General features: G+C 43.4%; 5 protein-coding genes across 15 annotated transcripts; 1 reads left to right on the top strand and 4 right to left on the bottom strand.

Moving 5' to 3' along the window:
- Positions 1 to 27,371: 27,371 nt before the first annotated feature.
- DIRAS3 (DIRAS family GTPase 3) lies at positions 27,372 to 33,607 on the bottom strand. Of its 3 annotated transcripts, XM_084848242.1 has the most exons (3): positions 32,737 to 33,147; positions 30,370 to 30,464; positions 27,381 to 28,865 (listed from the first exon to the last, which is right to left on the bottom strand). In XM_084848242.1, exon 3 carries the CDS (start codon positions 28,797 to 28,799, stop codon positions 28,203 to 28,205), a length of 597 nt encoding a protein of 198 aa, XP_084704368.1. In that variant the 5' UTR covers positions 28,800 to 28,865; positions 30,370 to 30,464; positions 32,737 to 33,147; the 3' UTR covers positions 27,381 to 28,202. The 3 variants fall into 3 exon arrangements, with proteins under 3 accessions (XP_084704366.1, XP_084704367.1, XP_084704368.1); XM_084848240.1 differs by lacking the exon at positions 30,370 to 30,464 and having other exon boundaries at positions 27,372 to 28,865; positions 32,737 to 33,292; XM_084848241.1 differs by lacking the exons at positions 30,370 to 30,464; positions 32,737 to 33,147 and adding an exon at positions 33,438 to 33,607 and having other exon boundaries at positions 27,375 to 28,865.
- Positions 33,608 to 55,792: 22,185 nt separating this feature from the next.
- On the bottom strand, positions 55,793 to 148,458 carry WLS (Wnt ligand secretion mediator). 3 transcript variants are annotated; one of them, XR_014790513.1, is made up of 13 exons: positions 102,932 to 103,191; positions 83,795 to 84,067; positions 69,132 to 69,256; positions 68,097 to 68,258; positions 66,391 to 66,527; positions 65,404 to 65,572; positions 64,200 to 64,297; positions 62,852 to 62,915; positions 61,328 to 61,471; positions 60,917 to 61,009; positions 59,619 to 59,702; positions 58,959 to 59,112; positions 57,388 to 58,367 (listed from the first exon to the last, which is right to left on the bottom strand). XR_014790513.1 is itself a non-coding variant. In XM_084852250.1 (12 exons), exons 2-12 carry the CDS (start codon positions 84,036 to 84,038, stop codon positions 58,258 to 58,260), a joined length of 1,491 nt encoding a protein of 496 aa, XP_084708376.1. In that variant the 5' UTR covers positions 84,039 to 84,067; positions 147,145 to 148,458; the 3' UTR covers positions 55,793 to 58,257. The 3 variants fall into 3 exon arrangements, 2 of the variants coding, with proteins under 2 accessions (XP_084708376.1, XP_084708375.1); XM_084852250.1 differs by lacking the exons at positions 60,917 to 61,009; positions 102,932 to 103,191 and adding an exon at positions 147,145 to 148,458 and having other exon boundaries at positions 55,793 to 58,367; XM_084852249.1 differs by lacking the exon at positions 60,917 to 61,009 and having other exon boundaries at positions 55,793 to 58,367.
- On the top strand, positions 147,639 to 190,024 carry LOC146348059 (methylcrotonoyl-CoA carboxylase beta chain, mitochondrial-like). 3 transcript variants are annotated; one of them, XM_084852246.1, is made up of 13 exons: positions 147,639 to 147,990; positions 150,407 to 150,739; positions 152,325 to 152,521; positions 154,843 to 155,021; positions 156,973 to 157,053; positions 158,366 to 158,544; positions 161,355 to 161,547; positions 162,918 to 163,009; positions 174,667 to 174,823; positions 177,231 to 177,353; positions 178,891 to 179,039; positions 179,349 to 179,430; positions 189,114 to 190,024. In XM_084852246.1, the coding sequence occupies exons 1-13, from the start codon at positions 147,692 to 147,694 to the stop codon at positions 189,201 to 189,203; spliced, it is 2,154 nt and encodes a 717-aa protein (XP_084708372.1). In that variant the 5' UTR covers positions 147,639 to 147,691; the 3' UTR covers positions 189,204 to 190,024. The 3 variants fall into 3 exon arrangements, with proteins under 3 accessions (XP_084708372.1, XP_084708373.1, XP_084708374.1); XM_084852247.1 differs by having other exon boundaries at positions 147,748 to 147,830; XM_084852248.1 differs by having other exon boundaries at positions 147,815 to 148,252.
- Positions 190,025 to 191,140: 1,116 nt separating this feature from the next.
- RPE65 (retinoid isomerohydrolase RPE65) lies at positions 191,141 to 218,266 on the bottom strand. The gene is made up of 14 exons (XM_084852245.1): positions 218,256 to 218,266; positions 217,014 to 217,096; positions 208,590 to 208,740; positions 206,700 to 206,807; positions 206,462 to 206,603; positions 202,334 to 202,481; positions 198,413 to 198,494; positions 196,995 to 197,127; positions 196,717 to 196,856; positions 194,988 to 195,117; positions 192,998 to 193,112; positions 192,749 to 192,843; positions 191,557 to 191,668; positions 191,141 to 191,292 (listed from the first exon to the last, which is right to left on the bottom strand). The coding sequence occupies exons 1-14, from the start codon at positions 218,264 to 218,266 to the stop codon at positions 191,141 to 191,143; spliced, it is 1,602 nt and encodes a 533-aa protein (XP_084708371.1).
- A 7,240-nt stretch (positions 218,267 to 225,506) lies between these two features.
- Positions 225,507 to 250,721, bottom strand: DEPDC1 (DEP domain containing 1). 5 transcript variants are annotated; one of them, XM_084852239.1, is made up of 12 exons: positions 250,597 to 250,721; positions 248,641 to 248,906; positions 247,916 to 248,066; positions 246,550 to 246,662; positions 245,510 to 245,640; positions 244,606 to 244,653; positions 244,106 to 244,246; positions 242,848 to 243,711; positions 242,167 to 242,339; positions 241,143 to 241,319; positions 237,418 to 237,603; positions 225,507 to 229,912 (listed from the first exon to the last, which is right to left on the bottom strand). In XM_084852239.1, exons 1-12 carry the CDS (start codon positions 250,642 to 250,644, stop codon positions 229,772 to 229,774), a joined length of 2,439 nt encoding a protein of 812 aa, XP_084708365.1. In that variant the 5' UTR covers positions 250,645 to 250,721; the 3' UTR covers positions 225,507 to 229,771. The 5 variants fall into 5 exon arrangements, with proteins under 5 accessions (XP_084708365.1, XP_084708368.1, XP_084708366.1 ...); XM_084852242.1 differs by lacking the exon at positions 242,848 to 243,711; XM_084852240.1 differs by lacking the exon at positions 244,106 to 244,246.
- Positions 250,722 to 261,876: the final 11,155 nt, after the last annotated feature.

Here is a 261,876-nt window from a genome sequence, read left to right as displayed (position 1 = left end):
CATTCTACCACCTTCCTACCCAGCAAATGAATACAAAGTTGAACTTAGAAAAGGCTAAACGTCTGAAGATTTACAGACATTTGTCATTTGTGCAATTAAGATGAAAATAACCACATTTTTGCAGAATTTGGCATAATTTTACAAGTTTAAGGGTCATAAAAGGCAAGAAACATGTGAAAGAGTGGCTGATATTGGGGACAAGATGTAGGAGCTAAAGGAATGAGGGGAACAGAACCTCCATTTCCTAATTACTCTGCCATTCCCAAGGCTTCATTTAGTTTGTGAACTTTCAACCAAGACATTGCCTGCACAGCTTCAATCTTTTCTCTGCAAGCACGAGGATTAGAAACTTGCTTTTAAAATGCAAGCTGATATTCACAGGTGGTCATACTGTAAGTTTTAGGGTGTTTTCTACATGTTTCATAGTAAGGGAAATAACAGTAGCCTGCCAGAGAATTTTGTACTCCAAAATTATGCTTGTGCATTGCTTTTGAAACTTTCACCAGAAGTCACTGCAAGACAAGATGCTAAACTAGAGGATGGCCTAGAGCAGAAGTACATAAACAGTTCATTCTTTTCATTATTCTTTTAATGATGAACATGAAGGTACAACAAATGCTGCATTTTACTTTTCACAGCCTAATAAAGCTTTATAGCAGTGTTTATTGTGCAAGGAGATAAAAGAGAATTTTACACTGAATCTAAAACAGAAGAGGAATATATTTTGTTCTTAAACACAAGTGTGAAATCTTTATCTGTTTGGTTCAGAGATAACAGACTTTGCCTAAGCCCTTTAAACAGATACCCACTGTTGCATATGGTCATTAGTACTCACTGTTTCCACAGCACCATGATTATACATAGGATCCAAAGAGGCCCTTTGGTGAGGGGATGGGGGGAGTTCCAATTTCTCCTCCCAGTGGCAGACCCTTGTGCCTCATGGAATACCTCCCTGGAGAATCCCCTATCCTTGGGTGTGGCACTTGGGGGGCTGGACTTCTGCTGGAAGACGCAGGCTGAACATTCCCCATGTGTGTGCAGGGGAGGATCACATGCAGCACTTGGCCGTCAGCCGCAAACCACAATCCAGGACAACAAAAATCTGTTTGCTTTAATGGGAGACAGACACTGTTAAATGTGCAATCGAGTCACTGCTTTATAAACTGACGTTGAATGACAGCTACCTGGGCATGTCAGGGATAGTCTGTCTTCAGCTGTAACTTTGTAGAACTTTGCATAGATTATTGGCAGTAGTCAGTCAGTCAATTTTATTGCATATAGCCAGAGGTTCTTACAATTTCGCCCTCCCACCTCCCAAAGCAGACATAGTCACAAAGAAGAAAAAGGTTGAACAAGCCACTCAGATCAGTTCATCATGTGGACAACCTACAGCAACAGCTTTTAGGGCCTTTGCTCTAATTTTTTTTTTTAGCAGCCACTGTGAATAAATCTACTTGATTACTTACATAAGGATCCGTATCTGCAAGTAGTTTACACATTTGGCAGCATTATATATACAAATCAATACATTTCGGCGTTCCCCACAGAAGAACTCTTCCCTGGGCAGAGCAATCCTATACTTACTTTACACCAGAACTGAAGGATTTATTTATTGCTTCCTGCTCCTCAGCCAAAAAGCCTCCTGGAGCAGCTTACATACAATAAGTAAAACAAGACAGTCCCTACCCACAAGCATACAATCTAAAATGGCACGACACGTAAGGGAAAAAGAATGGAGAGTGAAAAAGAAAAAAAAATCAGTCTTTCAGTAGGGCTGGTGGAATGGCCCTAGTTTTCCCCCCTCTCATCTCCCTCTGTACAGCCGACTGAAGGGCTGCTGGTTCGCTATTGTACCTTGCTGGAATGGCTGCTGAATCTAATGCACGCTCAGTCCGAGAATGGAGAGGGAAAAGCACAGGCAGAAAATATAAGAACAATGTAAAAGTGTCAGATGTACCCACAGTGTCCCCAGAAACTCTGCCAGTGGGAGCCAATCAGGGTCTGTGCCAGTGACAACACCCACATGCTACCCACATGGAGGGATCCAATTAATTCCTGATGGTGGGGATGGTGCCTCCAGCACACACCCCAAGATTGCCACACACAACGCCAAGATGATGTTACAGCAGCTCTAGTTGCACAACCAGAAAAGGGCCCTGCTACTTCCAGGCCTCAGGCATTCCTCCTTTGAATCCCCCTATCCTACCTAAAACCAGTGGTTAAGAAATACAACACACAAAGGAGAAGAAGGAGAAGATATATAACCACAGCACCTACGTAGATCCTTGGGCAGGATTCCCGCAGAGAGCACAAAACAGGCCCCTGGGACAAGGGTTCAAGACCCACCCAGGGAGAGAAAGACTCTTTTGACAAACAGCCAAGGGACCAGGCCAGACATGCAAGAAGGGCAGTCACAGACACACATTGAGAGCAGTCATCTCCAGAGAGGCTTCTTGCTCCATAGGGCATGGAGCTGGGAAGCAGGAGATGGTAGTTTGAACCCTGCCATGGTGAAGGGGGGAACATGCTCCTACTCAGCTTTTGCATTCCTGACTTTTAAAAAAAGCCATGGCAGTGGCCAAAGAGAAGGAAGTTGTGGAGCTCAAACCCACACCACAAGCTCCACAGAGCTCATCTCTAGTCAATCAAACACATAATGGAGGAACCCTTGCTGGGTGGAACAGCTCACAGTTTGCATGCAGGGGGGATCCCAGGGCTTCAAATCTAAGGTATAACCCCACACTAGGAAGGGTGGAAAGGTTCCCTCACACCCAGGCACATCAGCAGGAGTGCTGCATGCACCATAAGCCCAGCCCCTGAACGGGCTGCCCATGTTGCTTTCCAAGCAAGCCATGTGACCACCTGCTATTTCGCCTGATAGGCCAGCAGGACTGGTTGCCCCTCCCCGTCTTCATCAACCCAATCTCCTCTTCATTCCTTCCCCATACACCAGAACCTCGGGCCACATCTGGCCCTCTAGGGGTCCCCAAATGGCCCCCCCTTTCCCCCAATCACCTATCATTTGGTGGTTTCCCAGCTTGTGTTCATGTTTCCCCCATTCTAAAAGGTTGAAGTGCCTCTCCTCAGGCTTAGTTTCTGGCAGTAAGAGTTATAAGCTACAATATGCTGGTATTTTGGCCCCGCCCCTTTTGTCTTTGGCCCCACCCACCATTGGAATGCAGCCCTCTTTGAAATGGAAATGGAAAGAGGTTCTGCACCCCTCACATATTACCTTTGCACCATACACCTTGGCAACAACATCTGTCCCATGTGAGCACCCTCAGAGACCTGTCCTCTCACAGTCCAGGGCACCTGAGTGAGCAGAGAGAGGAGGGGCCACTCCTTCTGACCCCCTCTAGTTCCCTGTGCTTCTCAGCACTTAAACTGGTACTTCCAGACAAGGCTTTTATTGTGCAATTACCCTGCCTCATTCATGGAATTTTACAGGGGCTCCAGACAACGTTGTCTTCTACTTGTAAACCTCCCATGTTTTCCCACCATTTCTTCCATCTTTTCTCCTACCATAAAGAATCCATTATGAAGGGAAAAATAGAATGGCTCCACAGTGTCTTTTGATTAATAGTGCCAGGATCTGGCCGTCTAGAAGTCCCCTATCTTGACATTGCCCAAATATTGCAGGGAACTATTGGATAGTGCCTATGTTGTTCATGAGTGACATGCTTCCCCCCCCCCCGCCCCTCTGTGGCACCCAAATACTTTCTGCAGGAAGCCTGTGAAATGTTTTTCATGGGGTGGTATGTTAAATAGACATTCTGCTTTATTGCAGGAAGTTCTAAATCATTAAACGTTCCCTGCAAGACAGGAATGAAATCAAGCAGATGTTGGCAGAACACACTTCTCTCCTCCTGTAAAGAATTCATGTAAAGAAGACTGATCTAGAAGATGAGGAAGAACGTTCTCTTTGATTTAAGCAGGCCACCCTCGTGAAGGTTCTCATGCCACCCTCAAAAGAAAGAAAGAAAGAAAGAAAGATCTTTCAGTATTATTTAATTAAAGGGGCACAACTGTAGAGTTAGAAGTTTGTGGGAGCTTCAGATTCAATGTAAATTGACTGCCAGAACATTGCTGGCTCCCAGCACAAGATTATGTACTGCTACCGTCACAGGAATATGCACTTAGATGAAAATGAACACATGCAATAGTTTGGCATATAAAATGAACTCTGAATAAAGACCTGTAGTTTAGTCTACCTTTGGGAAATGACTGGCAGGAGTATCAACTTCCCAAAGTAATTCCTTTTCATTAGCCTTCCCCAACCTGGTGCCCTCCAGATGGGTTTGACTACTGTGCCTATGCTGTCTGAGGATGATGGGAGTTGTAACTCAACACCTCTGGAGGGCACCAGTTTGGGGAAGGCTGTTTTATGACTTGATGTAATCTTTGGAAGAACACTGAAGGTTCTGCACATGGGAACAGGTCGTTCCTGGAAGGCCAGGAGGCAGAGCATCTGGCTAACTTATTCAAAGTCGAGTATGGCTGAAGACAGAAGTCCAGTTAATGATTGTCACATCAGTAGCCATGTTAACTTGTTGGAGCAAAAACAGCAGAGTCTGGTGTCACCTTAAAGCAGGGGTGCTGAACATCAGGCACGTGGGCTAAATCTAGCCTGACTGAGGTTCCAGTCTGGCCCTCTGAGTTTCCCCAGGCAGCCATGCTCCCTTCCCCTGGCCCCATCCCTTTTGTCCTACCCACCAATCATTTGGTGGTTCCCCAGCTTTTGTGCAATTTTTCTCCCATTCTAAAAAGTTCAAATGCTTCTCCTAAGGCTTAATTACTGGCAGTAAGCGCTTTAAGCTAAAATATGCTGGCATTCTTGGTATTTCGGCCCTTCCCCTTTTGCCTTTGTTCCCACTCCCTTTTCCATTCAGCCCGGCCCACCCCTGGAATGTGGCCCCCAAGGAGAGCTTCTCCAAAATTGAATTCAGCCCTCAGGTTCTACACCCCTGCTTTAAAGACTCTATATTGCAGCGGCAGCTTTCATAGGCCAGAGTAAACTTCAAATGTAAAACACTGAGGCTGAATAGCCATGAAATCCATGAGATACAGCTGGTGCCAATTCTATGTCAGTTTTATTGTGGCACAAGCCTTCATGAACCAGGGGGCCATTTTTTTCATCAGATGCACGAAGTGTTTTCCTCAGGCATGTGGAAGCTGCCTGAAACAGCCTCCATAGGCAGGTGATCTGAAAACCAGCCACGTAGATTGCCCTGCTACACTGCATGGAAACCTTCCATGACATGGCCAGCTGCTGAGAGTTTCCACAGGGCCAGCTGCTCTACACTTACAGCAATTGCTTATCACATAGAAGCCATGCGGGCTGGTGACTCCTATGTCAGTGGGGTGGTGAATCCACTCTGGGTTTTAGTCAGAACTCTAAGCTTCACACCTTGGATAGCTCCTTTAGAGTTCTGTCTGAAACTCGGAGCAGATTCACTGCCCCACTGATATCAGAGCCACCAGCCTACACTGCATAGAGGCTGTTTCACGTGGTCACTACACAGCTATTATAACATGCAAACCAGCTCCAAAGAAGCAAATGAACAGATCCTAAGTGCCTTCGGTTATATCTTCACTTGAGTTGCTGCAGAACCTTTCCATTAATACTAGATTCCCGCCCCTCCCTTGATTCGCTTTTGTTTGTACTAGGAAGAAAGCATAATGTCTGTTTTGAGTGTGAATCACTGGCTCCTGGGATTTGGCTGTTCTCTAGAACTAAAGTTCGTCCTCCTCCGTTTTGTGCTACAATTGCCTTTGTAGAATCCCTATTATTTCATATGTAACAAGGCTTTGAGTTCAGCCAAGGGACATGCTGGCATTACAAACTTTGAAAACAAAAGAACTACCCTCAGGTCCCCATTGATTCCAACGAATGCTATGGATGGCTCTGTACCTCAGTTTTCAGGTGTGCTTTTTTGGTCAAAGGCACTTTATCTGATTCAGCCAAATAAGTGCCAAATACATGTGCCAGCTAAGAATACTCTACATCAATTACAGTGAAAGAATAGGATATTTGCATGTTTTTAAGCCTTGCTTGCTGCTGTCTCATGAATTTAGGGAACAGCAACATATTTGCTAGTAAAGATTATGGTTTCAAAGCTGAACATGTTATCTAGCTGAGGGATCTTGGGTATTAGGAATCCAAGAAGGGAGCAGTGTTTGACATGCCTGGAACTAGCCCCCCACCCCCAGGAGTGGCACCAGTTAGAAGAGCATCAAATTTGTGTGCCTTTCTAGACATGGAAATACCCAGAATGCATAGTTAGTGCTATATCTCTGTACCATCTCTTTTGTTGTTTTCTTATCTTTCTTTCCTTTTAAAAAATTCCCCTTGTTTCCCCTTCCCCCTTCTTTCTTCTTCTTCTTCGTCTTCGTCTTCTTCTTCTTCTTCTTCTCCTTCTCTCTCTCTCTCTCTTTAAATATAACACCAGGATAGGTGAAGCAGTAAATATGAAAGTGATAACTATAAAGGATTTAATATGCAAGACACAGAATTTAACATGTCAGTGACCTGAAGGGAACCCTGGGAAATTGATGTTTATTTTTTTTCTTGTATTATCAACTGTATAATTGGGAGGTAGAGGGTTTTTTTCTTGCAAAAAAAGAAGTCTAAAACACTTTTCAATAACAGAAAGACAGACAGACAGACAGAAAGAGAGAAAGAAAACATCAGTGAAGACATGCACTCCTGCACTGGAGAAAGAAGTGTACAGTTCTCAAAGAACTGTTAAAAACTGCAATAAAACATATGGTATTCTGTGGAGGAAAGAAACAGCCTTCCAGTTGTGTCCTTTTTGCTTGCTTTAAACATTAACATTTAAAGGGTCACCTAAGCACTCCCTACTTGGATGAAACAGCAGACATGCTTAGCATCAAAAATGTATTTTTTAAAATTTAAAAATGAAACAGAGGGATGTGTATTGCTCATTACAACCATTACTATATGATGGTTGCAGGCACTATTCATTACATACTTGGGTCACTTGCACAGCCTCCTCACTGTCACAAAACATGCACTTGATGGAGGGGAAGAACAAATCACAATTCAGTGGTGGGAAAATGCCATTTCCCTGCAACAGAATACTACCTTGAAGAAAAGCATCTGGCTCCCTTAAAACAACTAAGCAATGGTTGTGTTGTGATGAGTAATAAAAAAAAGACTGAGGCAGAAGTTGGATAGCAACACATATAATAGTTTGGCTAAAAGCCAAAACTGGACAATCAGGAAGAAAGGATTGGACAGTGACGGTAGCAGTAAGGGAGAGTTGACAGCTAGGAAAATTGTAGAGTGCCTGTTAGGCATTTGGGAACTTGTGGGGTGGGGGAGCAATTTAGGCTACAATCCTACATTCATATACCTGAGGGTAAGCATAATTGAACTCAGTGGGCCTTACTTCTGAGTAGACCTGCATAGGACTGCACTGTAAGATAGTAGTCAAGAGTGGAGTGCCAATACAGAAGTAAGAAAATGATTGTCATCAGATAATCTAGAGTCAGTTATGAGAATTCATCAGAGGATATGGATCAATTTCCTGCTGAGTCTCCACCTACAGGTCTAGGAGGATGGAGACTCTGAGGAATTAGTTGTAATGTCCATGTCCTCCAGTGGTCCACTATTAAGATTTTGCATTTTGGTTTATAACCATTTTTATTCATTCACAAAATCAGCTTATCTGACTAGCCACGAAGTATTACAAGCTTATTTTATGCTTGCCATTTGGCTGCTCCTGAACAACTATTTCCTCATTGTTCTGGAGTGAATCCTGAGGTTCATGCAAAATACTGACATGTGTTTATCAAATGTCAGGTGCCAGATCGTGATCCAAAGATCTTGCATATACCTTTCTGAGACAAAGGAAGATGACATAGCTGTGGTCCCTTTGCCACACTGTAGCATTCAGGATGGAAGTATCACAGTGATTGTTACATAAACATGTTGACAGATATTCCTAAATATAAGGCAAGTAATTCCTTCCTATACGTTATTCCATGTAAGAAGACATATAAGATGATATGATTATTTTTCTACTTTGTCTCTGGCAGGAATATATGTCATGATTCCCAGCACTTGGACCTTCCAGTGTGCAGCAGAGGATTCTGATGAGGACAAGGTACAGGCTACTTCCTCTGGGGTAGAACAGTCAGTGCTTTATTCAGGGCCCTCCCAGTCAGAGGACACAGCCCTGCCATTGTCCTCTAGCTCAGAGGATAAGACCGCAGCAGAATCTCCATCTCCCCAGTCAGGTCCTTCAGGAGGGACAGAGCTGACCACACTACAGGTCTTGTCAGCGTACATAAGGCTTTGGCCCCTTGCTGAGACAACATCCTCCTACAGTTGTAGTAGCAGAGAGTTCCAGCTAGCAGGACCCACTTGGAGCTATCCAAGGTCCTAATTTCTTTTTGCCTTTTTTTCTGACTGCTCTTGGATGCTACCAGCTTCCCCTGTGAACCTCAAGGGAACACAGACAATATAATTTTAACCAAATGACATTGCAAACAGGACTTACCTATGCAAGAGCAATAAGGCAATTTTGTTTGTTCTTTTTCAGAATAATTTCTGATGCCCATTTTATAAGTATATAAAATAAATAAGAGGATGCACAAACACTACCTCTGCCCCCTGAAATACCTCTTTGAAAGTGAGGGGTCCCCCTGTGTTTTATTTTACTACTACTTAATTTATGTAAAGATCAGTGAGGGGAATGTATCACGATACAGCAGCAATGGTATCACATAGAGAAGCCCACAGCTGAGAAGGAAGCATTTGCTTTTTTGCAGATTCTGGCTGGTTTTCCAAAGGATGTCCCACAGTTTTTATATGAAAAAGCTCACAGATGCTAATTCTTCCCAGAGGTTTCAGTGCCAAAAATAGATTTGCTTTCATCTTTCTCTGTTCCCTGAATTTGACTCATCCCATGACTTTGATGTTCCATGACTAGTTCTGATTATTTCAACTGCCCCTCCTGCCTCCCTGATGCTGGATCACAAAAATTATGATCCAGAGGCTACATGAAGGTCACCTAATCGATCCCCCAGCACTACAGCTAAAGTTCCCCTCATCCAAACATGGGCTTGTGTGTGTTAGATGCACACCTGGCACCCAATAAAATCCTCTATCTGGAGGCACCCAGACAGAGTTTTCTCATATGGGAAGGGAGAAGACATTGCTTTTGATGCACAGAACCTTGACCACTTAGAATCTATCTTGCACCCATAGAGCTTGGAAAACTGTAACCATTGGGGTTATAAGTAACTTCACCTCCTGTTCTGAAAACCCATCTTGCCACTCGCTCATCTCCCTCCCTTGTTGTGCCCAAAGCCTCGACTGCAAATTCTCTGTCTGTCTGTCTATCTAAAACTATTCCACCTTTAAGGGTGGAAACTATGCAAGATAAAAACCACACAAAGTGGGTAAATAAAAAGTATTAAAAATGTTTTAATAAAATCCATAAAAACAGAGATTGTCAATTAAAATCGTTTAAAATGTATTAATAAAACCAATGACCCTGACTTATGGGGAGGCCAGCAAAAACTAGAGGGTCTTCAGAGCTTTCCTGAAGACCTGAAAAGAAGGGGCCGGATGAAACCCAGATGAAAGTTGATGCCAGTGGTAAGAGGCCACCACTGAGAAGGGCCTCTCCTTTGTACCCACCAGCCTCTCCTTTGTACCTTGGTGGCAGACAAGTGAGAAGGGCCTCTGTTGATGACCTCAAGGGGCAGGAAGGTGGTCCTTCAAGTAGCTTAGGCCCAAATCATTTAAGGCTTTAAAGGTTAAAACCAGCACTACACACATGGGAAGGTGATGACAACTCCAAACATGTTTTGAATGTGCAATATGTCAGTGAAATTAGTACAAGGAGCTGGTATAGTCTGCACCTCAATCTATTTCCTGATTGTTCCTACAGTTTAGCATTTCACTTTCTCTTGTGCGTCCCAAGCCAGCCATTAGCTCTTTCACTATCAGAGCTTTCTTCTTTCCTCTCCACCTGCTTTTTATATGAAATGGTTTGATTTTGTGCAGGTCTTCTTTCTTCTTTTTTGCTACTTTTTGAGGGGTGGTGGTGGCTAGGCGAGAGGACAGATTTTGACTTTGCACCATCTTGACTACTCCATAATCCCATGGGGATGCCTCAAAATCCCCTCCGTTTTTTCACACCACATCAAAATTACTGGAGTGTGTATGCTATGGTGCATATAAATGAACAGGCCTACAACAACCCTGAGATGGAGACATGTCTATGAAAGGAAAATGTATGAAGTTTAGCATCAGGATGATGGTGGACAAATGGAAAGAACTGTGATCAGGGAGTGGGGGTGGTTTTACTAGGAAATTGACATATTGTTTTCGTCTGATTTAAGCATGCTTTCCTGTCTAAGTTTGGTACATCAATGGCATCCTGTTGTATCAGTAAGAGAAATACAGTCTGGGAATGGACAGGAGAGAGTAGTCTAAGAGCATATAATTGCATCAGATTGTATGAATCAAATTACTAATTGGTACAGGCACTGGAAAATTGCTGCAACATTTATTATGTGCAATAAAATTATGAATTTCAAAAAATGGAGAGAGAGAGAGAGAGAGAGAGAGAGAATAAGCCACAGGTCTATTATCTTCTGATTTTCCTAGGGCCCTGTTTTACTTTTGAGCAGTAAACTTGGATTTTTGAAGGATGGAGGGAGACCACAGTTATGGTTTGCAGCCCTGAAACTTCATTTTTTTAAATAGTATTTCCTTTGCTTTCTCTCTGATGCAGAAGAATCTGTATTCAAGACAAACCTAAGATGAAAGAATCATACTACAGTTTGAAGGAACTTACGCACAGAGGAAACATGGAAAGCTTCAGAAACGAGCCAGTCCTCTGGAGAGAAACTGTCTGATTCGTGTATATGAGCTGCCGTGTATCAAAGGGATGAGGCTCTGTAAAATAATAGCAAAGCCTGCGCATAAGGCTGAAATATGACTCAGTCGGTGCCTCATCATTAAATCAAGTTGACAGAAATATTGCTTTACTGTTGGGCACATGCATTTAAAAACAATACATAAACAGGCCTAGGTGGAAAAACTTCCCAGCCTGATTATATTTAATGCAGTTTTAAAATTACATATTTAAAGCACCTGAGCCACATTTAAGTGTTCTCCTCCACTACCTGCTTTTATATAAAATAATTACTTCATAGTAGTTCTATACATTTTCTTATCAGCTTATCATTTTTCATTTTCTTATCAGCCCTGTGGGTGCTTTTGAAGTCATAACATTATGCATATATGACTAATGCCCCTAGAGAGAGCACTGATTACATATCACTAAAGTACCTGTGCATTTCATAGACTTGAGATGTAAATGAAGTCTATAGGATCAACAATTTAGCCCATAATTTGACTGTCCTTACTCACTGTGCCAGTATTACTTCTCCCATCCCATAGACATGGAATCCCCGTCACAGTGTTTAATTTTGTTTTGTGTTATTTTTTTCCAGCTGTGACTGGATTTTAACATCAGTAACAGTTGAACCAAAGATGCTTTTTCTTTTTCTCTGAGTAGTTCATCTACTTGCCTGGATTCCCATCAAATGATCATTTTCAGCACAGAACCTAAAGGCTGATTCTACATGAGGCGTTCATTGTGCACTCGTCATTTCCTACCCACCGTTGTTTACAGGTTCTTTAGATGACATCATGACCCTCCAGTTTTGCTTCTGTTTTTAAACAGCACTTCTGGGGAGTTTGGGGGGTGGGGGTTGAGCAGGGAAAACATGGTACTATTTAAGGAAACCCCTATTTCCACTTGTGTATTTGCACTATTCTGCTATACCACAGTGCCACCTAGAAGTTGTGTAGCGGAAAAGCATGAAAGGAAACGGTCTTTGTGTAGAGCTCGGATCTCAGTTCTTCAAGGAAACCAAAAGGAGATATCGTGGAATAACAGCCTTGTGTAGAAAAGCTCTTACTTTCTGTATTCAGGGACATGTACCAAATTCAAAAAACTGAACCCAGTTTTTTCAAAGGGAGACTTGCATAGAGCATAGTACAGGTATCTAGTCTGAATGGTACTAGGGCAGCCTTCCCCAACTGGGCGCCCTCCCAATGTGTTGGACTACAACTCCCATGATCCCCAGACAATCTCTGGATGATGGGAGCAGCAGCCTGGCATGCCTGCAAGGTGCCAGGTTGGGGATGGCTGATGAGAGTTGTAGTCCAACACATCTGGAGGGCACCAGTTTGAGGAAGGCTGTACTAGGACATGAATGACCATGGCTAAGTCTGTCTTCTCCAGAAAGGGGTACAGCTGTTGAAGGTGCTGGGAAAAAAAAACCCTGGCCACCGTCATCACCTGATCTCCAGGATCATTGCTGGGGTAGCGCTCCAAAGTTGCACAACTGATTCTTAAGGTAGAATGCAACCCTATCCAAAACAGGTTGAACTCCCCATCCTGGATCAACAGAATCCCCAGTCAACAGTCCCTCTGTTTTGTCTGGATTAACCTTGGCACAGCTCTGAGACCAGAGATAACAGTGGGGGTTCCACTGCTGACCCAGGCTGAGTCCTGTTGCCCATACCACCCACTATTATCTCCCATCTGAGATAACAGTGGGGGTTCTGCTGCTGGTGCATGGCAGCTGCTCTTCCCAGCACAGGAGAGTCCCCCCCTCCACACACACACACATATCCCCCGCTCTTATCTCCAGTTGGAGATCAGAGATAACAGGAGGGGTTCTGCTGCTGGTGCCCAGGGGAAACATCCTGCTGTTATCTCTGATCTCAGGTAGGAGATAACCACAGGGGATGCCCTCTAAGGGGATTCCTCCAGGAGGTGGGGTTTGGAGCCAAAGCCCCATGCCTTGGAGGAACCCGAAGAGGCTCTGTGGGCTGGATTGGGGTACCCTGAAGGCCAGAGGTTCTGCACCCCTGTATTACACTGATTATCAGTCTGCTTCGAGGCACAGTTCAAGGTGTTGGTGATTTCCTTTAAAGCCTTAAATCACTTCGGCTCAGGATATCTTAGGGACCACCTCCTCCCATATCGTCCTGCTCCCTAACATCAGAGGAAGAGTCTCTGTAGCCCTTTAGGACAGAAGCACATGTGAGTGGAATGAGACAAAAAGAGGGGGGGCTTCTCAGTAGCTGCCCCCAGATTCTGGAATCCTTGCCCTGTGGGTTGGCCCACTCCCTCATTAGGTGCACAGTTTGGGAGTGCTCTTGGATCCATCATTACTAGAGGCACAAGTGGTCCTGGTATCCCAGAACACCTTTTACCAGCTCAGGTTGATATACCAGCGATGAGCCTACCTGGACAAAGATAGCCTAGCAACATTTCTGCATGATCTGGGAACCACGTGTTTGAATGGTTGAAATGTGTACTGTGTGGGGCAGCATCTGAAAATTGTCCAAAAACTCCAGCTACTTCAAAACAGACTGGTTAGATGATTAAGGGATAGTGGATGTTTCCAGGACCAATTCAAAGTGCTGGTTTTAAGCTTTAAAGCCCTCAGTGGCTTAGGACCAATGGCTTGGGGCCTGAAGGAGCGTCTTCCCCCACCACTACCTACCTGGATCCTAAGGTCATCATCTGAAGCCCTTTCGAGGTGCGCCCACCAAATGAGGTTAGATGGGTGGGTCCAAGAGAGAAGGACTTTTCAGGGGTGGCACCCCATCTGTGGAATGTCCTCCCCAGAAAGGCTTGCATGGCACCTATATTATGGCCTTTTTGGTGCCTTCTTATATCCCCAGGCATTTTAGGAACTTTTAAAAAGCGCCTTTAGATCTCTGCTGCTTGTCTTAATTTTGATTTCATTATGTGCTGCTGGTGGTTTTATTCTGTCTTCATCTGATTTGTTTTATTGTCACATTGTATTTTGTGTCTTTGCCCTTCATGGATCACTGCCTTGTTGTGGCGAAGGGGCTTGCATAACTCAGTGAAGCCATAAGCTATGCCGTGCAGGGCCACCCAAGACGGACAGGTCATGGCAGAGAGTTCTGACAAAATGTGGTCCACTGGAGAAGGAAATGGCAACCCACTCCAGTATTCTTGCCAAGAAAACCCCATGGAACGTATCATAAGGCTAAAAGATATGATGCCGGAAGATGAGCCCCTCAGGTCGGAAGATGTCCAATATACTACTGGGGAAGAGCAGAGGGGATTTCCAAATAGCGCCAGAAAGAGTGAAGCGGCTGGGCCAAAGCCGAAAGGACACTCAGCTGTGGATGTGTCTGGTGGTGAAAAGAAAGTCCGATGCTGTAAAGAACAATATTATTTAGGAACCTGGCATGTAAGATCAATGAATCAAGGTAAGCTGGAGGTGGTCAAACATGAGATGGCAAGATTGAACATCGACATCTTGGGAAACAGCGAACTAAAATGGACAGGCATGGGCGAACTTAATTCAGGTGACCATCATATCTACTACTGTGGGCAAGAATCCCTTAGAAGAAATGGAGTAGCACTCATAGTCAACAAAAGGGTGGGAAAAGCAGTACTGTGGTACAATCTCAAAAACGACAGAATGATCTCAGTACGAATCCAAGGCAAACCATTCAACATCACAGTAATTCAAGTCTAATGCCCCAACCACTGAGGCCGAAGAATCTGAGGTTGATCGGTTCTATGAAGACCTACAACACCTTCTAGAACTAACACCAAAAAAAGATGTCCTCTTCATCATAGGCGATTGGAATGCTAAAGTAGGAAGTCAAGAAATCACCGGGATAATAGGCAAGCATGGCCTTGGTGTACAAAATGAAGCAGGACAAAGTCTAATAGAGTTTTGCCAAGAGAACACACTGATCATAGCAAACACTGTTTTCCAACAGCACAAGAGGCGACTCTACACATGGACATCACCAGATGGTCAATATTGAAATCAGATTGATTATGTCCTTTGCAGCCAAAGATGGAGAAGCTCTATACAGTCAGTAAAAACAAGACCTGGAGTTGACTGTGGCTCAGATCATGAGCTGCTTCTTGCAAAATTTCGGCTTAAATTGAAGAACATAGGGAAAACCACTAAACCATTCAGGTATGACCTAAATCATATCCCTGATGAATATACAGTGGAGGTGAGGAATAGATTTAAGGGATTAGACCTGATAGACAGAGTGCCTGAGGAACTATGGGCGGAGGTCCATAACATTGTTCAGGAGGCAGCAACGAAATCCATCCCAAAGAAAAAGAAATGCAAGAAAGCCAAGTGGCTGTCTGAGGAGGCTTTACAAGTAGCTGAGGAAAGAAGGGAAGCGAAAAGCAAGGGAGAAAGGGAAGATATATCCAACTGAATGCAGAGTTCCAGAGAATAGCAAGGAGAGACAAGAAGGCCTTCTTAAATGAACAGTGCAAAGAAATTGAGGAAAACAATAGAATCGGAAAGACTAGAGATCTCTTCAAGAAAATCGGAGATCTCAAGGGAACGTTTTGTGCAAAGACGGGCATGATAAAGGACAAAGAAGGCAGGGACCTAACAGAAGCAGATGAGATTAAGAAGAGGTGGAAAGAATACACAGAAGAACTATACAGGAAAGATCTGAATGTCCCTGATAGCCATGATAGTGTGGTCACGTAACCTGAGCCAGACATCCTCGAGAGTGAAGTCAAGTGGGCCTTAGGAAGCATTACTAACAACAAAGCTAGTGGAGATGACAGTATTCCAGCTGAGCTATTTAAGATCCTAAAAGATGATGCTGTTAAAGTGCTGCACTCAATATGCCAACAAATCTGGAACACTCAACAGTGGCCGCAAGACTGGAAAAGGTCAGTTTACATTCCAATTCCAAAGAAGGGCAATGCCAAAGAGTGTTCAAGCTACCGCACAATTGCGCTCATTTCACATGCCAGCAAGGTTATGCTCAAAATCCTACAAGCTAGGCTTCAGCAGTTTGTGAACCGAGAACTACCGGAAGTACAAGCTGGGTTTCGAAGAGGCAGAGGAACTATAGATCAAATTGCCAACATTTTCTGGATCATGGAGAAAGCAAGAGAATTCCAGAAAAAACGTCTATTTCTGCTTCATTGACTACGCTAAAGCCTTTGATTGTGTGGATCACAACAAACTGGCAAATTCTTAAAGATATGGGAGTACCAGACCACCTTACCTGAGAAGCCTGTACGAGGGTCAAGAAGCAACAGCAAGAACCAGACATGGAACAACCAATTGGTTCAAGATTGGGAAAGGAGTACGACAAGGCTGCATATTGTCACCCTGCTTATTTAACTTATATGCAGAGTACATCATGAGAAACGCCGGGTTGGATGAATTACAGGTCGGAATTAAGATTGCCGGGAGAATTATCAACAACCTCAGATACGCAGACGATACCACCCTAATGGCAGAAAGCGAAGAGGATCTAAAGAGCCTCTTGTGGAGGGTGAAAGAAGAGAGTGCAAAAGCTGGTTTGGAACTGAACACTAAAAAAACTAAGATCATGGCATCTGGCCCCATCACTTCCTGGCATATAGAAGGGGAAGAAATGGAAGCAGTGACAGATTTTATTTTCTTGGGCTCCAAGATCACTGCAGACGCTGACTGTAGCCATGAAATTAAAAGACGTTTGCTCTTTGGGAGGAAAGCTGTGGCAAACCTAGACAGCATAGTAACAAGCATAGACATTACCTTGCCGACAAAGATATGTATAATCAAAGCTATGGTTTTCCCAGTAGCAATGTATGGCTGTGAGAGCTGGACTATAAGGAAGGCTGAGTGCCGAAGAATTGATGCCTTCGAACTGTGGTGCTGGAGAAGACTTTTGAGTCCCCTGGACTGCAAGGAGGTCAAATCAGTCCATCCTAAAGGAAATCAACCCTGACTGCTCATTGGAAGGACAGATACTGAAGCTGAAGCTCAAATATTTTGGCCACCTAATGCGAAGAGAAAACTCTCTGGAAAAGACCCTGATGCTGGGAAAGATTGAAGGCAAAAGGAGAAGGGGACGGCAGAGGATGAGATGGCTAGATAGCATCACTGATGCAATGAATATGAATTTGAGCACACTCTGGGAGAGAGCGCAGGACAGGAAGGCCTGGCGTGCTATGGTCCATGGGGTCACGAAGAGTCGGACACGACTTAACGACTGAACAACAACAACAAAATATTGTGTCATTAATGTGTACATTTTATGTTTTACATTTGTAAGCATTGGTTATTGGGTGGTTTTAAAATCTAATAAATAAACAAACTTGTGCTTCATTGAATGCTGGAAGAATTTGTCTTCACCCTCCCTACTTTACTCCCCTCCCCAGTCCTGTTTCTTCTCAATCATAGCAGGAAACATCTACAAAACGTATAGACAGTGTTCTGCATTGCAGTTACAAGGCAGCTTCAGAAGATTCTGTGGATTTATAAGATTCTCCACAAGCCTCTTGATTATGTGGGCCCAGTACAGTGACAAAACATATTAAGTATGGCTAATAAGCAATTAAAGGGTTTTTTAAAATGTGACTAATCACTGACCTTTTAGTCAGTTGAAACATGCATCTCTAATATTAAACACATTGCACAAGGTTATGTCACTAGTAGATGGCAGAGGTTGGGATGCGACTGAGATCTTTTTTACAGCAGTTACAGGACATTTTTGATAGCAGTGCATACTAGGGTGACGTTTCCTCTCTGTTGAAAGACCTAACTGGTGGGGGAAAGTGTGGTTAGTCAGTACACATGAGCTAGATATTAGAGACAGTACCAGATGAATGCCATTTATCTAAGCATTACTCACATTTCAGGAGCAATGGTTCTGGAAAACCCCCAAGAAAAATGATGAACATTGATTCATTCTCCTTTTTGTTCTTCTGAGAAACATGCAGATCAGTCGTGAAATACTGTATCGCATTTGTGGCAAACAGCAGTTACAAGGCCCAGAATGACGATCATGTGCTTTCAACGATTATTTAAAACGTACTTGTTTACCCTGACTTTTCCCAGCCATTAACTTGTCAAAATGTTGTTGTGTTATTAGAATGATGTATTGTTTCTTAATGTGCTGTAAACTGCTTTGGCTTTTTTAAAATGGGAAGTGTTATATAAACATGCCCCTTACCTTTGCTGCCCTGCCATGGGTCTGGAGGAAGTGGCCTCCTGGGTCTCGTGAGACCTGGCTGGGCTCCCGCAGTATTTCATGAGACCCAGCTGAGCTCTCACAGGAGCTGTGCGGCCACTTCTGCCACCTATGTGGGTTTTGCTGAGAACCACAGACAGCTGGTGGGTCCTCCAGACAGCCCTGGCCACTGTTCTCTTGCTGTGGCAAATGCTGCGCTGGGAGAGGCTCTTTGGGGCATCCGCCAGAGGTGGAGGCAGTGGCAGGCCTTCCTGGTTGGGGAGGGGGTGAGCGGCATAATTCACTGCTCCTCCGGCTCTGTCGCCTGATGCAGGATTGTGAGCATACGTAATGGTAGGGCCGGCCTTGCCTGCTTCTGAGCACCCCAGAGAGGCACCTAGCTGGTTAGAAACCAGACTGTTGAAGTGGATGTACCATTGGTGTGACTAGCAGACCCTTATGGAGATTTGCAGCTAAAAATGTAACATGTGAATGCAACTAAGGCAAACTTTCAAACACGTAAAGAACCAGGATTGGCTGAACTCAAGTCTGCCACTGTGTCATGTATTATAATCAACTAATACAGTACTTCAGATTTGTTGATATTGTGAGCAAATACTTATGACATCAGAGTGATTTTTGTTAACATGGCTTGTTGGAAATTTTTAGGTCCCTTTACTTCTTATATAAATCAGTGTGTGTGTGTGTGTGCGTTCTTTCCCTCCATAATGAACGGGTTTGCATGACATGAGGGTGGTTAATAAGCCACAGTGGCTTCTTAGCCACCCCCATGCATGCTTGTTCCATACTAGCCGATTTCTCTAATTACCCTCGCTGGGCACAGGTTGTCATTACATCCGAGCCTGGCAAGGGTGGCTGGCTGACACCCGGCAACCCTACAATACAATGTGGGTTCTGGCTGGTTTATTAACCACCCCAGCCAAACACCCTGGTTTGGACATCACGACAACCTGTGCCCAACAAGGGTAATTAGGAAAATCAGCTGGCACACACAGGGATGGTTAACAAGTCACCATGGCTTATCAACACTCTCATGTCATTTGAACCAGCTCAGAGCATTATAGTCTTTACCACTGAGAAAGATACCAGACATAGATTGGACATAGTAATGGATTGTGTTAGCTTATATCTTAATTATATTTTGAATGGTGTATTCCCCTTTTTGTTATACTATGGAATGATTGAAGATGGCCTTAAGTAATATAGATTTGATTTGATATTGTGACCATAGCTGGCCAGTGGTCTGTGTGGCAGGCCTTCGCCAACCTAGTGCCCTCCAGATGTTTCAGAGTACAACTCCCAGCATCTCGGCCATTGGCAGTCCTGGCTCGGGCTGATGGGAGTTGACAATGAAAATGTCTGGAGGGCACCAGATTGGGGAAGGTTGCGTGTATAGCATTTGAGAATGGAAAGGGCTCAAGCGCCCTCTGAGAACAGACATACGTTCCTTCTTTCAGCCTTCCCCTGCTGTTCACATTGAGAGGGCTGTGTGCTAATGAAATGTTGTGATTATTATAGGCCTGCTACAACTCAGACATGGAGAAGCATCATAGATCTCTCTCCTTTCAAATGGACTCCCTTGCTGCAGAGCTAAACTTACAGCACCTGGACTGCAGCTTTTCCTCCTTTTTCTCACTGACTGCTCCCACATGTGGTCACAGCCAGGAAAACAAATCATGCTGGCTGCAGCCTAGCACACAAAGGCAGTGGGTGATTTCACCGAAGGAGCTTGATGAGTAGCTAGCTAGATGCTGAACATCTGTGTCTATAATTGTGTGTTGCTGAATTTGACAGTCAGTGCTGTGACTCACCAGCTCTGACCCTTTGCTGTCTGTCTGAAGGCAGTGGGGCCTGGTGGCCTGTTTACCTAGATGGCCAAAGGAACACACATATTGAGTGGGGAACCAAATAACAGTTCTCAGGGGCACCCACTGAAACTCAGGACAGACAGAAGAAAGTACTTGTCCACACAATGCAGAATTAAATTTTTGGAATATACTGCCACATGAGGTAGCAATGACTACCAATTTGGATGGCTTTAAAGGGGATTAGATAAATTTATGGAGGATATGTCTATCAAAGGCTACTATTTATTTTTATTTAATGTGTTTAAAATTTTGGCTGCCTTTAAAGGTGAAATCCTCTCATGATGGTTATATATTCCCTCTAGTATCAGGGGCAATGTGCTACTGGACACCCCTGACTAGAGAGCAACAGCAGAAGGGAGCTATTGCACTCACGTCCTGCTTGTGGGCTTTCCAAAGGCAACTGGTTGGGTCACTGTGGAAAATAGGATGCCGGACTAGATAGACCTTTGGTCTGATCTAACATGTTCTCATCACTCTTTGATGACATGAATCCACTGGAGAAAAATCACAAGAAAAGTCCATCCCAACATGCTGTTTTCTGTAAGGTAGCCAGCAAAATATGTTTAATGATCCTTCTGAATGGGTTCACACAACATGATAATCCACACTCAAGGTTGAGTATGGGTTGAGCGTGGGTTGTCGTTGAAGCGTGGGTTGTTGTGTTGTCTGAACCCAGCCACAAAAGCAAACCATGGTTTGTTAACCACAAACAACCCACAGTTCACAACCCAACAACAAGCCATGGGTTCTTGTCATGGGTTGTTTGTGGTTAACAAATCATGGTTTGTTAGTGTTCAGACAACACAACAATGCACATTTCAACAACACATGATTCAACATCAACCCACACGTAACCATACTCCACCTTGAGTGTGGGTTATAATGTTGTGTGAATCCAGTGACCGGGTTCACATGATCAGTAGGAGAAACTACCCCGTATGAGTTGTTTCCCGTGCCCCTGTGTCTGCTGCTCGTGCATCTGGCGTTTCCTTAATTACCCGCGCTGCGTCGCAGGTTGCCGTGCCATCCAAACCTGGCACATGGCATGGCAGGGGTATCTTCTAACCCACCTCACAACCACCACTACAAGCCATGATGCTCTGATTGTAACATCTGTGAATAAACACTGGCAGAATACCGATCGTCTGTGTAATGTCCATCTGAAAAAGGAGCTTCCAAAGGCAAAACGAAAACACAAATCAGTAAAAACCAAATGGTCTTTGCTCGGAAAAAAAGGAAAAAGGAATCCTTACCTATGAAATAAGAAGAGCATTTTTATTTCACTACATCCCCCAAGGTCATTGCCAAAGGTTCCCAATGACTGGTCATGCCACGTGACTTCCAGGGCTTAATTTGTACTAGGATCCACTGGGACTTGGCGACAAACTGATTTAACAGTCCTCAGGCTTGCAAAATATGAAATCTTAATAAAGGCTTCCTTTGGACAAACTCTCATGACTGAGTAAACTCCCATGCAGCACCATATATCTGATTTGAGTAGAAAGGCTATCAGGATAAGAGTGGGTAACATTCCAGCAGACTTTTGCACTGGCTCTGCTTTAACTGAGTCTTACCTATCCATACGTAGAGGTGAGGACTGCAGTTCAGAGAAGAAACCATGTGGACCACCATAATGCATCAGAGAACAAGCCATGTGGACTACCATATACATAGGGCTGTCTTTGAAGATGTTCTGGAAACTTCAGTTCGGAATATAGCTGCAAGTTTGCTAAATGGGACAGGGAAGTACAAGCATGTTACGCCCATGCTCTAGTAATTTCACTTGCTCCCATTCTATTTCCTGGTCCGATTCAGAAAGCACTTTTGGGCATTTAAGCCCCTTCATAGCTTGGGACCAAGACAGCTGAAAGATCACCTCTTGTTTCCACATGTACCTCCCAAGACCCGAAGATCCTTTGAGGCTGTTTTCTAGGTGCTCCTGCTGGGTGATGTGCAGCAAGTAGCTTCTAGGAAAAGGGCCTTTTCAATGGTGGCACCTTGATTATGGAATTGTCCTCCCCAGAGAGGTTCAGCTGGTGCCTACTTTGGTGTCATTCCAGCAGCGAACAAGGGCCTAAACCCTTCTCAGGCCTTGCAGTCTGTTTCTGCTTGAATGTGTTGCATCTCTGCCATCTGCTCGAATATCTTTTATCGTTCATTTGCTTAACATATGTATTTTTGTTTTTATTCTTCTTGTAAGCTGCTCAGAGAAATTAATTATAGGGCAGCATGTAAATATTTAGAAAAAAGACATCTAGATGTATGCAGGAGAAGCTCTCTTCTTTTTGTAAAGGACAACAGCCCCTTCTTCTGCACCACATCATAAGCTGCTGAAACATCACTGAAGTTGCTTACATACTTACCATTTCGTTGGGAGTTCTCATTCTTCGTTCACTCAGTTTTTATAGAAAAGCCAGACAATGTAATTGCCAATCCACTACATCACAGTGTTTACTGTATTATTCTCCTGTCATTGTTCAGACCTGATCTATGGTGAACTAAAACTAAAACACAGTTGCAACACTCTGAATGGCTTCACACGTCATGCTAAGACACAGTGGGTTGTGAGCCATGTTAGTGTCAGTGTGGTTCACCATGATGTCCGAACCTGGTGCAGGTGATTCAGTGTGGGTTGTTTTTCACCAACAAGCCACCCTGAGAACCCATGGTTTGTAGCAGGGTTGTTGAGGATAGCTTGTTCTCAGGGTGACTTGTCATGATGTCCAAACCCAGCACTGTGGCATGTACCAAGCGGCTACAGAAAAGGGAGTTATTGGCTTCCCCCATTTTTTGCCGCTCCTTCTCAGAGTAGTTACTGCTGTTGCACAAATTTCCCCTTGGTTTACTTCCCAGCTTCTAAATTTGCACAAATTTTCCTTCCAATTACTTCCCAATTGTGTGCAGATTTAGAGGCTGGGAAGTAAATGGAGGGGAAATTTGTGCTTTCTACACTTGCTGAAGACTCGGGGCAGTGTTGAAAGTTGAAAACACAGACAAGTGTCAGTTCAGTAGTTTAGCAAGAGGATGACATTGCCAAGTGGGAGATACTGTTCCTGCCCCCTCTGGTGCACTTACTTTGTTCGCATTTTTTTTTCAGAGCTTCTGAATTGCACAGATAGGTTTCTTCTTTCTCTATTATTTCCCCCCCGCCACGTCCTTTGCAACTGTGCACAAATTAGCCTATATGCAGTCTTGTCTTGTATGTTACCTATTCCACTGTGTTCCCTTTGATAGCTGAACCATACAAGGAAATTGACAAGGCAAGACTACATATATTGGACAGCCAAATCTGCCCTCTTGCACACTTATGAAAGACTGGGAGGGGGAGGGGAGAATACAACACCATTTGTGCAATTCTGAGGCACTGAAAAAAAAGGTGGCAAAATAATTGCTCAGAAAACAGGTAGCGATTGGAGCGGGGAGGGGGCTGCAGTAAGGAGACAAGACAGGTTGCCATGCAAAGGACACTGGGATATGTGCAGGAAGCGAGCTGGAGGACTATAGGGGACCGGGGGGGGGGGAACAAGACTGTTGGGGAGTAACAGGGGTTGGCAAGCAAACAGCCAACCCACCAAGGCCTATCCTCAGCATGGCTTATTGTTACGTGTGAACCAGGGCTCTGTTGGACTTATGAGGCCTTTCAGGGCTACTGGGCCTTTAATTAGAAGGTTTCAGCTTCTGCCTATGTAATTGTTCCTGTTCCACAGGGATGTGGCAATAGTGAATTGTTTGTTTTTTTACTTGGCTTTTAGTTACTCAGTTCCTGTTTACTGCAGTGTGTTTGTGTGCCAGTTGTGTGTGGGGTGTATGTTCTTATTTATTTATGGCAATTGTGCTATTTCACAATTTTAAATAAGAAAAAATGAGAAAAGACTAACAATTAAAGCTCCCCTTCATGGATAGCAAGAACTCAGGGCCCAATCCTATGCATGTTTAGATAGAAAAGAATCCTACAACTCCCAATGTTCCCTAGATAGCACAGGGAATACTGGGAAAAACATGCCCCAGCCAGCATGGGGAATGTTTTTCTGTCTAAACATGCATAGGATTGTGCCCTAAATAATTAAAGGTGAATTCAATGGCTATGCTGAAAAGGAAGCAATTAGAGGTAACTGCTGCAAGGAGGAAGGTTCTAATTAAAGCTGCAGGGGAATCTTTTCTGCATAGGATTTATTTCTGAATAAATGTTAGAGAACAATATTGGCCATGGGAACAGATATTGCCAGATAATATAGTGCTATATATACCAAGTTGACTCATCATTTTAAATCAACATCCAGCTGCTTCCAGTAAGGCAGAAGTAACCTTAATGTTAGAAGTAGCTTGGGATTGTCATGGGACAAAGAGTAGACCAATGTTGAGCCTCAGACCCACAGGGCAAATCAAGCCTGCCTGGGGTCCCAGTCTCACATTCCAGGGTTCCCCAGGACATCGGAGGGGGAGAGCCAATCTTTCCTATGGCCCATAGAACACTGTCCTTGAGACCCATATGTCTGCACCTTAAACCAGTTTCTCAGTTCCAATGATGGAAGGAGCACATGGACCCTCGGCTCATTCTTGGGCCAATAAACCATAGTTTAATTAGCCCAACATTGTTATGTCTGAACATGGTCTGAGAGAGACAAAAAAATATGTGAGGTGGAACTTGCTGAAATGACATGGCTAAAGTGAGTTGATGCAGATGGGCACAGGGGCGCCTGTACACTTAACAGTTGCAGAGAAAAAAAGGCACCTTCTCACCCAATTTACAAATTATACCTGCCCAAATTCCCTCTTCTGCATATTTTTTTTTAATCATCACATCTTTTATTTTCAAAGCCAAGACAGTTAAACTGATTTAAAGCCAATTTGGCTGTGTGTTGCTGTATCTTTTGGTATAGAAGTTGGTGTCTGTAGAAGTTGCTCAGCATTTTTATTACTGCAGAATCAGGACTTTAAACAGCTGAGGTGATAGCACTTTAAGGGTGCAATCCTATGCATATTTAGACAGAAAAAGTCCTACAACTCCCAGCATGCCCCAGTCAGCATAGCTGGCTGGGGCATGCTGGGGGTTGTAGGAATTCTTTGTCCTAAAGGTATTTACTACACCAGAGTTCCAATTCTTACTTACTGTGTTCTGCCAGAGTATGTTGTTGTCTGAACTGTCTACTGAATAGATTACTTCTCCTGTTATTGTGCAATACGAAGTCCCCAGGACTGGAGTTTATTGTGATTTTTAGTTCCTTTTTACTTGCTCACCTACAAATTTCAGCTATCAGCAATGACTACATTTCATGTACAAATTAATTAATGCGATGTAGAATGTACACCAAAATGTAATGAATTTGCTTCACTGCATTTACCTTTTATTTTCGGTGCCTCCAGTAAAAATTTATAGGCATTTTTTTTTACCAGCTGACAGGGGCCTTTTAAAAATGAAGTATCAGCAATAGAAAATTAAGATGTAGCTGTATGGAAAGTACCTTGATTTGAGATACTTTATAAAGTAGAATATATTTGAGCAAATAAAATCTCTTATAATTAAGAAATTATTTAAAAAATGAGTTGGATCCACCCATTAAAATCAATGGGACTCATATTAGTCATGACTAACTTAAGTCTCACTGATTTCAATGGGTCTTCTCCATGCATGATTTAAGGCTGGATCCAACCCAAGATATACAGTCAGAAAAGTGTTTTAGCATTAAGGGTGCAAGTCTATGCATGTTTAGTGCTGTCCTACGCTGGCTGGGGAATGCTGGGAGTTGTAGGACTTTTGCCTGTCTAAACATGCATAGGATTGCACCCTAATTCAAAGACTGATTTGAATAATTCAACAGGATTAGAAAATGGCAGCCACCACAGAAGTTACAATGACTGTGCACTGAGTATGACAGATTCACCTGTCCAATACATCAGTGTCTGCTTCAAAACCATGCCTCTTTAAAAAACACACAACCTATATAGCTGTGAAGACTGTCAGACTTCCTGTGGTAAGGAAAAAAAGATAGAAGCAGCACTGGGAGAACATGGGAAGACTACAAATGGATGTTGACACTGTGTGGACCCCTGTGTAAAACGTGAATGAGGCATGTGGGATTCCATGCTAAACGCACTGGGTAGAATCTGGCGGGGCGCAAGATTCCTTTCTGCCTCATCCATTCCCTTCCACATATGGTGGGTCCCACCAGTGCCATCGCACAAGCAGGACGCAATGCTTATGCAAGGGAGATTTAGCGCTTCCTAGGGGAAGTCCCGAAAGGAGACAAGTCAGCTCCACCAACATGCCTCCTTCCAGAAATGAGTATTTCTGCTCATTTCTGGTTGCCCTGGAAGAGCTAAATTGCCATTGCACAAGCAGTGGGGACTGCTTTCACAATGGAATTGGCAGGGGCAGAAGCACCGCGTTGGATTCTGCCCACTGGTTTGTATCCAATGTTAGTCTAACTTAAGTCCCATTCATTAAGCAGGACTAACATTGGATCCAACCCCTAAGGTGGAAGCAGCCCTAATCTAAGATCAATCTCTGGCAGTTGACTTTGAAATGGAACATCCAAAAACTTAAACAAAAGCCTTTGTCTTGGAGTATTTCTGCATGAGGCTTTTATTGCACACCCGTGACTGGTCACTCACAGAAGTTTGTGAGTCCTTTACATGACACCATCAACCTCCAGGACATCTCACGGGCTTTCTGACCTTTATCCCACTTATAAAAAGATCCGTGATAACATGGTAAGGAATGTTAACCTGATAAGTTGGCCATGTGAAATTGCGCAGTTCCACTATAACCACAGCGTCATCTAGTGGCTGTAAAATGAAACATGTAGAACATGCAGAACATGCTGAGGACAGAATTCTCCAGTTCAAAACACATGTCTGCCTGTGCAAAGGAGCTGATCTTAATCCCGCAAAGAAACCACAAACAAAAGCCGCAGTAAGTTATGGGATAAAAAACTTGGTGTGGTGAAGCCTCTGGATTCAGGTTAAAATCTCCTTTAAACAACAGGTTAGATCTAGACCTAGTCATGACTAACTTAACTCCCACTGATTTCAGTAGGTCTGCTCCAAGTATGGTGGATCCATCCCATGATCTTTATGCTACAACTTGCCAAGCACTACTCCCTTTCATTATAATAGAATGTATTCAAGGCCGGATATAATAAAAATAAGAGTAACTGTCATCTATAGCAGGTGTGGGGCATCTGTGGCCTTCCAGATGTTGCTGGACTAAAATTCCTATAATCCCTAACCATTGGCCATGGTGGCTGGGGTGATGAGAGTTGGAGAACAACAACATCTGGTCAGCCACAAGTTTCCCACCTCTGGTCTCAGTGTGACCTGAGACACTGAAGTACCAAGTTCATCTTCCAACTACTCAAAAGGTGCAGAGAATATTTAAGTCCATAGATTCTTACCTGTTAGGGAAGACAAGCTTCGAATTCTGTAGTTAAGAAGTCAATAGATGCACACTAGGTACTCAAATCACTTTAATCATTCACATTAAATCCGTGCCAATACACATCAAGACGTATGACGTTGTAACCTTTAATATGGAACAAGTAGCATTTCTTTGGTACAGAATGCAGCTCCTTTCCTACAACTGTACATATTCAAAGAACTACAATAAGTGATAAGAATAATCATTTACAGTAGTCAGTGTTTGGTTTGACTCTGATTAAGTATCAGTCTGAAAGCACTGTTTGCTCAAAGAATATACAAACATTAGACAAACTACAATTTTTGTTACTGGCTTACTGACTGGTGCACTATTGGGCATCGCTCATTCTCTTAAACCAGCGTTCCTCCCTCCAGGTGCGTCGGGACTACAACCCCCATTATCCTCAGCCCACATGGTCAGCTGGAGATGATGGGGGTTGTATTCCCAACACAGCTGGGATATGCTAAGATGGAGATAAATTGAAAAGCAGTGGCAAAATGCAGATGTCAGACTATTTCTGTTGCTCTTTATCATACACTTGACTATCGCGGCTTGTCCTGTTGTACAATGGCTAATAGGGGTCGGTTGTCGCAGGAGCATGGGTGGTGATAGCGGCCGCTGTTTTTTAAAAACAAAACATCTGCTTGTGCAGAATGAAACATGCAAAGCCCAACTTCCACTGAGTAAATATTCAAACAACCTAAACAAAACTGATTAGCAAGACTAAAACAAACAAAATGTCCACGGCCTCTGAAAATCTCTCTATCCAGCCATTTCCCAGGACACATGAGAACGTTCTGCAAGAATAAGTCTATGCTCCTGTTTTAATGACCCAGGAGGAGGTGCAGAACCCAGCATTTCACATGACAGAGCACTTGCCTTTCAGTTTATCCTTCTTCCGCTGCTGCTTAGATTTCTTACCATCCACTTGTAGGCTGACACTTCTTCTCTTCTCCAAATTCAAGAGCTCTTGGAAGAGCTCCTGCACGTTGTAGTTCATTTTGGCCGACGTCTCCATGAAGGAACATTTCCACTTGGTGGCAAGGACTTCTCCTTCACTGGTGTCCACCTCTCTCTGGGTGTCATCACTCTTGTTCCCTACCAACATGATCGGGACCGTCTGGATGTCCCCTTTGATCTGACAGATCTGTTCGTAGATGGGCTGAAGCTCTTCTATCGACTGCCTGCTGGTAACAGAGTAGACCAGCATGAAGGCATGGCCTTTAGAGATGGACAGTCTCTGCATGGCAGGGAACTGGTGGCTTCCAGTGGTGTCGGTGATCTGAAGGGTGCAGATGTTCTTGTCGCAGCTGATCACCTGGCGGTAAGTGTCTTCAACGGTAGGGATGTAAGTTTCCCTGAAGGTTCCCCTAACAAAACGAAGGACCAAAGAACTCTTTCCAACGCCAGCAGCTCCAAACACAACCACTCTATAATCGTTGCTTTGTTCTGGCATGTTGCTTGTCCAACCAGGAATCAAGGAAGAGTCCTCTGGGTTTACATATCCCTTGCGGGGGCAGGCCTGTCAAGGAAAAACAGCAACTTCGTCTTAACAGGAAGTTCCAATGTGCAGTCCCATTCAACCACATCTTTTATTTACTTATTGGTTACATTTATATTCCACTTTTCCTCCAAGGAGCCCAAGGCAGTGTACGTGATCCTCCCCCTCTCCATTTTATCCTCACGACAACCTTGTGAGGTAGGTTAGGCTGAGTGTCAGTGACTGGCTCAAAGTCACCCAACAAGCTTCATGGCTCAATGGGGACTAGAACCCAGGTCTCCTGAGTCCTGATCCAACCCTCCAACCACTCCACCACACTGGCTGTCTTTCCCTCCCAAACTGTGATACTCTACACTACACAACTCTACACTACACAAACTAGCAGTCAAGCATCCTCCCCCACAATACCTGGCACCCTCAAGGCGTGTTGGACTACAACTCCCATAACACCATTGGCTATGCTGGCTGGGCATGATGGGAGATGTAGTCTAACATGTCTGGAGGGCACCATGTTGGGGGAGGCCTGCAGTGGAGCCAAGCAAATCTCTGGCTTTGCACTTCTATTACTAGGGAAATATCTAATTCGCTTGCAGCTCTAAGCTCCTCCTTCAGGAGAAATCAGGCTCTAATTGCCCATCAGAGTAGAGATCAGCCAGCCCTCCTCATTAATGCTCTTCTGTCCCCAAGCAACAGGGGACCCTGCAGCTGGTGCAAAACCTTGCCCACTCAGGACCACCCTTCCTGATTTGCTGGCCCCAGCAATCAGCTAACTTCAATTTCTGCTTGGGGGGGGGGGAGTGGGCTTATTGCTTCCATTCTCCTGTTTTGTGCACACTCCCACGCCGGCTCTGAACAAAGCAACAGGCGCAGCAATCCGGCTGCATCACTCGGAGCGATGGAGGCAAACGAATACATGCAACCCCAGTGTGTTACCTGCGGGCATCATCACAGTCACCAGTAGGCAGCCAGCCAGGGAAGCCAGAGCTGCAAACATTGCCTGATTTGGAGCGAGAGAAGGTTTTTGCTAGCAGCCCCATTCAGGAAAGAAAACTCCCGGGCACGTCTTCATACTGCAGAGCTGTGCGACCCACACGCAACCCAGGCTGGGAGATGGTGGAACGTTAACTATTATTTCCCCCTCCCTCCACCTCTCAGCAGCTGCCCCAAATCTACTGCATGTAGAAGAAACATGGCGATACACGCATCCATACCAAGCAATGCTGGCTTCAGGTTTCTGAGGGCCCTCGGGCGAGACACCCCAATGGGCGCCCTCCCTATGTGAGTCTACCTGCTCATCGCTATTGTCACCAGCTGCTATTGTTCCTCCTCCTCTTCCTCATTATGCTCGCTTGACAGGTGGAGAGCAGTGGCATCTACTGCTCTTCCTTCTCACCACCCGCCCTTGCCTGGAGCAGAGTGAGAGGCAGGTGAACCAGAGGTGAAGAGGAGGGGCCACTCCAGGGGGTTCTTGTTGGTGGGCCTCTTCTGGGGTATAGGCCCTTGGCATGTGCCCAAGTATACCTACCCTTGAAGCCAGCCCTGATACCGAAGGCCTCAGCTTCCCTGTGCTGTAAGTATGGGGAATGCGTCCCTGGACACAGAGCAAGATGGGATGTCAACCTATTAAAAAACAACAAATTCCAAACAGGAGCAACTCTCCTTCAGCCTGTTACAAGGAATTCTGGGATCACCTGAACGATCCAGGATCAGTTTTCTCAAGGTCAAGGAAAGATACCTCATCTGTTATGGGGACATCCTCTTGAAGTAGCAATCTAGATTCCATTCAGTCCAGCCAATATTCTCAGCACCTTACAAACCTGCCAGTGTATAGTTATCTTGTGCTGACTTATTCAGACATAAATACCACTGAATTCAGTGGGATTTACTTCTGAGCAAGCATGCATAGGTCGGTCTGACCTAAGATCATCAGAACACTTTCTGAGGAGGTGATATTTGCTATACTATTTGCCAAAAAATCACCATTAAAGTGTTACTAGAGCTGGGATGGGATGGAATCAACTTCCTTGATGCCAGGATGTTTAGGTGTCAAGGGTTTTTCCCTCCAGTCCTGATACCACTAGCCAAAATCCAACCATCAGAACAAAGAACAAAAGCATTTTCAAACTTTCATGGCTAGCAATTCTATGGATCCTCCATAAATTAACCCTCTCAGAATATTAGAAAGTTATTCAGTATATGTGGTTATTAGCTTTGCCATTGTTTTAGTGGTAAATTTTACATCTGATTTTTTGTATTAAAAAACCAGTGAGATCTAGATGTTGGGGGGCACATACATTTCAGTACTGGCAAGGCCAGAGATTACTGTAACCAACCCCCACATATTACAAGTAGAGCTGCTCAAACCCCTCCCTGATTTGGGTTTTCTTCTCCCATACCCCACCTACCTTGTTACCTCACAGGGCATGGAGGACAGCTGATGTTTTTAGAAAAAGAGACCAGCCTTTAGATCAGGGGTGGAGAAACTTTTAGGGACCAGGGGCTGGATCCCCCTCCCCGACCCCTGATATCCTGTAGTACTGTTCATAGAATACCAGAAGAAATGCTTTGGATTTAGAAAGCAAGAATTCTTAAGGAACAGAATTATCATGAATTGTATCCAACACTTGTTTTGCCAGCTATTTTTCTTTCTTTCTTCTTTCTGGCAGGGCTCATGTGCCTTTAACAGCTCCATGAAAGGAAGAAATACAGCAGGTGAAGTTTGCCATCACAGTATCCACATTGTAAAGAAGTTTCATCTGTTGAATGCTTTCCTCATGCAGCTGTTAAAGGTACAGGAGCCCTGAAAAAAAAAGTACAATGAGCCCACCCGGACCCCTGGGCACAAAGCAAGTCCACGTGCATCCTTCCCCAACCTGGTGCCCTCCAGTTGTGTTGGACTGCAATGCCCATAATTCCCAGCCAGCATGGCCTTCCTGGCTGGGTATTATTGGAGTTGCAGCCCCACACATCTGGAGGGCACCAGGTTGGGGAAGGCTGTCCTAGCATCACTTTGCCCCTTACGTTTTCTCCTGGCCACTTCCTCCCCAGACTCTGGCAACTCCCTATTTCAAAACCGCTCTTCCCCATGATGAGAACCTGGTGGGGTCAGAAGATATTGGACCTGGACGCACAAGAGCAGAACTCAGATCCTAACGTACGGTTGTATCCACTGTTAGTTCCATGCATAAGTCCCATGCATTTCAGTGGGTCTACTCTACATAGGACTAACACTGGATACAACCCTTAGCCAAGAACATGGGGGAAATGACCCAGATCCAGTGATCCCCATCCAGCCCAGTTCTGTCTAACCTGAGGGCTTTGCTCATTCCCTGCTACCTGATCACTGGAAGTGGAGATGCCAGAGCCTGAACCTGGGACCTTCCGTCTGCAAAGCCACTCCTCTACCACCAAGCTAGGGTCCCTGCTACCACTCTTCTCCCAACCTCAGTTTGTTCACCTGTAAGATAGGAGTAATAGCTGGCAACCTACCTCATCGTGTTGTCCTGCTGCAAACAGAATCGAATCATAAAGACATTTGCCAGTTAAACATCCAGCTCTTAAGCCTCTTTCACAAAATTAAGTTTCATTGGAATGAATGGGCGATTTTCTTCCAAGCAACTGTTGCTTAGGGCTGCGATGTAAAGGTGTGTTCAGAGGCACATTCTCCCCTCCCCCCCCCCCCCCCCCACACACAGAGCTAGGAAGTGGAAGGAGGAGGGAACTCTGTCCTGAGGAAGGAGGATTCATTCGGTTGTACCTAATGTTAGTCCTACATGGGGTAAGCCCATTGAACTGAATGGAACTTAATTTAGACGACCGCTGGATACGACCCATTACAATATTCCTACACCGGCTGATGCAAAGATCGGCCAGGTCATGCGGGAAGCTTCACCTTGCGCTCAGATGCGGGAGAGGCTGCCTTGTCGAGATTCCTCTCCAGCCAGAGTAAACAAGCGCTGCCGCTCGCCCCTCGCGGCGTCTGGGCGCTCCGAGGAGGCCTTCCTGCCCCCCGCGCGGTAGCCCCGAAGGGCGAGGCAGGCGGCGGCGGCCTCTAGCCCGGCAACAGCAAACACCGCACAGATGTCACGGACGAGCCTCGCTGGCGAGTCAACCACACCAAGGGGCGCCGATCCCGCTCCGGCGGCGCCCCTCGCCTCGCCGCCCGCGAAGAAACGCCCGCGAGCCGAGCCGCGCCGCCCAGCCCAGCCCAGCCCAGCCCGACGCGCTGGGCTCTTCCCCTCGCCGCCCTCGGGCTCTCGCCGAGGCTGGGGCGGCCAGCCGCCCGCTCGGCCTGCCGGGCGTCGCCGGGGGAGGCGCTCCCGGGAAACCTGCTCCTCCGAGCCTCTGCCGGGGGGCCGCGCAGGCAGGGAGGCGCCATCGCGTCCAGCCAGGCTCCCGGCCCGTTCCTCGCGCGCGGCGGCGGCGGCAAAACATCTCCCCGGGGTCCCGCCCAGCCCTCCTCCAGCTCGCCACGGCTGGAAAGGTGGGGAAGCAACAGCCCCGCCTCCCCCCGTTCATTCATTTTCCCGAGCATCCCATTCATGCAACTACAGGAAAATTAATTAACAACAACAACAACAACAGCAATCGAACCTCGGGAAGGAGGGCTGGGTGGTTGTTTTTAATCCAAAGACAGAGCTCCCTGTTAGGGAGATTTTTCGCTCCAAGGAAGAAGGTGGCGCTCCCTCTGCCTCTTCAGCTGAAGTTCTTGGCGCTGACTGATCTTGCGAAAGCCGCACACGCACACCCACACGCACACCCACACCCACGAAACTGTTTAGGAAACACAGAGAAGCCTTCCTGCTGCTAAGATCTTAAAGCCAGGGCTGGATGGAGTGAACCCATTTATGTAGCATCTCTCGATACAGGTGGCACAACCCATCCTGCCCCCCCCCATCCGCTCTCCCACTGTTTTGGGTAAGGCTGCTGCACCTGTTGAGTTTCCTGCCTGGTTATTCAGCCGTTAAAGGCCGAGGCGCTGGCAGAGGCATGAAAAGGGAGCAGCCTTGTGGTTTCAGAAGTTGTCCAGCATCTGCGGCTATTGCTCTTTGAAAAGAAAAGAAAAAGCAATGAATATGCGTATTCAAAATATTTCCATTCCTGCAACCATCACAGTTGTCCATTTTCAAAATGGAAAGAGAATTTCCAGAGGACTCTCTTATGCTGCAGTCCCATATACACTTATCAGGAAGTATGTGCCATTGAACTCAGTGGGACTTACCTCTTGAGTAGACATGCGTAGGATTGCACAGTTAGTCTGTTGCAGCAAAAACAAATCATTTCATGTCACCTTAAAGATTAACACATTTATTATGACCTAAACTTGCATGGGCCAGAGAGTCCACTTCACCAGATGCATGTATTTATTTATTTATTTATTTCATTTCTATACCGCCCAATAGCCGAAGCTCTCTGGGCGGTTCACAAAAATTAAAACCAAACAACACACAGTAAAACAATTTAAAATATATAGAACATTAAAACCACAATATAACAATACAACCACAATAAAACCTAGCAGCAGTACAGGAATTTAAAATACAGATTTAAAACAGCAAAGATAAAAATTTAGAAAGCTAAAAAGCCTGGGAAAATAAAAAGGTCTTCACCTGGCGCCGAAAGGAGTACAATGTAGGCGCCAGGCGAACCTCACTAGGGAGCTCATTCCAGAGCCGGGGTGCCACAACAGAAAAAGCCCTCCTCCTAGTAGCCACCCGCCTCACTTCCTTTGGCAGGGGCTCACGGAGAAGGGCTGCTGATGATGATCTTAAGGTCCGGGCAGGCACATATGGGAGGAGGCGATCCTTCAGGTAACCTGGCCCCAAGCCGTTAAGGGCTTTGAATGTTAACACCAGCACTTTGAATCGGGCCCGGAAATGGACTGGCAGCCAGTGCAGCTGGAAAAGTACTGGCGTAATATGAGCTCCCAGTAGTGTTCTCCTGAGTTACAAGTATAAGCACATGAGGGTGGGGGGATTGTAAACGGTGAGGTCAGAAGGAAATGAAGTGCAGAAAGTACAGACAGTGATAATTACCTTATTAACAGATGCCATTCACAAAGCAGTTAATTGTTTGGTGTTAAGACCTGCTTTCATGGGTGAGGTGATGAACACATGTAGTGGGATAAAAACAACAACGTGTCCCTGTTCAAGCCACAGGAGATAGAGGTGGACCTCTGGATGAATCATAAGTCAGCTGTTTTGCACTGACATCTGTCTTTGACGTTCTTTTGTTCAAGAATGGCCAGCCTACGGTCAGTGACCTTAGTATCCTGGGAGGCTGAAGTGTTTCCCCCACTGGTTTTTGAATATTGCCATTTCTGCCATCAGATTTGTGTCCATTTATTCTTTTGCATAGAAGCTGACCTGTTTGCAGAAGGGCGCTACAGGTAAATGATGGCATATAATCGCAGTGGAAGGTGAGCTGGTATGTGAAACCCTGGTGTGTAGATAGCATTATTAGGTCCAGTAATAGTGTTGTCAGAGTAGATATGGGGACAGAGCTGGTATCTGAGTCTACAGGAGGATCTGGTTCCTGGGTCTGTATCTCTGTTACATTTCTGGTTTCTTGTTGCTGGCAAGGAGCTTGTAGGTTGGGTGGCTGTCTGTAAGCTGTCTGTACAGGCCTGCCACCCAAGCCCTGTGAGAGGCACACTTGACAAAAGCAGTGTGCTGTTGTGGTTACAGTATCAGGCTAGGACCTGGGAGACCTAGCCTACCATACACAGTTGTTGTGAGGATAAACTGGGGGTGGGGAGAGAAACCATCTTGAACTTCTTGGAGGAAAGGCAGGCTAGAAATAGAATGAATGAATGAATGAATGAAGATTCTGAAGTGCAGAGTCTCAGTGGTACATGGGGAGAATTAGTTTGTTTGCTTTTAAAATATTGAAATAATCCCATCTGGATCCTTGGCTCTTTTCCTGCAGAAAATCAACAGCTTTCACAAGCAGGTGCTTATAATCTGTGATGTACCACCAGTGCAGTGGTTCCCAATTTTGGGTTTCCAGATGTCGTTAGGCTATAACTCCCACCATCCCCAGCCAACATGGCCAGTAGTTGGATATGATGGAAGTTGTAGTCCAACAACAACAAATCTGGGGACCTAAGTTTGGGAACCACTGCCTAGTGCAGAGGTAGGCAACTCGTGGCCATCCAAATGTTTTGGCCTACAGCCTCCATCGGCCTGAGTCAGCATAGGCAGTGGTGAGGGCTGATGTGAGTTGTAGACCAAAATATCTGGAGGGCCACAAGTTGCCTAGAAGAACCATTCCCCCTCCCCTCGGCCACTCTATGAACCTGGTTTTCCCTGTCTTCCTCCTTCACATATTATTTATACAGCACCAGCAGCATACAAAGCATTTTACAGACTTATATGACAAAAATAAGATGGGTCCTTGCCTTCAAGGAACTTACAACGTATAATAGATAAGGTGTGTGTGTGGGGGGGACAGAGCAGAAGGAAAGGAGAGACAAAGTAGGGAGGGATGAACGTGGGCAAATGCAGATACACGAATGAAAAGCCTCAATACAGTTGGGATTAAGGGAATAAGCAAAAGGCCAGGCAGAAAAGGTGGGTATTAAAAAAATATGTGAACCCCATCAAGACTGATATAGCCCCAGCTGAAATGGGGGCTCCCCTCTTTCATTAATGATGATATGAAATCTTGATAATAGACTCTTATTTATTTATTTAATTTATTTATTACATTTATACCCCACCTTTTTTCCTCTTGCAAGGAACCCAAGGCGGCTTACATTATCCTCCTCCTCTCCATTTTATCCTCACAACAACAACCCTGTGAGGTAGGTTGGGCTGAGAGTCTGTGACTGGCCCAAAGTCACCCAGCGAGCTTCCATGGCCGAGTGGGGACTAGAACCCGGATCTCCCAGCTCCTAGTCCAACACTCTTGCCACTACACCACACTGGCTCTCACTACACCACACTGGCTCTTACACTTTAATATTTAGAGTAGTCAGTCACCTTTTCCCTGACAGATTATCTATGCCTGTAAAATAGAGGTGGGCAATTTGTGGCTCTGTAGAATCTAGATATTTCAGCCTACAAGTCCTGTCAGCCACAGCCAGCATAGCCAATGGTGAACGGTGATGATGGGAGTTGTGGCCCTCCCCATGTGTTTTCGCCTACAAGTTGCCCACCCCGTTGTAAAAGCTACAAAAATTCTAGGTACAGCTTTTCCCAGCATGAGGATGCTGCACCTGTTGGATATCTGCTTGCCATATAGCTGTTACAGACAATCCTATATATCACAAATAAAAGCAAGATCCCCCACCCCTACCCCACTCTCCTGAGCTTGTGGGAGTCCAGTGCTGCTGTCAAACAGTTTATCTCCCCTTGACTCATACTCATACTCATGGGTATTTATTTGCATCTAAAAAGCAGACAAATTAATTACAGATCTGTATCTTGGCTTTATGTTCAAATGTTTTCCAGCATCTATTGTTTGAGGCAGCTGTACTTCTGCCATTCCTAAAAGCAGTTATTTTAGTTATGTTTTCCCCAGAGTGTGGAAATGCTGCATACATACATATATACATACATACATACTTACCATGTCTTCTCTCATCCACCCACACCGAGTAAAAGAAAGAAAATGAATCAATTCTGGCTTTGCTTTCGTACGGAATTGCTTATGTGTCACAAAGGGAATATCAAGATCTAGGCACTTCATTTAAAGATGTAGGTGCTTCTCAGTGAGTGCATGTCCGTATTTTTAAACTTGGTAACAGACTGTATTGTTTATTGGGATTTCTAACTGGTCCTTCTCCTCTGCCAGCTTCCCCGGACCTGATGCTCTCCAGATGTTTCAGACGTCATCTCCTATCAGCCTTCGCCAGCATGGCCAGTGGCCAGGAATCCTGGGAGTTGTAGTCCTATGCCTTTAACGGCAGCCTGATAATGCAGACATGAATATGTTTGTTGGGATTTTCCCGCCAATGTGGTGGAGATTATGGGAGGGATGGGGGTGGGGAAAACAAATTATTTATTTTAGGACCATCTACAGAAAACTGTGTTAGGGTACAGTCCAGCATGGCTAGCTGGGGCATGCTGGGAATTGTAGGCTTTTTTCCTATCTAAATATGTATAGAATTGTGTGCTTTCAGTTGACTGAAAATGAGCTAGCTACTCAGCAGTGTCCATCAGACAGAAAGGAAGCCTGACTGGAACAAGTACAGCGGCTCTCTACAAGAGGCCTGGCTAAAACATCCTGTTTCACCTCTTATTCAGTTACTTCTTAATCTCAGCCATGTGGTAGCTCCATGTTGCAAAATTATGAATAATGACAGAAAACCAAAATTATGTCACTCGAGAGTTGCACAGATTTCTAGTGTCCGGAATGGAATCCATGGGGTAGTATCCAATTTTAATCCTATGTAGAGTAAGCCCATTGCATTGAATGAGACTTGTTAGTCATAACAAACTTAAATCCCATTCTTTTCAATGGGTATACTTTATGTAGTACTAACATTGGATACTACCCCATGTCTCTGCTCAAGGTGGCTAACAAGAATAAAATACAGATAAAATACAGAATTATAATTAAAACATTAAAACAAATCAGTTAAACACACCTCAGTAAAACAAGTGTGGAGTGCTTCTCTCCAGGATCTCAGCCACTCCATTCTACACCCCTCCCCCCATTTTCCCTTTCCCTCCCCAAGAGTCATTGAGCTGCCGTTGAGCACACTGAGTCCTCATTGGGATGTTTTAGGTCCTTACCCCCAGGGGTGGGGTTCTAATTTTGTTCTGTACTTCAGCAAATACATTGCAGACCCGCAAAAGAGCAGAAGATTCTGTACCTGAGCTCTGTCCTGTATACTGATGGCCTTGCAGATTTTCAAGTGTTCATGATTTTCAGGGACACTACTGATTTGAGTCATCATCCTCATCATATTACATTTCCATACCAAAGCTCTCTGGGTAGTTTACAAAGATTGTTGTCCTTAAGAAGCCTTTTGTTGCCTGTCCCAGTGAGACCATTCCTCCGTCTTGCCCAGTATCATCTTCCCTGACTGGCAGCAGCTCTCTGGGGTCTTACCGTCACCTGCTACCTGATCTCTGTAGCTTGAGATGCTGAGGATTGAACCTGGGACCTTCTGCATGCAAAGCAGGTGCTCTGCCTATTGAGCTATCCCCCATAGCTCTCACCAGGTGAGTCCTTGGATCTGCTCACATTCCTCTGAATTTTTCCACAGTTCTTGTATCCAGTGCTGGCCATCTCTAACAGCCAACAGTGTTGGGCCATGCATAAGTTCAAACAAAGGGCTGCCTTCTGTAAAGTAGGACACATGGCCACCCTAGGTGGCTGGCCAACAACCCATACTCAGCCATTTTGTGGAAAGGCCTGTTTAGGGAGAAAGATATGACAGGAAGAATATACCCATTAACAACTGTGAACCCAAACATGGCGTTTGTTTGTTTGTTTGTTTATTTATTTATTTATTTATTTATTTATTTCATTTCTATACCGCCCAATAGCCGAAGCTCTCTGGGCGGTTCACAAAAACTAAGTTTGGGGCTGTTTAAATACAAGTCATAGTGTCAACCTGGCAAACATAAGTTATTATGTTTGCCAGGTTATATGGCCAATTTATGCTCAGTACTGCCAGAGAATGGAAGGAGAAGTCTACTTAGTTATAACCAATTATGAGAGGAAGCAATATCTTGTAGATGATCTCTCAATAAAAAAATAATGAAAATCTATCCTCAGAAATTTGGCTTTGGTTTACATTTTTCAACATCAGTCATCTCTCCAAGAAATGTGCTTTGTCACGAGATCACAGTCAGGCGCATCATTGTGCAGATTTTGCATAGGAGAAGCTGATTTTTATTCTGTGAAGGTTTGAGCTGCAATTCCCCCCTTTCTTTTTGGTGGTGGGGACAACAACTACTACCACACCCAAACAAATATATACAACAGCAAGGAAAGGAAGTGATGAAAGAGAATACTGGGTTGGACCCACATTTAGTCATACTCAAAGTATGATTAAAGCTGGATCCAGTCCATAGTCTGTTATAGCAGTGTGAAACAATCATGGCTCTCTGTCTTTTGTTCGAGTACAAAAGTGTAGCAGGGCTAAACAAAAGTGCAGTGATTACTGCTGATGAAACACAAGGCTCCAGAACTCATGTTCCCCAGGACATTTGCATCCTGTTCTTATTATTCATCATCATTCAGAAAATGTCATTCCTGACTCACTGTGGGTTATTTAGCCTGTGGTGAGGCTGCGGTGCATGTGAGGTGTGTGCAGCCTCCATTTTGAATATGCAACACAGCTCGGGGGTGATGTGTTGTGCAAACCTGGCAAGCGTGGGTTATGTGAGGGTTAAACAACCCTTGCATAATCCATGGTCTGTTTAGGGTTATGCGAGGGTTGTTTAATCCTGTGGGAGGGTTGTTTAACCCTCACATAACCCATGCTCGCTGGGTTTGCATGACAGGACAACCCCCAAGCGAGCTTTGCAACCTGGCACCCACAGGCACCCACAGGTTAAATCACCCACAATGAGAGAGCCATGGCATGTTGTCCATGGCTGATAGAGAGTAACCACCAAGCCCGTGGGAGGCTTAGGGCCAGCCCATACCGGGTTTTGAAAAGGGATCCAATGTTCATTGTGTGGAGTCCCATAACCTGCAGGTCACCCATAATGCTGTGATACACTGTTTGTGCCTGGGTGGTCTGTGCCACAAGAGGGAATTAGCAAGGTACTGCAGAGGTTGCCTGATCCTTTTGAGCTGCTTTGTGAGATCAAAGCAAGAAGATGTTGGGGAATGGGTGTGGAGAGGCACCTTGTTTAACAAAGAACTCTTCTGATGTGCTTCCCATGTTTTCTGTTTAGGCTGTAATCCAGTGCATCCTTTCTTAGGATTAAGTCTCATTGAATTCTATGGGACTTACTCAAGAACATAAGACGAGCCCTGCCAGATCAGATCAAAGTGTATACCCTAGTTTCTAATCCTAGAACCTGGGGTCATCCCATGAGACTGGTGGGAGATTCAGATAAAAAGGTACTTTTTCCCACAGTGAAACTGTGGAATTCGCTACCACAAGATGTACTAACGATCACCAAATTGAACGGCTTTAAAATGGGATTAGACAAATTCATGGAGGATAAGACTACCAATGGCTACTACTCCTGATGGCTATATGGTACCTCCAGTACCAGAGGCAATATGCTTATGTACACCAGTTGCTGGGAAACAGGAGTGGGAGGGTACTGTTACACTCATGTCCTGCTTATGGGCTTCCCACAGGCAGCTGGTTGGCCACTGTGGGAACAGAATGCTGGAATCAAACCCTTGGTCTGATGCAGCAGCTTTTTATGTTCTAAAGTGGCCAGGCTTATGGGTTTATGGGAAGCCTACAAGCAGGAAATGAGTGCAATAGCACCCTTCCACTTACATTCCCCAACAATGTCTGTTACTGAGAGGCATATAGTAATATATAGCCATCATGACTAGTAGCTACTGACTTCTGCGTAGACTTCCATAGCACCTTGCTTTTAGCCCTAAAGCTGCTACATGAATTGCCTCCCAACTATGAAATGCCTCTCAACTATGGTCAATTATTTTTGTGGTTTCAGCCTTGTGGAAAGGCAGAGCATGAACATAGCACAACTCAAAGCATTTTACATATATGCATAATCGAGCATATTAATCACCAGAATTCTAGATCTGGTGGTTGGGTCAGAAACACTGTTACATCAATTCATGTTTCCATTTTTGAGAAATTGAAGTTAGCATCAGCGGACATTTATTCAGTTGGTTGTTACTTAGGGCTGGGGTGGGGGGAAAGTTTCGCAAACCGTTTGTGTCTTGGTCTGTGCACATGTTGAAGGATTTAGAAGCCTGACTGAATGTGATCCCCCTAATATGCCTGTGCCAGGGAGACAGTTAGGAGCATCAGTTGCACCATCACTGTGACGCATCTGCATGCTTAGCAGCCTTCCAGGCAGAGGTATGGCAGATGACTGCTTGGGAGTGGACCTTTTCAGTAATAGCCCCCCAGTTATAAAAATACTCTTCCCAGAGATGTCCGCCTGGGGCCTACTCAGCACCAGGCAAAGACTTCTTTTTAATTCTCTCAGGCCTTTTAATTTTCTGTATGTTTCTGCTGCTATATTGTGCTCTGCTGCTTTTAATTGATTGTTTTATTATATTGCTTTTGTTTTGATTTATATGGCCTTTGGATTTTATTTGTGTTTTTACTGTATGCAGTGCTGAGAGCTATTAGCTACAGTACAGGTGGGCAACTGGTGACCCTCAGATGGACTGCAACTCCCATCAGCCCTAGAGTCAGCTTAGCCAATGGTGAGGAATCATGGGAGTTGTAGGCCCAAACATCTGGAGGGCCACAGGTTGCCCATCTCTCAGCTCTAGGGTGACTAATAAATCTTAGAAATCATTCAATCAATCAATACCTTTATCACCATTACTGCTTACCAGGGTCTACCTGTTACAGCCATAAGTGGGAGGGGAAAGAAAGTATCTTCATTAATTCCAAGTAGTCCTTGTGAATCCCAGTAAGGAGTAATGTATTTTAAATAACATCCCAGAATAGATTTGCATATAGGACTGAAGGGGCAGGCACTATATTCTATATTTGATGTATTAGATTAATTAGCCACCCATCTGGGCAGTTACCTGGTCACTCTAGGCAATGTACAATACAAATAACACAAAATACAGTATAATCAACTGAACAAAACAAAATTGCTCTAAAAAAACCCCCTAGCCCACCCCAAATGCCCACCTGAGCAGCCAGGTTTTCAAAGCCCAGCAGAAGCTCATCAAAGAGGGAGCATGGCGGAGGTCACTAGGGAGGGAATTTCACATGAATTGCTGACTTTACCTCCTTGGTCTCTCCTTGGCTGTGTCCTTACAAGAGCTTAACTTGGTCATGTTTGCACAGCATCAAGTTATCCAATGCAGCATAATCTGCAAGGAGGCTTTTGCAGGAGGTATATGCCACTGAAGTTCATATACAGTGGGAGTGAATGGAGGGCACCTAGGCTAACCCCGACCCCTCCCTTGTTCATTTTTCCACCCCGACCCCTCCCGCCATTTGAATGTAAAAAGTGGAGGTTTGCCATCTTCAACAGGTACAATTTAGCACAGCATAGGTGTCAGCCACGGACCATAATGGGAAGCAGATGCTGGCTGAGATGCAAACGTACCTAGCAGGTCCGATGAAGATCACACACACACACACACACACACACACACAAATCACATTCAGCACCCACCTGTGCAAAGCAAAGGGTGTCGCATGGACTTCAGGAGAGAGTTCAGATAAAAACTAAAGCTGAAGAGTGATCTTCCAAAATGCTTAATGTTTTCTCCTTAGGATAAACACACAGCTGTTACTGTTCATTTATGTTGCACATAGAGATGGCATTCCTTATAAGAGATCTAAGGTCCATCATACTCAGCAGAGCTTACTACTGAGTAAGCATCCAGATGATCAGGTTGCAAGGGTGCAACATGCTTTAGAGGCTGATCCCATGCATGTCGTTTACTCAGATGCCATCCAGTGGTGTTCAGTGAAACCTCCTTCCAGGTAAGTGTGCTTGGGATTGCAGTTTAGCTTCTCTTCTCACTCAGGGCCTAACTAGACAATATGTTAAATTTTTGTGTGCATTTAACACATCCTGCTTTTACTTTAAAAATAACAGTCATGTTGTCATGGGACAGTGTGATCAAGAATGGGACAGTGGCATGTGGACTGTGGCACTGCCATGGCCCCAGTGAAAATCCCCGGCCCCCAGCTGGTATTTCTGCTGGGAGTTGTCAATGACAGCTTTATTCCTCAGGTGAAAAGCAGCTTTGGATGAGGATGGGATTTATTGGAACCCTGGTGGGGGAGGAAAGGGATGAAAAAACTTCCTGCGCACCATGGCCCCAATACTGATTGACTTGTAGTAGCGTTATGTGAGGCTTGTTCAACCCTCCAATAACCCACAGTGGCCGGGTTCGGATGACGTGCCACAACTCCATCAGGGCTTACATATTCATAGTGGTGGCCACATGCATGCTGCATGTGATGTGGCTCATCGTGTGTGAAATAACCCATGGTGAGCCAGGTGTGTCAGGCAAACTGTCGCATTGTGTCCCCCCAGCTTCAACACAGCTAAATACATACACTCATTTAATATATTGTCTAGTCTGGCCCATAACAGATCTGAGATGAGTGATAATGATATGGGGTTGAGTGTGACTCCCCCCTTCATACTGGCTACCCAGTACATCCACAAATGATTTGGGTTCTGGATCTCTGCATCTCAGATCCTCAGCCTGCATCACATCTGGTGAATCACAACGGGTTGGACCCAGTTTTAAGCTGGATCAATTGTGCTGGCAGAAGTGGACTTCCCCACCAGCTCTTCCCCATGACAGCCCCTCCACCCTCCTGAAAATGCTACACAGAGAGGCAGGAGACCCTGCTGAATGGGGTGAACTGTGGTGTGGGGGGAGAGGGGATCTCCTGCCCCAAATCAGATGGAGGTACTTTCTGTGAGCGGTGTCCTTTGGCTCGCAGAAGGCTCCTTCCTCTTGTGGAAAGCAGATCCTGGATCCAACACAGGGAATTTCTGGCAGCCCCAATCCAATGCCATTACCAAAAAAGCTGGGATTTGAATCCATGCACCATGAATATGGGATGGGGGCAAGGCAGATTTCAAAGCCTGCCTGTGGCTGAAGGGACCAATATTTCCAGCTCCTCTTGGTCTCCTGCTCCTCTTTCAACAGGGACTGAAAACCCCCTGTTGGTGTTTGGCTGGTTGAAGGAGTGTGGGGGCTCTCTAAGTCTGCTCATGATCGACCCATGCTGATTCATGCTCCCGCTGGCTTTCTCCCCAGAGAGCAGGAATACATAACCATGGTGACTGAAAGCCTCTCTTGTCTGCCCTTGGAACAGAGATCATTTCCGCTTGTTGGCAGGACGCTGCAGGCAAGTCCCACCCTTCTGATGTACACATGTGTATTAACATACCCTCTCTTACCAAGTCACTGATTGACACTGTTTTTCCCTGTCCACCCAGCTCTGCCTTGCTGTATGTAACAGAAGACGATCAGATTTGACACCAATAGCTTCCTCTGCATTTCTAGTCACAAAATTGAAAGCTCCAGTGACATCATGCCCATTTTGTATAATGAAGGTGGGGCTGTTTGCTTCCAAGAGAATGCATCCACAACAGTTTTGAGACTGGTACAGTGGTAAAGCAAGAAATCGGAGGACATTCTTGCGTTTAGTGGATGAAAACTTCAGCCATAATGAGGATGCCTTTTCAGAGAATTGTGCAATAGACTTGTAGTAGTGGAAGACTTCCTCAACATTAATTCAAAATTCATTGCAGGGGTTATGGAGCCACATTTTACAATAGAAGCTTTCTTTGAACTAGATATTCTCTGATGGAGAGTGTATTTTTAAACTCCAAATGCACAGCATTTTTAAATAAATATGGTGCCCCTATTGCTTCCTTCAGGTTGCTAGATTGCAACCTGGAGATGGATGCTATACCTTTGCATTTCCCAGCAACTGTAGGTTCTTCTCCTCATTTTCCCGTTGGTCCTTTTATCTGCTCCCCTGCTTGCTATAGAGAACATGACTCCAGGTGTGTCATATAGACAACAAGAGGAAAGCAGTCAAAAGGGTGTGGTCCAAAGGGCAGGAGATGCTATGGCTGCTGATGTTGCAGAACTCAGAGTCAGAGAGACCACGGAGGGAAGGAAAAAGAGTTTATTTATTTAACGCACGGGCTTAAGGCTGGAATCATTTCCAAAGAGCCAAAAGCCCCGATTTACATCAGCACATTGTTTTTATAGATATTGTGACACATAGGAAACGGCTCCTCCTCTCCCTCCCGTGTGGGGTTGCAGTCCTCAACATTTCTTCTCCTAGCACCATTGTTTATAATACAAGAAATGGGTTATAGGGTAGCCATGATAAGCAGAGAACAGCAGAGAACAAGATATACAATTCTATGACCTTAGCCTTTGTTGACAAGATAAGAAATTCCTGTGTCTCGTCAGCTTACAAACATATATTTCAGAGAGCAAGAGCTCAGCAAGAACATGAAGCATGAGACTGCATGAGGCTACTTAGTCTGACCCCCGATATGGCTGCTACACTGAGTCACTGACTTAATCAAGGAATTTAACAGCACAATCCAGTGCATATCTACTTGGAGGTTACGTGCATTGAGTTAAATGGGGCTTACTCCCGATTTAAGTATCGGTGAGTATAGGATTGCAGCCCAAGAGCAGTATCCTAGTCTGCCCCAGCACAGCAGGGAGATGGTGGTTAAAAGAAGGCTTGGGAAATGAGTGGAGATGTCCGTTGCTGGAACAGGCAGGTCAACAGAGCTTACAGAGGGGATTTCTGCTGACCTGTTTCAGTCTGGAAACAAGCGTTTCCACTTGTTTCCAGGATTGTTTTTTGACCCGCTTGTTTTCTGTTGCACGAGTGGTGGGCATGCAACACAACAAGTGAGAGCACAATGGCAGTATTGGATACTGCCCTGAATCTATCAAATCCATCTCTGAGCTGAAACCTGGCAAGTCTACCATAATATGCTGGAATCAATCCAACCATATTATGACGCCTTCAAACCATGGTCCCATCTTCCATGTCGTCACCAGGTAATCTACTTTGGGCTAAAACCATTCCTTTGATTTCTGATGTTCAGGCTGTGAGTGCTGTTGCTTATGTAGCTAAAACAGCCAATGTACAAGAAGGAGATATCAGCAGACCTCAGGCAGGTTTGTAGAAGGAGAGCAGATCTTGAGGAGTAGTAGTAGGTAAGCTGGGATGAGGAGAATCACCTCCCAAAAGCCTACTGAGCACACTCGGTGGCCGGAGAATGCTGAGTGACTGTTGGGAGTGGGAAATGAACATCAGGGTGGGGATGAAATGGAACAGCTGGGAATCCGGAATGGCAGCCCTTCACACTGCAATATTGTGTTACAGATCCCATTTGTGGTTGTTCTATTGCCTCCAGTGGCATCCAATAATTACTTGGAAGGCTGCTTCCATGCACAGAAGCCTTGCGGTGACCAATTGTTCTAGAAGTAGTCTCCACACTGTTGACATTTGTTGTGCAAAATGATTTAAGCATTCATTTGCCTTGGTAGCATATCCGATCCCATGGGCTCAGTAATGCTACTTCTTGATGCTAATGCAGGCGCATTAAGTCCCATAAATGGGAGATGCAGAGAGTATACTTTTGTTTTGCTGAATGAGCCAAAATTACACAATAAGACAAGAAACCTTTTTAATACTATGAGCATTTTAAGTATTTCAGAGAGGCCCACATAAAATGGCACGTCGCTTAACTGAGAATCAAGGGTGAAGTGGTGAAGAGAGATGGCTTTTGACTAGAAGACTACCAGGTTCTAAATCTCATTCAGCCTTGAACTCTCTAATATGCCTTGGGAACTTGCTCTTCATCTGCTTCAGATAATTTACAGGGCTGTTCTGAGGATACACAGAATACCAAATGATGCACGATGACGGGATGGAATCCATTGTCACAAGATGTGAACCTTATTCAGACGATGGGCTCCTTCACACTGGGCTTTTATCCTGCAATTGCGATTGCTCTTTCACTGAAGTTTGTGGGCTCTTTACATGATGCCATGACCCTCCTGCACTAAATGCCCTTTGTTCCATTTTTAAATAGATCACAGATAATGAGCTATCAAATTACCCCTCGGTGTTCCGCTTCAGTTTCCTCTGTCAAAAGAGTTAAAGCAGCAAGAAGAGGAGTGAGATCAATGAAAGATAATGGAAGACTAAGATACAGAGAGAAGGAGGGGGGAAAGGGAGAGTGTGTAAAGGGAGTCAGTTGTGATCCTGCATTTAAAACAGAAGCAGAAAGCGCTGTTTTAAATGCAGGATTTTAGGCTGATGTAGAAATGCCCGTTACGCCTGAACAGGGATGTATCAGTGTGTGGAAGGGGACACAGGGCCGTGCATGCTGACCTGGACCCCAGTGTCCCCGCTTCCTCTGTGCCTGACCTCCCCGTGTTGAGCGGGCTGGTCTGAAGGGGCTTCTACTTGTGTTCACTCAAAGATGAGGAGAAGCCTCTGTGCAAGCAGGAGCTCTCCGTTATCTGGGTTCTGAATCACACGGAGGTGACACCTTGTATTCAAACAGAAGCCCTTTCAGACTTCCCCTCAAGGCAGGAAGCTTGGGGGTTGAGGGTGGGGCCAATGTGTGGTTGTTGTTGGTGGAACCAATGCACATCGCTCCGAGCCCATTTGATATATCAGGGGTGCAGAACCTTCTTCAGCCTAAGGGCTGAATTCCACTTTGGAGATGCTTTTGGGCCCCCTGTTCCAGTGGGGGGTGGGGCAAAACACAAAAGGGGTGCGGGCAAAGGTGAAAGGGGTGGAGCCAGAATACTAAGAACACCGTGTTTTTAGCTTGAAGCTCTTCCTGCCAGTAACTCAGCCTTAGGAGAGGCATTTCAACTTTTAACAATGGCGGGGAAACTGCACAAAACTTGGGAAGCCACCAAATGGTCGGTGGTTGGGGGAAAGAGGGTGCAGCCGGAGGAAGGGGGTGTGGCCATCTAGGGACCTCTGATACATGTTGATATACCCTGATCAGGCCTTAACAGGGCTGTGATAATGGCCACTAGTTTGGATAGTTTTAAAATAAAAAGTAAAGGTGTCCCCAACCAGTTGTGTCCGACTCTAGGGTGCGGTGCTCATCCCCGTTTCTAAGCCGAAGAGCCAGCACTGTCCGAAGATGCTTCTGTGGTCATGTGGCCGGCATGACTGAACACCGAGGTGCACGGAACGCTGTTACCTTTCCCGCCAAGGCGGTACCTATTTATCTACTTGCGATTTCTTGCTTTCGAACTGCTAGGTTGGCAGAAGCTGGGACTGAAGACGGGAGCTCACTATGTCATGCGGCACTCGGGTCTCGAACTGCCGACCTTCCAGTCTGCAGTTCAGCATCTTAACCACTAAGCCACCGCGGCCCCTTTAAAATAGGATGAGTCAAATTCATTGAGGATTGGTCTATCAGCAGCTGGCTAGTAGTTGTGATGGCTATACGGAACCTCCCATTTTTGCCCTCTCTTTCCATAATTCTTTTTACTGAGTTTCTCTACAGGCAAAATATATGCCAAAGACAATAATGAGTGAATAGAAATTAACTAGGACATCATATACCAGCCTTCTCCAATCTGATGCCCTCAAGATGTTTTGGACTACAACTCCCAGCATTCCCAACCATTACTGGGGCTGCCGGGAGTTGAAGTCCAAAATATCTGGAGTGCACCAGGTTGAGGACGGCTGTCATATGCAGGTCTTCTGAGACAGAAAGGGGAGCAACAGGGGAGTCTATGGCCTTCAAACCTGCTTGTGGGCTTCCTGGGGGCATCTAATTGGCTACTGTAGGAAACAGGATGCTGGACCTTTGGTCTTATCCAGTAGGGCTCTTCTTACATTTTTAGGATAAACAGGGAGGTCTGCAATAACATCTTGTGGTGTGTAGTGATTCTGTACTGCAGGGATCTCCAATCTTTTTGGACCTGTGGGCATGTTTGGGAAACTGCTCTGGACATCCCCACAAAGTGGATTCCATTGAGGATGTGGCTAGTCACATAATGGCTGCCATGGGGGCCTGGCTAGTCAAAAGTGAGCTAAAGAGGTGGTGGTCAGAGAGAGAAATAGCGAGGCTAGAGGCTGGGAGGGAGGTGGATATGGCAAGGCAAAGGGGTAGGGGAGAGAAAGAGCAAGGCCAGAAGCTGGGAGCAGGGAGCAATAGCAAGGCAAAGAGATGAGGAGAGAAATCACGAAGCTAGAGCCTAGAAAGAGATGAGGAGAGAAATCACGAAGCTAGGGAGGGAAAACAGCAAAGCAAAGGGGTAGAGAAAGAACAAGGCTTGAGGCAGAGGGGAGAGAAATTACGCCGAGTTTAAGAGGCGAGGGGATAGAAATAGTTAGGCTAGAGGCTGGGGGAGGGAAATAGCAAGGCAGAGGGGAGAGAAAGAACAAAGTCCCTTCTCCAATGCAAATGCTTTATCGCAATCTTTCGGATTTATGGGAGCTTCTCATTGCGAGCAGGAAGGAGAAAGGGGTGCGGTGGAAGCAATAACTCCATGGCAGATTGCTGGAATGTGGCAAAACTGGGGGTGGGTGGGATGCTTTCAGGGACAGCCTTCAGATGCTCCACTTGAGAACTGGGGCTTTTGGCTTTTTCAGGGAAATCTGCACACATGGGAGGAATTAGTTGCTCTCTATTCATAATAATGTAGTATCAGTGGGGAGCCTGGGCAGGCGCGAGAAGCAAGCCTCTTCCATTGGTTGAACAGCCCCTGCCAATTTGATAACGTTCAATTCTACCCCCGGCCCCCGCACCAAGTATGTTCCTTTCAAGTGCTATGTGACCTGTAAAAAATGGATTTTAAAGGCACGGTACACTTGGCTTCTCGCTTCATGTGTCCCTGATGGACCAAAGCCAGTTCCATGAAAATCCGGGTAATCCTCCAAAGCTCTTCTCATTCCGTTGTTGTGAATGGCTTTGGAATGGGGTGAGAGAGACCAAAAGGGTGTGGGTGGAAGATGGGACGGACCAGAAAGCAACTCTTTCCTTCTCTGCCTGCCTGCCAAACGTTTGTGAACCGCCCCGAGTGCTTCGGCTGTTAACTATATAGAGAAGTAATAAATAAATACATACACACACACATACATACCTGATCTGCAGGAGGTGGAGGAACAGGAAGGAGAACCTGGCACCCTAGTATTTTTCAAGTTTTTTTTTAATTAATTTTTTTTGAAGGGGGCAGGGAGTGGAGATCTTCACTGATGCCACATTGGGGACCCGTGCTGTACAGGGTCCCAGCCAGCTAGGCTTCATTCAATTCCCCTGCTCCAGTTTTCTCTCCCTCCCTAGCAATCAGTATTGTGTGTCCACTGAGCATGCTCAGTCCTCATTGGGTGTGTGTGTGTGTGTGTGTGTGTTTCTAAACATTTTTTGTACATCTGCAAACTTTGGGGGTCCCCTGGGCCTCTGCTGATCCCATCTTCCGGTGGGTGGTGCTGTTTGAGTTACATAAGGCTTGGAAAAGGAGTGTCGTCTGCATGTGAGCGCACCTGATTATATCAGAATGCTGCATGTGAGCACATGACTATATCAGAATGCTGAAGTTCTTTCTGCACTATAGAAGTGTCTTGTAAACCTCCCATGGTGGCCCATTCCCTGAAGGAGGGGAATCCCGAGGCAGGTGGAGCCTCCGTAGCACCACCAGCGAAGGCCTGGCTGGGTTGACTATTTACCCCTTTAGCACAGCCTTCCCAGACGTGGTGCTCTTCCGCTGTTTTGAACTTCAATTCCCATCAACCTCATTCAGCATGGGGAAGGCTGTCCTAGCAGAAAATGGTCTCTGTCTTGGACTTCTGAGGATGACTGCCTCTCTGCCCCAAACCGATTTGGAGGAAAGAGAAGCCCAGGAAGAGTTGGTGCTTGGTCCTCATGAAAATGGGGCTGAGAGAGGTCCTGATCTGGTGCAGGGTTGGATTTGTAGCCCAGGCCACATATTTCCATATGCAGCAGGAGATGTCATGAACGTCATGCGAGAATCTTCAGACTTGTGGAACAGATTATTCAGTGTTAGGATGAGGTCCAAGGTAGAGTAAATTCAGAATGGATTGCACTGTTAATGTAGAAATGGTGGCAGCAGCACAGTGAACAGAGATAGTTTAACTATGGAGCTTGTTAGCACAAGGCAAAGTGATGGCCACCAACTTAGATGGATTTAAATGGGAGGCAGGGGACCCTTTGAAGCTGCAGGAAGGATTAGGAGAAAAATACCTTCTCTTTGGCTCTCATTTTGGCCATTGCAAAAGCAGCAGTACTGCAGATGCTGAGATGAATCAAGGTCTTCTCCTCCCACTTGACAGGGACTCAAATGGGGGAAGAGGCAATGGAGTACATTTGCTCCTCTCCCATAGCCATAGATACTTTTTGCTAGCGATCAAGGGTAGGCATGATTGTAAGCCACTCCGGGAGCCTTTTTTGGCTGAGTGGGATAAAAATACAATCAATCAATCAAGCAAGCAAGCAAGCAATCGCAACACGCTTGTTCACCTGCCTCTTTTCTCTGGCCCCAGTGGTAGTGAGATGCTCCTGCCTACTCACTCACTGGTTCTCTGCCTACCAAGCAAGGTAGAGGTAGCAATGATGAGAAAGAAAATGAGCAGCAATAGCAGTTATTAACAGTGGTGGTGAGGAGGTAGATTCACTGAGGGTGCCCATTGCAGGTGTCTTGTTTCAGGGCCCTCAAAAACCTAAAGCTCACACTACTAGCAATAAAGCTCCAAACCCTTTTGTGTTGGTTTTTAGATTAATCTTCTACTGCATCCTGCTGCCAGCAGAGGGTGGCAAACAGCTTCACTCAAGTCCCGAATTTCCAAGGGAAAGGAGATGGGCAGAAGGCAAGGAGAAGTTTAAGTGCTTCGGGAAAGAGACGCATCTTTCTTGGTTTGTTTTTTAAGGAGCCCCTTCTGCTTGCATGGGAAAGCCAGGCCTCATTTAGTCCAGGGGGCAGGGTGTGTGTGGTGGCTTGGCTGGCAAAGGATGCAGTAAAAACCCAGGATCTAGAAAGCAGATGGTTGCAAGTCCCCAATGACATCTGCCTGCGACCCTCTCTTGGGGAGTCTGGAAAGTTGGGGAGGCAAGCAGCTGCCTCTCACAAATGCCCAGCCCTGCAGAATAGTGAAGCCTTCCTTCCTCACCCCTGTGAGTCACCAACAGTCACTGGAAAGGTGGGGAAAAAGAGAAAACAAAACAAAAAATTTGTTTGCAGCTTAAAACAAAAAATGAGGGGCGCTCCTCCTGCTCCTTAGAAACCTTACTCCTTACTGTGCAAGCCACTACCCTTATTCCCAGATGTACATTACGATTAGTCCATGCTAAGAGAAAAGGCAGTCTGTTCAAGCTCGAAAGCACTCTTACGGTCCACAAGTGTGAGGGCTGGAGCGAAGTGCATATTCAGCATGGAATGGAGAAAAGGATGCATTCTGTGACTGGAGGAGACCGTTAGCTCTATCGCCTCCTCCAACATGCACTGGAGGACCTGGAAACATGGTGGGGATTTCCTACAGCACCCACCCCAATACCATGTTTGGTGTGTGTGATTGCAGTTGCTCAGTGATGCGAAGGTCACTAGGGAGCCAAAGACGTAGGAACCTAAGGTTTAGATCCAGACTCGGTGAAATCAATGGGAAACATTAGTCATGACTAGCTTAAGTCCCATGAATTGCAACGGGTCTCCTCTAAATATGTCTAAGTCTGGATCCAAGCCTAAGGCTCCGAAGAATGAGAAAGGCTTGTCACATCATAGAAGCTGCATTGCTAAGAATGTTTTCCTCATAGTACTACAGTGGCATTGGAGCTATCTTTTCCAAGGATTTATCTCCATAAAGCTGCTGTAACACTTAAGAGCCCTCAATGCCATGTGCAATTGGCCCCGAGCACGAGGTTGGGGGCTTTTAAATGTTATAACAGTGCATGGGATAAATCACAGAAAAGGGGCTCCCATGAGATTCCCTGAACTTGTAAAGGGCATCTGATGCTTTCAAGTAAAAGGTGAGAGGGTTCTTGAGTGCTAAAAGGAGGGAAGTGCTTATTCAATGGGACATAATAGGGGTTAGATTGGGACTTGGCAGGATAATTGGAGGAGACTCCCCCTTTCTCCATTGAAGGCAAATATGAAAGCAGTTAAGAGCCAAAGAAGAAAATGTAAGAATATAAGAACTATGCTGGATTAGACCAAAGACCTACAGTATCTAGACCAGCATTTTATTCCCAGTGGCCAACCAGATACCTAATGGAGGCCCACAAATAGGACACAAACATACTTTAGCACCCTCTTGGTGTTCACTAGGAATTCATATAGTGGCACACTGTCCCTGATCCTGAAGGTGGGATATAGCCATCATGGCTAGTAGCCGTTAATAGTCTTCTCCATGAATTTGTTTTAATCCCCATTTAAAGCCATCTCTAAGATGGTGGCCATCACCATACCTTGTGGTAGCAAGCTCTGTAGTTTAACTATGCTGCCGTGCTCATTAGTGGCAATTTTTTTGTGTTGTTTTTCAGAGAAAGCAAAGACAGATTTAGTTTGAAACTTTGCAACAGAGATTGTAAATCAAATGGGTAAATCCAGCAAAACGGACTACTCAAAGCTTGAGATGAAAGAAATTTCTGTTGGTATAGCTTGAACCTGAAGCTATTATCATCAAATGAATAGAGGACTAGTCTACATATGCAGTGAAATGAGGTGGTAAGTTTTTGAGGCAGCAGAATAGACTCTGCTAGTTCAGCTTACAAGTGGATGCATCCATTTTTAAAGCCTTCCATATGACTCACTGCAAGCACACAACTAGCACAGCTATGTGCTGCTTACTTACAGGGAGTTGTTTTTTTTTTTTTAAACATCCCTATCTACAATCTGAAATCATACAGTCTGCTCTACCGTTTCAGGATTCTACCACCTTGTTCTGCTGCATGAGTTAATCAGGCTCAAGTGCTGGTCTGCATGTAACTGTGTGCTTCGTTTCGTTTTGAATGAATTGGCATTCTGCAAGCAGTGCACATTAACAGAAAAGACACCTACCCTCCTCTTCAGAAATTGCACCGCTACACAGCAATAAAGCACTCAAATTTGGGACGGACAAGTGCCCTTTCTCTCTCCATGCCCCCCCCCCCCATCAAAACACTGATACAGGTTTCTATTTCAAGCTGGTTTGAGTCATCAACAGGAGCACTTTTGTTAAGGGTTAAGGACCGGAAACATGCTGTTACAGATTGCCACTTAGGAACTATCTAACTTTTAAAGTGCAAATGAGACTTCTCTGGTTGCCAAGAAGAATTCGGTTATTTCCTGCCATTGTCTATATGCTTATCAAGATCAGAGTTCACCAGGAAGCCTATTCAGCTAGCCCTGAATGAAGACCTGTGCCATGTGGTTGCTAGGCAACAACAGTTTGGCCACTGACCTGTCAAAAAAAGGTATCATTAGAACTGAAAGTGGTAGATAGCAAGGAAGGACTCTTACTGCAGAGGTTTTTCCTACATCTAAAGGAGTGCAAAGAAAGAGTCCTATCCCAAGTGCTTAACTATCCAGGGTTTGCTTGAAATCTTGGGGTGAACACACCCAAATTTTGAATTGTAGCCTATCATAGTTGAAATTTATCTGAGGTATATTACAGAGGAGTTGTGGGGATAAAGGGATTATATCCCATTGAGTTGGCTGGTACTTTGTGCGTAAAAAAAAAAGCCGCAAAAGCTCCTTTGCAGTCCATTTTTCAAAACCTACCTCTAACCTAGAAACAAATTCCCCCTGCCTCCAGCATTTCCCCCCTTTCATCCCCGCTGAAGCCTCCTTGTAGTGTAGGGAGGTGAGTTTTAACCTAATGGTGTGATTACCCCCCTCCCAACAGCCCATCACAAGGATACTACAAACCAGTTTTCCACAACCTGGTGCCCTCCAGATATGTTGGGACAACAACCCTCATCACCCCAGCCAGTATGACCATGTGGGAATGATGGGAGCTGTAGTCCAACTCATCTGGAGGGCACCAGGTTGGGGGAGGTTGCTAAGGTTCAAGCAGACCAATAAAAAGGTGTCCCCAACCAGTGGTGTCCGACTCTAGGGTGCGGTGCTCATCCATTTCTAAGCCGAAGAGCCAGCGCTGTCCGAAGACGCTTCCGTGGTCATGTGGCCGGCGTGACTGAACACCGAGGTGCACGGAACGCTGTTACTTTTCCTGCTGAGGCGGTACCTATTTATCTACTTGCAATTTCTTGCTTTCGAACTGCTAGGTTGGCAGAAGCTAGGACTGAAGACAGGAGCTCACTCCGTCATGCAGCACTCGGGTCTCGAACTGCTGACCTGCCGACCTTCCAGTCTGCAGTTCAGCGTCTTAACCACCAAGCCACCGCAGACCAATACCCTTCCCTATGTCATCATCCCCTACTGCCAGCATTCTGTGGCTCTGGAAGCCACTGAGCAACAGGCTGTTTCTAGCAGGCCATTACTTTCCCCCATTCCTCAGTCTCCATGCTAAATTTCTGTGCGCGCGCATGTGCTGCTATTAAAGGAGCAGCAGAGCTAGGGGGGAAATGGCAACCCCACTTAAGCCACCACTTCCTGCTGCCTTGTAAGATGTAACACTACGTGTGTCCTGTAGATACTTACAAATGCTTCCCGCCGATTTCCCTAGAGGCTCAGCTAGGTGAGCATACCAAAGGAACAAGCTACAATGGGCAGAAAGATCTCCAAATGATTTTTGACTTCAACTCCCAGCATTCCTGACCATTGGCCCTGCTGGTAGGGGTTTCTAGGAGCTGAAGTCCAAAACATCTGGAGAATTACTTTCTGCCCACCCTTTGACTAAACATTACCTGCAGGTGGTTAGAAAACTGATCACATGTCCACCAAGGGAGCTAAGGTAGGGTAGATGTCTGAGCCATGAACTTCAGGAGGATTATGGAAGCTGTACAAATTCTTCAAACAAAAAGCATTACATGAGTCCTATGTGGGCGTTACCCTCTATATGACCACAAGTGCATGGAGGAAGAAAACAGGGCCACAGGTTGGGGGGCAAAGCTATAGAGGAAAGCCTGCTCTATGTGCATAGCTTTCCCAGTTTAGAACCCCATGTGATCAGCCTTATTAAACCATGGGGCAACCTAAGCATGGACAACAGGGCCAGCCCCACTATTTCCCTCCATGTGATTACTATTGCATGAAGCATATTGCCTGAATAGGCAACGGCCTTAACTAGCTCTGTGTAAAGACTAAAGGGAAAGACTAACATCTGTATGGAGAATGGTAATGTGCCCCTTTAATTTATATCACCTCACCAAGGGTTGGAGGGAGACTTTCCCAAAAAGTAGCTTGGCTTCTTGCTCAGTTCATCTGGCAGAATTCACAGGTCCTACCTCTGCATCCTTTGCCAAGGAGCTCTGTTCGCCAGAGGTTTCCAGAATCCTGAATCTAACCTGTGCAACAATGCACTCTTTATAACAAGAGGAGTGTGCTGTTTGGACTAAAGAGAGATGGGACTTGTTTGGAGCAAGCAAATCCTCCAGTGACTAGGTACCATTGATCTCTTCTTCTGCCACACTCTTATTGTCAAGAGTGGCACACTCTTCTTCTGCCACACTCTTATTTCTTATTGTGAGAAAGGGCTAAGCAACTTGTAATTCAGTTAAGAGTCTGTTCATACCTTCTTGCTCCTTTGTTCTAACACACTAAGCATAGGCATATCACATATTTTATTTAGAAGTTGTTCTGTGTGTTTACTAGATCTGAAACTTTTTCAAATACTCAAATCTTGTGCCACCCACTTGCCCAAACTAGGTTTGCAATTATGGAACTGTGGCGGTGATTGCCCAGTGGAATGAATCAGACCTCCAGCAGATGTCAGCATAATCTCTGCTATGGTCACTATTTCTTTCTACAAGGGGACAGCTTAAAATGAAACATGTTGCTTCTGTACAAAACGAGGTCAGCAAAAGCTATAGTAGTTGCATATTTTATTCATAGTACCAAAACAACCCATCTACAGTATTACCCAGCCTACTTGGAGCATTATTTTAAAAAGAGAAGACAAGATTTTGAACCAAACACTCCCCCCCCCCCGCCCCTTCAGTTCCATGGATTATGTATCATACAAGTAAACAGGGATTTTTAGGGCATATAAAAAGATATCTACAACAGAAAGACTTGTTGGTGTTTGGCAAACACACACATATACATACAATTCAACATGGAAAGCTGAAATGCCCTTTTTGTACCAAAACGTTAGAAAAGGCAGTGTTACACTAGGCTAGAAAAGACGTCATGAATATTTTTATTAAAGCAATGTAAATATTAACTGATCTGACTATGTGTGATATAAAGAACACAAGTGGTTCTACATGTAGGCATTGGAACGATGGTATAAAATCTTGACTTAGGAAGCACGTAAATTATTCCAAGTTGTTTCCCAAGAATATCCGGAGCAGCAGGAGCAGCAGGTGTGTTGGTAATTAATGAGATTGACCCAAAGGTCATAGATAGACATGGGCACCTATTCATTCACTAAGTCAACTCACTCTCTTTCTTTCTCTTCCGAGGTTAATGCTCAAGACAAACTAGAAGTGTCATGAAGAGGTCAATGCTGATATGAGCCCCTTCCCCAAAGAAAGATACACCATTAGCAAGGAGCATTTCCAACTCTTCTTGCCAGGTTACTATCATTCTGTGAAAACGCACCATCAGTGCTGGGCGCTTTTGGAATGACTTCAGATGTCTCCTTGCAGGGAAAATACTGTCACCATTTCATGTGTTGCCCTCAGTTTGTGCCTAACAAGTTGTGCTTTAGTGGTTATTCCTGGGCCTCCTTGCGAGCCAATTTGTAAACCTCTGTTGGTCCATCCACATGGGTGATGGTGGTAGTGAGCTGAAGTTCTTCTCCGCTGTTTATTCCCAGATCCCCTGAAAACATAAAACTATGTTTCAAATGAAAGTGCAACCTTGGTGTGGAGATAAGTCATGGAGTCCACTCCAAGGCTTTGGAAGAGAATGTTGTTTTTGAAGGGTGGGCACTAAGGCAAAGGTTTAAAAAACATTTTATCAATATTTGAAAAATAGATCGTATAGACTCAAAAATAATTTCTGCATTGAACCATGATCTGGTGCATAGACCATATACCTAAATGATCAATCCATAGGTTAGAGTATATGTACAATCGGAATACGTTGACGTTTACGTTGTTTCAGTTCAGGATTATCCATCCAAGTACTGCAGATGGGCTATACTACAATGGAAAATGATCCCAATAACCAAAATTACACACATTTCTTTACCATTTCTTTATCACAGCTACATAGCTTGTGCGCCCACAAAATAGGCTTACTCCAGCTATACATATCACAGAGCAGTCATCAGCAGCAATAATCCTAAACTCAACACAACTAAACCTGTAGTGACAGGGTTCTTTTTCCTAAACACACAGGAGCCCCAGTCACTTAATTATTGATTATGGAACTTCAACTAGATCACAGCCATATCAATTGTCATCTCACCAGTTGACTGGTCTTCTCCGTAGTTTTTGTGTGAAGGAGCATACAGGAACATTAGGGCAAAGACATAAAGATTCCACATCCCATAAATCCCCGTGAAAAAGGCACTGTTCACTTGAACTGTCAATTCGCCCCATTTCCAATGGCCTTCAGTCACCTGCCCAGGAGGAAGCGTAGGTATAGTCAAAGGAGGAATATATATGCACAGCATGAGCAGAAAAAGTCAAGAAAGTAACCAAGAATCATAGGGTTGGAAGGGGCCCACAAGACCATCGAGTCCAACCCCTGCTCAATGCAGGAAGCCTGATTCCCAGGCAGTCTCCCATCCACGTACTAACCAGGGCTGACCCTGCTTAGCTTCCGAGATCAGATGAGATCTAATCCTAGCCCTAACATCAGATAAAGGGGCCTTTCAACATAGGAAACCATGTTTGCACATGGTCTTATTTATTGGTTGTTCTCTCTATCTGCAGTGATTGGAAGAGAAGCAAAGCAGTTGGAATAAACGTTTAGTTGGGGACATTCTCCCAAGCCCCACCCACCCCTCCCTCAAATTTGTGACATGCTAAAGGTCTAAATCAAAAAGTGCACATTATCATTTTTTGGAAGGAGGATAAAATCCCAAATTCTAAATGCAAATAGTCTTTGTTTTAGAATACTCACCTGACTGACAATGAAAAATATTACTGTCATGGCAGCACAAGCTAATGTGATCAGCATCAAGAACTTGAATCTAAAAATCAGACCCTAGGGGAAGAAAGAAATGTAATGGGTTAAAAAAAATCCTCACATATTTCAGGCCACAGGTTCTGCTATACTTCCACTTACAATTTCCCAGCTGTAGTTAGTGTAACCAAGCCACACCCATATAAGGGTAAACCTTGGAGCAAAAGGTACAAGAACATGTGTTCAAGATTATGCAGAAACCCTTCAGTTTCTCTTTGCCAAACCTATTTTTTGCTGGGTGGAGGCAGGACTGAAAGGGAAAGGGGTTGAACCCTGAGTCAGCTGTAGATATAACAGCATAGGCTTATCCTTCCGCCAGCACCCGTCTTCTCTGGCATGGAATCAGGAGGAAGACTCAGTTCCTACTTAGATAGGCTATCTCAGAAGACAAAGCTCTTCAGCCTCCAGCTTGTCTTCCACATCAGCGGCAGAGCAGTCTTTACTGTAGATTTCTTCAGACTTTTCAATATTTAGTTATAAAAGCCAAGACTGCACTGCCCCCCGCCACACCTTAAACTCATTTTACAGCTTGTACACAACTGCAGCCAGCCTATCAATGGTCACAACCTAATGGGAGAGTCAATAAAATCCCTGGCCTAAAGGGGCATTTAGTTTCTTTCACATGTAGAATGCCACATTAAGAGGGATTTTACATGCTGTGTGTTGCTTGGAGGTAGCCTGTGCAGGCACATGCATATTAAGATCAAGCACTAAGATCCATGTTGGAGGCCCTACTCTCTTGCCCAGCAGTGTGAGCCATTGCGCTAACGAGTACTCAGGATAAGGCTCTCTCAGTGGTCCTGCATCTTTAGAACACCCTTGCCAGCGAGATACGTATGGCCTCATCGCTGCCAGCTTTTAAAAAAACACTGAAGATGCATTTATACAAGAAGCTGCCCTTGTGAGGGATGTGTGCCCCGAAAGACGGGATGAAAACAATAATAAACACACATCAATAGCATCTCTAATGGAGTTTCCATTATGCAAATCTACACTGTAAGGCACTACGATTTTGTTTCAACCATGGTGGCAAGGATGTCTTTGGCAATCATTGGCTTCACTACCTGCCTGTCACAAAAGGGTTGTACAGTCAAGAAGGGACTCTGACTGCCATTGGCTGAGCTGCCCTGATCCCAAGAGTCTCCACCTGACATTGGCTGATCTGTTTTCATATTTCAGAAAATGCAGGGTAGGAAGAAGGGCCTATGGGAAAGATGGATAGAGCAAACACAGACCTAGGAAGGTAGTCGTTAGGGAGCTGAGAAAGCAGAAGGATCTCGGAAACAAGGACTGGCCCAGATCAATGGAGCAGAGGATAAGGAGGAGTCCTAAAGAAAGGGAGATTGGGAGAGAATGGGCCCAGAGATGCAAAGGTGAAAAACACTGGAGTGTACATACTCACTGGAAATAACCAACTAAATCTTCAGCCTTTTTAATTTATCTATTAGAACTTGATTATAATGGAAATCTCAGATACTGTCTACATGATTTGTTCTGACACAGCTTTTCTGTACAAGACCCTTGTCAGTGACAAAATAGCTGTATGTTTTTGGTTACAATTCACTAGTAATTGCACTGGAATACAGACGCAAGCCGGCATTGTTTTTAAACATTTAAAAACAACCCCCACACCCTGGATTCCTCACCTCATAATGAAGCCTGCGAGCTTTGCTCATCGCTGGGAGGCTAGACTGCTTGCCACTGATATTTCTGAACACTTGAAACACCATAAAACACAGGAACAAGAAGTAGAGGCAGAGGCAGATTCCAGCGACGATAATAAATGCCATCTGAGCAGTAAAGTTAAGGTTGCTTCAAGTTAAGTTTAAGTTACTTGACATACACCCAGTAAGCAGAGACAGCAACAGGAAATTCATTTGGCTTTGCTCAATTATCAAAACACTGTTCTGTTCTTAAGTAGAAGCTCAGGGGGGGAAGTTCCATTTGTGAAACAAGGCTGTGTGTGCATAAAAAGGTCCCTTCCTTCGGTCAGTCCCAGATCTGATGTGCTGCTGCTTTTCCCCAGGTTCTTGACATGGCATTAATGCGAGATGAAATATTGAAAATGTCAGCAAGCTAAAAAACAACTCGCAGCTGGAATAGTCACTTCTGTTCCCACTGGTATATATAGATTGTAATCTTGGGAAAGGCTTGCCAGAGGTTTGGGATGCAGTGTGAGTGTAACTAACCATATTAGCTTTTCTCAACTTCACAGTAAGAATTAATGGCAAAAAGTGCTCCTGAGCCAAGCAGGCAATTTTAAGAACAAGCAAGTGCAACAGAAATGATTTTAGGAATATATTCATATCTACACACACAGAGTGCGATGTACAAAACATTACAGTATAAGGTCATAACCGAATACTGTATATTATTACTGTATACAGAAGGCAAGTTTATCTTCCTAGGACTGCTTGTTGGAAAAAGTATGTTTTCAGTAAGTGCTAAAAACCCAGAAGGGTTGGTGCCTATCTTAATCTGTAGTGGTAGGGAGGTCCATATATATTACATATGTGCATGCATACACACACCAGTGACAAATATATAAAAGCTGTCCTCTGGTGAATATGCTACCTTACTCTAAAGCAGTTGGGAAGTTGCACAAGGGATGCCATTTAGACTAGGCATAGGCAGAAGGTAGATTGGGATGTACTAGTAGATCTCTAGGGGATTTGCAGTAGATTGACAAAGGTTTCTGACTCCCAATTATTTACTAGCATGTCTCTCCCCTGCCCCCAAATTAAGCTGCTGAAAGCATGGGGTGGGGAAGAACCAGGAACAAATTTGGGCCTGAAAGGGCTGTGACCTTCTGAGCCACACTTTGCACTTTGGTCTGGCTGGTGGACCTTGAGGTTCTAGTGAACAAAACAAGTATATCCCCCCATGCCTGGAGTCTGCCCATTCCTGGTTCAGACCACAAGCTAGAAAGAACATAAATACTGTAGTGACATTCAACTGGTACCATTGTCCTCATAGTTTAACAAGCAAAATTACCTGACACTTATGTGTGCACTAGCTTACTTAATAGAACTTACATGAGTTAACAGGCTTTTCAACAGGTTCAGCAAGCCCCTGAGAAAAAAGCAGCATAGCTTCAATGCTTGATTTCCCTTGCCCTAATCTTGAAAACTGAACGAATGGCCTCTGTTGCAGGGGAAGGCAAAGGATACAGCCAGCTCAGTGCCAACTTCTGTGGTCCAGATACTGTAGAATGGATTTGTTAACTGTACCCCTCTGGAAATGGAAAAGAATCAGCAGACCAAATTATACATAGCAAAAGTATCAAATAAAGCAACAATTCCCTTTGTGATTTGGAAGGGACAGAAGAGCAGCATTTGAGAAGGGAAGTGATTTTAAAAATTATTATTTTATTAAATGTATGCATCATTTCCAGCTGCAAAAAGCAGTCCTGAAGTGACTCGCACACATAAATATATAATAGAAAAAAATATAAACCATAATCAGCACAATACAAATAAAAATAAACCCCACAAAAATAATCTAAAAACAATACAATATAAAAACTTTTAATTAGCTTCTTAAAAATCCTATGTAACTATATAGTGCAATAAATGTTAAAATGTTTGGTTGTCTCTATGTTACTCAAGTTTTATTGTTTTTTAAGATAGTTGTACAGTGTTTCAGGGGCCCTTTGGATCAAAAAGTAGCCTATACATTTTAAATATTAAAATTTATCTGTATCAAAGCCCAGGACATAACCAAAAAGGGGCTGTTGTCTCTTCATCACAATGAAATCTAGGATTCTGTTAATACAGGCAAAAATGAGAGTGCTAATGATATGCTTACTTTACTCTGGCTCAAAACCATGTTTTGTTTATTTTGGGGAGACTTGAGGAACTAGATGTTACCAAAAACTGGGAACCAGCCATCAAACGTAGCAGCCATGTGTCTACATTTCCCTTCCAGAGTGTCATGCATTCCATTACCACAAATTATGGGGGAGAGGGAGGGGGCTGCAGGCATGGTGCCACTAGTTTTGGTGGTAGATATCAGTTTGGTAGCATCTAGTTCTTCCCCTATACAAATGAAACCCAGCACCTCCAACTCCCAGGCCATGCTGGTAAGGTAGCAGCAAACCCCAATGAAGAAGGCATCCAACTACGTCATTAGTTCTCTTGCTGCGCTTTAAAAAGTCTGACAAATCTTGGAAATATGTCAACATAAGCCCACCTCTTTGTTTTAAGGAAAAGTAGCTGTAATGATGGAAAGGGAACTATTTGATGCCAATATAGAGAAATCAAGGGTGTCAGAAACTTACATTCTGCAGGCAATGCGTCAAAAGGTAATTATGAAAATGCAACAGGGACTCAGAAACAGAATCACCAGGCTCAGGAATAATCCATTCTGTACCAAGATGGCAACGCTTTGAGATCAGAGCACCACCATATTTTGATATTGTATTTTCTTATTATTATAAGCCACTTTAGTTAGTTATTCCTATTAAGAAACAAGAACTAAAACTAAACATTAAGATTAAAAAAGAGGTTCTCCAATTACCTCTCACACATGTCAAAGATAAAGAGACAGAAGGAGCCTACAGCTATTGGTCCAACTTGTTTCCAGTAGGCTGAGAAGTGATTTCGTTCATTCTGATCCTAAAAATGTAAGAATAAATGGTGACATAATGATTTACATATAGATGAGAGAAAAATAAAATCAAATGATTTCATAGAATCATAGGGTTGGAAGGAGCCTACCGAGTCCAACCCCTGCTCAGTGAAGGAAGCCTGATTTCCAGCGGTCTCCCATCCAAGTACTAACCAGGGCTGACCCTGCTTAGCTTCTGAGATCAGGCGCATCCAGCCCTTTGCTGGATTTCAACTGTATATTGAAAGTGCCAATTAAGCAGACTGTAGCCAAGCAGAGTTAGTATTATTGAAGCATGCTTTACTTTTTTTGTTAAGGACACATTAAGACATCTTAACCTAGCAAATAAATGCAAAAGATAGGGCTTCAGTAAATGGTCAAACCTGATAGGACTTATAAGCAAAGTCCCCTGCCGTGCATCCAAAAACGTTGCGCTTTTCATTGGGAATCAGTTTTATAGCTTCTATACTAGTGTAGGCAATTGTATTTCATAATGTTCCCAAAGAAGAGAAATGAGGTCTCAAACCCAGTTGTCTTCCTAAACTTGGGTATTCTGCTAATGAAGCTGCATTAGCAGAAATCAATGCTTGTGCAAAGGGAACCCAAAATTTATGTAATTTCCTACCCCTACCCCGCCCCAATGTACACCAGCCACCAGTGGTCTAGTACTTTAGATGGAGTTGAGATGTTTTTCTTGTAATAAAATAAATATGTATTTTGAAGTTAAATATTGTGAAGTAGCAGAAGGTCCAGAACAGATTTGTGGTACATGCGTGGGGGGCTGCAGTAGGGAGGAAAGGACAGGGATGTTCTGTTGCATGAACTAGTTTCCTGTCATGTTACCAAGCACTTCTTTCCCCATGTGCAACGTTGTTAGCGCCAGTGGAATGCCAAAGGTGGATACTATATAAACACTTTCCTTTGCTTCAGATCCAGCTCAGTCCATATAATATGGACTAGAAATCCATATATAGATCCTGGTTTGGCAATTGCCTATATAAAATGAAAACAAATTCTAAAATAATCTTTCCATGACTAATATTACTATGGTTCTAAAGCAGGAAAAACCCACACAATATTATGATCACCCACAAATTCATATGATCACAACTACCATCATATGCTCTCCACAGAAGATGATCCAAAAAGACAGAAGCATAGCATAGAAGATTCCTTGGCGAATGTCTCCAAAAAGCAACATCCATGTCCAGTCAAATCCAATAGAAAACCACTCTACTGGGATGTTTATGAAGGTCATGGAGATCCCAAGAGCAAAGATAACTCTGGAAGAAGCAGTAACATTTTCAAAACATTTTTCCATTTCAGAGAAATTGCCACTACAGTCAACTCAATGAGACTTAAGACATTCATATGACATTCAAGGAAAGGGCAACAGTTAGGTGTTCACAGTCAAATTAAAATGTCAAACTAGCAATTCAGCCAATTTTTACTAGTTTTCTCCAAAACCTTATGAAAAGTTCAGTTCAAAATTAGCCAGTGAGGTCTACCTTAAAAGGAAAACACTGGTCTAAATTATCAACCACCAATCACCTTTTAGCAGATTTGTTCTAGGGCTACTGCATCCAGAATAGAGATGTGAAGGCCTGGTGGCAGGGGGAATGGAAATATGGGGCAGGAGCGCAGGGAGAGATATTTTCTGGACAAAAAAGTCTTGTCTGTTCCAGCAAAACAAAAGAAAAAACTGGCTTTTTTTGCAGGTCTTCATATCTTTAATCCAGAACCTTTTCATAGATAGAATGACCAGCCAGGATCTGCTATATAAGAACTTTTGGAATGCTCTAAGATTTCTTGGAGGTGGATACAACAGGCTTGGCACACTCAAGCCAAATTCTGGAAATTAAGCCTACAGAGGTAGAACATGCCTTTTAGTTTATAAACAGATATTATACAATGGGTTAAAATATCTGACCAGTAGGAGTGCATAATGAACCACCAGCACAAGTTGATCAAAACAAATGGATGAGTAGTTATTGCCATTCTGTCACCAACTAGGTGCAAGAGATCTTTCCCTCTTTCCAAACATACGCCAAACTTCATGGGTTTTGCAGCAAACAAAACATCTGAGATTATCTTTGCTCACTTTTCCAAGAGGACAGGAGCCCGTGTCAGCAGTGTGATCCGTCTCCAGTACCAAATCATGATGATGAAGATACTAGGTGTAAGAAAGGTTTTCATTGCAAACCACACTTTTGTGAAGCCTCCATTTTGATGGATACCCTGAAAGTGAGAGCAAATTTTGATGTTGCATGTCTCCACTTTCCATTCTGCATTATCCATAGTACCTTGCAACAATGCTCTGAGGTCACAACTATACTTGGGGAAGGGGAGAAAGTACTGTAAAGAAACAAATTTCAGTGTGTGGAGAAAGTTTTCTAAACCGCTAACTTGGTAGTGAAAATATCTTAACATAAAGAGATTCTTATTTATAAATGAACCAAAGAATGGAAGTCTTTACAAAATTCTGAGCAGAAGCAAAAAGAAACATAAGCAGGTCTTCTAATTACAGCTTATGGCCACTCTCTTCTGCACCAGTTAATTCACTGGTCGCAACTGCTGCAATAAAGAACTGAAGCAACCATATCAGCCTGTGGTGATTTGAGTTAACCACAAGCACAGATGGAAAGTTATACTTCACAGAGAGATACTGTAGCAGCATTCAAAAATATTCCCAGTCTAAACTGAAAGCAGGAAATGTTTTAGCAGAGAAGACTGACTTCCATTTTAGATGGAGCGAATAAGAAGACCCCTTAAGATTTATGTCTGGATCAAAATGAGACTGGTACCTCCCCAATTGTAATTTACACCAAAAATCCCCCCGTCTTTAGTAATGAACATCAAATCTTAGTATATCTATTTTGATTGTTTTAGCTCTCTTGGAGACCAAATAAAGGGAGGTGTTAAGTTATTTCTCCAGGTGAATTCACAAAGTTTAATCCAAAAACAGGTTGCTTGTGACAGACAAGTGCTGGTGGTCAGGCGTAACAACTGCTCGGTCCTGGAGGCAATCAAGGAAGTGATTACCAGCAGAGCAAGTGAAAAGCTAGTTAATGTGGTGGGGAAGGGAAGGATAACAGCTGGACAAACATCAAAGGGGGAAATCCACAGGGAACATGGTGGCTCTGTGTAGGACAACATTCCACATGTTTAATAGATGAACTACCATAAAACTAAACCTCTTCTTAAGTTTATATACTCTTTTTGGTAATCAGATTGTTTTAAAAAGTAACAACACAATTCAAAAGACTGTTTTTGTTTGCTTCATGCTTACGATAAATTGTGGCTTAGCTCTTATGAACGCCAGTTTTAACATAAAAAGTTCTGTAAGGAGAACAAAGCTTCCCAAACAATTGCATGCCTAGCCTGTTGGCTACACCAACTCTACTGACCCATCTACCATCCCTGCAAATCAAGTTACTTAACAAGAGGTTAACGCAAGATGGAAAACTGATTTTTAATCTTTTCCTTCCATAAACAAGGCTACATGTTCATTTGCATGCTGATTCATTAAAGTGAATCCTACACCCACATCTTTAATCTGGTTTCAGATGGAATTTACCTCAAGCCCACAGAATAGAGCAGCATACATAGAACAGAGCACCATACGCAGTCAACAAATTAGAAGTTAAATCACCATATTCCAATGAACGTCCATATGAAATAATTTTGGACACTTGGATTTTGCAGTGTTAGCAGATACAGTATGTGTATTGATATACATATACAGGGAGAAGGAGAAGATATAGGGAGAAGGAGATCAGCAGAGAGATTGAATGAATGCATGCTTACCACTAGCTGGAGGTCCTTTATTTCTCCAATTCCCACATTAATGCCTTTCCTTTCATTCACAGGGAGACGGACATTGATAAGATAGAATTTGTGAGCAACAGTTCCAATCTCCATAAATGGAAGTACCTCACAGTCATAGAACTTGCCTTCATGCTCTACAGTCTATTGAAATACCAGAGAGGGGAAAATACAACTATCAAGATTGGTTTGTGAGTGCACTTAACCCGCCCCTCCTACAACTTCCAAAATGGCAGATTATTTTTTCTTCTCTATCCTCCTAAACTAAACTAAACTAAACTAAACTAAACCTAAATCTAAACCAAACCACAAACAAAAAGAATTAGTTGAGCAATAGGAGGCATAGGACATAAGAGAAAGGGGACCATAAACATATGGGAAACAATATATTGAAACTCCATAGCCATACCAAAAGGAATTGATGATGCTAGATGCCTATGGTTGCAAGAACACAGTTTTGGGAGTAAAACACTGTTTTACTGTTTCTGCAAATGTTGTGCACCTAGCAGCAGAAGCGGTTTATTTCAGAAATACTGATATAGCAGGGTAACTGTTCATAACTTATGGGTTAAAAATGAAGTACAAAAGGTTCACAGAAAAGTCTCACTGGCCATTGGCTTACAATTTTGTGCTCACAAGACACATTCACCTGGTCACCTTTGATTGAGTTGGAGTTACAGATTTTACCCAAATGCCTATGCATAGTCTCCTAAAATATACCAGTTATCTTTAACAAATATAGGATTAAAAAGCGTCCCATTTATTAGCTGACAAAACCCCACCTTGACCTTCAGTCACCACCTGACATTTCCCTGGCTCCTACACTACCAGGCTCAAAAAAAGTTTCCCCAACAGATTCAGTGGATGTTGTGTAGGATGAATTACTAATTCATGTCCTTGGAATAAGAGAAAAACTGGCACAGTATGTATGAAAGCAAAAGCTACATAAAATCACATATTCACTGGGGCCAAAAAAAAGAAGGTCCTAACAATATCTGAGAACCACAAGGAACCTACTTTTGGAGCTCCAAAAATACATTTGAGCTTTCGGGTCTCTACTGCACGTGCCATTTCCTTCCACTCACTGAACCGATCATCACGGTACGCCAAGGACACTTCAAAGGTAACTTCTGCATTGTCTTCTGAAAACAGAAAGTATTAAAATTGTTATAGAAAAAACTGAGTAAAGTCTGAAAAGTAGTGCAAACATCTGAAGACAACTGACTTGCAGGATATTTGAGAGCCATGTATTCACTCATTTGGGGATTAGGCTTTACATAAAGCTTACCTGTTAGCATTTGAAAGAAAAAAACCCTCAAATATCCAATATTCAGTGTCCTGGAGTGAAGCCTGCTACCCACTGTATACACTGTGAGCTTAGAGTAGACGCCCTTTTCATAACTCTGTATGTAACATTATTAAGCCGTTAAAAGTATTGCTTGAACATTTCTAAATGTTCTATTGAATCAAACCGAATCAAGTATTTTTGTGGCAGAAGTAGAACCATAGCAATTCTGAGCCACCAGCAGCTATACATTCCCTCCTCCCCACTGCCGTAAAGTGAGAAAAACATCTGACAATTTCTTCTGCAATCTTTAACAGATTTAAACTTGATCAATCTATCTAGAAACCCCACATTCTTCTGATTTTTGCATGACTTCTCGACTGCCATGCTTCATGTTTATGAACACCTGTGCCTAGCTCAAAATTATAGCCTGTCAACTACAGCCTTGGCTGTAGTTTTTATATAAAACCACAAATACCACTGGAAAGGTCATAAATATAATCTATCTGCAAGCCCAACATGGTTCTATATTATCAGAGAACTTCTACACGCAACAAGCTGCAGCCTATTGAGATTCTACTTCCAGCTGTCAGTACCAAGGGCTGCTGAGGACAATTATTCCCTATGGTTCTCAAGGTATATTTCCAGCCTGCAGTTAAATAAGAAAACTCCTTTGAAGCTCTGCTGGCCTACACATCTGTTACTGGTTTCAAAGTTATAATTTTATTGGAATTACGTGGAGGGATGCTCATCTAGAGTGCTGGGAACGGGCGTGGAAGGGCTTTGTGGTTCAGACCAGCTATTTATATAATGCTTGAAGGTGTTTCTTTTCTGTGTGGGTGCAACAATGTTTTTCAGCTCCTCCACACCCCCTTGCCAGTATCTACAACCTGCACATTCCAGATTTAAAATGTGCATTCTTATACTGATCATTTTTTTATTTCCTTAGTAACTAGATGAACACATAAGTCCATACCACTCTTTAGATCACTTTAAAACAACGTTACTCAACCTGGGGCCTTCCAGATGATGAACTGCAGGCTGGGAATGCTGGGCATTGTAGTCCATCACATCTGGAAGACCAAAGGTTGGGAAGGCTAGGTGAAGACATGAGGACAAAAATCTTGGGAATGGCAGCAGCAATAGTACATCCAGAAGTTTTGTCTTATTTGGGGGCAAAAATCTCAAACACAAAATCTTCCTCTGTTCTACACATTTTTTTAAAGTTGTGGAATACAATTCCATCTCTGCCCAAAACACAGATTTCCAACCAAAGTCTTTAGAGTCACAGCTCAACCATTTATCAGCAGTGATGTGCATATTGCATTTCCTCACCGTATGGCAACTTGGATTCTGCCACAGAAACTGAATTAAAGAGAAACTCAGCTCTCTAATTTTCAACATAAGATGAAAAGAGGATGAAGGGGAAATGGACAGTGTAGCGCTCATCTATCTGAGAAAGATCAGCAGTGAACAAACTAAGGCTGCAAAATTTGCAGTGCAAAGCAGGTGCAAACTTACCTGGGAGCAAACCCTAAATAAACACAGTAGGATGTGCTTCTGCATAGGGCTGGGCTGCAGTAAGGCAATCCTGAACACATTTATTAGGTATGAATTCCCACTGAAATCACTTGGGTTGCCTTCTGAGAAAACATGTTTAGGGTCATGATACAAAAAATTCTAGTTCAACTGTCACAAATAGGGTATGGTCAGACCGGAAGGTCAGCAGGACAGCAGTTCGAGACCCGACTGCTGAGTGACGGAGTGAGCTCCCGACTTCAGTCCCAGCTTCTGCCAACGTAGCCGTTTGAAAGAAAGAAATTGCAAGTAGATAAATAGGTACCGCTTCGGCGGGAAAGGTAACAGCGTTCCATGTACCTGGGTGTTCAGTCGTGCCAGCCACATGACCACGGAAGCGTCTTCGGACAGCGCTGGCTCTTTGGCTTAGAAATGGAGATGGGCACCACACCCTAGAGTCGCACACGACTGGTTGGGGACATCTTTACCTTTACCTCCTATCATGGAACAGAACAAACCAACTGCATGTGGGTGGGGATATAAAGCACTGCTCAGCCACCACTCTTGAGCAGAAACTTATAGGCAGGTACTGCCTATGAACAGACAGGTACTGCTGGGTGTTGGAAGAAGAAACAGGTGGGGTGGGGCAGCTGCCTGTGCTGGGTCCTATTGGCTAATATCATGTCTGCACCTTGTAGCTCCAGCCTATACCACCTACCTGCCAGCAAGCCCAAGGGTCCCCTTTCCCCATCTAACAGCAGCTGAGCTGCATATTTTCTCTCCTGCACACACAACCACAGGCTGCTCTGCTGCGATGGGAAAAGCCACACAAGGTGGATGCAGCTCTTTAAAAAGGTGCACGTGGGCTGTCCAGTGATGAACCCAGCAACTCTATGACTTGAGAATCACATCCTTAGGACAAGTGCCAACAACAGATTGTAGCAGTCCTAAAGCTACTGGCTCAAAACCAGGTTCAGTTTCTAAAATGAGACACACACGTGCTCAAACCTACCTGAGATTTATGCCCTTTCAATGCAAAGCTCTTTCTTAATACTGATGTATAGGGACATGGCCACACTATGGTGATGGAAAGGCCTTGAATGGAGGGCAAGCAGCTATTAATCTTTCACAAACACATGGCTGTCCTTCAGTCTCAGCTCTCTAGAGGGCGGGGGAAGGAAAGAGTAAGGAAGGAAAAATGATGACTAAGGGGGGAGAAAGAGACATGCTGACAGCACAGTAAGTATTGTTCTCCGACCACTAGAGCTCTTCATCTTGGGAACTTAAGCAACTCCCTGTAACACTTATTACAGGAGCATTTATGTGTTGTCAGACAAGTTTAATGGTGGTATTTTGGAATGCTTAAATACAAACACATACACATCACTGGCCTATGAAACAAGAATACAGACTGGCTTTGCCTTTATACTACACTAATAACTACCCTGGATGTAGATGTATTGCATTTCCTTACACTAGCCATGTTTTTAGGGACAAAATATTGGGTCTGAATTTGACTAACATTTCACAAACCATGCCTTCTTTGCAGATAGGCCATAGACTCAAACACCTCCCCTTTCCAATTCTACTAATTCAGAGAATGATCTGAAAATAGAAAAGCCATCCAACACAACGACAGCATTTGCAGCTGCTTAAAATATATACATACATAATTAAGGCACTTAAAAGTTGCAGTTATAAATTGCAGCACATGCAAGTTTCTTTCCCCTTATCCAGCAAAATGACCAGGCCAGGGTGGGGCCATACACCAATCTAAGGTGAGCCCAGCTTAAAATTTATCTTGGAGCCTCAACATTTCCATGGGCAGTGCTGCTTGCTTATACATTGTCTGAGGAGGCTGTCTGGGAGTTAGAGGCACTGTTTATAGTGGCTCCGCTCCTACTTGGATGGCAGTTCAAGAAGGTGGTGCTGGGGGAGTCCCCTAGCACTCTATTCCCCTGCCCCCCCCCCCTTTAATATCTACATGAAAATGCTGGGAAAGGTTGTGTGGAGGGAAGGAGTATGTGGATGACATCCACATCTACCTCTCCTTTTCATCTAATGCAGATCTTTTCATCTAATGTTAGCGACTAACATGAACCGGTGCTTGGATTCGGTAATGGGCTGGATGAGGGCCAATAATTGAGACTTGATCCAGACACGGTGGAGGTTGTATTAGAAGGTGGTTCATCTGTCCAGTTCAGTGGCATCCAACCTGCTCTAAATGGGGCTGCACTCCCCCAGAAAGGGCAAGTTCATAGTCCGAGGGTGCTTATAGATACAGCTCTATTAACTTGGGGCCGAAGTGGCTTCAGTGGCATAAAGTGCCTTTTATTGGCTTCATATACCAGCTATGACCCTACCTGAACAAAGATAGCCTGGCTAGAGTTATCCATTCACTCCCGCCTGGATTACTGCAATGAGGTATAGGTGGGGCTCCCTCTGAAGATGTCCAGAAACTTCACTTAGGTCAAAATAGAGCACTGAGGCGGTTTATTGGGACTGGGTGTTTTGAATATGTTATTCTAGTGCTGCATCAACTGCATTGATTGCCAGTCAGTTTCTAGGCCCGATTCAAAGTGTTGGTACTGACCTTTAAAACCCTAAATGGATTAGGATCAGCCTACCTGAAGAAGCGCCTTCTTTCATCTCTTCCTGCCCAATTGAGAAGATCAACTTCGGAAGTTCGTCTCTGGGTGCCACCATGGCTAACAAGGACAGAGCCTTCTTTATAGTCTCCTCCCACCCCCCGTCCCCAATCTGTGGGATTCCCTTTCCAGGGAGTTTTGCTTCATGTCTTCATTGTATACATTTAGATGCCAGGTTAAGACCTTCCTCTTTAAGCAGGCATTCAATCTTTAATCTGTTGCTTGATTATTAATTTTACTACTGGTTTCTCAACGTTTTTGATGTTTTGAACATTTTTAATGTGTTTAATGTTTAACATCGTATTTTTTGTTACTTTGTTGTTGTCTGGTTTTAGGATTATAAATCGCCCCAAAGGCATTTGCCATTTGGGTGGCAATAAGAATGTGTACATGTGCACGCACTGATGTGCCTATTCCAAGACACAATTCAGACATCCAGAAAAAGCATGCAGTACGTCCTGACATACCGCTACCAAATGTGTGTGTTTCCTTGTGTCAGAAACTCCCTGTATATGGAAGACTAGCACATGATGGAGAATACTAGATTAAAAACCTTGAAGGTATTTTACAGGAACCCCCATCCTCTAGTGCAGGGGTGGGGGAAATCTGGCCCTCCAGATGTTGTTGGACTCTTAACTCCTATCAGCCCCAGCTAGCATCACCAGTGGTCAGGTATGATGGGAGCTGGAGCCCAACATCTGAAGGAACACATGTTCCCCACTCCTGCTCTAATGAATTTGGCAACCCTGTTTAAAGGTAGGTGCTGTCTGACTTCACTATTTTTATAGCCCATTTCCTCCCACTAAAATTCTCATAGTCCATTGATATGTTTTAAATCTGCAGGCCAAGCGTGCAGTCTTGGGAACTTTAAACAGCATTTTATAAACATTCTCACTTAACAGTGTAAGGAGTGCCTTGGAGGATCTGACCAAGGTGCACCTACTCCGGTTTTTTGCAAGAACCCTAGCAACTCTCTCATCTGAAATTACTCCTCTGCCACCGCTATGGAGCACATTAGCTTTTCCCCTTTTTCTAAAACTGAAATGGAAATGAGACAAGCTGATTTATATTCCCTTCAGCAGCAATAGCAACGATCTCACACTTCTTCCTATACACCCTGATCCTATGTCAGACTGGCTAAAGAATCTCTCATCTCATTTCCATCTAGTGAACGTGGGTTTTTTTGGGGTTTTTTTAAGCTGACCCATGGGCTGTTTTAGGGTTATTTGAGAGTTGCTGGAGACAAGTCATGCCACCTGGGTTCAGACAACATAAGCCACGGCTGGGCAGTGATTATGCAAATTGCGCTGGTACGTATCACAGCTCACAACAAGCCACAGTGGCTTGTTTTGATTGTGTGAATCGGGCCACTGTTTGGTATATCAAAGCAGCTGTTTTGATCATTTCTCACCAGTACTAGCAACTGCATACTGCCTCACCTTCATCCTTTGTCAATCGGTTGGACTACTATTAAGGCAGCATAAAGGCATCCCTTTGGATTGTGCTCTCTCTCTTAAAATGTGTGTATGTGCACATGGCAATGAGAAGTTTTCTCCTGCTGGAAAGAGCTGCGATTAGAAACATGGTCCTAGCACTTTTCTGTAGTGGTTGAGTAGCTGATGTGGTAGTATAAAAGCAGCAGTTCATGAAGCATGGCAGGTTCTCTGGGGCTGATGGGGAAGACAACTAGGAGAAAAATGAAGCATGAACCATTTCAGCATTTCTGGTGTTCTTCTTCATGAGCTTACAAATGTAAAGAACTGCCACCATCAAATCAGTACAGTAGAATCATAGAGCTGGAAGGAACCTCAATGGTCATCTAGTCCAAGCCCCTGTCAATGCAGGAAATCCACTACTACGGCATCTCTGATAGGTGGTCCTGCAGCTGCTGCTTAAAAATCTTTGGAGAGTCCGAGACAGTCTGTTCCACAGGTGAACAGTTTGTACCATCAGAAACCATTGTGATGAGTCCTGCCCCCTGGAGCAACAGAAAAGAAATTTGCTCCATTATTTATGTGATAGTCCTTCAAATATTTGAAGGTGGCAATCATATCACTTAATCGTCTATTCTCCGGGCTAAGAATACCCAGCTGCTTCAACCTTCCCTCACTGGACTGGATTTCTAGGCCTTCACCTTATTTGTTGCCCTGTTCTGGACATGTTCAGGTTTGTTGATATCCTTCTTAAACTATGGTGCCCACAACTGGATATGGTATTCGAAAGTGAGGACTGACCAAAGCTGTCTAGAGACTTACCATTACTTCTTATGATCTGGATATTACAGTTCTGTAGAGAAGATTGCATGTCCTTCATACCTGGGTTAAGGATTGTCCAGGTCCCAACTCCCCCCCATTAATTTACCCTCATTTATTTAGCTAGAGCTGTAAATGGACATGTGCTCTCTCTCTCTCTCTCACACACACACAATACTATGAAACATGCAACCTTATCCTTAATTTCCTTTTGTTCTATCACTTTGCCCCCTCTCCTTGGCCAGGTATAGGACACCAGGGCAAGGAGTAAAAGTTAAATTTTCACTCCTTGAAAGCTAAATTTTATTTTGGCTACTATTGAAAAGGTTCAACAATGTTTGCTCCACCCCCACCTATTTAAGAGCAAATTGGGAATCTAGGTGAAGGGTTTTTCCAGATGGAAGATTTCATAAGCTCCAGCCATGAAGGTTCAGAGCAACAGCGAGCCACACAAGAGCACTGCCAGTCTCCATGCTGATCTTCTGCTAATCTAATGGTGGGCTGCCATCTGGATTCAGTTTAAGGCAAGTATTCCTGAGGCAAGTACAGCAGGAGCAATTCAAAAAATAACTAGGAGAATTCTAAGGAACAGAGCAAGACTGCAAGAGTTCTGACTCATTGAGAGGAATAAGATTACTTACAAAACACTGGAGTGCCCTTCCTTGTTTCAGAATGAGTCTTTTGTGCGACCCCAAATAAGAGATCTCTTTTAGTTGGAAACGAGATTCTCTCTTACTCTCTCCTGTGCTCCACCCCTTTCAATTCTGCCTCATAGTTCCATCTAGTCAAATGTCAGGTTGCTGCATGCAAACATTCCCTTTCAGAACTCCATCCATTGCCTGGGTGACTAAGCTCTTTCAACAGCTGTGTTATTGCTGGAAGACAGTCAATGTTATTCACACAGAGTATTTGTTTCATGCGGCTTGTGTGAAATGTGACTTGCTGCTGCATCAGAACAGAATCTGAGATGTTGGAGATGCTGAAGGGGAAAAAATGACTTAAGTTGCACAAAAATATTTGACACATTTCCCTACTTAAAAGCGGCTGAAGAGCTAGTCACTTCAAGAGGACACAATAATTTCTTCCACCTCATTGGTAACTGGCATTCGATTAAAACAAATCCATCCATTTCTGGGTCTGTCTGGAAATGAATATGGATTATGACAAGGAAATTCATTTTCATTCATGCAGAAGAATCTGTACAACTTCTGGCAGACAAGGACTAAGCCAGCCTGCCACAGCCTGGTGCTGCCAGATATTCTGGACTACAACTCCCAACATTCCTGACCATTGGTCATGTTGGCTGGGACTGATGGGAGCTAAAGTCGAAAAGGCCTGGAGGGCATCAGGTTGGGGAAGGCTGCACTAAGCACTTTAAAATCAATGGAAACTCAGGAGGCTACAATTAAAAGTAGCAATCAATCTGTCATTTATGATCAATCAATTTGATCTTGAAGCTAGTTTAGCAGCTGAGGTGTCTCACGTGAAGACTATGTTCTGCGAAGATGACACTGCCAGGACTCCGGGCAGCATCTTCATGCTATTTAACCCTAAGACAGGGTTAAGCAATGTGAACAACATATGATCCCCCCTTCAAGGCATGGTACAACAGCCAAGAGATGCTTTCTAGAATCCTGAGAGCAGCTCCTGCTTTTCTCCATTCCTTTGCCCCACTACCCCCACCCCAAATGCACCATAGTCTGTAATTGTAAATAAACTTATTACCTCCACACAAAATCTCTCTCACTTGGCCTCAGATAAAATATACCACTGGCCTGTCCACAGACACACTGACCCACTTGTGTCTTGACATATATGGCAGCAATCTCCATGACCATGGGGTCCAATACTCCTGGTATCATGGAAAATTGCCAAAACGTTTAACCCTGATGGGGCTAGACACACTATTTCTTCCATGTGAGTAGTCATGGGGCAGAAGACAGCATGGGCCATATTCTGTGCAGCAGGTTTTAACAGTGTGCCCATAAGGGTCAGTTCAGAACGCAGGGTACTGCTTCTGTGCCCCACTGAAATAAATAGGTTATGTGCAAGAATGGCCTTCTGAATTAAGAGTATATTTGGGATGAGAATTGCAGTCCCCCTGAAAGACTGGGTTTGCAGTCTGTGGACACTCAGAGATCCAGCACTGGCATTGGAGGATCAAGTGGTCTGGAGTGCCTTTTACCAGCTGAGGCTGGAACACCAGCTATGGCCCCTTCCGAGCAGAGATAGTTAAGCCAGTTATTCACATCCTGCTAACCCTCACATTGGATTGCTGCAACGTATTGTATGTTGGGCTGCCTTTTGAAGACTATTTGGAAACTGCAGTTACGAATGCAACTACTAAGCTGCTAACTGAGACTAGGTATCAAGATTTCTATTGTAGAATTGTAATGCTACATGCCACTTTCGGGGTTCTTTTTTTTTGATGGCCGAAAAGCAAGATTCAAATAATTTTATTAACAATAAAATAAATATATCTTGCCTGTGTTAAAACAGTTCCACTGGCTCCTGATCTGATTCTGAGCTCAACTGATCAGCACCAGAACTTTGAAAGCCCTACATGGCTTAGGGCCCAGATACTTATTTGACTGTCTTTTCCCATACCAGACTGCATGGTCACTAAGATCTTCATCTGAGGCTCTCCTTCAGGTGCCACCACCACCACCTAAAGCAAGGCAGCTGGTGACTGGAGAGAGCTTTTTCAGTGGTGGCCCTGCCTATGGAATGCTGTCCCCACAGACTCTAACTTGGCACTTATGATAATGTCCTTTTGCTGCCAGACAAAGATCTTTTTATTCTCCCAGGCTTTCTTGAATCGTACTTTTAAAAAAGATTTTTAAAGCTCTTAAGCGGCTGTGGTTGTTATCTCATTGTTGCATACTAAGATGGTGTCTGCTACTTTATTCTAAACTTTATTGTGATCATGGTTTTGTATTATTATTTTGTTTTTTTTATTGTAATTACTCTGCTGAAGGTGCAGTTTGTAAACATAATAAAGAAAATATATTTAGTTTTGGTATGTTGCCCAGTGACAAGTCATCCAACAATGCAGGGATCATAATGGTGGATGAATTTAGGGTGAAGACAAGGAATTGCTCACTCCCACACTTCACACTTAAAACCAGCTTAAATACAACTGCCCAAACAATGGTTTCTTCATGTCAATCACTTGTATTTAGTTAAAGATAATGTATTCATACATTTAAATATTATAGTAATTAAGTGCTCACGGCAATAGATAAGTTAACTACAACCATATTCAGTTAGTGGAAAGGCCCAGCTTTCCATAAGCATGCATAACAAATGTATCCTTCAGAAAGACAAACACAGCAACCTTCAAGGTCACTAAACATCAGCCTCCAAGATGCATTTTAGAACACCACAATCAATCTGCATTATCTTGAAGGAAAAATAAAACCACTACAAAGATCTTTTGGCGGCATCCTGCCAGGATCGTGACTTTTTTCCACTGGCAGCTCATTAAATGATAAATTTATAAGGACTCAACAATATTATCGCCCAGTTCCTATATTTCTGTTCTGTGCATAGTAAACAAAGAGACAGTAATTAAATTGTGGTAAAATGGTGACTTAAGCCTCCATTATCTTTACTTGATGATTCAAGCAGCCAAAGGATACAGGCCAAAGGAAGTGACTGGACTGAGTCACACGAATGAGTCATTGCAGCCATTTTTATTCCTCTGGTGTCCCCCGATCCAAGTAGTTTATATATGCCTGTACACACCCTCTCTGAATCCTAATGTCAAACACCAAAATAATTCCGCCCACCAGGAAACAATTGGGAATAAAGAATTACTGCATATATTTTGGACTTAGGGCTCTGATTGTATATGGTTTCCTTGAGGCAAAAAAAGGAAAAGAAAAAAGCCTGGATGGTCAAAATGAGAGAAAAGAGGACATAGCTTCACAGCAAAGTTAAATATCTAAGGAACGTCTCCTCCCATATGTACCTGCCTGGACTCCTAGACCATCTTTGGAGGCCCTCCTCTGGGTGTTCCCGCCAAATGAAGTTAGCTGAGTGGCTATAAGAGGGAGGATCTTCTCAGTTGTGGCACCCTGTTTATGGAATGCCCTCCCCTAAAAGGCTCATCTGGTACCTGCACTGTTACCCTTTCCGCACCAGGCAAAGACATTTCTGTTCTCCCAGACATTTTAGATTTTTATTATTGTGGTGTGAGCCACCCTGAGAACTTCTTGTTATAGCGTGGCATAGCAATTAATTAATGGGTTTTACCCACAGAGCTATAACTGTGTGCATGTGTGTGTAGGGGGATATTTTACATAGTGCTTATTTCCCAAGTGCAGCCCACAACACAAGCCAGTATTGTTTCCCTGAGACAGCTGGCAAGGCTAAGCCTAACAGACAATGGCTTGCCTAAGGACCTCCAGAAAGTACTGAGCTGAGATTTGCATGGCAGGAAAAGGGTGCAGAAAAATAGGAGATGTGGGTCTAGATCACAGCTAAGCCGCCTTCAGTGGTTTGCTCCACACACTGTCCCTAGTGGTGCTGTTCCAGGTGTTACTGCTGGCTTTAGCCTCCTGACCTCAGCATGCTGGGCAAAAGATCTGAAATGCACAGGCTTCCCCTTCAGACCTTCTGCCCATCATGTGGAGGTTGGGGTGGGGATGGAACCAGGTGGCACTGTTAGGAGTGGGGCCAGCATGAGGCCCTCATTCCTCTCTCCTACAGGTTTTTTGAATGAATGAGTAGAGCAAATGACTGATGGGGGCTCCAAAGCTTTAAAAATTCCATGCTACACCAGCTGCAGGGATTTCAACACACACAAAATTATGTTTTTCTCCCAAACATTCCAACAAGGACCAGTGTTTGAGCATTGCAAGAAGGGGGAAAGGACAAAAGGTATGTATGGAACTGGCAGCATCGTAGATCAGGGGTTTTGAACATGGCGCCCGCAGGGACCTCCATTGGTTTCCTCAAAGGTCTTCACTCCCTGCCCCCTTGAAGAATTTATTTTTAATTTAAAAACTTGAAAAACATAAGGGCGCCAGGTTCTCCTCCTTCACGTTCCAGAACCTGCTGCTGATCAGCCGTTCGACAGGCAGGAAGGAAAGAGTTGCTTTCTGGCCCCACCCAATCTTCCTCTGCCCACACAAAGCCTTCCACTTTACTCTCTTTGTCTCTCCATTCCCAGCTGCTAGCTTCCACAAATCCCTTTACCTCGCTTTTTCTCTCCCCCTCTACACCTTTGCTTTGCCATTTCCCCCTCCCTTCCAGCCTTTAGCTTCTCTACTGCCCTCCCCACCATCTCTTTACTTCACTGTTTCCCCCCATCTTAGCCCATAGCCTTGCTCTTTTGCTCACTATTTCCCCCTTTCTTAGTGAGTCCCTAGCCTTGGTCCATCTGTCCCTCTCAACCCTTTATCTTGCCATTTCTTCCTCCTCCTCACTCTTTTTCTCTCCTTCCCAGCCCCTTCTCTTGTTCTTCACTCACACAGAGCACCTTCCCAGGCAGGGGCTCTGATGGCAGAGGAGGAGGTAGGAGCGCCAGGTGGGAAACAGAGTGGCATAGCTTGGGGTTGATGTAGGAAAACATTTTCTTTCCTTTTGGGGCTAGGGGCATTTTCCTTTCCTTTGGGGGTGGGGAAAGGTGTCTGTGGATACAATGAGCATAGCAATCCTATGCAGGCCTACTCAGAAATAATTCCCTTTGAATTCCATGTAAGCATGTATAGGATTGCAACCTAAAATGGGTATTTTGTTGTGCTTCAGTGGAGACATATATGTGGATTGGCTCTGGAGTTCAGAGCTTTCCTCTGCTTGTATTCAGATTTTGGGGTGAATTACTTGTCTTTGGACTAGCCAGGCCCCCACAGCAGCCATTATATTACTAGCCACATCCTCCATGGGAGCCATTTTGTGGTGGTGCCCACAGCAGTTTTTCAAATTCTCAAATGTGCCCATGAGTCCAAAAAGGTTGGGGACCCCTGCTGTAGATTACAATGCCTTATCAATTGCATTTATTCATATAACACTGTAATGGTCACCCTGACAAGGTGCATATACTATCCCCACTCAGCTGAGAAGCCCACTGGGTGTGGCTTTAGGCAGGTCACCATCTTTCAGTAACACCTATATCACAGGGTTTCTGAGATGACAAAATGACAATCTCACTGCTGGCCCTTGGCGCAAGGGCAGGTTACATTATGACACACAGAATCAATACTCAGGTGTTAGCTGGCCACTGAGGGGAACAACAGATGCTAACGGTTGCAAGAGTCAGTGTGGCTGAGGTTAAATAGCTAGGGATGGCACTGCCAACTATTACCTAATGTCAATACAAATTTAAGTGAGGGATGTGGATTAAGAAAGGGAGAGTATTGGATGACTAATGAAGCCTACAGAATCAGGAAAGGTGCCAGACTGAATTCTGGCCTGGAGTCAAGCCAGTCTGTACTCTCATTCGCTGTCTAGAAATGGCAAAGGCAGGGCAGAGTTATATTCACTCAAATTAGAGCAGGAGAATCAAGCCAAGAATGATCTCAAAGTGACTTTCACCTTCATGCTTCTCCTTGATTGCAAGAGAAAACTGCACTTGTGTTGGGGTTGTTTTTTTTGTCCTCAAGACAGAAAGGAAAAGGCTATTTGGGGCTGCTGCTGTCAGATGAATGTGAATAAGCTATTATTCCCTCCCCCACCCCCAACTTTAGCAGCAGAACTCCAGTTCAGTGATTAAAAAATAAAATAAAATAAAATAAAATAAATCATCCTAAGAATTTATCTCCCTTGCCTCCATACACCTTCCTGCAAATGCAGAAAGGAACTTTCTCAAAATCATTGCACTTGTTGACCAGAATGGCATTTTAAAAACTGAGCAAACACAAGGCCAATCAATAATAATCCGATTGGAATGTGTGGTTGTTGCCACATGTTAAGCACAACACTGGGAACAGCGAAACACACCGGTCTTAAGATTTGTGGCAGCAGCAAAGATATATTAAGGAAACTAGATACAAATTGCTTACAAAACAGCATAGCAATTTACTGTACTGGTGCTGTCCCAAGCATTAGCACAACTGTTCAAATCCACAAAACTTGCACAGGACTACAGTGTAGCTTTTACTACACCAATGCATTGCTAGGCATTTGTATTAAAAGCCTATAGAGCGGTCCATTCCTAGCCTCATCATAGGAAGCAGCCTGAACTGAACCACACTGCTAAATTTAAATTAAGTTTTTAAAATGACCCTATCATGATAGTTGGTACTGAATCAGAAAGAGGCTCTTCTGCTTGATATTGCTGTTATACAGAAGTATCTAGGGGGTAGGGTTATTAAACACATCCTTGCAGAAAGACTTAATGCTTCAAAATGAATATTGTTACTTGAGAAATATAAGCTGGCCTTTGATCTTTTCAGAATTCTACCAACTGGCCTTCCCAATGGCACGAGAACATGTTGGAGAGGAAATGAGCTGCCCCCTTCCCTGTCTTCTTCAGCTCCACTAGTCGCAATGGAGACAAGCTGAAGATGAGAACATGCAAGTGCGAGATGGTGGTGACTTCAAGACCCCACCTTCAGAGTGACTTGTTCCAATGTAGCACAGGGGTCAGCGGAGTTGTCTATGCTGAATTTGATATCCAAGACTAAATCCAGGCAGAAAATAAGATATTGGGCTGCATCCAGGAACTGCCTTCTGCAATAGGAAGGGCTCTGCTCCTGGAAGATCCCTCTGCCTGATTTGGGGGGATTTCCCCTCCCTCCTACACCATAGCTTTTCACATTCAGTAGGGTCTGACTCTGTGCAGCATTTTCAGGGCGCTGAAGGGGCAGCCATGGGAAGAAGGAGAAAGGGAAATCCACTTCTACCAGCAGTGTAATTCCAGATCTAACTCATTGCTTTGTTCTCATTTACACTGACTTTAACACACATAGACACAGACCCCTTAATTCTTATAATGATTACATTAACTTGGAATTTTTTTTCAGTACTTACTGATTTGGTTGCCGGTCTTGAAGGCAATGTCCATATGCAAAATGTAGAGCATGAACTGGAACCAAGGGCTCATCTCCTTGTTGGGGAGAGGCATGTGAACCGAAAACACAATGTCGTTGGCTTCTATTTGCCTGCTCATAGCTTCATCCAAGTCTCTTATTTTTTCACACTGGTTAGGTCCCCAGGGCATAAACCAATTGGTCCTGTGGTGGTTCTTCCGCACATCTACACACTTTACTGCCATATAGGGCACAGCTGAAGTGGGACTTGGAGCTGAGAATAAGAACACATACACAACACCTTTAGCATCCTCAAACATATTATGCAGTGACAGTATCAGTGAAGTAACAAGTGGATTTTTTTTTTGCAGCAGCAGCGAATTGGACTAGATGAACAGGTTCCTTCCAATTCTATAGGCAGTGTCCAACACTGCTGCTATGCTCCTACCGTTTCTATTCCACTAGCAGGACCCACTGCTTGTGCAACAGGAACTAGTGTTTCCAACAGTAAACCTGGAAATGAGCAGAAACACTTCCAGAATGGGACAGGTCAGTGGAGCTCCCTTCTGAAATCTCCACTGACCTGTCCCATTTTGGAAATGAGTGCTTCACTTGTTTCCAATCACTACAGGACCCGCTAGTTTCTCACTGCACATGGGCAGCATTGGATACTGCCCCCTGATTCTATGACTCAATCTCATGCGTAAGCCTGCAGCAAACCGAGCATGACTGGACTGATTCAAACATACTCTCCTGACCGGAACCTACCCAGGCATTATGGTCAACATCAGTGGCCTTCCTCTTGAGTGCCACCTTCTGAGGGATGCTCGGAAGGTGGCAACTGAGAGGGTTTCTCAATTGGTGGCCCTCCGATTATGAAATGCTCTCCCCGCTGAGGTCCACCTGGCACCACCACTGTCATCTTTTCAGTGCCAGGTTAAGAGTGTCCTCTACTCCTAGGCATTTGATGGTACATGATGGGGCATTTATGTCAGTTTTTATCATGTCCAGTATCTTATTGTAACTGTTTTAGCCATTTAAATTGTTTTAAATTTTGTATGTTAGAAAGTTTATATTCTGTTTTTATGATCTTGTATTGCGGTGTGTAGTTTTGCGAACTGTCCAGAGACCTTTGGCTATTGGGCGGTATAGAAATGAAATAAAATAAACAAACCATGGCTTGATCTTACATGACTAAGACTTGTGTATTCCCTCTGCTTACGTGCTGTACTTCCTGGTTTGCAGCAAACCATGGTCTGCCAGTTAGGTTAACAAACCAGGAACGAATTAACCAGAGCATGTAAGGGGCGAGAAGGAGAAGGAGCAGGAGAGCACAGGGTTTGTTCCCATAGCATCAGACCACAACTTAAGAGTTATATCATGAACCACAGAGACTAGAATTATTTAGAGTTATTCTAGCAGAGCCAACCATTTCCTCTTCACATCACAATTGCCATTTCATTCTAACCTCCCAATTCTAAAACACATTATTTGGAAATACATCACATTGCATACTACTTCCTTCCAAATACTACATTTAAAATCAAGGTCATCACATTGGCCACAGCAAGTGGGGCACCACCCTCTGGCAAGTGTGATGAGCAACAAGCTTTTCTTCCAACTTCGAAACTGTGGAGCGGGTGGGGATTGTCTTGGCAGCTTTGAATGATCCCCCATCCCCACCTCCTATGTTGGGAAAGACTCTGACCCCCCCCCCCCCCGCAGTGGCTAAAGCTCCAGGTTCCCCACCTCTCTTTCCCACAGAAGAAAGGGGCAGGGAAGAGGAGGCGCCTTTTGACTCTGCTCAGCATCCAGGCTCTGAACCTCTTTGCTGACCATCAGCAGAAGCTATAATGCTTCCCACCGGCCTTTCCCATAGGAAAGACTGGTGAGGATTCCTTTGCTGTTGGGTCAAGGTGCTTGCCTTCAATCAACCACCAGTGTGTGTGTGTGTGTGTGTGTGTGTACCTAGCAACTTCATTTTAGCAAAGGCAGCCAAAAATGGTACCCATTTCAAGGTGCAAGTTCTTATGAAATCAAGTTGTAAGTTCTTATAACAGTATGATGCATTTAATCTTTTACTCCCTCTGGTGTCCATATGGCACTTACTTGTACAGTAATAACAGATTAAGAGCACTAGACTTATAGGTTTACTTCCCATTAAGATGCTTCTGCAAACATACTCATGATTGTTTGAATTAACAAAAGTGCACCTCTGTGTTCACACATAAAAGTTAATTCTAAAGTATGGGTGCATAGTATGGAGTGATTTTGAACACTTGCATGAACATAGCCAGCATAAATGCTTTATGCCATGCTATGCACTCAGTACACAGTAATGAAAAGCATGGCCATGCCAGAGATTCAAGTTACTGCTAAATCTATGCCAGTCACAGAATAGGATTAGAGGATAGAAAGGGATTCTACTATAGTTGGGTACACAAAATAACCACATGGTTCTCAAAAGTTCGGAGGCAATGACTGGCTCCACACATCCTGCCTTTTGTTTTGTTCCATGGAGCACATACTTGTATCAGTAACTCTGATCAATTAGCTGGTCACAAGAGCCCCCTAATCCTGCACATCAAGCAATGACCTGCTCCAATGAACCAAACAAAAGCATGTTCCTGTCCTTTAGTGTCTAGCCCACAAGAGGGTTATTTCATTTGCTGCTGGATCATATTCATTTCTTTTAAAGTAGGACGTACAAACCAGTGAGCATTTGAAGCCGACTCAATGTAAGCCTCATTGAAACAGCTATCTCATGCACACATGTACATGGTCAAGGTTCCACAGATTTATGCTTGGCTCAGTAGCTAGCCCTTATTAGTGACTGCCACAGACCCTTCCACTCCACTTGGGGAATGGGCAAGGATCTTGTGTTGTGCCAACCTGTGCAGCAGGCAGAAGCTGCATTCAGACCAAAGCTTGAGAGGTCAGCACATGAGACCTCCCCTGAGCTATATGCAAGTGGGGGCAAACTCAAAGCAGGGGGAGAATATGCTGCTGGACATATGGGCAACCAGATTTGTGGAGACCCGTACATTGAGATATTTATTGCCTTTGACTGTGTTCATAACGCTAACTGACAGAAATGCAGCCACATACGCAGCATCGCAGATGCTGTCTCATGTCCCAGGCAAATTTTATCCACAAGACTAGAGTATTCTGGTAAGTGTCCTATTCCAGGGTATGCCCATTTCCCTAGTCTCAAAAATTTTAATATGCACTAATGGGTGATGCAGAGCGTGTTTTTTCTGCACTTTACAAAAAGCATCTTCTGGTCTAGGGACACAGAAAAAAAAAAAAATCTCAGGGAAAATGTCCAGTAATTGCTTTTTAAAGAACAGAAATGTTAAACAAAACCAGATATTCCATTTCTCATTCTGGCTGTCCCCACCCCCATTTGAATTCACAGACTGTTAAATTACACGCCATCATTTGTAACTTTTTAAAAAAGTCCATACTTTCTATGTTATATATCCAACTACTGTGAATATCTAATATACAATAACAATGCAAAAATGGTGTGTAAAGAAATGGTAATGTCCTGCTTGGCACGAAAGTTGAACACAACACTCTCTCCTAGTTAGCTTCATTTCACACAGCACTTTACAATCCCCTTTGCTGACTTGGCTGCTATTCCAAAGAGCCCCTCTTTTTCCCACTTGGTCTAACACCCTTCCCTATTGAATGGGATCGAAGCCAACTCTGTAATGCAAGACAAGTCATGGTGCTTGTCCAGTGCATCACCCCGACAAGTAATAAAATAAATTATCTGTTCTTCATAGCTGTAACTTTGCTTAGGAAGATACTGTGGGACAGTAGAAAACAGTGTGAAGTTATGACCATACATCTAAAGTTATGTTTTCAGAGCGGAGGGGCGTGGGGGAGTTAACATTTTATGTACAATAGCATTTGTTTAACTGACAGCTGTCTTCAAATACAAAGACCACACTGAGCTTTATCTGAAGAGCATGTCTGGAATGTCTGGCTGTTCTTAAAGAGTATTGCTCGAATTCAAGCCATTCATGCAGAATCGTGGCTGTACACTACCCCTTTAGAAGTTTGGGGATTTGTTGGGCAATCAAATTAAAAGCTACCCTGCTTGGTAGGTTTCAGAGTAAATGCGGGTGGAACAAAAGGCCAGGAAGGTGGGGGAAGAGTCTCTTTAAGTTTGGATCTGAGGTCTTTAAAACACAGACCAGCGACTGATCAAATCTGGGCGACAGTCAACTTGATCTTCCAAACTGGAGAGACTGAACTATTTAGTACAACTTGCTCTCTGGCATTCTATATGTTTGGCGCTATTATTTGAACAAAACATGAAGCTTGCATTCTTAAGTATTGTATTTACTAAATTATCAGCTTAGTAATTTTAACACTAAATCAAGGATGAGGAACCACCAGCCCATGGAGATTCCTCACCCAACCCACAGAGCCTCCTTGGATTCTTTCAGGTGGCAGGGCTTGACCCACCACCTGGAAGAATCACCAATGTTATCTCCAACTGGAGGGGAACCCCCCTGTACAAGGGGGGCTGCAGGTGCATGCAAAGTGCTCCTCCCAGCATCAGCCAAGTCATCCTTAGTGTGTTTCTTCCTACCTGGACAGGGATGGCAAGAGGCGCCTAACTCAGCTGGCTCTGGGAGTAGCCACTCCTTCCAGCACCAGACGTTCCTGTGCCATTCTATTTGTGCCTCTCTCTGAGCACCAAGAAAGGCAAAAATGGATCGAGGGAGTCATGATTAATGCTAACCATCCCATGGAGGGTCTGGTGCAAGGAAATCCAACCCTCCCCACCTTAAAGTAGTTCCCCATCCTGCGCTGAATAGTACAGGCTCTGCTGTTCATTGTCTGACTGCCTATCCATCTGTCCATCCATCCATCCCTGTGATTCATAGAAGAGAATCCTGTTAAGCAACTAATTCACAAATATTTTAAATATTCCTCACTTTTTTCTCTTGGGAAGGTGGGAGAAACTCACTTTCCCCCAGCAGGTCCTCCTAGGGCATATGATGGGGTAGGCAGCCTGGTGACTTCCAGATTTTGGAGAGGCCATGGCTCTGTGGTATAGCACATGCTTTGAATGCAGAAGATTCCTGGTTCAACCCCTGGTATTTCCAGGTAGGGCTGGAAAAATACCTACCTGAAACCCTGGAGAGCTGCTGCCAGTCAGTGTCAACAATACTGGGCTAGACCAATTGTCTGACTTGGTGTAAGGCAGGTTCCTTTGTTATGGACTACACATCCCATCAGCCCCAGCCAACATGGCCAATGATCTGAGATATATAGTTATAGTCCTAAACATCTGGAGGGAACCCGTGGCTGACCCAATACCTGCCTTTTTCCATTAGAATTCTCAATTTAAATGTGAATAGCCTTTGTTACCTGGAGAAGGTCCATTGTCTAATGTAATTGGCCAAGGTGTGAAGGGGGTGGTGGTGCAGGGACACAGAGATCTAATCTGATTAGCATGATGGCAGAATTCAGTGTTGTTGTTTTTAAGTCAGACTGCGGAGTTGAGAAATCTTCATTTTATCTATTGGTTGTGCAGGAGACAGACAAGTCTGCTCAGGGTCATGGGAGACTTTAGATGGCATGTGATCAATGCCACATTGGATTCTTTGAAATACCTTCACAGACACTTTCAAACTTGCACATTTCTAAAACCTCCTTGACAGTCCACCTAAACTAGGCAGAGAAGAAGTGAACAAACTTAAAATAAACCTTTGTTCTGCTGATTTTGGGTGTTGTGTTTTTCTTAATTCTTTTCTGTAATAAAGTGGATGCTGAAATAAGGCTTGTCCACAGGATAAAGCCACATATTATAAAAGAATGGCCATGCTCGCTGGGAATTATGGGAGTTGAAGTCCAACACATCTGGAGCGCATCAGTTTGGGGAAGGCTGGCCTAAGCTGCTTGACTATACACTTTCTTGAGAAGGAACCCAGAACTCTTGCTGGAACAGAGACACCACCTCAGCCCTGACAGTACTTCTTCCACAATTTGTGCTTATTTTTGAGGTGCCCATTTTTGGTCAGTAGCACTTGCATGCTGGCATCAGTTAAGAAATAGTGTTTGCTAGCAGATGTCATCAGAGGCTCTGGTTGAATGTTTCCTCCCATGCAAGTTAAGTACACATGGAGGTTTAACGAGAGGTTATACTAAAGGTTCTGCCACTCTGTAGTATCACCAAGAAATAAGAATTCTAGCTGGGGCAACGCAGAGAGGTTTGAGTCCTGGTTGAATGTACTGTAGTTTAGGACCCAACTGTTGGGGAGAAAATCTATCACCTGCCCCGGGCATTGGGGTAACTAGAGATAAGGAGATTTAGCCTCCACTCCAATGGTATCACCAAGAACACCCTTTCAGCCATATAAAGGAATGGGTGCCATTGTCATCAAGGGGGGAAAAAGATGCAACCCTTGGCAACACTTATGATGATGATCTCTCATGCCCCATGGGGATATACACACACACACACGTACGTACATACATACGTATGTTTGTATTTGTGTGCATGCAGGATCACACTGTATTATGCCATCCACAAGTGTCCTTGTAATCTCCAGGCCTTCTTTCTGGTCCTTTCTCCACTGCATGGCACACAATGGGCATTTTGCTAGTTATAAGCTTCTCAACTTGTCCCCACGTTAGCGTTAGCTCAGCTATGCCTCCATTAACTGCTGGATATGGGAGTGAAGGAAGTTCTTTGTCTCCAGATATGTTCACCACCATCTCAAATTTATACAGGGCAGTCTAACCAGTTGGGAGCCAGACTTTCATTCCGCCATTAGGCTTCCCCATACCCATTAATACAAGATCCTGCTGTGTATGGTGTTTTAGAATGTGCAAATTGTTTTAAGTAGTAAGTTGCCTTGGGTTTTTTTTCTGGGTCAAAGATGAATCAGAAATAATTATATTAATTTTTTAAAAGGTTGAGAAATAGATACACAGTGGGCCATATGGGCATAAACCCTGCATTTGGCCATATGACTCAATCACTGGGAACCAAGAACAGCTGAATGGGGTCAGGAGCATACAGAAAGTGAATCTGTTGCATTTATATACACTGCATAGCATTTTTCTATATCATACAAGGTTGATTTTATAAAATACCCCAAGTACCTGTAAGTAAATTTGACAATTTAATGTATGTTGATTTGTGAATATATTGCAAATCAGCTTGATCAGAATAATCAGACAACACACACCATTCATGCTATTCTTGGAAGAAGCAGGTTATATATTTCTCAGTTCTGAACCCACCATACCTCACCATTGTATTTCCAGTGGTTTGTGTTTTTTAAAAAAGCAGGCTATGATATTAGATTCTTCGATATCTCTGTACTCCAGGCATGTTCACAATTGACCAGAAAATGGTGTTTCAGGAACTAATGTCAAACTCCTACTTGTATGGCTTGGATCCTAACTAGGCATTTGGGAACAGAAGAAGCCCTTCTGTTTATGGATGCGACAGAGATCCAGAGGAGGATCCTGCTTGTGGAAGCTGGCAAGGGGGCGTTGGGAGGGGGAGAGAAACAATATCCACTGTTTCACCACTTCCCTGCAGCCTCCTCCCCCCCCCCCCCGTAGCAGAGGGTCCCCAAGCCTCTGGAGCAAGTTGTCAAGGAGGCAAGGTGCTGCAGGAAAAAGAGGAATTACTGAAAGTTGCTGTCCCCATTCTTGCTAGGGGGAGGGTCCATGAGCAGAACTCTGCTCAGAGAAATGCTTACACCAACAGGAGCAAACTCAGGAACCTGGCCTAATTTTTTACAAAGAGCTGCTCAAAAAGTAGCATACATGACTCACTTTATTTGCCTGAGACTGGAACGTTTACAGCAGTTATTAGTTTCTAGTGTCTCTTGTAAATATGTGACAGAATTCTTGTTCCCCTAATTAACAGTCCTTACCACATGTTTTCCCAAACACAGAATCTAAGCTTGACTTTTAAGAACACACTTGCCTTGTAGCAATACATTAGGGTATTTTAGACCGCGCTTTCACAAAACTCGAGTAAGAGCTCTCTAGCACTTTATCCCCCTCAACCAAGCCCTGCTGCAATGATTCATAGCCCCTAGGCCGCAGCTCCTGAAGGGGCAGATTTCCTTGAGAAACCGGTAACAGGAGCAGCTGCTCCCAGCTCCTTTTTAGATCTGTGTGTGTACGTGGCTTGACTGGGAGTGAAATGTTTGGCATTCCCCACCTAGTTCCAACAGCATAAATGCAGACAGCTTACACTGCATTAGCTACAGGTGATTCAGACTCTCCACCTTAGCTTAGTCTTGAAGTGATTTGTGACAGCAGGGACATAGGAACAAAAGAGCCATGCTGAACCAGACCAAAGGCCTATGTAGTTCAACATTTTGTTCACACAGTGGTCAACTATGTGCCTGTGGGAAACCCATGAGTAGGACATGAAAAGGGAACCTTCTTCTGGTGGCAGGCGGGCAGTTCTTATGGCCAGATATCTGTAGCTTTCCTGGATGGAAAGGCGCTCAAGGCAGATTCTTTTGACTAGCCCCATCCAGCATTTGCAGTAGTTCCATCACATGACTTTAGTCAAGTTCATAATGTAGTAGGTAACTGCATTTCCCCTCAAGACACCTTTTGGAAACCACAACTCAGACTTTCCCAACCTGGCACCCTCCAGATATGCTGGCCACAAACCCAATCTTCTGCAGCCAGCAGGCCCACTGGAAAGGCTGGCCAGGGATGATGGGAGTTGTAGTCAGACATCCCTGGAGGGCATCAGGTTGAGGAAGGCTGCCATAACTTGTAACCTTTGGAAAACTCGTGCTTGCCTGTTTAAACACTAGTGAATTTAAACACACTCTCAAGCCAACATTTAAATCGTATCCTCCTTGATATTAAAACGATACCTACAAGAAGAGTTCTTCCCCTTGTTTTTAACAGCTCCTTCAGCATTCCAGATTTTCTGAACCTCTTTTCACACTGCAAGGGGTCCTTTAGAAAAATCTCAATTGCACAGTGTCTACACTGATTAAAACTTGAAGCTGAGTGACCTCATGTGATGTTAACTACTCCCATGCTCCAAGAGCATTCTCCTTTTCTGTTCAATTACCCCCTTCTGTGCAGAGCTATCACCACCAAATGAGTCCAAACAATGGGCTTCTGCTTCATTACACTAACCAACAGCAGGACAGGAATAAACAAGCTAATTTATCATCCTAGCCTCTCTCATCACTAGCCTGGATCTCAAGCAGCTCTCTCTCTTTTATGGAAATAATTTAATAATCCACTAACTCCCAACTCACTAAACTCACAGCATTTAAACCATAGCGCTATGGGTTGTTGGGAGTTAGTGGATGCTGTTACCTTTTGGCAACTTTTATATAAGGCTTCAGTCCTATACACGTTTGTATGGAAGTACCACTGAAATCAGAGGAGCTTACTTTTAGGGGTCTGTTTTAAAATGATACTTTATCTGTATGTAAGCTACTTTTGAACATATCAAAAAGAGGCCCAAAAGGTTTTAAATAAAACTAAATGAAATACAGAGTAGAATCAATTTGTGGACCAAAACAAAGGTGCTGCTTACCCACCAAAGGTTTTTGATAGAGGTGACTTAATACTTAATTTTTCTAGGTTTTCTATTTACAGACAAAAATCTCCAATCAATAGGCAGGATCCAACTACCCATTACTAGTGCTAATTACATTGTGCTATCATAAGCCACAGCTTGTGTAATGTAACTAGCGCAACAGGAAAGCACCTCTGAATTTCAGTGGCAAATTCTCATTACCGCTACTGCTGGGTCACAATTGGATGCTACCCATTGATGGGAGATAGATATTTCCATTAAGTAAAGCCAACAGCGTAAATGGCTCCTTCTTTTCACTACTGGGAAGGTCAAGAGCAACCTTCATACAATCCTTCATCTCATGAGCATCAGGAGGACCAAAGCTACCAACATCATGCTGTCTTGGTTTATAAAACTGCCTAAGGAGAGTGGATTCTATTTGGTTTATGGAAGTTAAGACCTATCCTATCCTAGGCACTATAAAATTGAGTCACAACAGCAAGGAGTAGGGAAGTGTCAATCAAGTCTTAATTTGATTCCGTTTTATTCTGTTTTGCTTTTTTGTTCCTTTTCATTACTCTTCCCAAGCTGCCTCCGTTGGAATGGAGCAGGCTATAAATAGAAACAAATAAACATGTACCAGATAGAACTAGGAATGTTAAAACAAGAAGCGATGTTAATCAAGAGTATCTGTCTTTCAATGTGCGAGTTTCCAGGCTCAAAACAGCAGGTGTACATTTACACAAAACTGAAATGGGAATTTAAGCATATCATATGGCCAAAACTCAACAGTGACCAGATTGCAGGAATTCAATTCCAGTCTAAACTAGGCAAGTGTGGGCATTAGAGAGCCAAAATTAAAAAGATCCTCAGAGAATAGTGATCTGCTGCTTACCTCTGCTCAGTAACCAGCCAGCCAGCCAGCCAGCCCCCCCCCCCCCCTTTCATATTTTGTTGTGCTTCACACACCGGTAATGAAACTTGCCCAAGGTCATCAACTGGGATCAGTGGTAGAGCTGGGAACAGAATTCAGGTCTATATTCTCTAGCCTAGCAGCTTGTTTCAAAATACCACCTCTACTTAGGCAACACAGTCTTAAGATTTTTGATGGCTTTTTATTAATTTGATAATATGGATTCCACTCTAACTTGTAGATTTTTTAAAGTGTTAAGATTCCGATGTTCCAGCTAATATTTAGGGGCTGCCAGCTGCAAAATCAACACCAAAGCAGTAGCTTCAACAACAACAACAACAACAACAACAACAACAACAACAAACATAGGGCTGGATAAGTCCCAGGTAGTTGGATACCTCATTTTTATTTTTTAATGCTGACTTACAGGGATTAGACATTTTTTCTAGTCCTAAACGAGTGGCATTATAGTTTAGTATTTTCCAATTTTTGTGCCTTCACTGTAAAGTGCAAAACCCTTTTCTAGTCTTATCTCTTGTACATGCAGTACACCAACCGGGATTGCGAGGTGAGAATTTCCTCAGAGACATTATTGTGACACAGCTGATTTTGAGTACTCCCCAAAGCAACACTGTTAGCCACCATCAATGCCATAAGTGCTCCACAAATCTGATTAGATAGAAGTTGACTGCTGTATACTTACTGACAAATAGAAATGTCTCAGGATGATGAAGCAAATATTTTGTTAAAAAGCCCAACGCATTTCAGCCTATTTGTATTTTCAGACCTTCTTCAGGGGGTTATAAAAACATCTGCAGAAATTCTTATAGTAAATCTCTCCTACTAAAATTCACTGGTGACTACAGCTATTAAATCTCTCACAAACACAGGCCTAAAGAGCAGTGATGACCATTCACAGTGAAAGGGGGAGCGCTGCTCTGAGAAGAAAGCCGGTCTGTTTTTCAAACTGAAATTTTTCAACTCTACAGTGTCTGATCTTTAGGTAACTCTTGGTACATCATAAAACAGATGGCAAACATTTCCTGTCTCCTAGGCATACCCTATGTGTATCTACCACATACATGCCTGAAGGAATACTAAAGCATTTGTGGTATGCGCATGTAGCCCTTTTATCTCATGGGAAGCATTTCTGGCTTATAGAAGAGGTAGAATGTTAAGTTTCAGGCAAGACAAAAGTGTCACGAGAGGGGGATCCATTTCCCTTTCAAGTGCTCCGAGATCCTTAAATTAGACACAAGTCTTTAATTTCAAAAGATACAATATTTCTGGAGACTTTCATTTGCTTTTTGAGCTTTTCAATTTTGTTACCATCATTTCTTGTCTGATGAGGCTTTACAAGTAGCTGAAGAAAGAAGGGAAGCAAAAAGCAAGGGAGAAAGGGGAAGATATATCCAACTGAATGCAGAGTTCCAGAGAATAGCAAGGAGAGACAAAAAGTTCTTAAATGAACAATGCAAAGAAATCGAGGAAAACAACAGAATGGGAAAGACTAGAGATCTCTTCAAGAAAATTGGAGATCTCAAGGGAACGTTTTGTGCAAAGACAGGCATGATAAAGGACAAAGAAGGCAGGGACCTAACAGAAGCAGCTGAGATTAAGAAGAGGTGGCAAGAATACACAGAAGAACTATACAGGAAAGATCTGAATGTCCCTGATAGCCATGATAGTGCGGTCACTGAACTGGAGCCAGACATCCTAGAGAGTGAAGTCAAGTGGGCCTTAGGAAGCATTACTAACAACAAAGCTAGCGGAGATGACAGTATCCCAGCTGAGCTATTTAAAATCCTAAAAGATGATGCTGTTAAAGTGCTGTATTCAATATGCCAGCAAATTTGGAACACTCAACAATGGCCGCAAGACTGGAAAAGGTCAGTTTACATTCCATTTCCAAAGAAGGGCAATGCCAAAGAGTGTTCAAACTACCGTACAATTGCGCTCATTTCACATGCCAGCAAGGTTATGCTCCAAATCCTACAAGCTAGGCTTCAGCAGTATGCGAACCGAGAACTACCTGATGAAGTACAAGCTGGGTTCCGAAGAGGCAAAGGAACTAGAGATCAAATCGCCAACGTTCGCTGGATCATAGAGAAAGCAAGAGAATTCCAGAAAAACGTCTATTTCTGCTTCACTTACTACGCTAAAGCCTTTGATTGTGTGGATCACAACAAACTGTGGCAAATTCTGAAAGTGATGGGAGTACCAGACCACCTTACCTGTCTCTTGAGAAACCTGTACGAGGGTAAAGAAGCAAAAGTAAGAACCAGACATGGAACAACCGAGTGGTTCAAAATTGGGAAAGGAGTACGACAAGGCTGCATATTGTCACCCTGCTTATTTAACCTATATGCAGAGTACATCATGAGAAACGCTGGGTTGGATGACACAGGTCGGAATTAAGATTGCCGGGAGAATTATCAACAACCTCCGATATGCAGACGATACCACCCTCATGGCAGAAAGCAAAGAGGATCTCAAGAGCCTCTTGTTGAGGGTGAAAGAGGAGAGTGCAAAAGCTGGTTTGAAACTCAACATTAAAAAAACGAAGATCATGGCATCTGGCGCCATCACTTCCTGGCATATAGAAGGGGAAGAAATGGAAGCAGTGACAGATTTTACTTTCTTGGGCTCCAAGATCACCGCAGACGGTGACTGTAGCCATGAAATTAAAAGACGCTTGCTCCTTGGGAGGAAAGCTATGGCAATCCTAGACAGCATAGTAAGAAGCAGAGACATCACCTTGCCGACAAAGGTCCATCTAATCAAAGCTATGGTTTTCCCAGTAGTAATGTATGGCTGTGAGAGCTGGACTATAAGGAAGGCTGAGTGTCGAAGAATTGATGCTTTCGAACTGTGGTGCTGGAGAAGACTCTGACGAGTCCCCTGGACTGCAAGGAGGTCAAATCAGTCAATCCTAAAGGAAATCAACCCTGAGTGCTCATTGGAAGGACAGATACTGAAGCTGAAGCTCAAATATTTTGGCCACCTAATGCGAAGAGAAAACTCTCTGGAAAAGACCCTGATGCTGGGAAAGACTGAAGGCAAAAGGAGAAGGGGTCGACAGAGGATGAGATGGCTAGATAGCATCACCGATGCAACGAATATGAACTTGAGCACACTCCGGGAGAGAGCGCAGGACAGGAAGGCCTGGCGTGCTATGGTCCATGGGGTCACGAAGAGTCGGACACAACTGAACAACAACAACATCATTTCTATAATACTTCTTAGTTTCCTTGATCTGCACAGTCACCTCCATGAGGGAAGCTAGACTAGGAAAGAGTGACTTTTAAAAGGTCTTGTGGCTGCAAAAGACTTTTAATCTGCATATTCCAAACCCACTAGACTCCAGAGTAAGCTCCACCAACAACTTCGTAACAGGGGATTTATGCAGAAAGCAACTAGCATTAACATTTTACTTTCAAGTTTAGGAACAATTTTGCCAGTTCTCAGGCGGTCGACTATTCCCATAGGATTGCTCCCTTACGGTCATTAATGAAATACAGTTTAAAGTGTTGAATGAGCTAAAGACCATCTTGTTAAATTTTAGGGCAGGGGTTGGTAACAGATGTTTTGGGTTACAAATACCATCAGCCCTAGCTAGCAGAGCCAGTAATGAAGGATGATGGCAGTTGTGGCCCTCCAGTTGTTTTGGCCTACAAGTTGCGACCCCTGCCCTAGGGACTTATTTTTTAAGTTGGTATAATGTTGTTGAAAGAATGGGCAAGTCTCACCTCATCTATGGTTTACACTTTACCATAACAGTCTTCTTCCTGCATGGGCCCTATATGGAAGATCACTGAATGCCCTATTAAGTCACTGTCTGTAGATTCTAAAAAGTGACCTTAGGAACTGAGGAATACCTGTAAGGGGTGGGGTAGGGAGAGATTATTGTACAGTTGTGCTATCAATTTCAGCATGTCACAACCTCAAGTATTGCACAGAGCCTGGCTCAGAAATCACATTCTCAGGCCAACAAATCATGTTTTTTGGATTAGGAATGTACTGTGTACACCCTCCTCAACTTGTGCACCCAGATTAATACAAGATTTCCTAATTTGTTAAACTAGAGTTTGCTGTGATGTCCAAACCAATAAACTGTGGTTTAAACACTCCCTGAAAGCAAGCATCAATTGGCCATCACAACAAACTAAATTTTCCCTATCTTGATCCCAGGCTCAGCCACTACATTCCCCACTGTGTGTGTATGCATGTGAGAGAATGAGAGAAGGGGCTGGGAAGAGAGAGAAAAAGAGAAAGGCTAGGGGGTGGAAGGAGGAAGAAATAGCAAGATAAAGGGGTGAGAGAGAAAGAGCGAGGCTAGAGCCTAGGAGGGGGGAAAACAGAGAGGTAAAAAGAGGAAAAGAGAAACAGCAAGGCAAGAGGGGGAAATAACATGGCAAAGGTATAGAGGGGAGAGAAATAGAGAGGATAGAGGCTGGAGTGGAGGAAGAGAGAGCAAAGGAGAAAGGTCTGTGTGGGTGGAAGATAATTGGGCGGGCCAGGAAACAACTCTTTCCTTCTCTTCCTGCCTGCCAAACAGCAAATCAGGAGCAGGTTCAGGAAAAGGAAGAAGAATCTGGTGCCCTAACATTTTTCAAGCTTTTAAAAGTTAAAAATAAAATTTTGAACAGCAGGGAGTAGAAAGCTTTGTGGGTGCTGTTGGAGGTCCCCATAGGTGCCCTGGCACCCCATGGGCACTACATTGGGCCCCACAGCCCTTTGGGGGTAAGAACGCACAGCCCATTCTTGTCATATTTATCCTAGGTTGAGCTGACCTTGCTTAATAGCAGATTAGGCCCAAAGCAAAACATTGGTTCAGAACATAACCATAGCCTTGATAAGGAAATGTATTTCTTGGGCTCCAAGATCACTGCAGACGGTGACTGTAGCCATGAAATTAAAAGATGCTTGCTCCTTGGGAGGAAAGCTATGGCAAACCTAGACAGTATAGTAAGAAGCAGAGACATCACCTTGCCGGCAAAGATTCGTATAATCAAAGCTATGGTTTTCCCAGTAGCAATTTATGGCTGTGAGAGTTGGACTCTAAGGAAGGCTGAGTGCCGAAGAACCGATGCTTTCAAACTGTGGTGCGGGAGAAGACTCTGAGGAGTCCCCTGGACTGCAGGGAGGTCAAATCAGTCAATCCTAAAGGAAATCAACCCTGAGTGCTCATTGGAAGGACAGATACTGAAGCTGAAGCTCAAATATTTTGGCCGTCTAATGCGAAGAGAAAACTCTCTGGAAAAGACCCTGATGCTGGGAAAGACTGAAGGCAAAAGGAGAAGGGGACGGCAGAGAATGAGATGGCTAGATAGCATCACCGATGCAATGAATATGAGCTTGAGCATGCTCCGGGAGAGAGCGGAGGACAGGAAGGCCTGGAGTGCTATGGTCCATGGGGTCACGAAGAGTTGGACACGACTGAACAACTGAACAACAACACCACTCTGCACATTAGAAATGCTTAACTGAAATAAATAATTAGTTGCTTCTACTGCTTCATTGAGAGAGAAGTTGTACTGAAATGAACATATTTCAACAAGTATGTCCTCTACTATGAAATTCTCTGGGAAATTCCATCTATCACAGAGAAGATTGGCTGTTGCTGTTTCAAGCTGCAACTCTGTCCGTTGCTTGCGTCTACTATATGGATACAATACAGTCAGTACAAGCTTTGCAAGGAATTATGGGAGAATACAGCACAAAAATCTGAATCCCCCAATTTTCTTGAACTTTATTTAAGTTATGGAGAAAGAATAAGGCTTGTATTATTATTATAATTATTTTCATTTCTATACTGTACCATAGCAGAAGCTCTCTGGGTAGTTCACAAAAATTACACTAGTGCATTAAAAATGCACAAATAATCTTTGCTGCAGTACCTAACAGTATTAGGCTGTGATTCTGCAGTGGTGAAATATACATCCACATACAAGCAGCAACAAAAGGCATCTCATCCAGCCACCTTATTCCCAAAGCTTAAATTCTGCTGTCTTGTTTGAAGTGCTCTCAATGTGGCTCACAATGTAATAGTTTATGGAATTTTATCTAGAAAAATCAGTATTCCAAATAACCAAGAACTTGCAGCTGAATTAGAAAATACACTTCTGAAGAATGTATTCATGGTTTAAACATGCTGAACCAGGAAGCCTGGGTTATATTATGGTAGAAAACAGCAAAGTCATGTAGTCATTATGCTTCAATTTGATCTAAATGATCCATCAAGGAACCTTAAATATTTACCAGGCTTTCAGAACTTGAAAGTGGAAGACATTTTAGCAAACTAATACTGTGCAATATGTTACAGTAAATTTATTTTCAGGCAGGGTGGGGGAAATCTAGGTAAAGAGGCCACCTGTATTGAGATCAGGTGAGATAACATGCTAGTATCATCCTTGAAATTAAAACCTGTGCAAAGTTTGCTGTAACATGTCTCAGATTTGCCCATAACAGTGTATTAGTGGTGTCTGGAAGTCTCATTCTGGTCTAGGCTTGGGAAAGGCCTTGGCAGTCTGAAAACCATCTTCAAATTGAACAGAACAAAGTGTTTGGAATAGGTTCTCTCCAGGGTCACTCATAACCTTAAAGGTCACACTATAAAAGCTCCTTTAATTGATTAGTGAAAAGCTATCAATAACAGGTATCTACAGTGTTTTCTGCCATAATCAGAAGGGCTGGAGAACCCCTGTTCTCCTGAGAGAGCTATTGTTCAGAGAGCATTGTTTCAAAGGAATTGCCTAGAGCCATATTCTTTTGAATGGTCAGCAAACTTCAGCAAGATTAGCTTTTTACAGGTTTCTCTCTTCCTCCTTCCCTCAAGGCATCTGCTAAGGAAGCTTCCCCAACCTGGTGCCCTCCGGATATTTTGGATTTCAACTCCCATCTGTCCCAGGCAGCATGGTCAATGGTCAAGAATGATGGGAGTTGTAGTCCAAAACAGTTGGAGGGTACCAGGTTGGGGTAGGCTGTTTTACTGTAACGTGTTCTGAAACTCTTGCTCCTTAGTTTGTTTCTTAAACATATTTGCCAGGAAAGGGTTCTCTTCTCCCATGTGCATACCTCTTGAATGGACACAGTATGTCTAAGCAACCAGAATTTGGGTTAATTAAAAAACAGCTATTTATTTTTAGAACAAAGCAGGGACTAGCCCATTTGGCATATCATCTGCATGTAATGTGTCAACAGTGGTAGTGAGAGAATGAAAGATTCAAGTCTTGGGGCAGCAGATAGATGATAACAAGTAGCGGGCACCTTTTAAAGCTTGAAACAAGGATAATATATGCTATCGTAGGGGTTAACATCCAGGTTGGGGATCTGAAGAGAACACAAAACAGCATGGAATATTATTTTCACTTTTGCGAACAGCTTGAACTGAAAATGGCAAAAAAATTGGGAACCTGGGCACTTAAATGTTTGTAAAATCCCTACAGTTTTGTTCTCACTGAAGAGAGGATTTTGAAAAAAGGGTTGTGCCCTGGAAGTGGTACCTAGAAGTTCCACATATTCAAGGAAAGAGAATTGAGAGACACTTTTTTGGGATTCCAGGAGGCAGGCAATCTTTCCATATCCCAGAAATGGAGGAATATTAGGGAGATGGTTTATTTTGCAGTAATGCACACCTGCAGCACACTTTACTTGTCAGGGAAGGAGATGGGGAACATCTAGGAGAAAAACAATGATGTCCAAAAGGCATGTTTAAAAGGGCTCCTCTCAGCAAAATCTCAGGTAAGGCATACATCAAGCTTTTTATAAAAGAAGTTAAAAGACTTTTTAAGTAGAAAGATCCAAGGAGAGTGTGTGTCCATAGAATGAGGGTGTTGTTGCACTCATGTTCTGCCTGTGGTTTTCCCATGGGCAGTTGACTGGCCACTGTGTGAACAGAATGCTGGACCAGACGGACCTTTGGTCTGATCCAGCATGGCTCTTCTTGTGCTCTTAATTAAAAAGTCAAAAGCAAAACTCTTCACCACCCCTACAGGGGTGGGGTGGGGTGGTGATCACTCCCTCCTTCCTCCTGCTAAGCTTCCCTTCCATTCTGCTATAACCCTTCCCCGCCCTTACAGCCTGAAATCCAATCTAAAGAGAGGCTGCCTAAGCAAAATCAAGCCGTGCTCCAGGGAACGGGGGGGGGGGGGGGCACACTAAGTGAGACACAATGCGCAAACATTCCTTTCGTGGGCTGGAGCAGCTCCTATTATTATTTTATTTGAAAGAGATTAGGTATCTTCCTGCAGCACAGTTGGAGAGAAAAGAACGAAAAAAAGGGGGGGGGGAGGGAAGAGAAGACGGCTGAAGTAAGAGGGGAGCGAGACCGCGATCAACTTTTCGATCCAAAGGTTTCTTGCACCAACGAAGTCGCCATGCTTAGAGATTCGCCTTTCCACTCGCTTCCTTGGAGTAGATCCTGGAACAGAAGGAACCGAAGGGAACCCCCCCACACACAAACTTTTTCTCTGCCTCCCCCCCCCCCCGCTCTTCTTGCAGCCACTAGACTGCAGTGGGCACAAAGAGGCCCGTGGCGCGGTGTTTTCTTAACTACAATAGCCGGGCTAATTAGATCATATAAGCAGGGATACAGTAACAAGTCTCCAAACGACAGTGAAGAGAGAGAAACCAAAGCGAGAGCAGGAGTAGAGAAAGTTTGTCCCTGGAACACTTACCGATCAGACCTCCCACCAGAAAGGCGATGATTTGGAAAATCAGCAAGATCCCTCCAACAATGCAGAGCTTTTTAGAGCTCATGTTTTCGATAATTGCCCCAGCCATTTTTGCAGAGCTTTCTCCTTTGCACTACCTACGACAGCAACGGCGGCAAAAGTTAAGGCTGCAAGGGATGGGAAGGAAGCAGGCAGCCTCAGCTCTGATTGTCCAGGCAAGACCGGATCTGGCTCTCCCTCTGCCGGGAGCTGTGATTGTGGCCGCCGCTTCGCTGCATGTGGCTGCTTTAAAGGAGCAGGAAAGCGAATCACATGATACCCACCTCCCTTCTCCTCCCCCAGCTATTCAGCAGCAATTGGTGTCAGTCTCACATAGCAGTGGGGGAAAGCCGGAGAAAGGTTGCTTAAATTAACAAGTTGAAGAGGCCAGGATGGATTCTCGCTACTCAAGAATGGTCTCTCCGTATGTTTCCTGGGATCTAGTCGAGTTTTATGGGCAAAACGTTCAAAAGGTTCACCAGATATTGGAAGAAAACTGAGGGAGGGGGGCACGAAGATGTTATTAAAACAATACAGGGGGAAAAAATTAAACACTTTGAACTAGAAAGAGTAGAATTAGTTACCTTTCCATTCTATCTGATGAAGACTCCTGTGTAACTCAGAAGCTTGCTCAAGGGCAAAACACACAGTAATATTCTTCTGCCACATGACTACAATCCCAGCAACTGTACAAGTTTAAGAGTGTGGAGAGAAAATGGCAAGAGTTGATTGTATCCAATATTTTCCATCTCCCAACAGAACAGCATCTGTCAGCGGAACATATTCCTCCTGCTCTTTTCAGCCCCCCATGCCTACCCCAATCTACTTCAGAGGGTTGGGGAACCTTCTGGAGGTGGCATGGGGGAAATGAAAGTTCAATGTATGAGCAGAAGTTTGCTTGTGCAACACTGGATATAATCCAGTTAAAACATCCAGTCACAAGACACAATGTCTAAAATGATGAATTTGGTTTAAATACAAGCCTTCTTGAAAGTTATCAGATTTTCAGATGGTTTAAGATATACTGTAGTGTAATTTCCAAACTTCAAATGAACTAAACACAAAATTTAAGATGTTCAAGTGCATGAGAAGTGCTGTACACTTGCACTATCTTGTGCATTGCTAATGCTGTGTCAAACAGATTAGTAGAATCCCCATTTGTATCGATAGGAAAATGAGGCAGAAAATGATTGGCAAGACCTCCCCACCAAGCCTGAGAGCTGGTATTCCCAGTATCACTACATCAGACTGTTTGCCTCAGGAATTTCTCTTTTATTCTATACTATAAAATCTAGAGAAAAGGAATGGGCAAACTTCAGACTTGTGGGATCTGCTGCAGTTTTCTCACTAGAACACTGAGGTCCACCAACCAGAGCCAGGTGCAAAATACTGGCTCAGGCAGGTGGATGTACATAAACAAATAAAGAGAAGGGTGCCTCCATGCACATGCTTAACCCAGGAATTTGTGATCAGTACTACAGCCAAGCTCACAAGTCCTTTCACAGAAAAAACACTCCTGGTCCTTCCCCCACCCTTTTCAGCAACCTAATTTGGGGGAGTGGGAAAAGCTTTTTAAATGTTGATATTGTTAAACAATTGGGAGTCAGAAACCTTTCCAATCTACTGCAAATCACTCCAGTAGATCTCAACCTATTGTCTGCCTACCCTTACCATAGAATGGTTGTGTAAGGCAGAAGACAAGGCAATGCAAAACAAATCTTGTCATACTAGCTAACTTAATCTGCAATCCTATGTACACCTACCCGAAAGTAAGCCTGATTGAGCGTACTGGCACTTCCTTCCGAGTAATCATTCATAAGATGGCACCATTAGCATTTACCATTTTTGGTAGGAGACAATGCTGTTGAAAGGAAATTGAACTGATTACCTAAATACACTGAGCACTCAAGAATGTTACACCTTTCACAGAAGTTTCAGGCATAGGTAGCCAAATATTTATTAAAAAGTGGCTTCTACTTTGTCCCACTGTGAAGTTTCCATTTGGCAACAATGGAAGAAAGCAGTCACTTCAGGAGGACGGATATCTGGGACACAGCCCTCTGTCAAAACATGACAAAATAAAAAAGGAGGATTAAATCAGTAACAAGCCTTTCACTCCCACCTAGAGATATGAAGGCCTGGGAAAAAACTGGAAAAAAAATCAGGAAAAAACTGTTTTTTCCCCCAAGGACCATTTTTGTTTCCCCCCGAAAAATGGAACGGCTTTGGATTATGAAATATTTTCTTTTAGAATTTAAGACAAGGTGTTTATATGTTGCTACCAAGCCTTTACTCCCTCCCCAAAAAACCATTTCTAAAAATTATGTAATAAGACTTTTATATAAAGGCTAGAGATGTAAAATATCTGGAAATAATGAATCCATGGGGGAAAACGTTCTTTAATCCTCTCTGTAAGATTCTCAGCATAGTTATTTCTTCTATTTCTTATTAAAATTATTAATCCGATGTATCTTTTACTGATAGACTTTTTAGGATGCTCCTCCAAGTCATGCTCAGTTTCCCAACATGTGAATAGAGTCACCATGTCATAATATGGAAGAAAATGTACATTCTTGACAGTTTGGGTTTTGTTCTACAGAGCTTGTCTTCCTCTGCCTCCAGTCCTGCCTGCTTCTTCTGGCTTCTAGGATGATTCAGATGTTTCAGGGACTACTTGCTGAAGTTCCTTCTGGTCAGACATAAACTAGGAATCTAAAATATGATATGTATAACTTGGTTAAAATTAATCCTGTTTGGTATATTACATTTTAAAAGCATAATTTATACAGATAATAATTACAAATTTATGGAGTTCATTTTAAAGTTTTCAAGTATAATGATAATTTTATGAGAAAACCACATTATACATAACTTCAGGAACATAAAGGCTGCTTTACATTCCTAAAGCAGCCTTCCTCAACCTGGTGCCCTACAGCTGTTTTGGGTTACAATGGCCAGCATTCTTGACCAAGGGCATCACGTTGGGGAAGGCAGCCCTAAAGCCACAAAGTGACTTTAGATCTGTAAAGAGTGCTTTAAAAGTAAGTGTTGCTTATTATTTTTAAATGTTCCCTAAAATTTTGGGTTTTTTATGACCCCTCCCTGGAAAACTGTTTCTTTCCCCCTATGGGTTCAAAATTTCCAGAAATTTTACATATTTACTCCCCTCTCTCCACTTGTCCTATTCTCTCTCTCCCACCCCCCACCGCCTATATACACTCTGCTTGGTTTGAGTCCCACTGAATTCAATGGTTCTTACTTCAAAGTAAGTATACATAGACTGCAGCCTTACAGCCCAATCCCAAGCATGTTTTCTCAAAAGCAATAAACAGGAAGCATGCTTTCAATAAGACTGATTCACAAGTAAGCATGGTGCAGTTAGGATTTCAGCCTTAAATATAGAAAGACATTTCCAAAATTTCTCACAGCTGCTCAAAGTGAAGGCAAAAAAAAAAAATGGTGGTTCCATTTTATGCTGATGTAGACCATTTTTTAAGTGTAGGTCCCAGACAATGCAACATTTGCATTTGTATAGCATTCTTACAGTACAGCATCTGTATCTTTTGCAAGTCCCATAATACTGTTAACAGTTACTGATTACAATTCACCTCTTTGGAGGGCTCTGCATTTAATATTTTTATGCACTCCTGCTGGTTCATCTGAAGATTCCAGTCTGCATGAATGCCTTCTGTACTTGCCCAAGACAAAAAAGCCACTAAAGCCCTATAAAACAAGCATTCACAATAAGCTTTTGCTGCAAATGTCTTGTAAACTCCTATATTAAGATTGACAGCTAACCAGAAAAACATAGCCTGGCCTGCTTTGTGCCTTTAACAGCAGCTTGATCTGCAGAAATCCACAGAAGATTTTTACAGTAAAGAGATAAGCATTATAACGAATAATGTATTTGCTGCTAAAGGCAGAGGAGTGAGGGTTGATAGCTTGTCACCCCTATCTCATGCAGACAACCTTTCCTCTTTAGAGTGCACCATCTCCCTTTTATTTTGTTTCATTTTATTTAAAAAGCCAAGATAGCAATGTTGGTTCATGAGGAAAAAATTAGAAGTCAAAATCCACTGTAAGGCAATAACTTTATTAGGACCAACTAAGATGTCACAAAAGAGTCTACAAAGTTTTGAGTTCTACAGAATTCTTCATCAGGTGACTGTACAAATAGGTAATGGGGAAAGAGGAAGAAACAAAAAAGTCTACAACTTAGGCCAGAGGTTGTGGCCATGATATCTGCTTTAGACCCAGTTTCAGTATCCTGTTTATAGACTGGATGAATTAGTCATTGCTGAGTGCTGCAGGTATCAGATTACACCTAGGATTCTGGGACAAGCAGCAATGGCCAATCCCTATTTCTGAAAACACGAAAGGCCGGCTCTGACCCAAATGTGTTTCTTCACTTGAGCAAAACACATAGGTTCCTGGGAAGTCCACCATTTCACACTGTTTGTCAAGAAGACTGGGAGTAACTTAGTTAGCAGCATCATTCTGACTTGGCAGGGGCATGTTATGGCCAACTGTAATAGACCAGAGGGAAGCCATATTGAGGCCCAGCAAAGGTTGGGCCTGGGTATCTTCACTGTGGAATTTTTGAATGTGTACATGACCCCCCCCTCTCCAAAAAATGCAAAATCTACAAAGTTCTGAAAAGCAGTTTGCCTAACTAGCAAACATTTCTATATGTGAACAAGCCAAATAGGGAACTGCCTGTATGGCATCATTCTCCAGACAGGTCAGCCAATGGTTTAATAATTTATGGTTAAACTAGACTTCCTTTTTGGTCAACAAGCATTCTGTGCATGATCAGGTGGCTATGTAAATTTCCTAATAAAAAGCTAGTGGTGTCTAGGATGCAAGGGGGAGTTTATTTCACTGCGCAGAGAGTGAACTCCCCATGCTACAGCATTTTCTCTCTATCAAATAAAGGTGTGTTGTACCTGAAAGTGTCTTCGATTGTTGGGCCAGGACAGGCATAACTCTTTAAACTAGATCTGATGTCTGCAAAGGCCTTATATTCAACTACCAAGTGGACTAACAGGAGCTTCTCTGTGCACATAACATGTTTGACCTACAGGAGCAGATGAGAAGCCTGCTTTCCTATATGTTAAAAAGCATGGGTCAAGCTACATACACCCCCTCCCCAAAAGTTTGAAACACAATCTAATTTAAGAACATAAGAGCTACACTGGATCAGACCAAAGGCCTAACTAGTCCAGCAGTTCTGTTCCCACAGTGGCTAACCAGATGCTCATGGGAAGCACCACAGTTCGAAAGCATCAATTCTTTGACGCTCAGCCTTCCTTATAGTACCCAGCAAAGCAATTCTTGTTCTATTATTATGTAAATGTATTACACCCATGAATGCAGGTTGGCTTCTTTAGGATTAGTTTCACCCTTGCTTCTGGAAACCCTGGAATTTATCTCAGCAGTCAGGAAATAAGTGGTTCTTTGCAATATTGTCGTTCCATAAGCAAATGAATCATTTTCACATTGATTTATTAAGTATAGTCAGGGCCAGAAATATTGGAACAAGGATAACTGTTTTGGCAGTTGGCCTCTGTACACCACCACATTGAAGTTGAAAGGAAACACACCCCGATGGGAGCAAAGTCAGGACTTTCAGCTGTTAATTCAAGGGGGTTGACAAAAGTGGGGCACCACTAACCATTCAGGAAGAACAGCCAGTGGCATGCACACACACCTATCGTTGGTGGCTCATAAGTAATGGAATGAATGGCTGACAAGCAGCTGCATGGCCAGGTGTGGCCTGTTTCCTGGGTACCCCATGATCAAGCAAGCAGATAAAAGGCCTGGAGGTGGTTCTGAGTGTTACATTTGCATTTAGTAGCTGTTCACTGGAACTCCCAACATGAGGTCCAAAGAGGTGTCCATGCGAGTGAAAGAGGCCATCATTAGGCTGAGGAAACAAAATAAACCCATCAGAGAGATAGCAGAAACATTGGGAGTGGCCAACACAACAGTTTGGAACATCCTGAAAAAGAAGGGATTAACTGGCAAGCTCAGGAACAGCAAAAGGACTGGAAGACCATGGAAGACAACTAAAGTGGATGACTGCAGAATTCTGCTCATGGTGAAGAGGAACCCTTTCACAACATCTAGCCAGGTCAAGGACGCTCTTGAGGAGGTAGACATGTCATTGTCAACATCTACAGTCAAGAGATGGCTTCATGAATGTAAATACAGAGGCTTCACAACAAGGTGCAAACCACTGGTAACACTCAAGAACAGACAGGCCAGATTAGCCTTTACCAGCAAACACGTAAAAAGCCTGCCCATTTCTGGAGTAAGATTCTTTGGACTGATGAAACCAAGATGAACTTGTACCAGAATGATGGGAAGAGAAAAATATGGAGAAGGAAAGGAACAACTCATGATCCAAAGCATACCACATCATCTGTCAAGCATGGTGGAGGCAGTGTTATGGTATGGGCATGTATGGCTGCCAATGGAACCGGGTCACTGGTGTTTATTGATGACCGGACTGCTGATAAAAGCAGCAGGATGAATTCTGAAGTGTAAAGGGCTATACTTTCTGCTTAGATTCAGCTGAATGCTGCCAAACTGATAGGACGCCGCTTCATATTGCAGATGGATAATGACCCAAAACATACAGCAAAAGCTACCTAAGAGTTTCTCAAGGCAAAGAAATGGGATGTTCTTCGATGGCCAAGTCAGTTACCTGATCTCAACCCAATAGAGCATGCTTTTCACTTACTGAAGACAAGACTGAAGGCAGAAAGACCCACAAACAAGCAGCAGCTGAAGGCAGCTGCAGTAAAGGCCTGGCAAAGCATCTCGAGGGAGGACACTCAGCATTTAGTCGTGTCCATGGGTTCCAGACTTCAGGCAGTCATTGACTGCAAAGGATTTAAGGCGATCCTTAAGTTTGAAATGATGTTGGTTTGTTCCATTACTTATGAGCCATCAATGATGGGGATGTATGTATGCCACTGGCTGTCCTTCCTGAATGGTTAGAACCTCACTTTTGTCAAACCCCTTGAATTACAGCTGGAGGTCCTGACTTCGCTCCCATCTGGGTGTGTTTCCTTTCAACTTCAATGTGGTGGCATACAGAGGCCAACTGCCAAAACAGTTATCCTTGTTCCAATATTTCTGGCCCTGACTGTATATCTTTCCAGCAGTTAAGATTTCCTGCAGTAGTTGTCTAAAACAGGGACTAGACTATTGTGAACCTCTATATACCAACAGAAACTCTTTGCGCTTACCCAAAGACAAGTAACATCCTACTTAAACGAGGTTGCTGGTGCCTGGTTAATTTTGAAAGTCCAAAAGGACTGGGGTTGCCAGGTCATCACCCTGTCCATTTAAAAAGCTTTGAGGCACAAGAAGGGAAGTAGCCCACAAGAATGGATGTAGTCATTGTGTCACTTGTCTCTTCACCAACTTCCCTTTATTATCTGCTGTAGGAGTTTTACTACACCAAAGCCAAGAGGAGAGAGGGAAAAGGGATTGGGAGGAAGAAGGCACAGCAGTTACCTTTCATTTCTTTCATTTCTTTCTTACTTACTTACTGACTTACTTATTTATTTATAATATCTGTATACCACTCCATATGTAGATCAGATTTCGGCACGGTGAACAGAAGAGATAAAACAGTAAAAGGATAAAAAGATTAAAACGTCAGATTAAAATTATGCTATTTTTAAAACAGAATACCAATAGAAACTGTGACTGGTCAATTAAGGAATGCCTCCTGGAACACCACTGTTTTCAGGAGGCACCAGAAACAACACAGTGTTGGTGCCTGCCTGACCTCCAGGGGCAGGGAATTCCAAACAAAGGGGGCTGCCACACTGAAGGCTCTTTTCATGGTGGAATCCAATCAGGCCATAGGTCCATGTGGAACCACCAGGAGCAAGCCCTCCGATGACCTCAGTGAATGGGCAGGTTGGTAAGGGAGAAGGTGCTCTCTTGGGTATCCTGTTTCCAAGTTGTTTAGGGTTTTGTACATTAGCACTAATACCTTAGACCAGGCCCGGAAGCGAATAGGCAGCCAGTGCAGTTCCCTCAGCAAAAGAGTTACATGCTGAAAAGGGGCAGCTCTGAACAAGAGCCGAGCTGCTGCGTTCTGCACTAGCTCCTGCTTCCGGAGCAGCCTTAAGGGCAACCCAACTTAGAGTGCACTGCAGTAATCCATCTTGAGGTTATTAGCACCTGTACCACTATGGCCAAGCTATCCCTGTCCAGGAGAGGCTGTAGTTGGTGAACCAGCCAAAGCTGGTATAAGGCAATCCAAGCTGTCATGACCACTTGGGCTTCAAGCAACAGTGATGGATCAAGGAGTACCCCCAAACTATGGACCTGATCTTTCAGAGGGAGTGCCACCCCACCCAGAACAAGCAAAGAGCCTATCTCCTGGACTTCAGAACCACTCACCCACAGGGCTTCTGTCCTGCCAGGATTCAGTTTCAATTTATTGGCCCTCATCCAGCCCATTACTGAGTTCAGGCACTGGTCCACAACTTGCACAGCCTTTCCTGATTCAGATGTCACAGGGAGATAGAGCTGTGTGTCATCAGCATACTGATGGCACCTAGCTCCAAATCGCTTAATTACTGCTCCCAGTGGCTTCATGAAGATGTTAAATAACATTGGGGACAAGATGGTACCCTGCAGAACCCCACAGCTCAGTTGCCAAGGAGCCAAGGAATGGTCACCCAATGTTACTTTCTGAAATTGGCCCTGGAGGTAGGACCGGAACCACTGTAATACGGTGCCTCTGATACCCATCCCATTGAGTCGATCCAGGAGGATACCATGGCCGATGATATCAAAAGCCAATGAGAGATCGAGCAGAATTAACAGGGATGCACCCCCCCCCCCGGTCCATCTCTTGATAAAGGTCAGGGAGGGACATCAAGGCGACCAAGGCTGATTCAGTCCCATAACCAGGATGAAACCCGGATTGAAATAGATCTAGATAATCAGCATCCTCCAACAGTGCCTGCAGTTGTTGCGCCACTACCCGCTCTAGAACCTTCCCTAAGAAAGCGGTATTTGCAACTGGGCAGTAGTTGTCTAATGCCATTGGGTGTTGCACTACTGCCTCCTTAAGGACAGCAGGTACCACCCCTTCCTGCAGGGAAGCATTCACCACACCCTGGACCCACCCAGTCATACCCCCTCGGCTAGCTTTTATTAGCTAGGAGGGGCAAGGATCAAGAGGGCATGTGGTCAGCTGCATTGCTGCAAGTACATTGTCTATATCATCAGGCTGCAACAACTGAAAGTGATCCCATAAAATCGGGCAGATGGTGGCATCAGACACCTTGAGTAGAACTGAGCTAACAACGTCATCAAGTTCGCTGCAGAGACAAGTGATTTTGTCCTCAAAGTGCGATGCAAAAAGGTCACAGTGGGTCCTTGAGGGACCACAGCCCCATTCACTGGGGAGAATGTTAACAGTCCCTGGACCACCCAAAAGATCTCCACTGGACAGCTACTTGAGGACGCAATGGAGGCAGCAAAGTAAGCCTTCTTTGCTGCCCGCACCAACACAATAGGCACAATTATGTGCTCTAGAGCATGCTCAGTCATCTTTGCTTTGAGACTTGCGCCATTTGCGCTCTAGCCGATGTCCAGCCTGTTTCATTGCCTACAGTCCCCAGTATAACAGGGAGCAGAATGGGTGTCAGGGTGGACACTGATCCCATAGAATCCCAGAGTAGTTCTGATTTGGAAGAAGAGCAGTCGCTCCTGGCAGAGGAGCGCGCTCCTCTTTCCCAGGGCCCGCAGCTGACGGAGATTCCTCCCACCAGCATTCCTAGATTAGAAAGCAGTCCAGGGAGTGACCAAGCACAGATAGCAGACTTGGTGGATGCTCAGCGCAGACGCAGAGAGCGGCGCCAGATGGAGGGCGTGGAAAGGAGGCGTAGTGCCCGGTTGGCGCGCACACAACGGCTGCGCCCCGAGGATCCAAGGGAAAAGGGGAGGGACTCTCCCTAGTCCTTAAGTTCAGGGGTCTGCCAGTAATTCCCTTTCAAACGGGGACCAACTGTTCCAACTTAAGGCATAGGTACTCTGCTGCTCAGATCTAGTTGCTACCTGTAGATTTGTTAAGTTGTAAAAGAAGAATAAAGCTTTGAAAAGAGTCCCTTTGTCTGTGTCTGGACTTGGCTACTGGATGAGACTGAGAGAGCCCTCCAAGGAGCTCTTGACAATGGGTTCCACAGCACCGGAGAAGACACTTAGGTGCAATCAAGTTGATGGCCCTCCACATCTCACTGTTCCATAGCGAGGCTAGCGCCTCAGCTGGATCACCAGCCTTCTCCACTGGAAAATACCCAAGAACATTCAGAAATCCATCCGATTCCATCAGTTTTCTGGGGCGGACCATCTGAATGGGTCCCCCACCCCTGCAGGAGGGAAGTAATGCCGTGAGTTCAAATCTCACCAGGAAATGATCAGACCATGACAGTGAAGTTACTTGGGGGGGACCCCCCCTTTCAGATTACTCATCTCACAGTTTGGAGCAAAAACCAAATCAAGGGTATGCCCTGCTTCACGTGTTGGGCTGATGACAAACGGAGACAGCCCCATGGTTATCATGGAGGCCACAAAGTCCCGAGCTGGAGCTCCAGAGACAGCCTTAGCGTGGAAGTTGAAGTCACCCAGAACTACCATCCTGGGTTCCTCCAACACCACACTTGAGTCCACCTCCGCCAGCTCTGTCACAGAGGCTGTTGGGCAGCAGGGTGGGCAGTACATCAGCAGCATCCCCAATCTGTCTGTATGGCCCAACACCAGGTGCAGCGCATCAAGGCCTGCTCCAAGGAGGAGAAATTTCCTGGTGACAGAGATGGAGGTTCTATGAACCATTCCGCCCCCCCCCCGCCCCCATGTATGTTGGTGCTGCAGTGAGTACCCAGGTGGGCAGAGATGAGTCAGGTCAACCCCACCCAGGTCTTAGTAATACAAACCAGATCAGCCATCTCATCCACAATTAGGTCGTGGATGAGTGTGTTTTATTGCAGACTGACCTGGCATTAAATAGCAGCAACACAAGACAGGAGGGCACAGTGGATAAGCTACCTGGTACATGAGAGCTAGAGGAGGGGCGTAGAAAGGGAACAGTGTATAAACATCTGTAACCCATTCTACTGTGATGTCCCAACCCCCTCCTCCTACCATATCTCCTTCTGCCCCAAGTCACTGGGATACAGACCCCATCTCCATGGATCCCTGCATTTTCTAAGCACATCCTTGTCACACTAGAGCTTCCCACACACTCTTAACTCACCACTCACCACTCAAACATACCCACAACCATTCAGAACTCACATGCTCCATTCATCCAATCAATCACCCACAGCCAGCCAACACAGTCACAGATAATAATTTGTGGAAATAACCAGCCACTGGTCACGTAAAGGACATCAGGCTTGCCAACCCACTAGCAAACTATTTCTCAGTCATACAGAGATACTTCTGCAGGCTCATGCACACTCCATCTCTCACCTGGAGTGTTACACTCACTTCTCCCCGCATCTCTCACCCAGAGGGGATCCAACGTCTAGCCACCACAGGCTCCCACCCTGGGCAGAGAAAGCAGTTCTGACACACAAGCTCCCTAGGCTTGTCTCTCACCTAAGGTAAGCAACTGCTGAAAGTAGCTGCTATTAGAGGAGACCCCTGCTCTCAGCCACAGAACCTCCCCCCACGCACAACAGATATTAAACTGGGCAAGCAGACAGAGAGGTAAAGAGCAATCTCCCAAAGAAGGCGGGGCATCCCCACCTTCATGGCATGCTAAAGGGGCAGACCAAAGGGGCATGCCCGTTTAGTGTTGCCCCCTTTGGGATGCCAGGAGGGCAGAAGTGGCCCGCCATCGCACAGCGGGGCTGCCTTTATCTCTCTCAGAGGCCTGGGAATGTCCAATGGCTGAGAGTGTCCTGCCTCGGTGAGAAGGCTTCCCAGCAGGTGTTTCCACTCAATATCAGCAAAGATTGCTGGGGGAGGGGGTGGGCAGTCCAGTTCAGTTTTAAAAAGGGGATAGGTTCTATTTCTGGCAGCGCCAGAAGGACTAAAGATTTAGGCTCCACACCTTTCTGGAAATGCCTACCTCCTGTCCCTCCTGATCAATCTATGATGAAACTGAAAGTAAAAGCCAAAATCCAAGTGGTATAATGCATTCCTGAAACTGCTATTCTAGAAATTCTCTCTAAAAGGATCTGGATCTATTAGTAGGTCTCTGGCTGATCTGCAGTAGATTAGCAAGGATTTCAAACTCACAGTTGGTTAATTATAACAGCAAAGAATGACTTCTCCACACACCCTAAAATCCTGCTGCTGAAATGAAGGAAGTTGAGGGCAATCAGGGATTGGATTTTTGTGTGGACAGACTGTGAGCACGTTCAGTTCTGCTACTCCAAACAAATTCCTGAACTCAGAGTTCTTTTCTTCTAAGTGCATATCTTTTGCACCAGGGTCCAGTTAGTGGATCTCTGGGTTCTAGTAAAAAACAACAGCAAAGTAGATCCTGCAAATCGGAAGTCTGCCCACCCCTGTTGTAGCTAATAGTGAAATTCACAATGCAGCCTGAAACTAGCCTCTTAGGAATGTGATTTCCAAGCAAGAAAAGGGTGTTGGGCTTCATTAAAGCCAGTAATTTCACTGTCAATTTTACAGAAAAAGGATTGTATCTTAACAGTGAACTACATGGTAAAACTGAAAAAGAATTCACTTCTTAATCCCTCCATTACATAGGCTGAATGAAACATGCCGGCATAAATTGAAATTTTCTTCTGTTAAATTCTCTCATTTCCTGGTACAGTAAAAAAATGGACTGAAATGAGTTTTCAGACTCCTCCACCTTTTCAGGATTGATACCTTTCATAATAATATAGCCTTAAGAGAACTAGCATCAGCAAGTGTGACAGGATTTCACAGTATGGGGATGCATTTGTTTGGGGAGGTTTGAAATGCATTTCTCTGCTGACAGAAATAAATGCCCTGTGAAGAAAGAGGTGGTCTAGAAGGATAATGATGTGAACACCCCCTGCTGCTAAGAATATGAACAATCCATTCCAAGGCTTTGTGCATTTCGCTCTATCTGAGCTGCCAATATGAATTTTACTCTTTACCTCTTCTAGCAGATTCCTCCAACACACGTTATCTCACTCTCGCCTCAATTAAGCCACAGACAGCTCTCTCTCACCCAAGCTCCAAATACAGAGACATGCTGGATTATTTGTGTCACTGCTTCAATGGAACCTGACCAAACGGAAATGCAGCAGAGACTGAACCGACAGCAGTCTATGCAAAAGGCGAGCGTATTACAGGTTGGTGGTAACCTCATATATATTGTGCTTATACACACACACACACACACTTACTTCCTCTTCTTCCAAAGTAATGGGAAGTCTTACACAATCAGTTTCCTTTAAAGGATGAAGCACTGAGAGTTTATGTGTATCTTAGTAGATGTTAGTGTATTACACATTTATGGGTAGAGATGCAACACTGAGGCAGAATCATCAGGCTGCTCCCCCCCAGCCTGTCCTTTCCATCTCAGCAGACCACATTTTAACATTTTGCGAGACTCCGCCCCACATCTTCAAGTCCTGCATTTGTTTTTCTAGGATGATTCATCATGCCTTCTGTATGACTGGCCTTACCTTAAAGAACAATCCAACACATGTGTGCTTGGAACTAAGTTGCTCCCAAGCTCAAATGAGACTTACTCTCTAGTAAGTGTGTTTAGGATTGGGGTCTTAGTAGATACAAACTTCCAGGCAGACAGTTTTTCCAGTGATCAGGCATGCCCATCTGTAAGGGTAGAGCCTTGCTAGTCTAAATGGTACAGTGACACTACAGGATTAGTGGGCTCAGTGCAAGTGGCAGTATCTGAACTCATGCAACTTTCTGCCTCTTCACCCCACTCCCCACCCCAAAGACTGCTTCCTACAATCCAGGTTAGTTCTAGAGCACATAATCAACACTGCGAGAAACTGCTGTCTGCCTTTAGTGGCAAATACCACCCAAATTAACTTGAATTGTACCACTTAATCAGTGTTTTCCACCTGGCACGTCTTCAGCTTACACATGCCCAAGCCATCTGAAGTAGAAATAGAATGGGTATAGCTAGATATCACCCCCCAACACACACACACACACACACACACACACACACACCTTTCTCTACCAAACTAAAAGTCCCAACAATGGACAATGCTATCACACTTCATACAGGATTTATTACCATTGTAGAGCAATTATCTAGGTTCTGTGGTATTCTGAAATTTCACTCAAGTGCAAAAATAAAATACCAAGATTGGTATGGGATGCAGAATTTAGGATCCTGTGAAAAATCAGCTTTCATTACAAAAACATTCCTTGCACTGCAAAAATTGGCTTGAAAATGTATGGATGTATCTGTTGGTAACCCTAGAGCTGAAGGAGGGTTCAATAATATTTCAAGTGGTTAGGGCTGCAGTGCCCTGCATCGCTTCTTGCCTCCCTTCTGCCTAGCAGAAACAGAGTAATGCAATGTAAGCAAATATATGCAAATATGCTTAATTTGAATAATTTACATAGATCAAGTAACTACAAGTTTTGGCACAGGATCTGAGCTACTTTGGTACAGGTTATTCACAGCCCTTGGCAATAACTCTTCACTTTATTAAAAGTGGTCCTCACAGTAAAACCTTGGAGATAGCACATATATATCATATTAGGTACAGCATCTATCTATCTACCTACCTACCTACCTACCTTACTAGGTACTTTATAATTTTACTGAATATATGATATGTACACAAATATATATATTTTTCAGTGTGTGTGTTTGTGAATTTGAACTACCTTTGAATGTCAGTTCAGACATCCATGCCAATGTGTGGCCATCCAGTGGTGTGGCCAGCAGTGCTGTCCTTTGTGGTATTTGCATGATGCACCCTTTACATGAAGGAGGCTCTATTCTACACATGAATAGAATGTGGTGGCAGAATTCTGAGATGGTTAAGGGCACAATCCTATCAGGATGCCCGTCAGCCACTGAACCCAGAAGCTGATGGACATCCTATGCAGAGTGGGAGGAGCGTGGAGGTGATCTTCATCTCTGCGCTCCTCCGACTCTGCATGTTTGCTAGGCAGACATTTTTGCCTGTCTAGCTGGGGCTCTGCGAGTGGGAGGGAAGGAGGCTGGAAGATTTGTCAGAAGCTGGCCTCCCTAGTCCCCTCCCTCCCCACCCACAGAACTCTGACTCCTCCCTAAGGTCACATCTGCGAGCTCAGAGAGGAAGCCAGCATGGTTCTCTCCATGCCAGCTGAGAGGGGGAGGGAAGCTCTCCGACCTTGGATCCAGGAATCCAAACTATCCTATGCCCCCCCCCCCGATGCTATCTAGGGCTCTGTAAGTGGATTGTACCACTTCAAGATGCAGGACGGGGATGTCATTTTTCAATTTTCTCCCACATACAAACCTTTCTACAAGTAAAAAAGCAAACAACAAAAACAAAAAAAAAACAACCAAACCCTAATGTGCAAATAGCACATTATGGATAGGCTGACCATATTTCCTTGAGACAAAAATGGGATATTGGGATAACAAAAACGGGATGGGGTTATGTAATATTCCGTATGCATGAAAAAGTAAGACGATAACAAAAGTTTTATTACATGAACATACGGAGCTGACAATTATTCTTCAGTGACAGAACTCATACAAAAATTTAGGTAGATGTAGAGGGGGACTGTATTTCACCACAATCATACCATGAATATTTCTCCAATGAAGTAAACCCATGCAGCAAATTTTGGTCTTTCAACACCTTATCATAAAACTTCTCACGCTCCATGACACAATTTTGTTTTGCAACTAACATAGCCTTCATTGTCTCAACACTTAATCTAGATTTCTCCTTTGACCACATACCATTCATAACAGAAAATAATAGAATGATGGTAGAAATAACAGTAAGACTCACCCTCCTGGCTCCCACATGCTGAATGGGGCTTAGCAATCGCCTCTTGAATTCCCCGCCACTGCAGACAAGCAAGGGGGCAGCATCTGATTGTCGCTAGCTCAAGAAGCCTGGCCCTGACTGGATAAAAGAAATGGACCTTCCCCTTTCGTCACACTAGTAGTTTTACTGCACGCATTGATTAGCATAGAGCCTTATGATAAACGCATTCAGTTTTTCACAAAAAATTAAAAACGGGAGAAAATTGACATTTATATTAAAATGGCGGGGCGGTCGGGAAATATGAAAAAAACAGTGCTGTCCCGTTTAAAACAGTATGTATGGTCAGCCTAATTATGGAAAAAGGTTCAAACAAAATATTTTCCCTGATGTGCTATATTTCTGCTTTCAGGTAGGGTTTTTTTTTAAAAAGCAGAAAAGCATTAAAAATATGGTCTCTCAACTACAGTCTGAAGAACAGTCCATTTATTACCTCAGGGTATTATCATCTTATTTCCACCATTTTATACTGTACATGTAGACCAGGCCATAAACACCAGATGTTGTGTCTCTGATCACAAGCGTCTGCCACAAGGCTACAGCTTTCCAATGGCCCTCAGGTTCCTGTTCTCTTGATTTGGGTCCATGAACTGGCTGATGAAGCAAGCAGCTCAGCAAACTACCCGATCAAGTATTTTTCATTATATGCCCTTTCAACACCTTCCTCCGCTTTCACTTGCCAGCCAAGAGGCTATTAGTCCACATTCATATTGTCCGTAGTCGTACACATACCTATCTTCTAATCTGAAAACATGGGGATAATAATACCTGCCTTAGAAGTAGAGAGACAGCCAAAGTTTGGAATTGAGTGGCTTGTAATGAGAAACAACTCATTATGAATCAAGCCTAAACTCCCACAACATTTGGATTCTGCTCACAATGAATTAACTCTCGCTTCAATGGCTCTCTGCCACAGCAACTGCCCCCTTTCCTTTCTACAAAAAATAATAGGCAGTTGTGGCAATACAGAGGTCTCCATGGGCTTCTAGTACATCAAAATGGCAGCATTCAGGTACCCGGGAAATGTAGCTTTCTAGAGAACCTGATGTCTTAATGTAGGCATCATCTGTTCTGGAAATGACACAATCCAGACCTCCTTGTGACATGGTTCAGATCAGCCAACGTTCCAAATGGTTTGACAAAGTGGTTAAACTAGTTTATGCCACAGTAATACTGTCAGCCTTTAAGGTGCTAAAAGATTTCTATTTTTAAATAACTTTGCAGCAGGTTTTGTTACATTCCAGCTCAAAACAAATATTTTAAAAATTAGCTTGACTCTTTAGCGCAGGGGTGGACAACATGTGTCCCTCCAGAAGTTTTGGTCTGGAAGTCCCATCAGTCCTAACTAGTGTATCCAAATGAGGGATGAAGGGAATTGTAGGCCAGAACATCTGGACAGCCACAAGTTGCCCACTCCTGCTTTATAAGAATAAAGGAGACCTTGAAATTAATTATGTCGACTCACCATTTCCTTTTGATTAGATTACTTGCATTTTCAAAGGTGTCCTATTTAGAGTAGCTGAAGTTAACATCGTGGACAACATGTGGAATGTCTTTCACCCCTACCCCATCCCCGGTACCAGATCCCTTTCAGCAGTGCAAAGATTTCACATGATATCCATTCTGGTGAACAGCATATTACTACAAATTCTTGTTACTGAGAACATGCCAGTATATTTCATTTTAAATTTATCCCTTTTCTTTAGAAGCCTAAATAAAGGCTAGAAACCACAACACCTCATGTTGAAGTGGAGTTTGAAAGGCATTTGTGAAGTGCAGCTCACTGTTCTTTGGTAGCCTTTTTGGATTCATTTTTATAATTTATTGACTATCTGTTGAGGCTGAATTCTAGAGAAATTACTTGTTTTGCACAACATCTTTTCTACTCTATAAGATGTGCTTGAATTGTGGTGCTTAACGATGGCAATAAGTAACCACTAACAAAATAGTCACAAACTGAAGATGAAGATGAGAAGGACAGGTTGCTTACCTGTATCTGTGGTTCTTTGTGTGGTCATCTGTGAACTCACATATGGGTTTTGCACCTGTGCGGAACAGTCATTCCGAACATTCTAGAGCTAATCAGAGTTTTAGGTGGGAGTCCTGCCCACCTCCTCTGTACGGGCTCTAGGCATGGCTCCTGCCTGCCTCTTAGTTCTGAGTCTGCTGCAGTGAAGGAATCAAGGTGAGGCATCAAAGCAGGGAGGAGGATGGGCTATGTGAGTTCACAGATGGCCACTCAAAGAACCACAGTTACAGGTAAGCAACCTGTCCTTCTTCATGGTCTCTGTGACTCACCCTTATGGGTGACTGAAAAGCAAGGGACTTTGAAGGAGGGAGATGTCATGCTGGAAATGAAGAAAGGACTGCTCTGCCAAAAGCTGCATCGGCGCAAGCTCTGATGCCCAGTTGATAATGTTTGATGAAGGTAGGAGGGCTGAGCCCACACTGCTGCGCTGCACAGCTGCAGGAGCGAAATATCTCTGAGGAAAGTGGCAGATGATGCTATGGCTCTAATCAAGTAACCCTGTACCTGTAGGAGCCCCACTAAGCATGCTGGTTGATAAGCCAGAAGTATGGTTGAAACCACCCATTTGGAAAAGCATTGAGATGACACTGGGTGATGCTTCTTGGGTCCCAGGCGGTACACGAATCAATGGGTAGATTTTCTAAAATATGATGTTCTATGGACGTAAAATGGAAGTGCCCTTCTGACATCTAGGGAACGATGCTTGACCTCCACTGGGGAGGTAGGTTGAGGAAGGAAAGTTGGTAGTACGATATCCTGAGTTAAATGAAATTGTGAGACAACATTTGGAAGAAAGGAGCAGTCTGGGCATAGCTGGTCCTTATGAAAAGTTAGGAACGGCTGGTCATGCTTTAAGGCACATAGTCTGGTCATTCTGCATGCAGAGGAAATAGCAATGAGAAAAACCACTTTCATCATGAGAAGGTTAAAGTGACTAAACGGAGTCAAGAGGCTTGCTCAAGGCCATAAAATGAGTGCACGGAAGAAGTGGAGACTTGAGTCCCAAACACCAACACCCCACAATCACTTGCCCTTCTAAAAGTTATCCCTCCTTTAACTCCTTTACCTGCCATGGTATGTAGTGCTCCCTAACTGTTTGTCCCTCATGTCCCCAAGAGGTCTTAGGTTTGCAGAGACAAATTGGTGTGAGACCAATTCAGGCAGTCTCAGTGTAATTTCGCTTGTAGTGCTTCTTGATGCAATACGTAACTAACTGATGGAATTCACTGTTGAATGGTTTGGTGATGACCATTAATTCAAAGGTCACTGAATCTTAAAAAAAGATTAGATCTATTCATGGAGGAGGTCAAGGTCTATCGACTGCTATTAGCCACAATTAGCCAAACCCAAGCACAGTCTTGTCGCTTTGCTTGTGAGCCTCCAGAGGCATCTGCTGGTTTTGGTTGGAAACTGAATGCTAGACTAGGTGAAGCATGGTTTCTAACTCTGCAGGAATCCTCTTACATAGCAAACCAGTCCAACCCAAACACTGAAGATACTTTTTTTGTCTAGTCTACAGATGGATTTGGTGGAATCTGATTCTGCCCCCCTCCATTCCTCCAAAATAGTTTCCCCTTCCCAAAAATTATATTCCTCTCAGATCACTCCCCTTCTCAGATTTTCTCCTCCCAAAATTCATTTCCTGCCAAGCTTGAATCATACTCTCCTCTGCCCTACCCCCTTCCGCTTCTTCCTTGATAGCAAGGACAAATTGCTGTGGCTCTGGAAAAGGGTTTTATACTGACCGGATTATATTTTAAATGAATTATTGGTTTTGTGTATTTTTTATTTAATTTTTTTATTATATTAGCATATTTTTATGCTTGAATTTTGTTGCCCACTTTGTATGGCCTTGGTCCAGAAAGTTAGCCTATAAATATGCAAACAATCAACAAATTACTGTCAGCACTATTAATTACTTTGAATAAGGGGCAACAAAGCTAAATCCCACTTTACTGGGAAAAACAGTGATATCGACAGTCCAATGAAGCTTTAGGCTAGTCTTTCAAGTTAGTCCTCAAAGTTACTAACCTACTTGTCCATTTGTCCTTATGACAGTCATTTCTGGCACACTGACAATCCTAAAGGAAAAAGAGAGCCAACTCTGTCAGTTTATAAAAGCTTCTCTGCCTGGAGATAATTTCTCCTTACCAGATGGCCAGTTAATTCTATGTGAACTTGCTTGGAAATAGGTTATATTGAATTCATGGACTCATGTGCCCATTTTGCTGCATTTATTACAGGCTGTTATATTTCTCCAGTGTGATGACAGAAGTGTTCTTGAGCAATTTCCTGGTACTTGCCTAAAGAGAGATGCTTCTATCAGAGTGTTTTGGCTATTGGGCAGTATAGAAATGAAATGAATAAATAAATAAAGGCAGAATTCTAGTTACTTATTAAAAAAAAAACATTGGCAGTTTACCTGTTGTACCCTTTATCAAGGCTAAAGTCTCCTTGGGCACAAATGTGGAAAAGTGGGGTATACCATTTAAAGAACAACTAAATAACAAAACGTGACATGCTTAACTCATTCTCTTGCATGAGTATGTCACTCCAACAAAGTCAAACCCAAATGTTTTGACTGTTTTGTTACATGTTTTAACTATAAAGAAAGCTCTATGTTTTTCTTAATACAACAGACCTCAAGGACATTCAACAAAAGCCTTAGTTGTTTGCTTTCATTAATATGGCATTTAATCACAAAATATCTTTTAAGTTATTGTTATGAAGTATGCATAGTCCCATGAAATAAGCTAACACTTAAAGTAAAAATAAAAAAGTACAGCCCTAACAGTTAGATGAACTAAAAAAAATGTCTTGTTTATGGATTCTGGCTTTGGGGAAGTAACATGACTGAAATAGTTAGGCATTTATGCATAGTTAAACTCTGTGGTTAAAAAAAATCACTGGCTTTAATAAAAGGCATGATTGCTCTGGATTGGTCCACAATGTAACAACAAAAAGAATTGAGGCACACAGGGAAAACAGACAGGAAATGTTCAAATAAAGGGCTGAAGATCCTGGCCAGACCTTAATAAAAACATGCCATTTTCACCATAAAGACAACTATTCTTTGCTTTAAAAAAGAGAGAATATCAACATAAGTGCATAAAGATCACTGCTGAAAATATGAGAAGACAATTTTAAATATAAGTATGTTCTATCACGAAGACTCTTATGAGTCCCGTGGACTGCAGGGAGGTCAAATCAGTCAATCCTAAAGAAAATCAACCCTGACTGCTCATTGGAAGGACAGATACTGAAGCTGAAGCTCAAATATTTTGGCCACCAAATGCGAAGAGACAACTCACTGGAAAAGACCCTGATGCTGGGAAAGACTGAAGACAAAAGGAGAAGGGGATGGCAGAGGATGAGATGGCTAGATAGCATCACCGATGCAATTAATATGGACTTGAGCACACTCCGGGAGAGAGCGGAGGACAGGAAGGCCTGGCGTGCTATGGTCCATGGGGTCATGAAGAGTTGGACACGACTGAACGACTGAACAACAACAATGTTCTATCACAAAGGTGGAGAACTTCTGATCTTTGGGGCCTCCTCATCCAGCCCACATCCTCCCCTTTCTCCTACCACCACAATTAGGCTTTTAAAAAGGAGACAACAATTTTAGAAAGTATAATAGTTTGAAATGTTATTGGTCTTTCACAGTAGTGTAGTGGCAACTTCAGAAGTGCAGGGTCCCTTCGTGACAGTCACAGCCACTCCCCCTTCTAAAATTATACAACCTTGTAAGTTTATACAATTCAAATGAGCTTTCAGTCACTTTGTTTAGAGTATCTGGTCACCCTAATTCAGAATTATTAAAAGGTCCATTTGAAAAGAAAACACACACACACAAAGTCATGTCCAGCAACTTGCTAGAAAATATTTGGTTAATCATGGAATCATAGAATAGTAGCGTTGGAAGGGGCCTTTAAGACCATCAAGTCCAACCCCCTACTCAGTGCAGGAATCCAAGTCAAAGCATCTTTGACAGGTGGCTGTCCAGCTTCATCTTGAATGTCTCCAGTGTGGACTAAAAAGGTTAGTCCTTTTTAATTCAAGAAACAGAATAATAACAGTAGTAGTACATTTATTATTATTATGAAGAGCCATTGCAACCATGTGTGAAGTAATGCCCCATTACAATAAATGGAACTTAGTCCATGGTGACCCACAACTCCTTTAAGGCTGCAATCCTATACACACTTATCTGGGAGTAAATCCCATTGAACATAATGGTATACTTACTTCTGAATAGACAAGTAGGATTGCCCTACAAGGCTACAAGCATAATTGCACTCACTAGGGAAGTAAACCGAAGTCCAAATCACCCCCCCCCCCCCGTAGCCACGGATGTAGACAAAACACGCTCAAGTGGTGGGTTAGGAACAGACTTTTTCTGGAGATATAACCAACTTACATTTCAAGATAAGCTGGCTGAGGTCAGCATCACTTGCAGGAGAAGGAAGGAAGAAAATAGGAAAGTAGAGGGAGGAGACAAGGAAAAGGCAGAAGAGGCGTCTCCCTCCCTCCCTCCCACCTTACTCATATTAACCCTTCACGTTCAGCTTAAGTGACTCATGGCCCTAGTCCCTCCAACATAAACTCCACTGAACACATTGGGACTTGCTTCCGAGTAAACAAACCTAGGACCCTACTGTCAACCAGAGGGGTTGGATGCAACCCCAGGCCCCCTCCTGTGCCTTGAAGGACAAACTTGATGTGCAAACAAACAGCGGGTGAAAACTTTTCACTGCATGGTGCCAAAACATGACCCCCTGCTAACTTCTGCACATCAAGCCCACTAGAATCCCTCTCCCACACCCAGCAAACCGCACGCATAAGCACGAGCAACGGACAACAGCGGCAGCGCCCCGCCCTGCCCCCTGCTCCTGCGGTGGTCAGCAGCAGCAGCCACCGCCGCCCTGAACGGGTGGCCGGTGCTGAGGGCAGGCAGCAGGGGCAGGCAGCAGGGGGGAAAAGGTCAGGAAGCTGAGGGGCTGCCTGGGGACGGTTTAGTTGAGAGGCGTGGTGGTTCCTCAAGGCATGGAAGGCAGAGAAGCAGAAAGCTGAGGAGGGGAATCAGAGGGGCTGAGAGGAGGCTGCAGAACTCCCTCAGGCTCCCTCTCTCACCCCCTTTGTCTGGTCGGCTCTGTGTGGTAGGCAAGAGGCAGCTGCCAGTCGCTCGCACTCCCTTCCTCTGCTCCCTCCTCCTCCCACTGCATCTGCCCTGCAGCAGGAGCAGAGGACTGCGACCTGGCTTGGAGCCAGCTCCAATAAAAGTGCAGGAGTGAAGTGCCAGTGCGACCCCAGAACACTACACCCCTGGTCTTTTAGCAGTTCCGAGAATCCCTATGCAGTATTGCAGACATGTTCTGCTAAGTATAACTCAGCCGTGGAACAAAAGTTGAGCTCCCCAAGCCTTAATGTTAGTGGATCTCACTATTCCTTGGATCAGCATCAGCTTTATGGAATTTCTAAGGACTAGGTGGCCCATCAAGTGCACATTTGATGGTGGCAACAAATTTGAATTCATGGGATTTTGAGGAGCATATCGCTAACATCATCAAGTTGAGCATCAACAAATTATTTAAGTATACCAGAAGCAGGAAACCAACTAGGGAGGCAGTTGGACTGTTGGATGGCAACAAAGTTATGGTATTGCTAAAGCAAACTGCAGAGAAGCTGAACAAATTATTTTCATCTGCCTCCACTACAGAAGATGTAGGAGAGATACCTGTGCCTGAATTGATGTTTTCAGGAAAGGAGTCTGAGGAACCAAGACAAAAGATGGTAACGAAAAGTGGGCATAAAAGATGATGTTCTTGACCTTATTGACTAATTGAAAGCTAATAAGTCACTGGGACCAGAATCCATCCTAGAGTTCTTAAAGAACTCAAGTGTGAAATTGTTAATCTTCTAACAATAATATGTAACATGTCCCTAAGATCAATCTCTGTATTAGAGGACTGGAAAATGGCCAGTTTAACACCAATTTTTAAGAAGGAATCAAGGCAAGATCCAGAAATTACAAGCTGACTTTGTATAACAACCGTTCCAGGTAAATTGATGGAAAACATTATTAAAGATAAAATTAGTAAACATATAGAAGGGCAAGCAATGCTGAAAAAGAATGACCATAGGTTCTGCAAAGGTAGGTCCTGTCTTGATAACCTTTTAGTGTTCTTTGAGAGTGTCAATAAACATGTGGACAGGGGTGATATGGTAAACATTGTTTACTTGGACTTCCAAAATGATTTTGACAAAGTCCCTCACCAAAGACTCCTGAACAAATCTGGCAGTTGTGGGATAAGAGGAGAGGTCCTCTTATGGATCAGTAACTGGTTAAAAACAGAAAGCAGGGAGTAGGAATAAATGGTGACTTCTCTCAATCGAGGGATGTAAACAGTGGGATCCTATAGGGATCTGTGTTGGGACCAATGCTTTTCAACTATTTCATAAATTATCTGGAATTATGAGCAAGCAATGAGATGGCCACATTTGCTGATGACACCAAATTATTTAGCGTGGTTAAAACATAAAGGGATTGTGAAGAGCTCTAAAAGGATCTCTCCAAACTGGGAGAATGGGCATCAACATGGCAAATGCAGTTCAATGTATGCAAGTGTAAAGTGATGCACATTGGGGCAAAACATCCCAGCTTCACATATCAACTGATGGGATCTGAGCTAGCAGTGACTGACTAAGAAAGAGATCTTGGGGTTGTGGTGGACAGCTTGATGAAAATGTTGACCCAATGTGAGGCTGCTGTGAATAATTAGGCATAATTAGGAAATTGTTTTATGCTGCAATCTGTGGTTTTAATTTTTGTGAACCGCCCAGAGAGCTTCGGTTATTGGGCAGTACAGAAATAAATAAATAAATAAATAAATAAATAAAGGAATCACAAATAAATAAAACTGCCAATATCATACTGCCCTTATACAAATCTATGGTGCTACCACACTTGGAATACTGTGTACAGTTCTGATCACTGCACCTAAAAATGGATATTGTAGAGCTGGAAAAAGTGCAGTAAAGGACAAATGAAATGATGAAAGGGCTGGAGCAACACAAAGGGCTGAAGGTTACAACATCTGGGATTCTTTTGCTTAGAAAAAACTTGGGTAAGGGAAGACATGATAGAGGTATACAAAATTATGCATGGTGTGGAGAAAGTGGATAGGGAGACATTTTTCTCCCTCTCTCATTATACCAGAACCCAGGGTCATCCCATGAAGCTGATTGACGGGATCATTTGGTAGTTTCCTGGCAGCTGTGAGGTAAATTTTAATGTGTTTATATGTATTGTGTGTAAAACCAGGGCTGATGATGAAGAGGTTAACAGTTCAAGGGAAAAATTTGTATCTTTTAGTGGACGCTTGTGCCAGAGGACTGATATGTTGTAAACATGGGTGTGTGGTGGAGTTATAGTTACTGTTACCTTTGAGAGGGGAATATGAAGCCATGTTTCTGGCTTATTGTGGGTGGCCCGGTTGGGAACACCATTTTGCGCGTTTTCCCCATAGGGTCAAAAAATCTGTTTTGGGGCATAGCTAAACTCCCCCTTGTCCGATCTGCCCCACATTTAGCACATAGATAGCTACTTAATTTGCTAGTGGATTACATAGGTTTGGTGCATTACAAAGCTTATTATAGGATGTTACAGGGTTACATAGCCCCCCCTATGTAGGGCCTCATGGACTGAAGTTAGCATTGCCCTTTGAGATATAGATCCGTGGGGAGTTCTTCTAGTGCTTGGGTTTTGATGAAATTTTTTTTGAGTGTGAAAAGTCAAGAAAAAAAAGTGAAAAGGCATGACCAACTGCCTGTTGAGCAAAATATCGATGGAAAGCTGCCAAATTTGGCAGGCTGGGAGAGAATGGGCTAACCAGCAGCAAGGTCAAAATCCAGCAAGTACACATGCATATTTCATAGGTCTGGGCACTCAGGCTGTTGACTGATAAGTCTCAGAGCCATGTGGTTCAAGTTATGTGTGCATCCCAATGGGCTCCTGCCCTTCGTTACTTGCCACACATGTGTCCAAGGCGCATTGTGGTTTGAAAGGCGGCTGGCATTATGGTTGAAAAAATGATTTCCCAGCTTTTGTGCATTCATTCAACCATAAGTCATGAACCACCGCAGGTTTTGCCAGTGATATATAGCATGGTTGGATCTAAATTTGTACCATCTGATTGGAAGGTAGCTAAACATTCTAAAGATGTCTATTTGTCCTGAATTTGAACAGAGGTGGTATGACAGAATGTTGACCGCACCAAAATTGATTGATTGGAGCAAATATAAGGAGGCATCAGGAGGGGTTTGTCTGGGGAAGTTTGCCTGCAGAAGAGTATCTTCAGAAGAATCTACAGAAGACAGTACAGCAGAGGGACTGGGAAGCCAAGCTGGAAGCAGGCAAAGCAGGTATGGAGAAGAAGACTCCAGGAACAGCCTTCAGGGATAGTGGAAGCCTGGAAACAGCTGATGTTAGAGCTCCAAAGTCAGAGCAGCTGCTGGATCAGAGAAGTCTGGTAAAGAGTATAAAAGGTCCCTGATGATCATCAAACCTTACCGGAATGAGGATTACTTACCGAGCCCTCAATACCAGGCCTGTGATTTAAATTGGGGTAGAGCTTGATAGGGGAATTGGGTTTGGTTATTTATTTGCAACATTTGTATACCACTCCATATCTAAACAGATTCTGGAGTGGTGAACAACAGGAGATAAAATGATATAAAGATAAAAATAATAAAACACAATACTATAATTATTCTTTTTAAAAACAGAGTGTCAATTTCACCATGGCTGTTCAACCAAGGAAGGCTTCCTGGAAAAGACCTGTATTCAGGAGGTGCCAAAAACAACAGTGTTGGTGCCTGCCTGACCTCCAGAGGCAGGGAGTTTTACAGGAAGGGGGCCACCACATTGAGGGCTGTTCTCCAGTCTCCAATCAGGTCCATGGGAACCACTAGGAGGATGCCCTCTGATCACCTCAGTGACTGGTCAGGTTGGTAAGGGAGAAGGTGCTCTCTCAGGTATCCTGCTCCCAAGTTGTTTAGGGCTTTGTACACAAGTACTAAAACCTTAAACCTGGCCTAGTAGCAAATAGGCAGACAGTATAGTTCCCTTAGCAAAGGAATTACATGCTGAAAAGGGGCAGCCCCTGATAACAGCTGAGCTGCTGCATTCTGCACTAGCTTCAGCTTCTGGAGCAGCCTTTAGGGCAGCCCCACATAAAGCACATTGCAGTAATCTAGTCTTGAGGTTACTAGCACCTGTACTACTGTGGCCAAGCTATCCCTGTCTAGGACAGGCCATAGTTGGCAAACTAACCGAAGCTGGTAAAAGGCACTTTGGGTCGTCACAGTCACCTGAGCCTCCAGTGACAGTGATGGATCTAGGAGTACCCCCAGACTACAAACCTGATCTTTCAGAGGGAATGCAACCCCCTCCAGAACAGGCAATGGGCCTATCTCCCAGATCCAGGAACCACTTACTCATAAGGCTTCCATCTTGCCAGGATTCAGTTTCAGTTTATTGGCCCATTTCATATCCAGCCCATTTCTGAGTTCAGGCACTGGTCCACGATTTGCACAGCCTTTCCCAGTTCAGATGTCACAGGGAGATAGAGCTGTGTGTCATCAGCATACTGATGGCATTTAGCTCCAAATCTCCTATTGACTGCTCCCAGTGGTTTCATATAGATGTTAAACAACACTGGGGACAGGATACTGCCCTGTGGAACCCCATAGCTCAGTTGTCAAGGGGCTGAGGAATGGTCACCCGATGTTACTCTCTGAAATCGGCCCTGCAGGTAGGACTGGAACCACTGTAACACAGTGCCTCCGATAACCATCCCACAAAGTTGTTCAAAGAGGATACCATGGTCGATGGTATCAAAAGCTGATGAGAAATCGAGCGGAATTAGAGATTGAGGTTGCACTCCCCCCTGTAATAAAGGTTTTCTATCGGGGTGATCAACGCTGATTCAGTCCCGTAACCAGGATGAAACCCAGACTGGAATGAGTCTAAATAATCAGTATCCTCCAACAGTGCCTGCAGTTGTTCCACCATGACCCTCTCCAGTATCTTCCCTAAAAAGGGGGATTTGGATATAGGCAGTAGTTGTCTAATGCCATTGGTCCAGAGTGGGCTTCTTCAGGAGTGGTCGCACTATTGCCTCCTTAAGAACAGCAGGGACCACCCCTTCCTGAAGGAAAGTATTCACCACACCCTAGACACACCACATCATACCCCCTCGGCTAGCTTTTATTAGCCAGCAGGGACAAGAATCGAGAGGGTATGTGGGTGGTTGCATTGCTGCAAGTACATTGTCCACATCATCAGGCCACAGCAACTGAAACTGATCCTACAAAATTGAGCAGATGGTGCCATCAGACACCTCAACTGGAACTGCACTAACAACAGTGCCAAGTTACCAGGCACTTAGAATTAGGAACTGTAGCCAATCAGGCTACAGATGGTAACAACAACACAAAAGCTGTGTTTTTCAAGTAACAGTAATAATACATTGTAACTTTTCTTGTTTCATTTCTTTTTAATAAAATATTTCATATCTTTTACCTCCGTACCTGTGATTTGCTTTTATCACCCCCATATCCAGCTATCTTAGGTAAGAAGGGGTATTTTAAATAAAGGGGTGCAGATTTATGGTGGCTGTGGGAGTGAATGGTGAGATAACTTATGTGACATGTTCTCCACATTTTGGTGCCAGTAACGATGCGGTGCCCCAGTGAAGGGTGTTCTTCCATAACAACTATAATATTACTTTTACTTAATTATGAGCCTTTATTAGATGGACCTTTGTTTAGCACTTAACTTTAAGAGGGGTAATTACATTCAAGCCTGCCTAAAGTCAGGGCCTCTGTTCTGGAAACTTTCTTCCTTGTTTCAGAGGTGGAAGACTAGGATGATTCCAGTTATTTTGCACTTGTTCAGATACTGCCTCAGAATTCAAAACAGATTCCGGCAAGCCTCAATAAAATCAAGCTTGGACTTCATGGAATTAATTCCATAAATGAAATTAGGCTTCCATTTATCCAAACCATAGTATGTCTCTGTAGCTCACTCAGTCTCAGTTCACAGCACAGTCTTTTGTGTGTCTACTCAGAGGTCCCACTGAATTCAATGGAATATACTATCAGGTAAGGAAATAAGGATTTGCCCACAGGAAGCGAGTCCCATTGAACTCTATGGGGCTCATGTTAAACACACACACAATTGCGCTGTTAATCCTGTTATTCACACCAGGGGGGTTATAAAGAGGATTCTTCTATTCTGGCAGGCAGTCAGCACTTGTGGCTGACCTGGTTTTACATTTTTACCTGTGGATTAATTTTATTTCCTTCTATTTCATCCAGCTGGTTTATTGGCTTTTAGCTGCTTCTATTTTATACTTCTATTATAGCTGTTAGTTTTAAATATTATTAGTAGCCAACCTGAGGTATGAGTGAGCTATGTGGTAGAATAAAAATGTGAAAGGAAAATAACTCAATTTACAGGACTCTCTTTGTTATAGGCCTAAGTATTTGATGTTTTCGACGGCTCCCAGGCCTTTTGGGTACAGCTGAATAAGACTGTATTGCATTCCTAAAACTGCTAGTTTCACAAATGCCAAGAGCAAAGGTTAAAACTGTACAGATGATTTCATTCTGTCTCATTATAGTCATTTGTTCACAGATTCAAAATGTTCTTTTACTATACTGGAAGCTCTCTGCTGTGCATGACTGGCATCTTGAAAGATTACAAAATCATACAGACATTGAAAGAAGAATCTTTAACATTAAAGTGGAGGAAAACGTTGTGACCCATTTTATCGAACAAAGATTTCTAAGTGCTGCAAAGAAACCATAGGTGACCCTTGTTCAAAAGCAGTTCAAACCCACATTTCTATATAATGTACCTTAAAGCAATAGCTATGTTTTAAGAGCCATCTTGCACAGTTCTTGCAATTCCTGTGTTCCATCACACTCCAGTTCAATTGGCAAGATCCCTGTAGAGTTGGCTCTGGCAATTAACAGTGAACAAATGCTTCTCTTGCTACACTTCCACAATGTCAAGCTTACCTGAAGAAGATGATCCAAATAATGCACAAACCTTTCCATTTCATGTGTCCAAAATGAGAACAGATTTGTTGAGAACATTTCTGAAAACGTTGCCCTGAAAACTAGTCGTCTGATCTTATATCCTGGTTCTCAGCTGTCCAAGATCACAACACTGATAAGGGGCCTAGCTACAGCTACATAAGAGGTATGTCTTAACTGAAATGGTGCTGCTGTACAAGATGTTGGGATGGCTTCACTACACACGATCCTAGTAGCTGAAAGATTACCAGAGCGTTTAAGAAACCATCCTTGATGCCTGTATATGGATTTCCTGGAACAAATGGGCAACAGGGGCCCACAAGGCACGGAGCAGAGACAGGCAGAAGTGGAATCATCTGGTACCAATCAGCAAGTATCATGCAACCATGTCAGGTTCCAGAAAGAAGGATCTGAATGGGAGGTGAAGGTCAAGAACTGCAGAACCTGGGACAGCTTCCTTGGTAAAGCAGAGGTTGCTGCAATGGCAAAGAGGGATCAGCTGAGTGCCTCTGTAGCAAAGCAGGCCTTCCGAATGCTCAGCCCTGAAATCCAGCAGAATTTAAAGGTGTCTGCCTCTGCCTTAAAGCTGTACAATCTGGTGCTGTTGAGAAGCCTGCAAGTGCAACATCTCTCTTCGCTACTAGCCATGCTATGGGGACAAGGGGCCTCAGGCAGTTGGCATGGATGGTGGAGCTCTGGACTCTGGTTCTTTGGTTGAGGAATCTGCAATCTCCAGTTACTGGGGAACATGGGCGGGAGGGTGCTGATTCACTTGTGTACTGCTTGTGGATTCCTGGTCAACAGCTGGTTGGCCACTGTGTGAACAGAATGCTAGACTAGATGGACCCTTGGTCTGATCCAGCAGGGCTCTTGTGTTCTTATGTAAGGGCTTAGGGGCACTCAGGCTTCCACTGTGCAACCTTCAGTATTTTCCTTCCCACTCAGCCTCAGATAAGCTTGGGGATTTCTGATGACTCACAGGATTCTCAGAGGACCACTCTGCTTTGAAATCAATTTCTGAGGTTATCTGGGAACTGGGGCAGAACAAGTTTCTGTGGCTGTAAAATGGTTAGCGAGTCAGGAAAGGTTGTACATTATTACTCACGATGTTCCTGACAGACAGTTAACAGGCAGGCAGCTTCCATACCAGGGGATTCTGCCACCACTTGCTTGAGTTGTGATGGAGTGACTATTCATGTTGCTACATGTCAAGCAAATTTATAGGATTGCAAGCATTACCATCCCTATAAAACCAACACCAACCATGTTTTAAGTAAGCATACTATGCAATTCTTAATTGTGAACAGAGTTGTGACTAGCAAAAGCTGCTGCTGCTTCTACTCCAAACATCCATTAGTATTTGTTTCATGGATGGAATGAAACATATTTGCAACTCAAAGCACTTTGGTGCTTGGACAATGTTTAATTTTGTTTCCACTTTATTTGTAAACACGAACTCTTCTAAAGTGAATTTCATGACTGGAAAATGGCATTTCTCTAGCCCCAGGATTTGTGCAGACAAGCATACGCAGCCTCAACCTTTTTTTGAAAGCGGATATAAAAGCACATGCCTTTGGCTAAGTTTCATGTTCCATAGGCTAGCAAATTGTGTCTACTTAGTGCAACAGTAAGGAATCAAGATGTCATTTAATTACAAGAGAATAGTAAATATGCGAGGGAATGGCCTGTGGAAAACACACTTCAGACTGTAGTGTGACGAACAGTAGATCGCCTGCCCATAGTTAGCATAATCATATTCATCTTCCTCATTCCTCTCAATTTCCCGTTCAAATAAAATGACCTCCTTCAATCATACAACAGACAACTGCCTTGCAAAGAAAGCCAAAGTGGCTGAAGCACCACTGCACATGGGCTTCTCCCAGCTGGGAAAAGTCCATGTGCAGTGAAGCTGCCCTGACCAAGGCACAGACTGGAGAGTGCTCCTCCAGTTGGCACCTCAGACAGGGACCTGGCCAAACTGGGGGCATGTCTGTCACGTCACGCCCCCCCCCCCCCAATGCAAGGAATGTAGAGAATCTGGCAGCACCTATGGTACATAAAACAGTGACAAACACATCCAGGAGATTGCCGGTTCGAATCCCCTCAAAACATTTTACCTTCCCCTACACAATGGAAGGAAGGCCAGGCAGGAACAACAGTCAAAGGAACTCCATGGTGCAGTCCGCAAACAAACATGCTCAAGAACTTGCCATTTCAATCCACATGGGGGTGGGAGGGGAATCACTTTTCCAATAGCCACTATTTATTGCAAAGGAATGGCCAGTATAATTGTGGTGAACACAAACGAATGCACAGACATTCCCAGGGGCACCAATTCACATGTCCCAAGAGGAAAATACATTACACACACCCACACCCAGATATCGGGAAGTTTTACAACAGGATGATTCTGAGATCTCCCTGGTTGCTAAAAAGAATCCAGCACTGCAGCAGAGCCAGGAAATGCAAGGTGTCATGGTCCAGGAATGCATTACCAGCAATGTCTCCAGGGGCCGAGAGTAAGCAAGTATCAGCCAGGGGACAGAGGGAGCAGCCATGGGCATCAGGTTAGAGGCCACAGGGAGATGAGGGTCCATCCTGGCACCAGGAATGCCAGGGCTGTTGGGGACAGGGGGCCCTATCAAGATATGCCCACAATATCACTTGGTGAGCACTTGCCGTGAGTGGCCTGGCTCTAGTGAAAACAGCAACCCAGAGAAACCTGCTGCTCAGCATTGTCCAGGACTTTCTTAGCAGTGATGGGCACCACACGCCTCTTGGATGGCCTGAGAGGTGTGATCAGACATGCCGCTGTCTGCATATGCTGATGACATCACCCAACATGGCTCCAAAAAACACCTGGCAACAATGGCAGCAACCCATATATGCATAAAACCCATGCTGGCTGGGGATAATGCGAGTCATAGTCCAACAGGTCAAGCGCACCAGGTTGGGGAAGGCTGTCAGTGACAGAAATAGGTATTATTCTAAAGGAACAATTAGGAGAGAACTCTCACAACTCTTTTGGCAAGGACTAACAGATCTCAGATTAGATGTCTTTAAGCCAGAGATGCTTTAGCCATGAAATGAGAACAAGAAAAGTCCATTAGGGTCATGTTTTTATTCCTTCAAATCTGAATAGAGGTTGTAGGGAGGCAGAGGCCAGCCAGTTCTTACCCTGAGTTCATTGTCACGTTGTGCTTTACAAATGAAAGACAAAAACCAAAGAGAGGTGGGATTTGGAGACAGTTGAAAGTTATTCATCCCTACACAGAAGCTACAGACATATCCTAAACATCTAGAACTCAAATGACTGTTCATAACAATGAGAGTTGAAATTGAATCAGGAGTGTTTACCAAAGGGATGTGAAAATGCTGCTGTTGTGACAAATATTTGTTCCAGAAGTAAAACTCCTGCAACAACCTGCATAATAGACTACCTTGCAAATATTTATCCAAAATAGTTATTTGGTCTTTCACATTTTTCTCATAAGCTGCAAAACTCTAAATGACAATTTTCATAGAGAAACAAATGAAATATTAAGACAGTAGTGTAAAACTCATGTTACCATGGGCGGTAGTAGTTTGAGAATGATTGGATGAAAATATGTTTGGCCATTTCCCTTGCAACTAGAACAACTTTCAGGGGGCATTTCTTTCCCTCCTTCCTCTGTCAACTTTCCAATTATGTCCCGCATCAGCTTCCCTTTACTGAGCACCCCAATAATATGACCTCTTCCCACTACATTAAAGCAAGCCTCCCCCTGCCATAGCAAATGGGGTCTTCCAACCCACCTCCCTCCCTCTCATTCACCCACACAATTAGCCTCCCTCCTTCCAATAAGAAACCCCTCCCGTTACATGAAAGCATAGACAGACCCACCCCTCCTCTGTTGCAGGGAAAGAGGGTGTTCCAAGCCCCCGCCCAAGAAGCCCCACCCCACCTGACCTTCATCTGGGCTTGAAAAACATAAAGTGAGCTGGGTGGGGGGAGAGAAAAAAAACACCCATCTTTCTCTCACCTGCCCTGATCTAAAGTCACCCACTCCTGCTGCATCACTCCACCCACCACCTGCTCACACACACACAAATATACAAACCCCACCAGCACACAGGACATCAGCACACCAGGGGTGGGGTGGCCATTGCCCCTAGCAACCACCCTGAGGCCTAGCAGCACCCTGTGAAACCTGCCTGTGAAGCAAAACGAATAAAAACAAACTCAAACAGAAAATACGGAAGTGGAAGGATTCAGGTAATGGAGGTTGAAAACATGATGTCAAATCAGGTGCTGTTTGGCACATTCTTTTTAAAAAGGTAATTTAGCACGTCTTTAAGTTTCAAGTTGAAAACACGTGTGGTCAGATCACGTGCTGTTTGGTGCAGAGCAAATAAACTGGCACTGAACCATAGAGCAATAGGACCTTGTTTAGCACAGAGCAAATAAACATACTGTTTTGCTATTAAAGCTCAAGCTCTGAACTTTCCGAAGTTTCAAAATTTTCTGCATGTCTACACTGCTCAAGCTTCAGTTTTAAAAGAATGAGCAAAATCGGCCTGGTAGATCTCCAGTAATAAGCGTCACACTATGGTATTCTTATATAGATATTCCTGTATTAAGTTTGAACCAGTTTGATTCTGACAGAAGCCACACCACCACCACCACCAGCCTTCCAGATAAGCCAACCTGCCTGGAAATTCCTATGCCTCCAACAAACATAGGTCAGTCCTTCATGGGCAGGGCCAGTCTTCCAGGCATCTATTGTTTTCCAGGGGCTGGTCTTGATAGCTGGTGTAGCTTTCTCCTTCAGCAGCGTTTTCACCCTGGTGCAGGCTAGACGGCAATACCTCCAGCCAGGAGCAGATGTTCCTGCAGCTGAGGATGCATAGGATTCCATCCTTAATGATTCAGCTTGTGTATATTTAACAGCCTAACCACATCCATTGTTGCTGATTATCTACTGGAAACGAGCTTAGATAGCCACATGGAATGGGAATGTGTAGTTGGAATGGGATAAAATTTGGAGTATACGAACTGAGCATTGGATCAAGTGTTATATACAGGCACAGAAGTTAGTAAAACATGTTTGTCAACTCAAAAATACTTGAGAATGATGTAAGATGTTGAAGCTCATATATTACGAAAGCCCTGTTTTGTTCTCTTCAAAATAGGTTTTGACTAAAGGAAAGATAGGAAGAGAATAAAACAGGAACTCCCAAACCATCCAAAGCAGAGGTTATACATCATACCTAAATAAAGGTATTGATAAAAATTGTCCCTGTACACCTACAGTGGGTCAAGCAAAGTTAAAAGAAAATCACAAAAGAAAATAATGGTAGTTTTAGGCATTACTACATGACAAGGCAAATCTGTTTTAAATGTGAAAATTTAGCTTTAGAAGCAGCTTGCAACTTTAGCAGTGTGAGCAGCTTCAGTGGGAAACAGAGAAAAAGCAGTTCCAGAGTTGGGAGTTCTTGAACAAGGTGCCAGAGAGGTCTCTTGCAAGAATCTGTCTGAGAATTCCTGCAAAACATTGAGGAATTATATATGGAGTCAAGAGAGAGCTTCACGTTCCAGACTGGGAAGCATTTGGGCCCATGAACAATTTCTCTCTTGTAATAGCAAAGCATAAAATGAAGCACAGCATAAAATGAAACATGATGGCAAAGAGTTTTCTTTAAAAGCACTAGAATGTTTTTAGCAACAAGCAGCTTATGGTACATAGGCTAAGGCGATAGCTTATTTAGACAGGATCAGGAATGAGGAGTCCAAGGTCTTCAAAGATATGACTGTTTCAAAAGGGATAGGAGGAAAGCAGGTTTTTTTAAAGTCATCTCTTTGGGAAGCAGAGTAGGAAGATATCAGCTAATGACACTGCGGCTGTTCACCTGATATGACAGCGTACCATAGGTTATTTAACCCATGGTGAGGCTGCGGTGTGTGCAGGCACCATTTTGAATATGGAATCCCTGATCGGGAGTTGTTGCATTGTGTGAACTCAACAAGCATAGATTATGCGTGGGTTAAAAAACCCTCGCATAACCTATTGTCTGTTTTAAGGTTATCCAAGTATTGTTTAACCCTCACATAACCCACATTTGCCGGGTTGAGATGACATGACAATCTCTGAGTGGGGACTGCATAAGCAATATGGTGCCCATAGCCCCACAGCTCATGGGGTGGGTTAGGGTATTTTAGAAAATGTTTTTATTGTAGAATTTTATTGTTTTAAACTGTTTTCATTGTATGTTGTACATCGCCCAGAGTGGCTGGGTGACCAGCCAGATGGGCGATTAATAAATTTAATAATAATAATAATAATAATAATGGATTAACAACTAACAGCAGCATGCCGTCGGAACCCAGTCACTGCCACAAAACTGTCAGCTCTAGTATAAGCTGAGGAACCTCTTGCCTCCTCTCAGCCCAACATGTGATCAGAACATACTTGTTATGCCATAGGAATTCTGCATCTATAATTTCAAACACTCTTTTCTTCACAAGATGACTAGCCTTCTCTTCTATCACTGCAAACTCAGATTTCTGGTATTAACTGGAAATTGTTAAGATAGTATTCTTAGTGTGAGAGGCTTTGGACTATAAGATTTTCATTTTCTCTTTACAGAGACATATTTCTAAAATCACCTTGTTTGCCCCTCACCCCCAAGGGGTGAGTCATTTCTGAAATTAATAGCAGGAATAATGAAAATAGATTGAGAGTCTTTTGAGAAGAGCAAGATACTGTAGAAATGTTTTACTTCTCTTATGATTTATAAAAGAACCTGGCTGAGTACCCTTAATTAATGTTTTATTGAAATTGTTTTATATAAATGTTGCAAATGCACTTATAATATAGGACTGGTACAGTGAACAAATCTGAATGAATAAATAAAGCATCTACTGCCTGCCCAGATATCACATCTTCCAACCTTGAAATGGACCGCACGTAAGTGCTTAACAATCCATACATCTAACATCAGATTGGTTCTGCACAATTCATAAGATTATAGATGATGTATGTGGGCTATTTCCAAAGATTGTTGCTATTTACCAGCAATTAAATTGATTACTTTTAATTTCTAAAATAATGAAGTTGGCACTATACTCTACCTATACCTTCTCCCTATTTTTTCTACATATATTTTGTCATCTTTATTCATTCTCACCATTGACCTCTTTAAATTGTCCCAGTTTCCTGAGCTCATTTTCTCATCCTCCAAAACTGACAAGCATTCAATTGCCCAGGATACATTTTCATTATTACATTTATGACTAATCAGCTGAGTGCCTGCTTTAGAGTTACAGGAGCCAAGAATTATTGTGGGTTTGGAGGAGTTTTTGGATTTCTCTATGTAAACAAACAAAACTCTTCTGTAATTTGGACAGAGTTTCCAAGCAATTATTGTTAGAAGGGGGCTCAAAAGCCTTTGGGTATTATTTTTTTTAAACAAAACAAAATAAGCAACAACATGAAGAGTGGATTTCTGTGGGTATCTATTTAACGTTGTTAGGACATTACAAGACAGTGTCCTGGTTCTCTCTAGTAGCCAGCAGTGAGGTGCGTTGGTGACTAAATAAAAATGAAGCAATGGTCACAATAACAAACAGTCATGACTGTGACTACAGCATGTCGTTTTTTTTTAATTCACTCTGAGCTTACCTGAAATCCTCCTTAAAGGTAGCAAATATAAAAAAAGTTGTTGGTATAGTCTTTGTTATCTCTAGACCTTCTGTTCAAAATATTCAAGATAAAAAAGGGTTTACAAGCAAAGCAGTGTAGGGTTCTAACTGCAAACTCCACATTCTTCCAGAGTTTTTATCTATCCAGCTCATCTCAGGGATAATGGATCTGAGGGATAATGGACAGGAGAGACTTTCCTTACTGGCAACCCCCCTTTCTGTAATAAGGGTTCACATCCACAAAGAATTACAATAGGCTCCTACCACTGTGGCTGAACCTCCCTGACACACCCTAGGCCAACCTTCCCCAGCCAATTGCCCTCCAGATGTTTTAGACTACAAGTCCCATCAGCCCCAACCAGTATTGTTAGTTGTCAGGGACCATGGAAGCTGTAGTCCAAAACATCTGGAGGGACCAGGCTGGGAAAGAACTTGCCTAGGCTGTCCAGCTGATTGGGGAGTTTTAAACCATACTGCCAAGGACCCCTGCTTTCATCCCAGCTCTTGGGAGGGGGGGGAGGAAGCACTCTGAATTTACCCAAAGCCCAGAAAGCCTTGTGTACTATTACAACAATACAAGGGAGTAGCTGAACAACTGTGCTGTCTTAACACATGTGGAAGAATAATTGAAAAACTCCAGAGAAAGCCCTATTAAAAACAATGAGACCAAATGTTAAAAGTATGAAAAAGAAAGGTTTATTGAGGAAAAGTGGAAAAAGGAAGGCACCAAAGTACACACAGGTTTGCATATTAAATCAATAAAGTCAATCTGGCATGGCTAGTTACATTTACCTGCTCGAGTGGAGTCTTGTGTTTCAAAGCACGTGCAGAATTCCTTGTAGGAAAGAGATCTGTGAGAGCATCCTTTGTTTCCTGATTTGGATGTTTCTCAAATTTTGTTTTTACTGAAGTAAAGCCTCACCTATTATGAGAATTTGAGACGTGCAAAAGATGGCCCTTTGACAAAGATGGACTGTTGTTTTGTCCAATAGTGAGTGAAACTCCATAGTAAGAGCAACTAGTGCGAGTGGTCTAGGTAGCCAATTAGAAAAATATTTAGAGATTATTTTTGCCTCCAGTGTCGATTAGCTCAAGCACTGTAAAAAATTGATTAACTTCAGAATGTTTATTGGGAAATAAAAGACAGGCTATCCAGAGAAGTCTGATTCCAGATGCTCTAAGGAGCACTGTTGGTCTTTTTAGAATAAAGGATTCATCACATCAGGTATCTTTCACTTGGTGTTGGTTTTTTTAAAAGCATGTTAATTCAGCATATTTCTTCAGATGAAGTCAGATAATGTAACAAATAACTGGAATACTTGTGAAGAAGAACAATGCACTACAGAACAAAAATAAAATCCAATTCTTTTCATAATTTCTTTTAGCCATTTCCCCTGTATAACTAACATTTTATATTTTTGTAGTATTTCAATCAATACTCGTATTAAAGAATGTGCATTTCATCTCCCTTGTATACAGTTTACAAGCTAAATTAGCAAACAAAAAAGGGATGGTTACATGGAAAGGTGCACATTCCAATGTCTGAGTTTTATCCAGCAAAATACTGTTGTGCAATGAAAGCACTGATTATACTGTAGTAAATATATGTTCTTTTCTCACTGACTGGGTTTGCACAACACGACAACCCACCATGGGCAGCCAGTCATGGTTGGTTGTTGTGTTGTCCAAACCCCGAGCGCTTTCCACAGGATGGCTTATTTTTCAGCAACAAGCCCTGGCAAGAACTCATGGTTTGCTGTAGGGTAATTTTAACCCAGGATGGGTTGGCATGTTGCCTGAACCCAGGAGACCAACTTTATCACGGGTTGTGGCGACTGGCTACCCAGCCAATTCACAAGAGCAGCAAAAGAGCCCATGTCGCCCGCTTTTCACGATCTTGCCAGTGACTGCCCTTCCAAAGTGCCAAAACGGCATTTTGGTAGGACCATCACTCATTCCCTGGCAAAAAAAAAATGGGTGCCTCAAATTTGCAATCACGTTCATTTTTATTAATATTGTTGTCGCTCTCACAGCTGTGCTATATGTGGAGTCTTGCCTAGTCAATTTCCTTGTCAGCTGTCAAAGGCAGTAGCTAATGGGAGTAGGTAACCTACAAGGAAATTGACAAGACCAGGTTGCCTATTCACATACAATTGCAAAGCACCAGAGGAGAAATAATACTAAAGGGAAGGAGGGATCCAGCTGTCAGGATTCCTGATCCCTCAAGAACACCCACTCAGGCCATCTGATACTGGGCACCCAAATTAGTGAGACTTCTTTACTGTAGGAAATCCCACGGCCAAAGCTTTATTGTTACACAGTTTTGAAATCATAGAGCTGATGGTCAGAAGCTATAGGCTCCAAGTAATTCCAGAACAAGTCAAAAGCTAAACACTACACAGTGACTGAGATCTTCATCAATGCGGTTTGCCTGTTGCCATCTCCATGGCTCTGAACAGAAGGGAAGAGAATTGGGATTCCTGGCGTATACAACCCAGGAAATCCATACATGAGGTTCCAAACCCCAGACAAGGAATGGGAATGATTCCTGGAATGATCCCTCCAAGGCAATCAAAGGGATAGATTCTAGAAAGCCCAAACAAAACCACACCCACAGAGAGTAAGTCCAACTTTGAATCTTTCATTGGAAACTCCAGGCTACATGGTCAAGGCCTATCAAATCTGAAGGTAAACCCATACAAGCAAAGAGTTCCATGCCATAGCTTGTACCTTGGAAACCCTACACTGTATGAGTCCAGACAGAGAAAAGTCCAAGAGTCAAGATCAAACCTAGCCTGACAGCACTCTGAGCTGATGACAAAGAAGACAATCCACAGGAAACAAAAGTTCAAAGTCTATGAAAATCATCACGGTACTTTTTATGGCAAGTCCCTAGGAATCCAAAGTTCCAATATGAAGGCGAGTCCATGTGCAGACTACCTCCAGAGGCTCAGACAACAGTAAAACAGAGGGAGTTTCAAGCAATGAAGACAAAATGTTCCTACCAAAGGCTCCTCACCTTTCCATCAGCTTAAAAAGGGAAAGCATGACTGTAAGACACCTCTCCAGACACCTTGACAGACAAGGGCTTTTGGCCTTTCAGCAAGGCCCCTGTCTAAACAAGGCATCACTGTTCAGCCCCCCAGCACTGACACTTCAACCTGGGTGACCCTTCTTCAAACCCCACCTCGCCTCTGTCAGATTGTCACAGTTTCCAGCCTCCCTGCATCCCAAGACCAGACCAGCAAGTAGACAGAGAGTATGGTGACTCCCCCTGGCTCTGCTCTGAGAACACTGACAGAGATAAGCTCACACAGATTCTGACATTCCAGAGGCTGAATAAACCTAAACCCTTAGACTACATCTAATCAAATCTCAGGTATAAACTACAAGGCCCACTGCAGCGCTGAAGCTAAGCCCTGGCACTGTTTGCGCAAATCAGAAGCACCAAAAAGGGGGGAGGGTAACTGCAGTAGTAAGTCTTCCAAAAAGGAACTGCAAGGGTGGGTGAGTTAGTATGCCCCATTTCTGGAATAGCTGGGGAACTGGGAAAGTTTTGAAAAGGTGGAGGACACCAAGAAGTGTCAGTCTAACACTTAAAATGGAGAGGATCACGTCACCAAGCGGGGGAAATATTGTGTATCCCCCACTTTTGGTGCACTTACTCCTTTGGCTGTCCCCCTCTTTTTGGTGCTTCTTAAATGCAGCACTGGGTCCCTCCTTCCTGGAGCTGGCTGGAGGATTTTAAATGTCAGTTTCAATCAACAGTACAGCAATACATTTTATAACTCTGAAGATATTCAAAGTTGGTGGTTTTGACTACACACTGGCAAATCATTCATGTCTTGAAAAATATAATTTAAATGCCTTTCCTATCTCAAGACAGATTTTTTTTTTTTTTACAAGAGTGCTATCAACATATATCAGGGGTGGGTAGAAGGTAGATCAGGATCTCTTGGTAGATCTCTGGTGATTTGCTTTATTTCAGCAAGGATTTCTGACTCCCAATTGCTTATCAATAACTGCAAGAAAATGACTTCCCCACACACCCAAATTCTACTGCTGAAGTGAAGAAAGCTTAGAGGACTGTGAGCTCCATTCAGTTCTGGTATTCAAAACAAATGTCTGCGCTCAGAATTCTTTAATTCTAATCCTATGTCTTCTGCACAAGGTTCCTGTTGGTGGATTTGGGGGTTCTAGTAAAAAAAAAAACCTGAAGTGGATCCTGAAACCCTAAATCTGTCCACCCCTGACCTGAATGCCAAAAGGGAGACCCAGTAAAAGGGCAAGGAACAACATGCTCCCTTAATTCATAGTTCATCTGGAGTCCTCTTGTTGTTGTTGTTGTTCAGTCGTTAAGTCGTGTCCGACAGTTAACAGAATGCAAGTTGGATCGCAAAGTTCTCCCATTATGTCTCCCCCCTCCCCACCCCTTGGAAATTCTTCTGGTCAAAGCTCTGGCTAGTAGCCTCCTAGAGTTACTAATGCATATAAATACACCATGTAATATTTTAACATCAACACAGCTATTTACATTATATGTTCCTTAATATTAACAGTGGGAAATATAATCATCCCCTTTAATACCAAACTCTGTGGAGAGTGCCAACAGGGCTGTAGCTAAAATGGGGCCACTGAGAAACACAAGGGAGGTATCAGCATGCTTAGGGGTATTTGTATTTTTGCAGAAGTACAAAAAAATCTTTAGGAAAAAACCTAGAAATGGAAAAATGAAAATCAAGCACTGAGTGAGCATGCTCAGTAGCCAAGGAATATGTGTGAGAAGAGAGGGGGATTTTGAGGAGGGCATGGCTGTTTGGCTAGCCTCCTGAACAGGAGCTCTCTGCACTGTAATATTTTCCAATACTTAGTATTCTTAGGGCACAGTCCTATTGGCCATGCCCTTGTTAGATAGAAGGCTCCAATCTTGGAGACTTTTGAGTATCCCGTGCCCTGTTGGGTTTTTGCTTCTTTTTCCCTCTAGCTGGGCCTCTGAGCCCATCTAAAGTAGTCATGCTGGTGGGGCTGGAAAGGCCTCTTCTCTCCCCTCCCCGTCCACCAGAACGTCCCTTGCAGATCTCTCTGAGGTCACTGTTGCAACTTCAGAAAGCAGATGGTGCAGTCCTTTCTGCAGCGGCTGCAAGGGAGCAGGGTGAGGGATCAGATTCCAGACTCCCTTCCAAGGTTGTAGGATGCTCTCCCTGGACCACAGGTTGCTTTCTTATAGTACTTTCTGCTTGTTCAAAGTGCTTTACATACATCTCAATAATCCTTACAACAGGTATGTCAGATAAGGCAATAAGGTAGTTAACTGCAGTCATTCCATCAGGCTAACTATACTGTTTCCATCTCAGCTAGTCATTATAAGAACTGTAACTTTAAGAACTGGTGCCTGATCTTGCTTTTCTCCTCCTCCCATCTCATCCCTTTTTCCTTGTTTCATGTCTTTTAGACTGTAAGCCTGAGATCACAGACTGTCATGCTACTGATCTCTGAAAGCAGCTCTTGGTGCATTTTTGGCTCAAGAGTGGGATGAAAATGCTTCAAATAAATACATAAATAATACCAGAGAATGTAATCGGTGGATTTTTTTCTCCCTTAACTGGTGATTTTGTATATTATGTATGCTTTTCCTTTCTGTTGCCAGCATTTTTCATTTCAAAATTCCATGTATTTTTAAAGCAAAATAAGGGGAGCAAGTAGACATTTAACAGAGGAGGCCGTTCCAACACAATGAGTGAGAATTCACTGTACACCCATTACGGCACCCATCGAATTACCTATTTATTACTTAAAATGTTTCAGCAACCTACTATGAAAAGCAAAGGAGAAGGCAGCCCGGGGAGCGAGGAGATCTGGGTTCTAGTCCCCACTCAGCCATGGAAGCTCACTGGGTGACTTTGGGCCAGTCACAGACTCTCAGCCCAACCTACCTCACAGGGTTGTTGTTGTGAGGCTAAAATGGAGAGGAGGATTACGTACGCCACCTTGGGTTCCTCAAAGAGGAAAAAAGGCGGGATATAAATGTAATAAATAGTGGCTTGCTTCCACAACTTGAGGTGCAATGCCACAGCTACACAAAGAAGTTTTTATTTGGTTTAAATACTCCGGATTGAACCAACGTCAGTCCTACTTAGAGTAGAGCCATTAAAATGAACGGGATTTAAGTTCGACTAACACTGACTACAACTCTGTGTAAAATTAATTAAAAAATAAATCCAAAATTAAGGTTACTGAGATAGAGATAGGGAGGGGGAATAGGATCCAGTCGCATCAGGAATGGGGGAGAGAGAGAAGAGGTGAATATTTGACGAAATCTACTCGAATAAAAGCGGGCGGCACGTACTTGGTCAGCGTAACCCACTGGAGCTTTGTGCCACCACAGTAACGGTTGTTGTTGTTCAGTCGTGTCCGACTCTTCGTGACCCCATGGACCATGGCACGCCAGGCCTTCCTGTCCTGCGCTCTCTCCCGGAGCGTGCTCAAGTTCATATTCATTGCATCGGTGATGCTATCTAGCCATCTCATCCTCTGCTGTCCCCTTCTCCTTTTGCCTTCAGTCTTTCCCAGCATCAGGGTCTTTTCCAGGGAGTTTTCTCTTCGCATTAGGTGGCCAAAATATTGGAGCTTCAGCTTCAGTATCTGTCCTTCCAATGAGCACTCAGGGTTGATTTCCTTTAGGATGGACTGATTTGACCTCCATGCAGTCCAGGGGGCTCGTCAGAGTCTTCTCCAGCACCACAGTTCGAAAGCATCAATTCTTCGGCGCTCAGCCTTCCTCATAGCCCAGCTCTCACAGCCGTACGTTACTCGTGTTCAACCCTGAACGTTGGCGATGGAACGCGGCACGTGCCAATCACCCGGTGCAGAGGACAGCGGCTAAGAAGGCGAGCATGCGCACTTTGGATGGGGGGGCGAGGCAGTTCCGGTCGTATATCAGAGCCCGGGGGGACGGGGCCGTCCCGCCCCGCCCCGCGAAGGCGGGTCACGTGCTCCTGGGACGGGAGGAGGCTTCTGGGAAAGGCCGGGACGGTAATTCTAAGCTTTTCTGTGGAGCGTTCGGCGCGCCGGAAGAAGGTTTCGGGCTGAGGAGAGAAAGGGGGGGGGGGCACAAAGTGAAGCGGCCGTCAGGCGGGCGGTGTGCGCTCAGCCACTGCGGCAAGGGGCTCGGCAGCGGACGAGCCCGGAGGAGGTATTCTCGGGCGAGTTTCCGTGGCCAAGGGCCCTCGCCTGCTAGGAACTGGCCTGGCCCGCCGAGCCGTTTCTCTCGAAACTTCACTGCCGCCCTTTTCAAGTGTCCTGAGGTGTTTAGCGCCCCCTTCAGGAATCTCTCTGCAGGAGAAATGACAAAGGGACTTGTGGCTCCTTAGAGTCTTAAGGGCGCAATCCGCTGCATGTTGAGACAGAAGAAAGCCCTACAGCGCCCAGCATTCCGCAGCTAACAGAGCCCTGACGTAAGATTAGGGCGCAATCCCATGGCCGCTAGACTGCCCGCCTCGTAGGCGGCGCAGATCGTCCCCGGGCTCCACGCTCGGAAGAGCAGGACGGAAGGGGGCATTTCTGGGGGCGGGGAGTGCAGAGGTGCTGGTACGACGCCTCCTACAAGGCGTCCGCCCCCCCCTTCCCGCGGCTAGACAGCCAACTTCGGCCGCTTAGCTGCGAATGCAGGGTGGCCGGAACACGGAAGAGAAGATTTCCCCCCCCCCCCCGTCCCTCCACCTCTGTATCGGATAGGCGGTCGCCTCCGAGTTTGGAGGCGGCCGCCTATCCCGATAGGATTACTCCGATAGGTCATCTAAATATGTGTTGAAGTATATATACAGTCCAACTGAGAATCACATTTCCATGAGGAATTAAGGATGCGATTCTATGCGTGTTTAGACAGAAAAATTGCATAGGGATTTCACCGTTGACGTAGGAGCGACAGAGTCAGAGAGCTCTGTTATAATTCGCAGTTTTAAAGTTAACTTCGAGTGTAATCCTATCCAGATAGGCAGTCGCCTCTGAACTCAGAGGCGATCGCTTATCCAAAGCAGGGCAGGCGAAGCATGGACGGGATAGTTCCCTCCACGCTTCTCCTGCCCTGCATTTTTGGGTAGACAGCCGATTGCGGCTGTGTAGCCATAGGAGGACGGAGTGGGGAAGGAGGCTGCTGTACGACACAGGATTCTGGGGGGTGTTCTGGGGCCGGGAGGGTGTAAATGCCTGTACGACACATAGTCATACAGGCATTTACGCCCTCCCCGCCCCAGAACACCCCCCAGCCATGCCCCTTTTCAGCTGCTCCACACTCTTTTTGTGAGCGCGGAGGACGGGACTGTTCCACACTGCCTCCAAGGCAGTGCGGAAGTGGGGGGAGGTCGGTTCTCTAGGAACCGACCTCAGAGCACGGGCTTCGAGGTTGGTTCCCAGATAACACGATATCCTATGGCCGTCTAGCCACTGTCTAGCGGCCCTAGGATTGCTCCCTCCAGGCACAATCCCATGTTGGCTGGGGAATGCTGGGGGTTGTAGGACTTTTTTTCTGTCTCGCCACACATAGGATTGTGCCTTAAGGTGCCCAAGACTGTTGTTTTTGCTACAGCAGACTAACACTGCTACCTCTCTTCCTGCAGGAGTTGCTTTTTATCCTAGGGCCATAAAATTTTTGCTATTGGGCTCTCTAATTTACTAGTTGAGACAGTCAATTTAAAGGAAAAGACCAAGAAATAGTTGCGCACAATATTTAAAAAAATCAGTTAACATTAATTGCCTATGCTATTTACACCCTCTTGTAATCTTGGTGGGAAAATGGTGAACCCCACCCCCACCCCGTGCCTTCAGTTCTTGCTTTTTATGCCAGAGATTGTGGGTGCTTCCAGAGGAGGATTTTATCACCCCATTGCCCTGTCTCATTCACAGAATTTTAGTGGGGCGGGGATCCAGATTTAGATGACTTCATTCACTTTTAATCCTCACATGTTTTTCCACCATTTCTTCTGACTTTTTTCTTATGCAGAAAATCCGTTTAGAAAATAAAAAGATGGAATAGCTGCACAGTGCACTTTGCCTGTTAGCCCTAGGACCTCTCAGTCTGCAAGTACCTTGCTAGGGGAAGGATTATGTATGGCCCTGTCCCTTGCTTATGTTCTAACTGCTGAAATGGAATTAACTTGACAAGTAAAACTTTTGCTTTAGGAAATAAATTGCATCCATACATGATTTTAAATGGTTGATGGAGGGCGCAATCCTATCGGCATAGGTGGACACCTCCGAACTTGGAGGTGACCGCCTATTCAATGCAGGGCAGGAGCAGCACTTAGGAGATCTTCCCCTCCGTGCTTCATCCGCCCTGCAGTCACGGCCAGACAGCTGATTTCCGAAGTTGGTGTGTGTGTGTGGAGGTCAGTTCTCAGGGAACTAACCTTGGAGCACGGAGCACAGTTCCTGGGAACTGACCTATCCTATAGCTGTCTAGCTGCTGACTAGCAGCCATAGGATTGCGCCCTAAATGTTCTAGATATATGCTAGATTATTTTATCTTGCGATATTTATTGGTTTATGTTTGTATAAATTAAGTGGTGAAGTGTGTATGCATTTTAAAAATAAGATATGTTATATTATTCCAGGGTCATGTGGAACCATATCAATTTCACCCTGGTCTCCCGATATCCACGATACCCTTTGCCTATATCCTGCTCCTCATTACTCCAAACTTCCAAGAGCAAGTGCCAGGAATTTGGCATGGGCAGACAGCAAATATTGAACCTACTGAACTACAAGGATAGAGTAAAATCTGTCAACATGGTTCCATGTAACATGATACACTCCTCTTCTGTGAACTTCAAAATAAAAAATAAACAGCATCCAAAAACCTTCCCAGTATTAGATGGCAGCATCCCTTCCCTGTGTAGACATGTATTTGAAAGCAATGCAAAGAACAGTGAGATCTGCATTCAAAGGTAATTCATTCTTTTGTAATATCTTTACATTAGGTGCTTGTGTATTCGATAGTTCGGGGTAGTGTAAGCATTTTTGGGATCCTAAGTTATTCCACTGACTTCAGGTGAGGCTTGAAAACTTCAGTCTTAGGGCACAATCCTCACCTCCATGCTCCGGCTGCCCTGCATTTTTGGCTAAACAGGCGATTTCACCTGTCTAGCCGGGGAACTTCAGAGTGGGAGGCCATGTGGTGCATAGGAAGCTGCATAACACGGCTTCTGTGGTTCGCTCCCTGCCCCTTTTTCCCTGTCTCCACACTCCATTTCAGAGCATAGAGATGTAGCCAGCACCGAGAGAACCACACCAGCTACGAGGGGGTGGCGGCGGAGGAGGGGAACGTAGTTTCTGGGAACTGAAATTGGAGCCATGGCTCCAATTTCTGTTCCCAGAAACTGAAAAATCCTATGGCCCTCTAGGCAGTATCTAGTGGCTGTAGGATTGCTCCCTCCATCTGTTTGCAACTCTGAATAATCCATACACTTGAAATCTATTAAACATTGCTTCTCCTGCCTCCTGGAATGCTTAGAATGACTTCTCAGCTTATAGGATGGAAAGGTATTTGAGCATTTTTAGGGCAAAGTTAGAAAACTTAAAGGCATCTAGCTTAATTATTTCTTTTTTAAAGGTTAGCTGTGCTGTATGCTTTACAGATGTTGGACAACTTCATAGAATTTGCTTCACATTTCATTTTGAATGCAATGGCATATATGGTGACTCATGCATTTCTAAAACCCCAGTGAATTAATGGTTGACAGTTATTTCAGTTAATCATGATTCACTGATAAAGGCAAGAAAGTGACTCACTGATTTTATGGATTGGTCCTAAAGGACCATATAGAAGCACACCAAAGGGCTTCATTTAAAACTATAAACATGAGCTAAAAGAAAACTCATGAATATGATGGCATGACTTTTCATGAGTTCTTTCAATTTAATAATTTCCTTACTATCTTTTGAGGAAGCCAAAATCCAAATAGCAAATATAGTAATTTCCAAGTGGCAGATTGTCATAGCTTTTATCACCATGATGATAACAGGGCTGTTAGGGAATTTACAATAAAGGAGACCAAGCAATTTCACTTTTGGGTCAGAGACTGGTTCCAAATAAGACAAAACTCTTATTTGATTTCATATTTTCTGAATAAATGTAGTGAAGAGGAACCTGCTTTATTTAAGGATATACTTTAAAATCTCTAGTTATAGCCCCATTAAACAAATATTACCATATTTTTGCAGGATCAAGATTATGTATAAATCATATAACATTTTTCCAGAATTTATATGATTTATCTGAAGTGCACATAAGCATGTATATCTCCAGTTTAAATTCTTATTTAATTTTTCCTTTGTTGCTGGGTTTTGAATAATACAGTCAACTAAATGTAACTTTCATCCATCTACACAAATAGTAGTAGCACTATTTTCCCACTAATATGATGGCAGGGTAGTTAATATATTCACTATATTAACTTGCTTTAAGTTCCTTATGTCTTTGGAAAGAAAAGTTGGTTTTGAGCTCCTTTGAGCATTTCATTTTGATATCAGGTACTCAGAGTTGCTTGTGAAGGTCAGAAAAGGAGGAGGAAAAAGTGCAGTAATACATCACACTGAGAGGAACAAGAAGTTGCTTGTTCGTGAACGCATAAAGATGCTTCTTGATGATGAACCTTTCCTTGAGCTCTCCCCTTTTTCAGGGCTTGATATGCCTTACGGTGATGTTCCTGCTGCAGGATGTCTCACTGGTAGGTTTGTGTAAGGGGAAATTAATAATAATAATAACAACAACAATACATAATGATGGCAGCCTACATGCACAGCTCTATTCAGTTCAGACCAATCAAGAAAATTCAGGCCTGAGAAAATTCAAGAGAATTTTCAAGAGAAAATAATTTTTTTCTGTGCTGTGTCTATTGGAAGATGTAATACTGAAAATAGAATGAGAGGAGACATCAAGAATGGCTTTTTATTGATTGATTGATTTAAAAGATTTATAAGCCACCTTTAACGAAAACCCTTCCAGAGTTGGGTAAACAATTTATTTCAAATTTTAAAACCACAAAATACAAATGCTTGGGACTAGGTTTGGTTTGGACATCAAATACAACAACCCTAGGTGGGCAGAAATCTATAGGAGCCTCATAAATGTATACATGGTAATCACCTTTCAAGATAAAGTTAGTATTCACTGTATGATATTTTTTCATATTTATAATATTTTATTACTATATGCAGGACTAATGATTCCTGAGGGTAGCTTCTGTCTGTTAACTAAATTCAGGTTGTTACTGATGTGCTGGTGGAAGAGACAGAGTGGTATTTTCATGTTCACAGCTGACTTCTTGCCAGCTCTTCTGCCTAACTGCCCCTTGGTGCAGTGCATTAGTGACTCACGATGTGGGCAGTGAAACCTTTCCCTTACTAAGCTACAAAGTTGGGGGAATGATAAAGGGAGTATGAGATAATAATTAACATTTAAATGTAGGAAAAATGGAAAGCTGTTCATTTGGATTCCCCCAATAATGATTGTCTGTGTAGTTTGTATTGAACCGCTTCACATGTAATGGCAGCAAATTGTGGGTTAATTAACCCATGATTTGTGGGGATGTGCGTTGTGCCTGAGCTGCTTCTGATTTGCAGCAACAACCTATGAATACTGTATTCGTAGGTTGTTAGCTTGACGTCTGAACCCAGACATTGTGGGGTTAGTTGTGGGTTAAACAACCCAAAGTCAACCTAAGAGCAAACCATGGGTTAAATTTGGGTTGTTTAACCCACGAATAACCCAAAGTATTCAGTTTCAGATGTCACACTAACAACCTACAAATGGTGGGGTTCGTAGATCGTTGCTGCAAACCAGAAGCGACTTGCACGATTTGCTGCCAGATGCTGCCGTTACATGCAAACAGACCCATTATGTTGGGAGTCCTCTATGCTGGTTTAAATTTTACCTTAATGCTTTTGCAATAGGACTGCATTTCATGAGTTTAACTGGTAAATTAATTAACTAAAGATTCGGTTGATTATTGGTGGGGCTGTGATTTAAGAACACATTTGTTTTGAGGATATTTTGGATCCTTGTATGTTAATGAAACATAAATGAAAAAAGTACTAAAGATTGCCTTACATTGTAATATCTTGAAGTATCCACATTGAAATTTCGGTATATGCAGATTTATTTTAATTTAATTGATGAACTGATCAATTAAAAGGCAGATTATTAATTAACGAAGAGAGCAATCCTGTGGTCCCTAGACCACAAGGGAATGGGGGGGGTGGGGCATAGGATTTTTCGGTTTCCTCGATCTGGGGCCGGAGACAGCATTCTGACCTCGGACCCAGGAGTTCGAGCTCCCCTCCCCCACACCCTCACAGCAGATGTGGAGAGAACCGCATCAGCTGCCTCTACAAGCTTGCAAATGCAAGATGGGAAAGGGGACTTGCTGGTGGGAGGGGAGGGGACTGGGGAAGTGGGGATACAAGCTATCTCCAGCTGACCTCAGGCTCCTTCCCTCCCCAACACTTCTGCTGGATAGGCGAAAACACCTGTCTAGCTAAACTGCAAAGTGGGACACTTATGAGTACCCAGGGCATAAACAATACGATTGCCTACTTAATTATTTAATTAGTTAGTAGAATTAGTTTGCAGTGGACAAAGATGATCAATCAAAGGAAAATGTAATGGGGTTCCATATTGAGCTTAAGGGATGCTTTGATAACCTAGTTCTAATACATTTATTTGCAGTTTTTGAAAAAAATGACACCATAGGATTTATTACTTTTGTCACTGATAGATCTAAAACAGTTCTCATTTCTTACACACGTTCTACCATTGCTGCAAATAAACCAGGATAGCTGAAGGTTAAGCTGTGTTCTTTCTGATTCCCTTGGAATTTCAGTATGCTGCAGGAAACTTTTCTAACATATTTCTGTACTTACATAATTGTCTTAATTCATGGTACAGTTGTAAAATATTTCCATGTGGATAATTCAGACCATTTGTAACATGACATTCTTTCTCTTTGGACGATATTCTTTACAACAGTTGTTCTGAACTTCATTTTAGGAATTGGAAAAATCTGTGGAGTCTGGTGTGTCTTCATAGCAAATGATGCAACAGTGAAAGGTGGAATCATTTATCCTATTTCACTGAAGAAACAACTAAGAGCTCAAGAAATAGCAATTAAAAATAGACTTCCATCTGTTTACCTTGTGGACAGCGGGGGAGCATTCTTACCACTTCAGGTAAAAGATATATTTGATGAAATGAGTTCTTTTTTATCTATTGAAAATTATTCTCTCTGATTCATGTTATGGTTAGTTTTAATTTCTGAGTCCTGAAACATTTATATACTAGAAAAGAATTGTCTGAATAAATAACTCATACTGTAATAGCAGAATTAAAGCCAGAATGTAGATGAGCTATTAGGGCCATTATTCTTCTCAAATTTAGATGAATGATGCATCATATTATGCATTGAGTATATAGATCTGCTTTATGAAAATTCTAAAGGATCAAAAATAAAACAGATTTGCAGAGAAAGTGTGGTTATTCCAGTTTGCTAAAAAGAAATGCTAACAGAATTTGAAACAAGAAGGAAAAAACTGAGAAGCACAAACTGCAGTCTTTGAAATCTGCTTAGCTGTTGAATGGAATAGTTCTAGCTTCTCTTTATTGGAATGAACTTCCTAACCATTGGTCAAGCTACTTGGGGTATCATGGGATGTTCGTGAACATTAAAACTGACAATACACAGAACAAAGGGACCTTGCAAGATGGCATTACTGTTGCAATAATCAAGTGCTAACAGCTTCATACTATTTTATATTACTTGGATGATTTATACTCCTTTTCAATCAAATGATCTCCTAGGAGGCTTGTTAAACAGTTACCCAGCACCAGTGTTCTTCTGGCCAGTAGCAGAGGCCAGAGTGTTCTTCCCCTTACGTTTGTAATCCCATGACAACTGTGAGTTGGAACAGAGTTCTTTCTGGCAGTTGCTCATTCTGTGGCCAGTAGCTAAGGCAGGCTTGTCTTCCTGTTTTCATGATGTTCTTCCTGGGAGTGAAGGTTGAGGGGATGCAACCTTCAACTGGCTCTTGTTCCTCTGGCAGTGGGAAAGATCAGCATGCCCTTCTCCTTGCCTCTAGGCACAGGGTTCAATAACAGTTCAATCACTTTATCCTGTTGGATAGGAAAGCATTGTCTGGACATGCGAACCAGATAACCTCTGCAGTACCTGAGGAACACAAGTAAAGGGCTGCAAACTAAAGGGATGCAAATTTAAGTCCTTATCGCATTGGCTTTCATTCATACACAGATTTGCTCTCAGTAGGCCCTTTTTCCAGCCAAGAAAAACTCCATTGGTAAAAGAAAACCAAGTTTTAAAACTGAGTTTAGAAATGGGCTAAAAGAAGTTGACAAAACAAAGAAGATAGAAATGTGACACAGGTACACAGAAACACCTGAGCGCAAGCTATTGTATTCTTTCAGTTTTGCCCTAGATATATCTAAACTCATTGATCTTGTAGCTGAATAGAATGCTATCCCAAAGACTTAAGATGTGTAAATTTCTATCTTGTGCAGCATAGTGGGTTATGGATAGCTTTAGCTTTGAATGGTTATTGCATGTAAAAAGAACAAATGAAATACTTTGAAAAAACTGATGCTGTTTAACAATGCCTTTCTAAGTCTCGGTTTGCATATAATGGCAGCAAATTGTGGGTTAATTAACCTATGATTTGCCAGGTTGTGTGCTGCACATGAACCACTTCCGCTTTGCATAATCAACCTCTGATCGTAGGTTGTTGCATGGCATGCGAACTGGACACTTTGGGTTGCTTGTGGGTTAAAGAACCCAAAGTGAACGTATGTTTAGTTCTTAGGTTAACTTTGGGTTGCTTAACCCACAAACAGTCCAAAGTGTCTGGGTTTACACATCACACAACAACCTACTATTGGGCCGATTGGAGTTTGGTTATGCAACATGGAAGTGGCTTGTGTGCAGCATACAGCCTGGCAAATCATGGCTTATCCCACATTTGCTGCCATTATGCATGAATGGGCCCTAAGATTGGGCATAATAGAAAATATAGATGAGTGTAATTTTTGAGTGATTAGACTAAAGTATAGATAAAAATTTGGGCTTTGAATTTACTGTAATACTGAAATTCTCATTCATTCCTGTATGGTCAGGCAGAGCTGTTTGCTGACCAATTCCATGGAGGCCGAATTTTCTACAATGAGGCTGTGATGTCTGCACTGAGAATCCCTCAGGTATAATACTGCATTGGATGGTACATTTTAAAAATATATTTTCCAGTAGTATTACATTAATAAGCAAAATAATGTACAACTGTTGAACAGAGTACTTCATAGTATGTCAGAAGAGTCATGCAGCATCTTACATTTTGCATCTATTGCACCAGCATTCTTTCTGCTGTGATCCAGAAACAGTATAGCAGACAACACAAAATTAATGATTAAGTGCCTTCATCTCATTCTCAGCAGCAGACTCATGAAGTATAACCAGTGTGCCATATACAGAACCATTCCTTCTTTTTGCAGCCCATAGTAAGATTTAATAGCAGTTTACATCAAGATCCCTGTGGGGCCGTGCCTGATTTGGACTGAATATCCTCCTTGTGGCATGTTAACACTGGCATGATACCGTCACCCCTACACAGCAGGTGGTGCAGCAGGAGAGGCATCTGTCCAACTTCCAAAATGGAGAGAACTAGTTCACATGTAACAACAAACCATGGTTTAATTAACTCTGGTTTGTTGAGTTGTGAGTTGTTGTTATGTGCAAACCTGGAACTATGGGTTAACTAGGGTTGTTAGCCATGAACAACCCACAAAGAGAACCCATGGTTTATTATGGGGTTCTTTAAACCATGAGTTGTCCTTATGTGCAAACCCAGAATTCTGGATTGTTGATGGGTTGTTTTGCCAAACTGCTGAGCAGTGGGCAAGAGTGGTCAAAAAATCTTCCCTCCTTACATGCCAGTGCTGCAGTGCCACAAAGGCCATTGGGATAGAGGGAAGGAGTGGGTGAAGGAGGAAAAGCACCCAGGAAGATAACCCATGGTTTGTTGTTGTGTACTCTGGGTTGTTTGTGGCTAACTGAGTTGTTAACCCATGTAGTTCAACCATGTAACAACAAACCACGGTTCAGTGACAACCCATATTCAATCCGTACTCAGGGTTGACATTATGTGCAAACCAGGTCTGTGTGTAGAGTGAGTTTGCAGTGAAAAAACTTGGCAAGCTGACACAAATCACAATATAGTTTATGTCCCAGGGGTATGTAGTGAAAAGAGATGGGCACACATGCTTTCCTTGCCGAAGTATAGATTATCTATCTTTTCTATGCAATATAAAACTAACTCTGAGATCTTTGGTACTGTTTCATACAATAAAAATCTTGACTCCTTCTTGGAGTTTTTCTGAGATGATTAACTAAATGCTGCTTTTCAGTGGCATTGCTTCATGTTACTGTGATCATCTGCCTTCAGAATTTACAACAGAAATTAAAATATTTTGTCTGTTCTTCCTTCTTACCTAACTATCTCGATGTGTTCTCTAGGTGGCAGTTGTGTGTGGCTCTTGTACTGCAGGAGGTGCTTACGTTCCTACAATGGCAGAGGAAACAGCCATTGTAGATAAAATTGGTACAGTGTTCCTTGCTGGGCCCCCTTTAGTTAAAGCTGCTACAGGAGAAGATGTTAATCCTGATGAACTGGGAGGAGCTAACCTACACTCAAGGTAAGTATAATATTAGTTTTTCAGGTCTTAATAGTGATTGAATCATACTTTCTGTTACAGTTGTTCTAGAGCAGGGGTAAGCAACCTGGTTCCCTCCAGATGTTTGACCTACAACTCCCATTAGCTACAGCCAGCATGGCCAATGGTTAGGTATTATGGAAGTTTCAGTCCAAAACATCTGGAGACCACCAGGTTACCTACTCCTGTTTTAGAGGTATTCCAGTTCTGACTATGAAGAATGACCTGTAAGGCTATCAAATTATCTAGGAACCGTGCTTAATTTGCACTAGAGCAGTCGTGTTTAATTTTCACTGAGCTCAGTTCCAGAATCTATTTTCAGGCCACGAGTCACCCCTAAAGATACAACTTATATTGTCAAGGACATTGACAGATTGGAGCAGCTAGAAGATGGTAACCAGGATGGTGAGAGGTAGATTTAGATCTACTAGTAGATCTCTGGATGATATGCCATAGATTAGTAAAGTTTTCTGATTCCCAATTATTTAACCATAGCAGTCATAAAATGACCCTCACCCTAAAATACAGTGCTTTAATGAAGAAAATTTGGGGCTAGAATTGATTTTTGTATGAAAAGTCTATGAGCTCCGTTCAGTTCTCTTAAAACAAATTCCTGGATCCATAAGTCTTTAATTCTAAGTATATGTCTTTTGCGCTAGGCTGCACTAGGATCTCAGGATTCCAGAAAAAAACAAAGTAGATCTCACAAGTCTGAAGCATGCCCTGCCATAAGGCCTCTAGAGAAGCATCAGCCCCCCTCATAATGTTGTGAAGCTGTTAGAGGTGCGCTAATCTATTATGCTTCTGCTGGTCATTGTCTTGAGCTCAGCACATCTCTTTCTAGAAATGAACTACAGGGTTTCAGAATTCTGAAGTGCCCATGTTGCATTGATGGTTTCACAGATATACAGTGCCTTGCATAAGGATTCACCACCCCTTTGACTTTTCCACATTTTGTTGTGTTACAACCTGGAATTAAAATGGATTTAGTTGGCATTTGTACCATTAGATTTTCACAACATACTTAACACTCTGAAGGTGCAAATTATTTTTTATTGTAGCACAAAAGTTAATTAAACAAAAACAAACTGGCATTTGTTGCTTGCATAAATATTCACCCCATTGAGTCAATAGTTGGTAGAAGCACCTTTGACTGTGAGTCTTTTGGGGTAAGGCTCTACCAGCTTTGCACATCTGAATCTTGCAATTTTTGCCCATTCTTCTTGGCAAAATTGTTCAAGCTTTGTCAGGTTGGATGGGGACCATTGGTGAACAGCAATTTTCAAGTCTTGCCACAGATTCTCAATCAGATAGAAGTCTGGGCTTTGACTGGGTCATTCTAAGACATTCAGGTTCTTGTTTTTAAACCACTCCAGTGTAACTTTGGCTGTGTGTTTAGGGTCATTGTCTTGCTGGAAGGTGAACCTCGGTCCCAGTCCCTTTGCAGACTGAAACAGGTTTTCCTCTAGCCTTGCCCTGTATTTGGCTCCATCCGTTTTGTCCTCAGTCCTGACCAGTTTCCCAATCCCTGCAGATGAAAAGCATCCCCACAACATGATGCTGCCACCACCATGCTTCACTGTGGGAATGGTGTTGTCAGGGTGATGAGCACTGTTGGCATGCGCCACACATAGGATTTTGTGGTAAAGCCCAAAAGTTCAGTTTTGGTCTCATCAGACCACAGAACCTTTTTCTGCATGTTTGCTGTGTGTCCCACGTGCCTTTTGGCAAAATCCAAAAGGGATTTGATATGGGTTTTTTTCCCCCCAGCAATGGCTTTCTTCTCACAACTCTTCCATAAAGCCCAGCTTTGTGGAACGTCCAGGTGATAGTTGTCCCATGGATGGTTTCTCCCATCTCAGCTGAGGATCTCTCCAGCTCCTTCAGAGTTACCATTGGCTTCTTGTTTGCTTCTCTGACTTAATGTCCTCCTTACCCAGTCACTGAGTTTTGGTGGACAGCCTTCTCTAGGCAGAGTTGCGGTTGTGCCATATCCTTTCCATTTTGTAATAATGGATTTAACGGTGTTCTGAGAGATGTTCATTGTTTGGGATATTTTTTATAACCCAACCCTGCTTGGTGCTTCTCCAGAACTTTATCCCGGACTTGTTTTGATGGCTCCTTGGTCTTCATGATGGTTTGTTTAGATATGCTCTCCAACAAACTCTGAGGCCTTCCAGAAACAGGTGTATTTAATCTGAGATCGTGTGACACTTGAATTGTACACAGGTGGACTCCATTCAACTAATTATGTGACTTCTGAAGGCAGTTGGTTGCCCCAAAGCTTATTTAGAGGTGTTACAGCAAAAGGGGTAAATACTTATACAATATTACAGTTATTTGTAAATCATTTTGTAAAATATGTAGATTTTTCCCCACATTGACATAATGGACTATTTTGTGTAGATCAGTGACAAAAAATCCTAATTAAATCCATTTTAATCCCAGGTTGTAGCACAACAAAATGTGGAAAAGTCAAAAGGGGTTGAATACTTATGCAAGACACTGTATTGAAATAGCATATGAGAAATAAAATAATACTGTCTTTTCTGCAGTATAGTTATAATGCAAAAGGTAGGAACAGTCACTCCAGACACCAGTCTTTCCTTAATGTATTTTCTGAAATAAAGGATCTTGCCTGAGGCAAAAGTCTGTTCTCTCTTAATGCATGAAAGTCACAGTATATTTTTTCCCTTCAACTCATTTTACTGTTAGTACTAATATTTTGCTAATAATGTTTATTGTCCTGTACTTGTGCCTCTTGTCATATATTTGTGAAATCTCTCTCTCAGGGTCAGTGGCTGTGTTGACCATTTTGCATCTTCAGAAAAAGAAGCATATGAATGTGTTAGAAATATTATTTCAACACTGAATTATGAAATTCCTCTAGAAGAGACTCTAGAGTTTGACAGTCCCTTGTACAGTGCTGATGAGCTTCTGGGTCTTGCACCACAAGATTATAGCTACACTCTACACATAAAACTGGTAAGGAAAACTTCAGTTGCAATCCTGAGGATAGTTAAGCTTCTGAAAATAAATCCCATTGAAATAAATGGAATTAAACAGCCTAACTGTGTGGTTAATAGTAGTTAAGCTACACTTCTTCTAGTTCTTAATTTGCTTGGACCATTTATGTAAATCTGTCAGTGAAAACAACAAAAAGTCTTCTGGCATCGTAAAGACTAATAAAGTTATTATGGCGTATGCTTTTGTGGACTAGAGTCCATTTCACCAGATGCATGAAGTGTGATCCTCCATTCACAGGTGTGTCCATGTGTGTCTGAGAGAGAGAGAGAGAGAGAGAGAGAAGAAGTAGGTGTAAAGTGGGACATCAAAGCAACAAGGAGTCTCTAGATCCACTCTGGATGCAGTCCATCTTAAGTAAAAATATGGAATCTGAAACATTTAGCACTAAATATATTTTGAAATTACTGTTATTAGTCTATATATCTTTGATATATATAACCACAGACATACACAGAACTGAGGATCGCCACTTCATACATCTGATAAGGTGGACTTAGTCTATGAAAGCTTATACAGTAATAAATGTGTTAGTCTTTAAGGTTCTTATGAGAGTTCTTGTTATTTTTGCTGAAACAGACTAGCACTCCCAGTGCCCAGTTCAGGTTTTTGAGGGCCCTTGGGCAAGACACTGTCAATGGGCCTCCTCCTTCTGTGATTCTACCTTCTCACCATCGTTATCACTAGCTGCTATTGCTCCTCATCCTCTTATCACTGCCACCATTTGCTTGTTCGACAGGCAGTCAGCCAGTGATTCTTGCATTAAGCAGGGGGTTGGACTCGATGGTCTGATAGGCCCCTTCCAGCCCTACTATTCTATGATTCTGTGATTCTAAGTAGGCAGTGGCAGCTGGCACGCCTTACCACAACTAGTTTCTGGGCAGGTTGTAATGGTGAAGAGGAGTAGCAACTCTAGGACGCTCTTGTAAGTGAGCTTCTCCTGGGGTGTTGGCCCCCGGCAGGTGTCCAAATATGCCTACCCTTGTCGCCAGCCCTGAACACCCTTCTGGAAGTTGTTGTATTGGTATTGGGTTTTAGAAGTACTTCTAGATGTAGATATCTGGTTGAGGTGATATGTTAGAAAAAAAGATATTCAAGGCTGAAAGTAAAATTTAGCTCTGGGTGTACAGTTGGTACCTAAACAACTAGAACATTTTTAATGCTCACTTCATATTTTTATATGTAATGCTCTGTTAGATTTGAGAGTATAGTTTTTGTGATCTAACATAATCTTTGAATATCAAGCCATAATTTCTGGCTGAAGAAAGCTTTTTTTCTTTTAGAAAGCCACCTAATACTGATTTTTCATTTCCCTTGACAATGTTTTATAGATTCTGAGTCGTATGATAGATGGCAGCAGGTTCCAGGAATTCAAAGCTAATTATGGAACAACCTTAGTAACAGGATTTGCATACATAGAAGGGTAAGAGGGAAGTTCAAAACAAATGGGCTAAATTATTTTAACACTTTTTATTGATCAGTTAAGTGTTTAAATTAAGACTACTTGATGAAGCAAATGAACTAGTTCCTCTTATCCAGATCAACTTGACATTATAGTCATGCATTCGGGTTTGTTATTGTGATAGAGATGTAGCAACTGCATCTCCCAGATTGGTTCCCAGGTTGCCCTAACCACTTACAGTAATCTGTTCTATTGTGGCTGGCTTTTAAAAGCCAAAGTCTTAGCTAGGATTTTGATTTTGTTCAATTGATTGTCGTATTTCATGTACTTAGTACTTTGATTTGGGGGTTTAAATTAATCTATCTTGTCTTTGGCCATCTGACAGGCATTGCTAATTAATATTAAATTGCATCTGCCATTTTCTTGTCCACTCTCTGTATTTATATAATCATTTTGGCAGCAATCTTATTTTGGCAGAAACTACTTAGGCAGCAATCCTATATCTTCTTACCTTGGAGTAAGTCTGGTTGAACTCAGTGGAATTTACTTCTGAGTAAATATACATAGAATTGCACAGACTATCTCTTTTTTTAGATATAACTGCACAGAGTACTTTCATATGAATGCATTGGGTTTAACATTCCTGAGTAAGTTCAAAGTTAATTGTACTAGCCGAACAAATATGTTAATTGTACTAGCCATGACAAATACATAAACAAAGAAAATTGTGTATGTGTATATAAATATATATGCATATACGTACAGAAATACAAAGGTTTCAAACATTACAAAATAATACAGATGAATTAAAATTTAGTATAGGCTTAATTCAGCTTTAACTTAACACTCTGAGTCTCCGAAGCAACTTACAGCAATTTTGTCTAATTCTCTCTTCCTAAGCTTTTTTGCTGCCACAGTGAACAGGGCCACTTTATGTGTCACATAACAATTAGCATCGCTCAGGAGAAAATGAACCATTTCTGCAAGGGCATTCCTAAATCCATATGTTAACAAGAGTTTCAAGAATCTCTCTCTTGGGTCCGTATATAGAGGGCAGATTAGCATATAATGAACAATATCTTCTGCTTGATATTGACCACAGATACATAATCTACGTTCAAAAGGTACCTTATTATATTGTCCAACCAGAACTGCAGTTGGCATAACTTGAAACCACAGCTCAATAAAGGAATTTCTTAGGGAAGGCAGTCTCAGTTTGGACAAATAGCTGGCTCTGAAATGTTCTGTTTTCGAAAGAGGGAACCACTGGGAGAATTTAGAGCTCTTAATTAGTTGCTCCTGGAATCTATCCAATGTAGCCAGTCCCTTAGTTGTCTTTTATCCATAGCAAAAGTGGAATTCAGCCCAGGGAAATAATAGCCACATAGCAGTTTTTGGAACATTGACTTCCAATAATTATTTTTATTCATTTCCAGAAAACACAACGCTGGAAAACCTTTATTTGGATGGCCATCCAGTTCTGTGCACAAAAAAGCTGCAGGGGTTGTGGATGGAAGAGAGTAAAGTTTTCAAAAGAAATTGTTCTGCACAATTTCCAGGACATTTATGATGGGGCTGTCAAAGCCCTAGATTTCAGCCCCATAAAGCATTTGCATTATCACCTTGCACTGAAGTTTTTTAGGGAAGGCTCAATCAGTTGTCCCCCTTATTTTAATAAAACTTCATTAGAGCCCCCATGGTTTTCTGTGCCTTCAATTTCACTGCCTCCCTATACCCTTTCCATGAGAGAGACTCGTTGAAAAGAATGCCCAAATATCTAAATGAGCGAGTTTGTTCAATCACGTGTTGGTCCAAAAGCCATCTGTGCCTAGGACTATGACTGCCAAAAACCATAATCTTAGTCTTAGAATAGTTTATTGACAAGTCTTCAAGTTTGCAGTAGGTGCTGAATGCATTTAGAAGATTTTTCAAGTCCGAACAGGAGAGAAGGATAAGTGCTACATCATCTGCATGCATCAGAATAAAAATCTTTCTATTCATGATTGCTGGGGAAGGAGAATTTGCCTGAGCTAAATGTGGCACCAGATTATTTACATAAATATTGAAAAGAGTGGGAGCCAAGAGGCACCCTTGCGTTACTCCCCGCGTTGTTTTGAAAGCTTCTGTTAAAGAGCCATTCAAACCAACTCTAACCCTCATTTCTGTGTAAGTATACAATTCCTTTATCAATATCAGGAGTCTACAATCGACCTTAGAGCTTTACAGTTTTCCCCACAATCTATTTCTATTATCAGAATCAAAGGTGGCTGAAAGATCAATAAAAGCTACATAGAGGTGTTTCTTAAAATCCTTAGTATATTTCCTTATTAAGTAATTTAATGTAAAACATTGATCTATAGTGCTATAACCACTTCTAAAGCCAGCTTGTTCTTCATGTATAATTTGATTCATATACAGCCAGTCTAGTAATTTTTGAAGTAGGTATTGTGCATACAACTTTGAAGAAACATCTAGCAACCTGATTGGCCGGTAGTTCTGTGGTTCATTCCTATCACCTTTCTTCTAAATTGGGAAGATAATACTCAATTTCCATCCAGGGGGCATTAATCCAGAGTTGTTTATTTCAGTGAATAAACTGGCAATAATGGCCATCCACCACCCTAAATATTCTTTATACAGCTGTGGAGGAAGCACGTCTTCTCCAGGAGATTTCTTCAGTTGTAGACATGTGGTAAGACTCTTTATTTCATTGCAGGTTGCCACTCTGGCAAATTAGAGAGATCTTGTTTCTCTCCTGCCTCACCTGGTTGCCAAAACTGGACACTGAATATATTAGAGAAATAATTCACCCAAGTTTGAGCTGGGATTGTGGCATCCTGTGTAGAAATTACCTCGTTTAAACCCAAAGAGATGAGTTCCCCAAATTTATCTTCCTTATGTTCTGATACTGCTAGACCTAGTTCCTGCCACTGGATTTACATGTATTTTCCTTGTTTTTAAGCAGTCTTTTATAATCTGTCCTGCATTTAATAAGGATTCCAAGGGATTCCTTTGATGGTTTCCTACTTCGATGATTCCCTTATTTTCCTAGTCAGGTCTTTCTTTGCTGCTTTATGTTCAGCATCAAACCAGCCAGAGTATGATGTCGCTAGACACTGTTTACAGATGTTATCAAACAAGTCCTAAGTCCTGAAGTAATTTCTTGAAAAACTTTTATATGATTCAGATTTAACCCAAAATAACTGGCGCAAGTTAGTCATATACTGTCTGTATAGTCTCTCTTGAATGGTACTACTCAGTCTTACAGACCATTTCAGTCTTCTCTCACCCAACATTTCTGCAGTCAAATTTACTGTTTCACTCAATAATGCACATTCAGTTAACGGGTATAAAGATAGTCGTATTGGGAAATGGTCACTTTCAGTGCGTTCTAGCACTTCAAAGGTGTTCACTGGGGGAAATAGTGATGGTGAGACCATTACGTGGTCTATAACACAACCGCCTCCTTTACTCAGATAAATATAATAACCTCTAGATTTATCCACTGAGCTTCCATGCAGAGTATATAGATTATGATGATATATAAATTCTAAAAAATTTAATCCCTGCTGATTGTATTTACTAGCCATTGAGATATGAGATGGTAGAAAGATACCTTCCAAATCTAGGCCCAATGGTTGCAAAAGACCCTCCGAGCATGCACCTATTCTGGCGTTGAAGTCCCCACTGATAAAAATAAATGCATTTGGAGACGCCCGAGTTATCTGTTCCAAGAGAAATGTTAAATCTTTCCATATCTTATCAACTACTAGTGAGCATTTGGTGGGAGAAAAATAAGTATTTATACAAAAAAAAGGGTATTTCCTTCCTCAGTTTTAATTTGTACTAGTAGAAGATAATTATTTCGTGGACCAAGGTCCACCATCTAAAGTTCTGCCAATTCTATTGAAATAAAGGAAGCTAAAGCCCCGCTTCCGTGGCATTTCTCACATTTCTTTAAGACTGGCTGACTAAATGATGTGTAACCCTGGAGATATGGCAGATTGTGTTCATACAGCCATGTCTCTTGCAAACAAATAATATGTCGTTAACGCATCCTTATCTACTACTTTATTTCCCCAGCCTGCCAGGTTCCATGAGGTTATACCTAGTCCTTTCTGATTAATGCCTAGTCAGTTTTGAGGTCTTTGCCAAGATTTGAAGGGCTCTGTGTTTTTGAAATTAATTCTTCTATAGTTGCCCCAGTATTTGGAATAATCTTGAGCAGCTAACCTCTGAGGAGCTCTCCAATTTCTATGAAGAGGCTTATTTATGAAATGACAATTTTAATTCTCAGACCTATCAGGATATATCCCACATCCTACCTTGGGGCCAGAGTATATGCTCTTCCTTTCATTTCTGTAATGGTGTATTTTGATATTGTTTGGCTAAGTAACAAATGAGAGGATTTAAATCTCTGGCTCTTCCAACTCCTATCACCCCCCATTATCTTTAAGCTGTATTTCTGTTTCTCTCTCTCTTAAAGGGAATGTGGTGTTAATGTGGGATGCAGGCCACCTGCGAGCTGCTTCTGGTTTCTGTAAATCACCTCCAATTCGCCCAGTTGGAGATTGTGAGCATCACATGTGCACCTTGAACAATGGGTTGTTTAGAGGCTAAACAATAAAGCAGTTAACTCAGAGAATGAATCCCCACAAATCGTGGGTTAATTAATTAACCCATGGTTTGCCACTGTGATGTGGGAACATCCCTTATGAAAGCTTAGGCCATAATAAAAATCTTCAGGGGCCACAAGACTCTGCTGGTTTTGCAGCAACAGACTAACATAGCTAACCCTCTGGAAAACGTACATGAACAGCGTTATATAAATAATAATTGTGTTCTGGATGTGCACACTAGCATTCCGATACCTCAGTCTTCAAGGTAGTTACTGCACTGTGTTGTGTTTTTCAAAGGGGTCAGCAAATAACATAAATGGGTCTGTGAATTAGAGCTGGGTCTTGTCCTTGAAATGCAGAACATTGTCCTGAGCATGCCATGCCAATTTAAATTTTTATTTCTCAATTTTCATGGCAGGTATCAACTTGCATTCTCCTTTACATCTTTAATGATCTCTTGAAAACATGTACAGGAGTGGAGCTGATATTTGAACATAAAGTATAGATTTTTGCCCTGAACAAGTGTACCAAATTTCATTCATATCCCAATGCTCAAAAATTTTATCACATTGCCAACAAACATTGTCAGATAGTTGAGTTCAACCAGAGAACTTACTACACTTAGCCAGTTACCAATTTATTTAAGGTTGTTAATGAACATAGTAGCAGCTATGATATGTTTTAAGTTTTGACCAAAACATTTATATACCAGCATCCTAAAGAGATCACTCTATGTGACTCTGATTCTTGCTTTACTATCTGATTCCCTCTGCCCACCCTACCTTTCTATCTTTATGATGGGTGGGCAACTTCTGGCCCTCCAGATGTTTTTGCCTACAATTTCCATCTGTCCTAACCAGCACAGCCAATAGTGAAGAATGATGGGAGTTGTAGGCCAAAACATCTGGAAGGCCACAAGTTCCCCACCACTGCTTTATGACATGGACCAAATATAGGCCTCTGTCACAGACTAAACATTCTTAATGGATGGCAGTAAAAGATGTGGCTCAGACTTAATTTAGTAATATTCCAGTTGCTAGTTTTGTTCTAGGATCTTTCCATTTGAGATTTGTCTTGCACAAAGAATGTGCAATCAAGTTATTGCAGAGAGTCTAAACATCCTTCCCCTATGTAGACCATCAATTTTGGGGAAATTACAGTGCCCCAGCAATCAAACAGTACTTTGCTGTTACTAGGAAATTGTGATTTCCCTACCATCAACCACCACCCACTAACACGTCCACTACAAACGTGAGTGCTGTGTGTTTGCGTGTGCTGGGCATCTGATGGTTAATGACTGGCAACAAAGTCATCCCTTACCCCCTGCTGGCTGGGGAATGTTGGGAGTTGCAGGACTTTTTTCTGTATAAACATGTATAGGATTGCCCTTAAAAAGCTTAATTTTTTATTTCATATGCAGGCTGAATGGTCTCCACTGTACCACTGCAGTGGGAGCACTCATGTAGCTTTTAAATTATTGGGCAGAAAGGATACCTGCCAAGCACTGGAAGACTACTCATCCCCTCCATAACGCTATTCTGCTAATGCGTGAGCCTTTCTTAACATTAATTCTAGACAGTGTACTCTCCAACATTGCAGCATACACAACTTCTTTAACACAATCTCAGAATGGTGAACAGGCTGTTTCCCCTAATGCACAGTATTCCTTCCTGCAGCTGGACATCCCTTTCCCAGCTCAGTCCATTCAGTGAGAATCCAATACCATCAAGCCCAGGTGGTCAGCTTGTTGCCCTTCAGATGTTTAGCCTACAACTGCCATTAGCCCTAGCCAGCATAGCCAGTGCTAAGGGATGGGGAGAGTTGCAGGCCAAAATACCTGGAGGGCCACAAGTTGCCTACCCCTGGTCTAATCTGTTTTGGGCTAGTGCTACTTTAGTGTTTAGCGCTACTGTTGTTTTTATGTAGTGATCTATTGTGTAGGAAATCCCATTTCTGCAGATAGCTCCTTAAACTAAGTCTAGGATCAAGAGGCTAGTAAGTGCTTGTGATACAGCATGGGAGAGCCTGAAGAACCCTTATGAGTTCTGTCAGCTGAATAGCTGAGCAACGGAACCTGTTCTATAGGACCATTAATAAGGCTGCTTTCACTAGCTGTAGAATCACTCAAAATTTTAAAAAGCTGAAATAAATATTTAAAGGTCATTTTGTATGTGAAAAAGTATCTAGTGGCCTAACCTTTTCTCTTAATGTTAAGTTTTTCCTCAACAGCATTAGAAAGTGAATCATTTTGCAAGGATTAATAAAGCATGCTACAGACTTGAACTCCTTGATTTCCTCTGAGATGAAAATGTGATAGTTGAGATGCTTTTTCCATTATGACAAAAAGACAAATTATGCCACTGAGAATATGGACAAAAGTATTTTGCTTTCTGCTGTAAGTACCTTGAGAACACTGTACATTAAGAATAATAAAGAAGTTTCAATGAATATTCCTTATTTAGGATGTATTTTTTCACTAACCAAATAAACTTGCTGGGTTAGTCTGAGCTTTTATAGCCTTGAGTGGATACCACAATGTGCAGCATTACCAGTACAGACAATGATAACTTGTTAGTTCAGATACTAAAGTATAAAACAATAATCTTTGTTTGCCCAAACATTCTAAAGTATAAACAAACCTCAGCTCAGTAGAGACCAATGCCTCCTTCAAGCACTTACCGCTTGAAGGGGCTCCATGCAATGTTGGCAAGTAAGGCTGCACTGCTGACCCCACCACCTTGCTATCAGGCACACCACTGGCCCTGCCTCCTGAATGTCCACATGGTGCAGATGTCTGCAGGGAGGAAGGCCACCCGTGAGCAGCTACTTGCTTCCTCCATGCAGACATATGCACTAACACATGGATGTTCAGGGTGTGGGGCCAGTGGCATGCTCATGGGCAGGGTCAGCACCATGGCCCTGGTCCATCGTGTGGGGCCCCCATCATGCAATTAACAGTGAAGAGGGCTCCTGATGAGATGAAAATGACAAAGTATACTTCCATTTTTTCATTGTCGTGTATACTTGGCATGTTTTATATCACTTCAAAGATAATTTTTCAAAGTTTCATAATCTGGCAAGTTTGTTTTTCAGAATGGCACCTTATGTGAATAAAACAGCCATAAATGTAACATCAAAGATAAATAATAACTTATTGATTTTTTTTCTAACCTTCAGTTAGAGACTTCTCTAATAAAATAGGCAATAGGTTAATAACCTTTTATAGAAGTCCTGCTTAAGAGTACACCCACTGGAGTGAATGGGACTTAAGTTAGGGTTTATTCATTTCCATGGGCTTATTCATTTCCATGGCTCAACTCTAAGTTGGACTTATGATGGATTTTAGCTGTTATATGTTAATATATATTTAGAGCACTTTCTGTGTTGACTAATTATCAGTACAACCTGGATCAGGGACATTTGTCTGCTAAATCCATCCCCAGCACTTAGAAACTTCTACCAGCTTGTCCTCAGTTGTATCAAGAACAAAGGCCCTTCCTGATGCTTCTTTCCCCAGCTAGGCTGAAGAGAGGAGCCCATCCACAGTGTAAAAGGTCTACTCCAGGAGTTGTATGCAGTCTGTACTACGGCCCCTTCTCTTTCTTCTGGAAACAGCTTCAGTGACCGTGACCCAAAGAAAGGTAGAAGCCAGTGCAAATGCATTTCTTTTGAATTTGAAAAACTTCAGATCTGAAGACAAAGTGTTTGCTGAGAACAATGTGGAGGAAAAGAAAAAAGATTCTGACAACTTGTTTGGAAAAGTAAATCTAGAGAAGATATATAGTGTGAGATGATTTAAGATGTGACTTTATCAGGACACAGGGAATTGTGCCACAATGGGAAATGTGGTTGTCCTAAAAGAAAACAAAGAAGCAGAAACCAATGAGTTCTCATGAATGAGACTGTCTCAAACTGGAGGAAGGTCTTGAGTGCCCTATACTGTTCAAGATGTTTTTATAAATGACCTGGATGAGTGTGTAGAGGGGTGCTTATCACATTTTCAGATAATTCAAAGCTAGGAGGGATAGCTAACACCACAGAAGAAAAATCAGAATTCAAAATTATCTTGGCAGGTTGTAATTCTTTGCTGAAACCTACATGATGAAATTCAGCAGAGATGTATGTAAAGTCCTCCATTTAGGTACAAATAAAATCAAAGGCATAAGTATAGGATACGGGAAGCCTGATTTGGCAGTGGTACATGTGAGAAGGATTTAGGTGTCTTAGTGGATTATGTGCTAACAATGTGATGCAGCTATTAAAAAATCTAATGCAATCTTAGGCTGCATTAACAGCAGCCTAGTGTCCAGATCACTGGAAGTAATAGTTCCACTCTTTCTGCATTAGTCAGGACGTATTTGAAGTACTGTCTCCAGTTCTGGGTGCCACTTTTTAGGAAGGACATTGACAAATCGGAATCTATCTAGAGAAAGATGACTAGGATGGTGATGGTCTGGAAACCAAGTATTTTGAGGAATAGTTGAAAGTGTTAGATATGCTTAGTTTGGAGAATCCTAGAGTTTGAAGGGACCTTGGAGGTCCACTAGTCCAATTCCTACTCAATGCAGTCTCTGTAATGCAGGAAGCAATTACAGCATCCCTGACAATGGCTATCCATCCTCTGCTTAAATACCTTCAGAGAAGGAGAGCCCACCACCTCCCAAGGCAATCTTTTAAACTGTCAGATAGCTCATACTGTTAAGAAGTTTCTCCTAATATTTAGCTGAAATCTGCTTCCCTGCAATTTCCACCTATTGGTTCTCATCTTGCCCTCTGGAGCAACACTGAACACACCTGCTTCATCTTCTGCATTACAGTCCTTCAGGTATTTGAAGAATTCTGTCATGTCTCCCCTTAATCTTCTCTTTTATGAAACAGCCCCCGAACTTCTTGTGTCTGTTGGCATTGACATTATTGTTAAGTTCAAGGCAGGGAAATCAGAAAAAAAAACCAGTGGATCAGTTAATAAGATGTGATATTAATGATCTTACAGCTGTCTAATATGTGTAGTCTTGCCAGGTCAATTTCTGTCTATGTTTCAGCTGTCAAAGGGAACCAGGAGGTAGAGTAGGTAATATACAAGGAAAATGACAAGACGCGGTTGCCTATTGGCTAATTTGGGTACAGTAGCAAAGGACTGGGGGGAAAATAATATTAAGGGAAAGGAGGGGCCTGATAGTTCAATTCAGAAGCATGAATGAGGGGGGAGGGGAATGGCCAAGGGAGTAAGTGCACCAAAAGAGGGGAGGATACAATATCCCTCTTGGTGACCCTGAGTCTCCAGCTACTTGAGAAAGGGGATATATTAACTCTCCTTAAAAAAAAGGAGAGTTCCTTAAAAAAAGGATAATGCTGGGGAATGTGTGATGGTACTTCCAAAGTGCCGTTTTGGCATTGGTGAGCAGTACGGGCTTTTTTGCTGTTCTTGCTGAGCAGCTCTATAGCCAATTGCCACAACCCACGATAGAATTGGTCTCCCAGATTCGGACGACATGCACATTGTGGGCAAGAACAACCCTACAACAAACCATAGGTTCCTAGCATGGCTTGTTCATGAAAAATAAGCCACCTTGCAGAAGATGCTCCAGGTTCACATGACACGACAACCAACCCTGGCTGGCCGCCCATGGTGGGTTGTCACGTCGTGCAAACCCAGTCAATCTTTTTTGCTCCTGTCCACCAGGACTATTATTCTCCTAAAACTCAGCAGTAGCAGCTAACCCCAGCTTCCAACCCTGAATATATTCTTTCCAAATACCTCCCAGTCAAAAAGCTCCTTAATTTTAAATGCAGCTAGAGTTTTTAAGACCATGGTAGGGTTGCTTTGATTAACTGGATGGATGGGAGAAGGCAGAGGGCAATATCAAATCTCTATCATGTATCAATATATCATCCATCCTACCTATCTAAAATTAATTCTAAGCTGTCTTTAAGGATAAAGGCCTTCTAATTCCCTCACCCTTTCTCCAGCCCCATTTGCAATAGGCTTATGTTCGCAAGCTTTTTTAACCCTGGTTTTGAAAATAGATGCTTGCTTTGCTGGGCTGTGAGTTGCCAGGGAAAGGCGGGGGGGAGGGGGCAATGTTTAATTTTTAGAAAGAGGCTCGGGCGTGTGGGAATCAATGCCATCTGCTCTATTTGCCATTTTCCTTAGTTTTGTGGGCAGGGCAAGCTTCCATTTGCTGGGTGGAAAAGGAAGAGCACCTTGCATGTGTTCAGTGGCACTTTTACTATATGCTTGCTGGCTAGTAGGAATCATTTTTGGCTTCTAAGCCCAGACTTAATTTGTGGAGCCCTGTTTTACAGTGATGCTGTTTTGGAAGAGAATACTCTAAAAAAAATTGTGGAATAGACTATGTTATTGATTTACAGTTAATTGTTTTTGGTTATTTGCATCTTTATAATTGCCCTGAGTCTTGCCTCAAAATGTGTTAGTGTCCTGGGCTTTTTTAAAGCAAATATTCATGTTAAGTACTATTTGCTTATGGATTCAACTAGTCCTTCATTATATATTGGCTTTTCTTTCTTTCTGTATAATGTTTCAGGCTGTTTTGTCCGATGTAGTAGTGATTTTGGTAAATTAGTAAGGCAGAATTAAATACATTAAAAAAACTAAAAAACACTAAAAAAATAGTGAGCAGGGTGCATTTGCTAAGCTTCAGAGAAACACCAGTAGCATTCTCTTCAAACAGTAGGGCTTTCCTGCCTGCTGCTGCTCCCTGCATCCCTGAAAAAGCTATTTCTGAGGGTTCCGGAACTTCCAGAATGGTATGGATGTGGTATGAGGGGGCTGGAGAGGAGAACTGGAGGGGGAGAACTGGAAGAAATCAAGGAGCTCCTTCATTGAGTGAATGTGCCTTGCCCTTGTATAAAAGGGCTCTCTGGATTTGTAACTACTGTGGACAGCTTTGAAAAGAAAGAGGTGCAAGGCATTTGTAAGTGACCCTTTAAGATGATATTATAATGTCATAGTACAAAATACATAGAGGATACTTATTGTTTTCATGTCCATGTTTCCACTACTCTTAAACTACAGAAAGTGTTTTATGTTTTTGTTAGACAGCTAGTTGGAATAGTGGCTAACAACGGTGAGCTGACTCATGATGCTTCTCTAAAGGGTTCACACTTCATACAGCTTTGTAACCAACGAAACATTCCAATCCTGTTTATTCTGAATACAGCTCCATGTACAGCGGAGCCAACCAGTCTCGCACAAGTAAGGCAACTAATACAGAGCATATTCAAATGGCCATAAATTAGAGGACCAGATTTTCTGTTAAAAAAACATGGTCTAGACTGGGCCCTAACTAATTTTGTACCTCAGCTGTCCATATTGTGTTTTTTGGAACCTTTCACTCCTCAGGAGGTTATCCAGGTTCCTCCAATAAGAATAGTATTGGCAGGCAAGCTTCCCTGAAAGATAGCTTGCTCACCACTACTGATCTTCCCTACAATATGCCCATAAATCCTCTGTAACATTCATGGTTTCCTTTGCATACAATGTGGAAAGGTTCCCTGAGTGTAAGTTTGTAAACCAATGACCTAGGGCTTTCCTCTTTGGAAGTGTGTGTGGGGTGGAGGGAGAGTGAGTGAGTGCTGGCTGAAGGCAAAGCATCTGAGGGAAGTGACCACTAAAAGGTGATGCTTGACGGGGGCTGTGAGGGCTGGCTGGGGCAGCCCAGGGGAGGGAGGTGGTAAGCTGGTGGTTGTAATTAATCTTATGCCAGGAAATAATTGCTTCATTAAAAGTTTTAGCCATCTGGGAAGGTTACAGCTGCTGGGAACACCGCAGCCCAAGAGGGAGTGGGGGAAAGCTGCCAAGGGATAGAAAGAGGCCTACACTTAAAAAAAAATCTGCTGGGAGATCTGGTTTCTCTGGAGGTGACCAAAATAGTGTATGCTGGTCTTGCCACTCCCAACCCAGGAAATCGGTTCTTTAATTTCCCACCCCACCTATCAAACAGCAACAGTCAAGGTTCTCCCCTTTTTAAATGTGAACCAAGACATGGACAGGCACAAGTCACATTCTTTCACTCATCTAGCTATGCAATCCTCTGTCTCTTTTGGCTCTGGCCCTCGATTTTCCTGTGAGTCAACAGCCCTTAATAGAAAAAAGGGTAGGATCTAGGGTAGGATGCAAAAAGTGTGGTCCATCAAGCCCTGTCTGATGGCCCACAGACCTACAGCATGTGCTGCTGCTGGGGAAAAAAGCAGGGGGGAGGAAAAAGAGCTCTAGAAACAGGGTGTTGTTCCTCAATCCTAGAGCATCTCAGGAAGTAGTGGTTGAAGATTCCTGCCTTCCTCATTCCTAGAGCATCTCAGGAAGTAGTGGTTGAAGATTCCTGCCTACTTCCTAGGATGCTCTAAGAATGAGGATCCTGCTTTTATGGCAGGGACCAGATAGCCTCTTCCTAGAGCATTTTTTCCTCTCTTTTTGGTGATCATGATGGGGTGACTGGGTCAGGGAGCAGGCTTCAGTACCTTGATGCTGTTGCTGCAAGATCAAGATCTGTTCCTGTGGGGGGTGGGGCATGTGAGGAGGGGTGTGTGTATGTTTGTGAGTGTTGAAGTGGAAAAATACCACTTGCATTGTTAGCATGGGAATGTGTGGCTGAGGTGCTGAGGGTCACATAGGATGCAGAGGATGGTGGCTGAGTAACTTACTGTGTATGAGTCACAATGCCTAGCAGGGCCCTCATCTCTGGAAACTGGAAAACTTCCTTTGAAGGACGTTTGTAGCCCTTTGACTCAGCGCTGCACCAAATTCTGACCAAAGCTTACTTCATGTGCCTTGTTTACTTGTTTGTATAAATACCAAAGTTGCCTATTGTTCTGGGTCCAGTCCCAAGGGGCCATGTTGGCAACTCTTGACTGCACCACACCTTGGTGTTCTGGTAATAAACATACACTCAAACAAAAAGTCGGTGTCTGTTCTCTGGCCGAGCCCGGCAGAAGGATAAAATTTGCAACAGTGTGCATGCATGCATGCACGTATATGTGCTCATGTATTTGCGATTCAAGCCATCCCAGCAGACACCCAATACAGCTTTCAGGACTGAAAAAATTAGGCACCCCCTAATCTAGGAGAACTGGGAACTTATTTTTCCCAGTGGCTCTAGTTGTAAGTTGGGATTTCAGCAATTTACCATCTGGACATGCTGTAAGAAGTATAGCGGTAAGCTTTAGATATAACTTTTCTTTATAATGCTAAAGAATCTTTATACCATTTACAATGAACCATAGTTTTACCTAAAGAGCTCAGTATTTCCCAGTAGCATGATTTTTTTTTTTGTTCATGAGGAGCAGTGTGCAGGCATTTCTCAAAACGTCCATAAAGCATTTCCCCCTCTCTTCTGTATGTGTACACATAGTGAGCTTTGTTCTCTGTTCTGAAGAATAATCAAAGCTTTTGAAGAAGAATAGACATAGCATTAAAGCCAACATTAATTCCTACCATCCTCTCCTTTTCCTCCTTGCATTGGCAAGAAAATGAATTTATCACTTTCATCTTTATATATAGGATTTTCAGATCCTGTATTTATTCAGACCAAGAAGTAATAGATTGAACCTATTGTGTTTAAAATCAAATAAATAACTCTATACACCTTTTCATTTTAATTTAGGCAGAGGATCATACTAATAGGTTAAAGGCACAAGCCTCTATGATGGCTACAGTTGCTTGTACTGCTGTCCCCAAGATAACCCTTGTGATTGGTGGCTGCTTTGGAAATGAAAGTTATGCTATGGTAAGATTGTTATACAGGATCACCAATATGTCAGTTCATCAGTTTTTAGCTCTTGGTGACCAGCTTGTCTCTCCTCACTCCCCACACTCCCAGATACACAGCTCTGCTATTTAACTAATGAGCAGTCTCTGGCATGCAGTGAAAAAGTGCAGAATCACTGATGGTATTTGATATAAGTATGATTTGCCCTGCTGTGTAGCTCTGGCGCAGAATCCAGACTTAAAGATAGGCCCAGTTGTTGTTTTGATATTTTAACATTTGAATTTGTTACCTCATGAGATGATTCTTTCTCATAGCATAGACTTTGCATCTCTGCCACATGTTAATTTGTCTTAGAAAACTTAGTTGTTACAATCACTTGTATGTGCCCATCTTGGAAGCCCTGAAATATGTATTTATGCAACTCATTCCTATGCATGTTTAGACAGAAAAAAACTTTTTTCTGTCTAAACATGCATAGGATTATGACCTAAGTAACTTTAAAATGTCAAATTACAACAAAGCTCTGACTCTGTAGCTCATATTTCCTCATGGAAATATGATTCTTAGTTGGATTGTATATATTTAAACACTTAGAGAGCAAACCTGTAGCCCCTGGGCAAGCCTCCCAGGGACCATAGGATTGTTCAGATTCCCGCTTCCGAGGTCAGAGACAGCACTCCGACCTCAGAAGGGGGAGTCATAGATCTGCCTCCCCCTCCCCCTTGGATAAGTGACCCCGGAGAAGGAGGAGGAAGGGGGGCGTTCTGGTGGGTGGGGAAGGGAGGAGACTGAAGAGGCCAGGATACAAGTTATCCTGAGCCTCTTCCAGCCTCCCTCCCTCCCCTTCAAAAGTGCCCTTGCTAGATGGGCTAAAAAGCCCATCTAGCAAAATCTGCAGGGCGTGAGGACAGGGAGGCAAAGATTGCTCCTGCCACTTTTCCTGACCTGCATTGATGGATGATTGAACTAGTCCGAGTTCAGGGACTTCCAATCATGAACAGTGCAATTGATAGAATTGCACCCTTATATATATTACCAAATTGTCTGATCTTTAAAATCAGTTCTTGTGTTAGTGCTGAGGCTTGGAAAAAGTAGTATCAGGAAGGCGCATTCATTGGTCCTGCTATTAGGATAGAAACCTCCTGCTCCTAGTGGTACTTCATATAGGCAGTTGCATGAAATTAGTAGAAAAGATGAGGGAGGAACACTTTGTATGGTCACCTTCAGTGGCTCCAAGAAGGACTGCATCAGACTGCAGAAAAATAGTAAGTTCCCAGTGTGCCTTTTTCTTGACAAGTAAGTTACCATACCTGTCAGAATAAGATGCTATGATAATTGTAAAGACTCAGCTGTTGCTTGTGCTGTTCTAGCTGCCACAGCTCCAAAGGATCAGGCTGTACTGAAACCTGACATTGGTGTTTTAAATCAGATGATCATGTTCCACAGTATTTCAAGGGCTTTTTAATATCTTCCCATGACTGGGTAGTTTGTTCAGCTGGCTTAAAGATGAGGTTTAATTTATGAATTCCTTTGGCCTTGTGTTGTCTTCCTCTAGTGTGGGAGGTCATTTGATCCAAACTTCCTGTTCCTCTGGCCTAATGCAAGAATTGCCCTTGTGGATTCAAGACATTTTCCCACATTTTCATTGATTTGGGATGATGACTGCACAGGAGCAGAAGTAAACTTAACACTATTAAAGGAAAAGTAAGTGCATTAAAAAAGCTTCAGAATTATAATTGAATTAATGGTATTGACATTTTTGTTTAAATTTCAGGATACCACTTCTAAATTCCTAAAATAGAAATTTCTGAAATTGCTGTGCATTGTGTTCTATACTGGTGATTATCTGTTTGGAACAGAACGGGTGTCTTCTAGTTAAATTTTAAAAAAATTCCTGAAGAAATATGTGTCTTGTCTTCCCTTCAGCACCTCTGTGCAGAATCTCCATAAATGCATCAGAAGACAGAAATATTATCTTTACATTTTAACTTTCTGAAATTCCTGTCTTTCCAGACTAGAGGAGGAAAGCAGTGCATTTTACTCTTCTGCTAGGATCTGGGATGATGGTGTAATCCTACCTCAGAGTTTGAGGAAGGTAGGTTCCCTTCTCTAAGTGCATGCTTATAAAATGTGCTCAGGACCTATGCCTTCCCATGCGTACCTACCCAAAAATATTTGTGTATGATCACTTTTTGTACTGTTTATTTTTCCTGTTAAAATATTAACACCTCTATCATAGTAGTTCGTTCATCCCTCCAGTTAGCTTATATGGAATCATCCAGCACTTGTTATTCCTCTTCCTAACATCTTGTACAGTGGAACAGAACTGGCATGGAACACAGTCATAAGCATGTTTACTCAAGAGTAAATCCCACAGTTCAGTGTATCTATGCTTGGGATTGCACCTTTAGCTACTTACCCAAATCTGGAACACAAAGTAGATTTAGATTATTCTTTCTTCTTTTCTTCTTTCATCCTTGCCCAGTCAAAGGATGGTGGAATAGCTTCTAACTCACTTGACCTGGTTTGCATGTCATGCTAAGCCATGGTGAGTTATTATCATGGGTGGTTGCAGGGTTGCTTAGCATGATGTCCAAACTCGGAGCAGTCTGTTAGTTGTGGCTTGTTTTTTGCAAACAAGCCATCCTGAGAACCTATGGCTTGTAGTAGGGTTGTTAAAGGTGGGTTGTTCTCAGGGTGGCTTGTTGTGATGTCCAAACCCAGCAGGGCGATTGGGAACGGCTAGACAGCCGTTGTGGGTTGTTGGGAACGGCTAGACAGCAAGAGTGGTGAAAACCCCTGCCGCTCCTCGCAGTCTCGCTAGTGCCACCGCCATTCTCCCTCATCCCTTCACAACACCTTCCACCTCAGGATGGATTTTTAATTTTTTCCCCCCCATAGAAATCTTGAAGAAAGGACATCGGAGAGTGTCCTGAACGTGTTCACAGTTTTTTTAAATTTTGGTCCTAGGCAAGTTCGCAGGAGTGAATGCCTGCCACTAGGAATTTTGCATTATTTCCCCCTCAGGTTTACTGATCTGCCTTGAAATTTGCATATTTTCAGCAATTTGCATCGCTTGTCTGCCTTTGAATATCTTTATCCATTCAGTCCCCACTCTGCCTTGAAATTTGCGTATGTTTACTCAGTCCCTGATCTGCCTTGAAATTTGCTTATACTTAGGGATTCCACTCACTGCTCTGTAATCTTCACATACATCTGACAGCTAGCAATGGAGACCAGTGGAGTGAAGCGACAAGCATGAAGGGTGGCAGGGAGCTGAAAGCGGCTGGCAGCTGCAGGAGAGAAGGAGTCTTAGGGGTGGGTGTTACTACTTCAGTAGAATGTGAAGCAGCCTTTTAAAAAATGTGTTCACTAGCAAGGGAAGTGCCAAAGTGGAGGAAGAAATTGACAATGACATTGACAAGAGGAGGTTATCAGAAATAGCAGATAGGTGGTCTTGTGCTCCTGAGCACTTGCGCAAGACCCCTAAAATAAAGTTAAAATCTTTGCGAACACATTCCCGTATTCATAAGGGCTTAGAATCTTAAATCTCTTTGGCAATCTGATATGGGAGAGGGTAGAGTTTCCCTTGTGAGCCAGCAACATCAGCAGACCAGTCGCAGAAAGGGTGCTGACCCAGGGAATGAGGATTTTTTTATTATTATTTTATTTTAAAAAATTATTGGCCACCTTTCAGGGCATAAGCCCTCCCAAGGCGGCTCACAGCAATAAAACACATAAAAACAACATATTAAAAGCCATAAAAACATAAACACAATAAAATAGTGATAAAAGCAACAATAAAAGCTGACAATAAAACCAGCAAAAAGAGCAATCATATCAAGAGACGGCCACAGTAAAATAATATATTTTCAAGGCCTTCTTAAAAGTCTGCAATGACGGAGCGTGGCAGACCTCCAATGGCGACTTGTTCCAAAGTTGTGGGGCCACTGCAGAGAAGGCCCTCTCACGTGTGGTCACCTACCTAACTGCTCTCAAATAACTGTACAACAGCCCATGGGTTATTGAAGGTTGTTTAATCCTCCAACAAGCCATGCTGCCCAGGTGGCTTGTTTTGATCATGCAAACTGGGTCATTGTTTGAAGTCCCCACTGATCTGCTGTACCACATATTATACCTTTGCTTGCTTTTCCTACTTCTTATTACCATTTTTACCCTTACATCTTTTGTTCATTATCAGTGCATTTAGCAGTTTTCCATGATTCTTAAGGTGACGTTTTGAGAACTTTTTCAATTTCTCCAGTAAGCACCTATCATTTTTGTCTTAATAGGCAGTAGCTTGGATTGAAAGATCTCACCTGCATGAGCAAAAAATATTTTCACTGGTGTTATGGGAAAGGGGTGGGAATCCCCAGTGTAACTACTCAAACTAGCTCCAGGGAGTGAGGGGGTGCTCAGCAGCTTTTCATGGGCACAAAGGAGGGCGTACTGGTTGTCTAACAGTACCTTTGGATCTAAGCCACTGGTTTTTTTCCCCTTTTGTTATCTAAAAGAAGTAAAAGAAGCACTAATCTGAATTAAAAGCTTATTTGAAATGTCTTGCTGTCCCTGCATCGACACCTGACCAAGCTTTGTTACCTACTATATTTTCAGAAGGTAGTTGCCATTTCCTTAAAGTATATTCAAATGAGTGGGTTCTTTTCCCTAGAAATAAGCCTCATTGTTCTCTGTGTCATGGTGAGACCAAGGGTGGAAGTTCAAAGAATTAATGCCGAAGTAACAAAAGAGCAAGATATACTGTTTGTAATGCTTAATTGGGAATATCAGAGCTGTAGAAAAAGCTTTCCAGTACAGTTTTGTTTGGGTAATCCATCAGTTGGGATAAAGATACTTGAAAAAATTTTGATTATTTTTTTTACCATAGCTTAATTAAGTTTCATATGGACCTGAAGAATAACATTTTTCTGACATAGTCTATTGTTGATTTGGTGTCCTTTTTGATGGAGGGTTTGAATAAATACATTTTCTTTTTACCGTTGATGGCAATGAGACTACTGCTATTACCATGTCTCTACTTTAATACTTCTACCTTGTACCCACTAGGGCTGGTGGGGTGGAGGGCAGGGTCACCATGGGCAAAGCCAAGGTGAATGTTCACCATAGCCAAACATTCACACAAAAAAGCAATCCTTTGAACCCAATAGAAATCTACTACAAAAGGGGAAATTGAGGAACATTAATTCTAACGTGAAGCAGAGAGATAGTGTGTGTATGGAATAAATCTGCATGGAATCTAGAAAAGCAGTATTTTGAATTTCTAGCAGCCAGCGATCCATACCACAGAAAGGGGAAACTGAGTTAAATTAACTTTGAGATCAAAGCGGGGGGGATCCACACAGCAAGACAATTTGAACCCACATTTTTCTGCTCCAGAGGAGGAAGTAATTGCACAGAAAAGACAAGCAAAGGGGGAAAATGGGGAAAAATCAGGTTTAGGACAGTGATCTCCAACCTATTTGGGCCCATCTCCAATTTTGAGACTATGTTGTGGGTGTCACTACAAAATGGCTACCATGGGGCCATGACAATGCACAAAATGTTGGGAAATTGCACATACAAAAGAGCCAGGACCTCTAAAAGAGACAGGTATCAACAATCGGCAGCTGGAAGATTTGCGGAAAGAAAAAGATAGGAAAGAACACTTTAGTGCAGCCTTCCCCATCCTGGTGCCCTCCAGATGTTTTGAACGTCAATTCCCATGAGTCCCAGCCAACATGGCCAATGGTCAGAATGCTGGGAGTTGTAGTCCAAAACATCTGGAGGGCACCATGTTGGGGAAGACTGCTTTAGGCAGTTAAATTATCCTAGTCATTTTTAAGATACGCAAGACCAAATATCTCTTATTAGGCATAGGAAACAAAACAGACAGATGACACACATTTGGATGAAAGCATCTTCTGCCTGCTTGTCGTCATGGCGGGATGTTGAAGGGGATGAATAGAGAGATTGGCAAAGGAGTGAGAAATGTAAAAAAATAAATAAAGCCCCCAAAAGGACGATTCAAACAAATAGCAGGCTGGTACCTCCAATGAACCTTCTCTCTACTCCTTGCAGGATCTGCTTAAAGGCATTCTGAATGCCATGAAGGGCAAATTTACATCCTAGTCTTGCTTCTAAAAAAAAGAAAAGAGACTAGCAAATGCTATTTTTTCCTGTGTCAGCCTTTCTGTAGGGCATTTTCCCTCCTATAATTCAGCCAGATTTTGCAAGCAGCAATTGGAATCGAGATTCTATGTCTGCAGCTTGCTCAAAGTCTACTGAGTTCAATGTAGCTTATTCTCCAGGATGTGTGAGAAAAGAAATCTAGTCTGCAACACCAATACACACCTAGGGACAGATTCCAGAGAAGTAGCTGTGTTAGTCTTTTGCAGAAAGAGTTAGTTTGCAATCAGATGTCAGATGGAATGAGGGAGCCTACTTTGTTCTTCTCCAGATTTCCTTCTGACAAGCCTGCCAACCTGCAATAAGGCTCAATTTATGCACACACATACACACTACAAAATTATCATGCATGCAGAGGTGCAGAAGATGGATGCAACTTTGGTTTTTCTGATGCCACTCATGAGTCCTTATAAAGGGAAGGTCTTTCTCATGGAGCTCTTTAGCAGATTACCGCACAGTCCTGGCTCTGCTTCACTCCACCCACCCCAACATCAGGAAGAAGCAGTTGAGTAGCAAGCAAGCCTGGGCTTGGTGCTTTCCTATCATGGATGGCCTGCTTTACACATAGAAAAATACATTTTTCTGTGCTTAAAGCAGCTGCCCAACAATCCAATTCCAAGTTATCTCAAACCTTCCAGAGGCTGGCCCCCTCAAATTAAGATCCTTTCCCTCCAGTTCACATCCTTGCTTGCTTGTTCTTCTACCTCCCATGGGCTTCCTCTCTATCACAAGGCAGTGGCAGCTTTGCAAGGCTTTTCCCACACTCCCTCTCCCACTCATTCATGTCTGCCAGCCAGCCAACTTCCCTGCAGGCTCTACGATATCCCCAAGCAAGGCAGTGGCAGCTTTACAAGGCCTTTCCCACACTCTGTCCTACACCCCTGCCCAAAGAAATTAAAAGAAAAAACAACACACCTTTCTGCTTAGTCTCTCTATGGCAAAATCAAACTCTCATCTTGTGTGTGCATGCATGCGCTCTCTCTCTCTCACTCACTCTCACGCACGCACTCTCTCTGACCCGTTTTCTATAATCAAAACAAGCATGGGCTGTTGTAGGGTTAGTTGAGGGTTGTTTAACCCTCCAACAAGCCATGCTACATGGGTTCAGATGACACAATAAGCTGTGGTCAGGCAGTGATTATGCAAATTGCGCCTGACATGCACTGCAGCTCACAACAAGCCACTGTGTGAACCAGCCCATTTTCTCACAAACCACAAGTGAAGTAAATTAAATAATAAAGGAGGCTGCCAGCTCCGTACTGTCCAGCATACACTCTGCATAGAGTGAAAAAGAGCAAAGCCTGTTAAGCTTCATTTAAGTGTGAAAAGATTTTCAAAGAAAAATTGAGAGAGCTCAGCTGATAGGCACTGATAAATAGTTGAAGAAATGAGTGAGAAATAGTGATTGGTTGGGGGAATTCTCCCTCCTGCCCATTTCTTTCCTATCTTCCTTGATGTCCTGATTGCCTGCAGGGTGTATGGGCACAATATCCAGGCAGGTTGGTATACCCCAATGATCTGCCTGGTGCCTGAGAAGCTGCCTACACTGTGAAGAGTAAAAGGAGAAATGAGCATGTGCAAGGCTTTTACTCTGCACATGCGTAAATTGGACTTCAAGGAATCAAGATAGAGAGGTAACTTGTGACTTTATGCAGTGGTGCATGTGGGTAAACATACTGAATGCATTTTGTTTTGGGATTAGGCTGGTAATTTAGTGGGGGAGGACACAAGCAGGGCTATGTCCCCAACCACTACACTAATTCACAGCCCATCTCTGCTATTTATACTATTAGTACTGTAGCTTTCAATATATATTTTTGCAGACCACTTAAAGATTGATGGGGTCTTGGCAGACTCTGAGCTTAGAGCACAGTACTCTTTTTTGGCCATCTCAGATTCTGATAAAATGCACATGAGAACAATTAGAGGAAATTACCTGTGCTCTTTTTCTGTAGCCATCACACCTCCACTTCTACTTTCCCCCTTTCTTCCTCCATCACTACTGTTCAATGCTCACTGTCCAATACAGTATTCTCTGGATTTGGGTCATTCCTCTCTCCTTCTCCATGTTTCAGTGGGAAACTGCCCTTTAAAGTGTGAAAAGGGAGGGAGCAATTCTCCACTTGTCTCAACAATGCCCTTCCTACCCAGCTTGTTCCTTGGAAGTTGAAAGCTGAGTAGGGAAGCAAGAGCAGCAAAAAAGCTCATGCTGCTTGCTTTTCATGATCTCACCAGTGACTGCTGTTCCACCAATGCCAAAAGGCACTGTGGAAGGACTGTCATTCATTCCCCACCTTTTTAAAAATTTTCTGGTGCCTCAAAAATGTGCAGTTGGGGTTGTAATTTATTGTTGTTGTTGCTGTCAATCTTTTGCAAGTGTGCACTTATGGCTGTCCAATACATATAGTCTTGTCTGGTCAATTTTCTTATATGTTTCAGCTGTCAAATGGCTGGAGAGTCAGGGAAGTGTTGAAAAGGTAGGGGACACTGAGAAGTATTAGTCCAACACTTCAAAATGAGAGGATCACACTGCCAAGGGGGAAATATTGTCTCCCTGCCCCCACCCATTTTGGTGCACTTACTCCCTTGGCTCCCCCCTGCCCCAGTTTTGGTTCTTCTGAATTGCGCTACCAGGTCCCTCCTGTCCCTACTATTTCTGCCTCTGTCCTTCACAACTGTACGCAAATTAGCGGACAGGCAACCTCGTCTTGTCAGTTTCCTTGTATTGTACCGACTGACAGCTGAAACATACAAGGAAATTGACCAGGCAGGACTGCACATATCAGACATCTGTAAGTGGGCACTTGCAAAAGACTGACAAAAATAATAATTTAAAAAAATTACCCCCCCCATTGCACATTTTTGAAGCACCAAAAAATAAAAAGCTGGGGAACAAAAAGGGGTAGCAGTCGGAGCAGAGATGGGGAGACAAGATGGGTTTTGCCGCAAAGTCCCCAAGGATACATGCTGGAGCTGGCCGGAGAACTGAGGGGGAGAACAAGCCACAGCAAGCACGATCATCTGTTGGGCATACTGTGGGTTGATCTGCAAGCAATCAAACCACTGTGGCTTATTCGCAGGGTGGCTTAGCGTGACATGTGGACCTGCCCATTGTCTGTTTTTATTCAATAATTTGTAATTTAAGTTGGGATTCAGTGTTGGATGGAGTAGTGATCCTTTGAAAATCCAGGTTTGTACTTTAGGGGTTATTCTGGACCAGATGACTAGATCTGCATTCTCCAGGAATGAGTGTAGTTGGTGCTGCAGTCTCAGCTGGGCAAAGGCATTCCTGGCCTCAGCCGAGACCTGAGCACCAGGAGCTGCCTTTGCCCAGCTGAAACTGCAGCACTAGCTACACTCATTCCTGGAGAACGTAAATCTGGTCATGGTGATACATGCCTTAGTTACATCACTTCTGGATTCCTGCAATGCACTATACATAGGGCCACCATAACAAAGTGATTTGACTAGTTTGGCAGCAGGGCCTGAGGAGCTGTCTGTCAAGAAGGAAGTCCCTCCTCCACGATAGATTCAGTGGGGGGGGGACAAGGGGGGAGAGCATAGCTTCACTGACTGTTGGGACTTGTCAGTTGGGAGTAGGTGGTTAGCCAGAGAGAGAGAGAGAGAGAGGGTGGTGGTGGTAGATTTGATCTAAGCCTCTCCTTGTCCCACACACACATAATTGTATTACGCTCTGAGTCAAGGGTTGGCAGAAGGTAGATCTCCAGATATTTTGGACTTCAACACTCAGAAGCCCTTGTCAGCTTGGCCAGCAGTCAGGAATGCTGGGAGCTGAAGTGCAAAACATCTGGAGATCTACTTTTTGCCCCACCTCTGCTCTAAATGACCCCAAGATTAGAGTTGATGTAACTAGGGATTGTAGCAAGTTCATTTTGTTCTTTTGTATATGTTCTGAATGTTGATCTGGTTTTCCATCTGTAAACCGTGTCTTCTTGCCTATGAATAAGCCCCATTTTGAATATCCAAGGATGATGTGATGTGATTTTAGAGATTCCTTTCTCACAGACCTTCCCCCATGATGCCTTATCCTCAACCGTACTTTCTGTGTTTAGATTTATGAATCATAGAATAATGAAGATTAAGGGTTCTTCTGACCCAGCCAAGGAAATATGGCACCATGACATTGATAATACCTGAGCAGACCTTGGACAGAATTCAGTATTTATTAATATTGGAGAGCCTTCTAATGGAGCCTTCTCAAACCTAGTGCTTTCCAGATGTTTTGGAGTACAATCCCCAACATTCCTCACCATTGGCCATACTGGCTGGGGCTGATAGGAGTTGAAATCTAAAACATCTGGAAGGCAACAGGTTGGGGAAGGCTGTCCTGAGGCATAGGGAGGTAGTATGCTTTACAGCTGCCTTTTAAAGAGTACTCAGGAATTACAATTCATCCAGAATGCCCTGGGCAGGCTGTAAGTAGGGGCTTCATATAGGGAGCATATAACTCCCTTGTTGAAGCAGCTGCACTGGTTTCCTATTTGTTTCCAGGCATGATTCAGAGTTCTGGTGATGATCTTTAAAATTCTGAATGGTTTGGGATGGTATATTTGAAGGACCATGTTCTCCCATATGAGCGTATCCTCTCATTGAGATAATCTCTGGTGGCCATCCCATGTGTCCTGACATCCTCAGAGTTGGGATGGGGGAGAGGGCCTTTTTGGTGGCTCTGCCTAGGCTCTGAATTCCCTTCCAAACCAGTCTTACCCTCCCTCTCAAATGGCCTTCTGCAAGTTGACAGAAACATTCCTTTTTAGAAAGACATTTGGGCCATGAATTTCTACACTACTAAAAGTTTTTTTTTTTAACTCTCTATGGATTTAAACTAATTTTACTTGTGTATTTCTGCTGCTGTTTGAGTGTTTTATTGTTATATTGTAAGGGTGGTTTTAAATTGTTAGTTTATTGTTTTATCTTGTTCTTAGCTGCCGTGAGCTCTCTGGAGAAAAGGCAGGGCATGAATGAATGAACAAATAAACAAACGCTTTCAGCCTCAGACCCCTGTCTGCAGCATGGGAACATAGGAAGCTGCCTTATACGGACTAATAATGTTAGGGAGAAATCCTATGGCCGCTAGTCAGCAACTAGATGGCCATAAGATATGTGGTTTTCTGGGTACTGATCTCTGAGCCCGCGCTCAGAGGTCGGTTCCCGGAGAAGCAACCTCCCCCCACTTATGCACTGCCTCGCAGGCAGTGTGGAACAGCCCCGCACTCCCCTCTTGGAAGAGGAGTGTGGAGCAGCCAAAACGGGGCGTTCTGGGGGGCATTCTGGGGCAGGGAAGGTGGAAATGCCAGTACAACACATCCTGTGTGTCATACTGGCAGCCTCCTCCCCCGCTCCACCATCCCACGCCTAGATAGCCAAAATTGGCTGTCTAGCCGCAAATGCAGAGCAGGAGAAGTGCAGAGGGAACTATCCCTTCCGTGCTTCTCCTGCTCTGCATTGGATAGGTGGTCGCCCTTAATCTACTTTACAGGTTTGTTTGAGATAATGTATGGGAAGCACTGTGTTCAAAGTGTTTATATTTTTATTTTATTTTATTTTATTGATGTTATCTTTCTCTTTTGGCAGGTTATTGCACAATGTTTAAGAATTATGGAACAGCAGAAATATCAGATCGTGTCCCTGCAACAGTCACCTCTTCCTGTCATACGAATATAAGCAAGAAAGCATGCCTATAAAGAACTGAATTTGTACATCTATGTTGATAACAAATATTAATCATTAATACTTTAATATTGTCAGTAGAATACCATTTTGAGACCAGAATATAAAAGTGTAGCTAGACTTCAAGAGATGTTTTATATATATGTCCTTAATCATGCTTCTATTCCTGTCTCTACTTCATTGGCAGGATACTTTAAATGTATGTGTTTTTTGCGATGAATATGGCCAAAAAATTATTATTCACAGCATTTTATTGGCTGTTTTTCCAAGATTCAGGACATCCTCTATAGTTCAAAACAAAAATATTAGAATACGGAAACACAGAAGAACAGCAGCAAAAAACCCAAATAGATTAACCTGCCCAGCCGCAAGCTAGATAGGAGAGAGGTACTTTGCCATACCTTCTGAACGGCCCAGAAAGAGGTGCAGGTGCACACATTGTGGGGCGATGACTCCACAGCATTTGGCCAATAGATGCAAAGGCCCTGCTTCTAATGACAACAGTTCTCACTTCCCCCAGAGTTGGTATACGAAAAACAGCTAGATTAGGCAATCAGAGCTGAGAATAAGGTCAGTACAAGGAGATGTGTTCTCTTAAGATGTGCGCAGCCACAGCTGTGAAGGGCTTTTCATGAACTTTCACAATTTGGATATTGTTTCTCCTTTGTCTGAAAGGAGAAAAATTATCTTTTGTACAATAAAGATTGCTGAATTAACTCTTATTGCCTATAAGGTCAAGTTCAAGATATAATTTTCCTCAGAAATGGGAGGAATGTAAAAAAGGTATGTTGTAATTAAAGATTTTATTAATTACCCATTATTGTCTTCAAAGCATGGGACTCCATCACACTCACAAAGCTGGAATTTTAAGTTTGTTTCTGATCTAATTATTCGCTGAATCACTATCTGTAACTGGTTCAATAATCTTTCATAGTGGTGCATTGTCTGTTTAAAATTGAAGACTCTCCCCACCCCCACCTTTTGGCATCTTTTGGCATCTTTTGAAGACTTTTGAAGACTTTTGAAGACTTTTTAAAATTGAAGACTCTCCCCACCCCCACCTTTTGGCATCTTTTGGCATCTTTTGAAGACTTTTGAAGACTTTTGAAGACTTTTGAAGACTTTTTAAAATTGAAGACTCTCCCCACCCCCACCTTTTGGCATCTTTTGGCATCTTTTGAAGACTTTTGAAGACTTTTGAAGACTTTTGAAGACTTTTGAAGACTTTTTAAAATTGAAGACTCTCCCCACCCCCACCTTTTGGCATCTTTTGGCATCTTTTGAAGACTTTTGAAGACTTTTTAAAATTGAAGACTCTCCCCACCCCCACCTTTTGGCATCTTTTGAAGACTTTTGAAGACTTTTGAAGACTTTTGAAGACTTTTGAAGACTTTTTAAAATTGAAGACTCTCCCCACCCCCACCTTTTGGCATCTTTTGGCATCTTTTGAAGACTTTTGAAGACTTTTGAAGACTTTTGAAGACTTTTTAAAATTGAAGACTCTCCCCACCCCCACCTTTTGGCATCTTTTGGCATCTTTTGAAGACTTTTGAAGACTTTTGAAGACTTTTTAAAATTGAAGACTCTCCCCACCCCCACCTTTTGGCTTCAAGACGTTTTGAGTCAGGCTCCTATCTCGTTAATGAGTTCCCAGGTCACAGAATGATCATCCGAAGACTACTAGGCAGCGTGGTGCTGATGCTCTTTTTCACTTAAATCTCCATCTATTGAATTAGCAATACTAAATACTGACAGTGTTCGTATCCATTTATTTTATCTACATTACACAAGGTTCACAAAAGGATGCTTACATTCTGTCAATGTACACTTAAATGTAAAGTAATTTTACAAATCGCTGGCATTTAGTTTTTTAGTTCGTAGCTAGATCCGTTATACTAAAAGGCAAATAACAGGTGCCAGGAAGGCAACAATCATGTTCTTTTGAAAAGGCCGTGAAAAGTAACAGGGATGTTTATGTCCACTTCTGCCCTGGCAATTTCACTCATGTCCTTTGCACTCAAGATCAAAAGGTAGGCAGGTTTTGGTCCACTGCCAGGGCTAATGACAATGCTCAGGACAACACCTGAACCAAAAATAAATATAAATTATCTAACTGAAGGAGCACCAAGTACTTAGTACATATCTCCACTTTTTCATCTAAGTTGGAATTACAAATCAATCAAAACCATAACATGTTTCCCTTAATTCCATTGGCGAATGTGGTGGGTACAAAACAGGTTTTTTTCTTGGCAGGTCTGTGTATCTTTAGAACACAGCTGGCAGTTAAAGAGAGCTTGAATAGATTTCTAAATGTTTATAGAGTTGAATAAAGATATCGTAACATTACCATCATCCTCTTCCAGGGCATCTGGGTGAGAAACAAAAATTGGTTCAGAGGGGTATGCATCTGGTTCTTGCCATACCCAGGTCTCTTTGGTTTTAACATCCATTTTGCAAAGCTGGAAAGAGATTAAGGGGAAAATACTGACTTTTTCTTTCTTTTTAGAATATATAGCAGGGGTACACAACCTGTGGCACCCCAAGGCATTAACTGCAGCCCTCCATGGCGCTGGCCTCTCTCCACCCCATCCCCCAGCAATCTAGGTAGAGGCCACCGTTTTCCCACTGCTTCTACCGGAGGGGAAAGAGCAATCTGTAGCAGGATCGCAGGTGGAGAGGGCTCTCCATTCCCTCCCCCTGTGATCCTCACACAGATCTCTCTTTCTCTGCTGCTCCTAGCAGCAAAAAAAGAGTAAGCTGTGTCAAGATGGCTAGGATGTTAGTAGATGTGTGGGGGCCCTGATCCTAGAGCCAGCATCACATGCAGCCCTTGAGGCCAAAATGGTGCACCCCTGATATAAAGGCTACACAGAGACGAATGTGTTACTACTGCTGAGGTTATTGTGAGGTAACCTCAAACTAACTTCTACCCATTTTCATATAATGTGCTTGCTATTGGAATGTAGTATGAGATGTTATCCCAAGAGTATGATAAACTGGTAATGTGACTTCACCATATCAAAAGTGAGAACCAAGCTTTAGAAGAAGTCTGACAGCCTGAACGTGTATCATCCTACCTAGTGTGTAAAGAGAATAAGAACTTTGTGTAGACTGGATTTGGCCCAATGCACAGAAACAGACAGGTTAGATCTATCCTGTTCGGCAGTTCATGCTTAGAAATACTGATGCTAGTCTTAGAATGCACTGTTTGATGATGTGCTAGTGAAACATTTGCATTTGCTAGCTTGGGTAAATATATAATATTTTCTTGGTGGAATGGGAATTAAAATATATTTCAGATTGGAGTTAAACCAGATTGCTTTTTCATTAGTTTTGAATTAGGCTTTATGTTAATCAAGTCCTTGCTAGGCACTGGAGCAGCAAAAACAGATATCAAAGATGGTATTAAAATTACACTCGTGTTACCTTGCATATTCAAACCAATGCTGGCCCTGACCATGTGAAGGAATTTGGTCTTGCACCCGTCTTTACCTTTACAAGAGTTAGTCTAATCTAGTGCACTAGCACGTAATACTTACCCTGTCTGGAACAAAGTGATTCAATCCAAGGCCATATGCATATGTGTAGGGCTTCCCAGAATACTTTGTATAATTTATTTGTGGAAACTCAAAAGCTATAAAACGGAACAGACCCATTGACAAGGATTAGTAGATCATTTTGCATTTACTAACTATGCTGGTTTTGGTTGCTTCTGGCTGAGATAGATTTTAGCTTTTTAAACTTATTTTTTATTATAAAATTTTGACAGAAGAAAAGAAAGATTTTACCTTGACGGGGCCCTGAAAAAATAACTTCTGGCTCCAACCAGATAGTTTCATCACTGTGCAGAACAGCAGTAGCTGTTGTATTAGGCAATGTGATTAAATTTTTGCCTGTGTCAGCCTAGAACAAAAAAGGGCAACTAATAAAGTAAAAAGAAGAAAGAAAAACTTTCAGCTTTATAGTTCTTTACGAGGGAGAGAGAGAGAGAGAGATGAGGCATTTCCCAACATTCCACCCACTCTCCCAAAAGTGTGATTCAGAATCAGAATCCAGGATCGATTTATGAAGATAGGGCACAAGCCTGATACTTAATGGTTAGGTCATCAAAGATACTATTTCAATTCTGTCTCCAAAAACAACCCCTTTGCTTTCTCCTGTATAAATTAATGACTGGGAGTCATTCCTATGAGAAAATGTAAAGTGCTGTACTTGAGGGCAATGTAGCAGCAAGTGCAAACTGCTCACTATCTCTTATCCTGGTCAGCCCTGCTTTCACCAACGGGGAGCTCATAGGGAACATAGGAAGCTGCCTTATACTAAAGCAGACCGTTGGTCCATGTAGCCCAGTATTGTTGACTGACTGGCAGCTTGACCTGGCGCTCCCAGGTTTCAGGCAGGGATTTTTCCAGCCCTACTTGGAGATGCTGGGGATTAAACCTGGGACCCTCCGCATGCAAAGCGGGGGCTCTGCCACTGAGCTATGAGTGCAACGTATCCTATGCTCACTGCATGAATAACTTCTACACCAGAGATTTTCGATATATAAATACCGCCTTTCCGTATATATCTTGCATGTCTAAGTGACAGGCACTTCACTATTTACTACAATAAGGTATAACCAACTCTTCAGTGACTCAAAGCAGGGAATGACAAAACCATAAATTACAACACCAAAAGATTTTTAAAAATCACTAGTAGTTTTTGAAGTGTTACAGATGACCCTCTCTCATAGTGCTGCAAGTATTCAGAGTTTAATATTCAACCATAATAAAGCTTTTCTAAACCTTGGGTAAGGTTTAATTGCTGTGTGCACGGAAGTAAAAATCTCGGTCAAAAATAATGCCATTTAACTGAGGATGGATGAATAGGGCACGTGCTTGTGTGTGTGAGTTTGGGTGGGTGGTGGTGTGGGGGATGTGTTTGAAAAAAAGAATGGATGATGGAGGAATAAGGTGCGTGCTTGCTTTGTGAATGAATGGGTGGGGCGAGTGTGTGCGAGGAACAGTGAATGGATGAAGTGTGTGAAAGAGAGCCAGATGAAGGGTGTGTGTCTGCTCTGGCCACTGCCAGCATGCAGCCTCCAACATTCGTTTGAGGGTATACGGCCCTTGGCAGAAAAAAAGTTCCCCATCCTTGCTTTAATACTTTCAGCTGCATGATTCTGTACACATCCCAAACTGTTGTACAATCTATAAAATCTATAGTGAAATGGCTTGGGAGATCTTAAAGACCAACATTTTGTTTTATAGCATAAGCTTTTATGACCTGGACTGCAGTTGATGGAAACTTGTGCATTACTAAATGTGTTAGTTTTAAGGCGTCAAAAGCTTCTGCAACTACTGCCTAACATGGCTACCACTCTGGAAGTTATGAAAATCTACAGTGGTCTTTGAGCTACTGATGAGTTTCCACTGAGAAGTGACTGCAAAGAGGTTTTCTACAATAGCAAGGTGAATCCACCCTTGGAATCATTGCCAAAGCTCATCAATGAAAAAGATTCCTTTTGGGGAAAAAACTCTGCATGAACAACATGGAGCATAAGTGACAAGGTTTAGGTTGGGATTTTTTTTCTTTTGCTGCAACAGATTTCATACTTCTAATCAAAGTCTAATAACTGGTTTCTTGTTTAGGACGATTCTGGAATACTTTGTAGGAAACCTGGGATCAGGACAAACCAAGTGCAATCAAGAGAGACCATCTAAATGAGATTGTGAAGAAGTTGTTCAGGCCTTGATATCTCAGAGAAATGGACCTATATTTAACTATTACAGTTACCTTCTCAATATTTAGGGGAAGGACGTATCGCCGAACTTCAGGTTGAGGAGCTTTTTGTGCATTTCTCTTCACTTCTTCCCAGTTCTCCCGTAAATTAGCTAAATATAAGTAATTGTAAACAAACTCATACCTGTATAAAGACAAAACGATCAGCATTTAAATACTGAAAAAATCAGTCAGTGGGATCTAATGTGGTTGTCACTTTGGTACCCTAGAAGGGTGATGCAGATGGACCGAATTTCCTTGAAAGTCCTGTCCCATCGAAACTTGAACTGGAAATAATTATGCAGCCAATGCTGCAAATCATCATCATCCATCATCATCATCATCATCAAGTGCACTACCAGTCTTCTAAAGTTGGTAGCATGAGGTTAGGCATAAAAATCTATAGCAGAATTGGATAAAAGTCCTTAGTCTGCAATCCTAAATAGCTAGGAAAGCAGAAATGAGATCCAGAGAAATCAGACTGTTCCACTTATGTGGGCTTAGAATTAAAGTGCTCCATTCATTCAGCTGATCTCTTTATCAGTGCGGGATTGTTAGTAGACATGCAAGCATACAATCTACTCTGTTTCTCACTCCTAAAAAAAAAGAAAAGAAAAAGCTGACCCATACCCTTTGGTGCTTTGTTTGATAGATGCTCCATGGACTCCTTCAGAGCTTTTAACATATTGATTTGCATTCAATACATGGGCTGCATTCAAACAATCCTCCCAACTATGGTTTGGGAGCTGCATCCACATCAGGGCCCCATCTACATGGCACTGCTTTGGCCCCCCACCCCGTCGCAACTGCGCAGCAATGCGGCTTCGAATCACTGTCCCCTGCGATACACTCACGATGTACTGCGTGCTTCCCTAAGAGACTCGCTGTGCCCTTTTTTCTTTTTTTTGGCCATTATACTGAAATGCAGTTGCGCAGTCCCATGAGTGTGGGGGTGTGAAACTTTGGTGGCTGTTTTATATTTGAGGGGCTCTGCTGTGTCTTTCTGACCCTGTTTTAGGTAAAAATTGGGTATTTTGTGCTCCTTCATTTCCACACCATCAGTTTGTCACTTCCCCAGCCTGAGACTCTCGCAATGGTTCACACTCACAAGCGTGAGCGCTACGTGCCTAGCCATCACTCCAAAATGGTGGCCAGAGTGATGTTGTTCCTCCCCCAACACCCTCCCCAGCCCTTGGGCACTGAGTCCAAAAGCAACCATTGCGAAAATACGAAGCTGCAAAAATGTGTGAAAGTGTGATTAAATAAATGAAAACTCCCTGCTGTGTCTCTGTAGCTGCACAGCTGCAAAGGGATGGGGGAGCAAAGGGGTGTCACAGAGTGACACAGGCACTATGCACGCCTACAACACGCCCACTGTAAGGTGTGAAGTCAGTTCGGTGAAGGAACAGATGGCCCGCAACCGTGGGGGAACCCGCAGCAAACCCAAAAAATCGCAGTAAAATGACTCCGGGCAAAAACCACGGATGGCTGCGAAGTTGCGACTGCCTGATCTATCACGAGGGACCTCAACTCACACCTGCCCCGGGGTAAAAGCCTGGTGTAGATGGGGCCCGGGAGAAAGGAGGACAGAGCATGTAAGCATGGGGATCATTCCCAATCTTCCAAACTGGTGGCCAATGGTTCAGGATGCTGGGAGTTGTAATCCAAAACATCTGCAGGGCACCAGATTGGGAGAAATTGGTTTGGAGGATTATCCGAATGCAGCCATCACACCAGTACCCACCCCTTCCATGTGCATAGATCCACAACCAGAAAGCCATTATCTTCATAGGTGTTAATATGATGAAAGAGGTTAAAGGGTGAAGTCCTGTATTTGATGTTGAGGTATTTCCCTTTTTTCTTGTCAGCTACATGCATCCAGACCTAAGCAAAACAAAAGACACACACCCAAAGAACACTTTGGAACCGTGTGAAACAATAATGTTGCATCTACTGTTGCCTGCCCCCCTATTACACTTTTTGGCAGTGGGGGCCTGTAAATCACAGAGCAGTATCACTTACCCCCATGCTTTCATTTGACTCAAAGCAGTCCATGTAGCTGGCTCCCCAAAGGCTCCAGCAAGAAAGAAACTTGAGCAAGTTAATTTTCACGGGAGTTTCCACAAACACGATGTAATTTGGAGTCAGCCCAAAACTGTTCAAAAATACAGTTGAGGGTTATATTTCAAGTGGCACAGCATTTTGCATATATGAAAGTGACAGCATAGCAGGAGACATTTCTCATAGGAATTTCTGCAGATATTTTCATAACACCCTGAAGAAGGCCTTAAAATAAAAATAGGCCGAAACGTGCTGGGCTTCCTGCATATTAAATCTTTCTTGTAGCATCCTGAGACATTTCTCTCCATGTTTGACTGTGTGTGTGTGTGTGTGTGTGTGTAGCCTTCCCAACCTGGTGCCCTGTGGGTGTTGTGGACTTCAGCTCCTATGTACCCAGGCTTTTGCTGGTGTTCAATTCCAGTAACTGGTATTTGATTTTAACTCATCCACAGTTGTATTTTCTTATTTTGATGTTTTGTTTTATTATTTTAATATTGTATGTTTTTGAGTGTTTACTTGTTTATAGGTTTGTCTTTGTACACTGCCTTGGGATGATTTGGGAAAGGCTGTACAGACTTGTTTAAGTAAATAAATATCAGCCCAAGCCAATGGTCTGGGATCCTGGGAGCTGTAGTCCAAAACATCTGGAGGGCAGGCACCCGGCTAGGGAAGGCTGGTATACAACATTTAGCTGCAGGTGTTTGAAACACCAAGGCTGCGATCCTATACACAGGCAATAGCATCCTGGCAATAAATCCCACTGAATTCTATGGGGCTTACTTCTGAGTAGATATGTATAGATTGCATTTTAGCTATTTCTTTCCACTGTAGTTGCGATTTAAGTCATGATTATTTGTTAATGAGCTTTTCTACACAAGGCTGTTAATCCGCTGTATTTCAGTTTTGTTGCAGAATTGGGCTCCGAACTTTACACAAAGAGCTTTACCTTTCCTGCTTTTCTGCTACATAACTTCTAGGTGGCACTGTGCTTTACTGGAATAGTGCAATTACAGAAGATGGAAATTATGTTTTCTTTCATTTTCAGAAATAATACTCCTTTTTCCCTGCTCTCTCCCCACTCTCTTAAAAAACAGAAGCGAAACTGGAGGGTCACATCATCATCTAAAGAGCCCATAAACAACTGCGAGTAAGAAATGACAAGCTTACAATAAATATCTCATGTAGAAAAGCTCAACATCAAATGAGAGCTCAACAAGCCATCTCTTTTACATATGGGACAAGGAATTTTCAGCTAGAAATGGCTTTTTTCAAATGTGGATTGATCATATGAATGATATATTTACCTTTTATGAAAATTATAATATTACACAAGTCTGTTATATTCATATAACAGTTTTGTGTAAGAGATGGGAATTTACCTGTGCACATACGATGGCTTGAATCTGTTGCTGCAAGGAAACTGAACCACCACCTCACATTTGGTCATTGGATCTTTCTTGTCTGGAAAAAATAAGAAAGATAATATCTAATTCATTGACTGGTTTCCTCTCGCATAAGCCAACAAATGAGAATTGCATACAAGAAGCCAGATTCCAGCTGAACATCAGGAGAAATGTCCTGACAGTTAGAGCAATACAACAATGGAACCGATCACCTAGGGAGGTAGTGGGCTTTCCCACACTGGAGGCATTCAAGATGAGGCTGGACAGCCATCTGTTGGGGATGCTCTGACTTGTATTCCTGCATTGAGCAGGGGGTTGGACTCAATGGTCCTATAGGCCCCTTTGTTATTGTTCAGTCATTAAGTCGTGTCCGACTCTTCGTGACCCCATGGACCATAGCACGCCAGGCCTTCCTGTCCTCCGCTCTCTCCCAGAGCGTGCTCAAATTCATATTCATTGCATCCGTGATGCTATCTAGCCATCTCATCCTCTTCCCTTCTCCTTTTGCCTTCAATCTTTCCCAGCATCAGGGTCTTTTCCAGAGAGTTTTCTCTTCGCATTAGGTGGCCAAAATATTTGAGCTTCAGCTTCAGTATCTGTCCTTCCAATGAGCAGTCAGGGTTGATTTCCTTTAGGATGGACTGATTTGACCTCCTTGCAGTTCAGGGGACTCGTAAGAGTCTTCTCCAGCACCTCAATTCGAAAGCATCAATTCTTTGGCGCTCAGCCTTCCTTAGAGTCCAGCTCTCACAGCCATACATTACTACTGGGAAAACCATAGCTTTGATTATACGAACCTTTGTTGGCAAGGTGATGTCTCTGCTTCTTACTTTGCTGTCTAGGTTTGCCATAGCTTTCCTCCCAAGAAGCAAGCGTCTTTTAATTTCATGGCTACAGTCACCGTCTGCAGTGATCTTGGAGCCCAAGAAAATAAAATCTGTCCCTGCTTCCATTTCTTCCCCTTCTATATGCCAGGAAGTGATGGGGCCAGATGCCATGATCTTCGTTTTTTTCATGTTGAGTTTCAAACCAGCTTTTGCACTCTCCTCTTTCACCCTCCACAAGAGGCTCTTTAGATCCTCTTCGCTTTCTGCCATTAGGGTGGTATCGTCTGCGTATCTGAGGTTGTTGATAATTCCCCCAGCAATCTTAATTCCAACCTGTGATTCATCCAACCCGGCGTTTCTCATGATGTACTCTGCATATAAGTTAAATAAGGAGGGCGACAATATGCAGCCTTGTCGTACTCCTTTCCCAATTTGGAACCACTCGGTTGTTCCATGTCTGGTTCTTACAGTTGCTTCTTGACCCTCGTACAGGTTTCTCAGGAGACAGGTAAGGTGGTGTGGTACTCCCATCACTTTCAGAATTTGCCACAGTTTGTTGTGATCCACACAATCAAAGGCTTTAGCGTAGTCAATGAAGCAGAAATAGACATTTTTCTGGAATTCTCTTGCTTTCTCCACGATCCAGCGAACGTTGACGATTTGAACTCTAGTTCCTCTGCCTCTTCGGAACCCAGCTTGTACTTCCGGTAGTTCTCGGTTTGCATACTGCTGAAGCCTAGCTTGTATGATTTTGAGCATCACCTTGCTGGCATGTGAAATGAGCGCAATTGTGTGGTAGTTTGAACACTCTTTGGCGTTGCCCTTCTTTGGAATTGGAATGTAAACTGACCTTTTCCAGTCTTGTGGCCACTGTTGAGTGTTCCGGATTTGTTGGCATATTGAGTGCAGCACTTTAACAGCATCATCTTTTAGGATTTTAAATAGCTCAGCTGGAATGCTGTCATCTCCGCTAGCTTTGTTGTTAGTAATGCTTCCTAAGGCCCACTTGACTTCACTCTCAAGGATGTCCGGCTCAAGTTCAGTGACCACACTATCATGGCTATCAGGGACATTAAGATCTTTCCTGTATAGTTCTTCTGTGTATTCTTTCCACCTCTTCTTAATCTCATCTGCTTCTGTTAGGTCCCTGCCTTCTTTGTCCTTTATCATGCCCGTCTTTGCACAAAACGTTCCCTTGAGATCTCCAATTTTCTTGAAGAGATCTCTAGTCTTTCCCATTCTGTTGTTTTCCTCGGTTTCTTTGCATTGTTCATTTAAGAAGGCCTTCTTGTCTCTCCTTGCTATCCTCTGGAACTCTGCATTCAGTTGGATATATCTTCCCCTTTCTCCCTTGCTTTTCGCTTCCCTTCTTTCCTCAGCTACTTGTAAAGCCTCATCAGACAGCCACTTTGCTTTCTTGCATTTCTTTTTCTTTGGGATGGATTTCGTTGCTGCCTCCTGAACAATGTTATGGACCTCTTTCTGTAGTTCCTCAGGCACTTTGTCTATCAGGTCTAATCCCTTAAATCTGTTCATCACCTGCACTGTAAGGGATATGATTTAGGTCATACCTGAATGGTTTAGTGGTTTTCCCTATGTTCTTCAATTTAAGCCGAAATTTTGCAAGAAGCAGCTCATGATCTGAGCCCCAGTCAGCTCCGGGTCTTGTTTTTACTGACTGTATAGAGCTTCTCCATCTTTGGCTGCAAAGGACATAATCAATCTGATTTCAATATTGACCATCTGGTGATGTCCATGTGTAGAGTCACCTCTTGTGCTGTTGGAAACGAGTGTTTGCTATGATCAGCGTGTTCTCTTGGCAAAACTCTATTAGCCTTTGTCCTGCTTCATTTTGTGCACCAAGGCCATGCTTGCCTGTTATCCTGGTGATTTCTTGACTTCCTACTTTGGCATTCCAATCCCCTATGATGAAGGGGACATCTTTTTTTGGTGTTAGTTCTAGAAGGTGTTGTAGGTCTTCATAGAACCGATCAACCTCAGCTTCTTCGGTCTCAGTGGTTGGGGCATAGACTTGAATTACTGTGATGTTGAATGGTTTGCCTTGGATTCGTACTGAGATCATTCTATCGTTTTTGAGATTGTACCCCAGTACTGCTTTTCCCACCCTTTTGTTGACTATGAGTGCTACTCCATTTCTTCTACGGGATTCTTGCCCACAGTAGTAGATATGATGGTCGCCTGAATTAAATTCGCCCATGCTTGTCCATTTTAGTTCGCTGATTCCCAAGATGTCGATGTTCAATCTTGCCATCTCATGTTTGACCACCTCCAGCTTACCTTGATTCATTGATCTTACATTCCAGGTTCCTAAACAATATTGTTTTTTACAGCATCAGACTTTCTTTTCACCACCAGACACATCCACAGCTGAGTGTCCTTTCGGCTTTGGCCCAGCTGCTTCACTCTTTCTGGTGCTACTTGGAAATTCCCTGTGCTCTTCCCCAGTAGTATATTGGACACCTTCCGACCTGAGGGTCTCATCTTCCAGCGTCATATCTTTTAGCCTTGTGATACGTTCCATGGGGTTTTCTTGGCAAGAATACTGGAGTGGGTTGCCATTTCCTTCTCCAGTGGACCACATTTTGTCAGAACTCTCTGCCATGACCTGTCTGTCTTGGGTGGCCCTGCACGGCATAGCTTATGGCTTCACTGAGTTATGCAAGCCCCTTTGCCACAACAAGGCAGTGATCCATGAAGGGGCCCCTTCCAACCCTACTATTCTGTTTCTAAGAACAAGAAAATTGGTGCTGGAAATGAAGAAACAAGCATTCTGCCTTCAAACACATGCATTGCTTTTCTGAACACTGGGGCTCACATAGATAAGAGAACCCTTTTTGATCTGTTTTGCAATAACAACAACAACAACAACAACAACAAATATTTTCTGATGTTTTAGCTGGTGGGTAAGATATGGAAAAGCTATAGAAATCCTACAAAAAATGAAAAGTAGAGCACAGTGTTGGCAGATTTAACCAGTATACGGAGGAGTCACCAAGCTGCAATATTCTGTCTGAAGTATGTAGACAACACTGCTTGGAAACAAACAGACCTGCTTGCAGGGGAGGTATCCGTACAATATTGTAGGCCAGGGAAAAATTCTTTCCAAAGCAGTTGCCAATATTATAAACTGTCCCATCATTTTCAATGTGGGGGTGTGCTGTGACCCCATTGACTGAAACATATTTGCTGACATCCACCTGGAGGACACAACAGAGAGGTGACTTGTTTGGGAGGAAATCCATGTTTGTCAAGGATAATAGCATATTGTACACATAACATGTGTTTGAAGGGGTTATTTTGTGATTTCCCTTATATCTTGAACCCATTCTCTGAGTGACTATCTTTATGTAGCCAGAACAGAAACACCCACGCACAGGAGAGAGATGCCGGCAGCGGTGGGTGGGGGTGGGAGATTTAAAGCAGTACCAACAAGTGAGAAAAATAAACCTAATCAGTGGTGGTGGTGGGAAGAACCTGCCCTTCCAAAACCACCCAGTGAGGACTAAATATGGTCAGTCAGCACACAGTGATGACTGACTGGGGAGAGGCAGGGCCGGAGTCAAAGGTAGGCATGGTTGGGCACCTGCCAAGGACCCACACCCCAGCAAGGGCCCACTAACAAGAGCCCCCTGGAGTTGTGTCTCCTCTTCACTACTGCAACTTGCTTGTTCACCCCCCCCCCCGGCTCAGACAACAGTGATGGTGAAAAGGAGGAGCAATAGATGCCCCTGCCTACTTGGAGGTTTTCTACATGAGGCTGTTAATTGCTGTATCTACTTGTGGTTTCATCGCAGAATTGAGATCTGAACCCTACACAAAGAGATTTTCCTTTCCTGCTTTTCTGCTACATAACTTCTAGGTGGTACTGTGGTATAGCAGAATAGTGCAAATACACAATAAATTCTTTCACTTTCAGAAATGATATCCCATTTTCCCAGCTCTTAAAAAAAACTGGGAAAGCACTGTTAAAAAACAGAAGCAAAGCTGGAGGATTATGACATTGTCTAAAGAACCCATAAGCAACTGTGAGTAAGGAATCATGAGTGCACAGTAAAGGCTTCATGTAGAAAAGATCTTGCATACTGTCTCTCTGCCTGTCAAGCAAGCTGTGATGTAGCAATGATGAGAAAGAGGATGAGGAACAATAGCAGCTGGTGACTATGGTGGTAGTAAGGTGACAATGGTGACAATGGTATGATAGCAGCTGGTGACAATGGGGGTAGTAAGGTAGACTCACTTGAGGGATGAGGTCCACTGAGGGTATCCTCCCAAGGGCCTTCAAAAACCTAGAGCTGGCCCTGTGGAGAAGCATGGAATGGAGGGGGTAGGGAAAGAATGGAGAATCATGGAAAAGTCACAGCAGGAGCCCTGAATGTTTTCTTGCAGATGCCACTTCTTCTGTTCAGAAATTCAGAACAAGAACCTGAAGTAAGTCATTTGCTAGTGCTGGACCTGAAGAACAGCAGCAGAAGCTTGATTCTGAACCATTTTTAGGTACATTTCTATAGATTTATAGGGAGAAATGATCTCTCCGCTGAGTTCAATAGCAGTATTTTCAATCAGTTTTAAGGTCAGCAAGACTCATGATGATAAGCTGGATTAACATCCTGGAAAACTCTGGTCACAGGGCAGCAATTCATCCAGACATGACTGCATCCAACCCATACCTTAGAGCTGCAATATCTGCTAGAAAGGCATTGAAAACACACACACACACACACACAAATAAGCCTCTGTGTTACCTATTGAGGCTCATATAGAAGGGGCAATGGAAAAATGATACATTTTTAGCACCACTTTTGCCCAGTGGAAAATCTTTTGAAAGGCTGACATTAGGTACAAATAATTTTGTTTTTCTCTCAAAGAACTCCAGCTTCGAAAGCAATATGAAATTAAAAAAGAGAGCCAGTGTAGTGTAGTGGCTAGAGTGCTGTACCAGGCAATCCAGGTTCTAGTCCCCACTCAGCCATGGAAGCTCACTGGGTGACTTTGGGCCAGTCACAGACTCTCAGCCCAACCTACCTCACAGGGTTGTTGTTGTGAGGATAAAATGGAGAGGAGGAGGATAATGTAAGCCGCCTTGGGTTCCTTAAAGATGAAAAAAGGCGGGATATAAATGTAATAAACAAACAAATAAAAAGGAGTTTTGACGAAGTCCAGTTCTCCTAACCTGGTAATTGAAAACCTTTTACTTGGGACAGGACTGGCATGCTGGATATAATGAACATGCGCACAATGTGAGTCTCAGAGGCTGGATGCGGAAGTTGCATCCTCCTTTGCAGAACCCACATTGAGCAGGGTACTGGATTAGATGATTGCCAAAGTCCCTTCCAACTCTATGATTTTATGTTTCATTTTGTCACAAATGTATGCTGCCCACTGGCTTTCCAACACATGTCCTCACAGTAAAATAAACATGCGGTACCTAACACATTCTTATGTAGCTTTCCATGCACAAGAATTAACTGATAATATATAAAAGGGCTCTAAAGTATCTCCATTCCTAATCTATTATTGACAGCATTCTGGTACCAACTATGAGAAAGTCTGCCTATTCGTACCAGCTGCAATATATTTATAGCAATCTCTGTAAAGTCACTAGTCTCTACGCTGAAGCATGGCATTGATAAAAAGAATATGGCCAATTTACCATGTCATAAACAGTGTCATGAATGCTCCACAAGAGCTAGTCACCAGAAGAATGCCATCTGAATGACATCTGGCTCTACCAAAAGCAACAAAAGTGTCACTGTTTGTGTATTGACCCCACAGAGTCTGATGATGTGTCAACTGTAAAATATTAATTGCAGTAGCCCAACATCCATCTGATACCACCCTAATGGCAGAAAGTGAAGAGGATTGAAAGAGCCTCTTGTTGAGGGTGAAAGAGGAGAGTGCAAAAGCTGGTTTGAAACTTGACATTAAAAAAACGAAGATCATGGCATCTGGCCCCATCACTTCCTGGCATATGGAAGGGGAAGAAATGGAAGCAGTGACAGATTTTATTTTCTTGGGCTCCAAGATCACCGCAGACGGTGACTGTAGCCATGAAATTAAAAGACGCTTGCTCCTTGGGAGGAAAGCTATGGCAAACCTAGACAGCATAGTGAGAAGCAGAGACATCACCTTGCCAACAAAGGTCCGTATAATCAAAGCTATGGTTTTCCCTGTAGTAACGTATGGCTGTGAGAGCTGGACTATAAGGAAGGCTGAGCGCCGAAGAACTGATGCTTTTGAACTGTGGTGCTGGAGAAGACTCTTAGGAGTCCCCTGGACTGCAAGGAGGTCAAATCAGTCCATCCTAAAGGAAATCAACCCTGACTGCTCATTGGAAGGACAGATACTGAAACTGAAGCTCAAATATTTTGGCCACCTAATGCGAAGAGAAAACTCCCTGGAAAAGACCCTGATGCTGGGAAAGACTGAAGGCAAAAGGAGAAGGAGATGGCAGAGGATGAGATGGCTAGATAGCATCACTGATGCAATGAATATGGACTTGAGCACACTCTGGGAGAGAGCGCAGGACAGGAAGGCCTGGCATGATATGGTCCATGGGGTCACGAAGAGTCAGACACGACGGAACGACTGAACAACAACAACATCCATCTGGGATGTAAGCAGTGGTGTAGCAATACATTTTGAAGTACAGGTGCTTTTCATGACAGTTCCCATAGCCATGCCCTCAAGAAGAACCCCAAAGTGCAGGCAGCTGTGTTGGGGTGTGGGTGTGCAGCTGCGTGTATTACATAGGCCTTTTGCAAAGCTGATCAGTGTTAATTGCCCATTCAATAACAGGCCACCCCAAAATACTTTGCATCACAACATCGATAGCTCCCAACATTATACTGTAGCTGGGAAAATCCATTGTCCCCCAGCTATTGTGGGGATTGCAGCTAAACTAAGAGGGAACAGGAATTCTGAGTGGGGTGGCACACTCCTTCATTGTCCCGGTTAACAAAGAAGTCCTGGCATTCAACTCTGCACGCCTTGGCACCACTACACTACTGTATACAGGAGCTCTGCCATGGACCTGATACACAGGCAAACTACCCTCCATTCAGACTGTCTCACATCACCATGCCCTGCCTAGATATTCCATTGCATAGGTATCATGTGCGGCACCAATGTCTATTTCCACTTTCTGTTCATCTCTGCCTTTCATATATCATAATGTTACCTTTTGAATTGTCTCCAGATTGTCTGGGTTGATTTTTGTTATGAAGTTCGTCTCAGTACAGGCATAAAAATCTTCACCCACAGGGTATACATTGACCAGGGCATTGTCAGTGACCTCCACACCTTGGAAATAGGAAAAGAATCTGCCAAATAGAACCCACAAGGGAATTCGATTACTTCTTCCGCTACCTGGGTTAAATATGGCTCAGCCTCCAATAATAAACTTTGATTGTTTTCACCTGGAAAATATATTCTTGCATGGATCTGGATAAGCATATGTGCCGAACTCTGTTATGACTACTCTTTTCTCAGTCATTGCCCTGACATAGGCATCAGTCCGGATAAACCTATGAAGGAAGCAAGATAAGGAGAGCCACTCTATCTATCTATCTATCTATCTATCTATCTATCTATCTATCTATCTATCCATCCATCCATCTATCTAATCAACTTCTAGTCTGCCTTTTGGCAATAAATAAATAAAAAATATGGTGCTCAAGGCGACTATCAATAAAATCCAGATTAACAAAATCTTAATTAAAACATGGCATAAAAACAAATTCATTAAAAACACAATTAAAAACACAATGATAAAAGAAATAAATCACACTAACCAGTTAAGGGCCCAATCCTATGCATGTTTAGACAGAAAAAAGTCCCACAATTCCCAGCATTCCCCAGCCAGCATGGTTTTCTGTCTAAACATGCATAGGATTGGGCTCTTAAAAACCCTTCTGCAACCGTCCAGCTTACATGCCAAAGGCCTGCTTGAATAAAAACATCTTTGCTTGTTGGCAGAAGGGGAAGGGAGTTCCAGAGCCTGGGAGGGACCACCGAGAAGGTCTTCTCTCACTTCACCACCAAAGGTGCCTCTGATGGCGGTGGTACAAAGAGAATGGCCATAAACGGATGCACATATATGTCTCCAGCACCAGTGTGGCTGTGGCTGTCTTAAGGTTGCCCAGGCACTACTTCTGTTAACGTACACAACATTCACCCCGTGGTTTGGCTGGATCACATGGCTGTATGCAACGCTGTGTCATACCACTTCCAACATCCAACATGCAGATGACATGCAACTCTACCTCCTGTTTCCTCCAACGTGTCCCGGGGAGGCTGTGGAAACCCTGAATGGGTATTTGGAGGCAGATTTGGGCTGAATGGGGGCAAACAAGCTGAGGCTGAATCCAGAGAGGATAGATGCAATTTGGATGTGGAAACCTGCTGATCTGGAGGGAGGCGTGAGCCTGCTGTTGGATGACAATGCAGTCCCCCCAAAGGACCAAGTGCATAGCTTGGGGGTTCTCCTGGTCTTGGCATTATCTATGGAAGTGGGGATGGTGTTAGTCACCAGGGGTGCCTTTTTTCAGCTTTGGCTGATGCACCAGTTGCATCCCTATCTGGAGAAAGCCGAGCTCGCTAGGGTCATTGATGCCCTCGCTACATCTGGACCACACTACCGTAACGCCCTGTGTGTGGGGCTGCCTTTAAAGATGGTGCAGAAGCATGGTGCAGAAGGCTGCTGCCCAGTTGCTTGCAGGGGCCTGGCGATCAGAGTGTATAGCACCAAATCCGTGCCACCAAACCATCTGCTGATTGTCTGCCGGTTTTCCTGGCTTTTGCACAGTTCTTCTCCAGTCTAAAAGGTTAAAATACTTCTCCTGAGGCTTGGTTACTGGCAGCCAGAGCTTTAAGCTAAAATATGCTGGCATATTTGGCCCCGCTCCCTTCGCCTTTGGCCCTGTCTGCCACTGGAATGTCCCCCCATCCCCACCGAGATTCTCTGCAATTGAATTCATCCCTCAGGCTGGAAGAGTTTCCGCACCCTGTCATAAATAGTGGAAATCCCAGCACCCAAGGTACGATTCATCCCTTATCCCTTCGTTCCTTGTTTAACATGGTTTACAGTTCTTGTCTTTTTGTCCAAAAATCCTGTGAGGCAAATCAGTGATTCCCATTTTAAGAGAATGTAAGCAGCCCAAATGTGTGCTAGTTTTGGAACAGAATGGTTTGCACAAAGAGGTAACGGGGGTGCAGAATTTGCTGGAGTGTGAGGTCTTGCCTTGGGTTTGGTGGTGAATGGTGGAGCCTAGTAAGCCAAGTGGGCACGTGGGGTGGGAGTTTCTTACCTCCTGTAATAAGTGACATGCCCCTCCTTAAAGTCAAACTTGTGAAGAAGGGCTTGGCCATCGAACAGATGATGAAATGGTTCAGAGCCAACTTCAAACAAACCGGGGCCACATCTGAGGAGACTGCCTTGGAGCCAGACTGGAATCATGCCTGTTGCAAAGACAGCAAAAAGGCTTGTCAAACATTGAGGAAATAAAGCACCCATTGGAGTTGCACTGTCTGAAGTCAGGGCACCCACGTGCGCTGCTAAGCCTTAGCAGCTAAGGTATTAGGCTACGAGACAGGCAAGCAGTTGAGTGGCAAGCGGTGGTGGCGCATGTGTGTGTGTGTTGCTGCAGTCTCCGCTTATTCCTTCCATCTCCACCATCACAATGTTTGTGAAGGGCAAGGTGGGGCTAAGCTCTTCAGGGTGGTGTGACAAACCCTATTTTCTGATTAGACTAATTGTGCGCCCCAGTGCATCTGTATTTCAGTACACCCTGTGGAGGTCCTCAGTAGGCCAATATCTTTGGCTTTCGTGCCCAATGGGAGGGAGAGCGGAGCTCTGGAATCTGTCCGAGTCCTTGGCTTCACGGCGATGCCAGGTGCAGCATGAAGTGACTTGTCTGCCACTGGGAAGAGTAGCTGCCCTTCCTGGTGGCTGGGACAATAGCTTTGTGCAGCAGTCGGCATCTGTGTTGGGGTGCCACAGTCCATGCAAGGCCACTTCACCATCGCCTGCATCCCTGTTCTTCTTCGGGGTCTCTGTGCATCTCACATATGGGCTCTGCGTCTGCGCAGAGACTCATTCGGGAAACATCCAAGCTGCATAGTTTTTTGGCGGTAGCCCCTCCCCCATCGTCTCAGGCATATCTAGCGTGGGTTCCCACCTTCCCCTCAGTTCCTTTTTGACCGCCTTAGCGTTACTTTGTAGGGAGCTTCTTTCGACATTCTGTGATGCCATTCTTCTATCTTATCTTACCTAAATCTCTTTTCTTCCTTCATCTTCTTCTTCTTCTTCTTTATCTTCAAAGAAAAAAATAGACGGTGAGAGAGAATGGTAGAGAGAGATGGAGATTGCTGGCAGTGCTGGGGAGCATTGTTCGCCTCAGCAGCGATGCATTTTTTCCCTTCGGCCTGCGGCCCCAAAGCTTCTGTTAAGAAGGTGCACAGCCTGTGGCAGTAAGGTGCCCTCTTTGGACAGCCACTCTTTATGTCTTCTTTGCTTGGAGGAATCTCACAAAGTTGAATCTTGCCACCACTGCCAATCGCTATCAAAGCAGGCTTGCAAGAACAGAGCCGATCAACTAAAAGCGATCCTGTGACAACGGGCCCTTCAGGCGGTGGACATGCCTAAGGCCCAGACACCCAGGGACCAGCCCTCCGTGGCCCCCTCTACAAGTGCATACGTGGTTCTTGCAACCCAATCTTTCCCTCTGCTCGCTCCCAAGCCAGTTCGAGTAAACCCATCAACTCCGGGAAGGAGCCTGGCCATCTTGGCAGCAAAAAAGCTCTCAAAATGGGCAAAACGCCCCAAACTGGCAGCGGACACACTGGAAAAGAAGAGGAAAAAGAAATCCTCCAAACAACAGGAAAAGGAGCGGGACCTCCCGCCTCCTCCTCCTCTACTCGATTCCCCTATTCATGTTGTGCCTTCCATGCACGCAGTTACTCTGGACCCGGCCTCCACAGTCTCGGAGGGTGAGTTGAGGGACACACCAACCCCACCACCCCATCCAACCCAGACAGTCCCAAGACAGAGATCCAGGTCTCCAACACCGCATCGCTACAACATCCAGTCACCTCGGTATCGACCTGCGCTTTCCCCTTGACAGCCTTCTCAATACTGATCTCAGGATCGATACCGTCAGGATCATTGGCTGGGACAACACGACCATGATTGTTCATGCTCTCCATCCTGAGATTGGGACCGCTTCTCAGCCTCGTTGTCTCCTCCCCACTGACAGCGCTCGGATTCAGATTGGAGACTCTGAAGGGACTGCGATCTCTTCCTTGATCATTCCCGCTACTTAGGAGCTACTTCTCCATTGCACGCTTCTTTTCAGCCCAGACAACACTCCATTTTTGACACCCAGGACGTCTTCTGCCCTCCTGCTCCATTACCGAGGCGCTCTACATCCTTACCGCTGCACCAACCCAGTCGGGACCATCAAGCCCCACCACTTCCAGCTCCGCCTCATGTGACTGATGCGGGTTAACAACCTGCCCAATCGCAGGAATCTGGGGAGGACTACCAGTCCTGGGGAGGACTCTGGGGAGGACTACCAGTCCTGGGGAGGACTCTGGGGAGGACTACCAGTCCTGGGGAGGACTCTGGGGAGGACTACCAGTCCGACTCCTCCCCATATTCCTCGGTCCCCCCATCTACCTCATTACCAGACGATGTTGTTGGGACACGAGATGGAGCCTCGCCTTCTGAGGACATGGGCCACTTCTCTGAACAAGTGCTGAGAATGGCCCAATTGTTGGGTGTCAAGGTACAACCACCTCCCCAACAAATCCACAATCCGATGTTCGATGCCGTCATGGTGGACCTGTCGATCCTGGTGGCCATTCCCTTTCATCCAGCCCTGCTGAGTACATTCCAGCAGATGTGGAAAGCACCTTTGTCCTTGACCCCGATGTCCAAGAGGCTGGAATCGATGTACAGGGTTCAAGAGATGGACGTTTCTTTCCTTTTTTCACATCCCAAATCAAACTCCATAATAGTGGCGTCTGCCCAGGGTCGCTCACAGAAAGCACATGCCTCGCCTGTGGATAAGTAGGGTCATAAACTCGATATCGTCGGATGTTGTCTCTCCTTTTTGGTGGCACTGGGACTTAGAATTTCCAACTACCAGGCAATGATGGCCAGATATCAGCCGTTCCTCTGGGAGAAAATGGACTCCCTCATCGCATACCTCCCTGAGGATCAACACGACTTAGCCAGGATGTTTCACATGGAGGCATCCAAACTATCTCGTCAGCAGATCAATACCGCCCGCCATCAAGCGGACTGCAATGCCAAGAGCATGATGGGATCTGTTGCCCTGAGGTGGCATGCCTGACTCTGTTCTGCGGGCCTAACTCCCAAAGCTCACTCGTGAATAGAAAATCTACCTTTTGACGGTGAGAGTTTATTCAATGCGAACACAGATGAACAGATGGACTCTGTGCAGAAAGCCAGAACAACTGCTCATAATATGGGCATCAGTCAAGCCCAGCAACAACAACAGCACCATCTTCCGTACCGTCAACGTTGCTGGTACTGACGCCAGACCTACCTACCTCAACAATCTGGAGACCGGACACCCAGATTCCCACAACAGCAGCACCAACAAAGAAAAAACTTCTCCTTCCCCAGGTTCCAACGGAAGATGAAGGGTGAGGGATTCTCTAAATGTCGTCTTTGACTATATCCTCTTTCCTCTCCGTACCAACTATTACAATCCACCCTTTGGAGACCTCCTGAGCTAATATTACTCAGCCTGGACAAGAGTGGCATCAGACAAGCCTGGATCCCTGGAGGAAATCCAGGAGGCTCCATAGGCCCAATTAGGGAGCCCAGTGGGCTGGATTAGGTTCTGCACCCGATTTAGGGAGAGGGGATACAGCTTGAAGCATGAGATTTTTCTAGGGATGGGGGAGAATTTCTCCCCGAAACTTCGGGGGGCCGAGTGCCAACGCATTCAGTCCTCCGAAGGTTGTTCGGGGAGAAATTCTCCGCCCCCGCCCCCCCCTGGGATGGGACTTACCTTTCACGAATGTCCCTCCCAGCGGCGGGTCCCGGCGGCGGTTCGGCAGGTCTTCGTCAGGGGCGGGGGCGGCAGCCGGTCTTTCGACCAGCTGCCGCCGCCACCATTACAAGAAAAGTAAAAAAAAAAACAAAAAAACCCGCCCCTGTGATAGGCTACGTAACGATTAACGTAGCCTATCACGGCTAGATCTGCAAAGTCAGCCGTGATAGGCTACGTTAATCGTCACGTAGCCTATCACGGGCGACTTAAAAAAAAAAAAAAGCACGTACGGCTAATGGCGGCCCCCATAGGGAGCCGCCATTCGCGTTCCTTATTTGGTCGCTGTAGTCTACGTAAAGATTTACGTAGACTATGGCGAAAATAAGGACAACGCAAATAGCGTTGCCCTTATTTTCGCCATAGTCTACGTAAATCTTTACGTAGACTACAGGGACTAAATAAGGAACGTGAATGGCGGCTCCCTATGGGGGCCGCCATTTGCATACGCACTTTTTTTTTTTTTCAAAGTCACCTGTGATAGGCTACGTGACGATTAACGTAGCCTATCACGGCTGACTTTGCAGATCTAGCCGTGATAGGCTACGTTAATCGTTACGTAGCCTATCACAGGGGCATTTTTTTCTTTTTCTTTTGAAGTTCGCGGCCGAGGAGACAGGGCGCTTCTCCCTGGCCTGAATTTCGGCCGGCGAGGAGGGAAGCCTCCCCCCCCCCAGCCTGAACTTTGGGGGGAGCAGCAAAGCGCCTCCCCCCCACCGCGAAGCAAGCTGCGAGACCAGGTAAGTGACTTTCGTGCATCCCTAGATTTTTCATAACATAGAACAAATGGCTGTGATGGTAAATAACCTTAGACTTAATCCAGACAAGACAGAGTAGGGAAAGCAACTATCCTGGATGGAGGTTTGAAACTGGTCTTAGATGGGGATGCACTCTCTCTGCAGGACCAAGTGCACAGTCTGGGAGTTCTCCTGGACTCTGCACTTACTGGGGAAGCTCAGGTGGTGGCAGTGACCAGAAGTGCATCTTAACAGCTTTGGCTAGTATGCCAGCTGCAGCTCAATCTGGCAAGGCCTGTCCTTGCTTCGGTTGTCTGTTTGTTAGCAACGTCCAAGCTGGATACTTTAATACAGTCTACATGAGGCTGCCTTGAAAGACAGTTTGGGAACTTCCACTTGTACAGAATGTGACCATCTGAGTACTGATGGGGGCCTGGTGGTCAGATAATATAACACCGATGTTGCACCCAGGACCAGTGCCAGGTTTGAGAGGGCCCTAGGCAAAGGTCCTTCTGGTGGGCCCCCTGCTCCCCTGGTGGGGCTGTGGCAGGAACCAGCTTTCCAAACATCACCAAGTTTCTGGGTCAAGGCATCATTTTGAGTTCCCACAATACCTTAAAGACTCATTTGTTTACCGTGAAATTTTCATAAATGAGTTTTATTGGGCTGCTGATGGTTTTAGCTGCAATTATGTATTAGATTTCAGTACGTTACTGTATTTTTAAAAATTATTATTATTGCTGGTCCTTATTCATGGTTATTTTCTTTGAAGTTTATTATTGGATTACTGAAAACTGCCTTGGAAGGGTAATTGCTCTTAAATTATTAAAACAACAACAACAACCTGCTGAGGTTTAGACTCCTGGCGGCCTTTCCCCTCTGCAAGGGTGGGGGACCTATTAAAATGGTCCGCCCCCGGAGATTAACGGATTCCGATGGATTCCAGAGGGCTCTGGGGGATTTTCCTGCTGGTATGGCTGGTGCTCCTGTCGAAGCCCAGGTCGCTCTGTGGAATGCAGAGATGACTCGGGCGGTTGACACGATCGCGCCCAAGCGCCCTCTCCCTCTGAGCAGAGCCCGGCCAGCTCCTTGGTATACACCTGTGCTGAGGGCAATGAAGCAAGAGGGGAGACGGCTAGAACGCAGGTGGAGGAAAACTCGTGCTGAGTCTGACCGAACACAGGTAAGAGCCCACTATCGAGCCTACTCTGTGGCGGTGAGGGTGGCAAAGAGGCAGTTCTTTTCCACCAGCATTGCATCTTCTCAGTGTCGTCCAGCGGAGCTTTTCTGAGTGGTTCGCGGCCTGTTACGTTCTGGGCCAGGGAGAGAGACGGTGGAACCCTCGGTAGCACGCTGTGATGAGTTTGCACGACACTTTGAGGATAAAGTCGCTCAGATTCGTCATGAATTGGACACCACCATTAATGCAGTTCCATTGGTAGAGGCGTTCAGAGCACCGTCTGGTCCAGTTTTATTGGATGAGTTTCAGTTACTGAGGCCTGAGGATGCGGACAAGGTGCTTGGCCAAGTCTGATCGACCACTTGTGTGCTTGACCCTTGCCCTTCATGGCTTATTAAATCAAACAAGGAGGGGTTGTCCGGCTGGGTCCAGGAGGTTGTAAATTCCTCCTTGAGAGAGGGAGTGGTGCCTGCTGCTTTAAAAGAGGCAGTAATTAGACCACTCCTGAAAACGCCTAACCTGGACCCAGAGGATGTTAACAATTATAGGCCAGTGGCCAACATCCCCTTCCTGGGCAAGGTGCTTGAGGGGGTGGTTGTAGGACAGCTCCAGGCACTCTTGAATGAAACGGATTATCTAGATCCATTTCAATCGGGCTTCAGGCCTGGTTTTGGAACGGAAACTGCCTTGGTCGCCCTGTAGGATGACCTCTGCCGGGAGAGGGACAGGGGGAGTGCGACCCTGTTGATTCTCCTGGACCTCTCAGCGGCTTTCGATACCATCGACCATGGTATCCTTCTGGATAGGTTGTCTGGGTTGGGAGTTGGAGGCACTGCACTACAGTGGTTCCGCTCCTACTTGGATGGCCGATTCCAGAAGGTGGTGCTGGGGGATTATTGCTCTATGCCATGGCAATTGTGCCATGGGGTTCCACAGGGCTCTATTTTATCCCCCATGCTGTTTAACATCTACATGAAACCGCTGGGGGAGGTTATCCGGAGGTGTGTGCTGAGGTGCCATCAATATGCGGATGACACCCAGCTCTACCTCTCTTTCTCATCAAAACCAGGTGAGGCAGTGGCTGTTCTGAACCAGTGCCTGGGCACGGTAATGGACTGGATGAGGGCTAATAAACTGAAACTCAATCCAGACAAGATGGAGGTACTGTTAGTGGGTGGTTCGTCTGCCCGGCTAGGTGACATTCAACCTGTTCTGGAGGGGGTTGCACTAAAGGATCAGGTTCGTAGTTTGGGGGTGCTCTTGGATCCAGAACTGTCACTTGAGGCACAGGTGAACTCAGTGGCATGGAGCACTTTTTATCAGCTTAGGCTGGTATACCAACTACGCCCTTATCTGGACAGAGATAGCCTAGCTACACTTATCCATGCTCTGATAACTTCTCGTCTGGATTACTGCAATGCGTTATATGTGGGGCTGCCTTTGAAAACGGTCCGGAAACTTCAGCTGGTCCAAAATAGGGCAGCAAGATTGTTAACAGGGACTGGCCTGCGAGCTCATATTATGCCCGTACTTTTCCAGCTGCACTGGCTGCCAGTCCATTTCCGGGCCCGATTCAAAGTGCTGGTGTTAACATTCAAAGCCCTTAACGGCTTGGGGCCAGGTTACCTGAAGGATCGCCTCCTCCCATATGTGCCTGCCTGGACCTTAAGATCACCATCAGCGGCCCTTCTCCGTGAGCCCCTGCCAAAGGAAGTGAGGCGGGTGGCTACTAGGAGGAGGGCTTTTTCTGTTGTGGCACCCCGGCTCTGGAATGAGCTCCCTAGTGAGGTTCGCCTGGCGCCTACATTGTACTCCTTTCGGCGCCAGGTGAAGACCTTTTTATTTTCCCAGGCATTTTAGCTTTCTAAATTTTTATCTTTGCTGTTTTAAATCTGTATTTTAAACTCCTGTACTGCTGCTAGGTTTTATTGTGGTTGTATTGTTATATTGTAGTTTTAATGTTCTATATATTTTAAATTGTTTTATTGTGTGTTGTTTGGTTTTAATTTTTGTGAACCGCCCAGAGAGCTTCGGCTATTGGGCGGTATAGAAATGAAACAAACAAACAAACAAACAAACAAAACAGGATTCTAAATGGCTAGCTTTTCAAGCCTAAGCAAATTAATACTTTATTCAGGAATTGCGTCAGCCATGTCTGAAAGAAAGTTGCCTGTGAAATGAGAAGCAGCCCAGAGAAAATCCTGTAATTGGATTTACTTGCTGGGGAAATTTGCAAGACGAGTTGCTCAGGTAAGAATCTTGACAACTAGGATGCTGTAACAAAGGTCAGAGGGGAGGAAGGGTTTGTAAGTTTCATTCTTGGGTGGCACCTGGAAGCAATGTCTTGCTTTGCAACAGTCTTGCTTGGCATATAGGATGGTCCACCAGGTTGACTTGAAGGGTATTTAATTAGCTCAACTGTGCACAGGATTTCAGCTTGAGTTAGCACAGCATTTGTGATTAGAGCAAGGAATAAATATGACATTTTAATTTTTGAAAACAGCTATGGTGTAAGGCTATGGAAATCTAATCTTTGCATCTAATTTAAAAAATTATCACTACAGTGAAGAACAGCCTAGGTTTCTCATCCTTCCCTCCCTCAAATGATTCTGACTGTGACAAATTCCACCCATTCATCTCACTCAAGAACATCTTGGAATGGAATGGTTTGGTCACTGTGAAGGCAAATCCTACTGAGGCAGGGTGAAAAGAGAGCATTAGCAATGCACAAACCTGTAATGTGAGCAGTTATTGGCGATGACAGTTCCTCCACAGTCTCAAAGAGCTTCTTGTATCCACCAGCTGGGTGCTCAACTCTAAAAGGTATTAAGAAAGCCAAGGGTGATCTACTCAGTATTTCCCTCAGTGTGTTCCCTCCATTATTGGGAGGTTAGAACAGAGCTTTACAATGGGCAGGAATTGTTTTGACCTGAATGAGCAGAAGACAAGGTAACATCTGATCCTGCAGCCATTCCCAGAAAATGAAATAAATAAACAAACAAACAAACAAAACAGGATTCTAAATGGCTAGCTTTTCAAGCCTAAGCAAATTAATACTTTATTCAGGAATTGCGTCAGCCATGTCTGAAAGAAAGTTGCCTGTGAAATTAGAAGCAGCCCAGAGAAAATCATCATTCTTTTTTAGCCAAGATGTGATTGGCTGTGTTTCTACTAGAGACATGTCCCAATTCTCACTCACTAGAGCAGACTGTAGCAAAGGAAGATAGTTGAATATATTTCCAGAAACCAGAATTTGCACACAACATTCCTCCAGCCAAATGCAGTCCACCTCTTCCCAAGACCTAGTCACATTAAGTATGGACTAAATGTGCACATTTTCATCCTTCTATCCCCCAGAAACATTGCAACCCTGGCCCTCATCATCACATGTTGAACATGGCACAGATACCCTCCCCTTGGCGGATCCCAGGCATATTGGTCATAATCCAGTAAACTACATGTCCAGCTATGCTTGCCCAGTGGAACTTTGGACATACATATTTTCGAACAGCAGTTCTCCATGTCCCATGGCAAACTGCCTTTGAAAAACAGGGAGGTGCAAAAGGGGCTTGTGATATGGGGCCCTGCTGTTCAAAAAGAAAGGTCTCAAATCTCACTAGACCTTTGGGAGTACCTGAAGTAACTTTCTAAGCATTCCACAGAAGTTTAATTGGACATACTTTTAAGTAATGGGTTTAGGTTTCGACAATCAATAAAGCATGGAATGAGTTGCTTCTTAAGAGCGCCCAGCTTCAGTGCTGCCTATTGGGTTTTTTCATGCTCTTTCCCCCTGAATATTCTGTGGATTCTCGTCACAGTATTGTATACAATATAGATGACAGCCGGGGAAGACACATGCCCTCTTTCCTTCTGTGAAATATGCCAGCTGCAACCATCTGGTGTCAGGATTGCACTGGCTTGGTCAACATTTCAGTCTCTACTCTCTACGCAGGGAAAATCTTAGAGGATACTTACTGACTGGACATTTTCTCCCCAAGAACAGACTCGAACCTTCCTGAGCCAAATGCAGAGCACAGGAGTCAGAGATGTGCTCTGGGTATTTATATGAATGTTCGGCCTTACCGACAGGAGCGATAGCTTTAAGGAGACATATGAGCCAATCAGCTGGGGCCCTGGGGAACAGAAGTATCTTTCACAACTCAAATCCTCCTGAAGCTTTACGAGATTTTGTCCTGCTGTTCAACGGTCTTTGAATGTTTTCCAGAGACCTAAATCCCCATGCAGAAGAAGATTACAAAGAAACAACAAGGGAAAAGAGAGCAGACTACAGTCACACAGTCAGTAACGTGCTCTCTCCTTGGCACCAACCCTTTGCCCTGTTACCCAACTGTCCAGCTTAGAGGAACTGGCCCCTAGGCACACTGCTGGCTCCAAGGGTCAAGAAAATGTGTGCTGCTTCCCAGTGCAGCACAGACGTCCTGTTCTGTGTAACAGAGAGGCTCTGCTAAACATGACACAGAAGATGGCAGGAGCTACCTGGGTCAATTGCTAATTTATCCATGTGTAACCTCCCGCTCTCTCTGCCTTCTCAGGCATATAAGTTTGACGTTCCTACAGAACAAAGCTTTTTCAAAGTCATATTTAAAAAGCAGCACCTCCCCAACCCTGCAAATCAGAAAAATGTTTTATTGAAAATATGACATATCTCTCTCTTTGGGAAACAATACAAACAACACCTTTATCAGACAGCGCAAAATCTATTTAGAGTAGTATCATTTTTAGTGGTGGAGACTACCATTCACACACATCACCCAGCCTTAATACAGAAATACAAAAAGAATAGAATTAGCTTACTATATTCACTAGAGAAGGGTCTTTCTTCCTTCAAAGACCCTCTGAATGGAGCTGAAGGGGACCCTAGGAATCTTGCATGAAGGCAGAACATGGCATTTGGGGTGAGGCTTGGATTTATACTGTTGCATGATGCCAGCTCCTATGCTCATTGTCATAAATGGAAACTAATGTTTTAACCGTACTGACTGGTTACAATAGGGTGATCTAGTCTCCTCAAGAACCATTCCTCAGCTTAGGGTTACACCCTCTTGCTTACATCTTTTCTGATGCATCTTGTTTACAATTCTACAGAAATGTCTCAATCTATTCTTTGTGGTTTTACCCTGTTTAGTGCATGAACCCTATGGGCCAACACGTATTCTCATCATGTTCTCTTTTCCCCAGTTCAAGCTGACTTGATATAATAAGCCAAGAGAAAGCTTTGTATCAATGTTTATTGATCTCCAACATTCTCCCGCACCTCGGTGGCAGAAAATCAGAAGCAATTCAGGGTGCAAATATTTAGACAGAAAAAACTCCTACTGCTGGCTAGGGAATGCTGGGAGTTGTAGGACTTTCTTCTGTCTAAACATGCATAGGATTGCACCCTCCGAATCTGACACTGCTATGCTAATACCATCTTTTAAATAGCACCTGGCTTATTATCTGGCTCTGCATCAAGCTGTCTTCCTTGATGTTGTCAATGATATTTTGTAATTGGGTAACAGTTTGTTTTGTGTAAATACATAATTGCCAATATGTCTTCTTCTTCCATTATTAAAACCACTACCGGATGCAAAACCAAATTTAGCATTTCATTTTAAAATGGCAAGCTCATCTTCTAAATCAAACCCTTGTATGTCATATTTGCCTTACATCTATGATTGATAGTCAATAATGTTATGTTGTGGCCACAAAATGTGCAACACCTTCCCCATACAATCGATAAGCACTGATACGAATGTGCATGGATTCCCTTCTGTTTGACTTTTGATGTGGTTGTGCTCCTCCATGCCCACCCTCATGCTTAAACTCTTGTATGGTGTTTGCAGGCAAAATCAATTTCTATAATTCTAATTAATTCAGTACCTAATAATTCAGTATTTTTAAAATATTTTGAATAAATTGATACCTTCAGTGTTTTCTATTATATACATTGAAAAATTGTAAACTTTTTGCTGTTTGCTCAGTCATTTTATTCACCTGGTTTCCAATATAAGGTATGGTCTCATCCACACTGTTAATTATTGCCCCCCCCACATACACACATGCGCACCAAGACCACCCAGAACATTTCTAACACTTTCTTTGTTGCTTCTTCTGCCACTGTCACCAGTCTTTTTTGCATGTGGATCCTATCCTGATTCCATTGTTGCCATGCTCTGGTTGCTACCTTGAGAGAGAAGGTGCACGCTGGGGAAAAATTGGATCCATTGATGGCAGTCTGAGTTGGCAGAGTTTGATTTCCAGTGCTACAAATCAGGGATGTATGGACTGTGTGAAATACGTTCTGTCTGTGTTGCATGGATAGTCAGACACCTTTTATTCCATCATCCACCCATCAATGGAATCGGATTTTTTTTTGTTTCCGAATTTGTGCAAATTCACATGTGCAAATGTGTACAAATCCCCCCCAAACGCACATTTTCACGCTTTGGCCTGTGGGAGAAATGCACATTTTTTGTCAGGCTCTTTTATTTTGCATATTTGTTCTACGTCAAAATTCAAGAAGTTAGAAAAACTGGTCTGCAAGTCTGTGGAATCTGCCTGACTGGGGGGGGGGGGGAAGCCGGTCCGCTGTGGAATCCGCAGGCCAGATTCACGAAAATCCAAACTCATTTGGTTCCATTGCGGATTGCTCCAACGTCCCCACTACAAATACAGCACAGTCCTTTTCCAGCCCTGTCCTTCCCCCATGAAAAATTTCACATTTTATTCCAACGCACTTCTAATGTCTGGTGTGCTGGTCTCAGCTTTGGCAGAAGTCACAGGGAAAAAGTGGTTATTAATATGATCGCTGTCATTGGCTCTGGGCAACTGTTACACAGTGGGCCAGTTCACATGACCCAACAGCCCTTTGTGGGTTAATTTACCTGCGAGGAGCTGGAGTGTGTGCCGGCTGTTTTTAATATGCAGACCCTGGCTGAGTGTTGCCATGGCTTGTGATATCATGCAAACCCAACTGGTGGGGGTTATTTGAGGGTTGAACAAGCCAACCTAAAACAAACCATGGGTTCTGCAAGGGTTGTTTAACCCTCAAATAGCTCCGGCTAGCCGGGTTTGCACGACTTGCCAAGCCATGGAGACCCCTGCCCGGGGCTTGCACATTCATAATGGTGGATGGCACACACTGCAGCACCCCGAGGATTAATTAAACCACAGTGGGTTGTCATGTCATCTGAACCGGGGCAGTTCCACAGGGCAGTGGGTCTCACACCATGGTTCTGGAACATCTGACAGCTGTATCAAGCTTAAAGTCCCTGCTTCCCAGTCAAATGTGTCATCTCCATGTTGGTATATGTTGGCATTCAGGACAACTTTGAGCAGACTGAACTTGGTGCTCAGTTTGGAAGTTCAAAACCCTTTAACATACTGTATCTTGGTTCAAGTGTCCATTTGACTGCCAAAATTAGCAGCATTTTTCACACCATTTGGCCTTTAGAAGCAGTTGGTAGATTTGGGGGTTCAGTAACACAGTTCAGATTTGGGGTTCAGTATTCCAGTAACACAGTCCAAAAGAATTGTTTATGACTATCAGTCATGTTCAAGTTCTTATTTCATGCAAGGCTTTTTAGATCTTCTGGCAACTGACAGTGGTGGGGTCACTGTCAAGGTATATCCACGCAGTTGGTGGGGTCAAGGGCTGGCTTGGACAGAGTGATGCTTGGAGTTGGGGTCCTATAAGGAAATATAACAAGAGTATCTAAAACCAACAACCCTCCCCCTCATTGATTTTGTTTGCAACACCTTATATACTTATTTTATATTTAAAACAAATAAAAGATTCATGAAGATTAAACATCATCATACACATAAACTATATGATCTCATACCATTTAGGCCAAATGTCCTCAACAGATAGAGCCTTGTGTGGCGCAGAGTGGTAGGTGGCAGTATTGCAACCGAAACTCTCCCCACGACTTGAGTTCGATCCCAGAGGAAGCTGGGTCCCAGGTAACTGACTCAGGTCGACTCAGCCTTCCATCCTTCTGAAGTTGGTAAAATGAGTACCCAGCTTGCTGGGGGAAAGGTAGTCATGACTGGGGAAGGCAATGGCAAACCACCCCGCTACAGTCTGCCTTGAAAATGCCAGTACAAGTGGCGTCCGTCTAGGAGTCAGCAATGACTCGGTACTTGCACAGGAGGAACCTTTCCTTTCCTTTCCTTTCCTTTCCTTTCCTTTCCTTTCCTTTCCTTTCCTTTCCTTTCCTTTCCTTTCCTTTCCTCAACAGATGTCTTATCACTTACCAAGTTATAAACCCATAATTTATTAACCTTTTCATGGATTTGTCTTCTACTTTTAGAATTTCTTAATTATTTTACAAAGTTTTTATATTATACATTACAATTGAGGTTTCAGTAACATAAGTGTGTATTATGTCTTGTGTTGACAATTTTTTACTTTTAGTTATTATATGCTACATATTTTTTTTTATAAAATCCCAAATGTTCCCAAATTGGATAAGATTAGAATTAAATAGAGCAACAACACTGGTGTGTATATGTGGTAAGATACTCAAATCTGGTTTGCATGTAATGACAACCCATACTACGTTGGTATAGGCTGTTGTTGAATTGTTGGGTTGTTATTACAAGCGAACCCTAGAATCATAGAATCATACTAGGGTTGGAAGGGGCCTACAAGACCATCGAGTCCAACCCCCTGCTCAATGCAGGAATCCAGGTCAGAGCATCCCCGACAGATGGCTGTCCAGCCTCACCTTGAATGCCTCCAGTGTGGGAGAGCCCGCTACCTACCTAGGTCATTGGTTCCATTGTCGTATTGCTCTAACAGTCAGGAAGTTTTTCCTGATGTTCAGCCGGAATCTGGCTTCCTGTAACTTGAGCCCATTATTCCGTGTCCTGGGATAATCGAGAAGAGATCCTGGTCTTCCTCTCTTGTGACAACCTTTCAAGTGCTTGAAGAGCACTATCATGTCTCCCCTCAGTCTTCTCTTCTCAAGGCTAAACATGCCCAGTTCTTTCAGTCTCTCTTCATAGGGCTTTGTTTCCAGGCCCCTGATCATCTTTGTTGCCCTCCTCTGAACCCTCTCCAGCTTATCTGCATCCTTCTTAAAGTGCGGTGCCCAGAACTGGATACAGTTCTCCAGATGAGGCCTAACCAGTGCTGAGTAGAGGGGAACTAGTACTTCCCGGGATTTGGAAGCTATGCTTCTATTAATGCAGCCCAAAATAGCATTTGCCTTTTTTGCAGCCACATCACATTGTTGGCTCATATTCAGCTTGTGATCGACAACAATTCCAAGACCCTTCTTGCTTGTAGTGTTGTTGAGCCATGTATCCCCCATCTTATAACTGTGCATTTGGTTTCTTTTTCCTAGGTGCAGAACTTGGCATTTATCCCTATTAAATTCCATTCTGCTGTTTTCTGCCCAGAGCTCCCGTCTATCAAGATCACTTTGGATTTTGTTTCTGTCTTCCAAGGTATTAGCTATCCCGCCCAATTTTGTGTCATCTGCAAATTTGATCAGCATTCCCTCCTCCTCCAAGTCATTAATAAAAACGTTGAAGAGCACTGGGCCCAGGACTGAGCCCTGCGGTACCCCACTCATTACCTCTCCCCAGTTTGAGAAGATTCCACTGATAAGCACTCTTTGAGTCCGATTCTGTAACCAACTGTGGATCCACTGGATCGTTGTTTCATCTAGCCCACTTTGAGCTAGTTTGCTTATCAGGATGTCATGGGGCACTTTGTCGAAAGCTTAGTTGAAGTCAAGGTATATTATGTCCACAGCATTCCCACAGTCCACAAGGGAGGTTACCTGATCAAAAATGAGATCAGATTCATCTGGCAGAATTTGTTCTTGACAAATCCATGTTGGCTTCGAGTAATCACTGCATTGTTTTCAAGGTGCTTACAGATGGATTACTTTATCAACTGCTCCAGAATTTTCCCAAGGATTGATGTCAGGACTGACTGGTCTGTAGTTCCCAGGTTCCTCCTTTTTACCCTTTTTGAAGATAGGAACGTTAGCCCAGTCGTCTGGCACGTCACCCGTCCTCCATGATATCTCAAAGAGAATAGACAGTGTTTCTGAGAGTTCTTCTGCCAGTTCCTTTATTACTCTAGGGTGCAGTTCATCTGGCCCTGGAGATTTGAACTCATTCAAAGTAATTAGGTGTTCCTTGACTATATGCCGATTGATTTCAAGCTGCAATCCTGCCCCTTCAGCCATCCTTCACCTTTTCCAGGGGGGTCATAGACCCTCTTTTGGGAGAAGATTGAGCCAAAGTAGGAATTGAGCACTTCTGCCTTTTGTCATCTATCATTTTGCTATCCTTATTTAGTAGCTGAACCACCATTCTTTCCCTTGTCTAGCTGAAGAAAGCTTTTTTGTTGCTTTCAGCATCCCTTGCTAACATTCTCAGCTTTAGCCTTCCTGATGCCATCCCTGCAATTCTATGCTACCTGCCTGTACTCTTCCTTTGTTGCTTTGCCTTCATTCCACTTCCTATATGTGTATTTTTTTCAGGTCATCTCTTAGCTTTTTGTGATGCCACATTGACTTCTGTTGTCTTCCACCTTTTTTTCTTGTTGGAATTGTTTGTAATTGTGCCTTGAGAATTTCCTTTTTTAAAAACTCCCACTCATCTTGGACTCCTCTTCTCGTTAGAGTCACTTGCCATGGGACCTTACTTAGGATTGTTCTGAGTTTATTAAAATCAGCTTTCTTAAAATCCAGGGTATGGGTTTGGCTACACTCAGTTTTTGCTTCCTTTAGAACCAAGAACTCAAGTATAACATGGTCGCTTTCCCCCAGAGTTCCTGTAACTGCTACTGTGGTTTAACTACAGGTTGTTAACCATGAACAATCCAGAAGTTACAACCCAACAACAAAGCATGGGTTTTCTTCCTGGGTTGTTTGTTAACAAACCATCGTTAAACCATAGTACAGGGTTCATGCATAGCAACAACACACAATTCAACAATAACCCACAATTCAATGACAACCCATATTCTGGGTTGTTGTTACATGAGAACCAGGCCTCAGAGTTGACTAGTAAACTTTTTCTCCCCACATTTGTGTTCACAGATCTGCCACTTATTATGAACAATATCATCCCTCTCTCTCTCATCTATCTAAATTAATTGACTGAACACATTGGTGTTAAGATATATGCTAGCAATATATTTGTTAAGTAGGATCCTAAAAAAAGCTTTAGTCAGTACCAATCATTTTAGCAAACAGAATATATGCAAAGAATTTTAATGAATTTTGAATGAGCTCAGAATAAAACCTTCAGAAATACAACAAAAATGTGTCTTTTTCTTAAAATAAAACAATACAATGGACATTTTAACATACCAGACTTATATTACAAAACATATAGACATATACAAAACATGAAACATATAATGCAGATGCCCTATTTTGGTGGTCATCACTTTTTCTTGATTAAACTTGCTTTATTGTAAAGATCTTGAAAGAAAAACACCCCTTGCCTTTCTTTGGTAGGCTTAAAGTTGGCATAGTAAATATTCATAAAAACAACTTAAACAATTATGCTTATTAGGAGACTCCTTTGATAATTTTGTATTTTTTTCTTTAAAACCCCAATAAATTTGAAGAAGAAACAAAAGTGTCTGGACCTACCAGACTCAAGCAGATTTAAAGTTTAGGGTTCTCCATATTTTTTTCTTCTGCATTCTGCTCTCTAGCAAGACAGAAAAGAGGGAATGCCTTGCAACAGTTTTCTCTTTCTGCATTCACAAAAGTGAAACTCAGACTTTTAGAGCCATTACGCCTGAATAACACATACCGGCTTTTAATGAGTTTCTTTTAGTCTAGTGATATTAATTCTAAAATTGTTTTTAAACACAATTTTTTAAAATTGAAGTACAATTTCTTTTTGTATGTGCTCCGAGACACTATTCTTACTTCCTCTTTTTTTTCACTCCCCCAACTATGACAATATTACTGTTTTACAATTCTTCTCCTGCAGACATTCAGACCAAACCCCAAACCGGGAGTTACTCCAGGTTGTAGAATCCTGCAATTTTTAAACATGAAATCCTACAGGGCAGATTGGGAATAGTTCTTCTCTCTCTCTCTATATGTGTGTGTATGCCAATATGTGTATGTATGTATGTGTATATCTACACACACACACACACGTATGTGTATATATCTCCCAATACAGGTAATAGAGACTTTTCTTTCCATGCAAAGGTTTAACAGGTGTATGGTCTCTTTGCACTTACCTTCTGATCCTGCCTGTCCCTTAGCCCACCACTCTCTGCCTGAACCTGTCAATCACACAGTTTTTCTGCCCTGCAGATTGCTTCGGAGAACTACATTGTAACTTGCCAATTTCTCCATTTCAATGAGCTAAAACAGTCTGCAAAATAATTGCTTTGCACCATTAGGGGCAGAAGAGTGCATGGCTGGGAGGAAGAGGCATATAGGGGTTGTATCCACTGGTGACATTCCACCAGCGCAGCCTTCCACAACCTGATGCCCTCCGGGTGTTTTGGATTACAACTCAGTATTCTTGACCATTGGCCATGTAGGCTGGGGCTGATGGGAGGTGAAGTCCAAAACATCTGGAAGGCACCAGGTGGGGGAAGGCTGTACAGGTGCAATAGTTCTACCTCTTGCAGAAACCTCATTTTCATCCTTGTAGAAGTATTAAGGCCAATGCTTTGATTCAGCTTGTGCTGGCTGTCACACATGCTGTTCTGAAGCTCACTATACAGCTTCATTAGTCCGGGTGTTTTTTGCACTCATTATTCTGCTAGTGGTTGTGCAACCATTAGCAGAACTAGTGCCAGCAACACAGCCTTTATCTGCTTCTGTTGCAAGCAGAACTCTGAAATGGGTAGTGATTTTTCTTGGAAACTATATGCTGATTCTCTGATAACAGCATAATAGTATGTGCTTGAGTTACAAGGGGGCTGGAAAGCTTGGCTCCCTTACCTTTTATTACTCCCCCACACTACTGTTCTTAGGAAGATTCAGGAGGCCTAAGTTGTGGGATACGAGAGGTTCTAAATTTCATAATTAGAGCAATGAATAGAAGCACCAAATCTAGTCCTGTCTAAAACCTAGCTTCTCCTTCAAGAGAAGACCCATAGTTCAGTAGTAGAGCACATGTCTACAAAAGGTCCCAGGTTCAGTCTCTGACAATTTCAGTAGGGCTTGGATATTCCTGCCTGAATCCCCGGAGAGCTGCTGCCCATCAGTGTAGAACAGTACTGAAATAGATTAGCCCATAGTCTGATTGACTCTAAGGCAGCTTCATATGTCTTTAAGTCATGGATAAGCAACTTATGGCTCCCCAGCTGTTTCAACCTACAACTCCCGTCAGCCCTAGTGATCATAGCAAATGGTAACGATCATGGGAGTTGTAGGCCAAAACATCTGGACAGCCACAAATTGCCCACCCTTGCTCTAACTTCAAAAAGAGTAACACACTTGCAAAAAGAGTAACACATGAGCTTCCACCCCAGAGATGTTTGTATTTTCAATATGTTTGCCAAAATCTCTGTAAACAGTCTAGGGTGTTTCTTTGAAATAATGACCTAATTTTTAAAAGAAAAAAGTGATAGCCCTGTCAAACATTTGCATAGAAAATAAGGGTATCCGATCCCAGTAAGGTAATAACATATGCCACATTGTGATGATGTGTTTTTGATCCACTGATAGCTACAGTCAATATGAAACAAAAAGTTCCTTGGGCAGAATCCAACAGGTACTTATGGCCCTGCTAACTCCTTTCCATCCCACCAATTCCGTTGTGCAAGTGGGACCCACTGCTTAAACAAGGGAGATTAAGTGCTTCTAGGGGAAGCCCCAAAACAAGTGGGAACACTTGTTTCTGAAAGGAGGCAGGTCAGCTCCACCAATCTGCCTCCTTCCAGAAACAAGCGTTTCTGCCCCGGAAGCGCTAAATTGCCACTACGCAAGTGGTGGGGGCCACTTGCACAATGGAATTGGTGGGGTGTAAGAGAATCAGCGGGGCATAAGTGTCCCCTTAGCTTTCCACACAAGGTACAGAACCTAACACACCTTCTCATGAGCAGACTCCTCTATGACCATTGCAATTACCCAATGCTCTGGGCTTGTGATTTGGCCCATAATGAACTATCAAATACAGTAACAAGGTGGGGTCTTCCATCTACTATTGCATCCTTTTACATAGCTCTTATAAGTTAGAAAGAACTTCCAAATACTGTGCGTAATGTCAGAAAACGTAGATAGTATAGAATTTCATATACTCCTTATTCTCGCTCCCTTTTTATGATATTGAGTCTGGAGTTACAACTTTGTGTCCAGTTTCTAAACTCGCAGATCCTTCAGCTAATACTCAGTTCTGGCAGTTGGACATGCACTTTCTGATACATTCTTCTCAACATGACAGTGAGTTACTGGCGTTAAGGCAGAATTTATTGAACAAACTTTTGATAAGAGTTTAAATATCTAATTAACTTAAACACTGACATACATACTCTCAACACAGAAGTTCTATAATGTATATACATAAAAAAGGGCAAGGGGAAGAGAAGAGAGAATCTGGGCAGCCTAGCCTTACTACAGAACACACTGGGCTGGATCCAGATTAAAATGTGACAAGTTAGCCCCAGCTTAAGTTCAACTAACTTCATATGGATCCAACCAGTAACCTGAATTGAAAGAAAAAGAACAAAGGCAGTACTGGGGCAAGTTTTAGCACAAGAAATGAAGTGATCATTAGCCACCCATTTCCAATTATTTCAAAAGACTACAGGTGAAACATATTTTCATTGGTATAAGCAATGAATAAATGAATGTTTATGGCTCTTAAAAAAATACAGTCCCCTTTTTCTCTGAAAAGCTTGTCTTGTGCAGAAATGATCAACTTTGTGATCACTATGTTCTATATGATGTTGTAACCATGCTTCATGCCTCCTGTTCTCAGCTGCATGTTGAAATGCCTTTTAAACAACTGGTCTCCAAAGGATGTAGTTCAAATATGATTTACAGTAAGTGCAAAATGCAAAAAGAGTTGTGTATCTAATCAAGTTTCTTGGAAGCATTTTGTTTTCAACCCATCAAAACCCCTACACTTTCACTTACAAATAATAAAGAAGTAACAGTATATATTGAAAATGAACACAAACATCAGTGTATTGTGGTATCTAAAAACACTGAAGAGTTACAATATGTGTGATTCATTTTCACAGTAGTACTAGCTACTACTCTTCTTTCTTTTTTGGCTATTCATATATTTACTGTTACCTTCATTTGCATCTCACCCAACTCAGTTCATACAAAAAAAGAAAAAGAACAGAGTATTTACAGTTGTTGGGTTATTTTGTAAACATCGTTGCCATTTTTCAGGTAAGGAAACTACATATTCTTGCACATTTCAACAAATTCACATTTGTGCATACCCGCTCACTTAAATGTTGTTAATATGCATTTTCCAAAGACGTTGCTTCATGAACAGGAAAATGAGTTCTCCAAAATTATAAATTAATTTCTCATGGTACGAAACTTTGGCTTGCGCAAGCTGAGCATCGGCTGCTTAATTGTGGGCTTGTCTTCAAACAAGATGGCTTCACTTTCTGTGGTTGGAAATCTGTTCCGATAGATCTGGGGATATTCTTTCTGGAACTGAGAAACAAGGTATCAAATTATTTGTATTAAACTTAGCTAAAAACCCATGCTGGAACAGGTGGCTGACTGAAATAGCCACTTCTTCTTAGGTCAGGTATCAAGCCTTGTAAAGATGGAGCTTCCTCTGTAGTCTGGGATGAGCAGGGAGGTGGCCAAGTTTCTTGATGACTCCAAATTATTCAGAATGGTGAAGAGCTCTGGAGGAATTGCTCCAAATTGAGTGAATGGGCATCAAAATGGCAAGTGAGGTTCAATGTGAGTGAGTGTAAGCTGATACACCTTGGAATCCCCCCCGCCCAATATATAATACACACACATACACAAGCACACTAATGGGGTCTGAAGTGGTGGTGACTAACTAGAGAACTTGGGAATGTGCTGGATAGGTCAATGAAAACATCCGCTCAATGTACTTTGGTGGTGAAAAGGAGGAGGAGCTTGGTAGCCCCATCGAGAGCATCTGGGTTGAAATAAATGGAGCAAAGAATAAAAGGAACCTGGTGGTCGGAGTCTACTACCAGCCACCCAATCAAGGAGAAGACAAGGATGAAACTTTTGAAAAGCAAATAGCCCATGTTTTAAGGAAGCATGATTTAGTAGTAATGGGGGACTTCAATTTCCCCGATATTTGTTGGGAGACAAATTCTGCAAAACATGGCCCCTCCAGGAAATTCCTGACTTGTGTGGCGGATAACTTCCTCCTACAGAAAGTAGAGGAAGGAACTAGAGGATTGGCTATCCTTGACTTGATCCTAACCAACAGAGATGACTTAGTGGATAAAGTAGCAGTTACAGGAACTCTGGGGAAAGCGACCATGTTGTACTTGAGTTCTTGGTTCTAAGGGAAGCAAAAGCTGAGTGTAGTCAAACGCGTACTCTGGATTTTAGGAAAGCTGATTTTAATAAACTCAGAACAATGATCAGTAAGGTCCCATGGCAAGCGACGCTAACGAGAAAAGGAGTCCAAGATGGGTGGGAGCTTTTAAAAAAGGAAATTCTCAAGGCACAATCACAAACCATTCCAACAAGAAGAAAAGGTGGAAGACAACAGAAGAAGCCAATATGGCTTCACAAAAAGCTTAGCGATAACCTAAAAACAAAAAAGGACACATACAGGAAGTGGAAAGAAGGCCAAGTAACAAAGGAAGAGTACAGGCAGATAGCACAGCATTGCAGGGATGGCGTCAGGAAGGCTAAAGCTGAGAATGAGCTGAGGTTAGCAAGGGATGCTAAAAACAACAAAAAAGCTTCCTTCAGCTACGTGCATAGTAAAAGGCAGAGGAAAGAAATGGTGGTTCAGCTATTAAATAAGGATGGCAAAACGATAACAGATGACAAAGAAAAGGCAGAAGTGCTCAATTCCTACTTTGGCTCAGTCTTCTCCCAAAAGAGGGTCTATGACCCCTTTGGCAAAGGCGAAGTACAGGCTGAAGGGGCAGGATTGTAGCTTGAGATTGATAGGCATATGGTCAAGGAACACCTAATTACTTTGAATGAGTTCAAATCTCCAGGGCTAGATGAACTGCACCCTAGAGTAATAAAGGAACTGGCAGAAGAACTCTCAGAACCGCTGTCTATTCTCTTTGAGAAATCATGGAGGACAGGGGAAGTGCCAGATGACTGGAGGAGGGCTAATGTTGACCCTATCTTCAAAAAGGGTAAAAAGGAGGAACCTGGGAACTACAGACCAGTCAGTCTGACATCAATCCCTGGGAAAATTCTGGAGCAGATGATAAAGGAATCCATCTGGAAGCACCTTGACAACAATGCCGTGATTACTCAAAGCCAACATGGATTTGTCAAAAACAAGTCTTGCCAGACAAATCTGATCTCATTTTTTGATCAAGTAACCTCCCTTGTAGACCGTGGGAATGCTGTAGACATCATATACCTTGACTTCAGTAAAGCTTTCGACAAAGCGCCCCATGACATCCTGATGAGCAAACTAGCTCAAAATGGGCTAGATGAAACAACGATCCGGTGGATCCACAGTTGGTTACAGAATCGGACTCAAAGAGTGCTTATCGATGGGACCTTCCCAAACTGGGGAGAGGTAACGAGTGGGGTACCGCAGGGCTCAGTCCTGGGCCCAGTGCTCTTCAACATTTTTATTAATGACTTGGAGAAGGAGGTGCACGGAATGCTGATCAAATTTGCAGATGACACAAAATTGGGCAGGATAGCTAATACTTTGGAAGACAAAATTCAAAGTGATCTGGATAGACTGGAGCGCTGGGCAGAAAACAACAGAATGACATTTAATAGGGATAAATGCCAAGTTCTGCACCTAGGAAAAAGAAACCAAATGCACAGTTACAAGATGGGGGATACGTGGCTCAACCACACTACAAGTGAGAAGGAGCTTGGAATTGTTGTCGATCACAAGCTGAATATGAGCCAACAATGTGATGTGGCTGCAAAAAAGGCAAATGCTCTTTTGGGCTGCATTAATAGAAGCATAGCTTCCAAATCCCGGGAAGTACTAGTTCCCCTCTACTCAGCACTGGTTAGGCCTCATCTGGAGAACTGTGTCCAGTTCTGGGCACCGCTCTTGAAGAAGGATGCAGACAAACTGGAGAGGGTTCAGAGGAGGGCAACAAAGATGATCAGGGGACTGGAAACAAAACCCTATGAAAAGAGACTGAAAGAACTGGGCATGTTTAGCCTTGAGAAGAGAAGACTGAGGGGAGACATGATAGCACTCTTCAAGTACTTGAAAGGTTGTCACAGAGAAGAAGGCCAGGATCTCTTCTTGATCACCCCAGAGTGCAGGACACGGAATAATGGACTCAAGTTACAGGAAGCCAGATTCTGGCTGAACATCAGGAAAAACTTCCTGACTGTAAGAGCAATACGACAATGGAACCAATTACCTGGGGAGGTGGTGGGCTCTCCCACACTGGAGGCCTTCAAGACGAGGCTGGACAGCCATTTGTCAGGGATGCTCTGACTTGGATTCCTGCATTGAGCAGGGGATTGGACTCAATGGCCTTGTAGGCCCCTTCCAACCCTACTATTCTATGATTCTATGAAAACAAATTCCATGTTGGATATTATTAGGAAGGGGACTGAAAATAAGACAGCCAGTATAACAAAGCTCTTATATAAATCAATGGTGTGGCCATGTCTGGAATACCATGTGCCATTCTGGTCACCCCATCTCTAAAAAGAAATTGGAGAGCTGGAAAGGGCAACCAACATGATCAAGGTTGGTGATGCACCTTTCCTACAGGAAAAGGCTAAAGCAGTTGCAGCTACTTAGCCCCCCCCCCCCCCATTACGAAAGGGAGATATGATTGAGGTTTATAAAACTATGCATGTATAGATGGAGAGAGAATACCGTCCCCCTCCCCCACAATACTAAATCTCTGGGTCACCCCATGAAATGGTTTGTTAGTAGATTCCAGGCAGATGAAAGAAACACTGACAACTAATTATGGCATTCACTATCACAAGATGGCCATGGAATGGCATTAAAATTAGACAAGAAAAATGCAGACAGGTTTCTCAATAGGTATTAACCATGATATCTAAATGGAACATTATGGTGCATAAAGAATGTATTTTGGAATACCAGTTGCTAGGTAACAAAGTGATGGGCAAGGAAGGTGATGTCATGATCTGCTTGTGGGGTGACCACTGTTGGAAACAAATGCTGGTCTAAATGGACGCTTGGTCTGATCCCACAGCTCTCTTCTTAAATGTCCTTAGGCTCTAACTTCCTATTAAGATCAGGGGTTGGTCATGTTTTATATTGTATCATATGCTAATTGTAACCCTTTACTACTTATAAGCACAACCTTTCTAAAAAGTAACAAAGGCTCTCAAGAGTACATTGGCCATAAATAATAGCATCCTTAAGTTCTGCAAACAAATGGAGCCTTGAGGAGGAAAGGGACCAGATGCCAAGCTAAGGTACAGCTGAGTTTATCTGTTCTTACTGGAGAACTATGAAAGACCAGAGGTACCCACATAAGATGCACAAGCAGCCCATGATTGAGGAGACGGCAGAAAGTGGGGGTGGGTACAGGAGTATTGCCTTTGAACAGTACCTGGGGAAGTGACATGGTATATCCTATTCTGGCCATGCAATTATTTAAGCCTCCCCCAAATACTCTTCTTAAAATGGCCCCCCATAGCTCACTGGTGTTCCAAACTGCTCTCCTATGATTGTGCCAGAGCCCCTGTCCATTGACAAGATGCAAATGCAAATGAAATGAGAGAATCGACAAAAGCAAAAGACACCCATATGTCCAAGACTGATTAGTGATTAAAACTGAAAAACAGTCCAAAACTTCACAGCCTGAAGCGGTAACAGAAACTATTCCTTTCCAGCAGCAAGTATCAGCAACTGATTCTCAGCCCAAAAATATGGCTCATGTGCCAATATTAGGGAGATATACTGGACAAGGACTAAGCAATGCTCTTGTAGCCTGGGATGCTAATGGAAAAGGCCATGTTCACACTCCCTTTTGCCCACAAAGCAGGTACTGGAAGGAGGTCCTATGGACAGGCATGATCAACAAAGAAGTCCTATTCTAGCAAGCAGCCTAAATGCCCATAATGCACTAAGCAATAGTATTTTCAAGTCCATCTAAGGAACCTGGAAAGCTTACTTCTGCTTCTGGACATGCTCTAAACTACACCAGCAAAGTCATCTATTCAGATGGAAAGGAGGGGGTGGTCTTACATAAGTGTATGTCTTGGACCCTTTTTGAGCCTATGGAATAAATTAGTCCCCCTCCCTTCTTGGGTGGAATCCAATTAAGTCCTACTGCTGACAGAACTGCGTTTGCCAGCAGAATAAGAAGGGGGCGTGATTCCCCCTCCCCTCTGCAGCCCCAAATCTGCTCCAGAGGGTTCAGGTGCATAGCTATGTTTGCTGATACATATTCCGGAGGATGATACATGTTCTGAAGGGCGCATGGGGAGGAAGTCCTGTTGCACAAGCAGAAATCCACTTGTGTGCTGTTGGATTCCACCCCTTGGTTCTAGTAGATTTTCTGATGGGCCACATTAATTTGGTTGCACAATTCTTTTGGTCTGGACCCCAAGCCCCCATCTTCACTGGCCTTCCCATGTCAGAACAGTGACAGGGTTTCTACAGGAGATGGGCAAGACTGGTTTACAGCAATTTCCCAGTGGCGATAGGGACCCAACTAGAAAACTGGAGCCAGGAGTGACTTACTAGGCATGTGTAAAAGCTGTTGTATTGCTGGGGCCTTTTTTGGCAGCTGGTGAATGCTTATTCAAGCAGCTCCAAGTAGGAAGCTTCCCAGGGCTGTGAAAAAGAGTTTTGTCAGCACTTGGAAGAGAAACAATGGTTGGTCCTCTCCTCTATTCTATGACTATGAGCTACGGGGAGTCTTGCGCCCATGTCTCCTTTGTGTATAAAACTTTAAGAGCAGGTGCATTTTGCATACTCATAGTTATGCATAGCAGTGTGTCTGTAAAGAATGCAGAGAGAAGGCACATATATATATATATATATATATATATATGCACGCTAATATGACTGTGCGGATGGAGAAATGGATGCTCTTCGATGTGCCTCAGTGCCAATGATTCGATGTGGCTCAGTCCAAACCAAACCCCCATTTCAGCCCATTACTCTTTGATCTTTTGCTAAACACCCTCCTCTGGTATTTCCTATCAATGTAGAATGCAGCTAACTACATCTATGATTAAATGGGCTGATTTTTATTACCGGAGAACTGAATATGTATGCATTAGCCAATATGGCTGTGCATCCCAGATATAACTGGCTGATGGTGGCATTCTGGAGCTAGGACAAATCAAAACATGATAGTTTATGTCATCAGACTTTTAAAGGCTTCCTGTGCTGCAAAATATTGGCTTAAGACTTTTTTCTTTTTTTTTACTACCCAGAATAAAATAACTTCAGTCTATTGAAACATTTGGCTGAATTTAAGAAACATTTCAAATCCCCACAAAGTCTGCATTACTACAAGAAAAGAGTACAGAGAAAAGTAAAAAACAACAAGGTGGTGCTTGAAAAGCTGCTTGTTTAGAGCTGGGCTCCAGTCATAAGACTTGCTCAGTAAGTTCTGGGATAAGTACAATTGTGTGCAGCAGTTCACTCAGAGAAATTTCCTGAAGGTTTCCTGCAGAAGAACAGAAATCCTCTGTACTAAACTCTGCCAAAATGGTTGCACTTTACCACAAAGAAGATTACAATAAACTGTATGCCTGATGAACTTGAATAAACCAGGTTAAGCACTGAGAAAAACAACTACTTACTGAGCATAATATGCATTTTTTCCATTAAAAAAGATGCTTGTTTTAGGGCACAATTCTATGGGTCAGATGCCGATGTAACTCACTCCCCTTTCTGGGAGCAGGGATGGGAGCTGAGAAGCCTTTGGATCTGGCAGATCCACAGCCTCTCCTCTACCTGCCCACCAGCCCACCCCCAACACACCCATTTCCTCCCCAGGTCTCAACGCTGACTTTGTGAGAGGGAGCTGCGATAGTGTTTTCTGTGGCAGCTGGGAGAGGCGGGGTAGGAGATATAGAGTAGCTCTGCTCTGGCCCTGGAGAAGGAGCTCTGCTATGCCCCACTGCCACCCAAGATGCCATCTAGGGGCCATAGGATTTCTCTCAGGGTGCTAGTCATATCAAAGCAGAGGCTGGTTGCAGAAACAGCCTACCAGCGTTCAACCCCTTCAAGGCTGCAACAATCCTATGAGTGTATTTGGGAATATGTCCCACTGAACTCAGTGGAATTTATTTCCAAGTTCATGCGCATAGCACTGGGCTGGGGCAAAGAACGTGTGACTAAGCGCTACTGTTCTATGGTGCCATCATCATCATCATCCAGCACATCCAGTTTGTGAAATGCATTGCCAGTCAGTCCGATATCTTCTGGCAGACCAATAGTCTGATTCTCCATGCCACTGTCAGGTTCCAGCCCCAGAACAAGATAATGCCATTTCTTCTGCAACTCAGTCCGACCTGCATTGGGATGGTAGCTGCTATCATGATAACTGCTGCCGTAGCACGTTCCTGCCTGTTGCAGCTGTGCAAGGGGCTTCTGGGGCAGAAAGCAACAGCCAACTGCACTTCAGCAAAACATCTGATGTGGTGCCATCACCTCAGTGCAGGTACAACCCTGTCCCAGTAGAATGCCTAGTTATTAACAGCAAGATTAAAGCAGCAACTTGGGACAGAGCTGTTATGTCTCTGCCTTACTTGCCAGGGATAAGATGCCACTTCAGTTGAGCCTTATTTGCAACACCACAGCTAACATGGCAACATCAAATGGAGCTGCAGCAGCCTCCAAGCACAGATGGAGCGAAAAAGAACGCAGCTCTGTCTTCTCAACACCTCAAGCATTTATTTCCAGACAGACTGTTTTCCAGCATGGATGTGCCGAAGGCAACTAACTGGTTATGGTCTTAACAAAATTGTGAGGATGATTAAGGGACCTCCTGCTTAGTAATAAAGTCTAAGCAGGTTTTACTGAAGTTATATTCCATTACCTGCTTAAGCTTTTTTTTCTTGTCTTTCAGAGATAATTTTCTGTCCTTAATAATGTTTTCCAAAAGCTCAGCAACTGCTGCCTGCGATGTATAAATCTTTTGTTCATCAAATTCCTGAGAGGTTATCCTCTTGCAGTATGAGTAAGTTGGGAATATGGTGCTCAGTTCTTCATCTAGACATTCCATCTGCAAAAACAAACAGAATCGCGAGAACCTCCTGGAAATTTAACCTGTGCTAGTGCAGTGCATTTGTGAACATCAAGAGTTAGAGTTCAAACCTAAGCCAGAAACTCTTTGAGTGGGCCTTCAGTAAGCCAGTATTCTCTCAACCCTCCATCTGTAATATGGGGATAATACAATTGTCCTGCTTACAGGGGTTGAAACCCCCCCCCCCCCAAAAAAGTACATCACTGAAGGCAACAGTAGAAACTTCTTCTTGACGCAGGAAGACCTAGTGTAGCGGTTCTTAACCTTTAATCCATCACTGTCCACCAAGTACGCAACATCATCAAATGCCCTAAAGCCACAAGTAAAAAATTAGAACATACCAAGAGTACACAGGACAAGACAAATTTATTCTGATTTATGTATATGATACACAGATCTCAGGCATGCACTCAGTGAGAGCCTTCTGCCTGATGGTCATCAGCCAACTCCTTAATGCTAGGTTTATTTAAGTCCAACTGGCACTTCTTTGAGAACTCGTTTCTCCCTTGTCTTCATTGTTATTGAAGTGCCTCCTCCATTTTATTTCTGGAAGCTAATCACGCATACATAACTTTAAACGGGTGGAGAAGTGTTATTTTTTTTGTTGATTTTTGCCCCAAGCAGCTAGGGGTCATTCCTGTTTGATTCCTCTTTGCTGTGTGCCACTTTTTTTTTTTTTTTAAGGACTTGGGGGAGAAATCTAGGATCTGGGATTTTATCCTCAGGATGAGGTGAGCAATATACAGCATCTCTCTTCCACTGTCTGAATTGTCAGAAGCAATTGCAAGAAACTCCAAGAGGCAGCAAAGCAAAGGGAGAAAAGAGAAGCTAGACTTTTGCATTGCCTCTGCTGAGATAGCAGCCCTCCCTCAACTGTCACCCGGCAGCAAGTCATTCCATCAGGCTACCTGAACAGTTTACATCCTAGCAGGTCATTATAAGAACTGTAACTTTAAAAACTGGTGCCTGAGCTTGCTTTTTTCCCCCTCATCCTTCCTTTCCTTGTGTGTCATGTATTTTAGATTATAAGCCTGAGGGCAGAGATGGTTATGATACCTACTTTTGCAAGCCCCTCTGGAACCCTTTTTGTCTAAAGGGCAGGGTATGTATAAATAAATACAGAAGGGTCTGCCTAAAATCTCAAATGCCCCCCATGATTTGCAGACTGCCCCAGCTAAGAATCGCTGATAGGATTGAGAATAATTATACTACAAAGTCACAAAATGAAAAACCCTGCTTATGTTTGATTTCTACCAACCAACAACAAGATCTAGAAGTCTACAGAATTCATTGCAGAAGAAAAACTGAATGATGGCTGAAAAATAGCCAAACCATTTGCACAAAATTTTCACCACATGCCAAATTATAAGTGAAATTTGGCAATCTATAGAAGAACAACAGTGATAAAAGTGCTGCAGTATCTCAAACTCTTTAGCTTCCACAAGAAGCAATCTTCAATGCTCAAAAGAAGCGTCACCCTATAGTAGCAAAGCTTTCCGCAAACTTGGGAGCAACAATTATGCAGTTTTCTCAAACCAGCCATCTGTGAAGATTACTCTCAACAGCCCGTTGCACTTGGTCCTATATTATAGAAATTTGACACATCCAATTTTGCAGCTCATGTAAATACTGGATTCCATTGTTGTCTGTTGTTTTGCATCTTTTACAGTACAGTTCGATATATATGCCTACTCAGCAGTAAGTCCTGTTAAGTTCAGTGGGGCTTATTTCCAGGGAAGTGGGTATATGATTGCAGCCTTAAAGTTTCAGGTCTTGCAGGACAACCTTCCTTCTAAGTGACCAGACAGACTGTGATCATTTATATGAAGCACTTTGAACACTTGGGAGAGAATGCTATAGTTAAAAGTATTAACACTATATTAAAGAATGTGCAGGGTAGGTATACAAGTGAAGCAGTTGAATAATACTCAATGCCCATAAGCCCCCAAACCCGGAGGCTTACGAGCATCTTATGCAGGGCAGGAGGAGCAGCAGAGGCGATCTTCTTGCCCGTCTAGTGAAAGTGTTTTGGAGGGGGAGAGAAGGAGATTGGAAAAAAACAGAATAACTTGTATCCTGGCCTCTCCCGTCTCCTCCCCTTCCCTTTCCCTCCCACCAAAATGCCCCCTTCTCTGAAGTTCTTTCCACGCTGGCTGCAAGAAGGAGGGTGGCTGGAGCGCCAATTCCCAGCTCCAAGGTCAGAGTGTTGTCTCCAGCCTTGGAACTGGGAAACCAAAATATCCTATGGCCTCCTCAGATGGTGGCTAGGGACCATAGGATTGCTCCCTTAATTATAATAATATCCAATATACTAATATACTAATAATATTCTCCAAGTGGGGAGCTTTATGTAGCCAAAAAAGGCACTCTTCACACACCAGATTGAGGTCATCAGCAGGATCAGGGGAACTCCAGGGTTTGCAGAAGGTTAAAAAAAAAACCACTGTAGAAGAAGGAAGGGGTGCCCAAAAGCAGTACAATGAAGACTGAGCATGCTCAGTGAGCCTAAATACTAGCTGATTGTTTGGGGGAATGGAGTATCTTGGAAAAGGGCATGGCTGAAACAGTGAACAAGATCACTCCAGTCTCTCACTTTTTGTTGCAGGCCACTTGTACCTATGATTGCCCAACTATGTGCATGAAGCGTTGAGAATGGTGGAACAATGTCATTTTAGGCAATATTAAAGCAAGTCTGATGCTTGGCTGTTAAAAGCAAGACAATCTCAGCAAAGTATCACATACACACATAACTGCCCTGACCTGAAAGACCAGTGTGTTTTCAGCATCCACTGCCCTCAAAAAGCATTCGGATTTATTTTTATTTTTTGCATTCATCAGACACACAATCAGAGCAGTACAGTACAGTCGAAGCTGGGCGATTTTATGTTCAAGTCACTGTGATCCTGTGACATGGCTCTGGGCATGCATGGGTTTGCTTTTTTGTCTTTATGCCAAACACCAACCTGCCTGTACTGCACTGCAAACTGATTGTGAAAGAGTACAGATACTTCACTACCTGTACACATAGGAACATAGGAAGTTGCCTTATTATGCTGTGTCAGTCCCTTGGCCCATCTAGCCCAGTATTGTCAACACTGACTGGCAGCGGCTCTCCAGGGTTTCAGGCAGGATTTTTTCCTAGTCCTACCTGGAGATACTGCGGATTGAACCTGTGGATTGAACCTGGGGCCTACTGTATGCAAAGCAGGTGCTCTGTCAGCCACAGCGTCCCATCCCCCACCCCCGCACACATACGCCCCTTTGGATCGTTGCCATTACCTCTATATAAAGAAGGAAATAGTGTGGGTTACAGAGTAAGAATATGCTATGTTCTTATATGCTATCCTTTTTAGGAACTGTCAAGCCCTGTATTTTAAGTAAAAACCTTAAGTAGGTAACTTAGGAGAGGGTGTTCTAAGACTAAAGCTGATGAAACAGACGAATTCAGTGGCTACATCTCTGGATCATAGGAAGTTCTGTCTGAAGAGTAACAGACATGCTTTAACCTTCTTTCTCACCTGGGTACTTTTTAATGTTTCTATGTGGTCTTGTACTTCAACCTGTAAATAGGTTGGGACTTCGAGAATTTCTTGATGATGGTCCATTAGAAAGGAAACTAATCGTATGGCAAGCAACTCATCGAGGTCTACTTCTTCTTCACAGCACAATATACATCGTGAAAAAGTCTGTATCATCTGGAAGCATTGAAATGAGCTGTTATGAAACGAAGATTTATACAACGTATTGCATTCCTTACCAAGTCATATACTCTTAACCTTGCCTGGTAGCCAGAGATGACAAGGAACTGCATATAGGCAAATGAGTGGGCTGGCGGGGGAGGGAAGGGCTGCTCCCTCTCTCCCCTGCACCCAGCATAAGAACCAAGTGTGCTGCCCGAGGAGGGAAGCCCCCCAACCCCCCAAGTAAAGAAAAAGTTTAACTACAGTATGTACTTAGTTTAATTCACTATGACAAGATATGGTGATGGCTACCAACTCAGATGGCTTTAAAAGGGGATTACACCAATCCATGGAGGATATGGCTGTCAGGGGATTACACCAATCCATGGAGGATATGGCTGTCAGGGGATTACACCAATCCATGGAGGATACGGCTGTCAATGGCAACAACTATATGCAACCTCCAGGATCAGAGCCAGCATGCCTCTGAATACCAGTTGGTGGGGAACAACAGCAGGAGAGGTCTACTGCCTGCATTTTGGTTTCCCAAAGGCATCTGGTTGGCCACTGTTGGAAACAGGAAGGTGGGCTAGACAGGTCTCTGATGTGATCCAGCAGGACTCTTTTTATAAGCAACAGGCTGCTTCAGGAGGAACCAAATACTCAGTCTCTCCTCTGCCAGCCCACACGAGGCTATTCATTTTGGGGACTTCTTTCCAAGATTGCCTCAATTATTATAATGACAGAACAGAAGGGAAGATCAAGAACTGCAATATGATTATTTACAAAAGAGACTTAAGTCCAATTTGACATATGCAGATACAGTTAAATCAGGCAAGAAAATTTGGGGAAGGAATCTTACCAAAGACCTGGTGCCAACTGTATTGTGGAGGCGTGGCATATCCACATTTTCACTCATTCGAGAGATCATGCGCATTAAGAGCTGAAGTTTTCTGCGATTTGGTGGAGGAAGCAACAGGCAGCAGATCTGCAGGGCTTCAATAGCAACTCTTTCTAAATGAGGCTGCAGCAGATCTAGGGAATGAAGAATCAGGGAGAGACATTACCCTTTGTAACTTTTGTGCAAGTTAATAACCTCACCTGTATTATTGAAACAAAATGAAGACCAAGTGAAGCGTGCTCTATAGTCTAATTACGTGCGTCATCTAGTTGGTGCTGGGAGGCTAATCTAATGATTTAAAGTCATCATCCAATTTCTCTCTTCTCTAGACACTATTTAGATGAGAAAGAATCTAAGTTACTGTACCAGTTACAAATATGATAAATTATTGAAATATCACAGCAACGGCAGGAAAACACACACTGCGTTAGCATGCACTACAGAAGATATTGATGCTTGCACTGGAAAATATTAGTTTAAAAGTTACTTAACCTCACAGGCCATAGGATCTCTTTTGACAGATCTTGCTGAACATATTTATAGTCATTTAAAACCCTGGGACTGGCAAAAAAGCAGAAAAGCAAACTAGTTAGTAAAAAAACCAAACCAAAAAAGCCAGCATGCTCTGGAAAGCAATCTTACGTGATGTGCCAGTCAACAGAAAGGAGCTGGGTGAAAACGTGTTTTCTGAAAGTTGTGTTGCACTTTTGCAAAGTCTTTTATTGATGGCCATATCAGAATCCCCAGGTTTACTCCCTATCTTAGCAACCACTCTGGTAGTACTTTGATGGTTTGGACCAAGAGGGACTACTGGATGTGGTCTCACGGTGATCTCTGCAACTGGAGCGTGTATGCCACACCAACTGGAATGGCTATTTCCATATAAACTCCGAGACCTGCAAAGTTGCTTGGATTTGTAGTTAGCACTAGATAGCTCTTGGTCAGGAACACTCGATGCAGAAACTCTCTTGGTGCCCCAGGTTTGTTTTTGGCCAATGTTATCTGAACAAAGATCCAACAAAGAGTCTGGCTTACACTCGGATTGCAGCAGTTGGTTTTCATTACATGTAAATGCCATCATGTGAATTCCAGCTTGAGAAAGTGTTTTTAATCCATCTTTACTGCACTTGCGTGAGGCAGTCTCTGCAATTCCCTCCAAAGAATAACATCTTGCCTTAGGGTTGAGAGGCAGAGTTTGTTCATTTTTCAGTCTTGAAAGATTTTGACAACTGCCACCTGCTAGTTGGTGAATAGTGCCACGTTTACAAGCCATATTATAGTGCTGCAACTTTATACCACATCCTTTTTCTGCTGTACATGTTTTAGAAACTGTTTCAGATGTCTCAGATCCACCTTTTTTGTCAGTATCACGATGGAGTAAACTGAGCAGAAGACATTCAGTTGATTTGAAAGAGTTTAAGTGCGGAGATTTTGAAAGCTCCAAGTCATTCCGGGTACCAGATTTTCCAGTGGATCTATATGGAATTGTGATGTAGCCACACAAAACTATCAGAAAATGAAATACAAGTTCAGATGCAGGCAGTGTATCAGGACAAAACAAGACAAGCAACATAATCAGAAAAGTCAAGCCAGAGATTAAAGTTCAGTGTTAGTAATGTTGAAATAACACTTGCTCAGTCAGAAGATATTCACAAACATTCATGCAACAGTTAGCCTGTGTATGCAAGATTAAGAACATTTAACAAATCATTCTATGTTCAGCCTTCAGTACAAAGACTAGGATTGCTTTGTTTTTGCACACATAACCAAAACTCATCAACATTTAGAGAGGATTATTTATTCCAAGAAGGCAGCCATGTTTCACTCCGAGTGACTCATGACATTTTAGTCCATCTTCTCAATTGAACAATGTGGCATGCCAGCCTAACTATATACGTACCCAAGATGTTCACAAATAATTCATAGTACTGAAAAGTAAGCAAAGGTTCAGGGAGACTAAGAAAATAGTCTGCAACTGTTTTGAATACATCTCGTTCAAAACCCGTGTATGTTGGCTGGCTCATGTCATTACTTCTAGGCCCTAAAGTGCAAAAGGAAAGGAATCTCAGTAACACTGACAACAACGGCACCTCCAGAATTACAACAGTAACAAGAAACTGTAAGAGGAAGAGCCTCATGTTGCTCCTTGATAAAAACCTCATGTTGACTTTGCGTCAGAGGTTATACCAATGGAATGGTCTTTCTGAACGTGTAGAAAAAATTAAAATTGGCTACAGTTGATCTGTCTGGACGCTGCTGGATATGGCATTAGATGGACCTTTGACAGGATCTACCAAGGCAATTCTTTTAAGTGGTACAGCTTTGCATTCTACGCAACTATATTGCCGTTACTGCTCTCTCATTCATTGGCCTTTCTGCCTTACATTTATCTTAACTTACAGTTCGCTAAACACTTCATAGCTGACAGCACCCAGTGAGGGAGGTCTTCTGCAAGAAAGGGAAAAAAGATTTACCAGTTCTCATTATTGTTCCCAAGAACCAACTTCATTTATTCATCATATTTGTATTCCATCCTTCATCCAAGTTCAATAGCATCCATGGAAAGATACCAAGATAATATCACATTTTAAACCTCACGATAACCATTTGACATAGGCTAGGTTGGGAGTCAGGCTGAGAGTTATCCACTTGGCCAAGGCCACTTTCTTAATAAGCTTCATACCTAAATGGAGATTTGAACATAGATTTCCTGGTCACGGCACCACACTGGCTTGTTTTTAACTGATAAGCAGATTAAAAATATGTAGCTTGAGAAAAGGCACAAGTTCTTGACCTCAACTCTATTTTAATTTATGTATTTCTCCTACTTCTCGCCTGCTTTTCAGAATTTTTTTTTTCCAAATAGACTTTGGAAAAAACTTTGTTCCTTCTTCCTTAGATGCTGGGCTGAAATGCTAAAGTATATTTAGCATTAGTTCTAGTGAAGTCACAGCAGCACCCCAAAAGACATTTGTTGGTTTCAGTTATTAGATTTTAATATTCCCAGGGTGCTCTCAAATGGAAAGCTTATAGCGCTACCAATCAAAATACATTGTGCAGTGACTCCATTTTTCCCCCCTTATCTTTTTTTCTTTCTACAAAAAAAGTTGCAAGAAGTGGTGAGAAAACATGGGAGGGTTACAAATGGAAGACAACAATATCTGGACCCTCCATAAAATTGTACATGGCAGTTGCACAAGAAAAGCCTTGCCTAGAAGCACCCTCAAAGAGAAAAATGTTAGTTTGGTCATGTTTTCAGGAATCCCCCCACCCCATATTTTAAAAATGATGTTATATGACTTACCTGATTTGTCATGTAGAAGAACAACGCCACGTCTACTTGTACTAGTCATGTTGTACATTATGTGCCAAGGAACTACTTGTGCAGGGTGCAAGACCTCTTCTAACGATGGCATACCTAAAACAGTTTGCAAACTGTGGGGAGAAAGGATCAGACAGTTCCACAAATTAGCAAATTACTTTTGGAGCTTCTCAGGAAGGCAGGGTTGTGAAAAGATTCAACACGTCTTGGGGTTTGAGCAACACTGAAATGATAATGTGATCTTTTTACAATGTTGTTCATGCCACTGCCTGTGGGTCAATGTCATGTTTCATGTGGACTTCATCACTGGGTGACAATAGATAAATAAAAAACCAACATCTTAAAATGTAGAGTGTAAAACATAGAGGAAGGGTGGTCATGTGAATCCACCTTGGCTTTCAACATAATGTCTAGTCAGGGGTAGGCAACCTGGTGCCCTCCAGATGTTTTAGACTACAGCTCCCATAACCTCCAGCCAGCATGGGCAATGAACAGGAGTTATTGGACTTGTAGTCAAAAACAACTGGAGGGCACCACATTGTCTACCCCTAGTTCTAAACTAATTCCCACATTGTACTGAAGGGAAGAGATATTCATTAGAACAGATGGAAGCCAGAGAGCTGGTATCTTCAAAGTCCAGGAGCAGTTTTATGAAACATACAGAGACAACACACACACACACACACACACACACAAGTCCTTCTCCAGATAAAGTAGTTCCTTCTTCTAAATACTCTGCGTTTTTAATAGGTCAAGCGATGAAAATGTATCTGTGATTTTTTTTACAGTTTAGTAGGTGTACTGATCTTTAGAAACGCAACTATTTTTAACCACTTTGCTATATAAGCTTGCAAGTTCAAATCATCACAATGCTCTGCCAACTAGGTTAGTATTGAAAGAATGCTTTGAAGGGTGGGCTAATCATTGGGACACCACAATTATCTTTGCCTCAGAAGCAAAAAATTCTGTCCTTTGGTACAATGGGAAATGATGGGAGGAAGGAAAACCACACATCTACTCACTGTATCAAAACAATGTTTCTCCAAATTTCTTCTGTGTCTGCTTGGGTTATTTGCCTGCTGTATGCCAACCTTTTCTCTTCCATTGTTTCACTTTTCATATTTTCTATGTTCTCCTGCGAAGGGGCAATAACAAATGTGTTATTTAGGCTGTCTAATAATTGAGGAGTTTGGACACAAGCAGGGGACTGCTAGTGCTCATTTCCACACTCAGTCATTGGGCAGGTGACCATTCCAACATTTATCTCACAACAAAAGTCTATTGAAAGTTCAGAATCTGCCATTACCTTTTCTCCCTTTAAGTAAACAGGTTACACAAAACAAACAGCAATCCTGCATGACCGTACAGGGCTCAGAAGCTGTTTCCCGTGCACAGCACAATTTCTGCAAGCGATACTACCGTTATCAGTCAGATCAGGAAGATTTGGGGTTTGATGCAGAGGACCTCTCTTTGTCAGAGGAAGCATCTCAGGATCCAACCCATTAAAAAAATACTCCTGGCCCGAGTCAAGAGGCTTTCTAAATGAGCGAACAAAGTGGCATGTAGATGTTAGCCAAACAAATCCTTCATCATACAATGGTCTCCAATCTGTAGAGTCTCAGGGTAAGGACTGTGATCTAAAGAAATAAACTCCTAGGGCAAGGGTGGGGAACCTGAGGGCTGAATTCAACATCAGACAAGCTCTCGGAGGGCACATACTAGCAGTGGGCAGGGCTGAAGGGGTGGGGCCAAGAATACCAGCATATTGTAGCTCAAGGCTCTTACTGCTAAGCTTTAGGAGAGGCATTTCAACTTTTTACACTGGAGAAAAAACTGTACAAAGGCTGGGAAATCACTAACCAGTTGGTTGGTGGGGGGAAGGGGGCATGCCCATCTAGGGAACCCAGGGGGCTGAACTGGGACCCCAGGAGGGCCTGAGGTTCCCCACCCCTGTCCTAGGGACTCTAGAAACAGGAAATGTCTTCCACGTTCAAAGGGCAAGATATGCACTTGCTGAATTCTGACTTCTGTGATTATTTGATTGGATGGGCCCCCAACTCTGTACTTGGTGTAGGACATTAAGCTTTTTCTCTGGGATATCCTAGTCTAAGTGGGCAGGTGTGGAGAATGGGACAAACCCTTTCATCCACATTTTGGGTTTACTTGGGACTGCTGACAAGTCTGCTTAGGAATTCTCCCGCGCAGATTCAAGAGCAAGTATCCAATGGTCTGTTGTTAATACAGATTTACTGATGACTCAACCGTGCATTGCCAAGGGACACTACTAGTAAGTATACCATGCACACATTGTGCACAGTGAACCTGTCTGCTAATTAATATTAGCTAAATGTAACATGAGCTAAATGCTAGTTAAGAATAATCTATTACCTGACATTCCCGAAATTCATATTTTTGGGGTGTCCTCCTGGAGTAATGTGGTCGTTTAAACATACTTTCTGTTCTTTTAGACATATTATCCGTGTTCTCACTCAATGGACACCGACGTGGCAGAATTCTGATTGGAGAAGCTGAAGGAAATCTGTAATTTCACACATAAAAGCTCAACATTACAATATATCAGTTTAAGCAAAATTTAATTTAGCTTCCTGGACTATCCTGAAGAGAGGTTTGCCTCTCAATGTAATAAAATATTTAGGAAAGCATAAATACTTGCTGACAAATTGTTGACAAAGTCAACAATGTTAGACAATAGATACATCTGTCACGTACAGATGCCATAAGGTAAAAAGAATTATTCTGGGAAGTCATGGTGGCTTGCTTTACTTCCTGGAGCACCATCCCTCCCAATTACCCACCTGGGCGTGACTTGTCATGTCATCTGAACCTGGGCAGCATGGCATATTTGAGGGGGAACAACCCTCAAATAACTCTACAACAGACAAACAGTGAACCAGCCCTGCATCATACAACTAGATTTTGATCTTATGCTGCAGTTAATTGTCAATTCCATATCCTAGTTAAGGTGGAAATTATGAACACATTCACATCACATGACTCTTTGTAGTAACTCACAAAATAGGGAAATCAATTGAATGTTTGTATTCAAGTAATCCATTTTTTCCCCACATCCTGACCGTATGACAGCATATTACCTGTACAAGTTATGGTTGTCATCCAGATTTTCTGAGCCCCATCTCCCTTTTATATCCTCAATCACATGATTTTTGAGAAATTTCCTTAACAGTTGAATAGTTTGCTGCCTAGTAACTTCTGGACCAAAGTTTCTGTTATTCCTGAGTAATTGATGAAGCCAGTCAATTGCTTCCGCTGCGGTAAAACAATTCCCATATTTTTTGAAGTGTTGCCTATGTTTCTTTCGTGGCATTTCGGCCCGAAAATGTTTAGTAATCTCATTCCACTGCAAGACAAGGAGAAGTGAAATTTAGGTTTTTAAAACACCGCGCCCCCCAAACAGCAACAAAAACCTCAACATAATCTGTAATTTGGAATGGGTTTTATGACATTATAAAGCTCCCTAACATATATGCACAAACCCCCAGATGTACAAGAAACCTGCATGCTGTGTATCAAGGAATTACTAAAGCAGGGCAACTCAACTGCAAAGACGGTCAAAACTGCACTTAAAATCCACCTTTTAACCATCTCTCCTGCAAGTAAGATAGGCCTGCTAGAAGGGTGTTAATGGTTAACTACGGGCTGATTTGCAATATTATAAAAGTGCTCTGAAACATGGATTCACTATGTGTGCAAAGAAGTAGTCAAGTGATCACGCCAAAGTCCTGGTTCTTTAATGCAGGCGTTTTGCCATACCACTCACTACACATTTCCCCTTAACACCCTATCAATGCATGCTTATAAGTGATTTTAATGTGGATTAAAAGCACTTTAAAGACTAACACATTTATGATGGCATAAGCTTTAATGAAATATTATCCTGAATATGTGTGTGTGTGTGTACACCCATGGTGTGGAGGGCTTTTATACAGTGAGGTCAGAAGGAAATGAAAGGCAGTAAATAGAGATAGTGACAATTCTTTACTGTTCACAACTACCCCCCCCCCCGCCCCCCAAGCATGTGTTTATATGGAACAACACTTCATGCATCTAACGGAGTAGACTGCAGTCCACAAATCTTTTGCCGTAATAAATTTGTTCGTATTTCAGATGCCACAAGACTAGTTATTTTTGCCACAACAAATGAACACAACTACTTCGCTGGAAACAATGTGGATTAACAGTCACCTTGTGTGTATGACCCTAAGCATGCAACCCTAGGGGAAAGGGCAAACGAAATTAAGAAAACCAACTTCACTAAGGATGGACTTGAGAATTTTCTGAACACGTTTAGGCTGCACTGCTATTGCATACTTCCTTGGCTGCAAGTCTCACTGGAACTCAGTGGCACTTACTTCGAAGGAGGCATGTATGGGATCACTCCCGTTAGTGGCCCTAAATACAACCCACTTCTGGGAAGGAAACAAGCTGCAGTCTGTGTACAGGGGTGTGCAGTGTGGCGAATGATGCGCACGGGCGTTACACTGCGCGTACATGCGGTGTTTGGGGGGGGGGGTTGCAGCCAAATGTGGCCTGCTAGCCTGTAGACGTGACGAAAAAACCTGCACGCGTGATGGCGGTAACATGCGCAGACCTACGGCACAGACCAGGGCGCCTTCCAGATGTGTTCGGATGACAATTCCCATCCCCGTCGCCCATTGTGGCTGAGGCGTATGGGGGTTGTAGCCCAAAACATCTGGAGGGCGCCGGGTGCCCACTGCTGGCCTGGCGTCCGACAGACTGCACGTTGCCCCCTGAAGCCTTTCTCGCGTGGAGCACCCGCAAGGCCAACTTCTCACGCGGCGGATTTGTACTTCAGGCGCCGCTCTGCGTCAACAGGGCGGCTGCCGTGGAAGCGGCCTCCCCTGGCGGCCCTGGGGGCGGGCGGCAGGAGCGTTTGCCCCCTTCCCCAGAGTCTGGCCGCCCCCCATTCCCCTCCTCTCTCTCCCTTCGAGGATCCTGGCCAGGAAACGCGTCCCGCTCCTGTAACATCTCTCGCCCGGGACGGAGCCCCGCTCCTCCGCCCTCCTTACCAACTTGGTGGCGCGGTAGGGGCCCGGAGACACCACCCGGCCCTCCATAGCGCGCCCCGAGGGGGGCGGGGGGAAGCAGGCCAGCAACGCCGGACGCCGACCCCACTCCAGCCAACCGCCGGTCTGACGGTTCGAACTGCGCCCCGGAGCTTCTGATTGGGCGAACGCTGGACCACGTGACAAACACGCACCTACGCCCGCCCGCCCGCACAGAGCGCGACGCTGCTCTGTCAGTTGGAGGGGGCGCGCGTGCGGGACGCAGGTAGGTGACAGTTCTTGGGGCGGCGCGGGGGAGGTGGTGCGCGCGGTCTGTTCTTGCGCGTCTTCTTCCTCCGAAGTCTAATGAGGCTGGGAATCTCCGCAGGGGACAACGAAGAGAAAAGGCGGGACGTCCAAAATCTCTGTTAAGGTCTAAGAGCACAGCCCTGTCTGGAGGAACCCCGAGGTTTGCGGAGGCGCAAAAGCACTTTAGGGGGGAACTCTTCCTCCGGCAAGCAGCCCAGCGGCGACTGAGAATTTTGTTATTTTAGCATGTCTTAGATTTCTTAAGATGCCCCCCCCCCCGCCTCGAGGTGACTCACTACAAAACAAAAACATACCAAATTTAAAGCCGTGAAAAACAGTTATCTGCGAAAATTCCATCAGCCCATAAAACAACTAAAGCATGGGTGACGACCATAAAGTGGGTAGCCATGATAGCCAATTGCAGCAAAAACAACAAAATAAATCTTGTGGCACCTGGCTGGGGAATGGTGGGAGTTGCAGGACGTTTTTCTGCCAAACCATACACGGGATTGTGCCCTACAAGACTTAATATTTATTGTAGCATTGTAGCTACTTCATATTTAAGCAGAATTTATGGAAAATTTCTCAATTCAACTAATTCAGGTTTTACCAATTCAACTAATGGTTTATGCAAGTTCATAAGACCGCCTGTCTGCTATTTAGCCCAGCATACAGATAATCCCCTCTTGTCAATGTCCTTGTCAATTTCATCCTCCATTTCAGTGCTTCCCTTGCTACCAGCACCCTTGAAAAAAAAAAGCTACCAGCACCCTTAAAAAAAAAAAGGCTGCTTCGCACATTACTGAAGTAATAACACCTGCCCCTAAAGCACCTTCTGTTCTGCAGCTGCCTTTGGCTCCCCCAACCCACTTCATGCTTATCACTTCCCTCCGCTGGTCTCCTTGCTAGGTGTCATGTAAGTGAGGGTTACAGAGCAGTGAGCAGGATCACTAAACATATGTAAATTTCAAGGCAGACAGATGAGGCACATTGCTAATAATATGTAAATGTCATGGCAAAGCAATAAAATGGAGGGCGAAATTGCTCAAATTTCAAGGCAGAGCAGTAAAATGGAGAGGAAAACTGCACAAATTTTAAGATAGAGCAGTAAAACTGAGGGGGAAATTATGCAAAACTCCTATCATAAACATTTTTTTTTAAAAAAGAAATAAAATTGTGAATGTGTTCAGGACACTCTCCAGTGTCCCTTCTTAAAGATTTCTATGAAAAAAAATTGAAATTCCATCCTGAGGTGAAGGGTGTTGTGAAGGGATGAGGGAGAATGGCGGTGATACTAGTGAAATCATGAGGAGTGGCAGCGGTTTTCACCACTTCTTGCTGGGCAGCTCTCTAGCCATTCCCAACAACCCACAATAAAATCACCCCGCTGGGTTTGGACATCACAACAAGCCACCCTGAGAACAAGCCATCCTAACAACCCTACTACATGTCGTGGGTGCTCAGGGTGGCTTGTTTGCAAAAAACAACACCATTGATCCATTATACCAGATATTCTTTTTAAAATTCCTGACAAGTAAAAGTCAGACCCGGACCTTTGCCCAGACTAATGGCTGACCTTTTTAGAAAGACTGCACGCACAAAGGTGCTTTGAAATACATTGTCGTTGTCATAAATGGGCAATATTTGCTCAAATAAACATTCAGTGCAGCTAAGGGAAATTATACTTCCATAAATCTAATTTTAGGATTGAAATGTGCTGCTAACAAGAAAGGGAATTGCTTGCATGCTTAGAAGTATTTTTTGTTTTGTTTTCCACAATAGATCTTGATTTCTGAAGTAGCCTTCAGCGAGACCTAACAGTCTATCCATGCCATTTTCTGTAGAGGAAGTTGTCCCTGAATTTACAACACACTGTTTAATGTGCTATGGCTCATGTATAAAATCAAGAGACAGAAATTAGATGAAATATATGATGGTGTAAAGCTAAATACTTAATATTGAACTGAATGCAAGATCCAGTGGTGTTCAAATTCAACATATAATAGCTAGAATGTAGGAAATGCCTGCTATTTTCCTATTATTCCTTTAGCTCCAGGAAGCTGCACTTTTACTTCTGGATTATGAAATTCTTTATAAAAGCTTGCAACAAGTTAACTTGAATCAATGAAAACTATACTCTCAAACAAGACATCCTGTGTGTGAAACAGTAATTCCATTCCTAGAAAATTTTCAGAAGTAAAGTATCTTAAAATGAGGATACTAAAGTGGATTCAGTTAATTGCCTCACATGTCAGATATCAAGCATTCAAGTGAGTTTTCAATCAAAACATTCAAATTAGCTCATTGGCCTTTCCAATCATTCTCCACAGGTCATATTATTGAGCATGCACAAACTGGGGATTTAAAAAGGCGTGATAAGGGATAATTAGTGTTGTCTGGCTAGAAATACAATCTATTATTTTTAAACAAGCAGTGATTGCCTAGTCCCTAGGCAATCACTTCCTTGTTAGTATCTTTCTTAATTGATTTTTTTGGTAGACTGAAACCGGAATTCTTTCTGCTGGCTGAATTACATTTCACAGCTCTGCTCTTGGCTCTAAATTCCCTCACATATGTAGCTCTTCATCAGTATAAACTCATATTTTGCGTTCTGGAGCTGATGTAATTGGGAAGGGATGTAAGAAGTGGGAGAGCACATGCTTTGCACACAGAAGGTCCCAAGTTAAATCCCCACTACCTCCAGTTAAAAGCATCCAGCAGAGATCCTGAAGAGCCATTGCCCATCAGAGTAGAGTTGCAGATGAGGGGTGTTGAACCTTGTTCAGTCCCAGGGCCAAATTCAGTTTTGGAGAGGCTCTGAGGGGCTGCATTTCAAAATACAAAACATTCTGGCCTATTGTAGCTTGAAGGTCTTACTGCCAGTAACTAAGCTTAGGAGAAACAATTCAACCTTTTAGAATGGGGGAAAAAAACCCGCAAAAGCCGGAAGCCACCAAATGATCCAGAGTTGGGGGAAAGCAGGTGTGGCCATCTGGGGAACCCTGGAGGGCTGGATTTGGCCTCTGTGCTGGAGGTTCCCTACCCCTGTTGTAGACAGTATTGGGCTGTGTGGACCAATGGTCCAACCCAGTATATGGCTGCTTCATATTGCCACAATAGGACCATCTTTAATATCTAACTAAATTATTAAAATCTGAGTAAGGTTTAGTGTATAGAACATTATATAATGTAACAAAGTTTTTAAAAGTTAAAACAAGAATCTTCCTAAGACTGCACTAATGCATAAAGTGAAGTATTTTTGCCATAGGCCCAAATAGCAGCCATTCATTTATATGGAAGGAAAGTAAGAGGTACGTTTAGCAGTGTAGTAAGGTAACTATGTTGCAGATTTGGGGGTGGGGCTTTAGTCTATATCATAGCGTAGTTGGATTTATGTATTCCAGATAAGAAACACATGATCAACATTCCACACAGAACTGGTGTATTTGGTTGGTTTTTTGTTTTAAAATATCAGACCAGGAGGTCTGACAACAGGCACCTGTAATTTCTTCACAAGCTTTTTATTATGCAAAACCTTTTAGTAAGGACATGAGAACTATACTTGCTGAATCAGGTTGAACATTCCTTCTCCCACAGTGGCCAGGCATCTGGGAATCTTAGGGAAGTAAATTGTTCATAGGAAATTATTTGGGAAGGCATCCATTAGCAAGATATGTGTTTCTGCTTAGAGGTGCACAAGCTATAATTGTTTTATATGTAAGCTGTCTTGAGACCATTTGGCAAAAGGTAGGATACAAATCTAAATAAATGTAGCTTGTTTTATTAGCAGAATATATATTTAGAATATAAAAGGAAATACAGATTATTAATTCAGAAGTTACATACTAATTTAAAACAGAGTGAAGCAACAAACTCTTGTAGGTACTGATGGAATTGATCCTGAAGGTCTGCCCCAACACCACCTCTAGCCACACCCATTTAGCTTTGCTCTCCCATCTTTGGCTACTCCCTTCAAAAGTGGCAGACAACTGAAACCATGGAATATGAACTGAAATAAGACATTTTTGGAGTAACTCATTTCATTGTCTGGATATTCATACTGGAAGCCAGTTTTAAATCTCCCCAGGGTGGAAACGGGAGTATGTGAGAAAAATCAGGTGTATTTATTTTTATGCAAGTGTGTTCTTTGCTATTTAACACTCATGGCCTAGTTCCCCTCCCTTTGCCTCCTTCTCTTAGAATAAAATAGCGGGTTTCCTGGCAGGTTTGAGCCCCCATACATCTCTCTTTAAAACTGAAAATGCCTCCTTCCTTGCAAGGAAAATCTATAATAATAAATAAAATTAATTAATGTGTCTGTCTTTCTATCACTGCCATAGCTCCAAGACCTGAAACCCCCTAGACACCTGAAACTTGGCATGCATACTAAGGAGACCCTAAGGGTTTGCCCCTTGGGGTTATTTTGTTTTTAAAACACATTAATTAATTTTAATTAATGCAAATATGTCCAGTGTGTCCATGCAGCTGCAGTACATCTTCAGCCCTTCCCTAACCTTCAGCAGACTTTCTTAACGAGCACATAGTTTTTGGGAACTGTCCAGAGAGCTTCTGCTATTGGGCGGTATAGAAATGAAATAAATAAATAGTTTGAAGCCAGAGGAGATTAGTAAGCCAAGGGACACAGTTATATTCCTGCCTCCTCCCCACAGCTTTGAGGCAGCCCCACTCCCCACAAGGCGATGGAATAGACAGACCCCTCCAACATCTTCACACATCCCATTGCAACTAGCTCTAAGAAACGGAATACTAAATCTTCAAGCTCTGTATATCTTAGGGAGCAATTTGGTATTTTCTGAGTCATCCTTTAATTGGACATGATCTCACTTCCAGTTGGACAAGGAGTATTATCCTCCCTGTCTCACTGTTGGAAATACATTTTTCTTATTAAGAAAATGAAAGCAGAAACTTTTTCAACCTGCAGTTAACTAGTTGCCCTTTGTTTTCAACTCTGAGATTATAAAAAAGAATCTCTCTCAATACATTGTCCTTTTAAACAAGAGTGACTTTCCAGTTACTGTAACTGACCGCAGTACGTGATTTGAATCCAGATGTTTTTCCTTGATCACCAGGAAGAGTAATACATTTCCTGCCAGTTTGGGAAATGTTAGTAGGTGGTGGCTTCAAGACTCTGATCATAATTGGATAGACAGCTATTGACATTTCTGTCAGTTTTGAAGGTTGTCTCAAGAGCTGCTTTGATTTGCTCTGAAGTTGCCAGTTTTTGAACCTGTTAGCACAGTATGGACTTCTGATAAACTTCATTACGGTGTTTCTGAATTCATTTATATCAGGATATTTGGCAAAATGATTCCTCATACAAGAACTGTACAAAAAATGGGGAAGAGTCACATAAGAACCTCCCTCTTGTGTTATATACGTGAAGAGGTCTTCATATGTTGAAGGGGAAGTGGGGCCACCCTGGAGGCCAATGTGTGTAGGCGTCCCTCTTTCATGATATCCATGCTCACTATGTGGACTTTGGAGGACAGGGACAGTCAGTGGGCTTACACCCCATTAAGAGTGCCTAGGATTGCAGCCTTAGTTCATTATATAAGACAAAGCCAGTTCATTCTTTACACAAGCAATTGCAGGGGTGAGTGGATCCTAAAGATTATTGAGCCAACTTTGTATTAAGGCAGTATTCTCCATATGCAGTTTAGCTCTTGTCAGCCTAATAATGACTTACAAGCAGAGCACAGGAATTTGGGGGAACAAGCAGTGCTGGCCCTATCATTAGGCAGAGTGAGGCAACTGCCTCAGGCAGCAGATGCTAGGAGGCAGCAATAGCAGCACCACAGCCATTCTACTTTCTTAGGGGGACAAAACTGTGTGTGCCACTCAGCCTGTCCTACATCCCATAAACCACTCTGCTTCCCTCAGGTGTGATGGAGGACTCTATCCTGTTGCCAGTGTTGAAGTAAGGTTCAAGTGCCAGTCCAGTTGGTTTCTGTACCTGGAATGGAAGGGGGCACCATAATGTCCTTTGCCTCAGCCAGCACAATGTCTTGGGCTGGCCCTGGGAGCAAGTTATGTTTTGCCAGAGATTTTATAAGTGTAAAGAGTATGTTTAGTAAAAAAAAAAACCCCAAAACTATGTTGACAGAAGTAAGTAAATTGTACAATATGCTCAAAGAGAAGGCAGCAATTTAAGGAAAACCAGCCAGTCTAATCTGATGGAAAAGTTCTTCTTCATCATTGTCAGAAATGTAAGAAAGATTGTGATGGACCTTAGTGGTCCCAACATATTTAATTACCTTGCCATATGCTAACTATAAGCCTGGGAGAAGAAACAGGGTCAGGTACATTAGCATTTTCCCCCATATGCCTAAATGGGGGTGATTCCAGATGAGGATTTCATGGCACCAGTGCCCAGCCACAATCGTGGAATTTTACAGGGGGTGGGGTCCAGATGAGGTTGTCTTCAGCTTGTAACCCTCTGGTGTTTTCCCAGTGCTGCTTCTGTCTTACCGCTTGCCACAGATAAATAGTTAAGTGTGCAATCCTATGCCTGTTTAGACAGAAAATTGTCTACAATTCCCAGCATTCCCCAGCCAGCATATCTGGCTGGAGGGAAGCTGGGAATTTTAGGACATTTTTCTGTCTAAACATGCCTAGGATTGCGCCCTGAGAAAGAAAAGATGGAATAGCTGCACAATGCCTCTTCACTGTTAGTGTTAGGAGCCCTCTGTCTGGAGGCACCCAGAGTCATCATAGTCACAGCCACCCAAGCGTGGGCTAGAGCGTTAATAATAATAAGGACCAGTGAAAGTAAGTGCTGCTGACAGGATCTACTGGCCCCAGAAAGCAAACGATAGGCCTGTATGTCCAGAGTGCATAGAAGACAATCCTTGTTGACAAGCATTGCCATGGGATTCTAGTGATGGGGAATAATGTTTTAAGTGCATTTGTCACTTGTGCAGTTCAGGAGGCAGAAAATGTGGCATGTTTCAAACACCTCCTGAAAACGGATTTGTTCACCCAGGCTTTCCCTGGCTTGTAACTGATTGTAATTAATCATGCTTCTCCATCTTACCGCACCTGTACTGGTGGGAGATTCAGGACAGCTAAAAGGACGTACTTCACACAGTGCATAGTCAAACTATGGAATTCTCTACCACAAGCTGTAGTGATGGCCACCGATTTGGATGGCTTTAAAAAGGGGTTAGACAAATTCCTAGAGGAGAAGGCTACTCATCCTGATGGCTGTATGCTACCTCCAGTATCAGAGGGAGTAAGTCTATGTTCATCAGTTTCTGTTGCATTCATGTCCTGCTTGTGGGCAGCTGGTTGGCCACTGTGTGTATGGACAGAATGCTGGACGAGATGCATCCTTGGTCTGATCCAGCATGGCTCTCCTTATGCTCTTACGTTCTTATGTAGTATTATTGTAATGGGAATTTTTAAAATAATGCATTTGAAATGTGATTTTAATATTTGTATGGGAACCCCTTAGGGATTTTATTATATTCAGTGGTATAGAAGTATCATAAATAAATAAATAATATGTGTGTGTGTGTGTGTGTGTGTATATATATATATATATATATGTATGTGTGTGTGTGTGTGTATATATATATATATATATATATATGCATGCCACTGCCATGTCGGACTTACAAATAGAGAAGGGATCTGGAGGTGGGGGGCATGTTACAAGTTTGTACCAGGCCACCCACAACCCTCTAACACAATAGCACTCGACAAACATTGAGTCTAAGCAATGCTTACTGAATGCTGGCTATTCTAACTGAGATAGAGAAGGGGCTTGGGTAGGGATGTCAGAGAAATCTGCAACAGAACCAAATGAGTTTGGATTTTGGTGAATCCGACCAGCAGGTTCTGCAGCAGGCTGGCCTTTCCCCTGTTGGGCGGTTTCTGCCGACGTGTGGACCATTTTTTCTAACTTCCCGGATTTTGCGGAAAATTTGTTCTGGAAAAATATGCAATTTCTTAAAAAAAAAAAAAAAAGGCCAAAAATGCACATGCCCCTATAGGCTAAAACATGAAAATGCACATTTTGGGGGAATTTTCACGTTTTCGCATATATGAATTGCACAAATGTGCATTTGTGCAAATTCAGGAACTAAAAAAATCTGATTCCAGCTATGGGCACACTGCAGAATGAAAGGTGCCTGGCAATCCACAAAACACAGGTGGAATGGTTTTACACCATCTGTAGATTGCTAGGCTAGGGGGGCTGTCCACCCCACCTCAAGCAAGACCACTTCAGCAGCAGCAGCTTCAGTACCCTTTGGGAAGTCTCCATGCAGACATCTCCCTCAGGAATTCAGCTGCCTTAGCCTGCTCCCACACTTCTTTGGGAGTAAGCTCATTGAAATCAGAGGGTTTGCTTCTGTGTAAGTATGGGTAGGATCAGGATTTCTGAAGATAAGGAATGAAACCAATGCTCTTTCCTTTCTCATCTAATTTTGCAGTTTCTTGTGTTTGTTTTTGCCACATGGTGGTGCTATTGAATTTCTTTTTAGGCATGTAAATTTCTCAGGAGCTGAGCTGTTTGAATTATATTTAGCTAATACAATAGGATACATGGATGATATTCTGGAATGGATGATATTCTGGAGGTGATGGACTTGACCTTGGGGGAGGTGGGGGTGGTGACAGCCAACAGGAGGCTCTGGCGTGGGCTGGTCCATGAAGTCACGAAGAGTCGGAAGCGACTGATCGAATAAACAACAACAACAAATACAATAGGACCATACTTGCACTGTTATATTATTAAATATGAATCAATTTTTAATTACTAGCATTCCATTTTTATTGCATACAGGCTATAATAAAGCCTTTGCTTTTTTAGGTGAACTCCTGAAGAAATGTCATTGGAAAATATTTTCAGGGTGTTAGGTGGTTAAATGATCATCCTTGGCTCTTGTCCCTTTTCTGCTCAAGCCAATTCTGTATGATGATTGTTCTGATGAGTTATTATCATGAAAGAAAACAGTGTTGTTTTTCATTAGGAAAGAAATAAACACAAGAGATTTGTTTTGTCTTTAAGCCATTTTAACATAATTTCGCATAATTAAACATCTTGTTCATATAAATTCAACTTGTTAGACATTGTGGTGCTAAAGGGCTTCATTTTATCTCTGTGCAGGCTGTGTCTTGTGGTAGCTCAACAGGGATAATGCTTGTCTGTTTAATAACCATCTTTGAGAAAATAATTCTTAAAATCAAAGGGGGATCTGTAGTAGCAGAATGTATGTTATGTTCTACTTCAGAGTTTTGGAGTTCCTGAGCTTGTGTGGCAAAGAGGCAAAAGACAAGCTTTGAGCCACGCACACCTCAAAACCTCACGTCAGCCATGTACTTGTTGGGTGGATTTAATTACGTCACTACTCTCTTAGCCCCTCCTCTGCAATATGGGTGTTAGTCACACTAGGTTACGTTACAAGGTTGTTGGAAGGATGGCTGAAATAATGTGTGAGCAGCACATGCCACTTGGACACTTAAAATTTGCTGTACATTTTAAAATGTAGAACATTTGGGTGATGAATAGCCATGACCAAATGTTTTCCTGAGAACCAATTACTTTCAATTAATTCTGGTTGATTTATTGCATGGTTCCTGCTTCTCATTTTCTATGTCCAGATAGTCTTTTTGCTTTTCTCTTGGCTTTGAATGAGTTTCTGCTGCTGTTCCTGATTTTAAAAAATGTGGATTTTCAAGTGGTTTAGCTTTTGTTTCCCAACTTTTTTAATCAAAAGCTTTGTATTTTCATAGTAGGAAAAGTTGCAAAAAGCTTCTTTCTGGACAGCCTTCTGGGGTAGTCCTCTTGCAAGAGAAGTAAGGAGAATATCCTTTACTGTACTGGGAAATAAAATAGCCATTCTAGATGAAGTGTATAGTGTCATAAATTGAAGTACACATTTAAGCCTCATTTAGATGGTCCTCCACACATGGATTAGTGGATTATCGCAGAAAATAAATATGACTGTGGAAAAAATGGGGAAAAGTTTTATATGCCTCTTATCCTCCAGACAAGAACTCCAGTGTAATTCAGTAGGCTGTAATGTAAGTTATCCATTTAATGTGGTTTTAAAATGGCTTTAGACTCTTAGGGCGCAATCCTATTGGGATAGGCGGCCACCTCCGAACTCGGAGGCAATCGCCTATCCAATGCAGGGCAAGAGAAGCGTGGAGGGGATTGTCCCCTCTGTGCTTCAGTCGCCCTGCATTCGTGGCTAGACAGCTGATTTTGGCTGTCTGGCCGTGGGAAGTCGGAGCGGGGCGGGCAGACACCAGACGATGCATGGGAAACATCAGAACGGCACTTCCGCCCTCCCTGCCCCAGCACACCCCCCGGGACGCCCCGTTTTCACCGCTCCATGCTCTTCCTCCAAGCGCGGTGCATGGGGCTGTTCTGTGCTGGCTACGAGGCAGCATGGGAGGGGGTGGAGGTTGGTTCTCAGGGAACCGAACTATCCTATGGCTGTTCAGCTGTGGACTAGTGGTCATAGGATTGTGCCCTTAATCTGTAATGTGTGAAGTGGCGCTAATAGAGCTTTTCTACATGAGGCATTTATTGTGTGCTCATGATTTCCTACCCTCAGTTGTTTACAGGTTTGTTAGATGACCTTGTGATCCTCCAGTTTCGCTTCTGTTTTTTAAGAGCATTTCCCCAGGGGTTTTTAGAGCAGGGAAAATGAGATATTATTTCTGAAAGTGAAAGAAATGGTATTTCTCTACTTGTGTAATTGCAATGTTCCGCTATAGTACAGTGCCACCTAGAAGTTGCATAGCAGAAAAGCAAGGAAGGAAAGGCTCTTTAGGTAGAGCTCGGATCTCAGTTCTGCAACGAAACCAAAAGCAGATACAACTCTGTGTAGAGAAGCTCCTGGGGGAAAAATCCTAGCCTCCAGATATTTTTATTCTCTTGACAGCCCTATGCAAGGATTTCATGAAAACTGAAAGCTGCCTCCAAAAAATAGAAGCTGGCATCCAGGAATTAGAAATACT

This window comes from Heloderma suspectum, chromosome 4 (genome assembly GCF_057233095.1).
Source record: "Heloderma suspectum isolate Gila_16-S chromosome 4, 16-S_ref, whole genome shotgun sequence".
Classification (NCBI taxonomy): Eukaryota; Metazoa; Chordata; class Lepidosauria; order Squamata; family Helodermatidae; genus Heloderma; species Heloderma suspectum.
This window is presented reverse-complemented; position numbering and strand designations above follow the sequence as displayed.

Bases quoted from the DNA above. Each gene is read 5' to 3' on its own strand.
- RPE65 (XM_084852245.1), bottom strand. The intron at 206,604-206,699 runs GTGAAAACAATC...TCTATTTGGCAG, and splicing joins TGCAAGAATATATTTTCCAG to ATTCTTTTCCTATTTCCAAG. The intron at 192,844-192,997 runs GTAAAATCTTTC...TCCGTTTTATAG, and splicing joins TTTTTCAGGGCCCCGTCAAG to CTTTTGAGTTTCCACAAATA.
- WLS (XM_084852249.1), bottom strand. From the start codon at position 103,037: ATGGCTGGGGCAATTATCGAAAACATGAGCTCTAAAAAGCTCTGCATT. The intron at 68,259-69,131 runs GTAGGTTCCTTG...GTATTTCAATAG, and splicing joins GTATTTTTGGAGCTCCAAAA to ACTGTAGAGCATGAAGGCAA. The intron at 59,703-61,327 runs GTGAGGAATCCA...TTCTTCCCCTAG, and splicing joins CTCGCAGGCTTCATTATGAG to GGTCTGATTTTTAGATTCAA.
- LOC146348059 (XM_084852246.1), top strand. From the start codon at position 147,692: ATGCGCACTTTGGATGGGGGGGCGAGGCAGTTCCGGTCGTATATCAGA. The intron at 147,991-150,406 runs GTATTCTCGGGC...ATATTATTCCAG, and splicing joins AGCGGACGAGCCCGGAGGAG to GGTCATGTGGAACCATATCA. The intron at 152,522-154,842 runs GTAGGTTTGTGT...ACTTCATTTTAG, and splicing joins TGCTGCAGGATGTCTCACTG to GAATTGGAAAAATCTGTGGA.
- DIRAS3 (XM_084848241.1), bottom strand. From the start codon at position 28,799: ATGCCAGAACAAAGCAACGATTATAGAGTGGTTGTGTTTGGAGCTGCT.
- DEPDC1 (XM_084852239.1), bottom strand. From the start codon at position 250,644: ATGGAGGGCCGGGTGGTGTCTCCGGGCCCCTACCGCGCCACCAAGTTG. The intron at 243,712-244,105 runs GTACGTATATAG...ATTTTCTGATAG, and splicing joins ATTATTTGTGAACATCTTGG to TTTTGTGTGGCTACATCACA. The intron at 241,320-242,166 runs GTAAGATTCCTT...CAATGCTTCCAG, and splicing joins CAGTTGGCACCAGGTCTTTG to ATGATACAGACTTTTTCACG.